The 288358-nt window shown below is 35.7% G+C and overlaps 1 protein-coding gene across 2 annotated transcripts; it reads right to left on the minus strand.

Moving 5' to 3' along the window:
- Positions 1–15668: 15668 nt before the first annotated feature.
- On the minus strand, positions 15669–232481 carry LOC145688978 (venom allergen 3-like). 2 transcript variants are annotated; one of them, XM_081763133.1, is made up of 6 exons: positions 232262–232481; positions 187245–187397; positions 174441–174522; positions 38299–38446; positions 36426–36646; positions 15669–17061 (listed from the first exon to the last, which is right to left on the minus strand). In XM_081763133.1, the coding sequence occupies exons 1-6, from the start codon at positions 232385–232387 to the stop codon at positions 16646–16648; spliced, it is 1146 nt and encodes a 381-aa protein (XP_081619259.1). In that variant the 5' UTR covers positions 232388–232481; the 3' UTR covers positions 15669–16645. The 2 variants fall into 2 exon arrangements, with proteins under 2 accessions (XP_081619259.1, XP_081619260.1); XM_081763134.1 differs by lacking the exon at positions 187245–187397.
- Between the last annotated feature and the right edge of the window lie 55877 nt (positions 232482–288358).

Genomic DNA, 288358 nt, shown 5'->3' on the forward strand with positions numbered 1-288358 from the left:
TGGGATGTGAAAGAGATGATAAAAGAAACAACAGTTAAGAAAAGAAATGGAGAACTTATACCTGATGATATTCGATGTCTTATAATAGGTCCATCTGGGTGTGGTCAAACTTTTTTGTTATTTATTTTTTTGTTACAGCCAGGTTGGTTAAACAATAATTACTTCTATATATATTCTAAAAGCATGAATCAGCAAAAGTATGAGCAATTAAAAGATCGATTTGAAAAAGCAGAACTAAAGTTTAAGAAGCAAATAGCGACGTTCTTAAGCGGTAATGATCGTACTGTACCTATTGATGAATGTGAAAAATATTCTATAGTTGTGTTTGATGATTACATTTTAGAGAATCAAGATACTGTTAGAAATTACTTTACAAGAGGTAGGCATAGACATTTAGACTGTTTCTATCTTGCACAAACATATTCAAAAGTACCTAAACAGCTTATAAGAGATAACGTTAACTTCCTATGTGTATTTAGGCAAAATGATACTAATCTTAAAAATGTGTATAATGAGTTTGTTGGAGGAGATATGTCTTATGATAAATTTAAAGAGTTATGCTCAAAATGTTGGCAAGAAGATTATGGTTTTATAGTAATTGATATGACAAGGAAGGTAAACAATGGTAAGTATAGGAACAAGATAAAACACTTTAAAAACGTTTGATGTTTTTTGACGTTTTATGTTTTATCGTTTGACGTTTTTCACGTTTATTGACGTTTTTTGATGTTTATTGTCGTTTTTTCATGTTTTTACGTTTTAACGTTTGACGTTTTATCACGTTTATTGACGTTTTTCATGTTTTTTCACGTTTATTAACGTTCTTTGACGTTGCTTGACGTTTGTTCATTTTCTATATAATAAATGGATGAGAAAGAAATTAATAAGAATATTAAGTTAAAGGAGTTCTTGATAAAAGGCTTCAAATCTTGGAAGAAAGAAAGAGCAGGTATATATGACAAATTTAAGACACAAGAACAACCTGTAATTGATGCTATTAAAAATTTGGGTAGTGAAATCAAAGAAGTAGCAGAACAAAATAAAAATCTAATAACTGAACTAGTTCCAGTTGTACATAAGACGGCCTCAATAGATCCTAGTCTACTAGAAACACCTAAAAAGATAACTAATGATAGTTCTCCAAGTAGTAGTGATACGCCTATAACAGGAGAAATAAAACAAATTAAAGACAAAATGGAAGGAGTAGAACCTTTAACAACAGCACAATCATTTGGTAAGATTGCAGCGAAATATTATAGTAAAAGAAATGATAGTGTATTTGGAATAAAAACTGTAGAAGAAGATGGAAAAATAATAAATAAGATAGGAAATTCTGAAGTTAAAGTGAGTGGTGATGATTTGATAATTAATGGTAAAACTTATAAAGGAACAGAAGGTCTATGAGAATTGTTAACGATGAATACTAATAAAACCATTGAAGATTATGATGATGATGATTTTGAACAGTACAAGGAAATAATAATAGAATCAGATGCCGCCTTCCAAAAATATAATCGATATAAAAAAGTAGCATCTAATAGAGGTTCTAAGTACATTAATATTATCAAGCCTATTTGGGATAATTATATTAAATCATCTTTACCTCCAACTCCTAAAAAGACTGGTGAAGGAATTAAACAATATACAGAGATACCTAAAGAATATAAATGGATGGATGATGTGAGAGAGTTAATTGATCGGTTAATCGTTATAGATGGAGAAGAAAAGGCTGGTAATAATAACTTTTATAATGAGAAAGTAGGTATAGTGAGTATGATTAATAAGAAGCTTTCACAATTTACTCCTAATGATCCGAAAGGTATAGGTTATTTGATTAAGATCTTAAATATATTACCACCACGATTCTGGAATGATGAGAAGCTTGGAAAAGGATTAGTAAATGATTTGATTAATAAACTCCCATTTGAATTACATATTCCAGGATTTTCGTATTGCGGTCCGGGAACTAAGCTACAAGAAAGATTAGAAAAAGGTGATAAAGGTATTAACTCATTAGATGAGGCTTGTAAAGAACACGATATATACTACAGAGACAATAAAGATACAGAGTCAAGACATATTGCAGATAAGGAACTAGAAACTAAAGCATGGAATAGAGCATTTAGTAGTGATGCGTCAATTGATGAACGATTAGCTGCTTTTGGAGTTGGTACTGCTATGAATGCTAAGGTTAGGTTAAGATGGAGATTATAAGTTTTTAAATATTATTTTATGTATGATTCTTTTATGTCATAAAAGCGTTGTTTCAAGATTTTCTTTATAATAAATGGGTAGTATTTAGAGTTACGAGCTACAGAGTTTTAAAGCTAACACAAGAACATTTAATAATTTGAATGAAGCTAACAAAGATATTGAGTTTGATTTCGATGTGGGGGTTGGCTTTATACATCCACACAAAGCAGATTGTCATATGACTTTTGAAGTTGTTGCTGCAGCAGTTGGAGGAACATCTGGTTCAATTGATACTATAAAACTTGTAGATAAGTTCTTACCATTCTTCTTTTCTCAAATTGAGGTTAGAAAGCATGGAGTTGTTATAGATAAGATTGAACTACCTGGAATAACATCTACAGCTATTGGAACATTAAAGATTTCCAAACCAGAAGTTGAATATCTAAAACAAGGAGGATTTGAAACAGATTATAAACTTGGTCTAAGAAAGGACTTTAGTGTTTTGTACTCATTAAGATTAATTCCAGGCTACTTAAGTGATTATAAAGAGGTTATGTGGAAAGGTGGATTGAGAATAACATTTACAAAAGCTAACAACAATAACGATGTCTTGTACAAATGGGCTGGAATAGAAGCAGGTGCAACAGCTCCTCATGATTGAAAAATAACAATAAAAAATATGGAGATAAGAATGCCTATTGTTGAATACGAATCTAAATATGAAAGCCAGTTAAAGTTGAATATTCTTAAAGAACCTAAAATCATGTTTTCAATCCATACTTATCAATGTGTTCAGAAGACTGTTGTAGGTTCTTTCTTGGAGTTTGATGTTACTACTCAATTTAATTCTAGACAATTTGATATGCCTGATTTCGTAGTTGTAATGTTCCAAACTGATAGAAGAGGTAAACAAACAGCAGATACAAGTAAGTTCGATCATTGTAAGGTAAAGAATATATATCTTAAGAATGGAAGGAATGAGGTATTTCCAAAAGAATCAAGAAACATAGATATTGCTAACAGGGATTATTTTAAGATGTACGAAGATTATACTGCGTTTAAGAGAATAACATGTGGCAATACCGAAATGTACTGTGATCCTAAAGAGTTTATAGATAACAGACCAATGTATGTGATTAATTGTAGTAAGAGGAAAAATGTATCGGTAAATGAGAAAAGAAACATAAAAATTGTAGTAGACTTTGTAGAAGCTGTGGCTGCTAATACTATATGTTATGCGATTTTAATTGGACAAAAGAACTTTACATATGATCCTAAGAATGAGAAAGTAGTAGAAGAGTTTTAGATAGTTACATGTATTTTTTGTAATGTTTATGGAGAACCTCCATAAACATTACAAAAAATACATGTAACTATCTAAAACTCTTCTACTACTTTCTCATTCTTAGGATCATATGTAAACTCCATAAACATTACAAAAATAATTAAAAAGTTTATAAATAAAGACAAAAATTAATTTTCTATATAATAAATACGATGGCGAGTCATATTGAGGTTTTAAATAAACTTGGAAGTCTTGAGCAAAAACAAGTTATTGGATTAAGAGGATTAGAATTAAATACAGAATATAAGATTGTGAAAATGGAAAAGATTAAAACTAAGTTTGGAAAGAGCATTTTAGTTGAATGTGAAGAGTTTAAGGTATTTCTTCCACCTAGATTTACAAAACACTTAACAGATAAAATGATTGATGAGATCGTTAAAGATGGAATAAAAATCAAATACACTGGTTTAAAAGATAATTATCCAAACTGTTGAGTTCTGTATGTAAATTTCAAATGAGGATCGGTTTTGTGAATCCAAAAAATAATAAAAATGACCAAAAATATGTCGTCAGAAGTAAAAAATTGAGTGGTTAGAATGGATCCTCAAAAAAGTTTATACTTACTAATAATTTCAATGTAATTGTGAAAAATGTGCAAACCGAAGTGCAAATTGTTTTTGATATTAACGGCTGTCTATTCAGCTTGAATTATGATCAGTGGACAGAGTTTAATAAGTCATTATTTCCTATAGAGAACGAGCTTAGCAGAAAATTCCATTATCAATATCCGAACTTGTAATTTTAAGTATGTTATAAGTGTATAAGTGTTTTTATAGTTTCATTATGAATATCCGAACTTGTAATTTTAAGTATGTTATAAGTGTATAAGCGTTTTTATAGTATCAAGACTATAAAAACTAAGACCTTGGGATATACAGAACATTATGTTATTTGAATTTTAAAGATATATGTATGAATAAGGGATTTATTTGAGTTTTTGTAATTATATCCTTAGAGTTATGCAACTTACAAGACATTCGATAGATAGTAAATTTATTTCTCTATTGATTGTCGTTTGAATTTTAAAAATCGGTTAATATTTGATGAAGTTATAACAAATTCAAAATTTCGGGAATATTTTACGGGTTTATTTTTGAGTTTCGGGAAAATGTTATTCTTTAGAAAAGTCTTAGAATTTTGTGTGGATATATACATGTAACAACCATATGCGATATACTAAACTTTAATTTCGTATTACTCAGCTATTTCTGAACCGATTTGCACCAAACAAAAACTATTTTTTCAATCAAAGACAGCACTATATGTTATAAGTTTTAGATGTAAGGGTAATGGGGTAATGGGTAATTTCATAAAACAGTAGTTTACTTATCAATTTGAATAAGGCATTATCCTTACCCTCCATTTCAAAAATGCATTTATATAATCAATCCACTTATTATTATTAATATGATTGATAAAGATATGATGATTCTTAAAACTGAAATAGTAGTCTAAATTCCTATAGGGTAATGCATTATTCCACAGCTCGTGTATTTTATTATGATATTTTGCTCTTTCATCGAGTTGAACTTTTCCATTCTTATAGTCGATGTAAAATTCTAAAAACATTAGTTTGATATCATTCAGTTCGTTTTGTAAGTCTATAAATTCTTTTTCAGATAATTGTTCAGGATTTACAACATGATAAGCAAACGCACCTGTTTCATCATTTTGTTTGCTCATTTTATTCCGGCATGCTTTACACTCATCTCGTCTTGTATTTCCATTTCGAGCAAATTCTTGATATTGTTTTAATTCTCCACAAATTACACTTTTTCATGATTTATTAAATATAAAATATCCAAAATAGTTAGGTCATTTTTGTTTGATTTTAAATGTCATAAATACCTATATGCAGTGCAATTACCCAATCTACTTTGTGCTATTCTTCTTTGTTAAAGTACTATGGTTAGTGGTGGGTTTGTAATTTTTGGCAGTTAGGGGTTGAGGAGAAACTTGTCTGCAGAACATACATTGACTACCTACTATAATTCTTACACGACTAAAAATAAAGACATGAGTTTGGCGTGAAAAGAACGAAAGGGATATGCACGGCTTCAAACGAAAGAGGAACGCGAAAGAAAATGCATTTCTGAAAATAATTTGTTTGAACTTTATACGCCAAAAGACATGGAGCAGTTCAAGTAATGAAGAAGAAGACCTAGTTGAGAATGTTAGAAAAAATGTAAATACGAATGCGTGTGTGCACGGATCGTCCAAGGGATGCAAAAGGGGTAAAACGAATTTTATTACTCAAAGACTGGTGTTGCTCTTAATCTATAAAAAGATCACTCATAGAGCAGCAATACATATTCTGACAGCGAAGGCAGAGGCATTAGGCCATAATGTAGAGGAATTAGCAATAAATGGGTCTTCCATTCACCGATGCTGAGAGAAAACCTGTAGTGAAGTTGCACAGAACTACAAGAAACAATTTCAGGGTGCATCAAGTGCGTTAGTTGTGCATTGTAACGGAAAACTACTGCTGAATTTGACTGGCAGAGAGACTGCCGGCAGGTTATCAATAATTATTACAGGAGATGGTCATGAGAGTCTAATTGGTGTTCCCATTTTGTTGCCATCAAGAGAAGAACATATTGATTCTACTATAGTACATTCGCTTGAAGAATGGAACTTCGTAAAGTTCGTGGAGGCAGTTTATTGTGATACTACTCCTTGCAATATGGATCTTGTCAACGGTGCTTGCATTCTGCTAGAGCAGTAGCTCCAAAATAACCTATACCTTCCTTGTAGACACCACATTTATGAATTAGTTTTAAAATGTGTATTTGATAACTGTTGTGTTTCGTTTGCATCTGGACTGGACGTTCTCCTATTGAAAAGTTTTCAGAACGAGTGGTCTAGAATAGATTGCACTAACTTTATTCCAGGAATTGATGATGATGATGTAACAAACAATATTTCCGATGTAAGAAATGAAGTGCTGAATTTTGCTATCAAACTTATAGAAGCAGGACACTGCAGAGAAGATTACAGGGAATTTTTAGAACTGACCATCATATTCTTGGGTGGCATACCTCCTTGAGGAGTTTTCTTTCGTTTACCTGGAGCAATGTAAGGTGGATGGGAAAAGCAAGCTACTATTTAAAATATTTCTCTTTCGCCAACAATTTCGTTTAACGAAGCAAATAGAAACGGGTCTTCGGAGAATATGCACTTTCTGATCCGACTATATGTTCACAGTTGGCTTAAATGTGATCAAATATCCCATTCACCATTACAAGATTTACAATTTCTGAAAGATTTGTACAGTTAAAGACAAATAGATGCTGAATTATCTGAAGTGGCTCTTTCTAAATTTTCACGCCGGCTCTGGTACTTTGCGGAGGAGCACGTAGCATTGGGGTTTTTTGATGATGGAGTTACCATAATGGAAAAGCAAAATATGGTTGAAAGAATTAAAACTATAAGGGAAAACCGTGAAGCAGCAAAGATGCTTGACGCAAGAGATGATACCATAAAAATTCTTGTGAAAAGAGAAATCAGTGATTTTGTTACAACAAACAAATTTTCCTAGAGAGATTTAAAATACCCAAAGGGTTTCTTGAGTGTGATCCGACTTCATGACCAAATAACAATGACTATCTTCAAGGAAAGACAATAGTTTAATTCACCCACGTAACAAACGGTGTGCAGAAAGGGGAGTGTAACTAATAGAAGATTACAACAACGTTCTTACGAAAAATGAGGAACACAGTTTCTTTTGCAGATAATAAAGGCCCACAGACAATCTTTTCCTATACGCGACAAAGTGAACTATGTAGCAAATAAGATTCATAACTTACCAAAAAGATACTACATAAATAAGGGATATTTCAATTCCTTCCAAGTTATAATTTTTTTTCCGTCATACTGGTCTATGAATCATCTTGATGGAAAAAAACTTATTTCTAGTTCAAAAGAGAAACAAGCAGTTTATTTCAGTTTATGTAAAAGACTTCCAAAATTCTTACATATCTGTGTTCCATAACTGCAATAAAATAGCATTACATGAAACATTTTGTTTTTCATACATAATAACTCTTACATGAATATAGGTAACTTGAAAATAATACCAGATTTGTGCATCTGGTGAAATGCAACCTGAAAAAGATATGTCACATGACCCTCTTCCTATTTAAAAATTTTAATCTAAATTCAAGATGGCGGACTTCAAGACGGCCGCCATGATAACATATACAAGATTAGGTTGGTCTCTTCCTCTTGTTCCATTACCAAGATATCTTTTCATTCCCTTGAGCCGTTTCTAAATTACGAGAATTTATTCCAGCTTTTCCCCATACATTATGTATTGTAAACGCATTCAAAATTTTAGGTCGTTTGGGGAACCATTTAAAATTATTCAATGGATCTAATTTTTCTCCTGACTTAATCTGGTTAAATATGGAACCATTTTAGGGGGTGAGTCCAAAGAAATTCCTAAATTTATATGGGGAAAAATAATAGGTAACACTTGTATAACACTTGCCTCCTCCATCTTCTTGTAGAATGCGAGGGGCGATCGTGAGGTATGTGATGAGGCCTTGTCCATTTGAATGCGCACCAGATTGGCGTCATTTCCGTACATTGTTGGAATCTCATGCTCGTAGATCGGCCGCATGATCTGCTCCTGAAAATACTGCGAATTTATTTTGCAGTTCTTCGCCACCCTACGATGTTTCAGTCGGTAAAAGTGGCCAGTAACGACTATGAACCCTTTTGGGAAGGATTCTTTACAGACATGGACCAACCTTCTGAAGTTCTTGGCGCCTTTCTCTCGGTACATGATGACTCTCGGTTTGCCGCAGTCGGAAAGGTAAATTCATGCCTCATTGAGCGTTACGACGTACATCCGCCTTTGTTTTGCCAGATGCCGTTCGTACAGCTTCCGGGCGTTACACTTTTGTTCCTTTTGGTGGACATCCGTAAGAAGATGGCCGCGAGCTTTCATGACTTTTTAAAGCTTGAGTTGATGGTGTAAAGTCCGGTTCACAGTCCCCAAAGACACGTTAAGACTATTAGCCACACACCTTTGTGTTGACAGATTTTCATGCATTGCCATTTTGCGAAGTTTCCTCTGCATGGTGGAGGTGGCCTTGGTGCATTTCCGCTTCCTAGGCAACTTCGTTGGTGATCCAAATGGTGGAGCTTCGTTACCCTTGTATTTTTAATAATATTTCTTATTCCACTTAAACTGATGTTGCAACCATTCTTCTTGCACTGTTTTCAATGACAGAAACACTAAAGTGGGCGTCATAAAGAGCAGCAACATAGCCTTCCCAAAGCCAGCTTAGTTTGGGCGGCATTTTGGTCACAGAGCGAAAACCCACGCACTTGGAAACAAATTTAACACAGCACTCACAACAATTTTGCTTTTTTTGCGTTATTGTCGTCCGCGCGGAAAAACAACTCCGTTTCCAGGAAGCCACTGCACAACACTGCAGGACGCTACGAGCCAGGTCGGGTGAGTCCATTTTGCCCAATGAGGGAGGAACGAAATCGGCCAAACGTAGGCTGAACAACCTCTGTACACAATAGTGTATGTACTACATAAAATTCTAATACCAGGTTTCATGTCGCATACTTTCCGAGATCCTGAGATATACTGAATTTCAGTTCAAGTACCCAGACCTTCTATTTTAGTTTGCTCGGCCTACGGTCTTGCACTTCATAAACCTGCAGGCACACCAAATTTCAGTTTCAGCACCAAGTTTCATATCTGTAACCTCTCAGGATCCTGAGTTATGAACATTTTATTATAATAATTGTAATCCTCACCCATTTTTCTTCCCTTGTAGGCCATATGTAAAAGTAACGATTGGATACCCATCTAATTATTTTAAATGACAAAATAGTATTTAGTCAAAATAGTAAAATTCATTTTCTAACCTTTAGAGATTATGAGATAACATCTTTATTATAATTGCAATCGCCACACCCTATTTCCTTTTCCATCTCTTTTCTTATCCTTTTTACTAAAACATCAGAAAATGCTGAAACATATGTGAAATTATTTCAAATATGAAGTCCAAATACAATATTTCAAGTCTCTAACATTAAGGGATTTAACATATTATAATTATAATTGTAAATCCCATCTATTTTCCTTTCCGCACCATTTCTTCCCTTCAGTTCCAATTACGAAAAAAACGATGAAATACGTATCAAATTATTTTCAATGGGACGTTCAAATTCAAATTCATGTTTCTAATTTTCAGAGGTTCTGAGACAGTAGGAATAGTAGGAATTTATTATATTTACTATACTGCAAGTAAATGAAATATCTTGGAGAATTTTCAATTTCCAATACTAAAATTAGCGAAGCCCTGCCGAAACAAAATCGTAAATACGCCACTGCTAGGATGGATAAAATATATGTGAATACTAAACTACTAAAATGGGCCATAAGAATATATCACTGAACGACATACCTTTAGCAATTTAGAAACGTTAGAAGAAGTATAGATATTTATCAGTTTAACGGAAACACCTGAAAAAAGTGCAACCTTTAAGAGGAAGATATAGCTTATACTAAGTTTTATTTGAATTAGGTAAGTTTTGCGAGAGTTCTCGTAAAACAGACAGACAGAAACTCCAATCGAATCGAATCATAAAACCTCGCTGCACTCACTTCAATAACCGAGGAATGGATATTTTTTCGGCAAAATTATAGCCTATTAGTTACTACGGGAGAGAACTATATCTTTTACGGACATGTACATTTTTTTTTCTTTCATAGTTATATAAATCTCTTCATAATGAAGAGGAATTATCCTCCTTTCATTCGTACTTAACACGGAAAGAATTTGCATAATTTGAAAGTAGTAAATCTGTGATGCAATACAGCAGACAGTCTATTCCTTTCTCGTAAAATGTATTGTAATTCAACTTGTCAAAGTAGCATCCAGAACAATTTCAAGTTGAAATTTATTTATTTTCCTTATCCACAATGGACTTTCAGCATCTAATAATAATATTGGATGTTTTTACGTATTATATTATTTTTACTTTTGGTATAGTCAATTTGCGCAGTATGGGTGCTCTACATAAGAATGACGTGTACTGTAGAAAAAATTACCACAGTTGCAGTATACGTATTTTGCAGCTCACATGAAACTCTCTTCCATGCGATAGCTTTCTTTCTTTACAGAGGCAGGTGTTCCACTCACCTCCCCAGTATTTGAACACCGATGACAGTGTTTCGACAGTAACCTATATTTACATTTATATCTAATGTGTTTACTGAAAAAAGTAAAATGTGAAGTACTCAATGTTTTCAAAATGAAGTATATTAGAATGGGTTCTCGCAGGGAAGAATTTATCATTAAGATTACTCCCAGCAGGAATATTTTGTTCTAGGAACTGGCTTTCGTTCCTTTATATACCGAAACATGGAAGGATGTAACCACAGGACATTTTACAGCAATTGTTTTGTGTAATGATCTAGTTCTACACTTAATGCTTGTAAAATGTTCACGTTAATATACTTCTAAAACAACTAAGTAAGCTATGTGGTGGACTTACACCGTGTGTATAAGTTTCCTTGGGTTTCTACCGTTTCTTTGCACTTTCTTCATTCCACCATTTCATTCATTTCTCGTCATCACCGTCTTTTTAGCCTAGCCGACGTAATCGTGGACATAAAACTTAAAGATTCCATTTCATTTCTAAAACAACTATATTATCTCTTTAAATTCTACAGTAGAATTAATGTATACACGACTATAAAAGTGCATTATCACCTGCAATTCTCCTTTTGCTGCAATAGCAGGCAACCCAAAAACTCCGCGCTTCGGTTGGTTGGGAATTCGAAAGGCGTTGGACCAAACCTCAATTTTGTAACAAATATGTCAGTGTGGCAAACTGCAAATAAGAGAATAAAACAAATTGTTAAGAATGACAATTTTATTATCGTGACGGATTTGGATGACATCACAAGTTACAAAATGTTCTTACTTAAGCAGTTCAAACAAGATGAATGGCAAGAAACAGATATCAGAGGAAACCATTTCTGTCCTTCGCACCCAAAAAAGAATCTCTTAAGAAAAAGAGTTATATAATGCAAAGGTTTAATATAAAAGCCCAAATCAAAATTTTAAAAGTTGACACCCGAAAGGCAAAAACAACTGAAACGAAATGAGTGCAATTGTGCACAGATTTTGCAGACGTAAAATGAAGGAATACGGGTTTCGTATTTTAATAAAAAAAACGGTTGGGTGGGGCATGGGCCCCTCCAAACATTTGATCACGAAACATCACGAAACATCAAACATCAAAAGTAGACGTCAAATGATTATACGGGTTTTGTATTTTCCTTCAGAAAACGGTTGGGTGGGAAACCGAACCATCTAAACCTTTGATCATGAAAAATCAAAAGTGCCAGTAACAGTATTTCAGATGTGTGTTAAGGACATGAAGAATTTCAACATAAATTTGTGTATGGACAATACGCAAAAAAATAAACATATACTGTTTATTATTTTCTGCGGAAAATCGGTTTTAGGGGGCAAAGTCCCCCACCAAAAACTTTGAAAGTTGACACCGAAAGGCAAAAAGAATGAACCAAAGTGAATGAAGTTGTGCACAGATTTTGTAGACATAAAATGAGGGAATACGGGTTAAGTATATTCCTGGGAAAAAGGGTTGTTTGGGGCACCGAACCTTTGATCACGAAATATCGAAAGTGCTAATAACAGTATGTCAGATGTGTGTAAAGGACATGAAGAATTGCAACATAACTTTGTGTGTGGACAATACGCTAAAAACAAACGAATACTGTTGTTTTTATTTTCTGCGGAAAAACGGTTTTAGGGGGCTAAAGAGCCCACCCCAAAATTTTTAAAGTTGACTCCCGAAAGGTAAGAAGAAGTTAACCTAAGTGAATGAAATTTTGCACAGATATTGCAGATATAAACTGAGGGAATACGCGTTTCGTATCTTCCTGTAAGAAATGGTTAGAAGGGGCACGGACCCCTTGAAATCTTTGATCACGAAATGTCAAAAGTGCTATTAACAGTATGTCAGATGTTTGTAAAGTAAATGAAAAATTTGAACGAAACTTTTGTATGAACAATAGGCAAAAAATTAACGAATACGCGTTTTTCTATTTTCTGTGAGTAAATGGTTTTTGGGGGGCAAAAGCTCCCACTCAAAAATTTGAAAGTTAACGCAAGAAAGACAAGAAGAAATGGACCGAAATGAATGAAATGTGTACAAGTATTGCAGAGGTATATATACTGTATATCGCGCGGCTGCGGTTCCATTGTCATCTCGTTGATTTAGCGTTAGCTGTCCTGGGTTCTAAACATTTATATTTGGCTTACACAAACTATATTTTTCTAGTGGACAACTCAAAACTAGTGATATTTCTCTGATGTGTTCTATCTAGGGTTATCAGAAGTTGCTATTGCATTTGAATGTTTGATAGCACAAAATATTTACCCGACCTTTACTGTTTTTCATTATTTCAGTTAATAGTAACATGATCGCTACTAGGAAGGGAGATCTGATCTCCCTATATTTCCGCCACTGCAGGTTTAAAACGTGTATCGTGGTGGAATCTAATTGTTGGCAGAGAGATGGCAAAAGTGTGTGGCTGCAACCGCAGACTAGTTCGAATAACAAAGTTTTGATTTTCTTGCCTTTGAAAGTGACACTCGTCAGATAGGCATTTCAATCGCACCAATCCAATACTTGAAAGAAGCAGTCTTTCATTTTGCTTACGTGTGCATTTCAGATTCTCGTCGAGTTTTCCAGTACTTTTTGAGAAGGTACCCTTTACGGGATTATTTTTGGGAAGCCGAGAGTAACATGTTCGTCGTCGTCTTACCTTCGAACCTTCAATATCGCTCATGCTACCAAACATGAGTTATTATTTACGAAAACAATATGCACAAAAATTAATGCCACACACATTGTTTTCTTTACTTCGAAACTCGGAGATTTAGGACGTGTGTAATGAAACTTATTTTGTACCAACTAAAGCTTTTATATTTTTCAAACAACAATGTTATCCCCTTCAAAGTAGTTCCCTTGGGCAGCTATACATCGGCGGAATCATTGTTCCCACTCTTGGAGCAGCGCTGGAAGTCTTCAGTGGTTATGGCTTTTAACTGGTCAGTCACAGTCTTTTGAATTTTCTCCAGAGTTCCAAAATGACCTCCTTTTAGAACATGTTTCAATTTCGGGAAAAGGAAAAAAGTCACAAAGACTAAAATCAGGTAAATAGGGGGTTCAAGAACAACAGTAATGCGTTTTGAGGTAAAAAAAATCACTGATGGAAACGGTCGTGTGACACGGGGCACTATCATGATGAAGTATCCATTTGTCTGCAATGTCTGGTCTCACACGAATAACTTTTTTCCTGAGCCTTTCAAGGACACTTTTATTAAATACTTGGTTGACAGTTTGTCCTGGTGGAACAAATTCTTTGTGCACGATACCCTTACTGTCAAAAACAAATCAGCATCGTCTTAATCTTTGAATTGCTCATTCAACATTTCTTCGGCCGAGGAGATGAAGGAGTGTACCACTCTTCACTTTGTCGCTATGTTTCAGGATCGTATTCAAATATCCAGGATTCATCACCTGTGATCACAAAATTGAAGAATTCTTGGTCATTGGCAGTCCTCTCAAGAAGATCAACGCACACGTTTTTTCGATTGTCCTTCTGTTCAGTTGTGAGGTTTTTCGGCACCATTTTGGCACAAATCTTTCGCATGTTCAAATCGTCTGTCAAAATTTGATGCCGCTGGGGAAACCTCGATAGTTCCTTTTTTCAGTACATCATCTTGACGAACACTTCGTAGCGTTAAAACTAACAAAAGGTTATGCAGAACGTCGCTCTAAATTCCGATGCTCCATTTCTGTAACACACAACAAAAACAACTTCACTGATGGCGCTGTCAAAAATAATGTGTTAGCTGTACGGAGTTGTAACTTGGACTGAGGAAGTGGAAGGGATAAACAAAACGGTCTAGCACAGGCCGGTAGACACAACGTTGCCAGATCGTCTGTAGTGCTGCCACTCGTTTCTTTTCTCACACACCTTGTATATAAGCAATACGTGTGTAACAAAACTTGTCCGCGCACTCTAAAAATAACGAGAACAATCGTTTAGAATAGCAAACAATAATAAAAAGAAAAAATAAAACATCGCAAGTCAAGAGCATGACTCATTCAATCTTCGGTGGATTGGGAAGAGCACCGAAGGCAACAGAATGTCTCCAAAGCGAATTGTTACTATTTCAAACTCATACCTCTCCGTAAGACACAGTAAAGAAAGACTAAACAAAATTCAATTTGAGTTGTTTTATGAAAGAAATACATTTCCTTTAGTCGATTGTTTTAGCAGCTGCATTTGTGAAACCAAAACCTACAGCTGTTGCTAAAGCTTGTGACAAACATCTTGGCATTTCAGCTAAACGCAAGCTCTGACGCGATGTTGCCGAGTGCTAAGGAGCATGGTTATGGCTAAGCAGACGAACTACAGCGCGATCAGGTGGTAGACGGTAGACGTGGATGTGTACAAGATAAACGTGGCAATACCGATGGTCTCTCATTTGCTAGCAGCATTTAAAGGGAATTTGGAGCGCCGCCTTCAAATGCCAAGATGTTTGTCACGCCGTTTAGTGTTGGTGAATTCTATAGCATAAAACATGAAACAAAAAGTGTTGAGAAATAAATTATAAACACCGCCTGCTCCATTCTCTATAGAGAGCGAGAGGAGACCGAGTGACTCTAGCGGGCGGTCATATAAATATACGCGGAGCTTTGACACGTTTCTTGAGTTACAATGAACGTGACAAAAGGTAGAAGCAAAAAGCTCTGGCTAGCAGCAGCGGATCTCATTGCATGATAGTCAAATGTAATGGATCAAAATCAACCGCAAAAGGAAACGGGGTATCTATAAAACTGACTACTCATTTTCTTGAGATTTTCCATTGAAACACTTATTCATAATTACAATGTTTTACGTACAATAGTTCCTGAAATAATCATGACCAAATTTTACATGCTTTTAGATAGGAAGAAACTTAGCTCGCTCCAAGGGTTAGAGACCGCCTTAAATTAACTCATACACTTACAGAGGCAAAAGGAAAGTTAAGCCAACAATTAAAAATTAAGTACATCATCTTCTACAACAATTTATTTAGTTTCATACGTACGTACAAACCCAAATTACTACAGAGTTTCAGTAAGAGAATTACAGAATAAGATCTTCAGTCAGCTCGTCGGTTTATAGCTTATATGTTCGGTGATACGAAGTCTGGACAGAATTGTATTTTACTGCTTGCTATAAAAAATAAACAGCACTGTTAGTCATGGTTTACTTTTGTGGATAAGGGACATTGGAAGTTGAAATCAGGGGTTCATCGATCATCTAGAGACACTTTTACCTGTATGCTTCGTTGGGCAAACCTCGATAGTTCTGTTTTTTCAGTACATCATCTTGACGAACACTTCGTAGTGTTAAAACTAACAAAAGGTTATGCTCAAATTCAGAATTTCTCGCAAACAAGATAGAAAAGTAAATTTATAATTAGCAGAAGTGAAAATATAAAGCAAAGAAAAGGTGCGTTCTTTTCCCGTTTTTTTAATTTTTTCTTCCACTTCTTGTACTTAATTTTCCATTATCCATCACTACTCATAAGCCCATTCATCAATGTTACCGGTAAATGTTTAGAAACAAAGTTGCCTCATTTTCACCGCAAGTTTTCGTGTGTTTTAGCAACATTTAAGTCTTTAAAAATGAGATAATTCAATCCGTATTATGTTTGCAGAGCAACGTTCTTCATTGAACATTCTGGATTTCGAATGTTTAATTCCCATCAAGTTCACAGAAGACACAGACGTGGTGGGTTTCAACGTAACCGAGTATTTTAATGTTGATGTTTGTTTCATATTTCTTTCTGCTGTTATCCTACGCGAGAACGATTCTATTCTTCTTGTATCAGTTCCCATTACTATTGATGACTTTTTAGCTGTTGGTTTTGAAAGTTTCATATTACGCTTTCTGCTCATTGGCGCGTTTGCTGTTGTTAATTTCGAGTGTTTCTTTGACTTAGTTGTTTACCTATCTCCTCCCACTGTATTAGTTGAGATCATTTATAGAATGTCTACGAATCTTGGTTTAGTTTTTGAAGACACAAACTGTGGTCCTCTACTAAATCTAGATAGAGATATTAATATGTTAGGAATAGGTAGATTTACATTAGTTGCCACATTCATTTTACCCTTCGTTGGTTTGTTTAGTGTTACATTGATTATGGAACTTGGAGGGTTAGATTTTGCACTAAATTTTGGTAATGTTCCTTTGTATGTTGATTTCGAAGTTGTCAGCTTCGATATCAAAGGTTTAAGAGTGACAAATTGAAGACTAATAGTCTTCTTTTTAGTAGTAGTTAAGTTAGCAGTAGGCATCCGTTGTCTGGTTGTTGTTGGCTTTGCCGTAGTTTTTCTAGTAGAAGCAGCCACTGTTGTAGAAGGTTTATGTTGAGGCAACATCGATGATTCCAAGTTACCTAATGGAAATGCAAAACGAGCAGCATTAATAAAGAGGAAAAATCATATAGTGCATTAATACAATACAGTTATTTATCCTTCATACATAAAGTTGTTATTCCATAGAACTTCTGTAATTCACACTTCATTTGCATGAACATTTCATTGAATGTGTTATGGAAAATTGTGAAAAAGTATAAAGGTAACCAAGAAAGTTCTGTCGCTTTTTCACCCACCACCTTCGAACATCGATATGGGTCAATCCATACGAAGTGGTCCATAGCAAGTTGCTCGACCATGTGCTAAAAATTGCTGATTAGGCCACAAAGTAATTCTGCATGTGAATAAACTATTCCCAAAAAAATCATGATTGTTATTACATGGAAAAAAAGTGAGGACATGATAGAAACGGAAAGAAAGCACGTGCTTGACGATGGTTCTAGCCCGGAAAAATTTAAATGTTTGGATATATTTCATGTTAGATCTCAGAAACGACGCATGGTTCAGCAATTAGGCCCGCTTTCGATTGATTTAAGGTGAGACAAAGCTTATGAGTGGCGTTTGTTCCGTCTTTCTAGCTCCACGATCATTGCCACGTCTATATGGGAGAGGGGGTTAGCTCTCCCATGTATCTACGGGACCCATCGTCTAACTGGATCCTGGTATTAAGGCACTCAATGTATCAGCAAAGTGTCATTGCAATCCAATCCCAGTTACGGAAGTTAATGTGTTCACAATGTTGCGAACGTTGTGAACACATTAACACCCGTAACTGGGATTGGATTTTAATGACACTTTGCTGATATATTGAGTGCCTTAATACCACGTCGTTTTTGAGATCTAACATGAAAAATATCCAAACATTTAAATTTTTCCTGGCTACGACTATCGTCACACCCGTGTCCTCACTTTTTTCCATTTAATATCAGCCCTGATTTTTTTGCAGTAGTTTATTTACATACATAATTACTTAGTGGCCTAAGGAGCAATTTTTAGCACTTTGCCCTCCTGAGATATTACGCATCAGAAATAGCATCAAAATCAAAAACTTCAACTTTCGAGCCCCATAAATCTACGGTGGCCGTAGTATCATAACTGTTGATATTTCTGCAGACTCTTTACATGCAAAAGTATTCAGCACAAAACTTATGAACCTCACACTTTATTCCATTCCAACATGCAGCCGCTTTAAAAGTGTAATTTTCTGTACTTTTTCTGGTGAATCCATGTATTGGTTTGCAGCCCTGATATTTATTTAGGAACAATAGTGTATATTTTCCGTGTACCCCAGTCTCTCCCGTAACATTCGTTTCTGCTTGGTGTTCATCTGATTCGTACATCCTGAGCAACTACAGTTTTCGTACAGGCTTGAAATGCAAGAATTGGCACTCCACCAATAACAAAGATGGCCACCATTCAGGAACACTTGTACATACGACAGCGTGAATAGTGTTTATGACCTTCTCATACACAAGGTTCATCACACTCAATTTTTTGTAATTGTCGGTGATGGTCGAGCGACCACTTTCACCATTTGTGAACCTCTTCACATAAATTGATCCATATCTAAGACGTACCTGGAAGATAATCCCCATCAGCATTGACGACATTCTGCCAACGTTCTGGAAGGCCATGGATTCCATTGCGGTGGAACTTGGTCGGCCGTGAAGTGAAGAAAGTTACCAAGTACAATTTGCACCTCTACTAGGGATTTGAACTGGCGTCCTCTAAAGTGATTATGCAAGGAATGAAACAGGTGATAATCGAACTGTGCAATGTCCGAAGAGTATGGCGAATGCAATAGTGTTTACCATCCAAGGCGTAGAATGGTGTCCCGGGTCATCCTAGCCACGTAGAGCTCAACGTTGTCCTGTAACAGAAGGAATCCTTTGCGATTCAGAAGTGCTGGCTCCTGAGTTTTGAGTTTTCTTGAACGCGGCTCAACTGCTGACAGTACACAGTTGCATTGATGCTCTGACCAGCTGGTAGTATTCCCGATACACGATGCCGCGAGCAGTCCACCAAACACACAGGAAAACCTTCTTCTGGGGCAGTGATGGTTTCGGCTGTTTTGGAACCGGTTCATTGGATGCTAACCAATGATGATGGCGCCGTGGAGCTTAATACAGGACCCACTTATCATCACATCTCAATACCCTATCCAGAAATGGCTTCTTTCTCAGACGATACAACAAAAAAACACAGATGTTGGCTCGTGTTGCCTTCTGGCCCGAAGTCAAATCATGTGGGACCCATCAATCCAACTTGATTCCTAAGCTGATGGAGGTGCTGCCGAATAGTTTCTCCACTCACACTGAATAGTAGTTACAGTTTCTCACATGTCTGTTCACCTGAATTGCTGCCTGAAGATCTTCATTTTGTACACACCTGTTCACAAAAAGCTGGAAACTCGTTCAGAAACTAAGTCCGAAAAAGTTAGCCTAGATCCGTCACAATTCCCGCAGATCTATACACAGGGAATTGCATGTTCCCTCCGTTCTTTATATAGACACTAGCTGCAAACCGTACTGTCATCCGAGCGATGTGAAAATGTAATAACAAAATCAAACTACTTATTTTTGAGATTAATATTGATTGCACACCTCATGCACAGTTCCAATATGCAAAATCAACAATTATCTTAAGTAGCAATTCCTGAAAACGACAGAAAATGGATATTTAAACCTCGAAGTAGGAACCTGTGCTTGGAGCGATTGTATTATCAATATTATAACACAATCTCTAGTAAGTTGCGTCTGTGGTCAAGCGGGTTTAATACTGCTACTGACATTTCTGAAACGATGGGCGGCGGTTCGAGCCTCCGTGCGGAAAGTTAAAGTTTCTCTTCCTATTTTAAGATATATGAGAACTTTTTTATAAATATAAATTTCTACTGTGAAGTGATTGGAAACACATTATCCGACAAACTGTCACTTTTCAAATCTCTGCCACATTTACTAGCCCGCCATGTCCATAAATCATATACGAAAACGCTAAAATGAGAAATGTGAACACAGTTGAATACCTAAAACCACACGTCTAACATGAAAATTATTCATATATATATATATATATATATATATATATATATATATATATATATATATATATATATATATATGTCGGGGGGCTTTGCTAATTTCATTCTTGGAAATGTGAACATTCTACAAGACATTTCATTCACTTTACACTATTTTGTTTAAATACATATAAAGTTTCGGAGGGGTGGGATCAAGCCCGGAAGTCCACTAAAATACACACACAAGTTTTTGTAATACAAAAAATAAAGCAACATATATATATATATATATATATATATATATATATGGGGGGGTGCTTGTATTTTTTGTATTACAAAAACTTAGGGTATCTCATAATCTGGATTCTTATAAACCAATTTGAATAATTATTTAGAAAATATGTACTGCTTAAAATCGGATTAAATCGCAATGCCAGTAATCTGTAATATCTTACATTTGTATTTATTTACATTGAATGTGCACTTGTTTTATACTGTATAGCATGAATATTAGCTGCTACATAAGAAACAATTATTTATAATTGAATTTAAGTAGAAAATCGATATAGTTATTATAAGAAGCAGCTTGTGAAAATGAAGTATATAATAATGGTTGTATCTGAAATAGATGTTGCGTAATGGTGTAATTGGTTACCCCGCAAGCTTTGGAATACTGGGCTCTTCAAACTGTACTTCCTTAGGGATGCGCAGAGTCGAGTCGAGACAGAATTTTCCTGACACAATTCGAGTCGGGACACAGATCTTCCAATAGAAAAATATACATTTGTCGAGTCGAGACATCACTTTTACAGCATATTGTCGAGACCAGACGGCCTCAAATCTTGTCTCGTGCGCAGCCCTATCCATCCTTCCTAGATTAAATCAATTTTGGATGCGAATATTCAATTGTAATCTACGTTACAGATTGAAGTAAATTATTGGCTTGAACTGCTTTATTACCCACTTAACCTTCGTATACTGCAAGTATATCTAAGTTTGGCATAAATATTTATTATTACTAGAATGTAAACACTGAAGAATATATATAAACAAACAACGAGGAAGAACTCACTGTTAGTAGTAATTAACAAATTGGTTGCAAGTTTATTTAAAATTAACTCTCCTGAAATATAAATCATCATTATTAGAAAGAAAGCAAGAGAACCGTTTTGTTAATTTGGACAAAGAGATTAAGGAATGTGTATTTAATCGAACAGAATATATGAAACTAAATGGAATGGTATGTGGAACCGAACTTGAAAGAGGATAAGATGTGTAAATGAAAAATGAAAGAAAGCAATGGTTAACAGCAGTAGTCAATACTTACAGCAGATTAGTGAAATCTACCCCCCTCCAAAAAAAGTTCAATAATCCTGAAACATAAGGGCGTCACATTTTCTTCGTTTCCTGACAAAATTGAAAAATGGATTTTGCATATTGTTCGTCTATACCCCTTCAATATAGTTAGCTAATTAACCAAGTATGGTCGACTGACTAGACGACAAGTGAGTGAAATTTATAAAGGAAGTTTCGATACAGCGTTCACCGAAGTGACGCAGACGTAGTGTTGAAGCTTCTGGTAGGTCCTATTTCGTAATGGATTTTAGGTCAGTGAGATTTTTTATACGTATCAGAAAGTTCTTTAACTCCATACTAAAGCCGTGTCGTATGATTTATTCAAATCGTCAGGTATTCGGACAACCATGAACTCAATTCTTTTTGCTTTACTGCTCACAAGTTTAACTTGAAATTAATTCTTACTTTTCCACTGAAATACAAACTGTTTTTATGCTCATTTTAATATGGATGAAATATAGAATTCTGCAAGTAATAAAAATTTACATGTCTATCTCCGAGATTCGATCCCTCGTCCTTTGACTCAGCAGTTGGACACGTAGACAACTAGACTAATTGTCGTTGTGTAACAGCTTGAAGGAAAATCGGTTTGAACTTAACGAAGGAAATTGAGGGCACTGATTGTAGCTGGATTGAGGCAACTACCATGTGCTCCCATGTATACGTAATTTCGAAATACTTTATCCTTAAGTATTACAATGATGAATTGTTTCTACAGTATAGTTAATAACGGATCAACATATGTTATTACGCTTAAAAAAGGAAAATACAGATTTACAGAATGTTTTCGATTTTGAACGTTGGATTGTGGGTTCGAATCTATCATCTTTGGTTTATTGTTTCCCGAAGATATTGGAAGTTGAACTTAGAAAATGTTTGCCTCAAAAGACCAATATTACACAGTCCAAGTTCAAAAACTAGTTCTTATACCAATTATAGTGATTTCCTAATTAAATTAAATTTAGATTATCCCGTGCCGTAAGCGTCGGTGGACCATCGATAGCTAACTAGCGACCTCTCGCCAAAAATTGATGGCCCCACTGCAACGATCTTCGGTGGCCCCACTTCCGTTTGGAAAATTATACCACCAGTGGGCCACCGGTGGCAGAGACGCGACGAAATGCCAATGAATTACAAAATTACTCCACCAAAATATGTTAAATAGCTTATATGCATGATTCATTTACATTGAGATGAGTCTAAAAAGCACTTACAATATATATATATAAAGTTCTCCCGGAATGGCACGAAACAGCAACCTTGTGATGTAGAAGCATGGGTTACTTTTGACCCCGGAACTCACTTTAGGAACATTCGTCAGGAAAAACAAATATATAATAAACGCATGCACATGACTGGCGATAAGTCGTTTCGGTCCCTTCGCTGATTCTCCGCGACGAATCAAAAGACGTCATCGCCGCTACGTGGTGGTAACTGCAACACCCCTACTCTAGATGCCTGTTTCGAATCGACGAAACCCTGCTGCCAGGGACACACTAGCGGCAATCTTTCGATGCGTCGCTATCTCGACGACCGACATTTACCTGCAAGTGGACCACTAGATATTGGCGACGTTAACGTCATGGGGTCAATTTTCATCTCACAAATGTGAGATATTCTATTTTTGGCATAAATTGTAACTCCTCTCCTCAGTTAGGATACGCATCTTAATAAAAGTGGCGTGGCAACAAGCCAGTCCGCGCATAACACCATAAAATATTCTAGGATGAGCTATCTTCATGGTGGTATTATGTTTGGTATTTCTGTTTGTATACATTTCGTGAGTCAGTTGGCGGCCCACCCTGCCCCCTTCGGGTGCCCATGAGTCAGAGGTAGGTGAAAGTGTTAACTAATAAAAATCATTTCAAACGGTTAAGCCATTTTTTGTTCTGATAGACGACATCTTTTTCATTTATATCCTATGTAGATAGATACAGATTAATAGCATAATTACTGTCTTATTATTTATTTCATTTTTACCGTATACTTTTCTCAACGTTTAAGTCCTTTAGGACAAAGAAGACATAGGGTGATTCATGCAAATAAATTCTAGTTCAAGTAAAATTTTAATGAATCCTTAACGGGAATTGAACCTGCGACTATAAGACCCAACAACGAACGCACTAGGCATTAGATATTAAAACAAAACTGACTTACCGAACGTTCCTCAGTAACTGATTTTTTTTATTTGTAATTGTTTTACTCGGTTTTATAGTTTTAGCAGTACCTCTTTAACAACAGGGGCACGAATACAGAATTATCACAGAAGCCTCTTCCAGCGGGAATAAAACCCGGTACCCCGTACACCAAAGACACACATGCTAGCCACTGGACTATCTGTGTAGGTTAAACAAAGGGAGCAGAAATAAATATATATTGCACAATCCGACGAAACGCAAACGTTCCAATAAAAGCAATATTAAACGAAAAATGGAAAAACTTAGTGAGCTCTTGAAAGTGCTCGAAAGTCACCTGGGTATGAAGACAAATCTTTATTCAGGTATTAATGTCTCGTATAATCGCTGTTAGTTTCGATGACGCATCTTAATCTTCTTGGTAATGAGTTAACCAAGCTAGCGACATATTGATGTCTCTGTGTTATTTCTTTCCACGCGTCAGAAACTAGCTCCCAAAGTGCGTCAGCTGTCCTTAGTGGGGGATCAGGCCAATTCTCGTGTAGAGTTCTTGTAACTTCCGCCCATAGATTTTCTATTGGGTTCAAGTCTGATCCTCTTGGAACCCAGTCGACTAGCTCAACATTGAGTTCTTCTTGAAACCAGGTTTTAACTAGATGGGAATCATGTATTGAGCTATGATCTTGTTGAACTTCTACAATGCCGTCTTTAAATAAATTTCTCTCAGCGGGGAGCAAGCCATACTGCACAATATCCAGATACTTCTGGCTGTTCAATCGGCCTTCTATATGGTGTAATTCACCAACTGTATCCTTACACAGCCATCCCCAGCAGTGAGTAGTAGCATACCCCATTCGATGTGTTCGGTGCATGTATTTTGGATCGTAAAGTTTTCCTGTGGTTCTATACACAAGCCGAGAACTATCATTCGCTGAAGAGAATATCTTTTCGTCTGTGAAGATTACATGATCCCAGTTACGACCAATATTTACCTCAGCAAATGGTAGTCGATCAACTTTATGACTATCCTTCAATTACTCCTTACACGCAGTTCGATATGCGTGAAGCCCTGCATCTTTAAGGCGTCGCCAAGCGGTGAGGAACGAGCCAGGAAAACGAGACGCTATCACTAACTGCCGGGATGACATGAAAGCATTGCGACGGCTTACATCAACTAGGGCCCGATTTTGTTGTGGGGTTGAAACCCTTTGAAGGCCAGTGCCAGGTTTCCTAGACACGTTACCTGTTTCTGAGTATTTCTTCCATCAATGATATGGTGTAGAACAGGAAACATCAAGACGTTCGCTAGCTTGTCTCACACTCATACCGTCGTATTCAACAAGAGCAGTAAGCTGCTCGCGAACATTCTGACCACGATGAGCCATGACTAACGAATGAATTGCAACTGTTTGGCTGTAGGTGATTTCGTTACTCGTAGGCTTAAGTGGAGAAACTCGTCTGCTGCGACAAGGCATACGTCATGTTTTCATAGTTCAGCATTTCTCACGAAAAAAAGTGTTACAGGGTTGTGTGACACACAACACACACATACATACATATATATATATATATATATATATATATATATATATATATATATATAGGCCTATATATATATATATATATATATATATATATATATATATATATATATACTATATATATCAGGAACATGAATAATTTACATTTTTGTTCCAAGCACTTCAAAGTAGAAATTTATATTATAACAATGCTCCCATATATTTAAAAATGGGAAGAAATAAAAACGAACTCTCAGTACGGAGGCTCGAACCGTCGCCATTTGTTTCAGAAATTTCAATCAGCATTACTAAACCCGCTTTGGTACGTTTTTTAAGAACTTTATTGGCATTGAAAGACAGAGAATGTTACAAGAATATTTACAGTTCCCAGCCTCACTGAAAGTGTAAAACATTATTCAAGAAAAAAACTCACTGGTTCAGTTCATTTGTGTTTGTTGGTTATATCATAAGGAAGTGTGGGAGGCTATTGCAGATAAGAAGTTGGCAAAATACTTTCGTTTACATGCAGGAGAGAGCTTCATATCCTGGTATGTTACATTTCATACATTTGAATACACAATGGTCGTGCTGTTACAAGAATAAACATGATAATTTGTACAGTAAACCAGATCACAGCATTATGTTTATAGCTAGGAAAGTAACGAAAATCTGGAAATAAAATTATGTTATGTACAATAAAAACATTGGGAGAAATACGACATATTCTACTAAGTATAGTGCTAAAACTCAGCCAAATGGATGGTATGTCTAAACAGTAATGGAATCGATGTTCAAGAGTGTCTATCTGATTACAATAATAGCATACGTTTGTAGATGTGATTCCTAGATTAAGGAGCCTATCAGACGTTTCATAAACATTATTAACAAAAAATACCATATTTCTGTCTGTTTGTGAGTTAGAAACTTGGCAGTTGTTTTTCCAAATATTACTCGTTTTTGCATGGCACGTGGATCATTACGTGTGGCATAACAGGTACGCAGTGCTCTGATAGTGCCAGTATGTTTCTTTGACTCACCTAATTTCGATCTGCTGTCGAGGGACTATTGCATACAGCATATCTAGTACTACATCGCAAAGGTGAGGACATTTAATCGCCCAAGGAAAGGTAGGAATTGGAAGCACAAGGTCAATAAACTGAACACAGACATTGAAAACCGTAGCAGTAATAGAATCGGGGTAGGAACAAACCATACGACAACTTCTATGCATAAGCAGAGCACGTGACTGAATTCCAATATCCCTAAACTCTATTCCTCCTTTTGCAGCAGGCAAATGAAGTTGTGTTTGAGCTACTCTTAAAGCTTTATTATGACAGAGAAAAAACAACGCCTGACTGTAAACACAGTAGTTTTAAGAAACAAATTTCTACTGAAAAGACTAAGATTACGTGATTTATGTGTTATTAAAAGACTTCGGATCTTAGAGGCTATGACTTCATATGTTTTCGTGATAGTCCGCTGTAAAGTAGGATACCATACAATACCAAGTATTTTAATTGATGGAACAGTTTCAAACGTTCTACTATACAGAGACTGATATTTTTCATGTAAACACAATATTTTTGTTTTGCTTTATTAAGTTGCACTCCTGAAGCGTGTTGATATAGGCTTAGTAGCTTCTGTATACATTCCAGATCTGCATCATTGCGTAATAGGTAGTGCGTATCATCAATGTATGATTGCACCGTGAGACTGTTGTTATACACAGAAACACCAGGGAGTAGGCGGTGTGCCGCATATACAAGAGGAACTAAAGATAAACTAAATACAATACTAAACATTGTGTCCCCTTGTAGAATACCATTACAAACAGAGATGAGAGCACTTAAACCTTGTAATTCGTTTCGTATATATTCCTTAGATAAGAGAAATGATAAGGTCGCCAAATCCATATTTAGCTAAAACTTGGAAGAGATAATTGTGATTAATTCTGTCAAAGGCCTTGGAATAATCTGGGGATAAAATTGCTACCGAAGAAGGATCGGCAGACTCATGAAAGGAAATAACATCTCTGAGATTTGATAAGGCCTTATAAATAGGGTTGCTGTGGCCAAGACCGTGCTGGCAAGGACTTAACAGCGTCTTAAGGTATGTTTTCATTCTGATCGTCAGACAACGAGTTAGTAGTTTTAGGTTCGTGCACAAGAGACTTATTGGCCTATAATGTGTAACACTAGTTGCTGATGAATGTTTGGGGACCAAAATAATAATGCCCGTTCGGAGAGACTGGCCTAAAACAAATGTGTGCGGTATTCATTAAAAAGGTCGGTGAGAAAGCGAGCTAAAATATCCATAAATGTAACATAGAATTCTAGTGATAGAGAATCAATGCCTGTGGATTTTCCTAGTTTGCCTAATCGTATGGACTGTTTGACCTCGTCTATTGTGAACGGACCCGATAGATACTCTCGATAATCGTCCGTTAAACAGAGGGAATATACTCTAGTATAGAAGAATTAGTACAACAAGTAGGAAGTTGAGCGGGATACGGACAAAATCTCGCCGGCCAAAACCTCACGTGGCCAAAACCTCGCTGCCCAAAATTTTGCGTGGCCAAAACCTCGCCGCCCAAAATCTCACCGGGCCAAAACCTCGCCGCGAATGAAACTTTTCTTTAAAATTTACCTAATGAGTTTCTTAATATGCAATTCTACATTACAAATAATTATAATAATAATAATAATAATAATAATAATAATAATAATAATAATAAGAAGAAGAAGAAGAAGAAGAAGAAGAAGATACAAAACATCGTGTGCGTGGGCTTTCTCGGGTTGTTCCCGTTTCCTCCCACTTTCTTTATTCGATCATTTCCTCAATCCTGGTCATCTGCGTCTCCTTTAACCTACAGGACATAATCAAGGGAAATCGTAAAAAGTCATATATTAGTTCATACTTGCATAAATATTATTAGATTTTTGTTAAAATTTTAAGTTTTTGGATGTTCTAAAGTTCACTAAACTAACCCCGTTAGTTGTCATTACTTTCCTTATGCAGATTTTCTTTCCCTATAACCAGTTTAAAAACATCCTGTCGCCCTAACTTCACATTGAAATCCTCTAATACAAAAATAGAATTTTCATATGGGAACGCAGGACTTGGTCAAATACCGTGAACTTCTTCTTCTGATCCTAGCATCTGTTGGAACATTTACATTTTGGTCAGGCGAGATTTTGGGTATGGCGATATTTTGAGGCGCGAGATTTCGGAAGATGAGGGTTTTAGCAAGGCGAGGTTTTGGCCCGGCGAGATTTTGGCCCGCAAGGTTTTGGGTGGCGAGGTTTTGGCCAGGCGAGATTTTGTCCCGCGAGGTTTTGGGCGGCGAGGTTTTGCCCAGGCGAAGTTTCGGCCCGGCGAGATTTTGGACCGCGAGGTTTTGGGAGGCGAGGTTTTGGTCCGCGAGGTTGTCGCCGCGAGGTTCTGGCCGCGAGGTTTTGTACCCAAACCGGTTGAGCATATAATTGTTTATAATAATCAAAAAGAAACAAGTCATGACGTTTACACCCTGATGCATACAGCCATCTTCACCCTCAGTTTTAGAAATGAATTTTTGTCTGCCCCGTGTGCGCTCCTTGCGTATTTGGAGGATACTAGCCTGTTCAGTGTAATCATATTGACGTGTTTTGCTACGAATCATAAACCCTTGCATACGTCGTTTATGCAGCGTTAATAAATGAGCTTTGATCTGCTGAATTTCAGGTCGTACTTGACCACCGCGTTGCTGTTCTATCATGTAATCCCTCAATAGATCAGTATAGTACTGATATTGCTGATAATGATAAAGCGTTTCTTGTGCGACAATATTGTTTGGTCACAGAGCAGAGTTCGTTTAACACGGTTTTCCCCAAAATGCAGGAGAGAACCTTTGTAGCGTTATTTCATATGAAGGATGCCTTCCCATTCAGCATGTATCAGAGCTTCATATTCGGGCTCACGTAAAATTGACGTATTAAAATACCACAATGGGCTACATTTGAGAAATTTGTGGGCTGGTAGTTTGATGGTCATGAGTACAGCATGGTGATCACTAAAACAGACTACGACCACAGCCATGTGTTGAACCTGATGAATAAGAGTACGACTGATATAGAATTTATCCAAGTTTGAGGAACTCGTCCCTGTAAAGAAAATATGGCCAGGCGTAGTTGGAAATAAGTGTCACCGCACGTCCACTAGATCATAGGTGGCAATTAAATTGGACAGACTGGCTGAGAAGGTATAATTTGGGGTTATATCTATTGGTGCCAAAACAGCATTAAAGTCTCCGGCTAATATACAAGGAGAAGAACCATTATGTAACGCTTGAGCAAGCTCATTATTAAAGAAACTATTGCGCTCTTGTGCATGATTCGAACAACTCGGAGCATAGGCTGTACACAGGCGTATATTTTCTAGTGTTCCTAAGGTGATACGTTCAGTAGGCATTTGGAGAACCTCTTGAAAGTCTATATCACTCCGGTATAGAATAGCAGTTTCTAAACCATTTTCAGTGAAGCGGGAAACACATGAATAATTAGGAAAGTCTAGAAAATCGGTACTGCCACCTCTTGCGCAAACAGATAAAATCTCGTAGTGCATGTAATTTGACCGGGGAAGTAAGACGATTTAAATTGACTGTGGCAAAACGAAAAATAACATTACAAAAAATATATAAAGTAAATACATGAATGTAAAGCAATGCGGGAACAAGAACATGTGTAAAGTGTAAAAAAGAAAGAAATATATAAATAAGATACATTATTGATACCAACGGTGGGCAAAGCACTATTCGCCGTTTGATTGAACAACCGATTTTAACTTTTTGGTCGAAGCTCGTGTTTTCCTAACGTAGTTACCACTTGTTGTTTCAGCACTTCGGTTATCTTTAGAATTTTTAGACACCGCACTACTGTTAAACTGAAGTTGAATTAACTTGCGCTTTTCACAGGATGCTACGCTGAGATCGAAATTACTTATGGTATCACTAGTAGCATCTTCAAACCAATGGTGTTAATGGAACCAACTTCGAGAGGAACGCTGGAAGGGGTTAGCACCGTACCCCTCTATTATATTACTATCACCTACCTCAGAGTTTAGCGGAAGTGGCTGATCAGTCACAGGAACTGGAGATGGAACACTTGTCTCGTCAGCATCGGGAGTAGGTGTCACTTCCATACTATGTGAGCTGTCAGCAATGAAAGGGTAGACGGGACGAATTTCGGAAGCACTAGATACAGCACTGCCAAGTGGCAAAATCGGGGATTGTGCGGGAATGTGGGTATGCTTTTGTAGAACAGGAAATGCACTGTAACAACCGGTATCAGGAGCTGATGTTTCCACTGGAAGGTTGCAAGGCATGCGGACACCTGGAGACACAGAAGTAGACCTGGGTAAAGGCAGAGTTCTCTTCTTAGGACAATCCTGTAGAAAATGGTCCTGAGAGTTGCAGACGACGCAGGTCTGGATTTGACCGGCGTAACTGACAAAAAGACGTAAACCACAAACAGTAACAAACGATGGAATATTACGTTTAATAGTCACTTTGATTAGTTTGCGACCCGTGCGCGTAAGATAAATATGATCAGTAGTGTACTGTTCATCAGCAATATTCTGAGTATCCCCATACTGGGCGAGTACACGACTTAACTGGGTATCATTAAGTTCCATTGGACATAAAGATACTTTTACAACAACAACAGAGTTGTCTGCCAAATCAATGGGTAACACATGATTTCCATCAGTAATAGTATAAGTCACGGTGCCGTTGGTGCCGGCAAGAATACGTTTACATAGCACTTTACTAACTAGTTTGATGTATAAAAGTTTACGAATAAAGTCCAGTTCTATACTTAACACTTGGTCAATAGTTAACTTGAAAACACTTCTAATCCATTCATGGATATGAATAGATGTACGCTTTTGACACACAGTTACGAAATTAATTCTGAGCGTATTCTCATATTGCTTACACTCGACGTTACACGTCAACTACAGAATATATATATATATATATATATATATATATATATATATATATATATATATATATATATATATATGCTGTTGCACACAAGTGAAACAAAATACTTGCAGTACACATTCAGCAATTCACTAAATCACAGAAAAAAAGGAAAACTACACTATCCGAAAAACAAGGCAGGAACGATAGCACAGGTACGAACAGAGAGCCGATGTTATGGGCCGGCCCGTGTCTCAACGCGAACTGACTACGGAAGCACTTAGAAGGAAATGCGTTATAATATTGATAATTGTATCGCTCCAAGCGCAGGTTGACACTTGAAGTTTTAAATAGTCATTTTCGGTCTTTTTCAGTAATTTCTACTTAAGATAGTGATTGTTTTTGCGTATTGGAACTGTGCATGAAGTGTGCAATCAATATTAATCTCAGAAATAAGTAGTTTGATTTTGTTTTTACATTTTCACATCACTCGGATGACAGTACGGTTTGCAGCTAGTGTCTGTATAAAGAACGGAGGGAAAATGCAATTCCCTGTCTATAGATCTGCGGGAATTGTGACGGATCTAGGCTCACTTTTTCGGACTTAGTTTCTGAACGAGTTTCCACCTTTTTTTGAACAGGTGTGTACATGTGTTGGTCTCCCGGCACGTAGTGCGTCTTCCAGAGTTTCGCCACCGTCCGTAAACCTGTTAAAACACCATTGCACTGTCCATGTAGTCACGACACCCTCAACAAAGGCCTGGAATATCTTCCGCGCCGCTGCAGAGGCGTTTGACCCCAGTTTGAACTCGTACAGCATATACGCCTTTATGACGCTCTGTGGAGATCCAATGTTGAAGGGGAAGCAACAACGGAGAAGTGGTCGCCAATTTAAAACTGAAAGAATACTCTACCATCGATACATCAATTCAACAAATGTAATAATCCGATTGCTAAATTTAATATCTTAAATGTATTTCTTTCAGGATTATTCAATATCGGACTTCCAAAGATAAAAACGGATTAAATTTATTGACCGCGCATATGGCGACAACTTCTAGTCACGACTCCCTTTAGTTTTAAATTAAAATAGAGAAAGTCTGAGAGGATATATAGGAAAGTCAAGGGGAAGGTAAAGGAAGTAGAAAAAGAAGAAGAGGGAGAATGGAAGAAAGAGATAAACGGGGTTAGAAAGGTTTTCTGATGAAACTACATTAAGTCGGAGATAGTAAAATACAAGAATAAAACGTTACAGGAAAGGGATATTGGATAGTCTATGGTGAAGACAGAAGAAGATGAAAGAGGAAGGGAAAGAAGAAATAGGGATGAAAATACAGGATAATTATCGAAATATAGTAAAGAAGCTTAAATAGGCACAGAAGATACTTTATATTCCCGTCCTATTACTTGAGAATCGAGTTTGGACTGTTCATGGTAAGACACATGATTATTCATACAACTCTGACCTGGATCCAGGTAACTGCACAAGTTGGAGTTATCCTGACCCAGCCCAGATGATGAACAGTGTTAAACTGATTGTCTTATTTGTCATTTCTGACTATTAAATCATTTTCATTCATTTAGAGGATCTTATGCAGTAAAAAAAAAAGGACGTGTTTGAGTTAGCCAGGGAAGAAAAAATCCAGATGATAAGTATATATTCAACAAATCGGAGTTCTTGAGTGTTTGGACCAAACTGTTATTATTCCTAGGACTAGGTGGTCCTTGTACCTGAAACTAACCCATTTTCTAAATTATAATACTGTATTTGATTAAAGGAAGAGAAAAGATGAAGGAATTCCCTTCTGGAAGGAGAGGAATCTTGACGTCCTTATTCAACCCATACCGAGGTTTTGGAAGCTAGGCCAAATAAAAGTAAATAGGAGTCCCTATTAAAGTTTACTCTTACATTTTAATATTTAATTTCATTTATTCGAAAACTAAGTATACCGTCATGTTTTTCCCTAAATTACAAATATACTACACACACAAAACTATGCATAGACAGGCAATCGGATCTAACTTTAATGAACGGAAAGGGAAAATTCCGAAACGGCTTTCGAATCTCCAACTCTTAGTTTGAAAACTCACACAACCGGAAAACCAATTCACTTCAATGCAAATCCTGTCCATAACTATTTGTATTCACAAACATGTCTTCTGTTATGTGGGACTCCATATATAATATATCTTTCTGTTTATTTTTCAGGTGAACTTCCAATAAGCCGGGACTCCATAAGCTTCCAAGTTGTTCATGTAACAATTTGAACTAACATTAGCTGTGTTTTCAGTAGTTTTCTGCGAAATTGGTGATTTTTTTTTTTTTTTTTTTACATCGGTGATGTGTGATGTCACCCCACGAAGGCTATTGAGACAAAGACGAAGGGACGCGCCAAATTACTAAGGTTGCATCTAGTTCCCAATCACAACGCAGAAATTTCGCACGGTGGGATTACAAAACGAATAAAAAATGTAAACACTGGATAAAAAAAATTTTGACAGGGTATGGGTATCTCAACCGGACGACAAGGGTCCTAAGTGTCCTACCAGATTTCGGATTAGTGTAAAATTCAGAAAATTCTATCCAAGTACTCACATATGAATTACATCGAAATAATAATTTATACTTTATAACTATCCAAATGGGATGCCCATACACGAATATTTACGGAGAAAAATAATATTTAAACAGAGAAAATTATTTCCCGAAAACCTACATACTTAATTATTCTGAAACTTCTAAATTAGGTATAATTCTATTTGGACGAAAACAAAACGGATTTAGTACGTAAATTATAAAGACTTATACAGTTAAACATGACCATACATAGTATTGTTATACGGTATGGCTTAAAATTATTCGGACCGGAATTTTTTAAAAAATGATACTACCTATGCTGTAACTGAGGGTTACACTTCACTCTATCCTTAAGCACGTTCATGGTGTAACTGAACTGCCACAACCAGGTAGTATGTTGGATATAATCACGGTAACAAGTAACCTTCGCCTTATCTCCATTCGCATGCAACTCACGATATGAGGACCAATTGAACAAAGATCTCCACAAAAAGCGATAGAACTTTCTTGGTTACCTTTATAATTATATTTGTTCCATTAAAAAAATCAAATTTATCAACAAAGGAAGCTAAATTAAAAAAATGTTCTAAATCCATGTCATTTCTCATAATGTTCCAATTTATAATAACGACATTTCCTTCAAGATTTTTTAAATAAAAAAATCTGACGAAACTATGTTGTTAAATACATTAAGTCTCTTGAATATTCAGTCCATCTATTCATCATCAAAAGCAACAAGTCGATTTGTCCAACATTCATGAAGAAACGGAACGTAAAGATATAATTTAGAAAAGTAAATTTACAAGAGATCAGTTTAATAAGCTAGTTGTTGATCGAGTAGGCGACAAGAAACTTGTGATTTCATTGATCGCTTAACGAAATATAATAGGTTACGATTTACAAATACGGTAATCTTAAATATAACTGTCAAAGATTACTGAAGTTTCAAGTCATTCTTCATTTGATGCATCGCAAATAGGAGCACATAAACTAACTGAAAATAGAAAAGACACTCGTTTCATTGATTACTAGATTGTTGTTTTATTTTTTTTTTTCAGATCTCGAGCAACAACATAAATAAAGAAAGTAATGCTTTCTGAAAAATACAGTATGTGTCAAAAAATGATTTTTGGATGTCTGTTCGTCTATTTGTTCACATATCGAAATGTACAGAGGCCACATTGTTTGACATATTATCAAGACCAAATTTTAATCTTAGAGTTTATATGACATTCTCTAGGGGAGCTATTCAAATTCTACCTACACCAGCAAATAAGAGCATCTAAAAATATCTGAAAGAGCAAATAAGAAGGTAAACGTCTAAAACTGTCTCTTCTTCACGCGGGAAAAATAAGTTTTTGAACAATGCTCGAGTCCCTTTCTTTTTTTCCTTAGAATACGCATTTCAATCAAAGTTTAATGGTCAAAATCTGTAAGATACGCTACTTTTGGCATAACTATTCCCCTAGAATATACCATTTAACTAAAGTAGCATGATAAACAGTACTAAATAGTACTAAAAAAATAGTAATAGCATGATAAATACTACCAAAATGAATAATGTCTGTGATTAGAGAAGAGAAAAATGCATTATAATACATATTTTAATGTATGAGATTTTATTCTACATTAAATTCATTATTTATTATCGAATTGAAATATTGGAATTTATGATGACAAGCAGGGTGCGAAATTCTTGGGGAACGAGGGAATTCCCTCAATAAATATTTTTGACAAAATTCTTCCCACTAAAATCTTGCTGGAGGACAATAGAGTGAAATGATGTCAGAAGTTTGCAAAATAATTATAGTAATCCATATGTAATCAACCTGTATTTCATATTTAATTATTAGGTGAACTTGTGGTCAGCGGTATACTTGTAATACCTAATTTTGTATAGTTGTTATTTATTTATTTATTTATTTTATTACTATTCAGTTCTCCAGTCTCCTCCCGCTTCGATTTCATGATTTCGCACTCTCACGAAAAGTATTAGACACCGGTAGGAAAAATACTAATGTACACGGTACACAATATATTCCCTCTGGTATCAAAAATCTACTTCCCTTTGACATTTACTATTAGAAAAATCTTAAATTTGTCAAATTTACATACTATACATAGTAAAAAGTTTATACTAACTAGTCACTGCCTTGCTCTTGTTTTATTATTCTCTTATTAATCTCCACAATCTGTTTGTTGTCTTGTTGAGTTGAGTTGATTGAGTTTTGCATCCCCTTCAGCAGCGAGGCTATATGACGCTCTTGTATCAAATGCTTTTGCGTCCAATGCTCTACTTAAAACTAAAACGCCTCTTCTGTCTGTCCTTGTTTTAACTTTGCACGTCTCCTCTATTCTGCTTTCGTCAGTGGTACAATGCCCCGATTTTTCATTAAAGATTCTTCAAAATGTTTAGGAATATCAAAGGAACAAAAGTGAAGTGTGATCACTTGCAACAAGTAAAGAAGCTTTAAACAAATATATCAATTTATTTCGAGATAGGAAACTACATAAAATATACGTCAAGTCTATAAAAGAACTGATAAGTTACAGCAACTGGGTATCTAAGAAAATGTTAAACCAAATAAGTCAATTGTATAATACGAAATTCTTCAAATTGCCAACAGGTGTTTTATTTGCCAACTTGTTAAGAACGAACGGATAAAAAGAACAGACATCCAAAAATCATTTTTTCGGTATATAGGGTTCGTAAAACGAATGAGTGCGTTATAATCTTGAATTCGATCTTTTTACAATCACCATACATCTCTTCTATCGTAGCTCGCAAATTGCTAGCATTGAGGTATTTGTTCTTACCGCAAAGGCCTGTGTATTTCTTGCTGCATTGCAATGGCGAACAAGAACTGCATGCATATCCCCTCTTGTACATTTTGCTAAATTGAACATTTCCAGAGGGACCATAATTGCACACTAGTAGGATGACATACGAACCTCTCTTGTCTCGGTACCTGGATACTCCACAACCAAGTTGGTTTGTTTCAGCCCATACAAGTTGTGTATAATGTCCATAGGCAGAACTAAAATGAAGAAAAAAATAAGTTTTATATTTAGATCGATATTTACAGTATATCAACCAAATTTCACTTTGAATTATCACTATTGGAGTGATCAAAGGAGTGGACATTGATAAGTTGAATCGCAAAACATTACAAGATATAAAGTCGATATTCGTTATTCATCCTCATACCAGACCGTGGTTATGAAGGACGGGATCTACCGTTGACGAGGGCTGCTATCCACAACTTCTCTCCGCGACAGTTGGTTGGAGCACAGACTAATCATGTAAGATACCGTTTCCCACCAAAGTATATCCACTCAAAAGGAGCTGAATTATAGGACCCTTCTACCTGTCCCGAAGACAAGATATAAAGTGTAATCTAAAGCAACATCAATAAGGCGAATCGTTAGGGTATTCTGTGCAGAAAAGGTTGACTTACTCTACCATGTTTGCTGTGGCAAAGTAGTCAGGAATATATCTGTGGAAGCAAATTATACAAGATTCGTGAAAATTGTTTGTATCATGTTTACCTACGTATTGATGAATATATTGTGTACACATCAAGGAAAAGATCTGAACGCATATTAGTGATATACATAAATATTACCATTATAGAAAGAGTTACTAATGTTTATGCTCTAACATGATACTCGTAAGTCTTTATGTTGATACAAATAATTATATAGGCAGAATACCAAAACTGGACAATCGAGTATAAGCGAAACCAGCAAATTAATACTCGAAATCCACTAAATAACACGAACACATCCCAATACAAAAATCAATCGACAAAAGATAAAAAGTACCATACTCCGTCACCCATGTTCCAGTCATACTAATATTATAATGTGGAAACGTCATGTCATGACTTTGTCAAGTCGGCACCGGTTAACCTTCTCGTAGGGAGTTGTTATTTCACTAATGTATGTTTACGGTCACATATATTACATTTCGCGGGTATGCGTATTGTAACACGAAATTACCTTATATAAGGGACATCCTTATATATATATATATATATATATATATATATATATATATATATATATATATATATATGCCCTTTCTATGACCCGATTATTGGATGAGGACGTTTGCTTGCGAGTGGTGGATTATTTAACGGTTTACAAAATTTAAAAATATTTTAGTTCTGAAGTGATTATCTCAGTATCACATGATTTATTGTTAGCGATATACATAATATCTTGGTGTTATTTGGCTTTATTGATGCATCAAAGTTTCAAAATTTACTTCTTACTTTCCTGTAACAAGCTCCTGTACTCCATTCTTTCTAAATGCTGAAAATTATTTTGTAGTATATTATTTAATAAGCTCAAGATTCTATTTTTCGAAATACAAGAAAATATAAAGAATAAAATACCGAATTATGTTAGAATCAATTATGATTTAAATATAGTTGTGTTGCACAAAATCTTCTGTACACAATTGTATAAGAGAAAGCAAATTTTTATCTTGTTCCTTACTTTAGTAAGTACACACAACGAAAATGTGAATTTGGGTTTCATTATTCATTCTTAATGTTCCTTTTCTCTTAATAGTCCTACCTCAATGTAGAGTATTGAACTGTCACATGACACCCAACACATAATACTGCACTATTCCGGAACCACTGTTCAACATGAATGAAAAGTATAATATTTTTATACATACTGAAACATAAATTTGTTGTTTGGTGGCCAAGCATAGTAGTTAACTTCATCGTACCACTTCTGAATCAGTTTTATTATTTCCTCTTGCACACTCTTGAATTGTTTGGTACTTGCTGTTATGGCTATGTTTTGTCCAACGTCTTTATTATCTGTAAAATTGGAGGATAAAGATCAAAAGTAATAAAACATTCGTCCATTTTAAATGCAATACTAATTCAGAAACACATCCCGAGTTGTATGAATTTCGGAATTTTAGAATTTTAGTCAATTTGGGAACTTTAAAAAGACATTGATATATATTGCCGTAGGCTTTGCTTATACTTACACAGAAAAAAATTCGTTCTCCGGACAACGGTATATTGTACAAATATACGGTATCTTCTTGCTTACTATAGAAATCAGTACGGAACATACGTTATCCGTATGCTACACAGGCACTGCCCTTAGATGTTACATAATGCCGTTGCAGGATGTCTGACATTTCACAGTTTTCCGTATATCACATGCATATAACTATATTACCTTTGCCAGCTATATGTTATATACGTCCATATGCATGTGAGATCCTGAACGCCAATATTGTTTCATACGGAAAGTACGTATAGATTGAACACTTATACAGAAACTATTATAAAACATGCGTTTGAGTTATATGTCTGCTATACGTTAAGTCCAAACACTACAGGAATTACGCGTGTAACCTATCTTTTTAAGTACGCCACTTACATTTTTTCTCAGTGTAGCCTTTAGTTACGTTACAATCTTTTAAATAATACTTTCAATAACTCATTCAGATACAAATTTAATTCTAATATTGAAATGGTTTTTGTTAGTGTATTGGGAACCTCAAGACATGCCTTGCACATTGAAGTCTCATCTAAAATAGGGTTATTTGCTATCATTTAATTATCTGTGTCATCATTACAATTTGCTTTTTGTCGTCTTCTTTGCATTATTTTTGTGGGACGTAGAGCTGAAATGAACCCCAAAAAAAGTACCGGCCACCGCACTTAATTTTCTCATTCTAATTCCTTAAAAGAAATCATATTGTTCTAGAGCTAGTAGTGAAACATTTTTTCTGAAACATAAATAAAATTATGTAGCATTTTCTAAAAACATCGTTTAAACGCAATTCACCCCGAAAAGCTCAATAACAATTGTAGATTTTTGCACAAGAAATTATGTCAATTGTTAGAGTTATTAATGAAGCATTTATTTATAAAATGCGAACCAAAAAAATGTATTGTCATTTTGAGAAAATAGTCAGAAAGAAAGCTTACTCAAGAATAAATTATTCTCGTAAATTTTTTCGGGACAAATGAGTTATGCCACATTGTTAAGTTATTAGTGAAATAGTTGTTTCTGAAATATTAACAAAATCATTCGAGTCCTTTTACAGATCGTCCACAACAACTCACCCTGAGCAATAAACTAGCATTCGTTGATTTTTCAGGACAAATGAATTATGCCAGATTGTAAGGTTATTAATGGGATATTTATTTAGGAAATATGAAAAATTAGAGTCGTTTTCAATAAAAACATCCGAAAAACTCATCCCAAGAATAAACTCTCATCTATATTTTGATGACAAATGAGGTATGGTATATTGTCGGATTGTTAATGAAATATGAACACAATCGTCCGAAATAAACCAAGAGTAAACTATCACTTGTCGATTCTCCCCAAAGAAATTACCTATAACACATCATAAGGTTGTTAACGAAATATTGATTTATGAAATAGAAGCAAAACCGTTAGAACCGTTTTTGAGAAAGTCGCATTTTTTTTTTTAAACTTTCACCCTTCAGTAAAGTATCCCTACTTTTAGGAAGTAGGAATAACTATTCAAAACAAAAAAAAAATAAGCTCACAGAAAAATCTTAAGTTTAAACTTTGGTTTAGGATGAATGGTATAGCTTCTAGGCGAGTGTACGTCACGACAAGGGATTGAACAGACACATGTACGAGAAGACGGACAGATGTCAAAATATCAGTTTTTTGGTATCTTAGGGTCATGAAACATGTGAATCCGTTGAAATCTCGAATTCGATTTTTCCAGCGATCTCCTCTCGTCTCTCGAAACTAAAAAGCAGAAAGTGGTACAGAGAAGACAAACATTTTATACAGATTTATATGTACAGGGCGTACATAAATTCCTGTAAAAGTTTGCAACAAAAATTAGCACAGTTTCATCAACTGTCATATTAATGTCCCTCTTGAGATCGTGACCTTTTTCTTTAAAGCAATAGTTCTCAGTCTTTTGATTGACGACACACTTTACTCAATTGCCACGACATCGTGACACATTATATCCTTCTACTACTACTAATAATATAAATTATAGTAATGCAATACGAAGAAATGTCATTATGCAGAAGTAGCCAATGCAAAAAAATGAAATTTTTGAGTTTTACGTCCCACGGTTATGCCGGTTAGGCTAAAGGAGACGGTGATGATGAGAAATGAATGAAATGGTGGACTGAAGAAAGTGGGAACGGGAGAACCCCGAGAAAACCCACGAGCACGGTGAGTAGCCAATGCAGTATCACCGCAGAAACATCCTATGAAAGTAACCCAGGCCACCATCCACATATTCCCATCGAAATGAGTTAAAACAATACATTAATCACCCTGGAAGATTTGACGAGATATGAGATCCAATTGTCAACATTAGTTTGGTTCCACCGCTTACAAGCCAGGAAGTTTCGCAGCACTTCGGACAGTCATTTCATCAATTGGAACCACTACAGCATCTTCAAGAAAGAAGGATAATTAAGGTAAATGCACATTTCCTATCATAATAGTTAAATCCCTTCTTTCAGTAACTCTTCTTAGGCTATGAGCCAGGTGAAGGTATTGACATCCGACGTTTCGAATGCAGACATTGCATTCATCTTCAGGAATTGTAATGAAGGGGCCGGAGACGTTCGCATGTATATACAGAGACTACTTAGGGGCAGATCTATGAATGGGGGATTGTGATTGAATGACGGAAATGTTATGTCGAATGTCTGTTTTTGTTCCTGATAATCAGATAGGGCTGAGTTGAAACCCATTGTATCTATTGAGACTGTTCCTTTCAGGTGAAATAGAAAAGGCGTCCTTTATTGTTTTTTCCCAAAAATGCTGCACTTGGCTACTATGATGGTATTTGTAAAATCATTTTTCTATCTAAGTCTATTGTATCCAGTTTGTCCTATGTATGCTGTACCATATTCACATGGTATACGGTATACACTAGATTTGAGAGACAACAACAGCCAATCAGGAACCAGCATCCCTCAGCCAATCAAAAGCAAGCATTTCCCCCAGCCAATCACAAGCCCATTCATGGATCTGCTCCCAAATATTCTATATATACATGCTCATGTCTCCGGTCACTTCATCGGAGGATTGAGATAGATATGAGAATCTGATTTAGTGAAGACGTACAGAGAAGAGCTCTTGAGTTCGTGTTACTGCGCAGAGAATATTTCAGTGGCAGAGAACATCTCACCGGCCGAATGAAGTTTCAACGGCAGAACGAAGACAGTGTAACACACTAGTAAACCTTGCGGTGTTAATTAAAGTGCCGTTAAAATCAAAAACACAGAAAGGAAATAGTTTTTGAGATAGGTTTCCTTAATAAGAAAGAGAACTTAAAAACACGGCATCTTACACAAGCATAAACCGGGAGAAATAGTATTACGCTGCGTCGGTCTGTCCTCCTATTGTGGACCAAGATTCGCACCGGCTATATAAGTTGTACATGCTATGCCGACAGTCGACTGACGTGGATGCAATACATTTCTCTTGGAGCGCTGTAGAGACAAAAACATACAAATTATAGATAAAACGGTTCTCTTTAGGCCCAAAATCCAAAATCCGGCCAAACCCTCAGACAATACAAAAATTCTTTCAAGATACCGAAGCAGAAAAATCAAACCAAGAAGAAGGAGAATAAGAAGCTCACAAGCCAAGAACAGCAGCAGCAGCATCCAGAACCAGTTGAAGGCCTAGTAGCTGATCCAGAGGTAGACTTTACCCAAAGTGAACTGCAACCGCTACCAGTATTGACGTACTCTATCGGCTCCAAACTTAAGACCCACGAGGACATTATGAGGCACATAAAGAAGAAGGGACGCTTCCGAGATGGAAGTTATATATCCCAGAAAAAGAACATAGATGATAACCTTCCCGACTCATGTAGCTCGAGAAACATTTCTGCGCATCTTTGAGGAGGACAACTTCAGTCCACGAACGACGTTTGACAACCAGCAGGATGTCGAGAGTTCCGAAGAAGAAGAAGAAGAAGAAGAAGAAGAAGAAGAAACTGGCCCTATTCAGAGCCAGTCACCTATACTCACACTCCAGAAACCTCATAGGTGAGGAGTCTGAACGCACACACAGAGACACCAAGCACAAGTAAGAAAACTAAGCTCGAAAAAGAAGACCAACAGAAGTAGAACTTAAACGAACGCCAGACTTGCGCTGAAAAATTAACAGAATTCAACAGAAAGTTGCCCGAAAACGGCGCAGAGTACTAAACCAGAAGTAAGACTAACCCAGAAAAATCGAAATACTTGTCCTTCTGAGAGCCAGGAAGTAGCAATAGAACATAAAGAAGAAGGCTTCATTCAAGTAGAAAAGAGAAGAGCCAAGAATGGGTCCCAACCTACGGAGAACTAGGCCCTTATCAGGCCCGGACCATAAAGAGAAACGAAGTAATGGCACTGACAACAAGCAGAAGACATCCCCAACATTTGCATCTGTAATTAGAGGGGTACAATTGGATGAACAATTAGAGCCAATCATAACTGACTTACGAAACCAGAACATTGTATCATCTAACATTATAAGAATGCAAGCACCTTCTGGACCCCTCCCACTTCTACGGGTGTTTACTACTAAATCCGACCAGGTCTATTATCTTATAACACATAGAGTGCATGTTAACGGTATGCACTATAGAGTGGAAGCACCTAAAGGGCAGGCAAGCCCGAACTCATGTTAGAAATGCTACCAATATGGGCACTGGAGGCAGTTATGCAACAGAGAGTTTGTTTCCGTTGTATGGAAGCCCACAACCAGCTGTGCAATAAACCTCTCAGCAAGAACTTCTGCGCAACCTATGCCATGGAGGGACATAGAACCGGAAGCGGAAACTGCCCAAAACTCCCACAACACGCAGAACTGACTCAGTCCACAAGAATACTCTACCAGCGTAAAAACACCCAACAGAAACAACCAAAGAAGACACAAACACAACCGCAAACTCAGCAGAAGGAAATGGCAAGCTCTGAACAGAAGACAACTCAAGTACAAGATCACATCAAGCACTACGTGGACCAAGCGATCAAAACTGACACAGATAATATCTTTCGTGTGGGTATCTAGCATACTCACTAATGCAACAAATCAGGAAAACAGCAGGCCATTAGCAACAGAAATTAAAATTGCAACATTGAAAATATCAAACGCACACCTCCAGGCAATCATCAACTCCGATGGATCCACTCCACATACATCCTAGGTCCACAATACATAGCATCCAAATAAAGGAGAGAAAAAACTGGCTACTACGAAACCAAACCAGGCGGCAACGGGATGAAGGGGAAGAAGAAGATACTACAAAATAACACTTTGTTCCACTAACCAAACTTACCAACCAAAATACAGACATTTATCAAATTAAATTCGCACCCAGTTGTCGAAAAACACAGACAGTAAGATATGGTTTTATATGTTTTTCCCATCCCTTCTTTGTGTGGTTTACCGTGTAAATAACTTGAGAATGTGCATGACAGAAAAAGGGTTTTTTCCTGGACTCCATTTGTTTCCAGGGTTTTTCCTGCTACTACCCAAGCCAATACTGAGGTTTAAAATTCTTCACGTGCTTTCCTATTTTCTTTTTTACTCTTCTTTCCTTCTCTACTACACACTGCCAGTAAATGTCTTAGGATAAAAACCTCGGTGTGAGACAACATTCGACATGCTGCTTCAAATCTCTAACTGCATGTAGGAGGTGCATGTAGATATAGGATGGTGCGTCACTCAAGGAAACGATCTTCCTTGCTAAGGGGCCCTCTTTATCTTCAATTTATTTCCGTATTCCTTTTTTCGGTCCCTTCATTACAATCCCTGAAGATGAATGCGATGTCTGCATTCGAAACATCGGTTGCCAATACCTTCACGAAGCTGATAGCCCGAGAAGAGTTACTAAAATCACGTCGTCAGGAAAAATTCATTTTTTTTCTTCAAACCAGTTCTTCTCTCCCTCTTTTATTTTCTGACCAATTTAGAATTTTTTGTACATTTAAAATTGTTGAATTTCATTTATGCAGTGAACCATAACCTTCCACAATATTAGTTACGTGTGAGTTTCAGTTTATATCCCCATTTACATCCCTTTGCTTGAGTAATTTATAATAAATCATGAGTATATTATAAATTATAAGTCAATATCTGAGCTAATTGAACTGACATTTCACACCTGTACAATACGGAGATTGATTTAGAGAACAATAGTGAAAGCTAGTATTCAACAAACGAAGGGTATTTGAAACAGTTTTATTCTTCCCTTAATATACCTAATGTTAAGGATTATATTGACCTCATTGCTTGGATGAAATCTAACATGTCTTCCTCTCCGATGGAGGATAGCTTGACATTACAAAATATATTTTCACTTACGCAAAATAAAACTCTGAGTATGAACTTATAAACTTCCCTTGTCATGCTCAAACAGTGCAAAAGTACGTTAAACTTGTGGCAGATTGCTGATTTTACTAGTATGATATGTATTGTTCTTCCATTATATTAGAATATAGGAGTGACAGATTCTGCCTGTTACTATATTAGAATAGAGTGTTACTATATTAGAATAACACTAAATTTGGCGCAAATTCGATTTCATGATGACGGCCTTGACTGACATTGGTAAAACTACATAATTTAAAAGTTCCTTCATGGTTGTGTGGCTGTATGGTATTCATCTTAGCGTCGGTGACAAAAGTTCCCAGTGGAAGTTCGTGTACTCTGGTACTACTGTAAGCTGTAGGTTCAAGTCTTATATAGTTTCGGTGCTGTCAAAGGACGGTATCTCCAACTGTCAACATAATTTAACGTACTCTGTGCGGTTGGATGGTTGAGGAGGGCGTGGATTGGGCTCGAATTCAAGCCATCTCCACATGATGAAATCTGGACGAAGAGCTGTAAGTTAATGCTCTTATCTTAAAGTTTGAATACCCCTGTTACCATTAAATTTTTTTATCAGTATTAAACAACTAAGTTAGAGCAATTTCATACTATTAGAAGTCGGAAAATTTATTCCTTAAAACTTGAATGTTAAAGCAATAATTGATGTTTTATGTAGGATATTTTTATCAAACGTTAGACCATTTGCGCGAACTGAAATAAAATATAGAATTTTTCCATATACCTTTACTTCTATCAGCATGCGAATACGCAACTTTTCCGAACTATGAGAAATGAATATTTGAAAATTCGGTAGTCTCGATTCACTCCAATACTCAATCCTTATTATTCCCTGTCAAGCTACAGATTTCCTCGTTTATAGGAAGTACTTTATAAGTTTACTTGCTGGTTTTCAGTGACTCCACTCAGCGTCTCAATATGCAATTTTAACGTATTTGTGTCCTTATTATTCTTTATAAATTTTCAAGTAGACATTTATTTGGATTTTTACCTTTACTTACACATAGTAGGCCTATCTAAACTTATGTGGAATTTCAAATTTCTCCGTTTACAGAAATATACTACTTTATGTATTAAAACTAGTATTTTTGAATTACTCAGACGTGAAAGTTTCCATGTTTACAGGAAGGACGCTGTAAATTGCTAATCGTTTACACAATTTGTGTTAATATGTGATTTTGTCCTAGCCCTCTAAACTCCCCTTGAAGGGTGAGATTTTGAGGTTTTGGATTGTTTCACGTCTTGCAGCTTATTTATTTATTTATTTCGATTTGTTTTACATGTCGAAGTTAAGGTTATAAGAAGCTTTAGCTACCACCTAATATGATACAAAATTCCAAGAATTTATAAGAAAAATTCGAAGGTAAAAATTACAAAATTATTATATATGTTTGATGCTCACTTACATACACAAACACATCACAAATATTATAGTTCTCTATGATGGTATATAGTATATTATATACATACGTGTTAAGGCCAACATACACTAGCGTATTTTCAGCGCGCATTTTCGGTCCGTAAAATGATGTCGTAAATTTCGGTCCGTAAGTTGGCCCATACATTTAGCGTAAAAATAGGCGCGTAAAAGAAGAAGAAAAAGAAGCGGTCATTTTTCGCTCTTCCTCTTGCCTGTTGTTTGAGCACATGGTCGTTTTCCAGTTTACTCAAGTTGCTTGAACAAGATGGATCTACCTGAGGCCATGGCTTTAAGTGCAGGTGCTATAAACATTGTGTTATTAAGTAAAAGAATAAAAAGAAAGCATAGAAGAAACAGACTGGGAGCCACGCCGAAGAGGATTAAAAATTCACATTTATCTATATTACGTCCAAGCAGCTCAATCCATTTGGCCTATTTTTGGTACAATCTTAGATCATTGTACTTAGTGATCTGAGATCACTAAATATTTATATAAATCGTACTTCGAAGGAGGAAGACACAGGACAGGCAAAAAGTTATATTCAATTTTTTACGATATAGATTGCAAACATTTAAATTTCTAAACAGACACAATGATGATTTAATACAATCTGAACGAGCTTGATGTGTGGTTTCCTCTTACCTTCCGAAATAAGCCTATTGTTTGGAACTGCAGTTTACAAAGAATAAGGGAGTTTAGCGATAGTAGAATAATTGATTGATTTTTTTATTATACGATGTTTTAGGCTGTTGCCTTTGGTCGTTAAAAAGTGGGCTACTGAATGATAAATTGAATTTAAAGAAAATATGATTAATTAATGGTTGCAGCTTTCGTTTTTTTCTTTCTTACAAAATTAACGAATAATATAGTAGTAACAAATAGAATAAATTATCCCCTCACGGGATACCAATTTTTACTAACTTATCCACAGCTCAAAAATAGGCCAGAAAGGAAAAACAAGACTTATACAACTACCTCCAGCCCCATTCTTTAGAAATAGTTTGATCCTTGTTACCTCGGCTTTTGTAAGTTGCAGGGATCCTCCCCGCTGCTACCACCTACCTTTTTTATTTCAAAGTTTATCTTGCCATTTAGTTTTTATCTAGTTGTTAAAAATCATTTAAATATTTATTTATTGAAAGTTTGGGTGTTAGCGGACTTAGGTAATTTCATTACCGGAATTTTCGGCACCGGTAATTTTGTCACCAAAATATTAGCATGTAGGCTATTTCGTCACCGAAAATTTCGACATAGTAATTTCGTCACTTGTAATTTTGTCACCAAAATATTAGCGTGCAGGAAATTTTGTCATGGTCATTTTTTCACCTTTGTTGAACTAAGTAGAGACAAAGTAAACGACCGAAACAGCTGACTTTATCTTAATCAAAGTTGGAAAACAATTCAGTTGTTGTTCGACTCTGGAAAATCAAAGTTTCGGATACTCGAAGCAAGAACAAACAGCAGTAAAATAACACAATGTCAGTTTCAGCAAATGTTAAAAGCACAGGCAAAATGGGCCAGTAATGGATTTATTATCACTATTTACAAATATTAAGTTTTGGCAATATTAAAATTTCAGAACAGAAAATTAACAAACAAAATATAACTTGTATTAATGCAATAAATGGTTTACATGTTCATTTTCTACTATTCATAACATTATAGGAAACAACAAGCAATGTTTTTTTCAAACATTTAGTTCCAGTGTTATACGTTAAGCACATAGACTAGAGCCGTTTCTGAAAAATTTGAAACACTCTTCTAGTTTGCTGTTTGGGTGGTTGCCCCACAGCATCTTGATGAAGCACAGCTGAAACCGTTGCTTCAACTTGTTGAATTTCATGAATAAGCTTCCAAATAGTTGCGTGGGACATTCCTAATAGATGATGAAACTTCTATTTCCACAATTCACAAATACTATTTATCCTATAATTGCTGTTAAAGGTAGCTTGGTGAACATTCCAATTGTCTGGGGGATATAGACGGGGCACATTACTCAAACAAATATTCCCAGACCGACCTTTAACACGGCGATACGTGTTTGACACGCAAGTGCTATCAAAATAGTCCAGAAGTTCCAGTTCTTCCTCGATGCACATCTGCACTTGTATTAATCGATGCACATCTGCTTTGGAAGAAACGCAAATCTGTTTATTTTCTCGCAAAATAGACGAAAATTTTCATTGCTCTTGTACCGTTCTAAGAGTCCAAGCTCTTGGACCTTCCTCCATGTCGACTGAGTCAGGTGAAAAAAAGTAACGCTATAAACGAGTTGAATCTCCAAAAGTTGCATTTACAGCCAGCATTTACGCTATATCAAAATCCATTACCATAGTTACAGGTCCGGATATTCACTAAATTCACTGCACTGATGCACCACCGCACGAGACAGTTCTTCATATGAATTGGTCTACATTAGGGCGTATACCTAGTAAAGGAAGTCTCACCTCAAATAACATACACTTTTATTTTCATGAGCCATTGAAAAGTTGGCGTTCACCATCCATGTTTCACTTTTTAATAGCTTCATAAGGCTATATTTAAAGGAAACATCCAGAAATATTTATAAGTTTTTCTTCCTTTATAGAAATTTGTTCTCTTCACATATGTATATCCAATAACAATTTGCCAATGTTTACTCAGAGTTGAAATATAATATAATTCTTTTAATAGCTCCTAAAAAAAAGGCCACTCTTTTCAAATGACTCTATTAACTTGGAAAGTCCAAGAGTTTGGGTTCAGAGAACGGTACTACAACGATGAAAATTTTCGTCTATTCTGCGGGGAAATTAACAGATTGGCGTATCTTCCCATATTTGTTTGCTATTTTCTGTTCTGAAATTTTGATATTCGCGAAATTTAATAATTGTAAATAGCGAATAATGAACCCATTAGTACCCCATGTTGCCTGCGCTTTTAACATTTGCTCAAGCAGACATTATTTTTTTCTACTGGTGCTTGTTCTTGCGTCGAGTACCAGAAACTTCAATTTTGCAGAGTTCAACACCAACTAAATTGTTTTCTAAGTTTTATTAAAATAACGTAAGCTATTTGATCGTTTGCTTTGTCCCTATTTAATTCAACAAAGGTGAAGAAATAACCGTGACGAAATTTCCTATATGACAATTTTTCTGTGATAGAATTACTGGAAACTTTTATCTTTTGTCTCAAATACGATATCTAAAATATGTAACTCTTTATTTAATAATAATAATCTATTTTGATTATGCTGCATAGTTTTGCTTCAGTTGAAGATTAAAGAAAACAAATTCAAAAACCTTTTTGAAGTTCATTCATTGTACTTGTATTATGTTCTAAAAGACACTGGTGATGAAACTATCGTGACATTATTTTCGGTGACGAAATTACCTATATGGTAATATTTTGGTGACGAAATTACCGTGACGAATATTCCGGTGACAAAATTACCGCCGCTCGGTGTTAGCATGCGGGGTCAGGTTAAATTCAGTTCTACTCTGGTTTTCGTTTATTGCCAGTTTATCACTGTTTATTTTCATGTTTTCTTTAAATGTAGTCTTTAGTAATTTACTGTATTAAAAAAAATGTTTTAAACACTTAATGACTTTTTTCTTCGCTCTTGCTCTTGGGTATGTGACATGAGGGTAAAATCCACCCGAACTTGAGGGTTTCCACATATACATACAAATCAATTGAGTAGTAGTAAGGGTGAACTCAACATCGGATAATTTTCTTTAAATTCGAGTGATAAGTTTCTAAACTTAATACTTTTATCAGATTTCCAAGGGAAGGTATTCGAATTTTCTTCCTATCCCCCAAAATAAAGGAAGTTCACTGATAGATGAAAATAAAAAGACAAATGCGATTTTATCGAAAATGACTCTAACGATTCTGCTCGTACATCAATATTTCATTACCACTTTTATTATCTGGCATAAGTTATTTCTGTGGTAAAAATACAAAAAGGTTAGTTTACTCTTTCTTGCCTGTGAGTTTTTTCGAGATATTTTCTCAAATACGAGTCAGTTAATTTTGTTCGTAATTGATAAATAAATGGTTTATTAATAACCGTACAATATGACATAACTATTTTTTCCTGAAAAGATCCACAACAGGTAGTTTACTCTTGAGGGAGAATCTGTTTCAAATTTCTGAAAAACGCCTTAGGTGATAGTTCATATTTCATAAATAAATGTTTAATTACTAGCCTGCAATATAGAAACATCCACTCGAAGCAGCCTTGAAGATGAGTTTCTACTATATTCAATATGTAATGTCTATGAAAAATATACACTATTAAGTAGCAGATTGCGTCAATTATGTCAATTCTCCTAATAATGATGCATATACTACTTACAAACATAGTAAAACGATTGAGTTGTTAGTGAAATAAATTATTTAAATGACAAGTATTGAGTGTTACATAATATTTTATGGCAATATACCTCCATTTTATGGCAATATACCAAGTTGACATTTATCTAGGAAGGTTTGATAGTACTCCCAACACTGAGATTGAGAAATGCTTTAATAAGTTAATATAAATTTATGAGTGTATTTCCTGTAAATGGGTGTAATTTTCAATTCTGGTCTTAGTTATGATCTCTTTTGGGCTTACATCTATTGTACTTTTCAGGTAAGTGTTCGTAAACATATCCCCATCATGATGAGATATAATACAATGTTGAAAAATATTCAACATGGCCGGTACCTCGAATTGAACCAGAACTTTTACGGCTGGGAACCAACCACACACAAAAAAGCTGTACAACGATTTGCTATTTGACTTAGTATGTAAGCATTAATGGTGAAATAGGATTATTATTAGATTTAAATATTTGCACAAACTGAGGTTTGGAAAAATATACGAAGAAAGAAACATTATATCTTGTGGTTTATTAATTCTTTTTTTACCGGAGTAATGTCAAGATCACGTGAAAAATAGTTACTTTCTGAACCTATTTCGCTATAAATTCTTGTAAAGTTGAGAAAGTACTTAAAATAACAAGCAGCACATTGTCAAAATGGCAAGAATCGTCATCGAATTTCGATATTCGAACTCAATTATTTGCTCTGCGTTATCACGGAAATATCGGATAGTATCTTGTTCAAGGTCAGGATTACTAGGCTACTATTTAAACTTACTTCGTAGGTAGCTATAGCTTTAATGCTGGTGATGCTTTCTTCGAATAATTTTTTCAGGGAAGCGTCGGATAAAAAAAATGCATTAGTTGGTGAAGGAGTGTCCTGCACAAGAATGAAATGTAATTTATATTTGTTATTGGGATCAGGTTTATTTGTGTTCGGCCGGAGGCAACCAAGTTCCCGCAAGTATGCTGGATGCGCTAACCTTATCTTTAAATTTTCTTTTTTCTTTTCTTTCTTTCTTTTTCTTTTTCCGCTTTTGTAAATAGCGTGGCATCATTTATTTATTTATTTATAACAGGTTTCAGATACAGCACTAGGCCATTTTACTCTGAAAAATTTTAACAATTTGATAACAATTTAATAAGAATTTGAGGTCAAGATGGTACAAGACAACAGCGACATTACAAAAATAGCTTATTTATAGATGATCTGAAAGTATACTCACTTGATAAAACGTCTACAGTTTCTCCAAAATTATAGGTACTGATAATTTTGTTTAGAAGGGACCTTTGGACAATATTAACTCTCACCGCTCGAGTGTAAAAGAGATCACTAGACCGTGTTGTTCTAGCGGGTACGCGAGAATTGATCTGACTTAACAACTGTACATATGATATGTGGCCATTTACAATTTTTTGCAAAAATATTAGGTCAGCAATTTTGTTTCTCACTAGGGGAGGTTTGATACTGAGATATTTTAAAACGCTATTTTTTGGAAGTGTTCGGAGATGAGGTACTCGGTAGGATACAATGGCTAAAAAGAAATTAATTACGGAATTTAATTTTTTAAATGAGTAGGGCAGGCCATAGACCAGATAGGAGAACAATACTCAATAGTGGGAGCAACATATGATTTATAGATAATTTTCAATTCGGCAAGAATGGGTCAAATGCTATTGACAGTCATACTTTTTTTAAAATATCACAACAGAGGACCACAGCGACTCAGTGCTAAAGCACTTATCTCTGGTGCGTGGGGTCCCTGATTCAACCCCCGTGCAAATAAGTGTGTGTGGGCAACATCATGTCCGTGGGTTTTCTCAGGGTACTCTCGTTTCCTCACACATTTCATTCCACCAATTCCCTCATCATCACTCACTTGCCTTAATTATTGTATTATTTAGTCTAAATGACATAAACGTGGGAAGTTAAACTCAAACATTTCATTTCAGTATCACAACATGGGTAACTCTGAAGGTGTGATTTCATCTTTATATGCGCCTTTACCTGTGTGAAAAAAAAACTAATGTCCAAATATTAAATTAAATCTTAAATTCCTAGTCGAAAGGCATCAGGTTCGATAAGTTTAGCGAGCCTATATGAGAAGTAGAACCCGAACCGCATGAGCTCCCGCCTAGAATCGACCAGGGCGCCCGCACAGAGGACGCATACGCTGACTATATAGCCACGGAGGAGCTCTCATAATTTGCGAATTCAGATTAGGAAGTATTGGATTTAAATACCTTTTTCTCTGTGCACTCAAAATTAATTATGAATTTTAATTAGGAAATAATGTATCGTTTTGTGCAATAGGAAATATTAGTTTAGCCGAAACCGTATCTTGTATGGAAAGACTAGCGCAAACTAGATTGGAATGATGGATGGATGAATGCTCAAAAACCCTTTCATGTGAGCCGTTTTTACGCGCCGTATTTACGCTCGAAGTTAAAAGCAGCCAGACTTTTCCAGGGTATGAAAATTCGGTGCGTAAACTTACGCCAGGTCCCATATACAAATGTATTGACAGCTGCTAACAAGACTAGCGCATGAAATTTTATGGCTACGGCGGAAAAATACGTCAGTGTATGGCTCGTATTACAGTACGTAATTTAAGTTTTATATCCTATTGACGAGCTTCTCTATTGGCTCTTCTGCCTCTGTATACATTCAACCCTGCTTCGATTACAATAAATTGTAAACTGATCTTTTGAAAGAATTACAGAGCTTGACTCACATATCGAGGTTGGCAAAGCATTTCAATCAGAACAGGTATGATGTTGATTATGTACGATTTCGAGGAATAAGTACATCAATGGAGAGAAATTGCAAACTGGCCATTAAAACGTAATCTTGTGTCCCTGTCATAGAAATCACTTTAGGAATTAAAGTATTTTAGAAGGTAAGAAGGTTATGTAAAAGTAAATGTTTTTCAGAGCAGTACCAACGAGTGTAATTTACACCGTTGCTGCATTTTCAGCAGTTGTAGCTTTTCAAAGAATGGTGTGACATGATCGGAGAATTTTAAGTTAAAAATAAAACGTACGCAAGCATTTTACACCCGCTGCAAAACCTTTTTGCACGATGTATTAATTTGATCAGACCAAGTTAAATATTTGTTAAATATGACAAGATTTTTAGAGGAAGAGAAGGAGATATCTACGAGGCATAAAGTTATATTGGAAACAACTAAAGCATCTATTAACGTAATCGTACGTTTGGAATCAATTAAAGTTAACTTTGATTTGACTGGATTCACTTTTAAGCAATTATATGCTGATGATCATTTAGCCAAATTACTCAAATCTTGGTTAATCTCTGTTATACATTTATCTATTTGCCTTGGTGAAAAAATAGATACAATTGAATATTGTTCGCATAAGTGTGAGTCTTACTGTGGTTTAGAGATTTTGGTAACCTATTAACGTAAAGACAGAAAAGAAGAGGCCCTAAAACACTACCTTGAGGAACCACACAAGAGATATTTCACTAACCGGAAACTAAGTCGGTGACTACCACATACCGTTTTCCGTAACATCAATAATTTTGGACACATTTAGCAGCTGAAGTAGAGAGGCTAAATTTTTGTACAAGTTTCTGCAGAAAAATTTCGTGGTTTACTGACTGGAATGCTTTGCTATAGTTCAGTAAGGTGTATATGGTTATCTCCCTCTTGTCAAAGCAGAGCGTATTCATCAGTAACATTGATAAGGGTGTAGAAGTGCTGCGAAGTTCACGAAACCCAGACTGAAAGGTGTCTAATAGGTTATAACTTCGAAGGTACTCATGTATTTGGTCACTTACAATATATTCAAGAGCTTTAGATAGAATGAGTAATATTGAAATAGACTTTAAGTCTTCCCCAGAACGTACATACTTAATCTTAGGGAGAGGCAGCACTAGTGTTGTTTTCCACTAGACTGGGGTGAATATGAAAGGTAATATTTTCTTAATCAAAGTTAAGCTTATCTCATATGCATCTATATCAAGAGATTTTATCTTCTCAATCTCTTTCATTACATCTTGTGGCGTAACACAAGTGAAAGAAAACAACATTTTCTTCAGGCCTAGGGTTTTGTCCGGTGTTATCATATATTTTCTTTTAATCTCTGAGCTATAAGTATCAATTCTACAGAAATAATTATTGAGATAATCAGCAGAGAAAAGAGTAACTACATCAAACTGGCCACCTTTACTGCTATGAATGCCAAGTTACTTTCTCCAAACACGGCAGGGATTCCAATTTTCAATCAGGGTGTTAGGAAGATTTTAATTTTGCATTACGCACAGCTTGATTACATCTACCTCAAGGATCCTACATTCCGTAAATATGTCATTTGAACTGGGGAGATTTAATTTATGCGGTTTCTTAAATTTAGTATACGCTCTATCGCAAGAAGCCATTAAGCTCCGAATTTCGTCTGTAATCCAGGGTGAAGATGCAAAATAAGCTTATTTAAACAAGATATTTGGTCACCTACCTTGTTAAATGCCAAGGCAATAACACAGCATTACGCAAGAGTGCTTCCTTATTATCTTTTTTCCAGGAGGGACGAAGGAGGAGAATAAATAAATATGGTGGTTCTTCCTGAGGTAAAAAATTCCGGAGGTAAAATAGTACCCGGTTCGGATCTTCGGGTGGGTACTACTCCGGGAAGAATCATAAGAGGAGAAAATAATAACTTTCATTTCATCATGGGAACCTGGAACGTACGAACTTGACGACGTGAGGGAAAAACTTGCAGATGTAAAAGTGGAAATGGACAAATGTAAAGTGGACATAGTGGGCTAGAGTGAAGTGAGATGGCCAGGGAAAGATGAGATAGTATCGGGAAATTACAGAATATACTATTCTGGTGGCGATAAGGCCGAGAATAGTGTCGCGATATCAATGAAGAACGAAGTAGCAAGAAGTGTAACCAAACTGGAATACTACAGTGACCAATTGATGTTTGTAAAACTGCATGCAAAGCCAGTGGATATTGTGATAATACAAGTGTATATGCCAACAATCGACCATGATGATAATGAAGGAGAAGTAATGTATGATCAGACCAGTGACATATTGCATTTGGAAAGAAGAGGTAAGGTCAACGCCATAGTAATGGGAGACTTCAACATCTTAGTAGGAGAAGGAGCTGCTAATAAGGTAGTGGGACCATTTGAACTAGGTAGAAAAAACGAACGAGATCAAATGCTTATCGATTTCTGTAGGCAACATGATCTTGTGGTGATGAACACGTGGCTTAAGAAAAGAAAAACCAAGCTGTACACGTGGAAAAGTCCAGGAGATACGAAACGCTACCAAATCGATTACATTCTTGTGAAGCAACGTTTCAGGAATAGTGTACGAGACGTAAAGACATTGCCAGGAGCGGACATTGATTCGGATCACAATTTACTGGTGGCGGAAGTGCAAACCTGGTTAAAATTGATCAAGAAAAATGGGAGGAGAAATCGAAAATCGAACTTAGATTGGCTAAGAAATATCGACGATGATGTGAAAGAAGAGATTGAAGAAAAATTCTGTGCAATGGGAGATATGGTTGACAAAGTAGAGAATAGTTGGGAAAAAGTTAAACAGATTCTATTTGACACACTCCACAATAACATTGGTAGGATGGAAAGAGCACCGAGAGAACCATGGACACCTGAAGCAATGCTTAAGAAGATGAAGGAACGCAGAAGGGCAAAAAACACGGACATCAATGAATACAGAAGGCTGAATAATGAATTGAGAAGAGTGAAATGTACCATTACGATCATGTAATGAATTTTTTGTTTGGAGAAGCCCAATATTTTTGAACCTACTGAACTATACGATTTTTCTAAATATATTTTTCGATACATGTAGTAAATTCATTTGATCTTCATTTAAATAAAAATCAATGTGGAAACGTTGAATAGCCCAGTAGAAATTATATTTCGGGAATAATATTGTAATGATTTTGGTAGAGTCAATAATGGACCGAGATTTTATCCCCTTTACCAATTTATTAAAATTTGATAAATTCAAAACGTCTTTGATTTACAAAAAGCAAGATAGTGTCTATCTTGTTAATGTCCAAGTAAGAGGAGAATAGGTGTTTTGCACGGTCCCCCTTCTCTCAAGCCAGTCTCCAAGGCACCTGCAGGTTCCGGTGAGTCTTGAAGGATAGCCCCCTCAGCTCAAGGCAGCTTCGCGAGGCTTGGTTGTAGAAAGGACCCCTAGTCCAGTGCGACCTCGGGAAGGATAGGTGTACCCCTAGTGACCTCAGGGTTGTGTAGGTGATTTGGTCAGTTGGACGACAGATCCTGGGTCCCTCGGTGGTCCTTCTTTTATTTGTGCTCTTCGCGTCCTTCCGTGAGGTCCGTCTTCTTTCGGCGTTCCTCGGTGTCCTTACGGCTCTTAGGATGCAAGAAGATTTGGAAGTAGGAATTCGAAAGATCGAACGTTGTTATGAAAGTTTTCCCCTTTATAGAGTTTAGAACGTCCTCTGTTGATTGAAATGACATTAATAAAAACTTAGTGTAACTGTTACACTTCTGCACATTGAGAACTATCCGTGATTCTTGTGCGTTGGGCTTCTTGAGCACCAGAAGTGGAGAGACGAATTCGTTATTGTCTGTGGGCCTGATTATGTTTGCCCTGATAAGGTCTTGAATCTGTTTATCTACCCCTGACTTCTGATATTTAATGGAATAGGTGGGGAGCGGTCGTGAAATACGGCAGACTTAGAAATTCTAATTTTATGAACGTATCCCCTAAAATATCCGATGTCATCAGGGGCATACGAAAATATGTCTCCTTATTTAAATAACAAGTCATAAACTGCTTGATTTTGCTTTGTGCCCAGGTTGGGATTAACGTCCAAGAGGTCTTTATTGAAAAGTCTTTTGTGTATTTTAGATGTTCTTCCGTTTCCTCTTTTGTCTTAAACTCATATGCTTTTTCAAAAAATCTGGTTCTTCTAGGACGTTAATAGAAATTTCGTGTTCTTCCTCAAGAGCCGCCACTGGCGTATTCCTTTTAATAGTTAAACTTTTGCCATTTGGATTTGAAATTAAAGTTATCATTTAATTGTTTCTATCTTTTGATCGAGGGCATTTAACCTCTATTTCTCGCGCAATCCAGAAAGCAGTGATAATTATAAATATTCTCTGTCAGCAATTTTTCTTTCCTGCTACTTCTATAAATGTATGAGAATGAGGAGGTAAAGTTATTTGCTTCGCCACTTATAAACAATTTTGGTTTGTCTGCGATACTATCTGAGTCATAAAAGCTGATAATGTATTTTCTCTGCTTTGCGCTGGTAACTGGGGCTTCCTCGGACGCTTAAAGAATGAGATTGTATTTTTATTTAAGTCGATGGTGGAATGTGAACGTTGGAGAAAGTCAATTCCTGTAATTATTGGCATAATCTTGTCGATTACTCTAAAGTAATGAGTGAATGTTGTCTGACCTATTTTAAATTTTATTTCAAATATGGTTCAAATGAATGTTATTGCCTGAAATTCCTTTTATTATTTTTTGAAATGGAATTAGACATGTCCCAGAGGGAACTTCCTCAGCTGTCCAGAGGGAAGCCGCACTCCCTGTGTCAATTATCGCATTCTGAAAGCTTAATTTAGTTTTAATTGTTCAATGCGACCTGCTATTGGAATATCCTTCTTACCCATCCCAATTCAGTTAGATTACGATAGGCCTGTCCACGTATAGTTGCGTGTATGTAGGTTATGTATTTTTTTTTACCATGGCGGTATATGATTTTGTTATAGTTAGGATGAGTCTTATTATGTCAGTGTAAACGCTAATAGGGACTCATTTATTTCTGAATTGACTAAGGCTTCCAACACAAATGGGTTGAACGATTTTTGTTAGGATTCTTTTCCCTTCAGGAGAGGAACCCTTACCATTAGTACTTTTAATATGTCTTTTTTCCCAGTTTATAGACCCGTTTTACAATGGTGAAAACAGTAATTAATTTAGTGTGCATATAGTGAATTCGTGTGATAACATGATTTAACGTATGTAGTGCTATGCATTACTATTTGTTTTATTAGTTGATGTGGTATGTAGCATGCATGTGTGTGAGTATAATTTAGCATTTGGTTGTAGTAACATGTAAGTGAGAGTATGATTTATTTATTTACGGACAGTGTATTGTGGATTATTGACTATTCATGTCCTTTGGTCCCTTGTAGTAAGCATATAGATTAATAATTAAAATTTATAGTTAATTCTGTACCGTATCTACATAATATGTTCCTTATATTTAATGATGACAGTGCAAAACAGGTTAGTAGTGCAAAGGTTGTTTTCATTCTAGCAACGCCGTCTCATCCGAGTTGAGAGTTATTCGCTGGTAGTGTTTTGTTACTCCAGTACTTAGTGAACTGTTCAACACGAAATGACCCCTTTTTGTTATAAATCATGAATACATATTAGTCCTGGTCCTTACGAATAAGCATTTAGGTAATTCACATCGTAAATTACCTTTCGGGAAAAGCACAATCATTTATATAGTCAAGTAATCAAATCTATTATATAAAAGAGAACGCACAAATCCTTTGTTAGCTCATCACGCTAATACGGCTGAACCAATTTCTTTCATTTTTGGGGGGTTATTAGGATTTGGACCCTAGATGGTTTTTATCATATCACTTTAATTTTTAATTACCAGTGTCTTGAGATAATTGACCATTCAAGTGTCCATAACGTACAAATCCTTTGTTAGTTCATCATAGGTATAAAAATAAACGTATTTATATGCAACCCGCATGACCGTGTCACTCGGCGGGTTAACATAAATGACAGGCGATATAATGTTAACATTTACTGGAATCTACTATGGTTTTTATCATATCACTTGAAAGCGAAAAAGTAAAAATTATCTAAGTAACAAAGTTTATTGCGTTCCGGAGTGACCGCAGCGAAGCGGGGCGGGTTAACATAAATGACAGGCGATATAATGTTAACATTTACTGCAATCTTCTATGGTTTTTATCATATCACTTGAAAGCGAAAAAGTAAAAATTATCTAAGTAACAAAGTTTATTGTGTTCCGGGGTGACCGCAGCGAAGCGGGGTGAACGCTGCTAGTCTTATATATAAAAGAGAACGCACAAATCCTTTGTTCCCTCATCACGCTAATACGGCTGAACCAATTTCTTTCATTTTTGGGGGGTTATTAGGATTTGGACCCTAGATGGTTTTTATCATATCACTTTAATTTTTAATTACCAGTGTCTTGAGATAATTGACCATTCAAGTGTCCATAACGTACAAATCCTTTGTTAGTTCATCATAGGTAAAAATAAACGTATTTATATGCAACCCACATGACCGTGTCACTCGGCGGGTTAACATAAATGACAGGCGATATAATGTTAACATTTACTGCAATCTACTATGGTTTTTATCATATCACTTGAAAGCGAAAAAGTAAAAATTATCTAAGTAACAACGTTTATTGCGTTCCGGGGTGACCGCAGCGAAGCGGGGCGGGTTAACATAAATGACAGGCGATATAATGTTAACATTTACTGCAATCTTCTATGGTTTTTATCATATCACTTGAAAGCGAAAAAGTAAAAATTATCTAAGTAACAAAGTTTATTGCGTTCCGGGGTGACCGCAGCGAAGCGGGGTGAACGCTGCTAGTTATTAATAATATTAAACTTCGCGTTTCCATTTAACTCAAAGTTTGTCTATGTGGCATTATTTTTGTTGCCAGGCTGCAGTTACGAATTCTCTTTCCTTTGTTTTCTGTGAACGATTTCATTGTTGACATTTTCAGAAATAAAATTGCATGTAGTGAATAATATTGAATTTTTGTTGTATACAGAATAAATTGGAAGCCGTGAAGTGAAATATACAATAGTTTGTTGTGAAAGAAATTCATATTCAGTTCATATAAAAACACGCGTGTTAGTTAATGTATTATAAGAATTTGCTGAGTTTAATATAGATAGTAAAACTGCTTTGAACAGTCACGTGCGTATTCATATTGTATAGGGTATCTGAAAATAAATTGACGTTATACAGAAAAAATAAACATATAGTGGATAAGCGAGTAATGATAATGTAAATGATATGTAGATATGTATGCTAGAAAGTATGAATAAAAAATAGGACACCCATGTATATATGTGCCCAGTGGTAAAGTTTGCTACAATTTATTGATTGTATGTATATATAATGGTAAACTTTTCAGTACATTAATTATTACACCAGAATATTTCTGTGAGCATGGTTTGTTACGTAAAAATAATGGATAAAATGTATTTTCACGTAAAATATATTTTACTTCGTTTCTTAACATTAAATAGTAAACATACTAGTTAGCTGATCAACCAGCCTGACGATACGAATAATAGTAATATGGCAAATAATTCAGGACATTTTCCAGTTAATTACAAAATAGAATAACCGTTTACTGAATTGATACAATTTAAATATACTCGTTCAGTTTACCTTTGCGATACTACTCTACAACTTTAAATTTTTTCCACGTCACCTGATTAAACTAAGTTCATTATTGTCCGCAGAGGTAACGAAGTGGATAGGATCGAATAATATAGAAGAAGTTATTACAGTAGTCTTTCGTATTACCGTAACAGGGCGTTGAAAATCCCCAATGTCTATGGATTTTCATTCCTTCTACTTCTAGTAGATATAGTGTTTTGAAATTAGTTGGCGCCACAAGGTTAAAACCCATGCGGACTGGGAACGACTAGTAAGATTTGGCAGAAAACTTACTAGTACAAAATTTAGTTTATTTGTTTTTTTTTTAAAAAAATTGGCAAATCCCTGCTAGGATTACTTCTGTTCTATACCCAATTACAGTGTTGTGTACATACAGCAAACGTTACATATATAAATTTCTTAATTATTACTACAGAAAATTTCTTGTTTCACATATGATCTGAACTTGTTTTCTGAAAGACTAAATACATCCACTTTATCAAGCTTATTTACAATATCATTGTATAATTTACACAGCCTTCACATAGGGGATTTATATAATATATTGCTATTGGATTTTGCACAATAAAATGTCCCTGTATTTTCTACTCTGGTTTTGCAAGTGGGAATCCGTAATGATATTTTCGAGACCAACTCCATACAGTCAATCTTATTGTTTAATAACTTGTTATAACGACTCTATAGAAAAGCGTCGTCAACCTGGTCCGTCTGGTAAAATATAAGTTACGAAGCGATAATTACTCTTCTTTATGCAAAAATCAACTCAGATATTCAAAGATTATTAGTCTCACCTTTATTGCTTGATATGTCTTAAATATTCTTTTTAAGACCGTAAAATACATAAATTTACTTGACTAGGTCAACACATAACATGTACATAGCCACAACTATCCCATAATAATCTCTTACATATATTAAAAACATTCTTCTTTTCTGTTAATTTAAAATGAACATTCTACTAAGTATATTACATATTTATGAGCACTTTTTGCCCACGGTACAGGTAAATATTATACAAACTAAAGTATTTCGTTATAGAAAATGTCGCCCGACAAAGGGACTGAATATAAAAGTCATGAGTAGGCTTGGCTTTTATATTCAAGAACCACTGGTCTGATTAGATTAATGTTCGTACATTACATATGTTCTTTATATTTTGATCACACCTCGTATATATCTTCATTATTTTTTTTTGGTTAACCCTCATATATATATAAAATATTAGTTATTATCATTCACATAAATACATTTACAATAAATCTTTGATTTCATTAATATTTCTCTTTTATTACATTATTATTTATTCTTTATCATTAAAAACATCGTCGCTTAGAAATATAATTAACGAGGGTGAAACACAAATTATCAAGATTACTAGTTTCGATCATTATTACAAACGATGATGTGACAAATAATATTTATTCTTTTCGGGCGCATTGTATAACAAATAAGTTAGATGTTGCAATTGTAATGTATACATAGTAGCACTAAGATGTCATAAATAAAGAAGAATTTCATTCAAGGTAGTTATTGAATAATGGATTTTATAGAATGGATCTTATTCTTAACATAATCTTTGACAATTAAACACAAATCAATCTGATATAAATAATCTTTGCTTTAATTAATTATAAATCGAATTATGATTCTTCACATGAACAAGAAAGAATAAAAATCATTTGAAAATTAATTTTCCTTTCCGAATAGTTATTCACAGAAACGTCATAAGAAAGATCATTTTCATAATTAGCATGAACCGGTAAATTGGAAGATAAATGTTCATAGAAATTATCGCTTAAATTTTTAGATAAATGCTCATGAGAACCTACAGCTGACATGGGTTTAACCCCTACCATATCAGCCGCAATTAGTTTAAATTCATACTCGAGTAGGGTTCCAATAGGGTACACTGTACAGCACAATCATGATTATGTCCTGTATTATTGTTTTGTACAGAAATTACTTCAATACCTGGATCTTGATGTGAAGTGCCATCTCTTATCCTTCCATTACTTCTATCCACGTAGTTCGCTGCGTTGGTGGAATTTCTCCATACATTTCGTCTATTTTTAAACCTATTTTGACTATATGGTCTAACATAGGAATTATTACGATTAATTAGGTTAGGCGGATTCCCTACATAACCTTGTCTATTTTGTTCATTTTGATTGCTAGAGTATACTCGTCTTAGGTTCGGTTCATTATTATTCACACTTCGGATATTCAAATTCCGAACAGGGACCAAATGATCTGAATTATTCTTATTTTTACCCATTCCTGATTGTGTTAGATTCATAGCATGGTATTGAGTTTCGTAGCATTGTACAAGCATTAATAAATGACTGAAACTCATACACTGTGTGGAAAATAAGATCTGCTGTAATTTAAATGGAAGCAAATTGCGAATCGATGCAATTATTCTTGATTCCGATTGCAAGGGATTAACGATCTTTAATTCATTATAGACATTTACAACAAACTCTACAATAGATTTGTGCAATCGAGGATTGAAATGTTGATTTCTAAGAGTGGCATCTCTGTTGGCCAGCAAAAAGTCATTTTCGTAATTCGCGATCAATGCCGCTTTAAATTCCTCATATGTACTAATGTGATCACGTATTGCCTTAAACCATAAGGAACAAGGTGGGAGTAATACATGGGGTATTAATTTCATGTATTGTGATCGGTCGATAGACATTATATTACATTCGTCTTGGAATTTCTCTAAGAAAGAACTAGCATTTTCATTGCACTTACCACTAAATTTACTCATGGCTTTGATTTCGCTCATCTTGACACTTAGCTTTACCTTTCTTTTCTCACTCCTTGTTCTTGTGGTGTGATTGTTCCGGTCCGTAGCGTGCTGTGTCATGATACCATTTATATTTCGTTCATCAGTGATCTTCGGACAATTTTCCTCTAATATAATATCCTCCTCAGATTCCGGCGAAGGCGTATTTATATCCGGTGATTGGGGAAACTCGAAGCGATCACTGCCCAGATTATTGCGATAAATGTTATCTCTAGCCTGTAACGTTTTAATTTCTTCCTGCATAGTAGCCAACTGGATCTTTTGATGTTTAACGGAAGATTCTATTAACGTTAAATCCTTTTTTACAGCACAGATTTCATGATTTTGATGATCGTGCTTTTCTTGACACTCATCGGCTAACCTTTTTAACTTCTCTTCAAACTGCGAGGATATGTCGTTCATCACCTGGACGATTGTTTGTTTCGTATCGTCTGATTTCAGTTCTATCCGTTCTATTCGTTTACTTAATTCTTCATACTGCTTGCTAGCTTCGTTAAATTTCAGTTCTATCTTCTTTTCCATGGTCTGGTTAGCTTCATAGAACTTCTGTTCCATGTTTGTGTTAGATTCATTGAGCTTCTGTTCCATGGTTTGTTTTATCTCAGTCGTCATTTGCATAATTTGTCGCTGCACAGCTAACAAAAGTCGATCCTCAGATGACAAACTTGGTGTTGCACTAATTTCACCTGGATTACTGGTATTAGATTCCTGTTGCACTATTTCACTATCCATTTTTCGTTTGATGACCTTACCGCTTCGTAATACGGTTAAGTTCGTATTCATAAATGGTAATATCCAAGTAAATTCAGCCCTACTTTCCTTCTTCGGGAACTGAATTTTCAAAAGTCCCGGGTTTGGTAAACCAAATTTTTATAACGACTCTATAGAAAAGCGTCGTCAACCTGGTCCGTCTGGTAAAATATAAGTTACGAAGCGATAATTACTTTTCTTTATGCAAAAATCAACTCAGATATTCAAAGATTATTAGTCTCACCTTTATTGCTTGATATGTCTTAAATATTCTTTTTAAGACCGTAAAATACATAAATTTACTTGACTAGGTCAACACATAACATGTACATAGCCACAACTATCCCATAATAATCTCTTACATATATTAAAAACATTCTTCTTTTCTGTTAATTTAAAATGAACATTCTACTAAGTATATTACATATTTATGAGCACTTTTTGCCCACGGTACAGGTAAATATTATACAAACTAAAGTATTTCGTTATATTGTATAAGAATAACAAGTCCAACATCCATCTTCTTTTTTGTAGAGTTTGAAAATTAAAGCTGTTTACTAGATCATTGTAGGAAAAATATTTGGGATAATGATTAGTTTTTTTGTATGTAAGCATTTTCAAGAATTTTGTTTGGATGTTTTCTATTTCTTGAGCGTATTTTTTATTATTGGGGGTCCATATTGTACAACAATATTCTAATTTTGATCTGACATATGTAAAATAAAGTGTTGTAAATGTTGTCCCACTGGAGAAATCTTGCCCTATTCTGTAAATTAAACCTAAGTTTCTATATGCGCTGTTTGTTATCATATCTATGTGTTGATTGAAATTTAGTTCAGGATCAAAAATAACGTCTAAGTCTTTGACAGTACTTGGTTTAGACAATTTAGTTTTTTTTCAGTGTATAGTCAAAAGTGATAGGATTTCTTTTTCTCGTAAAAGACAGAAATTTACACTTGGATACATTTATTACTAATGTGTTGTCATCGCACCATGTTTGAACTCGCTGTAGGTCTTGTTGTAGTTATATGCAGTCTTCAGTTGAATTAATTCTAGAATATAATTTGAGATCATCAGCGAATAGGAGAATCTCAGAGTTTTCAATAAAAAGTGGAATTTCATTAATAAGTACGAGAAATAGCAGAGGACCCAGATGAGATCCTTGAGGAACCCCAGACAGAGTAACAAACTTTTCGGTGACATGCCCCTTGTATAGAATAGATTGTTTCCGGTTACATAAATACGATACAATATATTCTATTGCTGACTTTGAAAAGTTTAGGCTTGTTAATTTCGCCATTAGAACATCATGATCCACGACATCGAATGCCTTACTGAAATCGGTATAAATAACGTCTACCTGGCCGACTTTGTCTAACTCCGTTGCTATAAAATTTGTTACAGCTGCTAGGTTTGTTGCAGTAGACCTATTGTGTAAGAAACCATGTTGATGTTTAGATATAATTGGCTTTACGTGATTCAGAATTCGTGTATATAAAATACTCTCAAGAATTTTGGCAAAATGAGATAATATAGCTATAGGTCTGAAGTTTTTTATTTCGCTTTTATTTCCAGACTTTGGCACTGGACACACTAAACTTTCTTTCCATAAGTCCGGAAAAGTGCCTGTTCTTATGGACATATTGAATATAGTATGGATGCTTGAATATATCAATACAACCTTTGACAACATATGGAGGAATACTATCCGGTCCACATGACGCTTTTGGTTTGAGAGCCTTTATAGCCACTTGAATTTCTCGCAGTTGTATTTCTCCAAGTTGAAAGTTGTCCAACAGGCTAATGGATTCCGTCTTGTTAGATATAAAACTGTCTACGTCATATTTTGCTGAAACATTGTTATAAACAGATTGAAAGTAATGCGCGAAGGCCTGAGCAATCTCACTGTCCTTATTTAGTTCTTTCCCATTGTAAGTAAAGGAGGCTGATGACATATGCTTGGTTTTGCTTTTGACAAAACTCCAAAGTTGGCCCGGATCATTATGAATAGAAAGTTCAGATTCTAGAATGAATGTTTTATACGCAATTGATATGTCGGTCTTTATCTGTTTACGTAACTCATGAAATTTTTACGATGATATAAGCTTGCAGTTATTCCACTTTTCCATTTTTTATGATGATATGATTTGGATTTTATTTTTCTAATTATACTATAAGTGAACCAGCTCGGATAATTTCCATTACCATGTTTCTTACGGGAAATACACATACTAAATACATTATTATTCATGTAGTAAAAGTTGGATAGCACATTATTGATATCATTCATTTGCGAAAGACAGCCCCAGTTTATTTTGTGCAGTTCCACGTATATTTTTTTTGAAATCAGCCTTCTTAAAGTTGAAACCAGATACTTTAGCTTCTCTGTTTTCTTTCTTTGTAACGTTTAATGGGATAGAGACACTTATTGCGGGATGGTGTCTGTCTTCTTTAGTAACAAGAGGACAGTCTCTTTTAACGAGAACCTTATCAATATTTGATAATACCAAATCTAAAGTTCGTCCGTTACTGTTACGAATATTATTAAATGACGCTAAATCATATAAGGACATAAAGTTATATAATTTTTTACAATTTATTGTTGATGATAAGAAATCAAAAACACAACCTGTTATTTCAGGAATATTGAAATCCCCTATGCAGAGAATATTGCTACCTATTGGGCAATTAGTCTCAATAAATTGATAGAATTGCTCATATATTACTAAACTTGATTCAGGAGGAATGTACACTGCACATATGAATAATTTAAAACCGTGAATTACAGGTTTGACAAGAACACATTCAAAATACAAGTCATACGAATTAACAAGATATATATTATGATTATAGTGTGTTGCTATTATTACACCCCCTCACTTACATTGATTAAACAGTTCGAGATTTCTATCCTGGCAGAAGACTTTGTATCTATTATCAAAGAACTCTGTATCGAAATGATTTTCGGTTAAGAAACTTTCAGTGATTATAATAACATCATAATTATTTGAGAGTACATTTGTATAAAATTCTTGAGCTTTGGAACGCAAACCAAAAGTGTTTTCATAAAACACCGAAAACATACATATTTGGTTCAGTGACTTAACTTTCTGAGAGGAGGGTTCATGCATGTTATGTTTACAAAATCCGGATCTCGAATTACACTCAGTATTTCCTGGAATTTCTTTTGGTGGAGGAACGCTACTTTGGTTGCTACAGGTGATCAATTGTTTTCTTCTACTTACATGTTGCAGTTCCTGAGAACACAATACTCACTGGTTTCTGGTCGGTTTACGCTTCACTGAAGCAGAGCAGGAGGAGGGTTGGGTTCTGGAATTCTGTTGTTTTCCACTTTGAATGACAGGTGCCTCGGGGGAATTATCAGTACGATTCGGTGTTTCTTGCAGAGCAGTAGGGGGTGCGGTCACATCTGGTATTTCACTTTCAACACGTTGCCTTCCTTCTTTTTCTAACATTTCTGAAAGTGTGTATTTTCTCCCGTCAATGTATAAATAGCGATAACTTATATAGGAAACTTTTCCTTGATTGCGAGCTTGTGACATAAAATATCGAAGACTTTTCCTCTCATCTCGCACTGCATACGAATAATCTTGTTCTACATAGATATTTGATCCACGCAACTTTTTCTTATTTTGTAGAATTGATTCCTTTTTTTATCACTTAAGAACTTGCACACTATTGGAAGACACCTGCCTGGAAGTTTTCTGCCTGCACGGTGACATCTCTGAATGTCCTCGTCTGATAAGTCCAGCTGGAAACGATCCCGTAATAAATTACGCACTTTATTTTCAGTGCTGCTCCAATTTTCACTTTCTTCCTCTTCAACGCCATAGAACACCAAATTCTGCCTTCGACTATGATTCTCCAGATCATCCAGTTTACTCTGTAGTAATGAATTGTGCTGTTGAGGATTATTTAGTTCACTTTCCACTAGTACGAGTTCGTTTTCCAGTACACATACACGATTCACTAACGTCGTCATGGTTTCCCGTAATTGTCGCACTTCAGACACTAAGAGTTCATTAGAGCCCCGTAGAGAGTTAATTATTTCTTTGATTTCTGTTACATCATTCTTTTGAGAATTAGTTGGTCCCGGATTTTGTTCTACTCCAGAAATGATTAGAAATGTCGCGATTACCAAACCGTAGGCATACAGCACGTTTGAATTTGTGGCTGCATGTAGCACTTTTATTTTTGTCCTTTTTATTGCCGCACTGGCGAACAAACCTATTCTGCATCTCCAGAGGGTTATTGAGATACCCATTCCACGCTTGAATGCACCATGGAGCTAAAGAAAATCACGTCCGACTGCTTCGACGACCCTAAGAAACTCTCACTTCAAACCGTATAATGTTCTTAAGTAATATACGTATCGACTAACATTGTATGTAATATACTAACTACACATAGCATGGGATTTAGGCAGGTCATCGTAACTCTAATGTGTCCTTAAATCAACCCTCAAGTTAGTGAATGGAAATGGAGAACTACATTTCGATTACTATCCGTCCCATACGAATCCTAAAATTTAACCAAGGTTTCCACCTCAATAGTTGTGTTTACAAAACAAATAACAGTCCTTCTGAGGTTGGAAAATTCTCTTCCATATATATATATATATATATATATATATATATATATATATATATATATATATATATATATATTGTATACATAGTGCAAATCAGTGATAAATATGTGCAATTAGTAACACAAAGCGATATTCATTGAGAGATAGCGAATGCGACAGTAAGCTAACGACTGAATAAGTAACATAGTCATCGTGGTGCGAGTGAGAAGACTTTGATTTGTTACCCCAGAAACGGGAGAAGTGTATTAGTAAATATTTTTACCGAATACGTGTTGGTTATGATTAACATATATACATCCTAATGTGTGAATATAAGAAATGCTAAAAGTGAAACGTGTGGACACCAGAAAGGGCTGTTTCGATAATACATATATTATAGATAGTTTGAAATTACGAGAGAGGATTCGTTTAATTACTTTCAAAATGTTCATAAGTGATATAAAGACTCATTATTAACCCTCATTTAAAAAATGTTTTTCTTTCCACTCATCATATTGTATACTATACTTATTCGTAAATCTATATAATTTTTCACCAGAAGTTAAAAAAGAATATAACTTTTTTCTATATTTCTTTTAAAGCTGTATTATATATATATATATATATATATATATATATATATATATATATATATATATATATATATATATATATATATATAGAGAGAGAGAGAGAGAGAGAGAGAGAGAGAGCGTATATACTATTACATTGGTATTATGCAATTTCGTATGTGGATTGACCCATGTAAATGTATACTTATTGCATGTTTATAAAATTCTGTGTTCAATTTCTCAGTAGATGTGTTAAATGTTCACCAAATTGTAGTTACATGGCTTGTTCTAAAACTATTTTCACCCATGTCAATACGCTGTCCTGTATGTATGTGAGAATGTGCCTGAGTGAATGATAAATTTAGTTTTAACTGGTAGTATTTAATATTGATTTATATGTATTAGTGTATGACGGAGGTCATGAAAGATAACCAATACTAAAGTAGTTTAAATCGGCTCTGGGAGGAAGGCCAAAATAATAGAGTGAGTCTGAACAGTGATAGCTCTTTTCTGAAATTTCAAAATTTTAATTTGTGGAAAATATGCAATTTGATTTTTTTTCTTGCCTGATTCAAGTGTTGTTCGATCTCCATTACAAAAATGGATATACTGGATACAGGTTATTTAACACTTCGAAATAATAGACAAACAAATAAAAACTTTACGTCTCCTGGGCTGGTTTGGGCAACTCCCACTTGTGCAGTTGCCTGAATCCAGCTCGGGATAGTATCCCGTTTGTCTTTACGGGATCACTTCAGAATTGATCATCGAGTAATGACTTTCAAATATGAATCATCTTTTAAATAGCGATTCAGGTTTCTTTACAATATTTCCATCATTATCCGGCAATCCTTCATCACTAGTTCTCTTCTTCATTTCTCCTTCCTCCTTTCTTTTCCTCCTTTCTCCTGCTGACTTATCTTCTTTCGCACTCTTTCATTTCTTCTTTTTTTGGGTCGTGACTGGGGTTGTCGCTATAGACACGGTCATTAAATTGGTTAGATGTTTCTCTTCGGAAGTGCGTTATGAATTAGTTAAGTCTAAAACATATACAGATGGTGATCAGAAAAATGGAAACACCTGTAGTTGGCAACACGTCAGATGTATGGGTTGGCAGTGGTGTCGTGGCGCCCGCAGCGCCGGACCGCTGGTGGTGGTGTGTTAGATCGGTCTCCAGTGGAACAGCAGTGTCCAGTGGCTGCACCAGACGGAAGTAGTGTAAAATGGGAGATCTCTCAGAGTTTCAAAGAGGGCAAATTGTTGGTGCGTGGTTATGTGGAGTGAGTGTGACGGCAGTGGCTACTGTGTTAAGTGTGTCGCGTGGGACAGTGTCGAAGGTGATGACGGCCTACACAACACACGGGAAAACCACATCGGGGAAGCGGAACAGTGGGCGGAAGAAAACCACGAGTGTCAGGTCACGCCGGGTATTAAAGCGCATTGTCACGCAGAACCGTCGTGCCACTGCGGAACAAGTGACGGAGGAACTCAACCAGCACCTCCCCCACCCTGTTTCGACAATCACAGTCCGCCGCGAATTACATGACATGAACTTACGGGGTCGTGTTGCACGGGCCAAACCGCTCATCAGGGACTATAACGCTTTCGCACGCCGCAAATGGTGCCGCGACCATGCAACTTGGACCGTTGAGGACTGGAAACGTGTGATAGGGTCGAATGAGTCATCCTCACCCTATTCCCAACCACGGGCCGCGTTTATGTGTGGAGAACGCCCAAAGAAGCTTATGATCTGCAGTGCCTCCGCCCAACTGCGAAACATGGCGGCGGCTTGGTGATACTGTGGGCCGCCATATCATGGCTTTCATTGGGTCCTGTGGTCACACTTAGCGGACGAATCACTGCCAACGATTATGTCGCAAGTTTAGGAGACCACTTGCATCCTATGATACGGATGTTGTTCCCGGACAATGACGCCATCTTCCAGGATGATAATGCACCAATTCACACAGCTGGCGTTGTTGCAGCGTGGTTTGAGGAACACCGGAATAAGTTCAACACCTCCCCTGGCCCGCCCAATCCCCAGATCTCAACATAATTGAACATCTGTGGTCCGTCTTGCAAACACGACTCCGACGACGATTTCCACCTCCATCCTCTCTCACAGAACTGGCCGATGCCCTGAACGAGGAATGGTGTAAAATTCCACTTGCTACCATTTACGACCTCTATGCCTCCATCCCACGTCGCATCAAGGCTGTTCTGAATGTGAAAGGTGGCCCGACACCATATTAATCTGGTAAGTTGCAATTTCGTTCAGGTGTTTCCATTTTTCTGATCACCATCTGTATATGAAGCAAGAGTTTTCAAAACACATTTATTTATTTATTTTTCAATTTCGTTTTTGGCTTAACTATCATATTTACAAGATTGCAAACTTATAACGACTCCCCGTTCCCACTCACGATTATTATGATTATTATTACAGTGAAACCCCCTTAACGGACACCTCTATAATACGGACAGATTTTTCTGTCCCGGCAAACATATATGTTCTCTTACGGAACAAAACTCTCCTTTTACAGACACTCTGAGATACGGACGCGGACAGTTCTTCCCCCCTCCCCAAAACATTTCAATAACCTCTTCATTACGGACAGGAATTATTAATGGTTCTGCGATATATTACAGTATACAGAAAAGTCATTTCCCCACAAGTGTATCTAGACTGGTGAACCATCAAACAGAACAGCTTCAAGCTGAACTTGAAATCTTCTTTCTCTCTGCCAGCAATAAACTGCTTTCCGGTGGAAATCCTAGAAAACCTCCAATAAGCAATAACACTCATGCAGGGTCAGTCGTATGGCCAAGAAATCTATGCGAAAGATATTCCCTTCCCTAACAAATTTAGTACCTTTTCCTGTGGGTCTTGCATCTTTCCCGACAATTTCATAGATAACAAAAAACTTGTTTCGCTGTAAAATTTTTCAACGAACAAAAAGCAAAAAAGCAAAATTTTTTGTACAAATTGGCGTGTCAAACAGTTGAACAATTAAAGAAACTTGCCATTAATCGCGTTCAAACAGAAGTTATCCAATTGATCCAACAGTTACAAGCAAATTTCGAACGGAAAGTAGTGCCGATAGGATGTACACGACAGACAACTATTGCAGACTTCTCCCCAAGGAATTCATAGTTGGTGAGTTTGTTCACCACATTTTCAGTATTTAGTAATAATGTTGCGTACTTTATAAAGCAATTTTTACTTTTAGTATAGGTGGTATGTGAATTAATGGATCTTTTACAGGGTGATGACATGTACTTGAAGACATGTACTTAAGAAAATTACCATACACCCATTATCTTTTGCAGTATACGAATATATTAATACATACCCCAGCAATAATATTACTTAACAGAATTAAATATCTCCGTCATCCGTCCCAGTAATTCAAATACGTACTAAATAGAGTATTTTCGTATTGAATTTTACGTATTTACAGTCATACATAATGTGTTTACTTTATATTACTGCATACAATTATCGTTGAGAGAAATTAAATTTCTGTAACCTCTCTGTAACGGAGACCTCTCAGTAACGGACGAAAATTCCCGTCCCATGTGTGCGTTATTCAGAGGTTTCACTGTATTATTATTATTATTTTCCTCTTCAAGAGAAACGGACAAAGCCAAGGAAATGTACATGAAGCAGATACGTGAAGAAATAATGAAACTTCAACGGTGCGGCAGATATGACCATATGTACCAGAAAACACAAGAATTAGGTGGGAGAGCTAACAAAAGTATACGAACATTCGGCATCGAAGATCAACAATGTAATGTAATCCCTGAACATCAAAGAATCCTTAGAGTTTGGGAGGAATACATAAAAGATCTGTATGATAAGAAGAATCGCCCCAAAGATATTGCGATCGAAGCAGACGAAGAGATGGATGATGATGAAAAAGGACCCAGTATATTGAAAAATGAAGTAGTACAAGAAATCAAAGACATGCGAAGGAGAAAGGCCACTGAAGACGACGACATACCAGTAGATTTGCTCAAGGAATTAAGAGACAATGCAATGAAAGTACTGACCTCACTTATTAACAAGATCTACCTGAGTGGAGAATGGCCAAAGGATTTTCTTGATGTTACAATGATTGCATTGCCCAAGAAAAATCAAGCAAAGAAGTGCAGCGATTACAGAACCATTAGCCTGATTTCCCACACTGGAAAGATCATTGCACGCATACTGAACGGGCGGCTGGAAAGCAAGATAGATGAGAGGTTAGAAGAAGATCAATTTGGATTCCGGAAAGGAAAAGGCACCAGAGATGCTATTGGATTGATGAGAATTATGTCAGAAAGTATTCTTGATGTAAGGGAAGAGTTGTGTTTGTGCTTCACCGAGTCAAAGCTTTCGACCGAGTCAATTGAACGAAACTTCTGAAAATACTTAAAGAAATCGGAGTCAACTGGAGAGATCGACGACTCATTCAAAATCTGTACGTAGGACAACGGGTGAAGATGCGCTTGAATGAAGGAGAAATCAATAGTGTGGAGATTGGACGGGAGTCAGACAAGGTTGTAGTTTGTCGCCCCAATTATTCAACATTTACAGTGAATGTTTAATGATGGAAGCATTAATGGGAACTGGAGACTTCAAGATTGGAGGACAGATCATTAACAAGATCAGATATCCAGATAATACTATTATAATAGCTAAAATCGAAGGAGGACTACAGGAGATGACTGAAAAAATAGTTGACACTGGACCCTTACGGGTCAGAGTGTAACAAAGAGAACTTGAAGAGGTCGATAATTTCAAGTATCTGGGAAGTATTTTGACGAGAGACGCTTACTGCACCAAAGAGATCAGGTCAAGAATTGCCAAAGGTAAAGAAGCATTCAACAAGAAAAGATCACTTTTAACTAGCAGGATCAACATTGGACTTAAAAAGAAGTTGGTCAAGTGCTATATATGGAGCATTGGACTGTATAGTTCAGAGACTTGGACATTACGGAAGTAAGAGGATAAATATTTGGAGAACTTCGAAATGTGGTGTTGGAGGAAGATGAAGAAGATAAAATGCACAGAGAGAGCAATAAACGAAGATGTATTAAAACGGATAGCAGAGAAGAGGACACTTCTAGCCACCATTCTTCGTAGAACGGAAAATTGGATTGGACACATCTTCAGAAGAAATTGTCTTCTTCACACAGCTAAAGAAGGAAAGATGAAAGGGAATCGAGGAATAGGAAGAAAAAGAACATAGCTGATCGATGATTTGAAAGATAGGAGAAAATATTGAGAGTTAAAGGAGGAAGAAGAAGATGGACAAAAGTGGAAGAAACATTTCCAGGCCAAATCTAAAATTGAAAAAATGAAAAAATCCTCATTAGTCCCAGAACCTTCCGAATTGCAGAATACCTAATTAATAATAATAATAATAATAATAATAATAATAATAATAATAATAATAATAATAATAATAATAATAATAATAATAATAATAAATGTTTGTATAAAACGACTTTTGGTTAGAATTTGGAAATCTTAATAAAATAGCAAACAAAGATAAGATCATGAATCGAAATGCCAAGTACTGAAAATTCACCAAAATGAAGAATTCTATCAATGTCAGAAGCTAAGATTAATTCGAGAAGTGAATCAGAGATAGTATTATACCTAGGTAGTACGAAACGTAGTTTCGAGCAGACAATTGTAAAAATTTAATGATGTAACTTCGCGGAATATTTCTACTTTACTCTTAGAGGATAACCAATTCATGTCTCCAAGTTTCAGACTATGCATATTAAGTGGTGAGATATGAAAAGTTCCTTCTACAAAATCTTTGATAGATGCTCCTGGTGCATAGTAGACATAAGTGTAAGCATTTCATAGCAAGATTGCAACAGCTTTCGGAACTCAGCTTCTAAACAGATTTGGTATGTTAAAGTGGGATGTTGTTTACAACTAAACATCCATAGTTGGTGTGCTATAATTTTTCAATTAAGAGGTACTCCAACTACGGAAGAAGAACCGTTGATTTACACTTGTCACAATTTTAATACAAAATACAAATGCTGTGTAAAAAATTTCGTGTGTAAATTGTGAAACTCGTATACCAAAATCGTTAAACTATCATTCTAACGTTCCATCTAATGTATGCCAAATTTGGAAGAAGAACCGTTGGTTTACTCTTGTCACAATTTTAATACAGCAAGACTGCAGATAGAATAATCTGTTCTAAAACCACTCGATTTTCTATTTGGTTGGTTGTACTATACTCTTGATAAAGTAATGTAAAATCATACTAAAAGCATAACAAAATGCTTTTGTGAACTAAAACAAGAAACGTGTAGTAGGTGCAAATCGTTAGGTTATTCCACTTGTTAAACTCATTCCACTTTAAATGTGAAGTATTACATTTTCAAAAATATATACATAGGTAAAGAAAACCAAATCTAACCTACTCCAAATAAAGAACTTGATCTGTATATAATTTGCATTTACAATACTATAGCAAAAAATAAGTCTCCAGATTTATCTCCTGAATGTTACTACAACATATGTAAACCTTCTGCGGTGTGCATATGTAAGTTATGTAGCGAAACTATGATTGTTATAGTGCTGTTACTGCATTCGAGACTGCTGTTACTGCAATCAGCTTTCAACACCCATCCATAACATAAATATCAGTATAAACATCATTTACTAAGCATAATTGTAAAAATTCAAACTTTATAAAATAATGATTTCGCATATTTCGTAATCGTTTCTGGCCTATGTATTTATTTTTTTAATTATATATTTTTAATGTATTTAACAATTTGGGACTACAGCACAACAAGCATAAACCGTGCTGAATAGTAAGCACGGGCATTTTGTTGTAGAGTTTGTACTTATTACTGTCTTCAACTATATTGATACGTTTATTCTTTTGCAATGCTAATTTTCTACTTTTGATAGTGACAATTATATTTGTAGTTTTTGTATAGGTGTAATCAGTGGTGCTATTGTAATTTTTTAACAACCGGCTCTCTCTATCTCTCTCGATATATATATATATATATATATATATATATATATATATATATATATATTATCTGAGAAATATGTAATGTGCCATTACAATCAAGGTAATGGAATTTTGTTTGAAGGGATCCAATAATTTCCGAACACATCGCGTACTGTAAGTTTTTAATACATAATTTTCGGTTCATGTAGTAAATTCAGTTGTTCCTCATTCAGATCAAAATTGAAGTGGAATCTTCGGAATAATCTAGTAGGAACTACATTTCTGGGGAATAAAATCATTATTTATACATTATTTTATTTTAAACCCTGGATATGGGCATTTCAAATGGATGAGTATTGAAATTATACACTTTAATGCTATACGGAAACATGGGCCCGCAATTTGGCCGAAATTGTTGAAGTTATCTACCAATATGATATTTGGCAAAATAATTTAGACCCCCTTCGTCCCTCTGAAATGCCCATATCCTCCCAAAATCCGGTTTCATCCAGTTTTTACTATTGTCTTTTAGCTTTATAATTTCCGCCGCCAAAACTCTTTGTTCTGATTGGAACTATTTCCTATGCTCTAGTATTAAGGCGCGTACCTTGCCATTCTCTACCTGGAACAATCTTGAAACTGGATCACGTTAATTTCACTGCGAAATATATTGGATTTTTCATGGAAAAAGCAGTATTATCAAGGTAAAAATTAGTTTCAAATAAGGACTAAATAGCGAGGAAGCACCTGAGAATCTCAAGTGAGCAAAATTTCACACTGAAACTATTAGAAAATCGTAATATTTGGAATCTCAAGTCAAGGACGCCATGTTTCTATTAACAAGTTGCTGTGGACTCGTGTCGTGAGCTCCCCAGTTTAAGATTCAGTGAATTAAAACATTTAGAATATCCTTCTTACCCTCCAAATTCGTATACGGTACGATAGCCTGTCTACTTATAGTTCTGCATGTGTAGCATATGTGATTTTTTAATAAATATTATTAATATGGCGGTATTTGTAGGCTTCCTTGTAGCTAAGTTGAATTTCACAATGTCAGTGTAATTTAGCACAGGAACTCTTACTTATTCTTGAGTTGATCACAGCTTCCAATGATAATGGGCTAAGTCAAAAATTCATAGGGGTTCTTTACCCTTCAGGTAAGGGACCCTTACCATTATTAGTTTCAATATGTCCCTACTGGGACATTGACAATAATTCTGTAATTCGAAAACCATGATTTAAATAATAGGAGGGCCATTGGACTCTGATCATTTCATTTCCTTTTCATAGTGAATAGAGCCGGTTTAGGATGGTGAAGTTCAGTAATTTGTTTGATTTACGTATAGTTGAACTGTGTAATAAGATAATTTAACATTTGTAGCGATATGTATTAATATTTGTTTTCTTAATTCATGTGGGATGTAGCATGTGTGTGTATGTGTATATAAACTTAATCTATTTAAGGGCAGTATTGTTGTTTATTGATTATTCATCTCTTTTGGTCCGTCGTAATAAGTACATGGATTCATAATAAAAATTTATAGTTAATACCGTACCGTAACTACATATTATATTCCTTATATTTAACGATGACAGAGTACAAACTTTACTTAATAGTGTAAAGTTAGTTTCCGTACTATTAATGCCATCTTGTGTGAGGTTGAGAACTATTCGCCGCTAGTTTTCTGTTACTCCAAAACTTAACGATTCAGTCGATCCGAAAATTACTATTCTTTTGTGATTATTGATGAGTGAATATTAGTTCTCGCCCATATGAATAGGTATTTAGACAAATTACATTGTAATTCGGTATCTCTAAAAATCACAATCATTTATATAGTCCAGTACTAAAATTATTAATAATAGTAAACTTTGCTTTCTTCCTTCACCTGAAGTTTGTCTATGGCATTTTCTATTGTCAGGCTGCAGTTTCAAAATTCTTTCTTCCTTACGTTAGTTGAACGATAGCATTGTTGACACTCAGAAAATATGATTGCATGTAGTTAAGAGAATAGCTAATAATATTGAACTTTCATTGCATATAAAATAGTTCGAAGCCCTGGAGTGAAATATACTGTAGTTTGCTTTGACAGAATCTAATATCAGTTCATATGAAATCACGCGTATTAATTAAAGTACTATAATAATTTGTTGACATTAATATATAATAAGACTGCTCCAAACAGTCTTGGGAGTAATGGTAGAGTATAGGGTGTGTGAAAATAAATCGATGTTATAGAAAATGAATAAAAATATATATAAGTGAGTGACGATAATATTAATGATATATATATGTATATTGTAGTTAATATGAATAAATAATAGGACATCCGTGCATATATTTGCCCAGTGGTAAATTTTGCTACAAGATATTCAATTTATTTATATAACGATAAATACATTAGTCATTCCTTATTATGTTAGAATTTTGTGTGAAGATAGTGTGTCGTGAAAAGTAATAGATTGTATTTTCACTTTGTGGGTTAACATTTATCGTAATTGAACTTAGCAACTAATCATCCACCCTGACGACACAAACGATAGCCATATAGCAAATAATTCCGAATATCTTTCAGTTAATCACAGAACATAATAGCTGCTTGCAGAATTCGTACAGTTTGCATATATACGTTCAGTTTATATTTACGATACTACTCTGCGACTTTGATTTTCCCCCCATGTCACCTGATTAAGCTAAGATCATTCCTGTTCAGTAGAATCTCGTTCCTCCATACCAAGGTGTCGATCCTCCCTCTCTAAATATTTTCATTCTACTTAGTTTTTAAACTAGGCAATGATTGAAATTAAAAGATACTTCAAGATTGGCGCCCTTGTGGATTTGGGAGTTACTGGTAAGATTTGGCAGACAACTTAGTAGTAGAAAATCAATTTTATTTAACTGTTTCAAAATTTAGCAAATTCTTGATAGAATTTCCTCTATTTTATTGATTTTATTCTAGTTTTGCATACTTTACTCATAACTCTTCTCAGTTTCTGAGGAATCGGATATTTTTATTTAGAAATTCTAAATTAGAGACTACACCAACCTTTCGGCTGGTCCGGCCGTCATCTGAGTGAATCACTACCAGAATCGGTTAACAATCAATCACTCCACAGGGCTTATTCCTGGTGAGAAAGTTGCTTAGAAGGCACGGCCTCGTACTTACGCACTCAGAGACCACGTTGGGCTATGCATTTTACTGGGTCAACTTTTTCGGCATATGAAACTATATTTGGCTGTGTATTGTTGTATGTCGAAATTCGACCACTTGTCTTTGTAGTTTTAGTGTCCTAACTTATTCTTTTGGCGCGCTGCTCTTTTTTCTTTGTCTTCTCTATCTATCCCTCTATTCTCTTCTTCAAGTTTTTTTTTTTAATTTTTCAATCTCCCCCCCCCCAAGTTTTGAACTTGACAAATATGAACCACTTACCAATTATCTTTTGAACCGGAATTATGAACTGAGACGTTGCGAGACACGATTCGTGGAGGTATTCGTTGATGTGGAATATTAAGGAAACTTTTTCCATCATATTTTGACCCATTGCAATATTAAGCGATAGTTCAGTATACAATGAAATTTTACAATTTTAAATCATTATCCGTGTGGAACTCTCCGTTGGGTTATCAGTTATTACTACTTTGGTATCCATTAATTACTAGAAATGTGAATGTTGTTGTAGTTGTTTGGGCCCAAAAGTAGTATTAACATTTTAGAATTATATATTTATGCATATTCTGTGTTTACGTGCCTGTCATGAGAATTAAATGTCTACTAGTCTAAATAAAATGCTTGAGAATATTAATTTTATCATTATGTGCGGTCAGTTAGTTGAATTTGTGATATATTCGGATTTTCTTATGTGAAGTGTTGCAAACTAAAAAAAATAATTTGTCGGGTTTATTAATTTGAAAGTTTAAATGATTATTGAGTGTATGTATATTGAGATATAAATACGTGTGGAATATAAATATTATATTAAAGTAAAATGTATAATGGTGAATTGACTAAAGAAATATATGTAAAGGATCTTGGTATCTACCCCGAACGGTTCTTGGTTGCCATAGTTCCGAAATATCCGATAAATGTCAAATATCAGTGTTAGAAAATACCGCCGCACGTGAGATATTCTCTCTAATCCTTGTAATATTATTAAGTAAAATATGTAACAATTAACATAATCTGTATTACACTAACTGCATGTAGCATGGGATTAAGGCACTTCCTCGTAATAATACTGTATTATTAAATCTACCTTCAAGTTAGTAAACTGAAATCCTCCTGTAAAATCATATTTCGATTCCATCCCTTCCATACGAATCCTCAAATTTGACCAGTGTTTCCACCTCAGTAGTCGTGTTCTCAATACCAACGAAAATTCTTCTGGACTTGGAAAATTCTCGTTCATTTCTCCATTGTGTGAATCTAATGATAAATGTGTGTATCTGGTGATACAAATTAATATTGACTGAAAGATAGTTAGTGAATGGGATAGTAAGTGGTATGACCGAACAAGTAACATAGTTACTGTGATATTAGTGACAAACGTTTGCTCTCTTAATCCCAGAAATGGGAGAAATGTATCAATAAATACTTCTACAAACAGAATATGTGTCGGTTATGAATAATAAATATAACCTTATGTGTGAATCTTAAAATGAAATGATGGGAAATGCATGGACACCAGAAAGGGTGCTTTAAGAATATGTGTGATATTATAGTCATAACTGAATCATGGCTCGATAGTGCACTAAACTCATCAGCCGTAGAAATAAATAACTATCGTTTGTTGAGAAGTGATCGGACGAACAGGCGAGGAGAAGGGGTTGCTGTAGATTTCCGTAGTAATTTAAATGTGAAACTGCTTAATGTTGATGTCTCGCATAAAGACGAAATTGACTGTGCATGTCTCAAAATTACCATCAATTCAGATAGGTTAGGTATATGTGCCATATACAGACCACCTAGCGTTGCATACACTAAATTGGTGATGCCCAAAGAAGTGATCACGAATATTGGTTCTATGACTGATAATTGCTCATCATAGAAGATCTGAATTGTGATTTCCTTACTCCTTCGAAGCGTGACACAGCTTATTTATGTACAATACTTGATAGCTTTCAGATGTCGCAAATCTTAAACGAACCAACAGGTATCACTGAAACCACTGAAATACTTCTTGATGTATTTATTACTAGTAATATCAATATAAGTGGAGTAAAACTCGGTACTTCGGATCACTCTTTAACATATATATATATATGTTTGCAATTAGAAAAACAAACAAAAGACATGGCTAAAATAAAGGCATATCGCAATTTTAAGTATTTTGATCAACAACAGATTTTTGTTGTTTTTTTATAATTCTCGAAGAACATAGAGGGGCATGTTTATCAAAAATGCTAATTATGGTGTTTTCTAAGAATTCGACTTTCTTATCTACGTCAGGTAGGTTTTCAATTGGTTTCCAATCTATGCGTTCTATATCACGAGTGAATTTGGACTGATCAAAATACTTAAAATTGCGATATGCCTTTATTTCACCCATGTCTTTTGTTGGTTTTTCTAATCGCAATCAGGCTTTCGCAATTCACATAGCACTGCCACAACCCTACTTCATATCCCCGACGACATTTTTCGAGCATTAGATAACAAGCAGATATATTCCTGGTATTGTTAAATCTTACTAAAGCATTTGATTCAGTTCGTCACGACCTACTCCTAGCTAAAACGAAATACTTTAACTTTTCCGCCAACACGATCCAGTGGTTCAGATCATATCTTTCAGATAGGCAAAAAAGAGTGGTACTAAGAGATCCTAAACTTGCAGTATCAAACCGAATCAGTCTTCAAAGAGGAGTGCTACCGGGATCAATACTAGAAACCCTGCTATTTTGTCTATATACAGCAGACGTACCAAAGCTACATTCTAAAATAAATCTGTATGCGGATGATACACAACTCTGCTTAGCCACGTCTCCAGAGCACGCCTTACAAAGTGCAGTACTCATCAATGAGGACTTAGAAATATTTATTTATAGTGATTGGTGCTTATCCAATTCCTTGAAAATAAACGCAAGTAATTGCATATTTACAGTCATGGGAACAAGAGAAAATCTTAGAAAATTGGAAACTGAACAAATTAATATTTCCATTCGAGACAACCCATTAGATTACTCATATTCAGTAAAAAAAAAATCTCGGATTAATACTAGATGATGAGTTAAACTGGAAGCGTCATATATCTACTGTATCTAATAAATCAATATCAATTCTCCGATTATTATATACATTTAATGAGTGTCTAGATCAGAGCATAAAACTGTACTTAGTGAACACACTTATTTTTCCACTATTCGACTATTGCGATTCTGTATATGGACCAGCCATTACTAAATCCTTAGCAATATCAATTCAAAAAGTTCAAAATGCCTGCATGAGATTTATCTATAACACGAGAAACTGCGAACATATATTGCATTTACTAAATCAAAACAATATTCTAACAGTGTCAAGGAGGCGTTTGTTGCATCTGTACTGCCAGAAACTTAAGGTCATATGCAATCTTAAAAGTAAGCTGACGTTCCGAAATGAAATCCTCACATACCAAACAAAACGCTACCGTACACTTGACATCCCACGACACACACTAACAAAAGCAGCGAAATATTTCTCTATTTCAGCTGTGAGAGCCTGGAATTCATTACCTCCCGTTATAATCGAGTGCAAAGGATTCTTGACCTTCAAACGTAGGGTAAAGGATCATCATTTATATCAACAGAAACTTAGCTCCAGTACCTACACCTTAGACTGCAGCAAGTAAACCAATTTTGTATATAGTGTAGAGGACAAGTATATAGTATTATAGTATAGAGTACAAGTATATAGTATAGAGGACAAGTATTACTGTATCTGAACAACTATTATATTCTTACTGTATATTGGTTTTAATCATATATATACATATTAGTTTGTAGATAACTAAACCCTATATGCTTATTGTCGTTATATATGTACGTGTAAAATATCTTTATATATATGATACCTCCCAACATGGAGTTATCATGTTGAAAATTTTCGAACGCCCTGCATAATAGTGTAAAATAATATATGATGTAGGATATGTAAGGATGTAATGTTGTCATTTAATTTTTCTCGTAATATTATAAGGCAGGATTAAGTTAGGAAGTGCATTAAAATAGGTTTAGGATTTTATTTCGTATTTAATATCTATGTTTTATTCATTTCTATCTTAATTTCCTATATTTCTTAAAGATTCTGCTTATTTCTTTTATTTTTCATCTGTAGAACGCTTTTCCTATCTCCAAACATTCTGAAAACTCTCCCAGAAATGTCTTTAAAATTTTATTCTAAAATTATCCTTCATAAAATTCTTTAGATTTTCAGCCATCTTGATAGAAAATCGTCAAAATTCACTCGGTTTTGGTGCATAATCTTCAATCTTGTCTCGTGTGACGTCAGTAGCACAGATTTACAGAATTATCTATAATTGGTCGCTTTCCTTTGAAGTCTCTGATAATTAGCTCATCAATCTTCGTACTGTTACGTCACATTGTTGTTGTACTTTAATGGCGTCAGCCTCAAGAGAGCAGTCCCCAGTTACTGCCCGTCAGATATTATCAGAATAAAGTGGTAAAGGAAGCCGCTCCAGAACGAATTTTCCTACTAAAAGATATAAAGAGTTTCAGTTGCAAAATTTGCGATATTTTTGTGTTATTTGTTTGGACAGAACGGAGCGAGCAGCGAGGAGAATTAGTGAAGCAGCCCAATGTTGTGAATTGTCGTCTGTATGAACTATGGACGAAAGCTGATTACTACATGAGTAGGGCTCTGAATTTTTTGAAGAACCGTGATGGTTAATGGATATTAACCGGTTCAATTTAGATTCCATATTATAAAATGGTGTGTGTGATAGTTATTTTCTCCTGGAACCATGGAATTCACCACGAAAACTTCAAAAAAGGGTCAATAGGAATTGGTACTCTTAAGGACAACCATTGGATTCTTCGTACATATAAAATCACCCAAACTGTAAGTAATGTTTTACTTTATTTCTGAAGTGGCTCAATCGAAGTAACTTGGTAGCCTGGATTTGGAAATACTTTTTTTTTTTTTTACCTCGAAATTCACCAAGTTACATAGTTGCAAATATGGTGTTCAGTGAATTATAATAATATAACCATGTGTTCGTAATTCCTTTCCCGTAGGATCTACACAATTACTGAGACAATATGTGACGGCATAAGCTTATCTAGAAAAGGGGGGGGGGGAATAAAAGGTAGAACAAACTACTGACGGAATATATACATGCGAGTGTAAAATTTTCGTTTAGAGTGACCATCTAAATTCCTGTAATTCAAAGAAAGCCTAAATCTTGTGTAAGGTTATATGCAGTATTCTTTATTATTGTGATTTTTTTTATTTGGCTATGTATCGTTTGGCTGTCTATTGTAACCAAGCTAGACAAATAGGATAGGAATGACGTTCTCTGGTATAGAACATATATACAATATATATTTTAAAGTTTTTTTAAACCGATAACGTATCCATAAAGTATTAGAAAATAAACCGAAGCTGTACTTTGATTAAAAAGAAGCACGATAGGTCGTTTTGTCACAAGTTTTTCGATAGGGGCAACTGGTTTTCTACACCGTGCGAATATTCATTTTAAAAGTGCAGAAAAGTAACAAATTCGATTCCCATTAAAAGAAAATTTGGCCTGGACTGCGAACCAAAACGTTTTTACGGTATGTAAACAAATTTGTGGTGTGAATGTGTTTTAGGTTAGTGTAGGTAAAGGTTTTAATAATTACATGTGTATTTTTTTGTGATAATATGTATAGGCAAGATATAAATAAATATGTGAAAAGGGTGCCTGGTAATAGTAGCTGCTGTGAACAGCCAAAACGTATGATTTATGATTTTTTTAAAATGAAAGATATGAATGCCAGAATAAGAGGTACATTCATTGATATAGTTGAGGTGAATATCAATAAAATATTGAATATTGGGAATATGTAATAAATTGAATGTTATGAGAGTTTGTGTGCGTGTAATATTTTAAAATGTCTGGTCACGAATTGTGACATGCACGGTAATATAGTTATCTAAAGCATAATGTGATGTACCGTTGTGCCCCTAAAGTGAATGTAAACAGTTTGTATAACGAAGAGCTTCGGTGAAACAAGTAAAAGATTCTGGTTGACAATTATGTTTTATTTCAAATAGCAAGGATACAGTAGAGTAGAATATTTTTTTGGATAGTAAAACATGATTTTGGTCAAGATCAAAATAGTGCGTCTTCCTATCAATCTGATAAACGAATCACCGAAGGGAAAATTATATGAGAGAAACGTTACGGGGAACCCATCAGTGAATGTCACGAATTCTGACTTTTTCAAAATTTTCGAGTTTCTTTATTTATATTTTTTTTTTCTTTCCGTTGCGCAAAACTTCATTTATATATTACACCTGTAGGGCAGGTCTTCTGAGTTCCGGTTCTTTCTCCCATGGCTATGGAGTGATTGAGTATATCTCTGGTTGCGAGCTATTCTTCTGTGCAGGCCACATAGATCGATAGCTGGTTAAACTGGCGATGTACTCAAGCGCACCTGGGTCCAGAAAATCGAACATCCGAGGAAACAGTAGACACGAACACACACTTACATATAGATAAATATATTTATTATTTTCTTACATACATATATATATTCCTATGTAACATTTCTAATTGTATTTTTGTTAGGTTAGGTGGTATAGCACCCTACGGCGGAAGCTCACCTCATGAATAAAGGGATTTTCAATTCAATTCAATTCAATAAGTCAAAAGTACTTTTTGGTTCTCAATACATATCTCAGGTATGATATACTCAGATTCGAAGCTATAAGACCAGCTGATTGACGAAGAATTTTTACCTCAATATCATTTCGCAGGAAGATTGCAACTCCACCACCATATTTGATAATGTGATAGCTTCTTATAATTTTGAAGTTTCGTAACAATATCAGATCATTAGAAAGAGTTGGCTTCAACCAATCCTCGAAAACTAATATTGTATGCACAATCTCAACGGAGTGAAAAAGAACTTCGAAATAAGTATAAAGACTGACAAGGCGCTGAGCATTAATGTGTACAGCGATGAACGTTGGTCGCTTCGGTTTATTAAGATCTCTTTGCAATGAATGCTAAGGGTCCTAGTGAGGTACTTTTAAATCGGGTAGCTGTAAAGGATTATTGCCTTTAGAAACTAAGGGACATGTTTTATTTAGCTCAGTTAAAAGAAACAATTTGATGGTATGTTTATTGCTTATATTGTCACATAGAGAAAAATATGTGGCGTACGTAGAAACGTGGATTATGTGTGTAAATCCTGTAATTTTTGGACTTAACGTTATACACACTTTCCGTATAAGTGTTCTGAATAAACGACTTTCCGCACGAACGAAAGAACTGTATATAGGCAGGATCTCACATACAAATAGCTGACGTATGTAATATACAGCTGACGTATGTAACATATGTATATGTATGTAAAATACTGTAGATGTCAGACATTCTGCAAAGACATGATGTAACATCTGAGCGGCAACCAAGGCAGTACGTATGTAGCATATGAATAAACTATGCTCCGTACTGATTTCTGTAGTAAGGAAAGGATCCCGTATATTTGTACAATGTCTCCGGATAACGGATTTTTCCCAGTGCAGCCATTGTATTCATGTGATATTAAACACTTCTCTCATTGCTACACAATATACGGAATTTTCCTCATACGAGTTCTTGGTCTTCCTGAAAGAGAGTGCCTATTGGTGTCTTCGGAATAAGGGGATAAAAGAGAAACATAGCATTGACCTTTAGAAGGAGACGAGTCGAAAGTGGAAATAACAGGGATGAAAGTACACAGAGACACGTAGGCGTTCCCAAAAAAATAGTAGGAAGATACATTTCTGTATCAATCCTCATATTAGAATTTCTAGAAACTTCACTCAAATTGCGCTTCTCAAATGCATGTAAATCACTACAAGTTTCAAGAAATGCAGATAATATTTGACTGTTGCTCACATTTAATACCAGTATGATTTCATGATGATTCCGCAACCAAATTTCGATGATTAATAATATCCAACACACAATATTCCCAACAAATAAAAATAGTAACGCATTCACACATGCTTCGGAAAAACAAATGAGAACACCACAGTTGCTGAAAATATCATATAAAGCCCATGAATCATTTACCTATTGCAGTTTTCACTTTTGTGTATTGTAGAGGTTAAATATTGACAAATATGCACACATAAAGAGACAAGAATTCATAGCCACACGCACACAAATAATGCAGATGCACACAGATTCACACTTGGACATACCAGATTATAAAATAAGTGTCGCTGGAGACGTAACCACTCGACAGAATGCAACCAAACTTGGTAGGAACATATTTGGGAACATGCAGAGCCTAGTTCCAGTTCCCACCACGAGAGGTAATTGTAGCGCTGTACAACGCCATGTAAGTGCACCGTGGAACAAAAACGACACTGGTGATGTTAAATGATAAAAAAAAGATGTAATTACCTCTCCAGGCGCTTAGTCACTGTTGTAAGTGTTTCAGTGATATGGGTTTGAGCGCCACTGTGTACCAGAAGTGAATTGATGGTGATCCGATGTTTGCTTCTTTTTTTCTTTCCACACTCCTTGCCGTGTGTTCAAGGGGTCAACGTTCGATTTCCTGTGAACACACACGTGAATCGGATCCGATGTTAACCTGTAGGTCCCGTCCTTAGAATGCCATTATCACCTCATAAGGTAGTAGTCAATATGCATTTTCCTTTCCCAGGGACCTTCACGTCAAAGACTTGTCTTTGAGCAGAAGCCTACATTATCATCTTCGCCCATAACACATCAGTACACCTCGGGGTTAGTACTAGGAGTACAAATCAATGCCACGCGTCACACTGGGGACATAATTACGGCCTTTCTCTTATTGAATATCAAAATTATCATTTGTCTTCCATACCCCACTCATCGTACTTAACACTCAACAGAAACACAATAACCTCTGGACGCGAGATTTGACACTAATCTCATCCTGGAATTTTGGATGGAGTTTCCATTTTATGAGCACAGGAAAGACTAATATTTAACTTCGTTTTGTAAAATATCCAAGAATTTTAAAGGAACGCTTCAGCCCAAAAGTTTCTTTCCCGTAAATCCGATACTGACCACGGGGTATTAATGGTATTGGTAATCAATGCCACGAGACCGACAGGAGAAGTAATTACATCATTTCTTGTAATTTAGCATCAATAGTATCGTTTTTCTTCAGCGTTGCACTTACTTGATGTTGTACAGCGCCACAATTACCTCTGGTGGCGAAAATTAGAACTAATTTTATTTTCTACACTAATCGCTTCTGCGTGTTCCCAAATGTGCACCCATCAGGTTTGGTTGCGTTCTCCACACTTATTTCATAATAACCTGGTACAGTTCGCGGCATAGCAATCGAATATCTACTGACAGAAATGAGTGTTATTCAATGTTTCATATCATTTATTTTCAGTAATTGCAAGCAAATGTTCCAGGGGCGTCATTTGGGAAGGAGTGGAGGGTTTAATTCCCCCTCTCTTGTGCTTCATAAATACGTATTTATGATCAAATGTATAGTAATAAACTAATAAAAAAGTGAAAATCTTATGTCAGCGGAGAATCTCCCCCCCCCCCTCGTATAAAATATAAAAGACACTGCCTTTAGAAAGACAACCTATATAGTTACGACAGCACATTGCTCGAAAGCTTACATTTAGTTTCCAGAATCTAAGGTTTGATCTCAAGCCATGTGACTTCCTGGGCGGCATTGAGTGAGAGGGAGAAAGAGAGAGTGAGATTAAAGTATGGAGACAGAGAGGGATGATTTATATACACAGATTTAGAATTGGGTAAAAATGATCGGACAGCACTTGTATTATGAGGAAAATGTGCTTTTTGAATCAGAAGAAGGGGAGGTTTCGAAATGAGAGGATTAGGCAATTGTCGAACTAAGGTGGAGAACTCTTTTTAGAGCATCAGATGATTACGAAGGCAGAGAAAGATCTTGAGAACTGAGGAATTAAGAATTTAAAAAACCTGAAGCTACAGAGACGGGTTTCGACCCACGAATCTTGTAGTTACCGAAAATGACTTTATCCGTTCTGTTGCGGAGAACTCTATGTACTCCTTCACATACGTTTCCTTTAGGTATGATGAAAGCTAACTTAATGTGATGTTCCAAAAATTGACTCGGTGGATGCGCCGTTCAGATAGGACGTAAATCTCTTGTAACTTAGTTACAATGTATCGTGGCGGACATGAATCATTGATCAGGTAAGTGCGATTGCTTTGAAACAAATGCAGAGTATGAGAATTAAATTCATTGGTTTCGTGTGGAGAAGAAACGAACTTGTGAACCAAAGGTTTAAGAACAACTCAAGTTATTAACTTTCCCGAAGATTATTCACTTATATCATCATAAAAGAAATACGAAAGACGTTTCGAAACGAAGAAATATAACATACAACTTTGCAAACAGAGACAAAGAAACCTAAAGTCACGAGACTAAAGAAGAATTATTTACTGCGTAGTTCTCGTGGTTCAGTGGTCATGGCGCTGGACCAGTAATCTGGAGGTTTGTTGTTCGAACACACGTCGGGCATTATTTTTTACTTTAGGACTTTTGATGGCGATTGATCAACGGTGACACATGTTTTGTTATATTCAGATATTTGAATACTCGGATATTTCAATACTTGAACTATCAAATCGTCATGAATAATAATAAACTAATAATAATTATTATTATCTCGTAGAAGATTAAAAGCTAGGAGCTAATTATCGCTCAGGTCATACCATTACAAGCAGCAACGTGACATTTGGCAAGAATATTTCGGTTTTGTTTAATGTTGCCTACAAGAAGAGGAATTTTTCATCTCGTTTCTAAAACAAAAATGAAAAATTAGAATTAACATTTTACATTCGAGACGGGACAGGGCTACCCAAATTATCGTCTCGCTTTGGAGATGAGAATTGAGACGAGACGAAAAGTATCGTAAACACTTCTCGTCTTGTCTCGATTCTCGAAATAGTGTATGTCCATTCTGTAAGTAACAATTGTTCTGTAGACTGAATCTTATAGGCTTTTTGTTACTTTGTATTTCAGAGCTCATTGAATTATTGTCTGTGTAGGTATTTTTGTAGCAAAGCTTTTGCAATTACCTCTGCATATCCTAAAAATTAGTTTATTATAAGCCTTAATATTGAGTGATATTCAGTTATTTTTATTACAGTTATTATCCTTAAACATACAGTAGAATACTTTCTACATAAATCTTTATTCAAAAGCTTTTCATTAAAATGTGGGTAGTTGTAGAGGTGTGTCTTGAAGATACGGAACCCCTTTCTAAGGAATCCCCACGTTTAAGTAAGTTTTCCCAAATTTTAGGGCAACTTTAAAACTTTAATACACATTATTATTATTATTATTATTATTATTATTATTATTATTATTATTATTATTATTATTATTATTATTATTATTATTACTGAAGTGTTGTTAATTTAATGGTTCAACTTGTTCCACCCAGCTCCCGCCTAGTTAACATTGTGTTGAAGAAACACATTATGTGTAGGGTTTTCCCTGGTTCCGCTTCCTCCACTTTCTTTATTCCAATATTTCTTTCATTCTCATCATCGACGTCTTCTGTAGCTTATCTGGCATAACCATTACTTAAAAACAAATTTTCTTACGGCTCTTGTGTGTTCTGTATCCTTACTTTCTACATGAAATTTGCTTCGAATCTTTCCGTTTTAACATTTAGCTAGTTGTAGGAACGTATGCGGATGGTATGTCCTGATGGTCCCAACACTTCTCTCTAATCCCTGCTATTTTCTAACTTCTGGCTAACGCTACGGGCTATTTTACAGTTTTTAATCCAATGCGTCCTCACACAGAATTTGTCTTCTATATTATTATTATTATTATTATTATTATTATTATTATTATTATTATTATTATTATTATTAATATTATTATTATTACTGTATATTTGAGATCTCAATATTACGTCCTATTCCGATGCAAATAAGCATACTGAAGTTAAGAAAAAGAAGAAATTTTTAGGATCCTCTATAAGAATGAATTGCCTTATAAGAGATACTTTAAAAAGAATAAAAGGGGAAAAAGAAAGTGTCAGCTACTGGACAATATGAAAATCGAACCTTCGGATCCCTTAACAGAATGTAAGTAGAATTTGTCTTCATCACGATATATAGTAATACCTTTTCTTTGGGTTAAAGACATTGGATTATGTATGCGTTATATTGATATTAACGCATACTTTAGGAGGTAACAATATTGTGATATTAAGAGGAGCTAACGATGTAGCTTGTAATGAGGGAACTGTGGTCGTGAAGAGAATTAAGTGTAAGCTTTCTGAATTATAGTCTAGGCTCTGTCCATAAGAGCTGTAGAAAAGTCACGGATAACAGAAGATCTCTCCACAACCTGTTCGAGGGTGATCAAGTAATGAAAAAATCGAAGGTAACACTTCCGCAACTGGGGCCTTCATTTTGAAATTCAATATTCAAAAGGGCGCCCGCGCGCAAGTACCAAAATATATTTGAACTGAAATATCTTCTCACAGAAACAAGTTAGAAACTTCGTTTTTGTACTAAATTAAAGATAATTGATAGTAGAAGTAAGAAAACTGGATATATTGTTTACATGTTGCCGTCATATTTAAAAATAACGGTTATTTGGGCCAAAAATTAATTTTTCTCGTTTCTCTTTTTTCATTTCACGACAAATAACTATGAAGTTATTAAAAATATGAAAACGCAATTCAAACTAATTAAAGGAACATAATATTAGCTTTCTATCGTTACCAATATCTTTAGTAGATCTTGAAAAATGACGGAGCTATTTAAATTTAAGTGGCGCAAGGAGTAGCGTTTTTTGGACTGTTTAATAAATTTCCGGAAAAGCACTCACTACGCGCAAAACTTTCAAAGCTATTACTTTTCAACAAATTAAAATAGTCCATACATTTTATCGATAAATTAAAGGTAATAGGTTGCTGTGTCGTAGGAAATGAAATAATAATGTTATTGCATTTGTCAAATATTGTTATTAACATGTTTATTCATATAATATGTAGCTAACATAATATGCAGACTCTAATGTGGACAGTGGAATAGTAGAAATCCATAATTGGCACCAATACCCTAGACAATGACTATAGAAAATCTGTTTGGCATCTCCCTATCCCGAGACACCTCTTTCTCTGGATCCGTATTAGACGTAAATGCCTGCATCATTTGCCAGAATCGTGACAAATCTTCAGGTAAAACAATGTTGTCTTTCCGAGGGAGAGAAGATGTTATAACTGCTGCTGAAATTTGCAAGGATGGTGTTCTGAAAAGACTTAAGGATCTTCAGCGAGGTGCAGAATTTGTGTATCATTGTAATGACGCATTCTATATGTTATATTCAAACAAGAATGTGTTGTTACGGAAGAAAAAGAAAAGAGAACGTAGTGAAACTGAGGATCAGGATCAACGTTCAATAAAATCTAGCCAATGACAAAGAAAATGAGAGTAGATATTCCAGTTCGACAATCGTCATCTTCAAACAAGAAAGCAAGAAATGTTTTATGTGTAGTATGTGGGAAAGAGAAACACAACGGAATTAAACAAAAGTACAAAATATGTGAATCAAATCGTGCAACTACATTTTTATCCGCAACCATGTTCTTAAAATATGACGGATTTACGAGAACTTGTGACTTGGAGGATGAATTACCTGTTTTCGGTGCAGATCTCTATTATCATAAGTCCTGTTTAGAGCATTATCTTCTGAAGTTCAATAAATATCCTCGGAAATCAGATAGCACAACTACCGAGTGTAAGAAAACAAATAAAAGTGCAGTGCTTAATAAAGTGATGCCAATTATCGATAAACTATTGGATGAGGGTGTGGATTGACATTGTAGGAAATTCGAGACTTCATTAATGGAAACTGTGAACTGACTTTTAATAACAACGAAGTTAAACTTTGGAGAAAAAGTAAGGTTTCCGAAGCCTTCGAAAAGAAATAAACCTATTCTAGGTTTCAACTCATTATTTTGTGCCGAAGAAGTAGCTGACAAACTGATATCGATTAACATACTTACGAGTGCAGCCAAAGAAGTACGATCGGCTCTCCTTCACACAGATTTCGGTATTGAAGGAGAATTTGGGGACAGTCAGCAACTTCATAAGTCCTGGCCAACAATTAAAATTATTCAACTTCTTTTGGATTTCGTAGCAGAAATGCTACAAGTGGTCAAGCTGAACATCATATCTGGGACGCAAGCGAAGATCTCATATCACTGACGAAGACAGTGAAAATGATCTTGAAGAATTTTCCGACCAACAAAATCTAAATTTTCACAATCTATTGAAGTTAATCTTCCATATTTTATTCTATAATATACATCGTAGTAGGAAAGCAACCCCCATGCATTTGATGGTGGCACATTCAATTCATGAGAACTGCAAAATCAGATAACTGCTCTCAACTATGAATAAATTAAGTCTGTCAGTTGGCTATAAAGATATCATGCAAGCACGAAGCAACCTTGCACAATATATGCTTAAGACCTGTTCCTCCACCTTGTCTTTTTCAAGCCACTTTCAGGGTGATAGTTTCACGGTAGGAGCTATGGACAATTTCGACCGTGAAGAGGCTACTCTGTCAAGAATCCGTGATAGCCACGATACAGTCATGGTGCTTTTCCGGGAAGTGCCAACAAAAGTCCCATCGAAACCGAAATTGTCGAAGTCGGTATTAGCAAGACCTCCAGTCCAAGACCTTCGATCCTTGCTTCAATCTCAGCAATTGAAGAAATAAGAAAGGAAGATACAACCTATATCGATTCAAAACACGCTGACAATTTCTCCCGAACTGTATGATTTGGACATCGATAATTTGCGTCAGAAGGAGTTTACTCAAGACATAATGCATGCTGCATACGAGCTAGAAACTAAAGAATCCACTCTAACGCAAGGTACTGTGAATGCGATAGTAACGGATTCAGATGTTTCCAAGAAACAAGTTGGCTTTCTTCCAGTACTGCCGTATCTAGTAAGGGAATATAATAGTGTATACACCGCAATGAAAAAAACTTCCAGAGCCTACTTATACACTTAAACCAACCTTCAATGCCTGTAGTGTGAGACAAAGGGGTGTATCACATTGCTGCCGAAATTCAACTTACGAGCAATGAATTTTCAACCATTGTCCTCATGCTAGGATCATTCCACATGACCTTCTTGTCTGCACAGGAAAGTACATTTCTGGTAGTGGTTTGGAGTCTCTTTTCATAGAAAATTTTGGGTGGAAAGTAACAGAGAGTATTCTAAAGAGAATTATCTACGTTAGGGCAGTAAGAGGTATTTCTATGATCCCAGATGTGTTTGTGCTAAAGGGAACGCTTTCCTGGAAGAAGAAGGTGAATATTATACGTCTGTCATCCAGCAGTTTGTTGACACTATAACTATTATGAAAGAAATACAAGCTTAAAGTCCATGGAGTTGGTCATTAATTCAGATGAAATATTGAAGCTTTGCAGAACTTTTCAGAGAAAGTCAGCTCAGAGCAGTGCCACTACCCTGAACAGTTTTTTACATCTTTTATTTCTGCTGAAAAGTCTTATAAGAGCTGACCGAGAAGGATACTGGCCGCTGCATCTGTATATTGTACTGCAGTTGCTTTCGGTATTCATGGCGTTCAATCGAATCAGTTTCCTGTGGTGCGCGTCCCTCTATCTTGAACAAATTAGAAATTTAGAGACTCAACACCCGGAAATAAATGCTCAGTTCATAAATGGTCACTTCGTAGTCAGAAGAACGAACAATGTATTTAGCGCAGTTATGATACTTGAACTGATTATAAATAGATCTAAGAAATCATAGGAAGGAATTATGGGTCAGACGCGCAGAAAGAATTATATTACGGAGTGGGAACTGTCGTACCACGAAGTTTTTTCGACATGCCGAATCTTCAGTCAGATTCTTGGTATATCACAAACAGCCCATGAATTCCTTGGTAATGTACTTGATGAAGTTCGTAACTCTGTTAACAGAATGGTAGAATTTTATGGGGGCAGGGAAATCCCGTACAAAGTTCACAGTCCTGTGAAGTTGTACCATTTCATGTCGCATGAAGTTGAACCAGATTCTAATGCAGAAGAAATACTGAACTACCTGGCACGTACCCATGAAGCTTATGTAGCATTTCGAAACGAGCGATTTTTGTACAAAACAACTCCGTTGTCGAAGATCATTCACAGCCGAAAACTTCTACTGGTTCGTCAAACAAATAAGGTAGTCTATTTTGTCTACTTTGCAAAAGTTATTGGGAACGTCTGAGTACGTTTTCGAAGGACATTCATCAATGAATATAACAATTATTGCTGATGTTATGAACCAACTTCGTAAAACTCGAGTGAAAGGTTTAGCTGATTTGCTGATCTGTTTGATGTATTCAGCAGGAGCTGCAGCAAGTTTAAACACGCACCGCAGGGATTTTATGTGACTACCTAATCACCTCGGTCAAAAATGTGGAAAGACAGCAAAGGGTAACCGCCTCAACTATACTACTAACTAATCTGTCATGTACACATTCCTACCGGTGCAAATGGAGAGATTTTGGGCTTTGTCGGAAAACAAGGTTGAAATTCAAGATGTCTTAAAAGACTACTTCTGCACAAAAGCAAAGTTTATCTTCTTTGAAATATATCTAAATGAATTACTGCTTGAAAATGGTGCAACTCCTGCTATATCTGTCACTGCCTCTTCAATTAATTCAAAAATTACATGAGGGTTTCATTTTGGGTGTCAGTAATTTTACAATATGCTCTGAAAAGAAATATGTAAATATTCTCTAAAGCACAGCTAAAGTCATATATTCGTAAAAATTCTGAAACTGTAGAAAATCTTAGTTAAGTATTACTAGCTCTCACAAGCACACATGATATTACCATCAAATTAAAGTAAATTCTCATGACATCAAAGTCTGCAAAATAAAACAATATAATAATTACATTAGCTACATATTATATGAATAAACATGTTAATAATAATATTTGACAAGTGCAATAACATTATTATTTCAGTTCCTACGACACAGCAACTTATTACCTTTAATTTATCGATAAAATGAATGGACTATTTTAATTTGTTGAAAAGTAATAGCTTTGAAAGTTTTGCGCGTAGTGAGTGCTTTTCCGGAAATTTATTAAACAGTCCAAAAAACGCTACTCCTTACGCCACTTAAATTTAAATAGCTTCGTCATTTTTTAAGATCTACTAAAGATATTGGTAACGATAGAAAGCTAATATTATGCTCCTTTAATTAGTTTGAACTGCGTTTTCATATTTTTAATAAGTTCATAGTTATTTGTCATGAAATGAAAAAAGAGAAACGAGAAAAATTAATTTTTGGCCCAAATAACCGTTATTTTTAAATATGACGGCAACATATAAACAATATATCCAGTTTTCTTACTTCTACTATCAATTATCTTTAATTTAGTACAAAAACGAAGTTTCTAACTTGTTTCTGTGAGAAGATATTTCAGTTCAAATATAATTTGGTACTTGCGCGCGGGCGCCATTTTGAATATTGAATTTCACAATGAAGGCCCCAGTTGCGGAAGTGTTACCTTCGTTTTTTTTTCATTAATTGATAACCCTCTAACAGCTTCTGAAGAGATCTGCTGTCATCTCTGAGTTTTCTACAGCTCTTATGGACAGAGCCTGGATTATTAAACTATTGTAAGGTAATTGTAAGCAACATTCCACACAGGTATGATCTCACTGAAGAATCGTGTGTGAACAAAGCAATTCAAAATAGTAATATAAAATTAAATTATTTGTGTAACCGCTTCCAAAATGTCGAAATTCTGGATGTAAATAAATTAAGTAGGGAGATGTACACGAAACATGACATGCATTTAAACCAACGAGGGAAAAGAATATTGAGCAACACGATTTTTGAAATAATTGATAGGGATCTTTATGGCAAATCTAAATTTAAGGTAGCAATAAGAATGCCATGGTTAGTTCAGGGAAGCTGAATACACCCGACTCCATGAATACACTGAATACTATGTGGGGCCGGGTAAAAACCTCAAGTCTAACGAAGTCTATTGAACTGAGTGATGTAAATGACTTAATAGATGGGAAAAACAATCGCAACTTTTTTCAAAATTGTAATAATCATATAGATAGGCAAAATTGATTACTATTTCATTTAAATTTGCAATCAATAGGAACAACCTAGCCAAACTTGAGTTATTTTTAGGTATTCTTCCTTGTGATATTTTATGTGTCAACGAACATTGGCTAACAAGTAATGAAATTTACATATATACACCAACGGGTTACACGTTAGCTACTATTTTCTGTAGGGATAAAACATTACACGGTGGCGTAGGCATTTATGTAAAAAAATGGTATAGGTATTGAATACTCTGTTCTTGACTTAACTTGTTTTTGCGTAGAACATTTTGAGGTAGCTGATGTGTTACTTAAACATAACAGAGTAATAGTTATAACGTTGTATTGGACACCGAATTCAGATATGCATATTTTTCTTAGTGGTTGGGAGAAATTAAACAGCTATCTATATAAATACAAAAATCATACAACATTCTGTATTGGATATATAAATGTTAACGTCCTTATTAGTACACCCATTAAAGCACTACTATGTGATGTTCTTAGGTCCCATAACTTTTATTATCAGCCCACAAGAAACTTTGCATGTTTAGATCATGTTTTTACTAATGAAAACAAAACTAGCCTGTTATGTGGTACTGTAACATCTTTCTTGTCTGACCATGAAGGTGTATGGCTATTTTTCCCTGTGATGTCACATATGAACGCTACCTATCCAGTAACTAAACGATTCAGATTGTTAGGTGAATTTAACATACAAAATCTGAGATATACATTAGGGAATCTTAATTGGGAAAATTTATTTTTTGAATGTGCCAATGTTTCCGAAGCTTTCCACAAGTTTATCAATACTTTGATTCTATATTTAAATGAATGTTGTCCAGAAAAGATTAAGAGGTATACCACCTACGGAAGTAAACATTCACAAACAGTTCCTAATTGGTACACGCCACATCTTAGATCTCAGCGGGATAGACTAATCCCATTGTATAATATTGCTAATATAACAGGGTTATCTAGAGATAATGAGATATTTAAAATTGCTAAAAAGATATACAGAAAAGAGATTAAAGCAGCAAAAATTACTTCAAACGAAAGTTGGATAAATAATTCAAAAAGCAAGTGTGCAGCAGCTTGGTCTATAACCAATAAGGAAATCAGAAATGCAATATTAAAGACCCCATACCAATATTCGCCAATGAATTCAATGAACATTTTGTAAATAACATAAGGAAATTAAGTGATAAGTCAAAAAATGAAGAGTTTTCTTCTGAAAATCAAATCTATAATTTTACTAGTTTATGAGCACAGCAAAACCTAAATAACGTTAACGCGAATTTTCAGTGGACTAGAATAAATACCAGGACTGTTTTACAAATAGTTAACAAATTAAAATCTTCAAACAGTGAAGATCTTTACGGGTTTTCTAATACTTTGTTTCGAAAAATAATTGACGCTATAATTGATCCTTTGGTTTACTTATTCAATTAGATACTTTTAGATGGAATCTTTCCTGACTGCCTTAAAATCACAGTTACAATACCTATACATAAGAAAAATGATAAAAGTGATCCTAATAACTACCGTCCTATATCATTAGTCCCAATTATTTCAAAAGTTTTTGAACAATGCATCAAAAGTCAATTATCAATGTACTTTGAACAAAATAAAATAGTCCATAGTTCGCAATTTGTATTCAGATCTGGCCTTTCCACGATTAAGGCCGTAGAAAACGTAGTATCACACATATTAGATACCTTCGAAAATAATTTAAATACGTGTGCAACATTGATAGATCTAAGTAAAGCAATCGATACGGTGTCACATCATATATTGATTGAAAATTGAGTTGTCATTGATTAAGTCCTATCTTAGTAATAGACGTCAATCTGTCCGTATTATTAACGAAAGATCAACATTTTTGGATGTAACAGCAGGGGTATCTCAGGGTAGTGTGTTAGAACCTTTACTTTTTCTTATCTATATAAATGATTCCCCGAGTTTTCTATCTTGTAAATCTGTACTATATGCTGACGACATAATTCTTCTAAATACGGGTAAGAATTTAGTAAGTGTTAAAGCTAAAAGCAATGAAATGCTTGAAATATCATCTATATGGTTAAAGCATAATAAACTTTATATAAATGAATCTAAAACAGAGACTATATATTTTTCTCTTAGTAATCATATGACTGAGGTAGATATGCACAATTCCGTAAAACTACTGGGAATCCATCTAGATCCGAAATTAAACTGGAGTGAACATACTGAAAATTTATGCAGGAAATTATCTAGAGTGTTATTTTTATTACGTAAACTGAAAACAACAGTTACAGAAACAATGCTTCTTGCAGCATACTATACCTTTTTCCATTCTCATCTACAGTATGGCATAATATTGTGGGGAAATTCACCAGGTGCCCAGACTGTATTTAAATGGCAAAAAAGCCATAAGAGCAATAAAAGGTTTAACTGATAGTGTATCGTGTAGACAATATTTTAGGGATTTACAAATTATGACAGTTCCCTCAGTTGTCTTATGTACGTTAAAGAAAATAAGAGCAATTTAGGTTATCGAACAACATCCATTCATATAATATTAGACATAAAGATGACTTAAATACGCCGTATATTAGCCTAAGTATAACATAAAGAAGTTATAAATATACAGGAATGAAACTATATAATACATTGAAGATGCATATACGAATGATGTGTGATAATGATTTCCAAAAGCTTTGTAAATCTTTTCTTGTAAGTAATTCTATTTATAGTATCAACGAATTTGAAGACAAGTGTAAATTGTAACTTTTTTCTTTATATATATTTATTTATATGCTGACAATGTCTATTGCAACAAATATTGTTTAATGACGATAAATATTCTATTCTATTCTATTTTAACAAAATATAGAAACAAATATATAAAAAAGAATAGTACCTATTTCCCAATTTTTCTTCAACAAATATATGGAACGTGTTGAAAATGTGAACGAAAATATTATTGTTATTTCTCATTAGAGTGGAAGAACTTAATGACAATTCCACAATGACGTTTCAGATAAATATATGACTCGTACTAGACCTGAAGGATGACCCATTTGTGTGCATGAATTGTTTGCGAAACTTGCGAAGTTTTCAGACAGTAGGAATCGAGATTGTAGATGGTGACGACATGTTGTTAGTTTTTCCCTTGTGAAGGAAATCGTTTGAACTCTAACTTGTAAGAATGAGAGAAATGGACTATTTTTCATGTTATTATATATCAGAAATATCTACATTCTAAATTATAAAATTTTTCTGAATATCCTCGGACGGACTCGAACTGTGGACCACTAACTCACGAAAAGAATGCTCAAGGCACGATCCTAAGACCGCTCTTTTAAGTAAGAGTCAAGAAATACTCGTCCATGTAGCAAATTGCAAAAGTTTACGATTCCAATATTTTATTAACGATGAAACACTGATTTCGGTCATGATAAAATACTATAGTCCAGAGAATTCAAGTTTAAGTTTCAAAAAAGACCGAAAGTATCTCCATAACTAATCTCAATTATATTCGGCTATTCTCGTTTTACAGGTATTTCCAGTAACCTTGAACGACAGGGACGCGAACACAGATACATCGAGGTCATGTAATATTTTCAAGGCTCTCCCAACGGAAATCCAAACTGAGACCCCGCGTACTGAACTATCTGATGCGTGGGGTGCCTGGTTCGTTCCCAAGGCAAGTGAGCGTCAGACGGACACATCGTGTTCGAGGGTTTTCTCGGGACACTCCCACTTTCTCATTCCACCAATTCGTCCATCATAAGCCACTTGTTTTAATGAGTCTTACTCAACCTAACACGCATAATCGTTAAACGTTAAACGTAAATATTTCATTGTCACGCTGTAAACGCAAACCAATCCGAAACGAAAAACATTTGTATTTTCTATTGCTCATTAACGTGTTTTCGCTATATATATATATATATATATATATATATATATATATATATATATATATATATATATATATATATATATAAAGAAACCTCGGGAATCACAATTCCATTCAAAAGTGAAACAGCAGACTCATAATACCTTAACCTAAAACGAAACCATTACCTATCGTTTGTAACTTTTTCGATATATATACGGATATTCTGAAAATTGGCAATATAGTGTCTATTTTTCTCACAACTTTATATGTTGATTGCTCTGTGCTTTAAGCGCTCCATATAACAAACAAGCTTCAACAATTATTATAGTAGAAAGCGCATAGTAAGCAGGGGCGGATTCAGATGGGCGTTCGCCCCTCAGAAGAGGAAACTTCCTTATTTTATATATAAATATAACCCAGAGTTGGGAGCTGTTAAAAGTAGCTCTAAGTAGCAGTATTACAAACCACCGCCCCCGCACAATTGCGTCCTAGATCCGCCCCTGATGGTAAGCATATATGGATAAATGATGCGAAGCACTGTATTGTTTATCTTAACTATTATCAATTGTTTTCGATTATTTTTACAAACTAACACTATCAATTTACCATGTATAGAAAGTGCCGCTCCTCCCCATAAAGGAGACGTTTAAAAAATGCTAGGAGACGTGCTGTTCATTTTCAATAAAGAGATAATATACTGCATTTCAGCTAAGTAAGTTTAACGGCTTGTAAGATACTCATTTTTTTCGCAAAAATTCGGATCCCTACTATACCTTAGGATATTATTATAATGAAAGCAATATGATAACATCCAAGTTTGGATTAAGGCCTAAGTATATACCAAAATTCATTTCATTTGACTGCAATTTGGCCGTAATAAGCAAGCACACATAGTTACTTCACAGTGATTCAAAGATGAATTTTTTCCTGTAGTTAGCTCCCCTAAAAACTCATGGTATCGAACGCCAAGTATTAGTATAAATCATATTGCCATTATTACAACTATAAATATCAGTATCCAAGAACGGCTCAAGTTCTGTTTTCACCTAGAGATACCCATCTCAGGTAAGTAAACAGAAACAAATGAAAAACGGAAATGATGGCCTTGAAAGTAAAACGTAGACAAATTCAAAAGTGTTCAGAAGCATATTTTAAAAACACGCTCCACCCTACTCATAAGAGGTGGTTAGTTGCAGTTATCAGTTTCTAGGCACGTAGCATATATAAATACAGCAGAAATAAAATAACTGTTACTGCCGGTCTTCGTTGACGTTCGTACTATGGCAGTGCCCTAGTAATTATAATTGCCTATGGCGTGGGGTTAAACCAGGTGCAAGAACTTTTTCTATTTTTATAAAAAAAATAATACTCACAGAAGTGATTTACTTACGTTACGTGTGCTATTTTGCTATACAATTCCACTGTATAAAAAGAAGAAGGATAAGTAGTAGGAGTAGTAGTAGCAGTACTAGGAAAGGATTAGAAGCCCAGCAAGGCTCGTTTTGTTCCACCTTGACTGCCATGGTATAAATTTAACCTCAACTGTTTCTTCACTTTTTTCAACCGCAACAAAGTGACAATTTTCTTCTATTACAACACAATACATAGACCAGGGTTGGACCAGGCCCGCAACCAGCCACAGAGGTTTAGAGGGGCCATGAATATGTTAGGGGGTAACAAGTGATTAAAAATTCTCTTACACATATCTGTGTTTCCTGTGTTGAGGGCTGGAGATACCTTGAACAGTTTAGGGGGAAAAGCCCTCTAGCTCCCCTCTGGTTTGACAAACTGCAGCCAATAAGAGACGTGTTTTTAGTTTCTATGGCTAGGGTCGAGTGTTAAAAGAAATATGCTGATCAGAAGATGCTGTCTACAATGCACTGAGCAGAGTGGGTCGTTGCGTTGTGAGTTGCAATGGGTAATGGTGGGTGGTGGGTCGCAGTGGTCACATGCTGTTGTCCCACGACCCACTGACACTCAGAAAACTACCCACGTAAACCACAGACCCACCGACTTACTGACCCACTCCAACTCTTGCACTTTTCAGAATATCCGTATATATTTTGGTAAGGTTTCAAACGATATGTAGTTGTTTCGTTTCAGTTGAAGGTATTATGAGTCTGCTGTTTCACTTTTGAATGAAATGACGATTAGCCTGTTTTTCTTTCTACGTATCTTTGTGAAAAAACGTTAATAAGCAACGGAAAATACAAATGTTTTTCGAATCGGATTGGTTTCGGTTAACAGTTTTAAAACGAAATTTTTACGCTTAATGTTTAACGATTATGCCTGTTATATTGAGGAAGACTATGATTGAAGCAAGTGAATTATGATGTACGAATTGGTGAAATGAGGAAGTGGGAGTGTCCCGAGAAAACCCACGAACCCATGCAACTTACTTGCTTTCGGAAGGAACCAAGCACCTCACCCATCAGATAGTTCAGTACGCGAGGTCTCAGTTCCGATTCCCGGTGGGAGAAGCTTTGAAATATTACATGTCCTCGATGTATCTGTGTTCGCGTCCCTGTCTTTCAAGGTTACTGGAAATACCTGTAGAACGAGAATAACCGAATATAATTGAGATTAGTTATGGAGATACTTTCGGTCTTTTTTGAAACTTAAACTTGAATTCTCTGGACTATAATATTTTATCATGACCGAAATCAGTGTTTCATCGTTAATAAAATATTGGAATCGTAAACGTTTGCAATTTGCTACATAAACTAGTGTTTCTTGACTCTTTCTTAAAAGAGCGCTCTTAGGGTACTGCCTAAGAATTCATTTCGTGAGTTAGTGGTCCACGGTTCAAGTCCGTTCGAGGATATTCATAAAAAATTATAATTTAGAATGTAGATATTTCTGATGTAGAATAACATGAAACATAGTCAATTTCTCTCGTTGTTACAAGTTAGAGTTGAAAGACTTCTTTCACAGGGAAAAAACTAACAACATGACGTTACCATCTACAATCTTGATTCCTATTGTCACAAAATTTTCCGTGTTTCGCAAACAATTCCTGAATACAAATGGGTCATTCTCCAGACCTTGTACGAGTTATAAATTTATCTGAAACGTCATTGTGGAATTGTTATTAAGTCTTCCACTCTAACGAGAAATAATAATAATATTTTCGTTCGCCATTTTCAATACGTTTTATATATTCGTTCAACAAAAATTGGTAAATACGAACTATTCTTTATTTGTTGTATATTTTGCTAAAATATCAATATAACGCATACATAATTCAATGTCTTTTACCCAAAGAAAGGGTATTACTATGTCTCGTGATGAAGACGAATCCTTATTTACATTGGAATAGTACGAAATATTGAGGTTTCAAATATACAGTAATAATAATAATAATAATAATAATAATAATAATAATAATAATAATAATAATAATAATAATAATAATAATAATAATAATAATAATAATATAGAAGACAAATTCTGTATGAGGACACATTGTATAAACATTTGTAAAATCGCCCGTAGCGTTAGCCAGAAGTTATAAAATAGCCGGGATTGGAGAGAAGTGTCAGGACCATCATGACATACCCTCTGCATACATATTTACAACTAGCTAAATGTTAAAACGGAAAGTTTTGAGGCAAATTTCACGTAGAAAGTAGGATACAGAACTCACAAGAGCCGTAAGAAAATTTGTTTTTAAGTAATGGTTATGCCGGCTAAGCTACAGAAGACGCCTATGATAAGAATGAAAGAAATATTGAAATAAAGAAAGCGGGAGGAAGCGGAACCCGGAGGAAACCTACACACAGGGTGTTTGTTCAGCACAAGGCCAACTAGTCATGGGAAAGGTGGAGCAAGGTGAACCGTTAAATTAACAACACTTCAGTAATAATAATAATAATAATAATAATAATAATAATAATAATAATAATAATAATAATAATAATAATAATAATAATGGTATTAAAAGTTTTAAAGTTGCCCTAAAATTTGACGAAACTTACTTAAACGTGGGGATTCCTTAGAAAGGGGTTCCGTATCTTCAAGACACACCTCTATAACTACCCACATTAAAAAAAAGGCTTTCAACTAAAGTTTTATGTAGAAAGTATTCTACTGTATGTTTAAGGAAAATAACTGTAATAAAAGTAACGGAATATCACTCAACAGTAAGGCTTATAATAAACTAATTTTTAGGATATGCTACAAAAATACCTACACAGACAATAATTCAATGAGCTCTGAAATACAAAGTAATAAAAAGCCTATAAGATTCAGTCTACAGAACAATTGTTACTTTCAGAATGGACATACACTATTTCGAGAATCGAGACAAGACGAGAAGTGTTTACGATACTTTTCGTCTCGTCTCAATTCTCATCTCCAAAGCGAGGCGATAATTTGGGTTAGCCCTGTCCCGTCTCGAATGTAAAATGTTAATTCTAATTTTTCTTTTTTGTTTTAGAAACGAGATAAAAAATTCCTCTTCTCGTAGGCAACATTAAACAAAACCAAAATATTCTTGCCAAATGTCACGTTTCTGCTTGTAATGGTATCACCTGAGCGATAATTAGCTCCTAGCTTTTAATCTTCTACGAGATAATAATAATTATTATTAGTTTATTATTATTCCTATTATTATTCATGACGATTTGATTCTCATACTCTGCATTTGTTTCAAAGCAGTCGCCCTTACCTGATCAATTATTTATGTTCACCACGATACATTGTAACTAAGTTACAAGAGGTTTACCTACTATCTGAACGGCGCATCCAGCGAGTCAACTTTTTGGAATATCCCATTAAGTTAGCTTTTAACGTAGCTAAAGGAAATGTGTGTGAAGGAGTACATAGAGTTCTCCGTAGCAGAATGAATAAAGTCATGGTTGGATAACTATAAGATTCATGGTTCGAAACCCGCCTCGGCATCTTCAGATTTTTTTAAATTCTTGATTCTTCAATTCTCAAGATCTTTCTCTGCCTTTGTAATCATCCGATGCTCTAAAAAGAGTTCTCCACCTTAGTTCGACAATTGCCTAATGTGATTCTCGCATTTCGAAACCTTCCCTTCTTCTGTTTCACAAAATCACAATTTTCGTCATAATACGAGTGCTGTCTGACCATTTTTCCCCAATTCTAAATCTGTGTATATAAATCATCCCTCTCTGTCTCCATACTTGAATCTCATTCTCTCTTCCTCTCTCTCAATGTCGACCAGGAACTCATATTGTAAGTCTATAGGTTTTTTGATAAAAGTATTGTGTTTTATATTTTATGCGGGAGGGGGTGATTCTCCTCCGACGTAAGATTTTCACTTTTTTATTAGTGTATTGCTGTACATTTGATCAAACAATACATATTTATGAAGCTCAAGGGAGGGGGAATTAAACCCTCCTGTCGTGCCCAAATGACGCCCCTGGAACATTTGCTTGCAATTACTGGAAAGAAATGATATGAAATATTGAATAACACTCATTTCTGTCAGTAGATATTTTAGAGCTCTGTGCGTGCATTACAGGCTTTAAAAAGCACAAAACCTACTGTCGTTATTGGCAATTTCCATACATTTCTTAGGGAGCATGTTACCAGCTTGCAATCTTTAAAGAAGGGAAAGAATTAAACTAAAGGTCTTTATGAAGCTCTAGGAATATTGTGTGACTTTTTTTTAAATTTAGGATCACAAAAATATTTCAGAACAAACGAATTGAAAATACTGTTTAAACTATAACGTTGTAAACTTGATTCCTGTTTCTTTTTCAGCTGAATGGAAAGAGTGTACTACATCACACACACTGCTTTAGACAAGGAGAGGTGGAGGATTTGGATTGAATTTTAGAAGCAACTAATCAATTGAGACATGTATTTCTGGATGCATAAGAAAACTGGGCAAGAGTTTGTTATTAATTTGGACTTCGAATTAGTTTAACGATTTCTATGCCGCGAACTGTACACGAAAGAGAAGAAGATAATAAAATGGTAAAATAAAAATAAATCTCTGACATTTTCTACGTACAGTAGGCATGTTCACTTTCCGTTCCGTGTTACTATGGCACTGCACTAACTGTTGGGGATATTCGCTATTTCTAAGTATCATTTTAAATTGTTAGAGTCATCCTTAGTAGAGGTTATATGTCTAGTTCCCTTATTAAGGACTATTAGTTTTTCGTCTTGGGTATACACCTGCTTGTAACCGTACTTCTGAACTGCAGAACGTAACACTTCGACGATGGCACAAGTCCTCTTTGTTGGCGATGTTGGAGGCCTTGCGTTTTCTTTTAATTCCGAACACTTTAGCTTATTCGGTAGCGTATAAACTTGATTATTGCCCGCGGTTTTCCCTCTAACTTGGGACTGATCCTGTGACTTCAAGTAATGCTTTCTTGTCCATGAGAGCACCTAAACTCTCTTCAAAGAACTTGATGGCTAGTGTCAGTATCTTAAATTTTATTTTTTTATTTTTTATTATTATTATTTTTTTTTTGTAGTGTTCCGAAAATCCGAAGCCTTTCTCTCCATGGTATATCTCCAAATTCGCAATCTTCTTCTGAAGGCTACTAATTTCCGTGTCCCTGTTCTTTATTTTTCCGAGAAAAATTCACTTCTTCAGAATTAAACTTCAGGGTTTCTTCTAGTCTTTCCATTACTGGAACTGAATCAATTACTGAATATACAATTAGTCTTAACACTTCAAGGTTTTGCATCACTACTTTGACCTCTTCGCAAATTTGCCGCACGAAGTCTTTTCTTTCTCGGCTTCGAGCATGCTGTTTCATTGAGATTCTTTGTTAGCCTTAGAATGGAGCCATTTCATCATAAAGTCTTCGTACAAACAAAATTCGAAATTAGGAAAATAATATTTGTACAAAATCTGCAATAGATATAGAAATGTTGTATTGCTCCTGTATCTAAAGTATCGAAGCGAATACTTCTTTCATTGACCTTTACGGCATGAAAAACACGGAGTGCGATATGCGCACGTCTAACCACTAGCCATCTTCCTAGTTTCTTATGTATGTATATGCGTATCTCATTTGCACTTAACTTCAAGTTTTCCAGATATACAGCAAGTGCCATATGGGTTTTGAATCACTGTATAAAAGTAACCAAGAAAGTTTAGTCCCTTTTTCAACCGCCACATTCGAACATCAATATGCCACCTAAGACGTATCTGGAAGATCAAAAATAGTCCCAATCAGCATCGACGACATTCTGCCAACGTTCTGGAAGGCCATGGATTCCACTACGGAACGACTTGGTGGGCCGTGAACCGAAGAAGGTATCAAGTGCATTTTGCACCTCTACTAGGGATTTGAACTGGCATCCTCTAAGGTGATAGTAAAAGAAATGGAATAGGTGATAATCAGACGGTGAAATGTCCGGAGAATATGACCGATGGAATAGTGTTTCCCATCCAAGATGTAGAATGGTGTTCCGGGACATCCTAGCTACGGGAGGCTTAGCGTTGTCCTGTAACAGGAGAACTTTGCGATTCAGAAGTGCCGGCTCCAGAGTTTTAAGTTATTCTTGAACACGGCTTAACTGCTGACACTACACAGTTACATTGATGCTTTAACCAGCTGGTAGCAGTTCCGATGCACGATGCCGCGAGAAGTCCACCAAACACACAGGAGGATTTTCTTCTGGTGCAGTGCTGGTTTTGGCTCTTTCGGTTCATGGGATGCTAACCAATGATGACAGCGCCGTGGAGCTTCGTACAGAACCCACTTCTCACATGTCAACATCCTGTCCAGAAATGGCTCCTTTCTCAGACGAAAGAACAAGGAAACATAGTTGTCTGCTATTGTTGACTTCTGTCCGGAGTCAAATCATGTAGGACCTATCGAACCAACTTGTAGTGTTTCCCAAGTTAATGAAGGTGCTGTCGAATGATTTCTCCATCACACTGAATTATGGTCCCAGTTCCTCACATGTCTGGCCACTGTTCGACTCAATTGCTGCCTAAAGATCTTCATTTTGTAGTTGTGTTGGTCTTCCGGCAGGTCATGCGTCTGTGAGTGTTTTGTCACCGTCCATCTTTAAACTTGTTAAACCATCGCTGTACTGTCCGCGTAGTCACGACACCTTCACTAAAGGTCTGGCATATCTTCCGCCCCACTGCCCAGGCGTTTGATCTCAGTTTGAACTCGTACAGCATACACACCCTTACGACGCTCTGTAGAGGTCTCATTTCACCCTGTCCTTACATAAGGTCACGGTGTAACTGAACTGCCTCAACCGGGTAGTATGTTGGATATACCCACACCAACAACTGACATTCACTTTATTTCCATTCGCATTCAACTCACGGTGTGAGGGCCAATGGAGCACAGACCTCTGCAAAAAGCGACATAACTTTCTTGGTTACCTTCATAATAATAGACGTAACTATATGCAATTTTGCCCTCGCTGCCTAAATTTTACACGTGGAGGTGAAAATTTTCATTTTTTATTTCCTTATTTGCATCACAAATTATATATTTGTGCGAAAGTTCAAGTTTCCACGTTTAGAGGAAGTACATAAATTTTGATGAGTAGGTGCCATTTTTTTTTTTTTTTTTTTTTATTCGTGGCATCCCTCCATAGTCATAAAACAGGCAAAACTTGTTCAAAGCAACAAATTAACGCAGTTCACGACAAAGAAGCAACTCAATGGATGTAGTAATAACCATCGAATTCAATGTGATATTAGTGGTACTCAAAGTGTGAAATATAGGGGGTGCGATGGCTCAGTGGTAGAACGTTCACCTCCGCTGCTTGAGGTCTCTAGTTCGATCCCAGCTCGCGCCGTGTGGACTTTGTGGTGGACAAACACCGTGCTCGTGGGTTTTTCGGGGTTCTCCCGTTTCCTCCCACTTTCTTAATTCCACCATATCATTCATTTCTCATCAGCACCGTCTCCTTTAGCCTAACCAGCATAACCATGGGACGTAAAACTTAAAGATTTCATTTCATTTTTCAGTGTGAAATAAAAGTAATACAAAGTAAGTGGTTGAGACAGTTGGTGACGGAACTCAGAAGTTCTCGGCGTGCAAATGTGTATCCGAGTGGAGCCTGTCCCTAACCTAATCCAGCGATCTTTATTATTTAGACAATGCGCTAATTCTCCATAAAAAGAATTAATATATATCCGGCCAGTAGTTACTGAAAAATACGGTACAACGTACAAGCCTAGCCGAGCCTGTCTCTGTCCAAACCCAGTAATCAAATATAACTATTTTTGTTGTTACATGCTCACGTTTAGTTCAAACCTGCCCAGTGGTTAGGAGAAATAAAGTATTACATAAAAGTAGAGCAGGACCGAGCCCGTTCTGGCAGAACCCGGAAACCAACTACAATCTCCACAATGCTTATGCCAGGAGCTAATAAACAAATAAAGCTGCCGACAAAAAAGATTCATGTTTAACAATCACATTAACATCTTTCTTAATTAAAGCAGTAAGTGTCAATATATATATATATATATATATATATATATATATATATATATATATATATATATATATATATATATATATATATATATATATATATATATTGAATAGACTGTCAAGTACCATAAGCGTGGACCATGAAAAGATGCAATGGATAAATATGCTTGCTGGCCAACTACGATTACCCCCACACGCTGTACTTAATTGCACTATCACACTTGATTTATCTGAATTCACACTGAATGTAGAACAATCTTCCATACCACCTGTTACGAATCGAGAAAACATTTAATACAAATATTAATGCTATTTATTGGAAGACTTATTCTGGAATGAAACGTGTTTGGTTCCAAGAAAAGAAAATTTAGTGAAACTAGTTTCCACTAGATAACAGCACCATCTAACACGAATTTAAAAAATATATAATAAAATGTACTTATGCTTTAAGGTGACCAGACGTCCCGTTTTAGCCGGGACAGTCCCTTTTTTTCAATCATTGTCCCGTATTTTTCTGATTCTCAAACGGGACGCCTAAATGTCCCGTTTTTAAGCAAAAATGACCCAGGTGTCCCGTAATTATTATTCAAAATATAAATGGTCAATACAAACTCTACACTCTTCCGTACCAACACTCATTGGAAAGGTTCATTTAAGTGGAACTCAAATAAAGTATCTCCTGACAACTGCTGGGTAGAAGTATTTTCCCATTTCTGTTCTTATAACGTACTGGACTCAAATCTTCTAAAACTTGTGAAGTTCCTTCTCTGTTTACCCGGGACTAATGCTACAATAGAACGTGTATTCTCGCACATGAATGCTTTGTGAACAAGTGATGAAAACCCAACTGTTTACAGATACTTTGGAAGCTGTGCCGACCAGTAAGATTAATTTTGATCAGTCTTGTACCAATTTCTACAAATTGTTAAGTGCAAACAAAGAACTTTTAAAGAAGATCCATTCATCCCAAAAATGCCAGTAAAAATTACGCTATAGATGATGTAGTGAAAGTAATGATATAGTAAAGAATAACAGATATTCAATAATGAGGTAAGTAGTTTATTACTAGTTAAAAGTATTGTTGGGTAGTACTTAAGTTAGAAACGCTATGTTATCACTCTTACTTGTGTATTTTATAAATTGAAAACAGTGCTAATCTGGAAACCAGATATATCCCCCCCCCCCCCCGTCGCTGATTCCTATGCGTCCCGTTTTTGCAAGTAAGAATTCTGGTCACCTTGTTATGCTTGTTTGTAGCGTCCGAATATTCAATAAAATATTCAGTCTTCATTTTTTATTTTCTTCAAATTGTTTATTAAGTTTACAATTGTAATTACAGAATTGTTTATACTCGAAAAAGGTACTCAACACAAGCATGTAGACAAATTTAACAATGCAAGACAATTTAACAATATATGTGTAGAATCATAGACTATGAAAACAATAATCTAATTGTTATTTACCATATTAACATTTATTACTTGATACGATATATATTACAACATTCTGCTATATAAGCTTGAGAAATGTAGCTATTTAGGTAACATAAAATATACTGTCCAGAAATTGGAAACTTTCGAAATGAATGCCACAAGGAACTAGGGGCAATTATATTTTAAATATTTTAAATATATGAAAATGGTTGATTCTTCGTCTAGTAGCAATTGCGAGAGTTTGGTGAGAGGAGAGTGATTACAAAAGGAAGATTTCGTCCAAAGCTTTTCCCGGAGGGAGAGTTCCTAGCATCGCTGCTACGTTCCCTCTTTGCACGGCCATATTTATTCTTTATATAAGATAGGATGAAGCTCGGGTGTCGCCTGTGTTGAGAGTTATGCGGTCTCCAACCAGTGTTGCCAACAACCTCTCAAGAAAAAAGGCTAGATGGCCTTCAGAAATAAGCATTTTTACGCAAAAAAATAGCTAGATTTTGGACTGTTAACCTATAACCCAGATTGTAGATATTAAACCCCCATTTAATTGTGTGCAGAACTATAAGTGAGTTATAGTAAAATTTGAAATCCTGAATTTTATTTACTGAAGATTTACAAGTAATATATATAGCTTTAAATTACAATAAAACTCAACAACTTATCTGATTTGTGAAAGTCAACAGCCATAATTATCAGTTGAATGAAATAAGATTAGTATCAAGTTGGCCCCACCACTTTTGGACGGAGAAAAATAAATAATGCTATTTGTTTGTGTTACGTTAGTGCAGATTAGTGCCCAAACTTCAGCGTTTGTGCAATCAAAACAACAAAGTTATGAACAATTTAAATTACGGGGCCAACTTGACGTCAAGCTGGCCCCGCTTTTTTTTCCTAATTGAGATAGAATGGATTCTCTAACGTCAAACGTTTGTGCTACATTAGTGCTGGTTAGTGCCCAAATTTCAACGTTAGTGCTCTTCAAATAACGCCGTTATAACGAAATTAATTAGCGTCAAGTTGGTCCCACCTTTTTTCCTAATTGAGATAAAATTGATTTTCTAATGTCAAACGTTAGTGCTGTTTAGTGACTAAATTTTACCAATACTGCTCTTCAAATAACGCCGTTATAACGAAATTCATTAGCGTCAAGTCGGCCCCGCATTTTTTTTACCTAATTGAGATATAATGGATTTTCCAACTTCAAACGTTTGTGCTACGTTAGTGCTGGTTAGTACAAAAATTTCGCCGTTAGTACTCTTCAAATAACGCCGTTATAACGAAATTAATTAGTGTCAAGTTGGCCCCTCTTTTTTTCTAATTGAGATAGAATTGATTTTATAGTGTCAAACGTCTGTGCTACGTTAGTGTTGGTAAGTGGCCAAATTTCGCCGTTAGTGCTGTTCAAATAACGCCGTTATAACGAAATTAATTAGCGTTAAGTTGGTCCCGCATTTTTCCCTAATTGAGATAGAATTGATTTTCTAATGGCAGACGTTTGTGCGACGTTAGTGCTGGTTAGTGCCCAAATTTAATGGCTATTGCTGTTCAAATAACGCCGTTTTAACGAAATTAATTAGCCTTGACTCGGTTTTTACGTTATTTGAGGTAGAATAGTGAAGCTGGCCCCCACTTGAGGCATTAACAATAAAATTAGTGTCAATCATTGGTTCATCTTAGTGCACAACCCCTAAAGTTAGTTCTTCATTAGTGTACATGCTACAAGTAAAAAAACCTTCATGGCTCCAACTTCGCGCTGGCCTGCACTTCAAGCACTAACTGATTAATTAGTCATTCGTTAGTGCATCGTCAGTGCTTGTAGAAAATACTAATCGTTTCGTTAGTTTTTCCATATTATGTAGTTATGAGAATCACATTTCAGGAAACTTCCCTAAAGAAATACGTGAGTAATATTCAGTGTGTCAAATTCCAGGTAAATTCAAAAGCACTTATGATCTATTCTAGTGCAATAGTTAGTGCTTCTTAGTGTACCAACCCGTAATGTTAGTTATTCATTAGTGTAGGTTGTACAAGTAAAGCACCTTTGGAGGGCTACCGTGAACTTGGCCCCCATTTTAGGAACTAACGAAGAAATTAATGGCATTCGTTAGTGCATCTTTAGTGCTTCTAGAAAACTCTGGTATTTTCGTTAGTGCTCACTATTAGTGAGGTTATGGCTAATTACATGTCACGAAACTTCCATAAGAAATACATGGGTAATTTCTCATTTCGTCAAACTCCGGCCAAATTCGAGAGCATTAATGCTCTGTTCTAGTGCAATCATTAGTACATCATTGGTGCATTTTGGTGCATCAACACCTAAGGTTAGTTGTTCATTAGTGTAGGTGCTACAAGTAAAACATATTTGGAGGGCCAGTGTGAACTTAGCCCTCCATTTAAGCACTAACGAATAAATTATTGTCATTCGTTAGTGCATCGTTAGTGTTTCTTGACATCTCTGATAGTTTTGTTACTACTGCATTAATAGTGTAGTTATCGACAATTTCTGATTGGGACAAATTCCCGCCAAATTCTAGAGCACTAATGATCTTTTGTGCAGTCGTTAGTGCTCATTAGTATAGGTAGGTGCTACAAGTAAAACCCTTTTTGTATCAAGTTTATACTGCCCCCACTTCAAGCACTAACATAAAACACTGCCGCTTTGTAGCGCATCGTTAGTGCTTATTAATGTACCAACCACTAACGTAAGTGCTTATGAGTGTAAGCTGTAGAGCGAAAATAATAGTAGGGATGGGTAGGGGCAAAACATTCTGCCCCCACTTCTAGCACTAACAAAAAGGTAGTGCCATTCGTTAGTGGGTTGTTCCTGGTTTTTAGTGCACAAGCTCCTAACGTTAGTGCTTCATTAGTGGAGGCTCTAAAGCCAAAACATGATAGTATGTAATTACACTCTGGTCGCCACTTCAAACACTAACGAAAAATTTGCGCCATTCGTTATTGCATCGTTGGTGCTTCTAGGAAACACTAATAGTTTCGCTAGTACTTCACTATTAGTGTAGATATGGCCAATTACATGTCACGAAACTCCCATAAGAAATACATTGGGAAGTTTTCATTGGCTCAAATTTTGGTCAAATTCAAAAGCACTGATGATCTCTTTTAGTGCAATTGTTATTGCTTCGTTAGTGCTTCATAGAGCACCAACTCCCAAAATTAGTGCTTCAATAGTTTGGACGCTAGAAGCAAAAAACCTTAGCCCTTAAGAAAGCACTAACGATGAAACCTAGTGAAATCGATAGTGCATCGTTAGTATTTCTAGAAAATTCTAGTAGTTTCATTAGTGCTTCGCTATTACTGGAGATATGGCCAATTTTATGTCACGAAGCTCCCATAAGAAATACATGAGCAATTTTTCATTGTCTCAAACTTCCACCAAATTCAAATGCACTAATAGTTTCTTCTAGTAAAATCGTTAGTGCTTCGTTAGTGCTTCTTGGAGCATTAACTTTCAACATTAATGGTTCAATAGTTTGAATGCCAGAAGGAAAAAAACTTTGGGAGGTCTAAATGCATGCTAGTTTCCCGAGAAAGCACCAACGATGAAACCCAGTGCATCGGTCGTGCTTCTAGAAAACATTAATAGTTTCGTTAGTGTTTCACTAGTAGCTAGTGTAGATATGGCAAATTATATCATGAAACTCCCATAAAAAATACATCGGGAATTTTTCATTGAGTCAAATTATCACCAAGAGGGGGCTCGGTGGCTCAATGGTAGATCGTTCACCTCCGGTGTTTGGGGTCCCTGGTTCGATCCCAGCTCGCGCCGTGTGGACTTTGTGGTGGACAAACACCGTGCTCGTGGGTTTTCTCAGGGTTCTCCCGTTTCCTCCCACTTTCTTCATTCCACCATTTCACTCATCTCTCATAATCACCGTCTCCTTTAGCCTAACCGGCATAAGCGTGGGACGTAAAACAAAGATTTCAAATTATCATCAAATTCAAAAGTAGTAATGATCTCTTTTAGTGTAATCATTTGTGTTTCTAGTGCACCAATTCCGAACACTAGTGGTTCTTGTCGTGAATGCTTTTGTGTGGATGGACTAGCCCTAGCGGGTAGTAAGCTTCCCCTGTTTCATCTTTTAACATCCATACAATTGGAGCACTAATATTAGGAGTTCTGCAATAAAACCTCCTAATGTACCAAATAGTTACCATTACACTATGTATGTTCATTAGTGCTTTTAAATTTGGCGGGAATTTTACAAACTGGAAAATGACACTTGTCTAAATTTAGATTCGCTCGCATCTGAATTACTACCAAAACAGTTCACACGGTAGGTGCTTCATTCACTAAACACTAACATTAGTGCTATGAGAGTTTAGGAGTTATTAGTGAATACCTGTCGTGGGACTAAATTGAAATTTATTGAATTCTACAATAATTGTCCTGCAAAGGTGGGATAAGCATCAAAAGTTAGTGAATCGTTATTGCTTCCCGAAACATCAAGCACTAACGTTAGTGCTCTCTCAGTTTAGGAGTTATAAGTGAATAACTCTTTAGGGGCTAATTTAGTTTTATCGAATTTTACAATAATCGTCACATACAGGTGCAGTAAACGTCAAAGGTTAGTGCATCGTTAGTGCTCCAGAAGCCACTAAACATTACCGTTACTGCTATCGTAGTTTACGAGTTATTAATGAACAACTCGGGCGGGACTAACTTTATATCTTTCAATTTTTATACAATTTTACACTGTCAGACAGAAATGAGACAAAACCAGAGATTAGTGCTCCATAAACTAAACACTAACGTTAGTGCTATCTTAATTTAGGAGTTATTAATGAATAACTCGCGCGAGGCTAAATTTAAATTTATCGAATTTTACAATAATTCTCAATCAAAAGGTAGTGTAATCGCTAAATATTAGTTTTGTTAGTGCTCTAAAACATAGTAAGCACTGACGATAATGATATCATAGTTTAGGAGTTATTAGTGAATAACTCGAAAGAAACTAAATTAAAATTTATTGAATTTTTCACTAATTGTGTAAAAGTTGAAAAACCTGATTTTATCCCAGCCGAGTTATATATTAATAACTCCTACACTGTGATGGGACTGATGTTAGTGATTAGTGTATTATGGAGCACCAACAGTGGAACAATTAGAGTAAAATTCAATAAATTCAAATTCAGTCCTACCTGAAGTATTCATGAAAATACGACAGTGCTTAGTGTTTTATAGAGCTCTAGCAATGCATTAAGCGCTGGTATTAGTCCCACCTTTGTGGGACAATTAGTGTAAAATTGTGTAAGTGAAAAATCTAATGTGAATCTAAATTAGTGTAAAATAAATAGCCTCGCTTGAGTTCTTCATTAACAGTCACTAAAATGAGATAGTACAACGTTAGTACCAAGTTTTTTGTTTTTCTCTTTTGACTGCTAAGGATGCGCTAACCTTCAGTTTTTGTCCTACCTTTGTGAAACAATTAGAGTAAAAATCGATAATTTTAAATTCTGTTATTCATTGGTAACTCCTAAAGTATGATAGCACTAACGTTAGTGCTTTGAGTTTTATGTAGCACTAACAATGTACTAATCTTTAGAGTTTATCCTATCTTTATGAGAAAATTAGTGTAAAATTCAGTAAGTTTCAATATTGTACTGTCCGTGTAATTCAATAATAACTCCTAAATTATGGCAACACTAACGTTAGTACTTACTGTTTTAATGAAGATCCAACAATACACTGACTAATGGTGTTTATCTTGTTTCTATCTGACAATGAGTGTAAAATTCTACAAAACTGGAAGATCTAAAGTTAGCTCCCCACGAGTTATTCATCAGTAATTCCAAACTATGATATCACTAACTTTAGAGCTTAAATAGCAATACCGTTAGAACTTTTTGGAATACTAACGATTCACAAAAGATCGACGTTTATTCTACCTTTGCGAAGCAATTATTGTAAAATACGATAAATTTAAATTTAGTCCTGACTGAGATATGCACTTATAATTCCTAAATTATGTTAGCGCTAACCTTAGGGCTTACTGTTTCATAGAGCTCTAACAATGCACTAACCGCTGGTGTTAGTTCCACTTTTGTGGCACAATTACTATAAAATTGTGCGAAAGTTGAAAAATCTAAACTTAGAACTGCCCGAGTTATTCATTAATAACTTTTAAAGTATCATGGTACTAAGGTGAGTGTTTAGTGCACTAATGTGCACTAAAGAAGCTCTAAATATGTAAAAGATTTTAGTAGCATTTGAGAACCGTGCGGGGCTAACTTTACGGACGTAGCATTTTTCATTTTGTAAAATTAAGGCCAAATTTAAAAGCACTATTGGCCACGTGTATTGTAATGGTTACTACTTCGTTAATAGGTCTTATTGCAGAACTCCCAACATTAGTGCTTCAAGAGTATGGACGCTATAAAATAAAACTTAGGGGATGCTAACTACACGCTAGCTCTTGCCTACAAAAACATTCACGATGAGAAGCTCTAATGTTCGGACTCGGTGCACTAGCAACTACTAACGATGCACTAACGATTGCACTAGAAGAGATCATTACTGCCTTTGAACTTGGCGAGAATTTGAGCAGTAGAAAAATTAACGTTTTTCTTTTGGGAGTTTCGTGACATATAAATGGCTATATCTACAACAATAACGAAGTACTAACAAAACTATTAGCGTTTTTAGAAGCACTAACGATGCACTAAGAAATTCCACTATTTTTTCGTTAGTGTTTAAAGTGGGGTTTATAAGGTAGTTACTCCCTATCATTAGTTTGGTTCTAGAGAATACACTAATGAAGCACTAACGTCATTGGTTGGCGCACTAAGAAGCATTAACGATGCACTAATGAAGGCACTGATTTTTCGTTACTGCTTGAAGTGGAAGCAGCTTGAACTTAGCTCCCCAAAGGTTTTTTACTTGTAGCATCTACACTGAAAACGCACTAACGTTATTGGTTGGTTCACTAAGAAGCACTAACGATGCACTAACGATTACAATAGAATATATCATTAGTGCTTTTGAATTTGGTGGGAATTTGACGCAATGAAAAAATTCTCGATACATTTTATATGGGAGTTTTGGAACTTATAATTTGCTATATCTACAGTAATAGTGAAGCATTCACAAAACAATCAGTTTTCCAGAAGCACTAACGATGCACTGACGAAAAGCACTAATTTCTTCGTTAGTGCTTAAAGTAGAGATCAAGATCACGCTGAACACAAAGGTTTTCCATTTGTTGCATCGACACTGCTGAAGAATAAACGTTAGGGGATGGTGCACTAACAAGGGAACCTTCCGAAAATGATACTTGCAGTGAAAGATGTGACCTATGACAATTGAAAGAGTTGTAACAGAGATGTTCAATCCCAAAAAAATAGCTGCCCATAGCAATAGGCTCAAGAAATATAAGGGGTGAAAGTCCGGGAAACAGCAAGGTTGGACAAGAGGGAAAAGTGCAAATTCCGCAAAAAATGAGGCCACGGCAAAATTCAATGCTGACAATGATGTATTGAAAGAGACTTGCCACAATAGGGAACAAATGAAGGTCACAGGTGGGGTTAGCAGTGTTGCCAACTGCAATGAAAAGTAAATGTTTTGCAAAGAGCACTATACGAAGTGAGCGCAATATTCAGTGTCAATCTGTCATGTAGAACATAAGGTATGACGTGTATAATCAGTGGTACAATCTAACAAAAGAGAAAGAAAAAAAACAGAAGTATGAAAAATTCGGCAAAGACGAAGTTGGCCATAATGCGCCACATTTGATCACGAGCGGTGCATATTAGAATGAACAAAACAAGAAAGCACCAACTATGCAGGAAACCGACGTACCTAGAGTCGAAAAGAAAAATGAGTTCCAAAGTTGGCAGCAATGACCATGAAAATCCAGATAATTCTAATATAGTTAGGCCACAAAAAAAAATTCCGGCAACAGGCATTAGCCTTCGCATCATTTGTACATGCTCGTCCACATTGCACGTGCAATTGTTCGATGAGACAATGGTCCAAACAGAAGATACATTTGCAGTGAGCACAGGGGAATACTGCCAATCCGTCACACGTGCTACAATGATCGCCTGTGAATTTCTCGAAACAGTACTCTAGAGGTGTCCGAACCTTTGGTGGCCTTTCTATCACATACCCACACCTGTAGAAAGCAAACATAATCAAAGGCTTCATCTGCTGTGTGTTGCTGTCTGCAGTACTACCACCGCCTATATGATATATCTAGAGTATCCCACCTAACTCTGCGACCGAAATAGTTTCGAAGCGAAAAAAATGTGACACGTCCATTTGTGCAGGAATGTACCCATGTCAGCGGACGACAAACTTCTGTGAGACGCAAGTGCCCCCAAGTCCCCCATCATAGGGTCCCAGGGGCCAACTTCAAAATTTCAAATAGCACCATCGGTTGAGTTATATTTCTTTCGATAAATCTTGGAATATGCAACAACCCATATCAGAAATATTTACTATATGGGATTTCAAAATGGTCGCCAAAATATCTGCTCGGTGACAAGAACAACGTTCATTTTGGCGGCCATTTTGAAACCCGTACTTCATATAGCAAATGTTTCTTATAGGCGGTGTTGTATCTATCCAGAGAAATATCATCCGCCCCCTGTTCCCATTTGAAATATTGCGGTTGACCCCTCGAGCCTTATGACGGGGGCCCTGGGGGACTTGCTTCTTACAAAGTTTTCTTGGCCCTCGACATGAGTACATTCCTGTGCAATTGGATTTGCAACATCTCTTATCGCTTCGCAGCAATTTGAGATCACAATGTTTGATGCTATGTTAAGACACAACATATATTTGTGGCGGCCATTTTGAAAAACATGCTTCATATAGCAAATGTTTCCTATATATGTAGTTGCACATTCCATGATCTATCCAGAGAGGTACCACTCGGTCCCTGTTGCCTTTTGAAAATTTGAAGTTGGCTCCTTGGGCCCTATGATGGAGATCCTAGGGGCACTTGCTTTTCACAGACTTTTATCACCCCCTGACATTGCTACATTCCTGCACAACTGGATCCGTCACATTTTTGTTCGTTTTGCAAATATTTCAGGTCACAAAGTTTGGTGGGAGACCCTGTATATTCCCACATACGACCCAACCATGATATAATGTTCACTACTTCTATTATCGGTTGTTGGCTCAACCCTACCATTTCATGTTCCCCGACTTGACATTGCCTCAATCACTCTAGCATTGATGCATTCCGAGTGATGCCTGTTGCCGGAATTTTCTTTTCGTGAAGCGAGTAGCCTAACTATATTAGACTTGTCTGGATGTTCATGGCCAATGTTGCCAACTTTGTAACTCATTTTTCTTTTCGACTCTAGGTACGTCGGTTTCCTGCATATTCGGAGCTTCTTGTTTTGTTCGTTCTATTATGCACAGCTCGTGATCAAATGTGGCGCATTATGGCCAACTTCGTCTTTGCCGAATTTTTCGTACTTCTGTTTTTCTATTTTCTTTTGTTAGATTGTACCACTCATTATACGCGCCATATCTTATGTTCTATATGACAGATTGACACTGAATATTGCACTCACTTCGTATAGTGCTCTTTGCAAAACATGTACTTTTCATTGCAGTTGGCAGCACTGTTAACCCCAACGGTGGCCTTCATTTGTTCCCTATCGTGGCAAGTCTCTTTCAATACATCATTGTCAGCATTGTATTTTGCCGTGTCCCCCCAACTTTTTTTTTTTTTTTTTTTTTTTTGCGGAATTTGAACTTTTCCCCCTTGTCCAACCTTGCTGTTTCCCGAACTTCCACCCCTTATATTTCTTGAGCCTATTGCTATGGGCAGCTATTTTTTGGGGAATGCTCATCTCTGTTACAGCTCTTTCAATTGGCATAGGCCACATCTTTCACTGCAACTATCATTTTCGGAAGGTTCCCTTGTAAGAAGCACTCAACGCAAAGAAAAATTCCCCATGTATTCCTTAAGGGAGTTTCGTGACATATAATTGGCTATATCTACACGAATAGTAAAGCATTTACGAAACTATTAGTAATTTCTAAAAGCATTAACGATGCACAAACGAATGGCATGATTTTTTCATTAATGTATAGTGTGGAGCAGAGATGGAGTGGGTCAAGTTTTCTGAGTGGGTCAGTTGGTCGTGGGTCAATAGCATGTGACCCACCGTGACCCACTGCGACCCACCGACTCAGTATGATTTACCGACCCTCTCTGCTCACTGCATTGTAAACAGTATCTTCTGAAGACTGGTAAATTTGTCTCCGTTTTACTTTCAAGACCTTCATTTCCCTTCCTTTTCGACTTGTTTCTGTCTACTTACCTGAGGTGAGTATACCTAACCAAGTGAAAAAAGAACTTCAGGCACTTTTGGATATTTATATTTTTAATAGTAATAATAGCAATAGGACTTACACTACAACTTGGCTTTTGAGACCTGTGAATTTTTAGAGCTAACTACTGGAAAATATAAAAAATTGAATGTGACTATGTGTACCTGATCATCACGGTCAAATTGCAAAGTCAAATGAAATTACTTTTGGGTAAACGGCTCCTGAACGGGACATGTTATCATCTCCATGATCTTCAAATACACTCTCAATAATTAGTCAGGTTTCTAGCCTCAGCAAGCCATTATCGCTCTTCACATCTCTCAACAACTGGCGTTTCATGGTTGAATGAACTTTTTCTTTTTCCTGAAATCAGCATTGCAACCTTCTTTCTTAAGATAAAAAATTTTAAATCTAAATGTTTAACAGAATAAGGAGATATCACTAATAAATTTAATTTCGAGAGTACACTAAGTATTATGAAGTACATCGCACATAATATTATTAACTTCCTAAGGCTTTTATAAGATTCAGGAGTAGTAGTTAACTCTTGCGAGTGACATCTGGATAAGCTTGCATATGTGCATTATTTTTATTCATATTAGTTTCATTTTTTTGTATATAGTTTAGTGGTTTTAGTGAATTCTTTGTGATTCTTTTAGTGATTTTTCTGGTGAGTTTTAGTGAGTTGTGTTTGCATTGGCTGGCAACAGTGCCTTCAGTGTGCTATTCAAGTTGTGTCTGTGCATTCGACAATGTGCTGCGAAGTGCAACTAGGCAAGCATATTCATTAATAGTTTCAGAAAAACATATTTATTCATAGTCTTTAGAGAAATACATGTTCATTAATATACAAGATTTACAAGTTCTTAACGGTGTTTTAGAGTGTTACTCAGTTTATGTGTGATCGAAGACAAAGTATAATGGTTAGCAAGTAACATGTGGTTTAGCTAGCAGCAAGCAACAATTAACTGCAGAAAAATGTTAAGATAAGTAATTCATTGTACTAATATTTAAGTATTATATCAGTATATTAACATATGAACAAAGCATGTTATATTTATCATATTAACGCATGTACACTTGAACAAGAATTGAAGCAAGTAACATCTAAAATATTCGTCAAGTCTTATTTCTCGTTCCTCCTGATATCTGGGTGAATCAGTAAAATGGGTTTAATCCTACAGTTCATTAGCTTTGGATATGATATGTGTGATTTGTAAATAAAGTACATAAACATATCACCCCTTCATACATCATCATTTTTTTGGTCCTCCGTCCACGGATATCAGAACGAGAAACGTGACTGCATTGTTTGTTCTCGTGTGTGTGTTTGTGTGGGTGCTGGCTGTCATAGGCTGGACAGAACTGTTCATATCAGTATAGTGGTGTGTGTGCATTCAACCCAGCTGAATTCAAGGTTACACGTTTGTAGGTCACTCAGAAGTGAAAAGTAAAATATATTGTCAGCGGTTTGTGTAGTTAAAAAAGAAGGACTGAAACAATGGCAGAAGTGCAGTTGGGTCAATTAATTAAGAAACGTGCTTCGGTCAAAGGTCAGGCAACAAGAATACAGACATTTCTTCAAAAACTACAGAATGAAAATAAACCTAGCATACAAGAAGCAAAAACAAGGCTAGTTGCACTTGAAGGGGTTTTTATTAAGTTTGATGAGATACAGTCAGAAATAGAGCTCTTGGATGAGACGGGTGAACAAGAAACGCACAGAATTACATTCGAGGAACTGTATTATGATTCAAAGGTTAAGTTACAAGAATTTATTGATAGTTTTGAACAAAAAACGGATTCAGGGACAGCAAATAACAAAGCTGGAAATTCTAGTAGTAGTTCAGTACAATTGCCTAAAATTTCCTTGCCCACATTTTGCGGTAAATACGAGGAGTGGTCGCCCTTTAAGGACATTTTCATTTCCCTTATTCACAATAACGAATCATTAAGTACAGTTTGTAAGTTTCAATATTTGCGCACATCACTCAAGGGAGAAGCGTTTACATTAATAGCAAATCTGCCAACGGTAGAAGTAAATTACGAAATTGCATGGAAGCTTCTTGTTGAACGCTACGAAAACAAACGGTTGATAGCTTCGACATATGTACGAGGGTTGCTCAATATCAAGCCAGTAATGAAAGAAAACGCTAAAGACATTAGACAATTTGTAAATACTGCACGTAGTAATTTTCAAGCCCTTGAAGCATTGAATTTGGACAAACCTTTGCATGACGTACTCCTAACACAACATTTAGTAGAAAAACTTGATTCGGAAAGCAAAAGGGAATGGGAAGCTGAGCAAAGTAGTGACTCCTTTCCATCGTTATCGGAATTATTTTCATTTTTAGAAGGTCGTTGTCAAATGTTAGAAAACATTCGTCCTACTCAATCTGAAAGTACTTATGACAACAAAAGTGTAGAGTCCAAAGCAAAAAGAAAGAATAACAGTCAAGTGAGTTCGTTTGTTACTGTGCTTCCAAATGCATGTAATATTTGCCGTAGCAAAGAAACGCATGCTGTTTTTCGTTGCCCAGAATTTCTGAGTGCTAACATTAATCAAAGAAAGGAGCTCGTGAAGCAAAATAAACTATGTTTTAATTGCTTAGGTAATAAACATCAAGTAAAGGCATGCAAATCAAGTACTTGTAAGAAATGTAATTTTAAGCATAATACACTGTTGCATGAAGATACTACTCAGGAGGCTACTAACAAAGACAGTTCAAGCAAAACAAATAACAACAATACTAATGTACCTAAAGTTAAGGAACAGAACCAGGTTAAAGTTCAACCACAGGACTCTTATTGCTCATTTAAGATTAATTATGGTCAGCAAGTCTTATTAGCAACAGCGTTAGTTAACGTAACAGACACTAAAGGTCGTTTTCAACAATGCAGAGTGTTATTAGATGCAGCGTCTCAATCGAATTTTGTAAGCGAAGCTTTAGTTCATAGATTAGGTCTCAAGAAAACGAAAAATCGTGTTCCCATTAGAGGTATCAATTCTGTAACCTCCGAAGCTCAGCACAGTGTTGAAGTTCATATTTATTCAAGAACATGTGATTTTAATGCAGTGGTCGATTGTTTAGTATTGCCAAACATTACAGGTTGCATACCTTCTAAGGATATTGATTACAGTAATTGGAACTTGCCAAAGGATATTTCCTTAGCCGATCCAAATTTTCATCGCTCGTCGTCAGTAGACATGCTTATAGGTGCGGGGTTATTCTACAGTCTCCTTGAGCCAGGCCAGAAGACTAGGAAAGGACATTATCCAGTTTTGCAGGAAACGAAGCTAGGATACGTTGTCGTCGGAAATATGCCTTCAATACCCGAAGAAGCCAACCAGTCGGTAATTTCATGTTTTGTTCAGATGGAGACAGACTTGGATACACAATTGAGAAAATTCTGGGAACTCGAAGATCTTCAGACTAAGATTTACACGCCGGAAGAAGAAAATTGTGAGAAGCATTTTTTAAAAAATACAACCAGAAATGGAGATGGAAGATTTATTGTCAAATTACCAAAGAAGGAAGAGAATGCAGCTTTAGGAGAGTCTTACAACATGGCACTACAAAGATTTAACCAGCTTGAAAGAAGTTTGCTACAAAATCCTGAGTTTCATAAACAATATGCCGCCTTCATGGATGAGTATTTAAGTTTGGGTCACATGCGAAAAGTTACAGAAGAAGACGTGAACAGCAGCAGCAGTTGTTATCTTCCACATCATCCTGTATTCAAGATGGACAGTACAACAACTAAATTAAGAGTGGTTTTTGATGCAAGTGCAAAAACGTCTAATGGCAAATCATTGAATGACATTCTTCAAGTTGGGCCAATTGTGCAAGATGACTTGTACTCCATTATTTTAAGGTTTCGGTTGTATCCAGTTGCATTTACAGCAGACTTAGAGAAAATGTACCGCCAAATATTAATTCATGATGAGGACAAGTGTTTACAACGCATCCTTTGGAGAAATTCAGTAGAAGAACCGATCCAGTCGTATGAGTTACAAACAGTGACGTACGGGACTTCGTCAGCGTCCTTCTTGGCAACAAGATGTCTGAAGCAAATAGCGGAGGAAAATTCCAAGGAATTTCCAGAAGCAGCAGAAGTAATAAAACACAATTTCTACATTGATGATGTGTTAAAATCAGTACCAAACGTGTCAAAGGCCTTAGAACTACAGAAGGATCTTATTAATATTTTAAGCAGAGCAGGTTTCAAGCTTTGTAAATTGAGTTCTAACAAAGAAGAAGTACTTCAAGGAGTTCCTGAAGACTTCAGGGAAAAACAACAGCCAATCATACTTGGTCAGCAAGACGGTGTTAAGACTTTAGGAATAGCATGGATTCCATTAACAGACAAACTTATAATTTCGAACAAAATTTGTAAACACGGAACTGCACCAGAAAGTAATGTTGCAATGACAAAAAGACAAGTCGTCAGTATAGTGTCATCTATCTTCGATCCATTAGGTCTAATCGCTCCAATTGTCATCAAGTACAAGAATTTCTTACAAAAGTTGTGGAAGACAGGAATGGATTGGAATGATCCATTAGACACAGTCCTACAAGTTGAGTGGAATCAATTAATGTCTTGGTTACCTGCGATGGCGAAGATACAAATTACAAGAAACGTAATGTCTTCGGAGAACGTTAAGGAAATTCAATTACATGGTTTTTGCGATGCAAGTGAAGAAAATTTTGGAGCAGTAGTGTACATCAGGGCTACAGACGAACAAGGAAACATTGAAGTCAATTTACTTTGTTCAAAGTCGAAGGTTGCACCACTGAAGAAGCAAACTTTGCCTAGATTGGAATTATGTGGAGCACTGTTACTTTCGAAGCTAATAGACAAAACGCTATCCGTATTGAATATAGAGGTCAGTGGTATACACCTGTGGACAGACTCGACGATAGTTTTGTCATGGATCAAATCACCTCCCAATCGTTGGAAGACATTTGTATCCAACAGGGTGGCTCAAATTCAGAGAATCACATCAATCAATCAATGGCACCACGTGCCTAGTAAAGAAAATGCGGCAGACATAGTTAGTCGAGGAGCGGATCCCAATACTCTTATTCAGTCTCGAGAATGGTGGCATGGTCCAGAGTTTCTTCACACAGCAGAATGGCCATGTCAAGAACAAAATGAGCCAGCTAATATTCCAGAAGAGAAGAAAGTCATGATAAGTTTGGTTGCAGTTCATGAAACAAGCTTTATGAAAAGGTATTCATCGTTAAACAAAATGTTGAGGGTAGTAGCATATTGTTTGCGATTCAAACATAATTGTCTTTCCAAGAAATTAGAAAGAAAAACCGATAGTCTTGACGCTTCGGAACTTCGTTTAGCGTTACACAGATGTATCAAGATGGTACAACATACTACCTATCATAAAGAAATATTGAACTTGCAGCAACAAATGGAAGTTTCAACAAAGAGCCCAATCAAGGATCTTTTTCCATTTCTGGACACGGAAGGAATGCTAAGAGTAGGAGGAAGATTGGAACATTCAAACTTGGAGTACGACAACAAGCACCAATTCATCCTACCTGCAGGTCATCATTTCACCCATCTGATAGTCAAAGAAGAACATAAAAGGTTGCTTCATGCAGGACCACAGCTTCTTATTGCATCTTTGCGTACCAGATATTGGATTCCAAGAGCTAAGAAGATGCTCAAGGCAATAGTACACAATTGTTTGGTTTGTTTCAAGTGGAGATCAACAAGTTCATCACAGTTAATGGGACACTTACCCAAGGAGAGAGTAAATGAAGCAAGACCATTTGTACACGTGGGAATTGACTATGCAGGATTCTTTTATGTCAAGCCCACGATTCGCAGCAAAATTCAAATGAAAGTCTATGCAGCGTTGTTCATCTGTTTAGCCACTAGAGCAGTTCACATAGAAATAGTTTCAGACTTAAGTTCTCAAGCCTTCATCGCAGCATTGAAGAGATTTATTGCTAGGCGAGGAAAATGCTTATCTATCTGTAGCGACAATGGTTCAAACTTTGTTGGCGCCAATCGAGAATTGCAACAATTTTTTGAATCCGAGACTAACCGAAAGCACATCCTGGAATATTCAGCTCAAGAAGGTTTAGAATGGAAATTCATTCCAGCCAGATCTCCTCACATGGGGTCATGGGAAAGTTCAATAAAATCCATGAAGTACCACCTACGGCGTGTAGCAGGAACAGCAAGTCTGACATACGAAGAGTTGAACACGTTACTTATTCAAATTGAAGCCATTCTAAATTCAAGACCATTGACAGCCATTTCCAACGATCCTACAGATCCAATGTATCTCAGTCCAGGACATTTTTTAATGGGAGATACACTTCTCAGCCTTCCGGAACCAGATCTACTAGATGTGCCTATCAACAGATTAGGAAGATGGCAACGGATTCAACAAATGAAGCAGCATATTTGGAAACGTTGGTCAAGGGATTACCTCAACCAATTACAACAAAGAAGAAAATGGAAGTCAGCTCAGCCTAATCTACAACCGGGCATGGTCGTATTGTTAAAAGAAGACAATGTTCCTCCTCAAGTGTGGAAGTTAGGTGTGATTGAAGAAGTTCATCCGGGCAGTGATAATTTAGTGCGAGTGGCAACTGTGAAGTGTAAAAGTGGCATTTTTCGGCGTAGTGTTGCTAAGCTAGTTCCTTTACCCCTAGAATATTAATTGATTGTGTCTAATCAAGGAGGGGGAGGATGGATAAGCTTGCATATGTGCATTATTTTTATTCATATTAGTTTCATTTTTTTGTATATAGTTTAGTGGTTTTAGTGAATTCTTTGTGATTCTTTTAGTGATTTTTCTGGTGAGTTTTAGTGAGTTGTGTTTGCATTGGCTGGCAACAGTGCCTTCAGTGTGCTATTCAAGTTGTGTCTGTGCATTCGACAATGTGCTGCGAAGTGCAACTAGGCAAGCATATTCATTAATAGTTTCAGAAAAACATATTTATTCATAGTCTTTAGAGAAATACATGTTCATTAATATACAAGATTTACAAGTTCTTAACGGTGTTTTAGAGTGTTACTCAGTTTATGTGTGATCGAAGACAAAGTATAATGGTTAGCAAGTAACATGTGGTTTAGCTAGCAGCAAGCAACAATTAACTGCAGAAAAATGTTAAGATAAGTAATTCATTGTACTAATATTTAAGTATTATATCAGTATATTAACATATGAACAAAGCATGTTATATTTATCATATTAACGCATGTACACTTGAACAAGAATTGAAGCAAGTAACATCTAAAATATTCGTCAAGTCTTATTTCTCGTTCCTCCTGATATCTGGGTGAATCAGTAAAATGGGTTTAATCCTACAGTTCATTAGCTTTGGATATGATATGTGTGATTTGTAAATAAAGTACATAAACATATCACCCCTTCATACATCATCAACATCTTTCTGGACTATCTTCTCAAACGTGAATCAGTTTTATCAAAAACGACTCAGGAGATTCTGCTTATGTTTCATAAATAAATATTTAAATCTAATAACCCAAAAATAATGTGTGAAACAAATTCTTATATAAAAAATATGCAGGAAAGGTAATTTCCTGTTACGGCTGTTTTCTCTCTCTCTCTCTCTCTCTCTCTCTCTCTCTCTCTCTCTCTCTCTCTCTAATATGGCATGCGATTTTATTGATACTCCCTTCAACTTGCAGAAATAACTCTGTTTGGGATTGCGATACATCAAGTTTACGTGAGGTAAAAGGAGTAAATTCTACCGATGTTGCACGTTTGAACATGCTCATACAAAATAATTTTCCAGTGAAACCTACCGAATAAATTATTCGATTTTATTAAAATATGTTTACAGTTATCTTCTTTATCGCATTCAAACAATCCTCACTTGTTGCGATTGAAAATAGTAGGGTAAACGGGAACAAATACCCCAGACATAGAGATTTCCATATTTTAAATAATATAATAAGAAAATAATTTTCTATGAAGACGTTCGCCAAAATTGCTAGATTTTGACATAATAAAGAGTATAGTTTGTTTATGGCTTAACAAACATTCGAATGCATGTAGTTAAAAAAATGCAATATGTGCATTGTAGTATGCTATTTCTGATGCCTCAAATTTCTACAATTTCCTTGTGTTTAAAATTTTCAAGCCATCTTTCAAGTTTTTTTTCTTTTTCCGCAGCGAGCCTATATGAGACTTGAACGTACAGTTTAGTGTGGAATTCGAACCACTATCATTCAATAATCTCCTACCGGGAATTGAACCCGGGGCCTCGTCCACCTAAAGTGTGCGTGCTAGACATAGACCAGCTGGGAGGGCTTTCCATCTATAGACGTAGCCAGAACTTTTGGTATGGGTATGCACAAAGGTAATTAATTCCCATTCTCCATCTTACTATAACGTTCTTACGTGCTCATTTGATCTAGCTTCAAGTGGATTTCGAAAACATAAAATGTTATTTTAAGGAATCACTCCGTCTCCTTTGGCCTAGCCGGCATAATGTGGGACGTTAAACTGAAAAATTTCATTTCATTTCATTTTAAAGAATCACAGATTTTAGAAAGCATGACAAATGAAGAGGAGAAAAGAATGTATTTTATTAGGGTGTGCTCATGCACATCATATTGCGACGACTATGAATCCATCTCCGTAGAAGAATCATTACCATTTATTTTAACCTCAAAGCATAATCTTGGATATTAAACTTTAAAGAAAAGACCGTATCAAAACAAAATCGCCGATGCCTATTATTATTATTATTATTATTATTATTATTATTATTATTATTATTATTATTATTATTACAAGCATCGCCGATTTTCTTCTAACACGGTATTTTTTTAGTTGAATGTTCCATGATTATGCTTTGAGGCAGTGGCATAGAGAGGAAGGCTCACCCAGCTCGACCCTCCCACTTAGTGCCGTAATATCAAATATGATTTTGAATTCTTATTTGTGATTCCGATGTTTTGATTTTGATTTTTTTTAAATATAATTTATCATCACAAAATGTAATTTAAAGTCATGTTCAAAAGAATAACTTTTTCATTCTTGACTTATTTTAAATTCAAGGAAATTGTGGAAATTTGAGGCATCAGAAATAACATACTACAATGCACATATTGCATTTTTTTTTCTACGAAAGTTACCATTGAAGAGACTTTCAAGTGCCAGCGGAAACCTAGGATTATCCCCATTCTTCACTAATTTAAATCGCAAGCAATATATATATATATATATACACTACGTTGTTCAAAAGTGAATACTTTTCACGAAAGTTATCGCGGAAATAACTTTCAGAATATCGGGAGAATAAGGGGGTCTTGATCTGTTTTAACTACATGCATTGGAATGTTTGTTAAGCCGAATTATACACGAATATTAATCTAGCAAGGAGTAGAAATCGATTTTACTACTACTACTACTACTACTACTACTACTACTACTACTACTACTACTACTACTACTACTACTACTACTAATAATAATAATAATAATAATAATAATAATAATAATAGGCATCGGCGATTTTGTTTTGATACGGTCTTTTTTTTTAAAGTTTAATATCCAAGATTATGATTTGAGGTTAAAATAAATGGTAATGATTCTTCTACGGAGATGGATTCATAGTCGTCGCAATATGATGTGCATGAGCACACCCTAATAAAATACATTCTTTTCTCCTCTTCATTTGTCATGCTTTCTAAAATCTGTGATTCTTTAAAATGAAATGAAATGAAATTTTTCAGTTTAACGTCCCACATTATGCCGGCTAGGCCAAAGGAGACGGAGTGATTCCTTAAAATAACATTTTATGTTTTCGAAATCCACTTGAAGCTAGATCAAATGAGCACGTAAGAACGTTATAGTAAGATGGAGAATGGGAATTAATTACCTTTGTGCATACCCATACCAAAAGTTCTGGCTACGTCTATAGATGGAAAGCCCTCCCAGCTGGTCTATGTCTAGCACGCACACTTTAGGTGGACGAGGCCCCGGGTTCAATTCCCGGTAGGAGATTATTGAATGATAGTGGTTCGAATTCCACACTAAACTGTACGTTCAAGTCTCATATAGGCTCGCTGCGGAAAAAGAAAACAAAACTTGAAAGATGGCTTGAAAATTTTAAACACAAGGAAATTGTGGAAATTTGAGGCATCAGAAATAGCATACTACAATGCACATATTGCATTTTTTTAACTACATGCATTCGAATGTTTGTTAAGCCATAAACAAACTATACTCTTTATTATGTCAAAATCTAGCAATTTTGGCGAACGTCTTCATAGAAAATTATTTTCTTATTATATTATTTAAAATATGGAAATCTCTATGTCTGGGGTATTTGTTCCCGTTTACCCTACTATTTTCAATCGCAACAAGTGAGGATTGTTTGAATGCGATAAAGAAGATAACTGTAAACATATTTTAATAAAATCGAATAATTTATTCGGTAGGTTTCACTGGAAAATTATTTTGTATGAGCATGTTCAAACGTGCAACATCGGTAGAATTTACTCCTTTTAAATCACGTAAACTTGATGTATCGCAATCCCAAACAGAGTTATTTCTGCAAGTTGAAGGGAGTATCAATAAAATCGCATGCCATATTAGAGAGAGAGAGAGAGAGAGAGAGAGAAAACAGCCGTAACAGGAAATTACCTTTCCTGCATATTTTTTATATAAGAATTTGTTTTACACATTATTCTTGGGTTATTAGATTTAAATATTTATTTATGAAACATAAGCAGAATCTCCTGAGTCGTTTTTGATAAAACTGATTCACGTTTGAGAAGATAGTCCAGAAAGATGTCACTCGCAAGAGTTAACTACTACTCCTGAATCTTATAAAAGCCTTAAGTTTCAAGTCTTGTCTCCTATCATTACTAGGAAGTTAATAATATTATGTGCGATGTACTTCATAATACTTAGTGTACTCTCGAAATTAAATTTATTAGTGATATCTCCTTATTCTGTTAAACATTTAGATTTAAAATTTTTTATCTTAAGAAAGAAGGTTGCAATGCTGATTTCAGGAAAAAGAAAAAGTTCATTCAACCATGAAACGAAAGTTGCTGAGAGATGTGAAGAGCGATAATGGCTTGCTGAGGCTAGAAACCTGACTAATTATTGAGAGTGTATTTGAAGATCATGGAGATGATAACATGTCCCGTTCAGGAGCCGTTTACCCTTACTTTTAGTATATAGTTAGGCCTTAATCCAAACTGGGATGTTATATTGCTTTCATTATAATGTATAATATCCTAACGGGGTAGTGAGGATCCGAATTTTTGCCAAAAAAATGAGTATCTCGCAAGCCGTTAAACTTATGGAGCTGAAATTCAGTGTATTAACTCTTTATTGAAAATAAACAGAATGTGTCCTAGCATTTTTTTAAAATTCTCCTTTATGTGGGGGGGGGGGGCTCTTTCTATACACGGAAAGTTGGTAGTGAGTTGGTTTGTAAAAATGATAAAAAACGATCGATGTTATTTAAGAAAAAAATCAGAAACAAAAAGTATAGTGCTTGGCTTCATATATCCATTGCTTTCTGCTATAATAATTGCTGAAGCTTATGTTCATTATATGGAGCGCTTACAGCACAGGCCACTCAACCCATAAAGTTGTGAGAAAAATAGGCATAAAATTTGTACTGTAAGCTTAATTACACGGAAATTTAAAGTTTGGATTGTACGCATAATTGTATGGAAAAATTTACATTTTTTCTTCCTTTATGTTGGTCTACTTACTTTGATTTGGAACTTTGAAATTTCATCCTATTTTCCACTGAAAAGTATTAATAATTCAACAAGGAAATAATTATACCATGATAATTTAATTGACATTCTTCGTAATTTGGCACATGGCAAACAGCAGTGTGATAATTGAAGTTGAAGAAGGAGGGAAATTCCCATTCACCTCTGAACACTTTCCAGGAACCTCGTTCCCTTTCGCTTTCTAGACGGCGATGGAACTTGGTAATGGTATCAAACCTTCATGTGTAATTACAAAAATTAAATTTATAAACAAATAAGAAATCATCAGTTTATCAGGCTTTAATTGATCATTTATTCACAAGATTCCCTATCAAAGGCGTGGTAGATGAAGTTTCTGTTCTACATGGGTCGACATTGCCAACTGACATGGTCTATATGGGAAAGATGTTGTATGGCAGTGGCGTAGGGAAGGGGAGCCCGGAGGGGCCGGGCCCCCCCAAAGAGGTCCGACAATGTACTTTGGTACTTTGATGTTTGTAATTTTTTTATATATTTTATGTTTATCTATTTTTTGTTTGTAATTTTTCTATATGTACCTATAACAGCACTTGGCCCTCCCCCAAACACACATCCTGGCTACGCTACTGTTGTATGGTGATAGAGAGATGATGCTACTTGCTGAGTATTTCAAACCTGACCAAGAAAAATCGTTATCAGACTTAAGTCTAACAAGTAGATTGTTGATGAGAAGTTGCAGAAATCGGGTAGAAGTATTATCAATTTCCACGACAGAGTGCGAACGGGGATTTCCCCTTATGAATTTACAGATGACTGATATTAGAAATAGACTAAGTGCTCAAACATTCTCTAACTTGTTGCTCATCAATGTTAATGGCCCACCGCTAGACATGCTCAAAGTAGACGAGCTAGTTATTTCTTGGCTGAAGGATGGACATCATTCCACTGCGGATGATTTACTGCCAAAAAGTTACCAACAGGAAATAAATCTGATTTCAGATTTGTTTTAAGGTGGAAAATTACGAGTTACGGAAAATGTATACTTGTATTACTAATGGCTTATTTGTGTTATTCAACTTTGTACCTAATTTTTAGTAAGTCTCTTCTTTGCTTTAGGTAAACTACTTTGAATAAATATTCATAATAATTGCAATTATGCATATTTGTAACTTAAATTAACGTGGTGTTTTAGTAATTACACAAATTACAATTATGAGCATGCTTTATGGAGATGCTCTCACATGGGGTACCCGAGCACCTTTATACCCTATGAACAACTGATTTTTCAAGTCTTTTGTGAGAAAAGTACTGTGAACCGAAAAACCATAATCTTTTCCATATTGTACAGGGGTATTTTCCTGCGAATAGAAGTTTCTTGTGGAATGCGTTCAGAAATTAACACTTGCAAGAATACTCTCTTAGTACAAGTATATTTTAGGCACACTAATTTCCCCCCACCTCGAACTGTTTCAATTTCTTCACTAACAAACACTTTACCATTTTATATCGTAAAGGTCAGATCCACCGTTATTGTAACAGAGTGGTGCTTGAGCGATTGATTAGAAATTCAAACTCCGATTAGTGACAATTTCACAGTCTTGTTTTATTACAAGTGTAAACTCTTTAGTCAGTTCAGAAGAGGCCGTGGATCGTGTTCAGAGTAGGTCACGGTGGGTCAAAGTGGGTCACCGTGGGTGGTGGGTCAGAGTGGGTCACTGTGGGTGGTGGGTCATGGTGGGTCAGAGTGGGTGGTGGGTCATGGTGGGTCACAGTGGGTCACTGTGGGTGGTGGGTCATGGTGGGTCACAGTGGGTCACAGTGGGTCACGGTGGGTGGTGGGTCATGGGTCAGAGTGGGTCATGGTGGGTGGTGGGTCAGTGGGTCGTAGGTCACGGTGGGTGGTGGGTCAGTGGGTCGTGGGTCAATTTTTCATTGACCCACGCCAACTCTGTGTGGAGAGATCAGCGAGGATCATTGCTCTGGCTCTAAAACCTACACTAATGAAACACTAACGTTAGTGGTTAGTGCAGTAAGAAGCACTGAGGATGCACTGATGAATGGCAGTAATTATTTCGTTAGTGGGGCGCAGCGCTAATTTGATACCCTAAAGGTTTTTTACTTGTAGCATATACACTAACGAAGCACTAATGTTAGAGGTTGTTGCACCAAGTAGCAGTAACGATGCAATAATCATTGACACTAATTGTATCGTTAATGCGTTAAGTGGAGACGCAAAGTTCATGGACGTGTAATTTCAACACCACTAACGGACAAATTGACCACTGCCATACACCAACGATCAAGCACAAAATGTTAGCATTAAATATAAAATTCTACTTCAATTAGGGAAAAAAGGCGGGGCCAACTTGACGCTAATTAATTCCTTATAACAGCCTTATTTCAACAGCACTAACGGTGAAGTTTGGGCACTAACCAGCACTAAGTTTGACATTAGAAAATTAATTATATCTCAATTAGGGAAAAAAGGCGGGGCCAACTTCACGATAATTAATTCGTAATGACGACTTTATTTGCTGAACACTAACGATTAAATTTAAGCAGTAACCAGTACTAACATAGCGAAAACGTTTGGCATTAGAAAATTTATTCTATTTCAATTAGGGATAAAAACGGGGCCAACTTGACGCTAATTAATTCGCTATAACGGCATTATTTGAATAGCAGCAAGGGTGAAATTTGGGCACTAACCAAAACTAACGTAGCACTAACATTTGACATTAGAAAGTCCATTCTCTCTTAATTAAGGAAAAAAGGCGCGACCGACTTGGCGCTAATTAATTCATTATAACGGCGTTATTTGAACAGCACTAACGGTGAAATTTGGGCACTAACCAGCACTAACGTAGCAGTAACGTTTGACATTAGAAAATCAATTCTATCGCAATTAGGGAAAAAAGCTAGGCCAACTTTACGCTAATTAATTTCGTTATAACGGCGTTATTTGAAGAGCACTAACGGCGAAATTAGGGCACTAACCAGCACTAACGTAGCACAAACCCTAACGTTAGAAAATCCATTCTATCTCAATTAGGGAAAAAAGCGGGGCCAACTCGACGTCAAGTTGGCCCCGAAATTTAAATTGTTCATAACTTTGTTGTTTTGATTGCACAAACGCTGAAATTTGGGCACTAACCAGCACTAACGTAGCACAAACGAATAGCATTATTTATTTTTCCCCGTGCAAAAGTGGTGGGGCCAACTTGATACTAATTGAAATAAGTAATCATCTATGTCATCGCAGCTAACCGAAGTGCTAGAATTGGATGCAACATCGTTGGATTATGTAGGCTGCGATTGTCTCATTTTTTCAGTAGTGCTTCTTTCGGCAGGTCAAAGTCCTTACAGCACTTTTCTCCGTAAACCCGCACGAATCGTAATGATTGCATTGAGTGTTTGTAAGTTCATGTGTTCAGAATTTACAGAAAATAAAATTCACATTTAATTTCCATTTCCAAGTGGTAAAACAACATAATGGGATAATGCGAATTCTTTCAAGTCATGAACTAAAATTTATAATTAGACCTCCTTGGTACCTAACTTATAAGTCCCACACTGCTTTCTTCCTTCTCTTTCCTCGGCAGTATTTCTTTCAGAAATAATGTTCCGGGGAGCATACTTAGTATTCCAGGGGGCACTGCTGATACTATTCTATTTGTTATTATATTATAGACGAATTATTTTCGTGTCCTCAGGGGCGGCACTCTCAGAGTTCCGGAGGGGCGGGCAGTGCTCCCCAAAAAACAGGTCTGGAAGAAACACTGTTCCCCGGACAGTGTGCTCGCCGAGGGACGTCATCCCTAAAACTTAACGGGCTAAACGCCCTTAAACGCCAAAAGCCCAGAAATCTAGATCCTAAATCCCTTGTTGTCTTTAATAAACTAAAACAACCTACGTGGCTTGAAGAACCGTAGTTATTAAATTTGTATTAGAAAATTCTTTCTTGCAATGAAACGTGAAATTAAAATAATCATAAAGTAACAAACGGAGCCACTACGGGAGCGTAAAATCTTTCTAAGTTGACAAGTATTGTTGAGTACCTGTAAATCTGTGTAATGGGGAGAGAAAAGAAGAATTTAAAAGGGGGAAAGTTCCGCAATAAAAACATCCTCCTGTCTTAGGAAATCAATTAATATGAATGCATATAATGACAGACTCATTTTTTAAGTTTACACTTTATTTTCCAAGAGAAAAGGTATTTGAGAATTTATTTAACGGCTAATAAAAAAGGTTAAAACCGGCAAAATAGTTTCACAAAATAAGCTATAGTTAAGGGTATAAGCATTTCGTACATTTGAATGGCTAAGTGCCTACTCAAATATGCTAGATTTAGCCAGAAAAAAAGCCAAATTGGCATCACTGTATCCAACTTCGTTAATGAAGTTTAGACCTTCCTGACCCGAGGAGCCACAAGTTTCAATGGCTATGGTGACGAAGTGGTATTTGTCCAAGAGGTTGTTATATTTTCGTCTCTTTTCATATTCTCTGCGAGTTGCAACCGTCCCAGCTTTTGTGGGAGATGAAGGAAGATAAGACGGGGCTAGGGTATCGGTACAAGTGAAATCACATATTAAATCTTTCCCTCGTTTCCAAGGCACCAAAAACATTCCGTCATGTCTCCTGCCATCAGAGCGACTACACCCGATTGGCTCTCTCACGGAAGGCGTTCCAGAGGAGATGAGGGCTCTGATAATGACATCGTTAACAGTAGAGCCTCTGCCAGCACTGTGAACACATGATAGACCATGTATACCTTTCTTATCCACTAAACTTCCGCAAGCAGGGCACTGGTGTTGTTCACAGACATCCGATTCCAAACGTAACGCACAAGCGATTCGAATACTTTCGTCGGGAAGATGCAGCATTAGGAATGAAGATGGTATAGCTTGTAACCAGACACCCGCTTCAGGAGAAGAAGCAGCAAGAAGGGTTGGGGGTCATTTCGTCCAAAGATATTTCGTCCAAAGGACATTTCGTCCAGAGACATTTAGTCCAAACACATTTGGTCCAAAGGACAATTCGTCCAAAGAACATTTGGTCCAAAAGACAATTGGTCCAAAGGTTAATGCGTCCAAAAGACAATTGGTCCAAAGGGCATTTCGTCCAAAGGAGATTTGGCCCAAAGGACATTTCGTCCGAAAAACAATTGGTCCAAAGACATTTCGTCCAAACGACAATTGGTCCAAAGGACATTTCGTCCAAAAGACATTTGATTCAAAGGACATTTCGTGCAAAAGACAATTGGTAGAGAGGACATTTCGTCCAAAAGACAATTGGTCCAAAGAACATTTCGTCCAAAAGACAATTGACTCAAGGAACATTTCGTCCAAAAGGCATTGGTCCAAAGGTCATTTCGTTCAAAAGACAATTGGTCCAAGGAAAATTTCGTCCATTGATGTTTAGTTCAAAACACATTTCGTCCAAAGGGCATTTGGTCCGATAACGCTTGGGGGTCCGGGGTTTGTTTCTATTAGAAGAGTAAAAGTGATGCCTATAATACTATGACTTAGTAGGTTCTTATTTCTAAAGGAAATTTGAAATAGAAACTCATTAAGGAATTTTCATTTCGATAGAGCAAATATGTGCTGATATATTCAGTAAAACGTACACGCCTGAAAAGATTGGGGTTCGTTTCGTGCAAAGATATTTCGTCCAAAGAACATTTAGTCTAGAGACATTTAGTCCAAACACATTTGGTCCAAAGGACAATTAGTTCAAAAGATACTTGATCCAAAGTACAATTATTCCAAAGGACAATAGTCCAAACAGAGGATGTTTGGTCCAAAAGACAATTGGTCCAGTGACATTTCGTCCAAAAGACAATTAGTTCGAAAGATATTTGGTCCAAAGTACTTTCGTCCAAAAGACAATTAGTCAAAACAAAGGATGTTTGGTCCAAAAGACAATTGGTCCAGTGACATTTCGTCCAAAATAAGTTTCGAATAATGGGCATTTCGTGTTGAGACATCTACTCCAAAGACACTTATCCGAAGGGCATTTCGATCAAAAGACAATTGGTACAAAGGAAGGACATTTGATTCGAAGGATATTTCGTCCAAAGGATATTTCGTCCAGAGACATTTAGTCCGAAGACACTTGGGTCTGTGGCTTCAAACTGGAAAGAGTCCGGGAACAAAGCTCGAAGCGATTAAGCCCCCAGCGTATTTTGAATCTAAGATGGCTGATTGGAAAACTCATTTCACACCGTTCGTTGCAGCTAAGGAAATGGCATTTTGCGTAAAAGTTTATCATCAAGAACAAGTTGTGAAAATAAATTAAATGAAGGGACAATGAATCTGATTTTACTTTTATTTATTTTTTTACCTATTTTCTTTACAGAAACTACCAAAGCTAGCAAAAATATGTTGTATTATGCTTCAACATTTCATCTTTAAAAGAGCACAGATAAAGAAATCCTATCAAAAGCAGTGAACCTGTCAAAGTTAACCAAGTATCAAGGACAAAAATATTGAAATCAAACAAGTGAAATAAATGATGAAACAATATCTGTTTTTTTTAAAAAAAAATCTAAAAGTAATTTTTATTACAAACTTTTCGAATAATTTAAATTGTAACATTTAATGTATAGAAATTTTTAAAAATTAGAAAATCTTAGAAAGATATTGGTATAACATGTGTAAATAATTATTTTTGTCGCTACAAGCATTCTTTTCTATAGATGGAAATATTCTCCAGAAAGCCTTTAATAAACCATCATCCCATAAATAGATGTCACCTAGATTATACAAAATACGGAATACACTGAGATAGAAAATTGTATTCCACCCTAATATTGTGTGTTTGGGGGGTGTATAAAATAGTTGGTGGCAACAGTTTAGAGATGAGTGCCAAAACTAGCAAAAACAGGATGATTTAAGGAGAAATGAGTTGATATAATAGTTGAAACAGGCAATCGATTTTTGAGTAAAGTGTGATGAAAATAGTCTCTCCTAACCTCACTTAACGCACAGAACCATAAAATAACCGAATGTGAGTAGAAAATCGCAAAAAGTAACTAAAAAAGCTGGCCTCCCATCGTTAAAGACCCTGTTGGCTATACTACATGATTAGATATCCTAGAACGGTTATGTTATTTAGATTAGGATTATAGTGGCTAAATACCTACTACACGGCTATAGAAGTATATATCTGACATTTTTGCTCCATTATCAAAATACTTGATTTGTATATTTTTGTGGTCAATGATATTTCATGCTTATAAATTAATATAGAAATATCATATGAAGATATACTGGTATGTTAAGGATAACTATTATGTTTATTCAGTACTAGTTTAATATTGTATTTTTGTACCAAGATCCATAATTTCTTTATATGTGCTCCTGCTCCTTTAAACCTCTAATATCGAAAAATAATGCTGCACATTTTCTTTTATACTTGTGCTTCTATTACTAATGTTGTTTTTTTTTAAGAAATTCTTTCGCATTGTGTTTTCAACATAAAAAAAGTTATAGAAATTTTACTTTTTCCCATTAAGACTGGTTTGTTGCGCTTATTAACAATAGATGGCAGAACACATTTATTAATTTTAAGAGTAGAATGTTAATGTAATTCTTAAAAGCAGCGCTCCAGTTTTGCATTATTTAATTAGCAATATTAAACTTAGTTTTCTACTTTAGACTGAGCTAAAATATTTGTGCGTTAACATTTAAGCAAAGTTTAAAATTTAAGCAACCGGCAATACCAGAGTTTTAATTGTGTTGAAAATGTAAAGTTGTCTCACGCTCTCACCATTTTCAGATAAAGTCCATCTTTTTCAATACGCCGGCGACACTGCCTTCCTCGCCTTGGGATCGACTATACAATCGATAAACACATCTCTGCAGACAGCAATTGACAATTTCCTCCGCTGCTGTAGTAAATGGCAATTCACAATTAATGCCACAGAAACTCAAGCTATTGTGTTCATTCCATCTAAGAAAACCTTACGACTTCGTCGAAATCCCAACCGCCTCACACTTCACTTCACAGGCACGCTCAACAGTGACCTACCTGGGAATTACCTTCTATAAACATCTAACATGGACACCTCATCTTCAATCATCACCAAGGCATACAATAGACTAAATCCCTTAAAGAGGTTAACCGGAACATCATGGGGCTTGAAACCTACTACAGTATTGAATACCTATAAAGCTTTTCTACGACCGACTCTAACATACGGTCACACTGCATGGATTGCTGCTACACGATCCTTCTACGAAAAGCTTATAGTTCTAGAGAGACATGCACTACGTATTGCATTTCGAATCAAGTTACCTAGCCCAACAGCAGAGTTATATCACCGCAGTGAGTTTCCATCTCTACAGTTTCATCTCGAAAAGTTACGTCTCACCTACATACGCAATCGATATCAAGCAGACCATGCGCTACTTCTGACAACTATGCATCATATGGCACTCCATCCATCACCTTTTCGATATTTTCATCCACCGATATCACTACTATATACTCTGTACTGCTATACACTACCTCCTGATGACCTAGATCTGAAATTGCTTGCAGACCATCAAATTCATGACCATCTTCCGCTCATCTTTCCATCTTATGTTGCACAATAAATCATCAGCAACTAACATGGGATTGTCTTCATCAATGCCTAGAGTTCCCCTAGGCGAGAAGATAACTTCATTTGTCTACTAACTTTCCCCTGTGTTGTGATGTGATCATGCACTTCGCCTCATCCAGCATCCTCATCTCCAAAGCATATAAACGTATATAATGACAACTAAATTGCATCATAATAACTCATGCTCTATGTCCAGACTTAACATTCATGTATAGTATATCACAGGGGCGGATCCAGGGGGGGCGATCGGGGCGGTCGCCCCCCCCCAGAAGAGGAAACTTTCTTATTTTATATATATAAATAAAACCCATCCCAAAGTTTGGAGCCCTTAAAAGTAGCAGTATGACAACCCACCGCCCCCCCAGAAGTAGATCCTGGATCCACCCCTGGTATATCATGTAATAGCTTTCACACTTACCCTGCCTGAAATGAAAATCGATGAATAAATTAGTAACCTACCAATTCCTATCCCTTGAACCTTAAAAAAAGAAAAAAAAACACGTTCTTTTGTTGAAGTGTGCTTCGATTTTAGTTAAGTCGGCTTGTTTACTCACATACTATGGCTGACACTGCGTTTCTTGTTTCTTGAAGGAATAAGAAGCTATTGAGTCATAATGGTTATATATACCATTTTCACTCGTGTAACAAAGAGAAGACCAAACGCTATTAGCGTTCTGAAAAAAGATCAATTTGTTCTGCTCAGTGCATTATTACCTGTGACGATGACAGGTTGGAACTTCTTAAAGATGGTACAAATGATCACTTTCATGGGACGACATTTACAGAATCGAAAATCCGTCAAGTGAGATCAACTTTGAAACTGAATGCTGAAGCTCATCCTAATGCTCCCCACGACGAATTGTGAGTCATGCATTGATCGGTTTTAAGATGAAGAAGTGCTTGTACAAATGAACGATAGAAACACATTAACGAAGTTTAAACGGCGCCATCCAATAAGTGCGCCAGAAATTTTTACTTGGAGGGTTGTTCAAAATAAAAGGGATGTGCTCTCAGAATAGTAGTCGTATTGGCCCCACTATAGGACACTTTTTGGCCCCTGGGTCCCTGCCTCAGGAACCATGGTCCCTGGCCGGAGTCAATGACCTAGGGGTACATAGGACCACCCCCTCTAAATTTTGGCAGGGGTACCATGGCCCACCCCCTAAATTTTGGCAGGGGTACATAGGACCACCCCCTTAAATTTTGGAAATTGCCAAATCTAAAAATTTGGTACGGTAGCCTAGGACCACAGTATGTACCTCTATCCGTATTGGAGGTCTATGTCGTTCCCTTTCATGGGTAAAAAATTGCCAAAAAGTCAAATTTCGGGGGTTTTTGACCTAATTTATCCCCTTGGATGAGGTGTTATTACCCTATATGGTTATATGGGCGTATACAGGGGTCCATTCCCTTTCATAAGACATGGGTACATTAATGCACCCCTTGAAAAATTTGGGAGGGGTACCTTGGTCCACCCCTTAAATTTTGGAAATTGACCAATTTGAACATTGGGTATTATAGTACAGGACCCTAATATGTATCATGATAAATTTGGGTGGTCCACCTCGTTCCCTTTTAGGGGTACAAAATTGCCAAAATATAAACGTAAGCAATACGTAGTACCACGTGTTTGGTTTTTTGGTCGATTTTATCCCCTTTGATGAGGTGTTATTATCCTATATAGTTATATGGTCATGTATAGGGGTCCATTACCTTTCATAAGATATGGGTATATTTGTGCACTCCTTTAAAAATTTGGGAGGGGTACTTTGGCCCACCCCTTAAATTTTGGAAATTGCTCATTTTATATATTTGGTATTATAGTACTGGACCCTAACATGTATTATAATAAATTTGGGTGGTCCACCTCGTTCCCTTCTAGGGGTACAAAATTGCCAAAATATAAACGTAAGCAATACGTTGTACCACGTGTTTGTTCTTTTGGCCCATTTTATTTCTTTGGATGAGGTCCTATTACCTTATATGGTTATATGGTTATGTATAGGGGTCTATTTCCTATCATAAGACATAGGTACATTTGTGCACCCCTTTAAAAATTTGGGAGGGGTACCTTGGTTCACCCTTAAATTTTAGAAATTGCCTATTTTACACATTTGGTATAATAGTATAGGACCCTAATATATATTACTATAAATTTGTGTGCTCCACCTCGTTCCCTTTCATGGGTACGAAATTGCCAAATTTTTAGTACAACCACATGTTTCGTTTTTGACCTAATTTATTCCCTTGGATGAGGTCCTATTACCTTATATGGTTATATCGTCATATATAGGGGTCAATTTCCTATCATAAGACATAGGTACATTTGTGCACCCCCGGGAGGGGTACCTTGGCCCACCCCTTTAATTTTGGAAATTGCTCAATTTAAACATTTGGTATTATAGTGTAGGACCCTAACATGTATTATGATAAATTTGGTTGGTTCACCTCGTTCCCTTTCATGGGTACGAAATTGCCAAATTTTAGTACAACCACGTGTTTGTTTTGGCTCAATTTATCCCCTTGGATGAGGTCCTATTACCTTATATGATTATATGGTTATGTATATTGGTCCATTCCCTATTATAAGACATGGGTATATTGATGCACCCTTTAAAAAAATTTGGGAGGGGTACCTTGGCCCACCCCTTTAATTTTGGAAATTGCTCAATTTAAACATTTGGTATTATAGTGTAGGACCCTAACATGTATTATGATAAATTTGGTTGGTTCACCTCGTTCCCTTTCATGGGTACGAAATTGCCAAATTTTAGTACAACCACGTGTTTGTTTTGGCTCAATTTATCCCCTTGGATGAGGTCCTATTACCTTATATGATTATATGGTTATGTATATTGGTCCATTCCCTATTATAAGACATGGGTATATTGATGCACCCCGGGAGGGGTACCTTGGCCCACCCCTTAAATTTTGGAAATTGCCCAATTTAAACATTTGGTATAATAGTATAAGACCCTAATATATATTACTATAAATTTGGGTGATCCATCTCGTTCCCTTTCATGGGTACGAAATTGCCAAATTTTAGTACAACCACGTGTTTCGTTTTTTGACCTAATTTATTCACTTGGATGAGGTCCTATTACCTAATATGATTATATGGTCATGTATAGGGGTCCATTTTCTATCATAAGACATAGGTACATTGATGCACCCCTTGAGGGGTACCATAGCCAATCCCTTAAATTTTGGAAATTTTTCAATTTAAGCATTCGCTATCATAGTACATGACCTCAATATGTATCATGATAAATTTGGGTGGTCCACATAACATAATTTGGTAAACGTTTTCTAGGATCCATTGGTGTTCCTCTTATGGCCGAATATTCAAAATTTAAAGGTTATTGACCGGCTTTATTATTGAATAACTACCGGATTTATTACTTTTTCATAAGACACAGGTGTATTTGTGTACCAATCTTAAATTCGGGAGGGGTACATTTCTTATTGTCATATCAATAATTGGTAATTGTTCTTAAAAATTGGATAGTATTTCATTCATTGGGTAAATCATTATGATCACGTGATCAGTTATTGACCTATGATGGGATTAGGAGTCCAGGACATTGGTACATTGAAACTTTGTAGGATAATTTGAGAATGCGTCATTGGTATTGATTATTACAGTCAAATATAAACGTAAGCAATACGATGTACCACGTGATTGACCTTGATGAGGTAGTGTACAGGGATACATAGCTAACCTTATTGAAACTTATGACTCATAGTCTTAAGGGAATACATGCTACAACACTGGCAAAGTTATTGTTGATGTAATTTGATTGGTTGATCACTATCTTTCGTGCAATCTGATTGGCTGATCACTATCTTTCGTGCAATCTGATTGGTTGCTGATTTTCAAATCTTTGCTGCATTCAGTTTTAAGTTTTATTTAACATTTAAAAATCTTGGTTTCGTTCAACATTTTGCACTCACTGATAAATATGATCAAAACCGTTTATTTGTTAATCGAATAGTTAAAAACCGGATAGTTTGACGGTTAACCGTGAAACGTAAATTTTTTTTAGTTTGAAATTTTTTTATTTGAAAACTCTTGTTTCAAATTTGTGTTTGAATTTTTTTGTTTCAGAATTTTGTTTGAAATTTCTGTTTCAAAATTTTTTGTTTGAAATTTTTTTTTGGTTGAAATTTTTTTGTTGCAAAATTTTGTTTGAAAATTTTTTGTTTAAAATCTTTTCGTTTGAAATTTTTGTTTTCAAATTTTTTTTTGTTTCGAATTTTGTTTTTTCAAAATTTTGTTTGAAAATTTTTTTCGTTTCAAAATTTTTCGTTTCCAAATTTTTTTCGTTTCAAAAATTTTGTTTCAAAGTTTTGGTTTGACATTTTTAAAGTTTGTGCACTCATTTGTAAAGAACCGGAACTGTTTAGAACTAAAACCTCTGGCAACATTGTGGTGCAATAGTACACGTCAGAACATAGGGTTGTACTTGAAATGAAAAAACACAATTCATTGAAATGGATCATTTTATTACACTCCACATACATCCATACCAGATATATGATCTGGATATTGTCGATACAATGTATTTTGAATTTCTTGCACTAGTTTGTCTTTAGCATATAATTTTAATTCCAATTGAAGTCTTTTAAGGTCTATTGCAATATCAATTGGTGGAAACTCAATGTCCATTTGATCACAAATAAACTGTTTATCAATACAGGTATGCACCCACGAACGATGTTGACAACCATCACAATATCTAGATACATGTTGCACAATATGCATGACACATTTTTCAAAATAGTACTTTTTCAGGAATATACTTGTTTTGTTGCACACTTCCACTGCATGTTTCACACACTGAAATACGCTGATGAATTTGTTCCATTCTGTTTGCGTTAGATACACCATGTTGCGAGGGACATGGAATGTACTCTTTTTACGTAACAGCACCATCTTCTCTTCGAGGACTGTACGCATCACCACTTCATGATTTGAGCCTAATGATTTGACTATGGTCACATTTAGCTCATCACGAAAATAATCGTTCATTTGGTCGATTCGTGAACATAATATTTGCCATTCTTCACAGGTCAGTTGTACACCAAATTGTTCTGCTTTGCCCAATCGAATCACTGGTTCAAATGTTCTAGCACTGATACCAATCATCACATACTTTGTTTGAAATATATTTATTGGATAATAGCTTGCGAAGATGAATTCTTTATCGTTAGAAGTACACATCTTTCCTCCTGAAAAGCACTTGCTCAAATGATTTCGTGGGATGACAGTGTATTGGTTAATTTATAGAACTACGGCTGACGTCATAGAAAGGAATGTGCTGACGTTTGAATTCATGGTTTCATCACAGTTGCTGACGTCATGCTGACCAACCAAATTCATACAACTATGTCTGACGTGTTGATGTTTGAATTCATGATTTCATCACAATTGCTGACGAATCCGGCTATGTACTAAATTCAAATTGATGACTTCGACCCAAGAATCCTTTGTAACATAAAGATACAGATCCAGTATTTAAGAAACGCAGCAGTTCTTCTTGTTTTGATGCCTCCATGGGAAAATATCTTGCTGGTAAAATTATATTCTTATCATTTTCAAGCTTCACTACGATTCTTAATCCAAACTTTGTAGGTATCATTTGGCTAGCTAAGATTCTATGAAGTACATTCTGTTGTAAATCAGTAATCTTGGTAAATGATTTCATCACATCACGTGTGTTTAGAAACTGCAGACAAGTAGCCATGATGACGTTATCATGAATACTAACTCGAACGATACTTATATATGGTGCAAAACTGATGACGTTGCATTATCATGTTCTGACGTGTACTATTGCACCACAATGATGCCAGAGGTTTTTGTTCTAAACATTTTTTAGTTTTGAAACGAAAAAAATTTAAACAAAAAATTTTCAAAAAAAATTTTCAAACAAAAAAAATTGAAACAAAATTTTCCAAACAAAACTGTTCAAACAAAAATTTTTAAACAGAAAAAAATTCTGGAAACGAAAAATTTCAAACGAAAAAATTTTAAACAAAAAAAATTGAAACAAAGATTTACAAACAAAAAATTTTCAAACTAAAAAAATTTCACGTTTCACGGTTAACCGTCAAACTATCCGGTTTTTAACTATTCGATTAACAAATAAACGGTTTTGATCATATTTATCAGTGAGTGCAAAATGTTGAACGAAACCAAGATTTTTAAATGTTAAATAAAACTTAAAACTGAATGCAGCAAAGATTTGAAAATCAGCAACCAATCAGATTGCACGAAAGATAGTGATCAGCCAATCAGATTGCACGAAAGATAGTGATCAACCAATCAAATTACATCAACAATAACTTTGCCAGTGTTGTAGCATGTATTCCCTTAAGACTATTAGTCATAAGTTTCAATAAGGTTAGCTATGTATCCCTGTACACTACCTCATCAAGGTCAATCACGTAGTACATCGTATTGCTTACGTTTATATTTGGCTGTAATAATCAATACCAATGACGCATTCTCAAATTATCCTACAAAGTTTCAATGTACCAATGTCCTGGACTCCTAATCCCATCATAGGTCAATAACTGATCCCGTGATCATAATGATTTACCCAATGAATGAAATACTATCCAATTTTTAAGAACAATTACCAATTATTGATATGACAATAAGAAATGTACCCCTCCCGAATTTAAGATTGGTACACAAATACACCTGTGTCTTATGAAAAAGTAATAAATCCGGTAGTTATTCAATAATAAAGCCGGTCAATAACCTTTAAATTTTGAATATTCGGCCATAAGAGGAACACCAATGGATCCTAGAAAACGTTTTCGAAATTATGTTATTTTATAATTCCCAAATTTAAAAGAGAACAAAAACATATAAAGGTAATAAACCATATAACGTGCTAAATAGGGGTCAATAACCTCCGAAATTTAATTTTTGGTAGTTCTTTACCCATGAAAGGGAACGATGTGGACCATCCAAATTTATAGTGGTACATATTGAAGACCTGTACGAAGATACTAAATGCTTATATTAAACAATTTCTAAAACTGAGTGGATGAGTCAAGATACCCCTCCAAAATTTTTTAAAGGGTGCATCAATGTACTCATGTCTTATGATATGAAATGAACCTATATACATGACCATATGACCATATACGGTATAAGACCGCTTCAAACGGAATAAATTGGGCCAAAAACCAAACACGTGATACAACATATTGCTTATGTTTATATTTTGGCAATTTTTTTTTACTCATGAAAGGGAACAAGGTGGACCACCCAAATTTATCATGATACATATTGAGGTCATGTACTATGATAGCGAATGCTTAAATTGAAAAATTTCCAAAATTTAAGGGATTGGCTATGGTACCCCTCAAGGGGTGCATCAATGTACCTATGTCTTATGATAGAAAATGGACCCCTATACATGACCATATAATCATATTAGGTAATAGGACCTCATCCAAGTGAATAAATTAGGTCAAAAAACGAAACACGTGGTTGTACTAAAATTTGGCAATTTCGTACCCATGAAAGGGAACGAGATGGACCACCCAAATTTATAGTAATATATATTAGGGTCTTATACTATTATACCAAATGTTTAAATTGGGCAATTTCCAAAATTTAAGGGGTGGGCCAAGGTACCCCTCCCGGGGTGCATCAATATACCCATGTCTTATAATAGGGAATGGACCAATATACATAACCATATAATCATATAAGGTAATAGGACCTCATCCAAGGGGATAAATTGAGCCAAAACAAACACGTGGTTGTACTAAAATTTGGCAATTTCGTACCCATGAAAGGGAACGAGGTGAACCAACCAAATTTATCATAATACATGTTAGGGTCCTACACTATAATACCAAATGTTTAAATTGAGCAATTTCCAAAATTAAAGGGGTGGGCCAAGGTACCCCTCCCAATTTTTTTTAAAGGGTGCATCAATATACCCATGTCTTATAATAGGGAATGGACCAATATACATAACCATATAATCATATAAGGTAATAGGACCTCATCCAAGGGGATAAATTGAGCCAAAACAAACACGTGGTTGTACTAAAATTTGGCAATTTCGTACCCATGAAAGGGAACGAGGTGAACCAACCAAATTTATCATAATACATGTTAGGGTCCTACACTATAATACCAAATGTTTAAATTGAGCAATTTCCAAAATTAAAGGGGTGGGCCAAGGTACCCCTCCCGGGGGTGCACAAATGTACCTATGTCTTATGATAGGAAATTGACCCCTATATATGACGATATAACCATATAAGGTAATAGGACCTCATCCAAGGGAATAAATTAGGTCAAAAACGAAACATGTGGTTGTACTAAAAATTTGGCAATTTCGTACCCATGAAAGGGAACGAGGTGGAGCACACAAATTTATAGTAATATATATTAGGGTCCTATACTATTATACCAAATGTGTAAAATAGGCAATTTCTAAAATTTAAGGGTGAACCAAGGTACCCCTCCCAAATTTTTAAAGGGGTGCACAAATGTACCTATGTCTTATGATAGGAAATAGACCCCTATACATAACCATATAACCATATAAGGTAATAGGACCTCATCCAAAGAAATAAAATGGGCCAAAAGAACAAACACGTGGTACAACGTATTGCTTACGTTTATATTTTGGCAATTTTGTACCCCTAGAAGGGAACGAGGTGGACCACCCAAATTTATTATAATACATGTTAGGGTCCAGTACTATAATACCAAATATATAAAATGAGCAATTTCCAAAATTTAAGGGGTGGGCCAAAGTACCCCTCCCAAATTTTTAAAGGAGTGCACAAATATACCCATATCTTATGAAAGGTAATGGACCCCTATACATGACCATATAACTATATAGGATAATAACACCTCATCAAAGGGGATAAAATCGACCAAAAAACCAAACACGTGGTACTACGTATTGCTTACGTTTATATTTTGGCAATTTTGTACCCCTAAAAGGGAACGAGGTGGACCACCCAAATTTATCATGATACATATTAGGGTCCTGTACTATAATACCCAATGTTCAAATTGGTCAATTTCCAAAATTTAAGGGGTGGACCAAGGTACCCCTCCCAAATTTTTCAAGGGGTGCATTAATGTACCCATGTCTTATGAAAGGGAATGGACCCCTGTATACGCCCATATAACCATATAGGGTAATAACACCTCATCCAAGGGGATAAATTAGGTCAAAAACCCCCGAAATTTGACTTTTTGGCAATTTTTTACCCATGAAAGGGAACGACATAGACCCTCAATACGGATAGAGGTACATACTGTGGTCCTAGGCTATCGTACCAAATTTTTAGATTTGGCAATTTCCAAAATTTAAGGGGGTGGTCCTATGTACCCCTGCCAAAATTTAGGGGGTGGGCCATGGTACCCCTGCCAAAATTTAGAGGGGGTGGTCCTATGTACCCCTAGGTCATTGACCCCGGCCAGGGACCATGGGTCCTGAGGGAGGGACCCAGGGGCCAAAAAGTGTCCTATAGTGGGGCCAATACTACTATAGTTCTATACATTTTTAAAATAATAATAATAATAATAATAATAATAATAATAATAATAATAATAATATCAGCTCTTCGCAATGGTAAGGAAGTTCACACATTTGAGCATTTATTATTATTATTAAACTAATTAATACAGTGAAACCTCTCAAAACGGACATCGGTGGAACACGATTATTTGTCCGTAAATGAGAGGTGTCCCTAAAAGAAAGGGTTCTCTCTCGTAACACCACACCACACATATTTATGGCATAAAAGACTAAGAAAGTGTGTCCTCTTAGAAGGTGTCTACTATTGAGAGATGCCCGTTAAGAAAGGTTTCACTGTATTAGGAATTAACCACAACTATTTTCCCCAGTAATTACATATGAATTGATTACATACGAATTATTGTAATCATTTTGCCAAATTCTGTCATTATTTCAATTTATTCACCCCAGCAAATTTTAGTGAGTGATTTTTTCCAAAATATTAATTGGGAAAAAATTCCCTCGTTCCATGCTGAAATAACATTCGTTTATAGTCCAGGCACTTTGCAGTTGGACCTGGGCAAAATTGCAATAGAAGCTTTTTAAACAGTTTTTTATTCAGGAATCATTACTGAATAACATATTCATAGTCCGACAAAATCGGACCATGGGAACAACCCCAAAAACGGTTTTCAAAATGGCGGACCATGGTTAAAGAATCTTGCGCCTATCTTGCAATTTTCTTCTGTATCTCGGGTTCGTCTCATCCGATTTTCACGGTTTTGTTGATGGTGACGTCTAAAGATGGTTCCTATAGTTTAACGTGGGATCTGAACTACATGACCCCACCGGGAATCGAACCCGGGACCTCTTCACCACAAGGCGACGAGCCATCCATCGGGGACATTATATAACTACATAAGATTTCCTAAATCATAAGGGGAAAGAATTATAACCCTCCCAAAAATAGTATAAATTTATTCCAAATGTTCTAATATACAGGGTGACCCAAAAGTTGGTATACAGTTCCGTACTGATCTCCTGTATTTCATATCATTTCTTATTGTTATCACCTAGCTTCTTTATTATTTGTTCTTAATGTATTTTTACTTATACCTTAAGCCCGGAACAGCCGAAGCAAATAAACCCATAAGCTAGAATGTTATACTTGATCAATGCAGGGGTGTATACCTACGTTTGGGCCACCCTGTATTTCTAAATAATGTTTATTTTTTATGTTAGTTGCCTTTTTCTTAATTTGTTTTTATTATTGATTTTTGATTTTACGGTTTTAATATTTTAAAGATCAACTATTTTTGATTTGCTTTTTTTCGGTTTTGTTTTCTGATTAAATGACACATTTAAAAATGGTGATATCTGTATATTGTGTGATATGTAAGGAAAATTGGACAGTAGGCAAGAGGTAGTTAAAATTAAACAGAAAGGAGCAGATGGCATAAATGAAGCAAGCCACAGGCGCGGAAGTGATGTTATTGCTGTTCCTGGTATTAGTGTCCATGTTTCATGTCGGAAACGATTTACAGATTCAAAGGATATTGGTGTCAAGAAACGGCAGACTAGTGATGAAACAAAACCAAGAAAAAGTGCACGTTTAAATGAAGACCCAATTTGTAGTGCCACTCATTGCTTGTTTTGCGATACATTTGTGGACTTTTCTTCGAAGCATAAACCGTCATCAGAGCACGTAAAAGTACGTACGTCAGAATTTGTTGAAAGTGTTAAAAAAAATGCTGTGAAAATCGTTGTGATGAATGCTCATTTAAGGTACGAGGACGTTTAGAGTACTATCTTGGTGACCTTCATGCTGCGGACTGCGTCTACCATAACACTTATGTGTCTATTTTCGAACTGGTAAGAACATTCTCCGTGAATACTCTTCCTCCAATAAGTACATAAAGAAAGGTCAGCCAAGTAATGAAGAACAGTACCTTGCATTCCTTCAGACCTGTTCGTACTTGGAAAATAATGATGAAGAACAACTGCTGATGGAAGACCTGATTTCAAAAATGGAAGAATATTTTGAAGGGAGTCGAAGTTGTGCCTATGATCGGAGACATATGAAGAGGAAGCTTTTGAAGTATTATGGAGAGAAAATTATTATTTCTGGTGGAAGTGGAAAGGCAGATGTAGTCACTTTACTTGATACAGCCACTGAAATTCTTCAAAGTTATCACCAAAAGTCAAAAGAATGTGATATTGAACTACAGAAGATATACTTAATAGAAGCAGCAGCCAAAATAATCAGAAGTGAGGTGAAATCCCTCAACGTTTCTAGTGTGGATGTATACCCATTTCCAAGTGACCTTACTGAAGAAAGTACTTTGTAATACGTACCTAAGAGTGAAATTACTGTTGTCAAGACTATTTGTGGGAAAGGATCCCTCTATAAAAATTGGTTCAATTGGTCAGAGCATTATGCAAGGTATACGTCCTAGAGTATTATTATGTCCATTGCAGATTGGTTTAGCTATTCAGCTGCACCACAACTTTAGATCAAGATACCTTGTTGATTTGCTTCACAGTATTGGTTATTGTTCATCATATTCCGAAGTAATTAGATTTGAAAGAAATGCTGCAGTATCAGGTAGCCATATCTCGTTAAATACTGCCAACAACACTGCAGTTCTTCTAGCAGCTGATAATGTTGATCACAATGTTTGTACTTTGGATGGAAAGAACATCTTTCATGGGATGGGTATGATTGCAGCTACAACCCCAAAGAACAAGATCCATCCAATTATTCAACGCTGTAAGATTGCTGAAAGTGGCATTAAGATGTTGCAGCAGTTGATATTGTGGAATACAGACATTCAAGAAGCATGCTCAGGGAGATTTCATTAAGGAAACTTCCAATATTGCCCATTTCCTCTATAAGTAGGTTAAATCTTCTGTGAAAAATATGTGCAGCCAAAAGATCAGGTCCAAGCTTGTCAGGAACTATGCAAACAATTCATTCTGGAACAAATGTTTCACATCCTGGTGTGTCATCAATCACATATATTCCTATCATTGATATGGCAGCTAGTGACATGACATGTATACTCTCAACATTGCAATACCTGAATAATTTAGCACACGATCAACGTATCCCTTGTATCATTACTTTTGATCAGTCTTTATTTTAGAAAGCTTCCCAAATTATCCATGAGCAACAAGATCTCCAAGATATTGTTTTAATGATAGGAACATTTCATACTCTGATCAACCTTTTGGGTTCAATAGGCACTTTGATGAATGGTTCAGGACTATCTGAAGTACGTCAAGAAATCTATGGATCAAATGCTGTGCTGCATATGATGTCTGGAAAAGCTGTTTCTCGAGCAATGCGAGGGCATATGATAGTAGATGTAGCTCTTAGTACCTTATTGGTTTCAGATGTTTTCCCTCGAAATGAAGATAGATCTCCTCATCATCTAGTTAAAGAAGCTTGTAACTTACTAGATAACGTCATAAATGGCAAACAACATGTTGAGGCCGTGGAGCTATCTGGGGCATTATCTCAAATCAGTACTGCTTTGAAGGAGAAGAAAAGTCACCTTCAATCTTTTTCAAGAACAAGTAAACTTTGGCAAAAGTATATGCAAATTATCAACGTAGCACGTAACTTAGTAACAGCAGATAGAACTGGCTCACGGGATTTACATTTGCAATCTGTGATAGTTGCCAATAGTTGCAGCAGCTGGACATCACAATTACTTCAAAAAATTATATTTATATTTGCAGAAAATGTTCAGTTTGGAATCTGAAAATCCAGTTTTTCACAAAATGTTCCAGGAAGGCAAGTTTGTGATAAGAAGAAGTGATAGAGAATGGGCCGGATTAGGTTCAAATCTGGTGATAGAGCAAGTATTAATGCGTTCTCTGAAAAGTAGAGGAAATCTTGCACGAGGAAGTGGATTTACAGAGATTCAAAGAGCAACATGACTATTTTCTATTCCTGTGTCTTCTACTCATAACTTAGCAATGCAGGAATACACCAAAAGTCTGTTGGAAAGCAGTGAACAACACAAAGAAATGAGGGAAAGTACACAAACTAGGGACAGTAATGATATTAAACAAGTTGTTGACCGACTAGAATCAATATCCCCATTCAATTCTGGCCCAGATCTTTCTAACATCGTCACAGGTGTAATAGCTGACACTGGAGTAAATGTTGATGAAATGTATTCCATTGGTACAGACATCGTTCAAAAAATGATGGGCAATTATGTATTCAAATATTCTGGGAAAAGATCCGACAAAGCGAAAACTCTAGGATCTGATGCTGCTGTTGTGAGTCCAATTAATGATGATATACAAATAGATGCAACATTTCTCTTTCAGAGAATGATGACTGTTCCTACTGGTGGGGATATGAATCTTGAAGATGTGATGTGTTATGAACTTTGTTCTTATCCTCCTGCGTTATTTGAATCTCAGAGTCTGATGAGGAAAGCTGACAAGTCTTCGATGTGGATGCAGGCGTAAAGGATTGCCATGTTCAGCTGCTTCTGGAGACTGCCAAGTCACTGGTTGTGATAATATTCAAACTTGTGCTGATAATGAATATTACAGTGATGAGGATGATTCACATGAAACATAACATTCTAGGCTACGGGAAGCCAGCTTGAAAAGAGCTATTTATCTTAAGATGTATCCGTAGCTGACGTTAAGGGAAGAGGGAAAGGAAAAAAATTGGGTCGCCGATATTATTCCTTTCTTACGCTGTAATTATAGACCAGTAAGCACAACGCTATTTAACTCCAGACTCTTCCACACTAATGGCATCGTCGATAATGAGGAAGAAGAGGAAAGAAGAAAAAAATCATTCAGGACAACACCACATATCTTGCAACTCTGTTTATTTAGCTCTCCTGTAATAACGTATAATATTGAAACTCTCGTTAACATTAATGAACATGGACAGCTAGACTCAGTTGGAAAGAAAAAAAAATATATGTATGTATTCAGTCTTAAAGATTCCACAACTTCTAGCGCCAACACAACTAAATTATGAATAACAACAATATTTGAACAATATCCTTAATAACGATAGAAGAGTTATTTACATTTTCAGCTAAATATTAGAACATAATGCTCAGTAGGCTACTTCACAGAGAGGAATTACCAATTTCATTACTGTTTACAAAACATCTCACAGCAGAGGGAGTAAGCGTGTGGCTGTGTCGACTAACCTTCCTCCCTAAACGCATAACGTTTCCACTACTTCTACAACCGGCCGGTAAGAGGGCATTCCCTCGACATAACTTGTAATTAACAGCGGCGGTAATAATAACATATTGCAGAAACATTATAGGAAGTACAAGACCAACCAATAATTAGACTCTACCCCTGACATTGTCACATCCAAATGTGAGTGTTACTGTATGCCCACCGTCTCCGACGTGCCTTACTAAACTAGTAAGAAACATTATAGCTAAGATATAACATGATATGGAGACAACTCGGAGATTTACATAAAATTTGTTGTGTGGCGACTTAATACTTGGATTGTGATATATATATATATATATATATATATATATATATATATATATATTAGACAATACGGAATGCCCGCTACTGGACAGACATAATTTCGTTCAAGCAAGAAAGAAAACGGTGTTGATATCAGACTACCCCGCTGGCGTATGATTCGACTTACTGGATAGAGACTCACTTTCGTTTACTCGGACATGTTACGGACAAGATTTACTTTCGACAATATTATAGACATTGTAGAATTGATGCACACAATATGTAAATACACTGAGGAACCGATGATTAATGAATGTACGTATATTACTTTGCTTTATAAAACGACTTGAGACAGTAGAATAAACACACGGTAGTAATAATATAACCTTTAAAGATTGTAGACATACACAACTTGGACGAATTTATGAACGGTGGATAAGTTCTTAACCACTTCTCGGCCGACATTACTTTCTTCACAGGACGGAATAGAGAATAAGATATAGTTACCTGCAACAGTGACCAAAGCTCACCCTACCTGGGTCCCTACTTCACAAGTAGACAACATTGCCCCCCCCCCCGGACCAGTACATCGGGCTCCATTCGGGACGACATCCTAGGGTGGCAACCGGTTCAGAGGACTTCTTCGACATCTCACCATGTAACATGTGCAACCATAACCTCGGCGCAGGTTGATCAAACGGTGACCCCTCCTTGGTTAATAGCAAGGACATACATTCCGCTACTATCTCCGCCAGGTAGACAAAATTATCACTGCAAAGCTGCTGCAACGTTCACCTTCGCAGCAGCGACCACAGTCAGGCACATTTAAGTCCCACAGAAGCAGGCGGAACTGACGACAAGTAACAGAGGACAGAGTTCCTTATTAAGGAAAGCGTAGGGACGGAAGACGGAAATTTGCAACGTCAAGAGGAAAAGGCCATACACCAATCGAATTTAGTCCCAGAGACAAATACCAAAAGGACTATTGAACTTCAGCTTCCATCACAGCAGTGGTTAGTGAGTGTCACACCAATCCCAGCCATACTCCAAACACGCACAGGTCAAGTGTTTACGGGTAAATTCTCTTGTAATTCACTAGATATATATATATTAGCCTAGCACACTGTTCGACTATGGCAACTCTTAAAGACATTTGTGATAAAAGAACGATCACTCACTGCACGATTCACGATAATTTCGTGTCCAAAGGACAGGAGTAAAACTACGCCTCCCTCTTAACTACCGCCATGTTTGGTTACAAAGAGTTGAGACAAAGGGGAGCACGTTTCCGCGGCCCGCTCGCTTTCTGATTGGTCGCTCCTTACTACGCATCAGAGCGTAGTATCGAAACAACAATTTGAATAATAAAATATATATATCCAAATAAAAATAAAAATTATATGAGTGAGCATTTATATATGCATGTTCATAATAATCCCTCCGTTTACATGAAACACAAAAATTTAAATTATTTCAAACAGTCAGCGCTATTCACAGAAGCCGCTCAACGCGAAACATAGACATACAAAGAAAAAGTAGCATATTCTTACTACATACATTAGTCCAATTGTCGACCATCTTGAATCCTTCACGAGAGTCGAGAATTGAGAAAATATAAAAGAAAATAACACTAACTAAGAGCTGATTAAACATTTCCACAAATATTCTCTTTGAGAAAATGTAACGCTCAAAGAGGAACGTTACACACATTTTAGTGTTTGTATTTTACGAACTTCAATTTTTTAACGCAAATGTACATAATTTGAAGTAATTTTATTTAATTTAAAAGTTGATATGTGAACTCTGTTAATCAGTGTTACCTGAAACACAATTGCTGTAGAATAATGTTGATGTAGTTTTATTTAAAATACTATTGGGTATATACAAAAGCTGGATTAAGTTTAAAAGTTTTACTTTATGCATACAAAAGGATAAGCACAAACGAGTTATACGAATTTTTAAATGAATTACATTGTTAGCATTCTCACACATATAAAACAGTGAAGTGGCAATATTTTAATTTGACTTTTATCAAATGATTGAATAAATAAATAAATAAATAAATAAATATGTTGATTGCAAATTAACAGTTTTTCACACGAAACAGTGTAAAATAGGAGAAAAGTGTTGTTATTAAAAACTTTAGCATTAATATGTAGCTTTTATTTTAAAAATGTTTCATGTAAATCCGATTGCAGATACACGAGGTACAGACAATTATTTAAGGTGTATATGTAAGAAATTATGATATTTAAATTTAAATGTTGTTTTTCACAAGAAACTGTACGACATAGGATATCCATGCTCCTAATAAAAAATATAGTACCTAAAATGGCCTTTGATTTAAAAAAAAACAATCGTCAAAATCGTATTACAGGAAACCGAGATATAGAAAAAAATTGCAAGATAAACGCAAGGTTTTTAAATCATGGTGCGCCATTTTGAAAACCGTTTTTGGGAGCGTTCCCGTGGTCCGATTTTGTCGGATTTTGAATATGTCATTCAGTGATTCCTGAATCAAAAACTGTTTTAGAAGCTTCTATTGCAATTTTCCCCAGGTTAAGGGTATAATTGCTCTAGATTTCCTGGACTATTAGTAATTAATACTGTACATAGTTGCAATCAAGGGCGCCCATGTTGTGGTTTTCAAGGGGGGGGCAAGTATAAGCGACATTTCAAATGTAATCTCAAATTTTGCGGTAACTATTCTAAAATATCTATTGGATTTTCGATCTTCCGAAGCACAATTTACTCTAAAGAGGGGGCAAGCGCCCCACCTTGCCTCTCTGATGGACACCCTTGGTTGCAATTTCATTATTTTAATATTCTAAACCTGTTGTTAACGTTAATTGTTGTAATATTGTTTGATCTCTTAATCTAAGCTCCTGCCCCTTCCTGGCTACGTCATCAGCTCTGAATATCTTTTATAAGAAAATTATTCGTTGATTTAATTGTTTTCCAGAAATCCAGTTTTTCAATTTACAAATATTTTGTATCTTTCTGTTTTGTCTTTTTCTTAATATAGCCTAATTTTAATAATCCGTTCAATGAATTTACGTGAATAAAAATATACTTTACAAAAATTAAGCTAGCTACAAATGCGTTCCTTCATAACACTAGATTCAGCCTAAAATATATATAATTCTTACATCGATCGATTTCTTCACTTCTAAAAACGTTTTGAGTACACCCTTCTAACTTCTGTCCGCTGATACACCACTTGCAGAGTAGCACTTACCAACTGAATCTGGTAAAGGCTTATGATATTGTCACCTTTTTCATTATTCAGGAGGACGTAGGTGAATGACCGCTTAAGACGTTGCCAATTCCAGTCATCGGCATCTGTCCATCAATCTCTTTTCTCGGAAGCGACCGCGGAGCATAGGAGGGTAGGTATGAACGGGTCTGTTTTTTCATTTGTTTTGATCGAAATACCGCCCGAAACAATGAGGTCATGTGGTTCTCGAAACCGTACATGTGAACGAGGTCGCTTCGTATTTTAAAGTGAAATAAATAAATAAGAATATTGCCTTCTTTCCTAAACGCTAAACCTTTTTTTAACTTGATGTAAATAAATAACCTATATGATACTGATTGATACAATTGGATTTGGGGGAGTATTTCTTTTCCATGCAGGGATATGTGCAAAGAAATTTGGGGGAGTGTTAGGGGGTGTTAGGGGGTGTTAGAGGGGTGTAGATTACTTCCTGGCGTCATCAGCATCACAACCATCCTCGTCTGCCCCAAAACCTTCAACTATGTGAGATTGTCCACCATATACAGTTAGTGAGGTCGGCGATATCTTCTTCCAGTTTGATTCTGGACTGAATGATCCAAACCGAATCTTAATGTGGTTTACCCATGATGACTTAGTGCTCCTCTCTCAAAGTGCTAGAATACTTTGTGACGGTACGTTTAAAACTGTATCTAGACTGTTTTTGCAGCTTTTTACAATACATGGTATATTTATGGACCATTGCTTTCCATTCTTATATTGTCTCACTGTCAGAAAAACTGAAGATGCATATTCACGCATTTACCAAGTACTCAAGAACTATGGCACTGAATATGAAATTCCTTCATCCAACAAAAGTCTTAATGGATTTCGAAACAGCTGATATAAACGCAGCACGAGAGGCGTTTCCAGATACAATGGTCAAGGAATGCTTGTTCCATTTCCCACAAGCAATTTGGCGTCAATGTTGTAATCATGGACTCGTACCGGAATACAATGATCCTCAAAATATAAGAGTGAGAAACGAAGTGCGAATGCTACTTGCTTTGCTCTTCATTCCATTGGATGACTTGTTAGATAATTTTCATAATATCACTGAAGATATGAGCGATTCAGTTTAAGATATTGTTTTTTACATGGAATCGAATTACGTTAGAGGAAGGCCTGCCTGAGGAAGAAGAGGACCTGTCCCTCCAGGTTTCCCTCCCGAATTGTGGAATGTTTATGACAGCACACTTCAAGGCGAAGAAGGAAACACAATCACCGTTGAAGCGTTTCATTCGAAGTTTCAGAAGATGGTGAGCGTTCATCATGCAACAATATGGAGATTCCTTGAAAATATCAAGAACGAGCAAAGAGACGTAGAAATCATAATTACTCAGTTGCGTGGTGGTCAACAACATATTCGCAATCCTGTCTCAAAAAAATATGTGACGAATGACACAAGAATACAAACAATCGTTCGGAATTACAGAAGTTACAGAGATGATGTGCGCAGGTACCTTTGTGCCATCAGCTACCACTTAAAATTACCTACATTTCAGAACGAACAAAAGGAATGAGGGAAAGATTGGGATGTGAAGTATGTTGCTGCAATAACTGCTAACAAGGTATCTAAAATTTTAATGTTGAGAATGAAATAGTTTCAAAATAAGTACTCTTAACTAAAATTAATTGAGTTTAAATTTGAGTAAGTGAAATATTAGGTGTTCGAACCTTTATGTTAGAAAAATGAAAAATAATGTGTGTCAAGTTTCTTTGAAGAAATACTGAGAACAGAAAAATATACATGTGTCAAATATATTCTTTTTACTGTTAATAATACTCCTAAACAGTCACATACTTGGCTGTAACATTGTGATAAGTGATTGACAAATATAAAGTGAAAGTTGGAACATTTTGTGTAGAATATAGGTTTGTTTTCAGGTTAACCCCAAGACTGGTTTCTATTCGTAGACTATTGATAGTATGTAACTTTGGCAGACGTTTCTACATAACTATAGAGCTGCATGACAAACCAAAATTGTTCATTTTTCTTGTATTTTTTATTTTAGAGTTATTAAAATACAAATGCAGTATATACTTTGGCTTTCATATTTATTTTCTCGGAATAGTACAGTACTTAAACCAAATAGAGGATTCACATCCCATGGGGATGCAATGTTGCCCCCAATTAAAATGGGAGTTTGCTCTTCAAAGGGTTGTTTATCATTATTTCGGGAGGAGGCGAATTCCTTAACCAACGGGTGTATTTTTGTAAAATTATTGATGAAAGCGTAGAAAGGTGCCCTCCATTCTATATTTAGCCAATACATTCGAATTGATCCAGCATGTGCAGTCGACAATCTCAAAAAATATATTTTTTTAATTATTGTATATCCTATAAAAGAGTACTTCAAAACCGCGAAAAATGTTTTAGAACACCTCATTTTGACGCAGCGGCTGCGGCCATTTTGTTTTCAGGCATCTACGTTTTTCTGAATATCTCAGCATATATTTGTTCTATCGAAATGAAAATTGCGGAATAAATCTTTATTTCAAATTTCCTTTAGAAGTAAGAGACTACTGAGTAATAAAGTTATAGGCATCAGTTTTACTCTTCGAATAGTAACAAACCCCTGACCCCCAAGTGTTACCGGACCAAATGTCCTTTGGACGAAATGTGCTTTGAACATCCCTGGCCGAAATGTCCCTTGGGCCAATTGTCTTTTGGACGAAATGTCCTTTGGACCAAATGTCTTTAGACGAACTGTCATTTACACCAATTGTCATTTGGGGGAAATGTCCTTTGGACGAAATGTCACTGAACCAATTTTCTTTCCGACGAAATGTCCTTTGGACCAAATATCTTTGGACGAAATGTCATTTGGACGAATTGTTTTTCGAACGAAATGTCCTTTGGACGAAATATCACTGGAAAAATTGTCTTTTGGACGAAACGTCGTTTGGACCAAATGTCTCTTGGACGAAATATGTTTTGGATCAATTGTAGGGATGCATTCGAGTCGAGTCGAGTCGAGATTTAAGCCTGTCTCGACTCGTCTCGAGAAAATGTTGTCTCGACTCGTGTCTCGACTCGAAAATATGTTTCTGTCTCGACTCGACACTCTCTGTCTCGACTCGACTCGAATTCGAGTCGAGACAAAATGTACGAGTTAAAATATACGCACACATCAGCCAGACCATCATGACTACCTACCTAATTGTCAGTATGTCGACTTTTGGCATGGATAAAAACGGCGACACGTCTTGGCATACACGCAATGATCCTTGATAGGTCGCTGGAGAGAGCTGGCAGCACGTGTGCTCACTCAGGTCACCTAATTCCCGTAAATCTCGGGAAGGGGGGCGATGTGTTCTGACGTCACGTTCAATCACATCCCACAAGGGACATCACTCAAATGTCCGGCTCCAATTTCAATGAAACTTTTTTTGCTGATAGAAGGCATGTATGCATCACTACTTGTGATGACAAATTTTTGCCATGGTGCATGTTTTCTATTTTTTTTAAATAACTTTTAAGAGTTGTGATGTGGTTATTAGAGATTACTACAGAAGTCCCTTACTACCCTTTGTAAACGGAGCGTTAATGAAGAAAAGTGAAGAAAAACCATGTGGATAGATATAAGTCCTGGGGGGAAGTCGTATGGTAGATATGACCTTGATGGCAGCCATCTTGAAATCCGCCATTTTGAATTAAGGTCAAGTTTTCAAAATGGGAATAGGATAATATGATACATAATTTCGGGCTAGAATTTAATTAGAAAAATAATGGTGAGGTTAGTTTTAAGATACATCCATTTGGGGGAAAGTTACAGGCATATTAATTTTTTTACTTACTGTGTGCGTAAGTCCCTTTTTACTTTCGTCTCAAGACCTGTAAATCGATCGCAACGGCAGAGCCCGGTTTCGTACTAGTGTTTAGAAATCTTTAAACTCACTTGAGGCAATATTTGTGGATTATTGTATTGTATTTTGCCTTTAATTAAATTTGAACCCACTTCATGATCTTGTGTAAAGTATAACTAAAAGAGAATTTATGTTTTTATGGAGAACGTAAGCATGGCAATTATAAAAGGTGAGTAAGGTGCGTATGTATTTATTAGAAAGTTTATTTTACGATTCTTTTGTGGTTCCGCCAACCTATTCTTTATTTTTTTTTAAATACTCATATCTCATAAATAAAAGAGCTATTATAAAATCTCTTACCACTATTCTTTAATACTTATAAAATTTTATTTATTGTAAAAGCACTGGCGAGATATTTCTTATCGCCCACTAAAATTATGGTGGAGCTCCTTCGTGGCTAACGGTTAGCATACTTGCCTTTGGCGTGGGAAACCTGGGCTTGATTCCCGGTGGGAGTTCATGTGGTTCGGATTCCACGTTAATCAGTAGGTCCACGTCTCACATAGCCTCGCTGCTGAACGCGACGTTAAACTGAGAATCAATTCAACTCAAAATTATGGTTTTGACTTTATTATGATGTCATTAGTTTAAACGCCCAACTGCCCAGTAATTATAAACATTGACTACATTATAAAATTGTAATTTGTGACGACTAAAATATCAGAAATTAAAGATTATTCTTTGGGTTTTGGAACATTTTGAAAAACGTGAAAAACTGGTACTGCACCGATACAACACACCTTTTGGATTTGTCATAACATGTCTTACATAGCTTTGGTTCGATTCTCAACACGGACTGCAACTACCCGTTAAATTGTGCATCCGAAAGGCACTCTTTGTTAAACCTCGCTTATCACCGCTCATCTTAATAATATATATATAACTTCACCGCGAAGCAAATGTTGCATTTCTCTCTTTCATCCTAACACAAAACGAAACTAACCACAGCTGTGACACGAAGGAGCTATTTCGAAAAGAAACAAGCTGTGCTTCAATGAGATGTGTACCAAATGATAGAAGTATAAAGTATTGTTTTCTTTCCTGTTTATTGATATCAGTTGGTGTTCTTAATGAGTTTACTCATTAGTTTAGAAAGAGTATATATGGAATTTGGACATATGTTGTACGTATTCTCCTGAGAAATTGATGAGACCAGAAAAGTTATAAGGACAGATGGAATAGGTTTAAGCGCATCTACGTGGCTTTATCAAATATTTATTCTCCATAATGATACCACGCGGAAAACTTGGTATAGGCCTACTTTTATCTTTGCCTCCCTGTGTTAGCTGTTTCGTATCCTATATATCGGATGGTTTTGATATTTCTTCTGATCATTAAAACAACAATGGTACCTGTATGCGTGCAGAAATGCAAAAGCACAAGGTAACTTCCTATTTGTTTTGGAAACAACAAACCCATTTCACGTGTGCGAGAGAAATTGAGCACAGCGAGATCGGGTGTTTACTCACGGTCAGTTCGCAGCAGGAGTCCATGGTAAAAGATTTGGCTATCTTGAAAACACTCGCAAAACCTTACAAATACAAAAGACTGCACTTCAAAGAAAGTTTAGACACAGATGTTTCAATTTTCTTTTAGCATCTTTCTTCAGCAAAAGAGTCGGTTCATTATATTCGAAAAAGGGAAGGGAGAAAGGGTGAATTTATATTTTATGTGGGGGTAACGTTGTAAGTAGTATGAACAATACATACTGCTTCCGACTCTGTACTGAAGCACTTCCTTTAGCTTTATATCACTAGATCTATCCTGACCCTCATCCCACCTCAAGTTGTAAAGTAGAAAGGGACAGAAGTATTCAACATGACTGCGCACTTGAGTTTCAGTTCACAATACGAAAACCAGTGAGCAAGTAAACAGTCTTTTGTAGGATCGTGTTTTACTTCTTGAATTTATTTTTGAACATTTCTGTGAATTCAACAACAGAACGCAGTAGAAATACGGACTAGTTTTTACTCCAACCATTACTTTCGCTCCAACCCAGGGATGCCACATTTATGATTTCGTACTAGATTTAGTGATTTTACTATTGAACTAGTGATCTAGTACGTACTTTGGGTAAATAGGCACATTCTAGTGATTTTTTGCATTTTTTTTTTTTGATGCAGACAGATGAGAAGGAAATGGTTCTTAAAATAAAAGGAAGAAGTATATTGCAGTTCAAAACAAATGTAGAAACCTTAAATTATTTTTTCTTTTCTCTCTGACTGAATGAAATCCCTGCTGTGTAACGACCTTAGGTAAACAACGGCTATCTTTGGTCCGCTACCTCCTTTTGTTAGCCGACATGAGATGGGTTACTTTTTTTTCTGGAAGAAAGTGAAGAAATAATTATCCAGTACATTTACGTTTTGTCAGGCACACAGGCGCAGTCTGTACTTGTTTCCTAACGAATTTTAGCAACATAACATAAATGAAACATTTGTACCAGAAAATAGAGGCAGTACAAACGGAAATTTTCATCTGTGACACATTTGATGAGAAATATAGTTAGATGTCACGTGCAAGCACTCTAAACATGTCCTATCCTGTAATTCTATTCCTATGTTTATGTAGGTGAGACTGAGAAATCAAGACACAATAATAACTGGTTTTCTTCCAGGGGAAAAATCTAAATGTGAAGGGGTGTTACACCGGGACTTTAATTGCGTCCTTTGTGCAAGATTAACAAGTAATAGCAATTTTTTAATTTATTTTAGTTCTTGGGGAGAGGAAGATGGAAGCGAACCCTCGTAAGGACCTCTGCAAGGAAACATGAATACTATCCGCCACTGTTTGTTACATTACACAAAATAGTTATATATAGTTTTAGTCAGGGTTTTCATTCTGCAGGAGAGGGGGGATAGTAATACCTGACGAACATTTTCTATTCTCAGAGTGTTGCAATGATAGCATTTCCTCCATTATAACTTGGCCAAGCTAGTTGCATTATATGTAAGGATTAAGTTAGCCTAAAAAGCTTAAATTTCTATGGCTGTTTTACTCTGTACCCATGTTCCTCATTTTCGGTCTACGGGACTCTGTGTCCGGAAATTTTCGATGGCTTCCAAGTCGGAAAATAAGTGTATCAAAGGCATATATATTATATCTATGGTTATATGAGGCATGGATCTACAGTTTAAAGTGGGATACCGGTAACAACTTCATGAGCTTCCACCGTAAATCGAACCAGAGTCTTCCGCGATCAAGGCGTATGTGTTAACCATACAGCCACGAGGAAATTCACATAAGCACACACACATATATATTGTTGAGTTGATTTTGACTTTACCGTCTCTTTCAGCAGCGAGGATATATGAAATGTAGACCTACTGATTAACGTGGAATCCGAACTACATGAGCTCGCGCCGGGAATTGAACCCGAGTCTTCCACGGCAAAGACGCGTACACTAGCCGCGGAGTTCACACACACACACAGAATCAGAGTCCTCACACACCAATGCTGAGAGCTGTGCCACTGAGTCGCAGCGGCCACGGGGCTAGGTCGAGTCCACTTTACGTTCATAGTTTCTTAGTACATAAATGTTACGATTATGAAATAGATTTTCCTTAATGAGCTGCATAAAAACAAAAGCTTTCGAAATGCATTAAACAATTAGCTCGATTTGAGTGTGAACTTAAAGTTATATCAGAGTGTAAATACGGATACGCACCAAAGCTCGAAAACTTAATACACTATTTCTCCTATATAGTCAGCATGTATCAAGCAATCGTTCAGATTTCATTTGAGAGGTTGGAAATCGAAGGCCCCTGAACAACTATGTTACTAATGTGCGGAATGTATTTATCTTACAGCGAACTGCTTTGAAGCCAAGTGGCCTAACTCCAAAATTGAAATTTTCCAGGAGTGAAAGTTGAAGTTCAATATCTCATGAACAATCCATATTTCTTTTATGTTGGGAACCAAAACCATAACTATTGTATGTAGTTCATTGTTTTATAACTTAGTGTTTACAAAAATCCTTTTAAAAAATACCTATTCATAGAAGTGAATGGTACTTATCTGTACTAGTTCTTGGCATCCAAGCAGTCCTTTTATTGTAATACTAGCTTAATATACCCATTCTTCGCATGGGGGCTGTATTTGGAAGTCAACACCTGTAGAAGTATCACCATTCATTTCAGTGACCGCGAAAACTATGGATTTGACACTAGTATCAATCAATATGGGCTATTTATACATGTCTCGGTATTCCTCACCCGCTGACACCCGGCCCGCATACAGTAGTAGCTGAATTTGCAAGTCATCGCTGATGGAAGTGTCACCATTGATCTCAGCGATCGTGAAAACTATGGATTTGACACTAATGCCGATCAATTTGGATTACTTTTACTACATGTCTCGCTAAACGCCCCCCTGAGATCGGGGCGTTTGACAAAAACGCTTCGCCTTAGACTGGGACCTTGACCAAGGTATCCGTGACCAAAATTTGGTAACTCTCGGTCAACTTGTCTGGTCCCCATGTCGGTCCCAGTAAACGTTCCCCCCGAGACCCCCCTGGTTCGAAATTTAAAAAAAAACGCTTCGTCTTGATCTGGGGCCTGGACTAAGGTACCCGTGACCAAATTTTGGGAACTCTCGGTCCACTCGGAACTCCCCAGGTCGCACACAGACAGACAGACAAACACACAAACAAACTCTTTATTTTATTTATATTAGACTAGCAGCGTTCACCCCGCTTCGCTGCGGTCACCCCGGAACGCAATAAACTTTGTTACTTAGATAATTTTTACTTTTTCGCTTTCAAGTGATATGATAAAAACCATAGTAGATTGCAGTAAATGTTAACATTATATCGCCTGTCATTTATGTTAACCCGCCGAGTGACACGGTCATGCGGGTTGCATATAAATACGTTTATTTTTACCTATGATGAACTAACAAAGGATTTGTACGTTATGGACACTTGAATGGTCAATTATCTCAAGACACTGGTAATTAAAAATTAAAGTGATATGATAAAAACCATCTAGGGTCCAAATCCTAATAACCCCCCAAAAATGAAAGAAATTGGTTCAGCCGTATTAGCGTGATGAGGGAACAAAGGATTTGTGCGTTCTCTTTTATATATAAGATAAGATATACTATGTAAAATAGTCTCGTATCATAATATGTGATTTACAACAAATGTTACATTATATATTATCCGTAGCTCGTGATATGCTGCAACATATTAAAGCCTCAGAATAGTTGGGCATGCGAATAATCCAGAAGTTACGTAACCCTATTGCGTTCATGGGAACGAAAATACAATAATTATAACTATGCTAAATTACTATAGGCTACCAACTGCTCATTCAGAGAACTTATGAAGTTCACTTTATCGCAATAGTTTTATACAAACTAGATTTAGACTACGGATAATAGTTTTATACAAACTAGATAATCAATTATTATTATTATTATCATTATATTTGCAGTATAACCAAATACAACGACATTAACTATTAGTTCTAATTAACTGAATTGAGCTGAAAATTAAATCTTGATCTTTAAAGATTAACTATTAATTTTATGCGTTCTGTACCTTTCTGAAGGAATAAAAGCTGGAATTGGTTTCAAGGCTGTTTCTGAGTGAATACTTTCTTCAAAATAATATTAAAAATTATAGAAAGATTTTCGAGACATTCGAGTCGAGTCGAGATTTTTAAGAGCCGTCTCGACTCGACTCGTGTCTCGACTCGAAAATTCGAGTCGAGAAATACGTTTGTCTCGACTCGTCTCGAATTTTACAAAGTGTGTCTCGACTCGAATCTCGACTCGAATTCGAGTCGAGTCGAGTCGAGATTCGAGACATGTCTCGACTCGAGCGCATCCCTAATCAATTGTCTTTTGAGCAAAATGTCCTTTGGACCAAAGGTCCCTAGACCAAATGTCTTTGGACTAAATGTCTCTGGATGAAATGTCCTTTGAACGAAATATCTTTGGACGAAAAGGGTTGTCACCATTCTCAGTATTTCTTCAAAGAAACCTGACACGCATTATTTTTCACTTTTCTAACACAAATCTCTGCACGAAATGTCCTTTAGACCAATTGTCTTTTGGACGGAATGTCATTTGGACCAAATGTCCTTTGGATCAAATGTCTTTTGAACGAAATGTCCTTTGGACCAATTGTCCTTTGGACGAAATGTCCTTTGGACGAATTGACCTATGGACCAAATGTCCCTGGACCAAATGTCTTTAGACTAAATGTTTCTGGACGAAATGTCCTTTGAAAGAAATATCTTGGACGAAAAGGGTGGTAACTGAGTCATAATGTTATAGGCATCACTTTCTTACACTTCTAATACAAACAAACCCCGGACTCCAAGCGTCACCGGAGCAAATGTCCTTTGGACGAAATGTGCTTTGAACTAAACATCTCTGAACGAAATGTCCCTTGGACCAATTGTCTTTTGGACGAAATGTCCTTTGGACCAATTACCAATTGTCTTTTGGACGAAATGTCCTTTGGACGAAATGTTCTTAGGACCAATTGTCTTTTCGACGAAATGTCCTTTGGACCAATTGTCCTTTGGTCCAATTGTCTTTCGGACCAAATGTCTTTGGACGAAATGTCCTTTGGACCAATTGTCTTTTGGACGAAATGTTCTTTGGACCAATTGACTTTTGGTCGAAATGTCATTTGGACCAAATGTCTTTTAGACGAAATGTCCTTTGGACCAATTGTCATTTGGATGAATTGTCCTTTGGACAAAATGTCCCTGGACCAAATGTCTTTGGACTAAATGTCTCTGGACAAAATGTCCTTTGGACGTAATATCTTTGGACGATTATCTTTGGTGGTCACCGCAAGAAGACGTGCCTTATCTTCAGGATTGATGGAGGACTGAAGAATAGAAGATGATCTGGAGTCTATAAGAGGAGTGTCCCATTAAGATTGAAAACTTCTCTTGTCAAGATCAGGTAGATCGAGTCAGCCGCACGATATCCGCTGGCAGATACAATCATTTATCTCAGCTTCTGAATCCTGATGAATATCCTGGCGAAGAAGAAAAGTGACCAAAAGCATAGAGCTATACATGGATGAAAGGAAAGATGGAGTAGCCAAGTCAAGGGCTCGACGAATTCCTAGATCTCAGTGATCAACTGGGAGAGATGCTTGTAGCCATGAGCTATCAGTGATAGAGGTTGAGAAGAGATTCTAGGCTAATTCGGATAGATTCATCGTATTGTTCCAAAAAATCTGTCCCACGCCAGGATGGAGAACTACGAAGGAAATATAACAGTCTAGGAATGGCTAATGAGGCCCGTAGGAGATAAAAGGCTGAGTGGGTAGATATCTTAGATAGTCGAGTGAAGAAGAGATCTAATTTAGATATCTTGTCCAATAACAGAATTCGTCGAGTATCAGTGTGTAGCGCTGCACCTAAAAGGGAGGCTCTGTCAGATGATATAAGTTGAATTCCAGGTGAACTTCGTTGAAAAGGGAGTAAAGAGTGTTAGCCTGTTCGTTTTAGACTTCATTTAAATTTTAAAATTAGTCTGCACCCCAATAAAGGGGATTAATTTTATTCCAGGTAATTATCCTCTTCAAAATATTAACTTCCATTTTTCAAGACATTTTGCAGTCTCAAAAACACAACAGTTGTAACTTTTAAATAAATGGACGACAAAAATCTTTGATTTTTTTCTATCAAAATATCGGCAGAGAGACTTCGTTTCTTCTATTATGCGATACTACAACATTAACAGTGTAGTTAACTCAACATAAAGTTGTATTTATTTCAAATAGCTCTAACTTATATTATTTCATAAATTAAATATTACGTGTTAAACGTAAACAAACGACATTTGCCATGCAGTGTTACAAACTAAGGATGATACAGCATCACAAACATCCAAATTTTGGTGTCCTCTACAGCAGTAAAAACATAAGTGAGACAGATAGGTCGACATATTTCGAGTGAATACTAACAAGGTTACAATAGATTGGAATTTTGCTTTTATTCAAAAATTTTTATCTCGAAAACCTGCCTAAGTAAGTACATATAATTGTAGTAAGTACATAGATGATTTTCAATATCGTTTGCTGTGAATATCATAATATCACATCAATTTCATACCTTAAACTGTTCTGAACATATGGTAGAAAGTTTGCAACACTGCTAAAATTATGTAATTCCAAGAGCTTATTGGAAATACACCTACCAATATATGTTATAGAAGCAAAGTAAAACAAAAATTGTTTAATTACATTTTAAGCAATATATCAAATTTTATAATCTTTTTTGTATGTTCCGAATGGTTTGAAATCAATTGCTGTAAACGGGATTGTGATCCTTGTGTCTATTGAAAACCATGTACGCAATTCGATATGATACTTATCTAAACACTTTTTTCGAAATAAAATCCTTCGAAACAATAAAATATTCAATTCCTTGTAACTTTGTTTATACTTATTCTAGTCTTATCAGTTTTATTAGAGATCAGTTTTACAGCATGATCCATAAAATGGAAAATAAAAAACTAATCTCAAAGTTGGTGACGTCATACTACCAAGTCATATTGTGTTAATGTTTTATTTAAAATATTCAAAGAAATCCATTTCTTGAAGAAAGCAAACTTAAGGGAAAATTCCAAATATAACATGTAACATATGATATATATGTATATTATTTTCTCTATTAAATTGTTACAAAAATCATATCGAAAAATAGGAAATACTTACTTGATCTTTTATGGCAGTCGTGGGCGAAAATGCATTGGTCTGCCCATCGCTGAGCGATAATTTCCAGTTCGTTATCCCAGTTCTAAAGTAACAGAAAAAAAAAAAGATGATTAATTGGGAGAAAGTTAGGGCTCAATTTTTTTCTTTCTTACACATGGATGTATTCCGACATTGGTGTTGGAATACATGTTGATATAAACGTGATATTAAAGTAAAATGTATAATGTTGATTTACGTAGTTAAATATGTATAAAGGAACTTGGAACCTACCCGAACGGTCATTGGTTGCCATAGTTTTGAAAAAACTGAAGACTTTGTGGCAAAAACAGGTTTTCCAGAAAAAAAAATGAAAATGTAAAGGAGATAGCTTCACAACGGTTTTAACTCATCAAATCTTCTTCAAACTTGGCACATATATAGTAAACCGAAAATAAATCGACACATTTTTATGTTTCTTTTGGAAAAGACGTTAAGGGGCAAAGGCCCCCTTTTCTAAAATGGGCCCTCTTGATTAAAAGGGCCACATTAAAGAAACGAAACTCTGCCGATGCAAAGATGACTTCAAAGTAGGAAATACAGGTTTTGTCGTTTTTTCGAGAAAAGAGTTTCAGGGGGCAATGGCTCCCTTCGAAATGATAAAAGACCCCGCACAATTATTACGGAAATTATATTTTGGTGGGATTGCTTGAAATCATGATATATGTTGTAGATATTGTGTACCTGAGAAAAAGTCTCAATGGGCAAAACCAAAAATCACTGACCGTTTGGCCACTACTTTTTGGAAAACAGCCGAAGATAACGATATTCTGGATTTCAGTAAAAATGACTGAAACCGTGATATGTTGTAGATATTTTGATCCTGAGGAAAAGTCTTAACGGACATAACCATCAATCACTGACCATTTGGCCACTACAGGATCACTTTCTGAAAGCACCCGAAGATACTGATATTCTGGATGTTGATGAAAATGGCTGAAACTGTGATATGTTGTAGATATTCTGATCCTGAGAAAAAGTTTCAATTTGTACAACCATGCATCAATACCAAGTGAGAAAAAATTCCGAATGTGTTTCCTACTAGAATCACTCTGTACACATTTTTCGAAATATTTTGGTACCCTGACGTCCTTATTGGCACAGAGATACAAGCCATACCTCATTTGAAAGCTTATGAGACGAATTTCAAAGAGGTAACTTTTGTGCATCTCGTGCCAACCTGTAAAAGAAGAAGAAATTTAAAAAATAAAATAAAAAAGACATTTTCTCGAAGTTGGCAACACTGTTATTTGTCGTGCGCAAGAATGGCCATACACAGGGTATCATTAGTTAGGATGTTTATTTATCTTTATTGATACTACTTTTTATGCTTGTAGCTCCGTTGGAGGGAGAGTCTCCCTTCCCCAAATTCTGAGGGGAGGTCGAACTAGTACATCTAACCTCTCCCCTTACCCTTCTGCTGATGGACTCCCGATGTAAACGAAATGCACACCATTAAAAAGTTTGATCACTTCCTAAAGAGACAGATGCCTAAATCATCTCTTTAGATTAATTAGGAGCGAAGTGATGGAGGTTTAAACTGCTGGCTCAACTTTGAGCCGCAGACCCCGAAGTATAAAATGCACGCACTGGTTGTAGAAGATCAAGGGTCATGACATCTACAACGTACCACAGTTTCATTCGTTTACATCGTAATCAAAAATATCGTTATACCCGGCTGTTTTCAGAAATCCGGATCTGTAGTGGCCATAAGGTCAACACTTGATGGTTGTGTCCATTAAGACTTTTTCTCACGATTAGAAGATCTACAACATATCACAAATTTACTCATTCTTACAGAAATCCAGAACATCGTTACGCATGGCTGTTTTAAGAAAGTAACCCTGTTGTGACCAAATGATTAGTGACTTGCGGTTGTGTCTCTTAAGACTTTTTCTCAGGATCACAATATCTACAATATATCAGATTTCAGCCATTTTCATCGAAACCCAGAAATCGCTATACATTTTTTTTTATTATTATTTATATAAGTAACAATACAGAACATAGTGGGCACACACAAATAGTGTATCTATTTTTAGGCCGGAAATTCTCCGGTACTCCGGAGACTTATTATCAGGCCTATACAAAAAACTTAGTTTACCTACCAGCCTATATGGCCGCATGGCCTCCGGTATTCCACGAGGCCCAAAAAAAACATTAAAACACATACTATGAAATACATAAAGACAGACAGACACATACATATATATATTGGTGGAAACACTTCTAATACACACACCACAACTATAAAATTATTTAATTTTTTTTCTTTTACATTTATTAGCACTACAACTGGTAACCTCCGGACCTCCTTGAGGTTCCAGTCCTTGGCAGGGTTTCTTTAATATTAATCAGTATTATATTATAAATCATTTTTATAGCTGTTACTTTTTTACTACAATTTTAATTAACTATCATTTACATTTATTATTAATTTTACATTATCTTTCAACAAGAAGACACATACATAATACAACCTAATGACATAATATGATTATGATAGATGGCTCTTCACAGAAGCATTCGCTTGTGAGTGAGACACCATCTTCATAAAATATATATAAGTGAAATTTTACCATTTTCTCCTCTTTTTTTCTCTTTTTCTTCCTTTTCTCCTCCATTATTTTTCTTTTCCCTTCCCCTTCTCTATTTTTTCCTTTTTTTAAAAAGATAATTAAAAAAATAAACCTCAGTAGTTGTAGATAAGCATATTTCAAGTGACTTTGTCGATTATTTACTAATTTAATACATTAATTTAATACGTTAATTTAATACATTAACGCTCTTAAGTCATCATTCTTTATTTCCTTTAACCAATTAGTTATTAGTATTTTTAATCTATGCATTTTTCCTTCTTCCCTAATTTCTTTTGGAGTATTATTATAAAGTTTCGGAGCCAAATAATATGTTTGATTTTGTGATATACCCTTATTTACTTTTATTGTTTCAAGATCTTTTTGAGTTACTTTTTTTGTTCCATACCCATGAGAAATTTTATTCCATTCATTTTCATGTTTTTTTACATAGAGTAGGATTGCTTTTATATATAATTTTTCAACAGTTAAGACTGAAAATTCTCTATACAGGTTTTCTAGACTGTCTTCTTTGTTTTTATTTAAACATATTCTTATAATATTATTTTGCTGAACTTTTAAAAGTCTTATATGCGTCTCATAAGCAGATCCCCAACTTAAGATACCATACTGTAATATATTTTGTGTTAGTGCATAATATACCATACGTAAAACTTTTAATTCTAAACACCCTTTTAATTGTACAAATTTATACAGCAATTTTCTTAATGTCTTGGCTACATGTTGAATATGCGATGTCCACTTTAAATGTTTATCAATTTTCACTCCTAAATAGTTTTGTTCAGTTACTTTATTTATTATATCACAGTTACAGTCTAAAGTATTAATACAGTTATGATATTTTAAGACAAAATTTTGTGGCTGTCCGCTTATTGTTGGTGAGAAAGCAATATAATTGGTTTTCGTTAAGTTTAGTACCAAGGAATTTTGTTCAAGCCATTGTTTTACTTTCCTTACTGTTATTTCCGCTTTTTTATAAGTTTCTTCCCACTTTTTCCCTGTTATTGTTATAGTGGTGTCATCTGCAAAAGATTGAATATAGCCATCAATGCCTATATTGTACAAATCATTTATATAAATTATAAATAAAATTGGACCTAATACTGATCCTTGTATCACTCCATAGCTAACCTGTGTTAAGTCACTCATAACATTTCCAATTTTAACAGCTTGCAATCTATTCCTTAAATAACTAGTAAACCACGAGAGTACTACACCCCTTACTCCATAATGTTCTAGCTTAGTTAACAATATATTATGAGATATTGTATCGAATGCTTTGGTTAAATCCAAAAATATTGTTATTACTTTTTCATTATGATCCATGTAATTTGTTATTATTTCCGTTAGTTTATAAATTGCATCAGATGTACTTCTCTCTTTTCTGAAACCAAACTGATTTAATGCAAGTATGTTATTAGTTTCAACAAAGGAAACTAATCTCTTTTTAACACATTTTTCTAATATTTTAGCACAATTACTAAGTAACGATATTGGTCTATAGTTATTGAGATCCTTTCTTGACCCTTTTTTATATACTGGTTTCACGAGTGCTAGTTTAAATTGATTAGGGAAAATACCTGTTTCTAAACTCATATTATATATATGCAACAGTTGTTTATTAATTTCTTCTTTTACATTTTTCAATATTTTAGCAGTTATTTCATCTAGTCCTGAAGCCGATTTTGCTTTTAGTTGGTTTATATAAAATGAGATTTCTTGTTCAGTAATAGGCGTAAAAAACATACTATTTGTAGCTTTGATTCCTAGATTTTCATTTATTTTGGTTAAATTTACATTTTTTACTAACCTTTCACCTATATTGCAGAAATATTTGTTGAATGTGTCAACTACTAGTTTAGGATATTGCTGAAACTTAATGTTACCCGTAGCCGTTTGTATTACTTTAATGTCCATGCTTTTGTTTTCTTTTTTGTCAATAATGTTTAATATTACATTCCATAATTTACCTGTATTGTTTTCACAATTAACAATCTGCTTTTTATAGTACTCATTTTTTACCATTTTTATCAGTTGAGTTACCTTATTTCTATATTTTTTGTAATGTTCTTTTATTTCTAGATTATCTTTATTTTTTATTACAAGTTTGCTTAATTTGTCTCTTTCTCGTATATGTAATATCAATTCATCAGTTATCCATGGCTTTAACTTACGATATTTTGGGATAGTTTTTTCAATTACTATCTGTGAAGTTTTAATACATTTTTGTAATGTCGAAATGAAAGCTGAAGTAGCTAAATTTACATCCAAACTTTGATACACATTCAACCAACTACACTTCTGTATTTCATTTTTTAGTCTTTGGTAATCTATAATAGTTCTAGGTTTGTTTGTTATTGATTTATCGGCAATTTCCATATTTAAGTTAACACTAGTAATATAATGATCAGTAATTGCCGTATGCAATATTGCTGCAGTGACATTTTGATTATATTTTTGCCTTAAAAAGATATGATCTATACATGTTTTAGTTGTTTCAGTTACTCTTGTATAATTATTTATACATGATATATACCCGTTTTTATAAAGTATGTTTAAGTAGTTGTCTACATTTTCGTCGTACCTATATCTTAATATGTCAAAATTTATGTCTCCAATAACCAACCCATTTGTTTTGACATTTTTAAGTTCATTTTCGAAGGACGTCTATGTAGTATTGAACTGATGTTATTTTAACCTCCTCCCCCGCCCCCCAAGAAAACAAGTAATTTTTAAGTACAGACCTATATTCTGAGGAAAACTCATAGAACTGGACTGTTCTTATAAGAAAAGAAAATGTACGACTAAATTTTTAGGCTATATCAATCTTTTCTTCTAAGCAACCATAGTTTTACTACGAAACTGTGCACATGTCTGTTAAGTTACGATTTTTGAAGTGAAAATACAATTGTAATGAAAATGTTCGGACAAATAACTCGAACTCCTTTTCCCCCACCATTTTCAAACGATTTCGCACCCTGGGTTGAAATGAACTATTTTATGGTTTCATCAGTAATGGTCATAGCACAAAAACAGTAGTAACTAGCGACACAAAGTTTTTGGAAATCGATTCAGGGTCTCAAAGAAACACATTATTTCCACCTATCTCTTTATTAAAATTGGAAATGGTGTAAATTCCTACTACTTCTGGTTTCAATACTTATTTTCATAGATCGTAGACGGTACGAGATGTCGAAAAGCGTTGTTCAAAAATCGCTTCAAGAATAAGTTTTTTACCTGACCTTATCCCTCTATTGCAACAGAAGGTTGTATATTTAGTTTTAGATTGAATTTGTAATGTTCGGAAGTCTACTGTAGTTTCACACTGTGAAATGATATTCACTTATTATCGTCGTCTCAGCAAAGCCAACTTGTAGCAATCCCAGCTAGTCTAGTGGCTAGCCTTAGCACGCGTGCCTTTGGTGCACGAGATCTCATGTTCTATTCCTGGTGCGAGAGCATTGAATGATGGTGGTTCGGATTTCACCTTAAACTGTAGGTCCATGTCTCATATAGCCTCGCTGCCGAAGAACGATGCCAAACGAAAATCAAATCAAAGCCAACTTGTACTACATACTAAATATAAATACACAAGAGGTGGTCGCTTTATCCCCTTCTCGAAACCAGGGGGATGAAATAGAATTGAATTTTGTTTTTTAGATCAAATGTTTTCGGACCCAAGGTTTAACAAATATTCTAATCCTATTGGTCACTGACTGGTGGCTTCGCCACCCATATTCAGTCATCGACTTTTCCCGGTCCATTCGATACTTCCCCGGATTCTCCCTTGTTTAAGCCTTCACAGATAACTTTATGTCCGTGAGCTTTAATCTTTTCTCCCATTACCATTTCACCACATTACCAATGTTTATCTAAAGGGCGCAATCGTAGATTGTTTTACTAAAATATTCATTAATGACATGTGAACAAATGGACGGAGATCAAAAATAGCCATGAACAGAATCCTATAACTAACTATTCTAATTGAATTATCCTGTTCTCTTAAAAATATTAAAAATATATCTTATGTACTTTTGGTACATTTGGAAATTATTTATCATTAGTAGTAAAAATAACATGGCTACCTAGGAAATAGCCGTCTTGCCCCTTTCTGGAGATCAATATTCTCTCTGGGCAGCACGGCGGCACTGCTCACATACTCACTAATTCTATTGCTGAAGTATACAGTGTTCGATTGCGTATTTATAAAAATGCTATACTGTGTTGCAGCAGTAATAAGAAAATAAATCTACTTATAAAGCAGGGTTGGAAAAAATACAGTTTTTTTTTAAAAAAAAAGAACAAAACATGTGTTTAAAATATGAAGAAGATGTTCAAAATCGTGTACTAACTTATTTGTTAAGACTTTTTACTCTTTACTTGCAACCACTATTACAGATTCATCCTGTATATACTGATTAGTGCAACATTGATAACAGAAATAAAATCGTTTGACTAAAAATGACTTTTATATAGCTTTTTAAATGAATTTTTATTGGCCACTTGTTGGTCAAGATGATTTTCGAAAAAAAGATTAAATATTTTCGTAGTACACTGGTGATAATGCACCTTAATATATTAAATTTCGTTTTTGTAGCACCAGCGATTTTGGAAATGACTTTTGAGTGTCCGTATTGGATTCAAAATGCTGACTTTGTATTTCCGTAAGCTGTCACTGATAACGCACCTTTTTTTCTTCTTTCTTTTTTTAACCTAATTTAATTTGTGTAACACCAGTGGTTTGCAAAATGACTTTCGAATGACCATTGATTTAATACGATATTTTTTTATGGTATTTGGCTGAAATAATTGTATTGTTATTGGAATTGTACACACGTGTACATATTTTGTACTCAATTGATCACCTGAAGGTGGTTGAAATTTTAGTTCCAGAAATTTGATTGCTATTTCGGAATACTGATGTAATAAAATTATTTTTAAATAATAAATTTTCGAAAAGTGATGTTTCAAGCACACTTCATATTGTGCTAACTTTAGAATATTTTCTGCAAGCCTGTGTATGTATTGCTTGTTGTTTAAATCAATAATTGTACTGAAGAAAAACAATATTTGGGGCATTTAGAGCACAATGGATCCAAGTCCATTTTTAATAATGTTTGTTTCTTTGTTCAAGCTTTCTTGGATCGTCTAAAATACCAGTATTAGAAATACCTGATGACTCTCAAGTTGGCCAATGAAAAAAACAGGTAGCGAACCAAAGATACTCCCTGCTTACCTATGGTCATTTCACAGCAGGTGTTATCTTCAGGTACAGAAAAAGAAGCTTTTGTGTAGAGAGCAAAAAATCTACAGTGTTTTCGAGCTCAAAAATACTTCTCTCTGCTATTGAAAGAACCAGGTGTCTACTTTGATCCAACCTCACTCAACCTCACGCTCACAAGCTCATTTAAACCTCACATTCACTCGACCTCACGCTCACATCACCAGTCTGACCTCAGGCTCACTTAACCTCACGCTCACATCATCAGCCTGACCTCACGCTCACTTCGTGAGGTTGAGGTCGAGTGAGAGTGAGTTCTGAACTCGTGAATGCCAACCTCATGAGTTTGGACACCTTTGCTAGCAACTGAACGCATATAGTCGGCAGTGTCCACCACTAAACATTTGACTGTCCCAACTAAATTTATCCAGTACTTGCCGCATGAGTCCAGTACCAGCACTATAACACTGTTTACTGAATACAGTTTCCATTTACTACATATATTTCACTAAGTACGTTCAGTGCCCCTAGCAAGTTGTTCGTCAAGTCCATATGGAACTGATCATTCCAGTGTCTGCTACTGAACGTTCTCTCCGTGTAATAATAAAATTTAAACATCAGCTTTCTTTTTAATGTTCTCTATTCGCACCCGCAGAAGGTAAAGTTTGATGCATACGGTAAAGAAAATTTTTTGAAAATATTAAAGGTACACTATATAACTAATATATATATATGTAATATATATGTAATATATAATATGTAATATGTAATATATAATAAAAAAATGAGAAAGGGCTTTGAAGAATATGGTATGAAAATAAATGTTAGAAAGACAAAAGCCATGGTGATTGGAACGAAGGGGTCTGTGTCAAATATAAAAGTAGGAGGGGAGAAAATAGAACAAGTGAATAGTTTTCGATACCTGGGTAGTGTTCTTAGTAATGACATGAAATGCGAACGTGAAATAAAAGCAAGGATAGGAATGGCGAAAGAAGCCTTTAAAAGAAAAAAAAGTCTGTTTTGTGGGACCTTGAACAAAGAGTTGAGAAAAAGACTCACAAAATGCTTCGTGTGGAGTGTTGTACTGTATGGAGCGGAAACGTGGACATTACGTAAAGGTGACGAAAATCGACTGGAAGCCTTCGAAATGTGAGTGTGGAGAAGAATGAAAAGAATTAGTTGGGTCGAGCGGAAAACGAATGTGAGAGTGTTAGAAATGGTGGGTGAGAAAAGAGCACTTTTAGATATTATTAGGAAGAGGAAGAGAAACTGCTTGGGATTGCATCATGAGGGACGTCCTAGAGGGTATGGTGGCGGGAAAGAGAGGGAGGGGGCGAAAGAGACTACAATTAATGGATGATATTAAAACAGAAAGATCATACGCGAAGACGAAAAGGTTAGCGTAGGACCGTGGAGCATGGAAGCTTCTCAGCTGCGGCAAGTGACCTGCCAATAAAGGCAGAATACCTATGATGATGATATAACTAATTTGTCGAAATTCTAAGTAGGATTAAAGATAGAGCTTATGGGAAGTGTTTTTAAACATATCTGTGTAATGCTTGTTTTTCGTGATAAATTATAAAAGACTCGTAACATTGAGTTCACAAATTGAAAATACTATCTGAAAGCAAAATCCATTTGGCTATCACTGTATTAAAGTGAAAACAGTTTGAGTCGAGTAAGCGAGCTACCTACCCAGGGCGATAATTACAGCTATTTTCAAATAATATTTTACATATTCTTTCCATAATATTTGGCAGAAAATTACTCTTTTATCTGCAAGAATAATCTGTAGAATTCTGTACCTTACAACTACATTTTATACAAGATCTGGGTACTGTACCAGCAAGGGCGCCGATCCTGGGAGGCCCGCCCCCCCTCCCCAAAACTCATGTGGACCTCAATATATTTTATGAATATGATTTTTAATATGCATTTTTATTGTTGTATGTACTGTTAAATGTATTTATTTATGAGTGTCCCCCCCCCCCAAATAATTACAAAGAACTCGACGCCCTTGTGTACCAGCATTTTGGTGAGGTAGAAATGCTGTAATTGTATATTTTACATTTTCTTCTTGAAGTGTTAAATATAATTATTACCTTTGTCGTAGTTAGGGGTCCTACAATATCTGAACATACGTTTTCTAAAGTGGTATCAGGATTGGTAGGAATTCCGAGGGGTTTTGTTACTTTCTGACAATTTTTTGTATTATTGACAGGTGTCTCAAACACACGTAGACTGTTCTATGTCTTCCTTTAATTTCGGCCACAGAGATGTATTTCAATTACTTAGCTTCATTTATGCTTTTACTTTTTCGTAAGTACGACAAATACCTAAATATCATCCTTTCCAGTTTCATGAAATCCATTTACTATTTCTCTTTTTGTATTTTCATCCAGAAGATTAATATTTGTTACATATGTTTCTAATGGATACATTCTACTGAAAGGGGTTGCATTTGTTGCGTTTTCCTCGTTTCTACACGATTTCATAATCTAGTTCTTCTAATGAAATTATCCATCTAATTAATCTTGAACTGGGATCCTTAACCGAAAAAAACAAGTAAGAAGTTTATAATCCGTTACAAATGTGACTATCCTCATAACGCAAGGTTTATATATGGAATCCGAATAATAACCAGTAACTCTTATTTAGTTGCATTTTACTTTGTTTCAGTTTGGTTCATTTTCTACTCAAGTAAGCAGTGGGTTTCTTTTTTTCTATTACACCTTGGTTTAAAATGACTCCAATCTCAATGAGGCTGCGTCTGTGTTTACCATACATAGTTTTGTAAAATCGCTGTATTCTTAAACAGGTACATTAGCTCGAAAGCGAGTTGACAATTGTCAGACAAATTCCGCGTCTTCTTTTAGGAGGAAGGTTAATACATTTGCAAATCTTAGCATAATCATAAATATGCGTTCTGCAGTAGCACGTTAAACCTAAATGTCCTTTTGTTTGTTTTTTAACCTTGAGAACTAAAAAGTCTACGACTTTTGACATAAGCTGGGCATCTTGTTTTACTACATTGCAAAATCATCAATTAAAATGAAAACAGGAAATGCCTTGTAATCCGGACAGAACTGAATTCATTAAATATTACAACGAAGATAAAATATTTTTACTGTCAAAAGGCGTTCGCAAATTACAAAAATTGAATCAGTCGGTTGAAAAACTATTGTCCTGTCTGATTTCATTTCCTATTCATATTACATCTCGTTCCCTGCTTACAGCCGGAAGCGAGATCTAAAGTACCGAAGTGTTTCACTTTTCCTAAATAGTCCAGAATGTCTTCAAAGTTTAGGGTAGAAAATGAGTATTTATAGTCAGGTTATTAAGTTTTGAAACTCAACAACTACCCTATATTTTCTTTTTTCTCAACCATCTATCTTTTAGGAGTAACTAACATGGAAGAATTGAAAGGACTAACGGATGGTGCAATGAGTCTTTTTGCATAGCATTTGCTCTATCTGTTTATTTAATTTTTCTCGTTAAATCGCTGGCAATCTATATTTTTATCTAATACACTATATTGAAATTCTGGTTTTGAAGAAATAGTGTGTTCAATAGCTGAAATTACAGTGCATTTATATCCAGGGAAATAAAATATATCACTGTAGACTATGCATAGTTGCTAAATTAGTTCCTTCTCTTGTAGAGACAATTTGAACGTTGAGGAACTTCTTGGGATTGAAAAATTATGTACAAAATAAAACTCATGAAGATATGGACAGGTGAAAGTTAAAATTGTGGAAGTCGTATTTTCTCTTATGACTAATGTTACTTTATTTCCTGTCTTATTTTATGCTATATAAAACCTGTAATGTTCTATTATTAAATTTATACTTCATGTGTCATTCTCGAGCACGATAGCTGTCTAACCATCGAAGTTTTTGACTAGAAGCAACTAGGGTAAACCATTCTAGACCCATTCTAGGAAAATGGATGACATTACTGCTAAATAGGTGAAAACGTTCCTGTCTTTACTGATGCATTGTGCAACAGAACATTGCTCCAAACGTTCGATGATTTTTAGCCCTGACTGGGCGTTAAATAGTTCAAAATATACCATCCAGAACAGTTTCTCAACCTATAGTACGCGTAGCACTGGTGACACGCGAACTGCTTTGGTGGTATGTACGACTTATGGCGGTAACGCTTTGGTGGTACGTCAGTGTAAAAGGTTAAGAACCCCTAATCTAGGATATTAGACCATAAGTTATTTCAAAAACACAATAACTGGTTCACAAAATTTGAATTGTCGAAGGTAAGTATAGAAAATTTGAATAAGATTGTAGATAAGTAGACAAGTTCCGCTCCATGTAGTGCTACTAGAACTAGGAGAGAAATTTCCTGTATCTACTTGATCAAACTCTACTCACTTTCAAACAATTAAGAATTTCTGTTATTTCACTATCTACTCATTTTGTTTACAGTTCAACTCTGGAGAAATGACTAATCCATTGGAAATGAATTTTGGAACTACCCACATCAACCTGGGGTTTTATCATGTCACTTTGAATAAAGAGAATATTGGGTTCAAAGTGTATGCCTAAATAGATATCTTATTTTCATCATCAAAATTACATTGGAGTGACTATCCTAAGGAGAAAAGGCCATAAACATATTCTTTCCGTGCGAAGGACAGGCATTTCAGCTAGTTTTCAATGTAGGATAAGTTTGATTTCAAGTAACAAGAGACATTTAAATAAACAGCGAAAAGAAATCAGCGACGTGAAATATCATAGTCTCATACATTTCAAAGAAAAGAGAATACTTGCCCCGTATGAGAAATCAAGAAGGCGACGTATTCTACAGCTATAAGACAATAATCTTTGTTCTCACATGCTGTCTATTGTTAGAAAGCACCCCATTTATTCGACCATTTTATTGATCGATTCTACAGCCTAGTATATTTTGATACAATTACTTAAACATTTCGCTTACCAGTACAGCCATATTGGCAGCTGGTGGTTGGCTCTTCTCTTGTCCTTTAGCCACACGGTCTCTAAGTTGGTTGTGTTTGTCAAGAATGAGATATCTGAGATCTTTTGTCATTCCTCCCGTTAAATCCCTACAGGCTCCAGAGTGATTCTTAGCCTGGAAAATAGAATATTACAGACACTAGTGTGAGAAACGCAGAGACAAAGGCAACTTTAATATTTTACTTTCTAAATATACTAGCTGAAAAACTCGTTCTTCACACGGAGACATAGATTGATAAATACGCTTCAATAAGGAATATGAAATTCAATGAAAATATGACGATAAAAGACCATTTTGGGGATAACTTGAACACCCTGGCAGAATCGGACTGCTAACCGTACAGTTATCCTGCTACGCCCAAATGATAGCTCATTGTATTAATTGAAAGACGACTTAAATCTTACAATATTCTCATAATCCCAACAGCAGATGCATGTAGGGAAAAGGTGGGTAAAATGATCCCCTACCCCTACAGCGGAAACTGGTAGTGTAGCCTGTCGTATGACATAGTTGCTACGTCACACAAAAAAGTTGTCCTTGTACGTCAGTTCTCTTTCAATAAGAAACGTTTTGTTAGTGTTCCAGACGAAGAAATAACATTTTCATAATAGTGTGTATTAGAATATAAACAAGACACTATTTGTTAAACAGCCAGTGCCTAACTCTAAATATTTAGCAGTGCAGGTTGAAGTCTTCTCCATGTTTTATCACACAAGAACGTATTTAATGGAAACCATATAAAAGGCAAAACGATCCCAGGACCATTTTTCCTTAGGATTATTCCATTTTCTTAGGAACCATTTTGCCGTTTCTGTTTATTCGACTCAAGGTAATCCAGATGAACATGATAATGAAATACTTGAAGATAGGCCGGATGTCCAGCAAAACCCATTGAACCATTCTACGCCTGCTGTTCTGGAAGCTGCTGTTCCAAAATTAAAGAAATATAAAAAGAAGACAATGCTTTTTAACATGAAGAATTTGCAAGGCGCAAAAAGGAAATATCAAGTATCATCCGCTTTTGAATGAGTGTATCTATTATCTGAGTGTATCTACTGTCATGATTTATATTCAAAGTCTCTTGGTGGTGAGGGTTGGATAATGTGTCAGCAGTTCCAAAAATGGGCCCATGATCAGTGTGCTGGTGTTGATAAAGATGAAGATTTCTTTGTTTGTGACATGTATTCTGCCACTTAGGCTACGAGAAAGTTGATCCTAAAAAAGCATAACAGAACTAAATGTTCAAAAAACGTTTTCTATATTAACTATAAGTACTATTATTACTAACATACTTTAACAGAATTACTGCACTCTGTACTCTATTCTTTAAAATATAATCATTTGTGTAAGTTCACAAGATTTTTCTATTATTTTTAATAGAGGGATCATTTTAGCCACCCCTTAAGGCAAAATGATCCTTTCTCAAAACACAGCTTTACAATTAAAATGGACTCATAAATCAATTGGCGACAATGCCACACTCCAATGATGCTAGTTTGGGGAAAATTTCTTGCGGCGGAATGAAATTTGGCAAAGATTTTTAAAGAGGAAAAAGAAGAGATTTTACGAATATGAGATAAAACGTAAAATTTAGCTTTTCAATAGATGTTATATTAAGCACTAAGGCAGTACGACTAAAGACAGCGACATTCTTTCCAAAATCCCACCATATATCTTTTTGCCACTGTAATAATGAAGAGCTTCGTAACAGGAGTTTTGTCCAGCATCGGGTTCTAAGTTTACAAAATATTTCTTCATAATTTTTTCAAAAACTGCGTAAGAGCTATTATACTAATGCATATCATTCTGTTATACCCAGTGGAATCTCTCAATTCTTATATGATTTGTCTTTGGATATTTTCTTCGTTAAACGCTAATAACATTGTAGGTTTTTTTTTAAAAAAATATTTCGTTTAAATAAATAAAGGGAAGTTAAGATTTACCTACGATTTCACATACAAGGTAACCAAAAAGATCTTGCCGTTCTAGAGCACTGATAAACAAAGAGCAATGCAGTGGACGGTAAGTATCTTTAGGTTTCGAACTATCTCCACCAGGAACTAAAACCTTTTCCAATGATCCTGCAGCAGCACAATAACCTGTTGATAAAAGTCGGCGGTCGTGGAAGCAAAGAAGTCGGTGAATGCATTCCGCAGGTTTCCTTCATTTACGAACGATCTTCCACGAAAATGGTTGTCGAGAAAATGAAACAAGTGGTAATCTGTTGGCGCAAGGTCAAGTGAATATGAGGAATGGGACATAGTCTCCCAGCCAAATTGATAAAGGGGTCCTGGGTCCTCTTTGCCACATGAAGCTTGGCATTGTTGTACAGGAACAACACACCCTTGCGATTTACCAATGCGGCTTGTTCTGCCGCAATATACGCTGCACACTTTGCGTAGAATGTTTGGCACGCTTGGGAGTGGCATAGAGGACTCACTTTTCGCTTTTAGTGAGGAAGCGGTTAAAGATGGGTGTGTTGAGGTGCCGAGTAAGCAAGGACGAACGGGATATCATTCGTTGTTCCTTGTTGGCTACTGACAATGTGTCTAGTACCCACTTACTTGAATTCTGGAACCAACGCCTGGCAGTGTCTTTGTTCACCGTATTCTTCCCAAGTGCCTGGCAAAAAATGTGGTAATTTGATGCAGCAGTTGACAGGCCAACTTTACAGTCATACAACACACAAACGCGAACAAGCTGCTTTGATACTTCTACTCTCTTCGACACTGGACGATTTATGGCTGCTGTGTGTATGTGCAACATGTCTGGTCAGACTAACTCCCAATCGCTTGGTAGATACGTGCCTCAGTTCCTTTTGTATCTGTAAGCGCATGATTAATTGGAAGTCAGAAACAGCAATAACTTTTTGGTTACCTTGTATTGCTTTGTCACTTATATGTTAAGTGCTTTTAGAAATCAGGTCATATTAACTCGTTATTTTTACATACATTGAGTAACTTACATATTTCGTTACTTTCATCTTACTATTCCGCTAAATTTACTCGTAATATAAAGTAGGATACGCAATGTAAAAGCATTCCCTGAACCTCTTAATACGACTAGAGAACCCGATAAATTACATCACGCCAATAGTAGATCGTTTTCATTCTGTAACGTGAGCATCGCATTTTTGCATTGCTTGAGGTTTTATATCTCCGTAGCTAAATACGTATTACTCTGAGATTTTTATATATGATATATTGAAGACAAGTTCTACCCAATTGAATCAATTAATCAGTTTCGTAGTCAGCGATAATTGTTTCGCTTTTCCTTTAGAACATAAACTACATGTATATTATATGCCTTAGAACATACATACACACTCGTATATACGAAGCGCATGGCAGCAAAATGACATATATTAGAAAAAGAAAAGAAAGTCATAGAAAAAGAAATTTATTGTGAATGATACTCGCATCTTGGCTATATAATCACAATAAACTTCCAAACATTTCTGGTAGCATGGCACAAGCTTCCGTATACTCTCTGAATAAAAATATGGCGCCTGAGAGTCCAGGCAGTCCAGAACTAATATCTTGAGCACTTTACTGTATCTGAAATGCTTCGATTCAAGCCACTGTTTGAAATGAAGAAAAACAAAGAAATCGTTGAGGGCAAGATCGCGGCTGTAAGGGAGATAATTGAATAGTTCCCATCGAATTCTTTGAATTGTTTACAGCTGTATGTGAACGCGCGTTGTCATGCATCAGAAGAATTCCAGAGCGTAGCATTCCTTTCTGCCGATTTTAGGTGGCATGTCGCAGATTATTCAGTGTTTGTCAATACACATCTGCTGTAATTGTTCGTCCGGGTGTACAAGAATACACCCTTTTGGCCCCAAAACACAATTGCCATGACTTTGTGAACCACGGTGTCACTTTGAATTTCTTCGCCTTAGTTGAATCAGTATGCTGTCGTAGCGTTTACTGGTTCTTTGTCTCTCCAACGGTGAAAATATTCCAGTTTCATCCCTCATCACTATGTGAGAAAAGGAGTCATCCTCATCTCCTTAGACGGCGATAAAATTACGTACAACTCTTTGCTCTTTGTGAGTGCCTGTCAGAATTTTTGACACCCACCTCGCACACAGTTTGTGATAACCCAACTTCTCAGTTACAAATCGATGCACTATTTTCACAGACGGTTCTTGAAACTCTTTGGAGAGTTCAGTTATTGTGAACCGACGACTGGATAGCACTTTCTCGTTAACGCGTTTCACCAGATCATCCATCTGAACATTAGATCTTCCCCTACGCCCATCGTTATGAATACTTGAACACCCTTCCCGAAACTCTTTGCACCACTGCCTGACCTTCTCTTCACGCATTACTGTCGGTCCTTAAATGGTACAATTTCCAACGAATATCAGCTTCATCCTGTTCTTTGTCGTTCAGAAATCGTATGCGCGGTATTTTGTATTGCAGCAGACATTTCATCTTACTGCTATTCGCATGTACACGAAACCACTCGTAAAATTCTATCTTAGGACATGCTCAACTTCAGATGTTCTCAACACCGCGTACAAAATATCGGCCGCTTTTTTGATATGTACCTCGTATATAGGAAAAGTACCAAATGTATAATATAATTTTGTTTGGGAGATGCATCTTGTGTATCTATAATGTAACACAAAGAAAGAACACAAAATTTTAATAGAAACATTTGTGTGTTATGAAAAACTATGATAGTTCATGTAGAAGTGACCATTTGTTAACAGGATATATTTGTGTGAAGCCATGCAAAACTGTGAGTCAGAAAAATGAATACAAAATGTGATATACATTAAGTATGTGTTTGATCCATTAAGTGTTTGAACTATTAATAATAAAAATTGCAAATGTACACCCATTCTCGATATCAGCACCAGGGTTGATATGTTTAAAACAAAATGTTTAAAACAAGTGTTTAAAACATGTTTAAAACGAGGGCTGTTGTTTTATTCAGTTTGTTTTAAACGTTTTAAACAAATTGTTTTAAACGTGTTTTTTTTTCGATGCTGGTTGGACATGTTTAAAACAACTAAAATATCAGATTGAAGAAGCTAATTTAATTTTCTAACAAACAACCCATCCTCCACAGGATTTGTGCATGGAGTAAATTACAAGCAGAGTTATATTCTTATTATAACAGGAATTACTGAACGAAATTCTGCACATTAATGTGCGTATAACTAAACCAACAGAAATTCGAGTGAAGTAGTTGAACATTTCTTAATTTCCAAGAATAATGGAGGTTAAACACACTATGCACTATTCTAAGATCCAAATTCACAAATTCAAAACTTGGGTATTTTTTGATCACTATCATTTCCATAATAATGAAGAGTTCTCACATCATAAGCTAGAAGAAATGCTCTGACAAATACAATACAACTCATAGAAAAGAGCAGTGACTAGCCTACAAGGAGCAAATGACATTTTAACGAAACAGTTTTCAAGATACATCTCTATCTGCAACATGGGTAGCTAATAATGATTAGTGTCTACGGCATAAATACACAATTAACTGCGCGGTGGCTAAGTGGTAGAGCTTGGGGTTCCGGGTTCGATCCCAGCCTCCGCCAAGTGAACCTTGTGGTGGACAAACACCGTGCTCGTGGGTTTTCTCGGGGTTCTCCCGTTTCCTCCCACTTTCTTTATTCCACCATTTCACTCATCTCTCATCATCACCGTCTCCTTTAGCCTAACCGGCATAACTGTGGGACATAAAACTCTTAAAGATTTCATTTCATTTCAACACAATTAACTCTAGGCACCCGCCAAGGATTTTAACAAAACGGTACACTCTCATGTTCGGGGCTCTAATTATCCCCCTAACTATCACAGAGTCATGAGTTATACACCATTGGAAAGCTTATAGACCACAAATTCCAACGAGGTAACATTCCTGAAATTCCCACCGTATTCGTAGAAAAAGAACAGACATAAAACATCATTAAAAATATGAAAATATTGACTTTACGGGGCCCTGGCAACCCTTGCAGTCCCCCTAATGATGCTAATGTGTAGGCCACATACTTGTGACAATAATATAAGAAATGGTAGCCATTGCTGCCATTGCGTAATGAATTCGTTTTATGTAGGAAATATTAAAAAACATATATACGCAGAAAAACATTTATTGAATTAGACATTATCCCCCCTCCCCCACTATAGTACCACGTCCATATGCTAGTGTTGTAAAAAAACGGTTTTTTTCTGTGAAGTTTTTTTTCAATAAAAAACATCGTTCTTTTTCATGTTTTTTTTTCAAAAGTCTGTTTTTTTTCTGGCAACTTTTATTTATTGATTTATGTTGCAGATTATTAAAATAATCAACAGAACTTGAGTCGAAGCCCTCGTAACTTACAAATCGTTTGTTTCTTTGAGCCTATACGAGCAAAATTGTGTGATTATTCCTTTCGACCCCAGGTCATTTTTGGCGTTTTCCTACATTTCCAGTTAGTGACTTATTGCTCAAAAACTATTCAATCGATTGATATGGTTAAGACCTTGTCTTTAAGAAAATGGATGTGGCTATTGTTTGGTGTAAGTTGTATTGCAGTGTTGCTAACGGTGGGAAATTATTGAGGGAAATGTAGGGGTGAAAATTTACAAAAAAAATCCCTAACGGAATTTCAAAAATTTTTTGTATCTAGCACCACTGCTGCTATATGGGTTCAAGTCACCTAAACAAATCTTTGGTGTGTTGACAAGGTACAGTGAAATCCTGAAGTCGCTGGCTTCCATTCAAAGAGGGAAAGAAAAATTATGTCATACACATGAAATTTTGACACTTTTTACGCCTCATAAGCAAAAATCAAATATGCCGGGGTACAGCTTCTCTAATTATCCTATTGAAACTTTTTATGGTGCGTTCTGTAGGGCAAAGAGGAAGCTTTCAGGTAGTGGTACGTTTGTTTCAATGTAGCCAGTAAGAGGGTAATAATAGAGGGGAAAAGGAAATTTTCCGATTTTTTCACCTAATAGCGGGAATTAATTGTTTTGGCTGGAAACGCTGCCATCAGACAGACGTAAACTATCTGAAAATAAACCGTAGTGCTCCAAGAATATATCCTACAAGATTATGGCGATATATAACAAAGTAAGCATGAAATTTTAAAAAAATCTCACTCTACCTCTGAAATTCACCATTTTCTTACCATTACCAGAACATGGTTTATTATAAACCTCAACTGTACTTCCCCTAATTACTCTAGTAAAACGTTTTATGGTGCGCTGTGTAGGCTAAGGATGAGGCTGTTAGACACTGGTACATTTGTTCGAATGTAGCCAACAAGAAGGAAATAATAGAAATAAAAAAGGGAATTTTTCCCAAAATTTGCCTCTAAAATCTAGAATTAAAATTTTTTGTAGCTAGCAACACTACTATCAGACACACACAAACTATCTTAAAACAAGCTTTGGTATCCCTCTAATATATCCTACAAAGTAAGCATGTCAATAAAAAATGTCTTATTCTACCTTTAAAAAAACCACAGTTATCTTTCCAATTAGAGAACAAGGTCCACTGTAAACCTCAACTGTACTTCCCCTAATTATCCTATTGAAACTTTCTATAGTGCGTTGTGTAGAGCAAAGACGAGACTTCCAGATACTGGTACGTTTGTTCCGATATAGCCAACAAGAAAGAAATAATAGAGACAAAACGTATAATTTTTCCAAAATTTCCCCCTACAATCTGGAATTAAAATATTCTGTAGCTGGCAATACTGCTAGCAAACAGACGCAAACTATCTCAAATTAAACATTGGTACACCACTAACATATCCTACAAGTATTATGGCGATATTTAAGGAACAAAGCTTCTAATTACCAAAAATAACAGAAAAGTAAGGGAAAACTAGAAAAATAAAGGCTAGAACCTAATTACCCCATTGTAACGATATGTACTTTCGTTTGTTAAGTAAGGACAAATGTTCGATTGGCGTAAGTTGACTTGCACTCGGACGTATAGGTACGGATTTATAAACAAAAATTTCTAATTTTTTGCCCAAATATAGGAAAATTTTAATTTCCCTAATTGGTAACACTGCGCGCAGGCCCCTCCAATTGGTGTCAACAGTTAGGTATCCATCCGAGGTATCTACCTGGCAAGTCTTAAGGATGTCTTTCTACAACGAAGGAAGCTAGAGGGGAAAAAAGTAAAGGAAATTCGAAATTAGAAAATTCTCGAATTTTTGACTGGGGTAAAATTTGAGAAGGAAATTCGACACCAGAAGAAAAAGAAATTATAAACTATAGTCCAACCACATTTTGCAAGAATAATATCCCGATATCTTAATTAGTGTCCACACTGGAGCGGATTAAACAAGTGACACACCTGTGTGTGCCACTTTGGCCATCTGGGCCATGGAGTATACATTTGATTACATTTTTTTGACTACTAACTCGCGTTGTTGTAGTTATAGTCTCGACTAATAATAATATCGTTGTAAAAAATAACTTTATAAGGAAAAGTTTCTCTCCTTTTTAAACCTTAGTTCCAACACTGTTGGTGAGAAATGTAGGGTGTTTCAAAATAAATTTTGGGGTTTTAAGTCTTCGTAGTACTTATTACATTTTACGTACAATTATAAGCAATGTATCAAGTAAAAGAGCACCTCAAACAATCTTTGCTACAAGTGTTCAATGTGAGATTCATTCGTCACACGGCACACAACTAGTCGATAGGCGAGAAAGGCCCATAAACTTTCCGCCATATAGCACAAAACACAATCAATTTAGGGGAGTTTCGTTTCAATTGTACCATCTCCTGAGGATTTGTTGACGGTCAGATGCAAACATTATGAGTGTTCACATTAGCTCTTAGGTGAAAAGTCGATTTATCACTGAAGACCACACGATCCAGAAAATCTTCATTGTTATGCCGGAATATTTCACTTGCGAAATAGGCACGTAAACCGTAGTCTGTAGGCTTTAGACCTGTAGCAACTGCAAACAATAAAGACGTAGTTGCAAGCGTCTCTTAATATTCTTCACACAGACGGTTGCACTGTACAGGTTCAGTCTTTATTAAAACACAAAAAGCTTTCTGCTCTCTAGTCTCCATCTTTACTACTTGCTCTTTTTAACGGCAGACAGAAGAAACAATGTATGTACATGCGTGCGTACAAAACTGTCTTAGTTGCTCTTTCATTTGATATAATATTTATAATTGTAAGTTAATTGTAATAGATACTACAAAGTTTCAAAACCCTAATATTAATTTTGAAACACCCTGCATTACTTCAAATTGTGTCATCCTATATTCAGGTCCTAGTCAATTTGTCGCCTCGTGCAATGGCATAATTTGCCGCCTCCCCATTTCTCCAGAAAGAACAAATCTTAGAAGTCATGATTTTAAGTATGCTACTCCAGTATGAACAACAAAGGTGAGGGTAAGTGCAGTCGCACTCAGAAAGGCTTAAACACTTACTAAAAATGCAATTCTGTTGTGTCTGTTTTTTTTCTTTAAATGTTAATCTATTATGATAGTGAAAGATAAAGCAAACACACCTGCAGAGGAAAGATGGTAATCCTTTTTATAGAATTCACTATCGAGCTTCAATCTCAATGTATCAGTTTGCAATTCCAGTGCAACTAGTTCTTTTATCTTTATTTCTTGATTTTTCTTCTACATCTTCTAACATTTTTTAAAAAAAAAAGCTTGTTTCTATCTTCAATGATAAGGAACTTGCTTCTGACAAAAACAAGACTACTTTCATATCAAAACTGTGATAACTTACTAAATGGAACAGATATTCACTACTATTCGAGAATTGAATTCTTGCATTTGACAACAATCAAGCAATTTGTGCTCGGATTTATTCGACCATTTGCTTTAGCATTGTCCATGTGGCCTTAAACTAATGCAACCTAAACATAATTTATGAATGTTGTATTCAAACAAGTCAGCTTAGTAAATGTAACTACCATCATCATAAAGTCTTTCCAACAAGAAATATTTAATTTAAATAATATACTTATGACAGATTTTGCCGGACCATCCAAGCTTGCCGTTCCACGCAAATGCACGTGTTGCATACATACAGTGGCGTATTTAGGGGGCTTCCGGGCTTAAGCCCCCCGCCCGAAATCTTACTTACTATAGTAAAGTATATAAAATATTTTGCAGAATTTTCACATTTTCAGGCAAATCCCCCCCGAAAGTTAGCAAAGCCCCTCCCGAAACAAAATCGTAAATACGCCACTGCATATATGGTAGAGCCGGCTCTGAATATCATATATATCTAGTCGACAAATTATTTATATATGTCATTTAGAAAAATACCATTAGGCAAATTAGTATTAGTTTTTACCTTTAGACAAGTTATTGGAATTTTATACTGTTCGTGACATTATTTTCGTACTTATTAAAGGCCTGCATTCACGAAAAAACAAAATTTCATTTCTACTTTTATTTCTTAGTTGATATTAATGAAAACTGCTGAAACGCGGATTGTTAGTAGGTATGGTATTCATGTAAATTGTAAAATATTTGTAGCGTATCAGTATCTAGCGTTTAATTTATGTTGCATTTTACGGTGATTACATCTACATAAAAATATTTCATACTTAAATCGACGTAAGATGCATTACAAATGACTATTTGAAAAAAAAACGAAATTTAGAAAAAAAAAACGAGAGGCAATGTTTTTTTCTAAAAAAAACGTACATTTCTGAAAAAATACGAACCGTTTTTTTTTCTATTTACAACACTACCATATGCAAATCATTTTTGCTGCACACATCATGTATACGGACAAGAATTATGCTTCTAGACCACTTCAGTGAAATATATCTTGTGTTATATGGGACCGTCCCGAAAATAAATGTAAATTAACCGAATTTGACCCCCTCTTCCTCTATAAACAACAAGTACACATACAGGTTACTATCATGTCGGGGACTACTTCATTGCTTCACATACCAATTTTTAGGGATGTACCACAAAGGGGGGAGAAATACCCGCCAAAACCTGATGAAAAAAATTTGATGAAAAATTAAAAAAAAAACTTCATCCTCCCTATCTCGGCCGTATATACGTACCTCCTATATACATAAAATGCAACTGACGGAAAGTTTCATCCTTTAAAAACACTTTGGTACCAAATCATCTTTCTACCTTAATTAAGGACTGAGCTATTGATGTTTGTTGTAAAAATAAATGTGATTTACGTATTTAAAAAAAAGCTCCAAAAATTGGCTAACTTTTCCCCCTTCCTGCTACCCCATATAAGCAAGAAGTCCAAATACACGATATTACCATGTAGTGGCCTACTTCATTGCTTCACGTAACAATTTTTATGAATCTATCCCCCAAGAGGGGGAATGGCCCCAAAAAAAATGTTAAAAAAAACAATATTTACCCTCCTTCCACATACATAAAATGCACATCAGCAAAGCTGCATCTTTCAGGAATAAATTGGTACCAAAACCATCTTCCAGCCTTAATTTGAGATTTAAGACTGAGCCATTAAGGTTTAAAGCCCTGATAGAACGTAACACAAAGAAACTAAACTACATATTCTGTGAACGGAGATCGGGAAATTCCCGATTTCTTTCTCCGGAATTGAACATTTGGGCGGATCGAAATTAGGGAGTCTCCCGAAATTTGAACTAGCGGTTGAATATAGATGACAAGCAATACTTAAGAGTGTAAATATGTAATATATATACCTATTTAGATTATTGTTTCAAACAAAATAAACATTTTAAACATGTTTTTTTTTTTGGTTTAAAACAAAGTACTTTGTTTTAAACGTTAAAAACGTTTTAAACAAAAAAAAACATGTTTTAAACATAAAAGACATTCTTTTTGTTTTTTTAAAAAAGAATCATGTTTTTTTTAACCCTGATCAGAACAGTCAACATGATTCCAATCATTGTAAAAATACACTCTACCCACTATTATTCTAGAACATCTTCATTAAAAAGGTCATCACAGAACAAGGAATCTTTCTCTTTACTTGGTTTTCTCACGAATCCGGTCGTAATGAAATAAATTACTTCTTTCATCATTAAACTAATTGCAAAACTCGTGTCGGAAGATTTATTAGAATATTCCCCTCCGAAAAAAATCTCAATTTGTATGTAAAAAGAAAGGTGTACACTACAAAAATTAATTTCAGATCTATTTTCCCTCGATTGCTGCCGATGAAATACATAGTCACTGCCGATAATCACCCTATTAAGCACAAAAGTCACAAATGTACTTCTCATCCTCAACTTCTAAACAGTTAACGTGACTACAGCCGATGTCCCAATGTTCTCATCGGATAATTTCACTCAAGAGGTGATTACAGAACATACAAAATCCAGATTTCGTCCCCCATTATTGTCTTCATCACGTGAAGTACGTTCCAAAAGTAAAACATGCATTTCGATTACATTCCTGAAATTGAAACGAAATCTTTCAGTTTTACGTTCCACGATTATGCTGGAACGAAGGGGTCTGTGTCAAATATAAAAGTAGGGGGGGAGAAAATAGAACAAGTGAATAGTTTTCGATATCTGGGTAGTGTTCTTAGTAATGACATGAAATGCGAACGTGAAATAAAAGCAAGGATAGGAATGGCGAAAGAAGCCTTTAAAAGAAAGAAAAGTCTGTTTTGTGGGACCTTGAACAAAGAGTTGAGAAAAAGACTCATAAAATGCTTCGTGTGAAGTGTTGTATTGTATGGGACGGAAACGTGGACATTACGTAAAGGTGACGAAAATCGACTGGAAGCCTTAGAAATGTGGGTGTGGAGAAGAATGGAAAGAATTAGTTGGGTCGAGCAGAAAACGAATGAGAAAGTGTTAGAAATGGTGGGTGAGAAAAGAACACTTTTAGATATTATTAGGAAGAGGAAGAGAAACTGGTTGGGACATTGCCTAAGAAGAGATTGTATCATGAGGGACGTCCTAGAGGGTATGGTGGCGGGAAAGAGAGGGAGGGGGCGAAAGAGACTACAATTAATGGATGATATTAAAACAGAAAGATCATACGCGAAGACGAAAAGGTTAGCGGAGGACCGTGGAGCATGGAAGCTTCTCAGCTGCAGCAAGTGACCTGCCAATAAAGGCAGTATACCTATGATGATGATGATGATTATGCTGGCTAGTCTAAAGAAACGGTGATGATGAGGAATGAATGAAATGGTGGAATAAAGAAAGTGGGAGCAAACGGGGAAACCTTAAGAAAACCCACGTACAAGGTGTTCGTCCACCACAAAGTTCACATGGCGTGAGTGGGGATCGAACCAGGGACCCCACGTACAGCGGTGGACACTTCTAAATGGTACAGCCATATGGAGATTTACGGCTAAGGTGTACCATTTAGAAGTGTCCACCGCTGTACCAGATGAACCCTCTACAACTAAACCATCGTGTCCCCTTACCTACCTGAAGTAGAATGCTATTATTCCCGTTTACGGACAACTATCATATTTTTTCGGCATGTAGGTATAATTACAACGTAAAAATAAGTTTACAATTTGTATGATTATAGAGGTCTTGATAGTACTGTATCTGTTCTAAGCAACCAGAATAGCTATTTTCACACAGCACGAACAAACTAGTGTTAACTGTTGAATGAGAAACGACACTCTTCTCATTACTCACAACTACTTCAGGCAGGGTATCAGTCCTCATTGGAAAATTATCGTGGTATTCCACTTCAGACAAATATAGCATGTACTATTTTTCAAGATACGCCCTTGTATCTCTTAAAATAATAGATACGAAATGCGGAATTTTTGTACCATGCCAATGTAGGAAGGGGGACATTCTTTCGCATACTTTATAATACCACAAGGTTAACATTGTGGCCAACCATACATAAAGTTTTATTTTTTTAAATATTAAACAGGGCATTACATATCTGAAATCTACATGTAAAAGGAATACATACAATATCACACTTGTCGTGCAGTGTTACAAACTGAGGAAGCTACATTATTACAAACATCCAAATTTTGGTGGCCTCTACAGCATAATAAAGCAGAAACAGACTGGGCAAAGTGCATCCAAAGTACTTTAATGCCTAACACTACGATTATGATACAACGGAGGGTCTTCACTACAGCGAAATTAAACTACCGCTAATTTTAAAGTTTTTCTGTAATATCTTCAAAACAACTAAAAATATTCGAAAAGCAGAAACGTAGTGAACTAGACAATGCGATTTTGCATGTGATACCTTTACCACAATTCACCTATCTGCTTTTGGTATGCCGCTATTTACAGAACCCGCAAAAAATGCTAAATCTATCTACAGTTGCAAATCGAAAGCATACAGATGAGTTGTGATAATGGTATCACATGCAAAATCGTATTATCTAATTCACTACGTTTCTGCTTTTCGAATATATTTATTTGTTTTGAAGATATTACAGAAAAACTCTAAAATTAGCGGTAGTTTAATTTCGCTGTAGTGAAGACCCTTAATACTAACAAAGTTACAAGGGATTTAAAATTTGATTTCTTTTTCTAAAGACTTTATTTCGAGGAAATGCTTGGATAAGTACCTTACCCAATTGCTTATAGTTTTCAATAGATATACAGATTGCAATGGCCTTTAAAGAAATTTAATATCTCAAACCATTCTGGAGCTATGGTAAAAACTGTTTTAAAGTTCCAAAATTGCTTAAAATGATGTAATTCAGAGAACTTATTGTAATACGTTATATAATGTTTATAACATATAATGATTCACACGTTCTCTGCTCGTTCCAGATGCAGTGGACCATTGGATTTGGGAAAGCAATCACAGGCACATAGGATCTTCATCTATCAATTGCTAGCATCACTGGCAACGTGGACGAGACCAGTGCCCTGTGCAGCCCATTTCTTGAACTTCTGTGAGTACTACTAACGGACAACATGGAAATTGATTATGCAGAACAGCGCTGGACATCGTGTTTCTATGGAAAAAGATCGTGGCCGCTTCTGAAATCCTTAGCAATTTGTGGCAATGTGTGGAGAACATGCACCTCGCTCGTACAATTGGGTAGAAGGTTGAAAAGTTGGTAGCACCTCGACGAAAAAGAGGAGCAGTTCTAGAAGGAAAGTGATAGTGACAACTACCCATCATCGCAGTGCTAGAGAACTATTCAAGAGAACAAATGCATCACATTATCTGAAGTGGAGTCTGTCACCGGACTAACCAGAAACACCCTGCAGCGCATTGTGCACAATCACTTATAGTTGGGAAAGATCAGTACAAGATCGGTTTCAAAACTCTTGTCTGCAGAGCAAGAACAATGTCGTGTGGACGTGTGCAGGGAATATTTGTAATACCATGATCCTGATACTGTAGATTTCATGTGTAGGCTTGTGACTGATGATACAAGGCTCAACTACCATAAGCCGATGAAGAACCAGCAATCAATGCCGTTGAAACATCATGTCCACCACCAAAGAAATTTCGAATATCAGCTGTGAAGTATATAGCTATAGTGTTCTGGATAGGAAACATCCTAATCGACTTGCTTGGAAAAGTAGAGTCACGGGTAACGCTGCAGTGTATGTGGAGACCCTCAGACAGTTACGTCATGCCATACAATGTGCTTCTGCAATGCACTGATAATGCAGGCAGATGCTCATGAATTTGAACAAGCTGTCCAAATATGGGTGCGTAGGACTCCAAACAATTTGTTCCAGGATGGTCTAATGAAGTTGACACACCGCTCGCAAAAGTCCATAAGGATAAAGGGAGATTATATTTAGAAGTAGGGGCGTCATTTAGGGGCAGGAGGGGGCAATTGCCCCCCTCGAGAGTTTGAGAAACACATATACTTTAATCAATTGTATAGTAATATATCAGTACAAAACATGAAAGTCTTATGTCGGGGGTGCTCTTGCCCCCCCCCGCGAAGTCTGAAATGACGCCCCTGTTTAGAAGGTGAACCCAATAGTTGCTGTTCAACTTGTATGAATGAGTCCGACAAAATAAAAGTGTACAATCATTATAGTACGCTCCTCGTAATGACATCTACAAAAGGATAAAGAGAAATAATTGTTTAAAGCATCGTTGGCTTCCAGGGCGGCATGACTATAAAAGCTGCAGAGCTGCAGAACTTCCAGCTATTTTAATGGAATAAATATACCGTATTTTCAATTCAGTTGAATTGTGCTTAATTTATTCAAGGTAATAACACGTAATGATGATATTTGGTCTGTGTCCGGAATGTGTACTGCTGGATATGCTACATAGCGTAGAATAGCTAGAAACACCTTCTGAAGTTTAATAATATTGCAAGAGGTGTGTATGGATTACCCTATGCTTTAGCATTGGGGCCAAATTCGTCACAAACCGCACACACGACGTGATACGACTAGCAGACAAGAATAAATATACTTTTTTCGTGGAATCTGGGAAGTCCTCAAAACTCTCCCTGCTGTTCTTGGCGACATTTGCTAGATTTATGACCCCTGTTACCTAAAAATCAAAGTCATCACATCCAAGTTGTCACGTTCATTTTTCAAAAAAAAAATATATATATGAATTTTATTTCTTACGATAGAGTCTATACAAATGTTAAGGACGGACGGCAACATTGAAGAGAATGATAGCCGAGGGTTGTGTGGGGGGAAACTAGTAGTGGTCAGGGCAAGAGATCTCTAAGTTTGTCTGCAACATCTCTTGTTTTTGATAAGTGTTTAGTGTAAGTGTTGTGCGCTATTCTTTGTGCGAGTTTGTGTGAATTTGTGTGTTCGGTGGGGATTATTTATGATAAATATTGTAAGGTAAACAATATTCTTAAAATGACTTCCGTGAAACAACCTTACTCTTCATTAACTTACGAAGAAAAGCTTCAAATTAAGGAAAAAGGCAGACCTATTCCTGATTTAAGACTGGAAGTTTCGAACAGTAGTCGCGGCAAAACTTACATTAAGTGTTTTAGCAAAGATATATAGACCAGAAATAACTGGATATGTGGATGTGATTACGCGAATGCGCTCTTCTGTTTTCCTTGTCTTCTTTTCGGTGGGGATTAAACATGGTCAAAGTGAGGGATCTTGTGCATCTTGTGCATCTTACCGAAAAATTTAAGAACCATGAAAATTTCAAACTGCATTTGAACAATCAAACAGATCTGTCGCTTTTAGGGGCAATCAATATACACCCACAACTTCATTCTGCATGCTGGGCAAGTATACAGAAACATAATGAGAATATCACTGGGTATAGATAAAACAATAAATTGTATAAAATTTTATGGTGCTTTTAAACTCGCAATGCGTGGGCATGACGAGGCAGAGGGTTCCTCCAATCCGGGAATATTTCGTGGACTGATAAATTTCAGCGCTGATTTAGACCAAACATTAAGAGAACGTTTACAGGGCTCTAGTAATTTTAAAGGAACCTCCAAAACCATTCAAAATGAGTTGCTAGATAGCATACTATTAGTGTTTAGAGACGAAATAACACATGAAATAGAGCAAACATGTTTTGTAGCACTTAATTCTGACGAAACTTCAGATTATTCATCACAATTTCAACTGGTAGTGATATTAAGATAGTGAGAGAAGGTACTCCAGTTGAACGTTTTTGGGGATTTTTGTTGCCTCCAAAGCATGACAGTGAAAGCCTTGCCCAAACTATTTTGAGTGAAATCCAACTTATTATACTGTCGCACAAATTAATTGCTCAGTGCTACGATGGTGCTGCAGTTATAAGTGGACAAAAGGCGGGGTCCAAGTAAAGATTAAGGCAGAGTATCCATCAGCCCACTTCGTGCACTGCTATGTTCATTAGTTAAATTTAATAATGCAGCAAGCGTGTTCGCAAAATACAGAGGTTAGGACATTTTTCGCTAACTTACAAGACATTCCAGTTTTCTTGTCTCATTTACCACAACGAGTTGCTGTACTGGATCGAATAGTTAAAAGAAGAGTACCGCGTTCCGCTCCAACTCATTGGAATTTCTATATTCGAACAGTAAATGTTGTTTCTGAATTCCGAGATGAACTTATTGAGTGCATGGAAGAAATTCGGAAAGAACTTAATCAACATACAGCAATAAATCAAGCCTATTGAAAGAATGTTGCAGTGTGAAACATTTGTATTCTGGTTGACGTTTTTCCATCATATTATGCCACACGTGGACATATTATACAATCAACTGCAAAAGAAGAATACTGATCCCAGTTATATAGAGAACTTCCTTAAACCGTTTCAGAACAATGTATATACAAAAGTCTGAATTCAACACTGATATGATCTGTAAAAAGTCTTAATGGACACAATGGTTACCAATCAGTAACCATTTGGAAACTATGGGGCCACATTTTTTAAAACAGCAGAAGGTAAGGATACTCTGGAATTTTGGTAGACTTATATGAAACCCTGAAAAGTCGTATCCCCCAACCTGGAAAAGGATCGGGAGAATAGCGGCCAACATTATTTAAGCATATACAACATTCAGATGTTCATCTTGCAGGACAAAGGAAAACCCTAGATAATATTTCTCAGGATCACGACACCTACAACAGTTTCATTTACTTACACCGAAATCAAAAATATCGCTATACCTAACTGTTTTAAAAAATCTGAACCTGTAATGGCCAAACGGACATAATTCGATGGTTGTGCCTATTGAGATTTTTTTCTCAGGATCACAATATCTCACAATGGCGTCTCCTGACATGGATGTTCGGGCGTTGGCAAGAAAGGAAAAACATATTAACCCTCCCAACGATAGACGAAACTACAGGGGAACCCCCTTTCTCCAGAAGCAAAGATGGGACCATCCACCTTTATTTTTCTGATCGAAAAGAATGTGATAAATTTACATCAATTTACGCATAACTATCTCGCAATTTTCGGAAGTAAGAAACCATGACCGTTCCCTCATAATACGCCAACCTATAAATAGCGATTTTCTTCTAATAATTTAGTCTGCAAATTATAAAAATGAATCAAAGAGGATATTATTACGTAAGGAATAATTTAATTATAATAATTATATAAGTAAATTTTGAGGTTTTTATTTCAATTTCAAGTACCTAAAACATGAGATTACAGGTTCAAAAAAAGGTTCATTTAAATAACATGGGAAATTTCTTCGCCCTTCCTTTAGATCCATAAAAATTAAAAATATTCACTTTTGGCAATATTCCTGTGAGTTAGTCTTAAAAACCCATAATCATTCGGAATTTCAACTTTCCACGTCAACCAGAAGTACACCTTTAATTTAACACATTTAGTTCATGTAGTGTTATATATAATATCAAACTGAAAATAAAAAACAAGCAATTATTTACTTACAATTACTTGAATTCCAGATCGGCACGTCTTTCTTTGTGTAGAAACCTCTGGTTTACTGTTTTAGAAACAGTAATAGGGAGCCCGAAGCCGTAAGTCCTGAGGATTAAAACTAGGGAAAATTAGGGAAAGAAAAAGTCAGAGTGGTAAACCGTTCTGTAGCTTAACGTCCAGGCTTTTTTTTTTCTTCAATTGACCCTTCGAACACAACTTTATTGGATCGAGAGAAAGATTATTATATTTCATTCACCGTATTTCTTACATGTATTTTAGCAAGAAGTCGATTGCACCCTTAACTTATGAATTGAACGATATGTTTAACAATAAAAAAGTGCGATCATACCCCCCCCCAAAAAAAAAAAAATCCGTAATGCTATAAAATATCTGTACAGTCACTGATAAATCTACAAACTTGGCAACGCTTGAGAGAAGCAGAAAACTCAAGACATTGATTTCCTAAACAACGTCTTGGATCACAGAAGCACGAGGTGAGAAACACGAAGCGCATGCGCAATATGAGTCTTCTAAAACGGCGAAAATTCAGCCAAAGCGTTGCCAAAGACTTACTCGCAGAAGTGCCTCCTCAAAACACGACAAAGGGCGCTCAGTACTTCTCGGTTCTCTGCACTTGAACAATTGATTCTGTCGGTGTCTTCCAGTTTCGCCTATTCATGTTCTGCCTACTAGCCTCAAAGCAATATTTATCAAGATTTCTTCGTTATCAAGATTGTAGGCGAAACCACAATTCCTGTTTTGCCTATTCCTGTTTCGTCTACTGTTAAGATGAAGGGATACTTTTGAGTTTGGGATTTTTCTTGGGAATTTTATTTCTAATGCATGTGAATTCCGTTATTCCGTAACATAATTTAATATAAACGAAACTTTATCAATAGTCGCGATTTTCAAAACAACTATAATACGAACAACAAATGGAGAAAGTAGATGCGTACTTTCACTTTTACCAAAAATTATCTTAGCTAATCGAAAAAATATTGCGCTCTGATTGGCGTCTCATTAGGGAGAGAACAAATCACAATCTCAGAATACGTCTATCTTTGAATCGAAACTTTTAATGAGGCATCGGGAATATAACTGTTTGCTAGTCTTATGTTGAACTTTGTGTATATCATATAATTAGAATAGAATAGTATAGAATATTTTTATTGTCATTAAACCATCAATATTGCAAAAGACAGCATCAATGATATACAAAATTCAGATTATTATAATTTACATTTTTCTTCAAATTCACTAATACTATGAATAACATTATTTACAAGAAATGCTTGACAATGGTTTTCGAAATCGACATTACGCATCCTTCGAATATACAGTATATTGGTAATACACTGTATATTTTCATGCTTGTATATTTATAGCTTCTTTATGTTGTATTTAGTCTAACATATGAGGTATTTAAATCATCTTTACGTTTTGTATTATATTAGTGAGCATTATTGCGAACCAATACCGTCCAGATTTTCTCTGTTGTGCGTAAATATAAAACGAAGAAATTGTCATGATCTGCATTTCCTTAAACAATAGTCTCGTCTACATGATGCAGTATCTGGCCAATCTTTTATTGCTCTTATAACCTGCTTCTGAAGTTTGAAGACAACTTGAGCACCCTATGAATTATCCCACAATAATATACCGTAGTGTAAATGACAATGAAAGAAAGTATATGCTGTAAGAAGCACGGTTTCAGTAACTGTTGTCCTGCCAAGCGTGGATCAGTTTATTTGTTTCTAGATAGTATAATAATTGATTTTTAATACATTACTCAAACACTTTGAATGTAATTGGCACTAAGATTATAGGATGATTGTCATTAGGTTTACTTTTATCGTTTTTCTTATGTATGGCTACAGTGATTGTCAATTTAAGGCAGTCAGGGAAGATTCTCTCCAGAAGCACTCAGTTAAATAGGTAAACTAAGGATTCAATTATAACATCAATTACATTTTTTAACAAGTTGTTAGAAAATCCAAAGGAATCCTCAGTTTGAAGGTTTCAGTTTACTAACGATTGATAAAACTGTTCTGATATTAATTGCAGTCCATGAAAAAACTGACTCAATGTTACTTACATTTTGCTGTGCTAATAAACTTCTAAAGTCAAAATTGTGATTTTCGGAGAAACAGTTTTCATCTTTTAATTTATCATTTAATTGTGTTATACTATTAACAAAATATTCATTAAATTCGTTTACGGCTCAGTAGGTAATCCTGTAGCGTTTGTAATATGAAACTTGATTAGTCTATTCCGTTGTGATTTAAGATGTGCCGTATACCTATTAAGAACTGTTTCACTATATTTACTTCCTTATGGTAGTTCTCTTAACCTTTTCCGGACAGCATACATTTACATATGTAACCAAGGAATGCATGAAAGCTCAGAAATTTCCTGAGCTTTTTTCTGGGCCCGTGCCGCACAGCTTTTAAAATTATAGATAGAATTGTCTTCTGAGTGTTTTGTGACAATATTTTTACAACAAGTGTCTTCAACCTCACAGATACGTCGAACTTTGTTAACATTAAGTGTGGGAGCAAACTGTTTGAATATAAAGATTATTTATATTGGATTAACAGGAGTAATAATGAGAAAACTTACATGATATGTACGCTCGGATGCAAAGCCACTGTTGTTCTTCTTGGAGATGAGCCCATAAAATCGTCTGGTATGCCTATAGATTCGCACGAGCCGCAAGGAAAGTCAGAAGTTTTGTGGATAAAATCACGAACAGGGGAATCGAGGATCCAATTCAACTACTTTCAAAGATTTACAGGTACGTTCATTTCTTTGTTCTAAAGCTCAGCACAGTGACATTTAGTTTATTATTATTATTATTATTATTATTATTATTATTATTATTATTATTATTATTATTATTATTATTATTATTATTATTATTATTTCGGGGGGTTATTGCTATCGTAGTGCAAGTCACAGACTTTCGTAGTATAATGAGCAGAGTTGGTTTGTCAGATTTCACCAATAAACAATAGAATAGCCAAGAAGAAAATTTAATATTCACCCTACTACCTCATTTATTTTTATTGGATTGTATGGAATATTAACAAATGTGCCAAATGAACAAGAACAATGTTGAGGAATGGCATTCAAAACTGAAGAGAAAATTGTCTCATGAGCATCCCAATATATTTATATACATTGCTGGAGTTATTGAAGCAAGAACGGGAGGAGAATGAAAATCTAATGTTGTTGCTGGAGATAAGGAACCGGCCAAAAATGCAGAAATAGAAGCACAAACGCTTAGATCAGGGAATTAATACTTTGAAGGAGAGATTAAAATCTAAAGCTATGGAGTACATTGATACTATATCCTATTACATATGTTTGGAAAACTGGGTATGAGTGTACGACAGAAAAAAAAAGAAGTACAAATAAATGACTACGTACAATAACATAGCTCTTTAGTTGCCTCTTGCTAAAACGTGTTTCCTTCCTTTTGATGACTAGCATTAAATTAATATCCCGGATTCATATAAAACTAAAATCCCGAACTGAAAAATTTCCCTTTGTCTTTACAGTAGGCGGAACAGGAATAGATAAAACAGGAATTCCTGTTTCACCTACAATCTTGGTAGCTTAGAAATGTTGATAAATATTGCTGGGATTCTAGTAGGCGAAACAGGAATAGGCAAAACAGGAAGGAATCATTCTGTCTCGTTGAAAATAAAAAAAAATCCGTAGTTCTGACGACCAGTTTAATAAAATTAAAATACTCTTTTCTTCATATTTCGTTGGGCGTTAACACACGACTTGCACACCGAGAGAAGACGCTACGTACAACATATCGCAGTTTCAATCATTTCCATTAAGCCTTTTTTCTCATGATGAGAAGATCTTCAACATATCTTAGTTTTACTCAATCTTACCGAAATCCAGAGCATCGTTATACTCTGGCTGCTTTCAAAAACGTGTCCTCGTAATGGCCAAACGGTCCATTACGATTGTGACCGTAATGACAAATTACGATTGTGACAAAAATTAGCGATTGTGACCATTAATACTTTTTCTCAGTATCACAACGTCTACAACATATCACAGTTTCAGTCATTTTCACCGAAATCCAGAACATCACTATCTTCGGTTGCTTTCAAAAAAGTGAACTCGTAGTAGCCAAATGGTCAGTAAGTGGTAGTTGTGCCCATTAAGGCTTTTTCTCAGGATCACAATATCTACAACATATTACGGTTTCAGTCATTTTTACCGAAATCCAGAATGTCGTTATCTTCGGCTGCTTTCAAAAAGATGGCCCTGAAGTGGCCAAACGATTAGTGATTAGTGGTTGCGCCCATTGAGACTTTTTCTCAGGATCACAATATCTACAACATATCAGAATTTCAAGCAATTCTAGCGAAATCCAGAATAACGTTAATTCCTGCTCGTTTTAAGAAAGTGTCCCTATAGCGGCCAAACGGTCAGTGATGGGTGGTTGTGCCTCTTCACAGTTTTTCTCATGATCACAAAAACTACACTATATCACAGTTTCAATCATTTTCATTGAAATAAAGAATATCACTATCTTCGCCTGTTTTCAAAAAAGTGGCCCTGTAGTGGCCAATCGGTCATTGATTTGTAGTTGTATCCATTGAGACTTTTTCTTAGGAATGGCATATCTACAACATATCACGGTTTCAAGCAATTCCACCGAAATCCGATTTCAGTAAGGATTGTGTGGAGTCCTTTTGTCATTTCGAAGGGGGCATTGTCCCTGGAACCCTTTTCTCGCAAAACTGACAAAACTCGTATTTAATACTTTGAAGTCATTTTTGCATCGGCAGAGTTTCGTTTCTTTAAAGTGGCCCTTTTAATGAAATCGGATCCTTTTTTTGAAAAGGGGCTCTTTGGCCCCTTTAACCAATTTGGGAATGAAACAAAAATACGTGCCAATTTATTTTCGGTCTAGTATATTGGTGCCAAGTTTAAAGAAAATCGGATGAACAGAAACCTTTATGAAGGTGTTTCCTTTACATTTTTACTTTTTGGACTTGACGGGGTTTTGCCCAAAGTCTTCATTTCCAAATGTTTTCTCCGGAGAATGAATTTCAAAATTATGTTCAAAGAAGGCGTCCACCGACCTGAACGCAGAAAAAGCCTCCTTTTGAACTTACGGTGACGTCTGAAAGAGAAAAGAACATTACATGTCAAAACGTTTTTGCGTCTATCCATTGTAGCCAGGTCGATAAACCTAATGCCAATCAATAAGAATCATAATATTTTCCTTTACTTCCTCTTTCGTTCTTTTTTTTTTTTTTCATATAGGTGCAACTCACAATCTGCTTCAAGAAAGACGCCTTAATCTTCCGCAGTCATTACATAGCTAAACATGTTTGTTGGAAAATGAAATGAAATAAAATCTTCATTAATTTTACGTCCCAAGATTATAGGCTAAAGGAGACGGTGATGATGAGAAATGAACAAAATGGTTGAATGAAGAAAGTGGGAGTAAACAGGAAAACCCCGAGGAAACCCAACCACGAGGTGTTTGTCCACTACAAAACTTACTTGGCGCAAGCTGGGACAGAGGGGTCATTTCAAGTTTTGCTTGGGGAGGGCAAAATCTTTACGTGAGGATTATCTAACCTAATGTTTATACACAATAAATATTTTTAAAAAAATACTTGCACTATTCATATGAGTCTAAACCTCCCCTTCTTTTATATTATTTCTTAAAAAATGAATAAAAGTTCATCTGCGCTTTGATCTTTTGGTGCAGTACGATTTGAAATAATTTTAAAGCTATATCCGTGTGTTAGGTATATATTCATTAAAGTATATCACCCATGATTCATATTGTGGATCACAAATGGGAAATAACAGAAGTATATGCCTGTAGTCATACATTATTATTGATACATTTTAACCTTTTTTCTCCAATAAAATCAGTCATTTAAAGAACAAACAAATTAACAATTAACATCGATCTCTATTCAATTCCAACCATGTCAACCCATAGGTTATCTTTCTAAGAATATTACACATCTCTAATATATAATAAAACGTTTCAATTATGAAACAATGGAATAAACAACTTATACAATATAATTGAAAATAAGAAAAATAATACGAAAAAACATGCCAAAAACATTTATCGATACGTCGAACTTTGTTAACATTAAGTGTGGGAGCAAACTGTTTGAATATAAAGATTATTTATATTGGATTAACAGGAGTAATAATGAGAAAACTTACATGATATGTACGCTCGGATGCAAAGCCACTGTTGTTCTTCTTGGAGATGAGCCCATAAAATCGTCTGGTATGCCTATAGATTCGCACGAGCCGCAAGGAAAGTCAGAAGTTTTGTGGATAAAATCACGAACAGGGGAATCGAGGATCCAATTCAACTACTTTCAAAGATTTACAGGTACGTTCATTTCTTTGTTCTAAAGCTCAGCACAGTGACATTTAGTTTATTATTATTATTATTATTATTATTATTATTATTATTATTATTATTATTATTATTATTATTATTATTATTATTATTATTATTTCGGGGGGTTATTGCTATCGTAGTGCAAGTCACAGACTTTCGTAGTATAATGAGCAGAGTTGGTTTGTCAGATTTCACCAATAAACAATAGAATAGCCAAGAAGAAAATTTAATATTCACCCTACTACCTCATTTATTTTTATTGGATTGTATGGAATATTAACAAATGTGCCAAATGAACAAGAACAATGTTGAGGAATGGCATTCAAAACTGAAGAGAAAATTGTCTCATGAGCATCCCAATATATTTATATACATTGCTGGAGTTATTGAAGCAAGAACGGGAGGAGAATGAAAATCTAATGTTGTTGCTGGAGATAAGGAACCGGCCAAAAATGCAGAAATAGAAGCACAAACGCTTAGATCAGGGAATTAATACTTTGAAGGAGAGATTAAAATCTAAAGCTATGGAGTACATTGATACTATATCCTATTACATATGTTTGGAAAACTGGGTATGAGTGTACGACAGAAAAAAAAAGAAGTACAAATAAATGACTACGTACAATAACATAGCTCTTTAGTTGCCTCTTGCTAAAACGTGTTTCCTTCCTTTTGATGACTAGCATTAAATTAATATCCCGGATTCATATAAAACTAAAATCCCGAACTGAAAAATTTCCCTTTGTCTTTACAGTAGGCGGAACAGGAATAGATAAAACAGGAATTCCTGTTTCACCTACAATCTTGGTAGCTTAGAAATGTTGATAAATATTGCTGGGATTCTAGTAGGCGAAACAGGAATAGGCAAAACAGGAAGGAATCATTCTGTCTCGTTGAAAATAAAAAAAAATCCGTAGTTCTGACGACCAGTTTAATAAAATTAAAATACTCTTTTCTTCATATTTCGTTGGGCGTTAACACACGACTTGCACACCGAGAGAAGACGCTACGTACAACATATCGCAGTTTCAATCATTTCCATTAAGCCTTTTTTCTCATGATGAGAAGATCTTCAACATATCTTAGTTTTACTCAATCTTACCGAAATCCAGAGCATCGTTATACTCTGGCTGCTTTCAAAAACGTGTCCTCGTAATGGCCAAACGGTCCATTACGATTGTGACCGTAATGACAAATTACGATTGTGACAAAAATTAGCGATTGTGACCATTAATACTTTTTCTCAGTATCACAACGTCTACAACATATCACAGTTTCAGTCATTTTCACCGAAATCCAGAACATCACTATCTTCGGTTGCTTTCAAAAAAGTGAACTCGTAGTAGCCAAATGGTCAGTAAGTGGTAGTTGTGCCCATTAAGGCTTTTTCTCAGGATCACAATATCTACAACATATTACGGTTTCAGTCATTTTTACCGAAATCCAGAATGTCGTTATCTTCGGCTGCTTTCAAAAAGATGGCCCTGAAGTGGCCAAACGATTAGTGATTAGTGGTTGCGCCCATTGAGACTTTTTCTCAGGATCACAATATCTACAACATATCAGAATTTCAAGCAATTCTAGCGAAATCCAGAATAACGTTAATTCCTGCTCGTTTTAAGAAAGTGTCCCTATAGCGGCCAAACGGTCAGTGATGGGTGGTTGTGCCTCTTCACAGTTTTTCTCATGATCACAAAAACTACACTATATCACAGTTTCAATCATTTTCATTGAAATAAAGAATATCACTATCTTCGCCTGTTTTCAAAAAAGTGGCCCTGTAGTGGCCAATCGGTCATTGATTTGTAGTTGTATCCATTGAGACTTTTTCTTAGGAATGGCATATCTACAACATATCACGGTTTCAAGCAATTCCACCGAAATCCGATTTCAGTAAGGATTGTGTGGAGTCCTTTTGTCATTTCGAAGGGGGCATTGTCCCTGGAACCCTTTTCTCGCAAAACTGACAAAACTCGTATTTAATACTTTGAAGTCATTTTTGCATCGGCAGAGTTTCGTTTCTTTAAAGTGGCCCTTTTAATGAAATCGGATCCTTTTTTTGAAAAGGGGCTCTTTGGCCCCTTTAACCAATTTGGGAATGAAACAAAAATACGTGCCAATTTATTTTCGGTCTAGTATATTGGTGCCAAGTTTAAAGAAAATCGGATGAACAGAAACCTTTATGAAGGTGTTTCCTTTACATTTTTACTTTTTGGACTTGACGGGGTTTTGCCCAAAGTCTTCATTTCCAAATGTTTTCTCCGGAGAATGAATTTCAAAATTATGTTCAAAGAAGGCGTCCACCGACCTGAACGCAGAAAAAGCCTCCTTTTGAACTTACGGTGACGTCTGAAAGAGAAAAGAACATTACATGTCAAAACGTTTTTGCGTCTATCCATTGTAGCCAGGTCGATAAACCTAATGCCAATCAATAAGAATCATAATATTTTCCTTTATTTCCTCTTTCGTTCTTTTTTTTTTTCATATAGGTGCAACTCACAATCTGCTTCAAGAAAGACGCCTTAATCTTCCGCAGTCATTACATAGCTAAACATGTTTGTTGGAAAATGAAATGAAATAAAATCTTCATTAATTTTACGTCCCAAGATTATAGGCTAAAGGAGACGGTGATGATGAGAAATGAACAAAATGGTTGAATGAAGAAAGTGGGAGTAAACAGGAAAACCCCGAGGAAACCCAACCACGCGGTGTTTGTCCACTACAAAACTTACTTGGCGCAAGCTGGGACAGAGGGGTCATTTCAAGTTTTGCTTGGGGAGGGCAAAATCTTTACGTGAGGATTATCTAACCTAATGTTTATACACAATAAATATTTTTAAAAAAATACTTGCACTATTCATATGAGTCTAAACCTCCCCTTCTTTTATATTATTTCTTAAAAAATGAATAAAAGTTCATCTGCGCTTTGATCTTTTGGTGCAGTACGATTTGAAATAATTTTAAAGCTATATCCGTGTGTTAGGTATATATTCATTAAAGTATATCACCCATGATTCATATTGTGGATCACAAATGGGAAATAACAGAAGTATATGCCTGTAGTCATACATTATTATTGATACATTTTAACCTTTTTTCTCCAATAAAATCAGTCATTTAAAGAACAAACAAATTAACAATTAACATCGATCTCTATTCAATTCCAACCATGTCAACCCATAGGTTATCTTTCTAAGAATATTACACATCTCTAATATATAATAAAACGTTTCAATTATGAAACAATGGAATAAACAACTTATACAATATAATTGAAAATAAGAAAAATAATACGAAAAAACATGCCAAAAACATTTATCAATTCCAGGAACTTGTGTTCCATTGTATTAACTGCGAAGCTGTAAAACTATAGAGATACATAAGTTTGAGGGAAATAGTTGCCTCAAATTTCAAGAAATTTCTTGAATTTTAAGTTGACCATTATATTCTTACTCTCCAACAAATTCTATTTCTGTCATATTATATAGTATATGTATGTGTGTGTGTGTGTGTGTGTGTGTGTGTGAAACTTGGGGATTGCCCCTCCTTGCCCCCTAATGTCACTCCTGAACTGGAATCCAGCCACAGACCCCAACGCATTAGAGGTGAACGCTCTACAACTGAGCCACCGCGGCCCCAACATGTTTGTTGGAAATTGGTGTGATTGTAGATTAGCGTCCCCTTTCACTACAGAGGTTATATGAGACGTGGACCGACAATTTAAGGTGCAATTTGATCCACTATAATGTTTCATGTTTTAAGGATCATTTACAGGAAATCGAACTCAAGACCCATTGCATCAAAGACCCCGCTCTAGCCACTTTAAATGAAAAACAATTGATCATGGTCCTCGTTAATCATTACGTAATCACATTTGTACCTAATCGAAATGTGACGGTGATATGACATATGAGTATAGGAACATCGAAGATAGTGAAAAATCCGATGATGCTGTACAGAGGGACTCGCATCTCAATGGATTTCGCCTCAGTATCATCCGCCTAATGCCTCAGATTGCTCGGCCACATCACAACGGCGCCAATAAACCAGCGCTGAGGGTCTTTGCTATGAATACTTAATACCTGCACTCAGATGTTCGTATAAGTTACTTTTAAGTTCATTAGAGTCTATTTCGTTTCTGTAGATTAATGGCTAGAGCAATTACTTCCGGTAAAGCAAACACAAGCTCAAATATTGTCGGGAACACAGTGCCGATTCGAATCCAACCCTTAAACCCGGTCGCAACTCTGATAAATTGAGTGTTTAAAAATTATAATCGTATCCGTGGTAGACATCCAGATAAGGAGAGAAGTCTTTGTAAATGAGTCATTGCACAATGCGTTTGGATAATTTCATTTATTACTAAAGCTGTGAATCTATTTACATTGTAAACAAATAAGAATCAAAGATGGGAGGAAATTTTGGAAGCAAGTCTGACTGTGCTCAGGGGTACCAAATTTCAAAGAAGTAAATCCCCAGGTTAAGCGGGTTTGCATATGAAAACATAACTATGAAAACATTTACGATCACTCCGACCCCAATCATTTCACAGATTAAACCTGTTGTATATAAGTTATTAGGACATAAAATTGAATATAATTTATATGAAAAAGACTTTTATGCATTGCAAGAGTTGTAACGTCCAAATATTCACCACAAACTTATAGTCGTATCGACATTAACAAAAAGAAGTGTGGAGCAGGAAACCACTTTACATAAAAGTCAAAAGAGGCTCAGTGAAGACACACGAATTGGTCGAGCGGTTTGAGTCACTAGCCTATCAATCAGAAGTTTATGTATTCAAACCCTGTAGGAAGTATTCGTTCTTTTTTCTTAAAAGTGAGTTCCCACTTTCATCAGAAGATTGAGAACATTTCTTTGAATAAATCTTTGGCAACTACTTTTTTCTGAAATTCGGTTGGAAACGAGCATTATACGAATTGCAAATCTAAAATCTACAGGTGAGAATAAAATATTAAGTATGTTCAATATTTCATTATTATCCTTTGATTTGTAATGAAAAACTAATTATAAGCATTGACGATTTCATAAGATTCTCTCCGGGGGATGGTCAATATATGAATGAGAGAAAACTAATAAAACATTGGCCACGAAGGGGAAAATTTATGTCGACAGGGTCTCAAATTCTCCCACAGGTCATGCCCTGCAATCATCACTGTTTGAAAGGTTTCCTTAACAAATAGAATATTATACTTTTTTCTCGTTCTACGTTTTGAAATGGAATAATTATAGAGAATTATAATACGGTAAGCATAAAGATTTATAGAACTAATAAAGTAAGTATTGTTGTGTAAGTTACCGATTTCTAATCGGATTAAAACTCGAATATTCGTTTGCATCGCACTTTAAAGTAAATTATCTTATATATAAAAGAGAACGCACAAATCCTTTGTTCCCTCATCACGCTAATACGGCTGAACCAATTTCTTTCATTTTTGGGGGGTTATTAGGATTTGGACCCTAGATGGTTTTTATCATATCACTTTAATTTTTAATTACCAGTGTCTTGAGATAATTGACCATTCAAGTGTTCATAACGTACAAATCCTTTGTTAGTTCATCATAGGTAAAAATAAACGTATTTATATGCAACCCGCATGACCGTGTCACTCGGCGGGTTAACATAAATGACAGGCGATATAATGTTAACATTTACTGCAATCTTCTATGGTTTTTATCATATCACTTGAAAGCGAAAAAGTAAAAATTATCTAAGTAACAAAGATTATTGCGTTCCGGGGTGACCGCAGCGAAGCGGGGTGAACGCTGCTAGTCTCTCTATATAATTCTTACTGTAAAGCATGTTTAACTCCAATTACTTAATCAATAATTTTAATAATATATTTTTTATTGTAATACTTTTACTATTCAATGTTGTATACGCTTCATTTCCCAAAGCAAAACCTGGCAAATGTATATTGGACTAGTGAATATTATCAAATAAATTATCATTTAGTTTACGTAAATACTACATCGCCTGATTTGAAACTTCGTACTTTAAATAATAATAATAATAATAATAATAATAATAATAATATCATATCCATATCTTTATTAGAATTTCAGGCTTAGTCAATAAATGAATTCAACGTAGTCTTTATTCGAAGTTCTATTTAATCGATTCCGATAGAAATACAAAGAGGAAGTTCAAGAACAGGTAAAAGAAAAATGTTAGTTTTAAACACTTTTTCCTTTTCTTTAAGTTAACAGATTCACCGAACGTATCTGAGTAACTTGTCTCTATTTTCTCCTAGGCTATACACGTTTTACAATCATTTCCATTAATCTTGAACGACAAGAACACGAATACAAAAACATCTTGGGCAATTAAAATTCCGAACTTCTGCCACCGGTAATCGAACCTGGTTCCCCATGCACCAAAGGCACACGTGCTAGCTACTAGACCAGCGGGAAGATCGAGTGAAATGTATTCTGTAGTGTCTAAAGTTTATACCTATTTCAGCCTGCTGTGTGTGTCTATTGATTTTTAATGTTTACCGTATTCGTTACTTTGAGGAATGATATATGTTGTATTAGATATTCGTCCGTAAATATTATATAAATTATGAGAATTATTCATGATCTTCCATGGACATTCACTGGTGCATGCGCAGTGGAAACAGAAGAATGCAGTTTACTGATTTGCAGTCAGAATGCAAATTTATAACAGGCTGTCAGAATTTCTTAATGGAAAGCAGTGGTTCCCAACCTGGGGACGCGAATCTTCCTCCTGAGTAAGCATGAAGAGGGAGTAAGGGAGCGAAAGCTACTGGCAGAAATGAATTGTGAAATAAATAAATAGAGCACCAGTTATAATGACTTTAAAAATTTAGCTTGACAATTTTATAATGCCGGATTAAAAATATAATACTGCACTCGGAGGGTATGCAAAAGTCTTTCTGGAAATAAATATAAATTTCTGAAATTATTATTATTATTATTATTATTATTATTATTATTATTATTATTATTATTATTATTATTATTATTATTATTATTATTATTATTATTATTATTGGTCTCCCCTTCTTCATACCGCTAAATCAATTTCTTCACTGTTTTCTCCTCACAGCCCATACTTCTACCTATCTGAATAGCAGTTTGTCCCATTGGTGCTTGACCTATGATTTCCCCTCGCATAGTAACAGATAGTTTTCTACAGCCTTTAGAGCGAGGCATTTTGGCAGCCTGTAGAAATTTGCATTGTGATTCGTATTAGCAATGACAGTAAAGTGGATCTTTCTGTTTCTACCGTGTATCATTAGCATCATTATATCGGTAGTATTCCGCCATTACCAACGGATCACTTATCGCAGCTTAAAATTGCCGTGATCCACGATCTTCTATTAACCTCTCCATTTTCACATATGATTTTTCTGTTTCGATATCTCCAATAGCCTAATTCTGTTTCTATATAGTCTAATCCGTCCCCTCTCTCTCTTTCCTGCCACCATACCTTCTAGCACATCCCTCATGATACAGTTTCTTCTTAACCAATTTCTCTTCCTCTTCTTAATAATATTTTTCTCCTTCCATTTCTAACACTCTCTCATTCGTTTTCTTCTTGACTCAGTTATTTCTCCCCATTCTTCTCCACGCACCTATTTCGAAAGCCTTTAATAGTTTCTCATCATTTTTGCGTAATGTCCATGTTTCTGTCCTATAAGTACACGAAGCATTTTATGAGTCTTTTTTTCAACTCTATTCAAGGCTCCACAAAATAGTATTTTTTTCATCCTAAAGGTTTCTTTCGCCATTTTTATCCTTCCTTTTATTTCACGTTCGCATGTCACATCATCACTAATAATACTACTCAGATATCGAAAACTAGTCACCTGTTCTTTTTTCCCCGCTCCTACTTCTATATTTGACACCGATTGCTTCGTTTCAATCACCATGGATTTAGTCTTTCTAATATTTATTTTCATCCCATATTCTTCACAAGCCTTTCTCAAATTTTCTACATCTTATTAATTTTCTTTTTTAGATTCTGCAATAACAACCATATAAACCCCTAACCGTATACACATCATCATTCTATCTCCTACAGGAAATTCCAATTACGTAGACTCCTTTTCGCTATCTCTTCTACATAACTATTAAATAATGTCGGCGAAATATATAATCTCTGTTGAACTCACTTTCCAATTACACTCTCTGTCTACTGTGGATGCACCAGTGAATTTCCTTGGAAGACCATGAATAGTTCTGATAATTTATATAATATTTATAAATGAATACGTAATAGACCCCATATGAATAACATATATATCACTCGTCAAAGTAATGAATACGGTAAAAATAAAAACATTAATAGACATATTATATCAGGGCGAAATAGGCATAAACTTAAGATACTACAGAATTATATAGAGAGATGATTTACTTCAAAGTGCGATGCAAACGAATATTTGTGTTTTAATCCGATTAGAAATCGATAATTTACACAAGAATATTTACTTTATTAGTTCTATAAATCTTTATGCTTATCGTATTATAATTCTCTTTAAAATTTTGATTTTTCCATTTCAAAACGTAGAACGAGAAATAAATGTAATATTCTATTTGTTAAGAAAACTTGCAAACAGTGATGATTTCAGGGCAGGACCTGTCGGAGAATTTGAGACCCTGTCGACATAAGTTATCTTCGATCATGCTCAAAGTAGACTAATAATGTTTTATTAGTTTTCGCTCATTCATATATTGACCATCCCCCGGGGAGAATCTTCTGAAATCGTCAATGCTTATAATTAGTTTTTCATTACAAATCAAAGGATAATAATGAAATATTGAACATACTTAATATTTTGTTCTCACCTGTGGATTTTAGATTTGCAATTCATATAATGTTCCCTTCTAATCGAATTTCAGAAAAAAAGTAGTTGCCAAAAATTTATTCAAAGAAATGTTCTCAATCTTCTGATGAAAGTGGGAACTCACTTTTAAGGGAAAAAAACAAAACGAATACTTCCTACAGGGTTTGAACACATAAACTTCTGATTGTTAGAGTTCACTCAGTTCGTACCGCTCGACCAGTTTTTTTAAAAGACTTTATTGACAATTTAATTACAGTTACATTAGGCAGTTACAAAAGTAATCCAGAAACAAAGTGCCGGAAAAAAAACTATATAGAAATGTAAATTGGAATAAATTAAAAGAAAAAAATTGAAATTAAAAAAATTAAAAAATAAAAAATAAAAAAATAAAAAAATAAAGAAGGAACAATTGACAATTATGAACAGTAAACATAAGTGTTATGAAGGTAAGACTACCAAATTATTGCAAAGAGTTTATAGTCATCACATTGGGCCGTTATTCAGGTGAGACAAAACATGTTGATTAAAAGATAGATAAAAATTCACAGGTAAGAAAAGTACATACTAGGTTATGAAACTAAGACAACCAAATAATTGGCAAAATGTTTTCGTTTATATTGCACAGGAAGTTTCCGCAAATGGTGTCGCAGATAAGACAAATACACATCGACATGATACGGTCGATATGTGGTAAGCACATATAGAAGAGTATATGCAGCGAGCCAAATTACACTGTTATTTTTTGCATTAAGAAAATAATGAAAATCAGGATAAATAAGAATATTGTTAGCCGTAATGTAGTGGGGAGACGAGCGACAAATCTTACTTATAAGTAGGCTAAAATGGTGCCAGATATTTTGAATCTCTGTACAAAATTGTAAGCGATGCTCAAGAGTATCTTTGTTATTGCAGTGAAAACACATATTGTGATCCACCATTCCTAAGTTAAAGAGGCGGTCTAGCGTTTCGTATTTGTTGTTGACAATGAAATACCAGAGCCTTTTTTGCTGAGTAGTTAAGAAAGGAGCGTTGATATTTCGCCAAATATAAGGCCAGTGAAGTTGTGGCTCTTTCAATTGAATTTTAGGTTTGACGAAGTGTTGTGTCTGCACATAACGGCGGTAAATTGCTCGAACAGGCATGAGGTCTAAGTTGCTTCGGGCAATCAGCCCATAGGCTATATCAAGAACTGGTTCTCACATGTGTGGGAATTTATGGCCCCAAGGAAAAAAAAATAGGTGTTTGAAGGTCGACACAAGCTAAACAAGCAGAGATAACGTTACTAGATACACTGTTCTTATCATTCGTGAACACGTCGATGGTTCGTTTCAATAGTAGTGCCTGACCTTGGAGCAATATGTTTTGAAATCCTATGCCACCTTGTGCCGGAGGTAACACGAGTTGCTCACGTGAAACGCGAAGCACTTTATTATGCCACAGAAAGAACAAAGCTTGACTCGTGAGGAATTTGTATGTTTGTAGGGGGAGAGGAAAAATAGAGCAAACAAACCACAGAAGGCTGAACGGTTTTTGGTTTGAGAAAGAAATTTCTACTGATCATGTCCATATTGCGGGGTTTATGTCGTATTAGAAGACCACGTATTTTGTGTGCTATGATATCATAATTGAAAGTAATGGTTTGTTTGATGGTATTGAACCATTCAATACCCAGGATTTTGACGGAATTAACTGCCGTGTAGTACGCACTATATTGATCCTGATATTGTGGATGAATACAGAGGAGCTTTGTTTTTTTTTATTTAATCTTACTTCTGAAATGCTTTGATACGCGTCTACAAGATTCTGAATATTTTCGAGGGTGGAAATACTGTTCACATAGAAGTGTACATCATCTAAGTAACTCGCGACTGAAATAGAGGCGTGGTAAATTTTGATGCCATTGAGTTTGGTCTGCGCCGCGTATATTAGAGGTGCGATTGAGAGACTAAATAGAATACTGGACATGGTGTCACCTTGAAGAATTCCAGTACACAAAGGGATAACGGAGCTTAAACCACCATTAAGTTTCAATTTCGTAATTCTGTTGTGATACACTCCCTGAAGCATGGACAGAAAAGTGCCATTAAATCCAAATTTGTGTAGGACTTTAAAGAGATAGTCGTGTGATACCCTATCAAAATCTTGTGAAAAATCAGTGGATAGAATGGCCACAGGAGTGGGAGCGGCAGTCTCATGATAGGCTATAAAATCTCTTATGTTAGCTAAAGCTTCATAAAGTAATGCATGGTGTCCATGACCGTATTGACAGGAACTAAGCAACTCTCCTATATAATGATTCATACGAAGCGCTAGACATCGTGTTAAGATTTTTAAATCGGCACATAAAAGACTGATCAGGCGGTAATGATCAATTGACGTAGAGTTAGGCTTTTTAGGTATTAAAACAGTAATACCCGTAGAGAGAGATTCTCCTAAAGTAAAATTTTCTCGATATTCATTGAAGAGATCCGTGAGAAAGGGGGCAAGAATATCAATGAAACTGAGATAAAATTCTAAAGAAAGAGAGTCAATTCCAGTAGATTTGCCACGTTTTCCTAATCTAATGGAGGTTTCAACTTCATCGATGGTAAAAGGACTGTTTAGATACTCTTGAGCATTAACATCTATGATTGAAGGGATATAGTCCAAAAGAGATTCATCTTCATTATTTACAGTAGGTTTTGCATACAATTGTTTATAATACTGAACAAATTGGGGAAGTACCTGCAAACCTTCATAAATTTGGCCATCCTTGCCCCTAATGGATGAAATCAACTTTTGTTTGCCTCTGTGTCGTTCTTTTTGAATTTGTACTATATTAGCCTGTTCCATGTCAGCGGCCGGGGCAATTTTGCTGCGAACAAAAAAACCACGCATTCGTTGGTTATGCAATGACAATAGATGGGCTTTGATTTCTTGTATTTGAGGCCTGACCAGGCGGCCTCGCAATTGTTCTTGCATGTATTCCTTGAGTAGGCGCGAGTAATAGTTATATTGAGTATTATATGCTTGGTTCCTTTGGATACAATATTGTTTACTTATGGATCGAAATCTAGGTTTAACTCGCTTATCCCAAAAATACGTAAGTTTGCCCTGATAGCGTGATATTAATGGAGACAAGATTCTCCATTCCTCTCGAATTAAATGCTGATATTCAGGGTCCATAAAATACCAAAGTGTTAAAATACCAAAGAGGACTACTTCTCAAAAATTTTGACACTGGTAGGGTTATTCTCATAACAAGAGCATAGTGATCGCTAAAACAGACAGGTTCGAGGGTAACATCTCGTACTTGTGCTACTAGTGAGCGACTTACGTAAAAACGGTCCAAGCGACTGGATGATTTTGAAGTGTGAAATGAGTGACCTGGGTCAGTGGGTCGAAAGTGATGCCACACATCAAGTAGATTATATGTGTCTACTATTCGCTGGAGTTCAGGAGGGAAGTTAAAGTTGGGAGTCTGGTCAATAGGTTGTAAAACAGGGGAACGGACAGAATGGCAGGAGGACAAAATGGCAGGGGACATAATGGCAGGAAATAATGGCAGGAGGACAAAATGGCAGAGGACGAAATGGCAGGGGACAAAATGGCAGGCGGACGAAATGGCAGAGGACGAAATGGCAGGAGGACAGAATGGCAGGAAGTCAATTTGAATTGTCGGGTTTTAAACTATTTTGTTTCTTGCTTGATAAATGAAGATTCCAACATAAATTTTCGATTTATTCATTATGCTCCAAAATTCGAACTGCTAATAATATTTCAATTCTAATTGACAGTCATCTACAAACATCTTACTATTGCAAGCTTTCTATTCATACCAGCAGTGTCTTAATGAAAGAAATTAGTTTTAGTCGTTTTTATATAGGCCTATATATATATTATTTAAGATCTTTTCGGGAATTACTAGAAGGAAGCAGCTTTTATCTTTATTTCTCACTGTGATCTGTATATGCTCAAGTGAAGACAAACAGTTTCAAAAGTTATTGAAGTTATTTGCAAAACATTTTAAGTAGCAAGCAAAAAAAAAAAAAAAAAAAAAATGGAAATTACATACATCCTAAACTAACCTCGGTATTGCAAAGGATCAGACACTTTCTGTGGCAAAGAAAACAAATTAAAATTGGTTGATTCGACTCGTTCCGAAGTTTTTGACAAGAGGATATGTAGGATGTGTACTCATTATTTTCTGGTGACTGTCTCTAGTATTTTTAAGTCTATAAAATATGTATAGGGACAAATTCAAGGGAAGCTCGGGGCAAAAATCATCGGAGAAAACAAATTGTAGAGTACTCACAAGAAACACTAGAACTTTCGGTAGACATAGGATCTCCCGTTTTCAAAATATAGGATATGATTAATTGGGGAGCAGAAAATTCGATGTACGGAAAATTCGGTGTGGGGAATGTTAGATGTAAAGAAAGATTCGTTGTAGTAGGCCGTAGGATTTATTAAAAACTCAACTTTGAGGATAAATGAGCGTATTTGTTTGAAGTTCAAATTTTGTGTAGAAGTAATTTTACTGTCTACTATCATTTTTACTGTTTACTGTCTACTTTATATTGCTTTATATTGAATTGTTCCTGAAATTATTTGAATTCTAGATTTCAACGGATTTTAACATTTTATGGCCCTTACATGACGAGAAATTTGTTTTTCGAAGTCCGTTCGTGTGATTTAGCGAAGCGACCATCGCTACCAATCGACATTTAATTTAAAACTTAAGTTTTTATGCTGTTTTGGAGAATGTCTCCTAGAATTTTCTACTTCCAAAAAAATGTAGGTTACTGGATGGGTAAAGCTGAAAATTGTAGATTTTTCAAAAATGTTCTGACGATTTTACGTCTATTTTATAAATAAATATTTAACTAAATTCTTCAAAAATGACATTGTTTGTTTATGTTACTCAAAGGTGTAAAAATAAATGCCTCAACTAAAGTATCTACGGCTGATTGGAGGAGAAGTCAATAAAGAGTCAATAGGGTTGCAGTACTTATTTACCTTAACTTAAGGTAAACAAACTAAAGTGTCTGATTGGAGGAGAAGTCAACTATTTGTACAGCTATTATCTGATAAAACCATCCTGCTTTATATTGCCCTTTCCACTAAGACTTTTTAAAATATATTTTTGCATCTTACATATCTATATACAGAGTGATTCTTTCAAAACTTACGGATTTCATTTGGCTCTAGAATTTCTAACTGAAGTCCGATTTTCATGCGGTTTACTGCAAATCATCAAGGAAGAATGGGAAATTTATGGGACTATGTTTGTCTAGTTTAAATTCATCCAGGGTAATATAGAGCAGGCCGCAAGAAAAACAGCAAATATTCGCCATTGTACGTTACAGTTCGAATGAGATATTGGATATTTGAAGCGAAATTGAAGAATACAAATTAAGTGTTAGTGGTAAAACACATAAATCACATGTTGAATAGAGATGTCTTGGGTGACTTAGAGTCGGTAACTGACATCTTCCACAACATCCGCCAGCGAGGTCCGATCCTTCCCTGTCTTCCTCAGAAGCGATCCTGTTTCCTGCAATTTATTCACTAACAACCATATTATGTTTCTGTCTGGGGCAGAACGTGAGGCAAAGTGATGCTTTTAGTTGTTCCTATAACTATTCACTGAACTATAGTTGCAATTGTTTTATTTCTCACAAAAAGTGTCAGATTCATTGTGTGATGAAAAGTAGTTCATAGTAATACCCCGCAAAAGACATGAAACAGATATTGGACTCAAGGCAAAAAAAAAAAAAAAAAAAAGTTTTTCTTGAAATAGGTAATAACATTTTATTCGTTACATTTTATGGTTTTCGTTTTCACAATATGAAGTGTCGTAAATTATCGTAAGTGGTAATATTCAATATGTATTACACCGAATCTACCTTACACCTGAATTTCCCCACACCGAGTTTTCTGTACACCGTATTTTCTGTACACCGAATTTTCCTAAACCGAGTTTTCTTACACCGAATTTTCCTACACCGAAATTTTCTACACCGAATTTTCCTAGACCCGATTAATTGTATATATGTCATATGAAATTTGATAAGGTAATAGTATGAACACAAGAAAGAGCATTTATCAACGTTTAAAGATACGCAAGTCATTACACAATTTACTTCATTAATAAATATGATTTAAGTGTTGTTATATCAATCTTACGTGGACACGTCGTAACCTGGAAGAATTCTGATAGATTCTACATGAAACTAAGACAGAAATCAGGACACATTTTGTAAATAAATTTACAAAAAGAGACGAGACTTTTACAAACATTTACGACACGAGACGACAAAACCTGAATTCTCATCTCGTCTCGACAGCAACGCTATGAGCAAACAAGTTACAAATCAAATATGCACGATCATGATTCCTTTAAGCTGCACTAAGCTGTAAATATACCCAATATCGCATTGGGGATGAAAGGGGAGCGATTAAAGTGGAATGCCTGATAATTTAAGGTTCCTCACAACTCCAGTGAAATTCAGGAAAAAATCTCTGAATTACGAAAAAAAGAAAACATACAAAATACATTTTCAGGGTAACTCTTACAGCCATTACGTTATTATAAGATTAATGCTACTTCTGAAACTGATTTGATTGACTATGTATTTGGATAACGAAACTACGTTCATAAGTTTTTCAAAGTATTAAGTTTGAGAAGAACGAAGTTTGTCTTCCACTGTTGTATCTCGTTGCTCATAGATACCAGTGATGAAATAATTGGTCGAAAATCACGCGGCCGCTTCTTACATCAATTCATGAAGAAAATTAGTTCCAATATTAGGTACCTAAGTTCAGTATTAACAAAAAAAAAAAAAAAAAAAGCCTCTTCCAACCATGCATAGCACATTTTAATACGTACACTTGAAATAAAAATATGACTGGATAAAGACGATTCCTTTGTCTTTGAATTTCATATGTGAATAACAATATAGGGCGTTTCGGATAGAGGAGGGGAAGGGGCAGGTTTTATTAAACAAGATCGTACATCTGATATGTTTTAACTATAGGCAACTTGTACTTGCAGGCTAAATTCAGTCTTCTGAAGTCAAACGACAACTAACATTAAGATGTTCAAGAGAATAACGTATCAGCATTATTACATACTATAGACACAAAGATACCACTAGGCTCCCAAGTTTCAAAATTATATTGTGTATGAAAGCAGTTAGTATATTTAATTCTTTGTCACATGGTAGCTAGACCCTGAGAGAAATTCAGAGGGAGTCCACGGGAAAATTCTTTCGTCATAAATAAAAGTTGTACTACTTAGAATTATTATAAAACCAAGATATCAATTGGAAAATGGTAAAAAGTAATAAATTTAAAAAAAAAGTTAAGACATGGATAACTGATATTTACCATCTTTTACGGTCTTGGTTCAATTTAGCTGTATTTATATGCTTTGGACATTTGAGGTAGAAATTAATAAATCGATAACCGTTACCTACTAACAAACACAATAGGTAAAACCTAAAAATACGAGCTCTAGGAGTTATAATTTTTGCCAAATTAACTTCCTGCCATTCTGTCCTTCTGCCATTTCGTCCGCTGCCATTTCGTCCTCCTGCCATTTTGTCCGCTGCCATTTCGTCCTCCTGCCATTTCGTCCGCTGCCATTTTGTCCTCCTGCTTTTATTTCCTGCCATTATGTCCCCTGCCATTTTGTCCTCCTGCCATTCTGTCCTAAATTCGTAAAACAGAATTATAATCTCCACCTAAAATACAAGGGTTGGCACCATTAAATAAAGCCTGTGCAAGATCAGTGTTGAAGAAATCCTGTCTCTCTCGCTTTTTGTGAGACCCAGATGGCACGTAAATATTGCATAATTTGATGCGGTCAATCATTCCAACGGAGATTCGTTCATTTGGGTGATCATTAACGGCCTTAAACTCTAGATCATTACGGTAGATGATAGCTGTACCTAGCCCATTCTCCGTAAAACGAGAATAGCATGTATGATGTGAAAGATAACTATACTCTTGAAGAGCTACTTCTTGAGCGAACAACACATCAATATCTGCTTTGTAGATAAAGTCTCTTAATGCTTCTTGTTTAACAGGAGAAGTAAATCCATTTAAGTTAATGGTGGCAAAACTAAAACTATATATAAAGATAAACATAAACAAAAATAGAGTGAAGCGAAAAGTTAAACACTGCATAAATGGCTGTAATATAGACCACAATATAACAAGGAAAATTATTATAAGTCGTCCCCAACGGGGATACCAGCTTTCAACTTTTTCAAAGTGGCCCGGGTTCGGGCACCTGAAACTTGGGTAACATCGGAAGTACGGCTTCCTTTAGAATGTTTCGAAACTCCACTAACAGTTGTCTTTAGTTTGGAAAGTTTACGTTTTTCGCATACAGGGGCACTGAGATCAGATCCACTAGCAGAGTCACTGGTAAGGGGTAGTAGATTCCTATCGAGAGTGATGTTTGAGTCTGCTCCCAAGTGCACGGGAGATGCAGTAGGTTCCGAATGAGCAAGAACTTCCGGGTCAGTAGAACGAACTCCTTCCATAGGTGGGTCCGGGAGAATGTCTGGATCGAGGGATGTTTCAACTGCTGGAACATCTTGACTTGAAGCACCAGGGCGAGCAGAAGTAAGCAGCGGAAATTCCGTGTAGGTATCAGTATGCAAAGCATCTTTTTCGTGTGGAAGATTATGAGGTATACGGAGCGGTGGCGGTTGGAAGCTTCTAACTTGCGGATTAACTTTGATTTGCGGAACTTTTTTGCGGGGGCACTCTTGAACAAAATGGTCCTGTGAATTCCACAACGCACAAGTTTGAATTTGTCCTGAGTAACTACAAAATAGCCTTAAACCACACACTGTAATAAATGAAGGAATATTTTGTTTAACCTTCATCTTAATTAATTTACATCCAGTACGGGTGACATACACATGGTTCGCAGAATACTGTTCGTCTATGATTGACTGTATTTCACCATAATGAGAAAAAAAAACGAGTTAACTGTTGGTTACTAAGTTCCATAGGACACAAAGATACTTTAACGACTGTAAAGCTGTTGTCAGCAAGATCAATAGGAAGTAAGTGTTCCTTGTCACTATCGGTGTATTTGACTTCACCATTGGTTGAAGCGAGAATTCGTTCACACAGCACCTTGTTGACTAGTTTAATATACAGTTGTTTCCTTATGTAGTCTAGTTCTATACTATTGAGTTGATCAATTGTTAATTTGAATGTGTTTCGTATCCATTCATGGATAAAAATTGAAGTAGGCTTTTGACTTACTTGACCAAAATTAATACGTAAGGTACTCTCACGCAAACAACTCATGCTGAATTTTCCGTCGAAACATGACCACAAAAATCACTTGGAAAAGAAAATATATATATGCAGATCCAGAACACTAACACAAACTTAAGTATCTCACTGAGAATTAACACAGTACACAAACTAATTTCGGAACTTGTCCTGTGTTACAACACAAACGGTCAGCGAGCGAGAGACGATGTTACTAGCACGAAGTCTCACGAACGTATGAGTTCGTACGTCGTCACTGAGCCTGTTTTGACTTTTATGTAAAGTGGTTTCCTGCTCCACACTTCTTTTTGTTAATGTCGATACGACTGTAAGTTTGTGGTGAATATTTGGACAACTCTTGCAATGCATAAAAGTCTTTTTCGTATAAATTATATTCAATTTTATGTCCTAATAACTTATATACAACAAATTTAATCTGTGAAATGATTGGGGTTGGAGTGATTGTAAATGTTTTCATAGTTAGGAGCCTGGATATGCAAACCCGCTTAACGTGGGGATTTACTTCTGTGAAATTTGGTACTACATAGTCGAACAAAGAAAAACTATACAAAAATAAACTTTAGTTAAGATGGCAGACAGCGAAATTCATTCTCAAGTGGAACACTAATTGTTCACCCACAAGAAATGCATACCATGTGATCTTTCAATAAGGATTTTGTAAGATTCCAAACATATGAAGTGAACATTTGTTTCCCTGACTCCCGGCGTATGCTTATGACTATAAGTAGCCCTATATTATAAACGTCTCAACGTGTTACTGTGTCCAATACTTTCAGTTCTGCTTTTTGCGCCATTCATATAGATTTCGTCTGAACTCTCACAGAATTTGAGTGCTTCTTATAGGCTTTTTAGTAGAACTCCCCATTTTCACTACTATTCTAGTTCAAAAATTAAAACACACACACACACATTGAAACACATATTTATAGTAAAAGAAAATTCCAAATACTAAATTCCATGTGACCGAGATATGGATATCATATTATAATAATCGCATATATATTTCCCCCTTTTTACATTGATTTTCCAAAAATACTTGCTTAGTGGAACGTTGCATCACAAACCCTATGTACTGTCTAAATTTGGAGCTTCTAGCTTGAACAGTTTGCCCTAGGCGTTGGTTGATCATTCAATAGTCAATAAATCAGTAAAGACTTCTTTTATCTGCGAAGATAAATTATAAAGTCACTTACTTTGTACGTACACATGGTGTGGATCGTTCTTCCTTTTTTATTGATACACGGTGTTTGACAATAGTCTGCGCAAACAACACAGTAAACAAGCAGAGTAGAGAGCACCAAGATGAAAGAGCAATGCATTCTATATCGGATGTGAGCAAGCTACACCTGCAGTCATGAGCTGAAACGAAAAGTATAAAAGTACGAAAAATAGCATTTAAAAAAACTACGTATATTCCACCAAGACATAACGTTTCCATATGAACAAACCAATTACCATTTCTGCAATTATGATTGAATATTATTCTTAACCTTTATCAAACAATAGATGTGTTTCACACGATACGTTTTGTAAAACTCATGTGTTACATTATACACAAGAAATCAGATAAAAGTATTACCTGTATAAAGATAAATCGTGAAATGTGTATTAATAATATAGCAACAATACAACATCAAAGTCTGGTTTAACAATAAATCATGAACAGGGCAGTAAATGCAGAATCTCAGATGTGAATAATCTTTGCATTGCCCCTAGATATTGCAGAAATAAGGGAGCTCAATGGATAAGGAAACTGTTAGAAAACATAATACAAATTCTCTCCCACCAACCACGAATAAAAAAAAGAAAGAGTATTCGTCTTTCTTTTGCGTAAAAATGAAAAAGTGATAAAATAATTTCACCCAAGATTAGCATCAGAATTTCTAAACAAATTGTCTTCAACAGAGTATTGTCATCACATTTATACTGAAAAAATCCGTTTTCCGGACAGCGGTATATTGTACATTTCTCCAACATATAATTGTATGCCCAAATTTTTCTGTCCCTTAAAATTGTAGGTTTTGCAACATCGCAGTCGACGTAATGGTAGGCAGTGTTCCCAATTTGGGGGAAAAGTCGCTAAATCTAGGGGATTCGCCTTCCATGATAGCGACAAAAAATAATTTTTCCGATTAGCGACTTTTTTGGTGATTTTGGAATGACGATTTGGCGACAAACTCACAAATCTAGCGACTTTTGCGCTGCGAACAACCTATCCTAAAATAAATACTATTAACTCGAAAAAATGAAATGAAATCTTTGAGTTTGACGTCCCACGGTTATGCCGGTTAGGCTAAAGGAGACGGTGATGATGAGTAATGAATGAAATGAATGAATGAAGAAAGTGGGAGAACCCCGAGAAAACCCACGCACACGGTGTTTGTCCACCACAAAGTTCACTTGGCGGGGGCTGGGATCGAACCCGGGACCCGAAGCACCAAAGGTGAACGCTCTACCACTGAGCCACCGCGGCCCCCTATTATTAACTCGAATCAGTTCAGATATACTGTTTGTTTTTCTTTTACTTATTTGAATCAGTGTGTAATGTACCATTACAGTTGAGAGTAATAGCAACTTTTTTTACTCACCCTGTACCTAGTGATTTTTTTTAAAATTCAATTTCGGTTTAATTACACAATTTATTTATTCTCTTTACTTCAAATTAAATGTAATGAATCGAAAGGTCTCATTAGTAATCATATTTTAACTGAATAATATATTTATTTATATTTTGATTAATTGTAAATTCCATTTTCGCATATATAAGTTGAATAGTTACAAGGTTTACCATTCTGACGTCATGCCGAAATATAGTTCTGCCATTGGATGTAAATTTTCTTACCTAAACTTTCCCTCACCCCCTCTCACTAGTCCATAGTCACTTTCAGATCCGGTTATATCTGGATTTGACAAATTTCTATTTGTTTTGTAATTTCCGCGGCTAAAGGTTTCGCCCTGATTGGAGGAATTCTCCAACCCCTGTCGTTTTCGGCGCAATATTATCATTCTTAACTAAAACGATTTGTGTGTACGACCTGTAAAAATTAATTACCATTTTTATGGTGGAAATTCGAGGAGAAGCAAGGTAAAAGTTAATCTAATCATATAATAAACGCCGTATGATCATTTAGGAACTCAAGAATCTGTTTTTTTTTCTAAAAGGACAGTTAATAATTCAGTAAAACCAAGGAGAAATAGGAACCAGCTTTTCAGACGCCATATTGCTCGTCATCCAAGCTAAAATAGACAGAGTGAAATAGTGATTTTACTTCCTTTTCTTTCAAATTCAGTTAGGGAGTAGGGAAATACGACCTGTTTTGTGCATATTTTTCGTGTATTTGGTAAATGTGATTCTTTTAGTAAGTGTCTGTACGTAGTAGGTTTTGTAATACTAACCATCAAAATGACAGCTTAAGTTAACTAAAAGGGGCTCCTATTTATCTTTCCAAATTGAACCAGTTCTAGCGGGGGATGGGTTAGTTATTGTTTGTTTTAGGGTCTTTTCCCCTCTCAGGGCAAGGGTCCCTCAATAAACCTTGTTAAGGTGCCCCCAGGGCATCAATCTTTAGTAATCATTTTGTAAACAATTGGTCAGGTCAATTGGACCTAGGGTAACTCTTCTCATTTTGCCCCCATAAAGTTCGATAGAGCCGACTTTATATACCGACAAGGAGTAATGTGTTTAAAGGTACTTTTCTTCAATATGCATGTAATTAAATGGTGCTTGTTTAGTTAGTTTTATGTGTAGTATTTATAGTGGTGTGTGTAGTTAGTAGTTCTGTGTGAGTGCGTGATTTCTACTGTTAGGACAGTGTAGTTCACATGCGTTAGTTTAATACCATTTGTCTAACTCAAAGCACACTAAACGAGAGTAAATATTAGATTTCTGATTAATAAGTACAATTATATATTTCAGTACACGGTAAATTATGTCTCCACTACAGCGCCATCGTGTCCGTTTTCGCTAATCAATTGTTTGTTGACATTACGTCATCGCCCAAGTTAGTGACCTAGATTGTTTTATTTTGGCCTCTTATTTCTAAATTACATCCCGTGGACATGGTTTTCAGTTCAAATGAGTGTACGTTTTGATGAAATAGCATGAGATCTCGTGGTTCTGAAAATTACAGCTTGCTAGGTCAAGTAGCAATCGAAATATCCATTGAAATCAAGAATGCCTATTTTTTTTAACAGAAGTAAAGCCCATATGCTGTTACTGTTTGTTTCAAAATGTAGTATTAAATTCTCTTTTCCCGTGGCTGTAGAAAAATTCCATTGTTGCTTTAGTTTTATCAGCAAATCAGAAATAAATTAATCGTTGAACTTTCAGTGAATACACATATGTTTTTTTTCTGCGAAGTAAATATAATTTGGGTGCTTCGAAACAGAGTCCGTGGTTCGATGAATGTTATCGTGTAGTGGTTTAAGCGTGACAGTTTGTGATAATTATATATTTATTAGTGCGTAATATAAATATGTGTATGGCCTGCGTGTAAAATGTATGAAATAGGGTGTCTGTAAAATATTACTTCATGTGGAAATGAGTAAATAATAATTAAATGTAATGATATAATAATAATACGATTATAATGTGAAATGAACGTGATGATATGACACCTATATTTAAATGGTTAGGCCTAGTGTATATTATATAGTGAGAATATGAATATGTTTACTAAAATCTCTCGCGTTTTGACTTCTACCCCAGTACATTCATCCAACCGAGTTTGCTATTTGGATAGTAAAGTGTAGTTGGGAATTGTGTGTTACTTCGCATTTAAGGACCTCATATTAACAGACCCGGATCTTAAGCCTTTCAACAGATAGGGTAGCATCATGTGGGAATTACTTTTAAAGGTTGACTGAAATGATAATTAAGAAAAGTAACTGCTATATCCGGTGATCAACGAAAAGTATAGGTTTGGTCATTCGTACCATTGACTTTCCGAGATTTTTTTTTCGTTGCTTACCTTATTTACTGTGCAGTGTTCATATAGCAACTTAGATCGGACTATCTGGTTAAATCAACCGCTACTAAATTAATATTTATGTCCATTGCGTACCCGGACGTCGACCCATGACCCTCTTAAGTATTTTCGTTTCTTTTCGTAGTTTAATTAGATGATGGAAATTAACGACGTCCCAGACCTTGGCATGTCTGCGCAGGGTAGCCATCGGTGATGTTTGGTCACTGAAATCACCGATCCAAAATTCAGTTTATTTTATTTTTTTTTATTTTGGCAAATCACTAATTAGGGATATCTTAGCTATTATTTTACTCTAGTTTCATCACTACTCTGGACATTCTTGGTTTCTAAGAGGTCGAATGATTTTTTTTCCTTTTTTGAAATTCTAAATTAGCGCCTTCTCTAACCTTCCGGCATGGCCGGGGTTTCCAAGGACTCAACCGGATACAGCGAAGAGGGGAATTTCCTTAAAGCTTTCGTCTTTCTGAAAATTCCTTTGCGGGCACAGACTAGTTGTGTTTTTGGAGATAACTTTTGAGTTTACGTATTTAAGTAAACCACCCTCTTTCGGCATATGTGAACTTTTTTGGCTGTGAGTTGTTATATACATAAATTTGACCATTTATCTTTCGTAGTGTTCTGTCTCCTCTCTTTTTTTACCTATTCTTCTTCTATTCCTTCTCTAATTTTTTTTTATTTTTCCAACCTTCCCCCCCGGTTCTGAAACTCATGAAAACATACAATGTTCATATCAATTATTTTGATCGTATGTACTAACTGAGACATCGAGGAATATAATTCGTGGAGGTATTTCAGCACAACTCAGGACCATTTTCACGATACTCAATCCACCACGGGAGAAACTGACTAGAAGGTACACTATGATTTCAGATTCCCAGAAACTTACTTGTTATTCATCGATCGTACAAATTATATCCATTGACTACTGATTTCTGGTTTTCTTTCTATTGATTGGTCATATGGTGTGTATGTATTAATAGTTTGGGCCCAATAGTTTCAAATAATCTTGATTTTTTTCTTTCTTTCTCTCTATATACATATATATATATATACATATATATATATATATACATATATATATATATATATATATATATATATATATATATATATATATATATGTGTGTGTGTGTGTGTGTGTGTGTGTGTACTTACATAGTTTGAAAAGTTACGTGCCTGCTCTATTTGTTGTATTTCCACCTCTTATGTCAACTTATTAAATAACACCAACTATTTCTTTATACGCGGATCTTTAGTAAAATTGAATTATGATTGATTATCGGATTTACATATAAAGTTCAATGTTGCAACCTCATGAAAAGAAAAAGAGTTTTTTGTTAGTCAGGGTTTTTGTGTATTTTTGAGCCAAGCAAGCGTGAATACTTGTTGAATATAAAAAGGTTCTGTAGAATTTAAATGTCGATGAAATACTAAGATGGATATTAAAGTGAAATTTATTATATTGAGTAATATGAATATATAAATATATATGCGAGTATGTATGTAAAGGGCTCGGTATTTACCCTGGTTGTTTTAGGTTGCCATAGATTTTTTGACACCCGACATTGACCAATTATTTGTGATGTAAAGTATTACCGCGTAACTCGTAGTAAATGACACCTTACTGATTTGTTAGTAATGTTTGTAACTATTCAATTTTTTAATACTATGTCAAATGTTGCATGTAAATGGAACAAGTAGCAGGTCGTAAGAAAACAAAACCCTAATCCTTATCCAAATTTATTTTGCGAGATCATAGTGAAATCAGTAAACTACGAAACAGTGCGCCCCGCCAATAAATCCTTCTATCAGTAAACTATGAAACAAATCCTCCCTTACGATCGGAAACCTAACTATTTGTCATTCGTCAGTTCAGTGACTCGAATTTCTTGACTCCACGATTTAGACCAAAAATCAAATTTTAGTGATCTTAATTTGAACTAAAAGTGATTAATAATTTCGTAATGTGAATACAGGACCTAGATAGGTCTAAAGACCAAATTCCATTGAAATATCATATAGTATTATGGAAATATGTTCCCAATGTCTGTGACTGGATTCAATAATTTTTCTTTAATCTGAATTAACTTTGAAATTTTATACCAAGTGCGTCAAGTGACGAAATGGAAAATATATATAATATGAAGAAACTAAATTTTTTGTCTGTCGTTAAGACAAATGATTAAATACTCTCATGGACACCAATCACAGTGCGTAAAGAGAGTTGAAAAAGGAGTTACTATCGACGTGAGAACAAACTCATAAAATTGTCGAAATTTCTCCTCTTGGGACAGAGACTCAATAAAATGCTACCAAAGTGTTTTTTTTTTCTTTTAAGATTAATTAACCAATTATATTTTTTTCTTTTCATTTTCACCATGATATGTATTTATTGTACTGAATCTGAAATATGTTTAATGTTTAACTTTAATTTTTTTTTCTCTCTTCGTCTTTCGTTTTGTCGATTTTTTTTAATGTAATCAAATTTTTTAATATCTCTAAAAGAGAAATGTGTTATTCGATATTGTTGAAAGTAACAGATTTCTGTGCATGCCTATGTATTATTATTAATATATATTTTTTTATTCATGTATCAAATTTTTTCTGTTATGTCACACTAAGTTTTCTTTTCTTGAAATGTAATAAATGTCTATAGAAATGTAGTTAGGTTAGTTTAATTCAACTAAATACAACCTAAAGTATACATTGTCCTGTATGAATGTGAGTGTGAGTGGAATGTAGGTTTAGTATTAAGCGCACCAATTATTTTGACATATATGTGTGACTTACTAAAATTAATGGTAGTTGGCAACTAAAGTCTTTGAATGTCAGTACTAACTTAATTTAAGTTGGCTCTATGAAGGAAGCGAAAAGGACCGAAGTAACCTGAACGAATGATCATCATAGGAGAACTTCGAAAGTCAAAATTTTTCGACAAATAGATGTGTTACTCTGATTTTTTTTCTGTGGTCGATTCTAACATGCCATCAACTTCGACATTTATCTTTCAAATGTTGGATACTAGTCGAGAACTTTCGGAAATATTGAATAAAGTGTTAAATCAAACTTTCTCATCTATATCAGATCTAGATTGGGATAATTCGGTAGTTGGGGTTACATGGATCTAGGTCTGGGAAGTATGGGTTGACATGTGTCCACCTTTGATCACCTTAATACCAAATATTCACTCAATAGCTATTGGAAATCATCCCAATTTGATAATTATTCACTTTCCTTTACCATATTTCTCAAAAATATCCAGTTACAGTTTCCCTCTTTCTCACCTTCTTACTTTCCCTCTTTTCTCTTCTATCCTATCTTTCTTTTCCTTTCTTCATCTTCTTCTTCTCTTATTGTGAATAAAACTGAAAAGGGGGTCGTGACTGGGAATTCCATACGTAATAAACACGGTCATGTATTTATTTATTTTATTTTATTTTCTTCAGAAGTCCGATAAGAAGTTTTCTCATTTCGATCGAACCTAGTATGTTCGAAATTAAGAAATGGATAATATATTCCAATATAATTAGACATAAGCCTATAGCTTCATGAATATCCCCACCAGGGGTGAAGGGTTCCCACTCACGACTTGTTCCATGCATCTCATTTGCAAGATACAGGGCTTCCCAACCCTCATTTGTTACAGAGCGAGCTTAGTTTTTTCTTTTCTTTTTTTTCTTTTCCCTTTTCAAGTGCAGATATTGACGAACTGGGAAAGTACGAAACTTTTATCTCTATATGCCCGCTTTAATTGTTATCTCTTACTTTCTAACGGGGACCAACTCCAGCTTTTAATGCCCTTTAGTTTACAGAGCTTCCGTTTAGAGGCACAAATAATACATTAGCGACAGCAAGCTGATTACCAGTAGAAGCTTGAGTAGAAGTGAAGTAAAATTTTTTCTAGACCTTTAATTTTGCTTGTTTTTTCTAAATTCATTTTTGATTTTGTTGAAGCAAAATTGATCATAAAGTTAAAAATATATAAAAGTGAAATTACTGTTAGTTATATATGAGTGTATATATATATATATATATATATATATATATATATATATATATATATATATATATATATATATATAGATAGATATAGATAGATAGATAGATAGATAGATAGATAGATAGATAGATAGATAGATAGATAGATAGATAGATAGATAGATAGATAGATAGATATACAAAAAAAGTTAGCGACTTTTGACCCAAAGTTTTAGTCATTTAATCTCCAATTTAGCTACTTTTTGTATCAACTTGTTGGCAACACTGATGGTAGGGGAAGTGAAAAGAAAAAAAATAACGAGACTTCCCAACACAGCTTACAGTTTGCTGTTTGAAATACTCAGTTGTCTTTTTATAACTTAATGTAATGATACATTAGGACATCATAGTACTTGGTAAATGCAGTAAACTTGATTGTAAGTAAAGCATACACGCTTTTCGACCACAGTATTTGTTAAAGAGGGGAGGGGGAGTTGTAAGAAATTCGTTCTCTATTCATGAAATAGGAATGAAACTTTACAGTTGTTTCGATAGCCATAAAAGCTAAGTTCTTGCTTTCTGAGTGGATTTAGTACTTTTGAACCTGGTTCGAGTCCCACTCGATGCTCTTACTTTTTTCATTTTGTAATTTTTCATTTATTATTGCCGTATACTTTTATAGTATATGTATTACACGGAGGTGATGGACAACTTTCAAATTTATCCAAAAATAGGGTGTACAGGTGTAAAATCTTTTCTATATATCCCATTGTGATTCCTTCTTAGTGCAAATTACTTTTTGCATCAATCCGTAAGATTTTCGTAAAACTCAAAATAAATCCGGAGTTCTAGTGTCCAGAAAGATCACTATCAGCCCTAATACCTCCTTCATCACTACCAGAACACAGTTCATATTATTATTATTATTATTATTATTATTATTATTATTATACGTCTCTTTAGCGTGGGAGACCCGGATTGATATCCGGCGGGAGCTCATGTGGTTCGGGGCTTATGTTAAGCTGTAGGTTCATTTCTCATATAGCCTCGCTGCTGAAAGGGGCGCTAAACTCAAAATCAAATATATTATTTTTATACGCGTCTTTGGTGTGGGAAACCCTGGTTCGATTCCCGTCGGGATTTCATGTGGTTCGGGGCCTACGTTAAGCTGTAGGTTAACTTCTCATATAGTCTCGCTGCTGAAAGGGACCCTAAACTCAAAATCAAATATATTATTATTATTATTATTATTATTATTATTATTATTATTATTATTATTATTATTATTATTATTATTATTATCAGTAGTAGTAGTAGTAGTAGTAGTAGTAGTAGTAGTAGTAGTAGTAGAATAGGAAATATTGGAAATAGACACCACTATTTGCAATTCGATAAAGTTTTTGCATAACTATCGTAAAGAATTAATCGATTTAAGCAGTGTTCAGTAGTTTTCATCGGTTCAGGTGAGTGGGGCAATAGTTTTCATGACACTTCTTTGGTTATGAGCCGAGTACTCTGAATCATATCCTTAACTTTAATAGTTTTTTGAGCATACAGAAAACCAACTGAGAAATGTGATAAATTTTCTTCTATCGCTTGTTAAAATCGAGGAAAGCAAGATCGCCTAGAGTAGACCCGAGAGGCACACGTAGAAGGCAAGTATACAATATATTCACCTTTTGCCAACATTATTTTAGTATGAGCAGTGATCGGAAAGTTACTTTTCAAAAGTAGCTGCTCTACAGCTACATGATAAAAATTTTAGCTCGCTACAACTATTACCTAGTTTTCCAGAAACGTATTCGCTACTTGAGCTCTTGTCATAAATACAGTTTACTTGGCATCATGCATTATAATATGTCATAGCATCTACATGTGTAACTGAACTTAAAAGTTTGGTTAAAATATTACATAAAAGCTTTGTCTGTCAATTTGCATTTCACAGTAAAGTATGCATTTTTCTGCTCTTTTAATATATATATATATATATATATATATATATATATATATATATATATATATATATATATATATATATATATATATATATATATATATATTACAAATATATTACCCCCTCCCCCAAAAAATATATTTGCTGGAATGGCATGTAGGTCTATTTTAAGAGTCGTTACTATCCGCTTGACTGATAATCATTACGCATTTTATTTCATAATAATTTCTTGTAATATTGTTGCAAAATAATTGGAGCCAGAAATCACAAAACAATCCCCTCCCTATCATCATATAAAAATTTATTAAAAATTGTGAAGAAATGTTGGAGTTACAAAATATTTTTGCGTCCTGGAAAAGGTTTATTTGTAGCTTTAGTGAAAAATTCGCTACACACTATAAAAATATCTAGCTCACCTACAGCTACAAGCTACAGGTTTAAGCTTGTAGCGTCGTTACATGTAGAGCTATAAAATTTGTAGCTATACTAATGCCACATTGACTTGATCCCTAGTCTTCCGTGGCAAACGCTGCTATCGGCTGAAGGAATTCCACTCGCTTTCTCTCGCTTAGCAACAGCTGAACCCTTATTGGCTCAACGCGTGGGTGTGAGCTTTAGTTCGCATTTTTGCCACGGCTCAAGACATTTTGGAGCACAATAGCTATTGTAGCTTCGCTACAAATAGCGCGCTACTTCCGAACCGACTATGAATTATATAAGTAGCAACTATCACCTAGTATAACTTGTGTCATATACTGTATATAAGGAAAAGTTGATGACAAAGTAACGCGATACATTTTAAAAGTAACTTAACCAACACATTGAACTCTAGACAACATATTTCCCGTTTCTGTCAAATTATATTTCTACATCATCATTTTCCTTTTATTGTGCCTATATTAGACCTATTCAAAATTACCCTATATAAATTCAAAAGTTTGAACTACGTTTTAGAAAATTAATTTCCGATAATTCATGAATTTTCACGCTTACGCTGTGAAGCATGAGAGAATATCAGCGTGTCGTTGTTGCCCAAATTGATACTTATTAAACACTTTTACTGTATCTTCAACAGAACGGCAGAGTGCATAAACAGTAAAGAAAATGTTAGCTAATTGTCACTTGAATATCTTTTCTCCAATGAAAATTCTGCGGTGCTGTATGGATGTGAAACATGGTGTTGTAAACAAAACGTGTAAAGTTTTATTTTCAATAATAAAAAACATCGTTCTTTTTAGTGTTTATTTTTCAAATGTCCAATAAAAACCATAGCCCTGCTCACCTGAATTGATAAAAGCTACTGAACACTGCGTAAATCCATTATTTCTTCAAGATAGCTCTACAAGAAATTTATCGAGTAGGAAATTTACACCTGACTTTACAAAAAACTTTGTTTTGTAACAATCCTCTTCACAGTCGAACTAAGGATTTCTTTAAGGAGAGATCAGATACAGTAAGACTCACTAAGCCGGACATACAGTCACTTCCATAAAAGCGACAACCGATTTAAACTCTAGCGACGAAACTCGATCCATTTGAATGCGTTGAATGAAACGTGCCGACTCTAATTGTGCAATTGGTTTAAATTGGTCGACTCGCGGCTTGTTCACCACAGAGAGGAGCTCGGAAAGACCGCTCATATGTCACATCTACCGAGATGTGGCGGACCTCAACCGAGCCGAATCGAGAGGATGATTCATCAGAGCCGAGTCGAACAGAGCGGATAATTCATCGCAACCTAACCGGCTCTGTGGTGCGCATTACCGAGCTTTTATTGGGTACCTCTACTAGAAGGATATCACCCCAAAAATCCAACTAGATATGTGTGAATTGTTGAAGAACCGTGCAACTTCTAATGCTACTATGAGAATTTGCGTTGCAGATTTCTAAAAGGTAAAAGGTGTTTTTTTAATTAACTTCGCTGTAGTGCACCTTCAATAATACTGACCCAGAAAACATTGATGTTACCCATGACAGTATTGCAAAATCAAAACTTTTGGTGTGCTATAGAAATTATAGGCATTTTGTATCAGAAGTTACAACATCCTCTGATGAAGTCTTGAAGATACAAATGTGGCAGAGCATGGGGAAAATATTGACGAGGCAGGTTCCCAAATCTGAATGCTGAACACAGTTGGCAGCGATTTCAATGTTTTTTCTAGGTGTACTTCTAGGCCCCTCAAAGTTGAAACATTGCTCTACGCAGGATCTAAGATATACTAAATAGTGTCCCACTATGGCCTGAACTCACTTTGATTTCTCTTCAGACAAGCTTTTCTATAGGAAAAGGTGAAAGATATCTCACTTTTGAGTACCGTACATCATTTATCTTTAAATAGAGGATATAACTAGGTTTTTAAAAAATTATCATAATTCAATGTTGGCTTACATCCACTACTTTGAACCTGAGACAAAACCTATTTGAAAACAGTAGAGAACACACCTCATCTCCTCTCGTAAAATACTAAGTGAGAATATTCGGAGTAAGGTGATGGCCAAGGTATTATGTAACTAAGTGCATTCTTGTGAGATGCAATTGACTCTAGCGAGCAGTGATACTATTGAGAGCTATTAAGGCTTTTAAGTGAAAAAAAAAGTGTGTGATCGTCCTGAAAACCTATCTAAAATGGTTCCGATACACCAAGATAACAATAAAGTCCATACTGGGAAGAAATAAAATGTCTCTCCAAATTTAGTACTATAAAACCTTTTTTTCTATTTCCTACTTATGATAATAATAATAATAATAATAATAATAATAATAATAATAATAATAATAATAATAATAGATTTTGAATTTAGCGCCTTTTTCAGCAATGAGGCTGTATGAAAAGTAAACCTACAACTAACGTAGGCCCCGAACCACATGAACTCCTGCCGGGAATCGAACCCGGGTCTCCCACAACAAAGATGTGTATAATAATAATAATAATAATAATAATAATAATAATAATAATAATAATTGGCGTATTTAGGGGGGTGGCTTCCGGGCTTAAGCCCCCCCCCCCCCGAAATCTTACTTAGTATAGTAAAGTAAATGAAATATCTTGCAGAATTTTCACATTTCCAGGCAAAGCTCCCCCGGAAAGTTACCAAAGCCCCTCCCGAAACAAAATCGTAAATACGCTACTGAAATAATAATAATAATAATAATAATAATAATAATAATAATAATAATAATAATAATAATAATCTTTATTTTAGTGCCGCGAACAGCTTTTGGCAAAATACAACACTTGGTATTAGAGTATGCGATGGAATAATAATACTACTAAAATTAAATAATAAGAAAGAAAACAATAAAAAGAAGGGTACTAATATAAAAAACAATGTAGCTAAAAGTCAGCTAAGCAGAAATAATTCCTTGTCAACGCAGTAAAACTTATCAAGTTTTCCATCCATCTAAAACAACAAGAAGCTAAGAACGAACAGCAGTCATAAAATTACATTTGGCTTAATGTTTCTAAACGTCATTGATTAAAAACTATCAGTCAGATCACATAAAACTTTCACCTTGTTTGATACAATAAGTCTAAAATGAGCTTAAAGAATATGTCAATCTTTTTTAAAATTTCACATTTCCAATTCAGAGGAACTAAAATCATGGTATTTCTTATGCTATGATTTGGCACTTTAAAACCTGTTTTGTAAACAATATTCACTGATATAAATGTTATCTAGTATTTTCTGCATGCACACTCTGTCGAAATTTTTTCGTCTATTCATAAGGCTTTCTAAACCCCAATAATCAGTCCAATATTCATAACTATGTGAGTAATAGCTCATTTTCATTTTAAAACATAGAAGTCGAATAAAACATTTTTGCACAGATACAATCTTGTTTGTCAAAGTTTTAGAAATGCTGTTCCAAATAAAGAGCCTTTTCTGTTCGTTCAAAACAGTTAATAGTCAGATTGACTGGCAAAACACAGGAATATGTAATTGACTCGGAGGGCTTTATATCACTGTATTAACTAAATTATGAACATGGCAGATGTTTTAGAAACAATACAAAACTCCTTTATTCTAACCAAATACGGCGCGTGTATTATACCCGTAAACAAACTAAAGACAAATCAACTGCTACGTAGTAATCGTTGTTAAGTGGTCAAGCCGGTTGACCAGTAATCTGACGGTAGTCGGATCAAATTGGATCCACGAACGACCAGTGCATTTTTTTACTTTAATGCCGATTGATCGGCGATGACACACGTTTCATTTTCTTCTGATATTTGAATACTCGGATATTTAAATAGTTGAACTATCAAATCTTCAGGAATAATAATAGTAAAAATAAGAATTATTATTATTATTATCTCATAGAAGATTAAAGGTTACGAGCTTATTATCGCTCAGGACATAACATTACAACCAGAAATGTAACATTTGGCAAGAATATTTCGGTTTTGTTTAGTGTTGCTCACGAGAAGAGGAGATTCTCACCTCGTTTCAGACACAAAACAAACAAAAGAAACGAGAGTAAACATTTTGCATTTAAGACGTGACAAGGTTAACTCAAATTATCCTCTCGCTTTCGAGATGGAAATCGAGACGAGACGAAAAGTATCGTAACCATTTCTCTTTTTATCTCGATTCTCGAAGTAGTATATGTCCATTCTTTAAATAACAATTGCTTTGTAGACTTAATATTATACGCTATTTTGTTACTTTGTATTTCGGAGCTCATGGAATTTATTATGATCTGTGTAAGTTTTATGTAGCAAATCTTTTATAATTACTTCTGCATATCCTAAAACTTAGTTTATTACATGCCTTACTGTGCAGTTATATTCAGTTATTTTTATTACAGCTATCTTCCTCAGAACGTACAGTAGAATACTTTCTTCATGAAACTTCAGTAGAATGCTTTGTTTTAAATTTTGGTAGTTGCAGAGGTGCGTCCTGGAGGTCCAGACACCCTCCGGAAATCCCGACTTATCTGGAAGTTTTACGTCATTCTAGGACAACTCTAAAAACATTAATACCATTATTATTATTATTATTATTATTATTATTATTATTATTATTATTATTATTATTATTATTATTATTATTATTATTATTATTACTGAAAATTTAAGACCCAAATATTACGAAAGAAAAAGAAAACATAAGAGATAGTGATAGAGAAAGCGATTACTGTCCGAAAGGAAATGAGAGGGGAGAAAGAAGGTGTCAGCTCCTGGACAACATTAATATCGAAATTTCGATGCCTAAAGAAAAATTAAGTAGGATTTGTCTTCACCACAAAACTTAGTAACACGCTTTCTTTGGCTAAAAGACTTTGGATTATGTATGCGTTATATTGATATTTTAACAAAATATTCATAGCAATATAAGAAAAAATAGTTCCTATTTACAAACTTTGGTTGAACGGATATATGGAACGTGTTGGAAATGGCGAACGAAAATATTATTATTTCTAGCAGTAGGAGTAATAGCTCGGAATAACTGCATATAAACAATATCGTTTCAGATACATTTCTGACTTATATTAGGCCCTAAGCATAACCCTTAGGGGTCGTATTCATAAATTGTTTGCAAAACACGTTACATTTTCCACTACAGTACGAACCAAGGTTGTAGAGAAACATGTGACGTCAGTTTGCTAGTATTCTCCCTGTGAATGAAGCAGCCTCCACTCTAACTTGTAAGACCGAAAGAGAAATTGAGCATTTTTCCTTTTATTACATATCAGAAGTATGAAGTTCCTAAAAACAACTTACCGCAGTGAGAATCGAACCTGGGACCCCTGAATTACGGAACGAATGCTCACGCCACTACGCTAAGACTTCTCAGTTAAGTAAGAGTCAAAAACACTCGTTTATGAAGCAAATTCCACTCGTTTACGATAATGACGAAACACACTGATTTCTGTCATGATAAAATACTATAGTCGAGAGACTTCAAATTTAAAATAAAAATCAAAAAAATAGACATATAGGTCCTCAGACCAGTTCCTTTTCTGATTCAGCGAAAGTATCACCGTATCTTGCTATTATTGCAATTACAAATATCAATATCCAAAAACGCCTGAAGTTCTTTTTTCACTTACAAGGAGAAAGCAGACTTTGGTAAATTAACATCGGGGCCATTTTTTGCAAGGTGATTGTGAACATTTGAAGTGTTCATATTACACACGGGGAGCGCAATGGCCTAATATAGCGTAGAAAAAGCGTCAAAGTTTTCGACTTGCCGCATGTATCATACGTTATGCAGAATTAATAAGCGACGGTGTGCAAAGTCAGAAGCATTTGTGACTCACGTTCCAAGGGTTACGAGTTCGATTCCCGCTGGTGTCAACATTTTTGTTTTTTTCTTCAACCAATAAAGTAGCCACTTTAGCTACAAGTAAAATGTTAATTGTCTATGTTTATAATAAATTAAAACAATAGAAATATTCAAATCAGTTGTAAGATCTTTTAATATTTTAAGGCAACTGACAACAAAATATAATCTATTTCGTAAATATACTGATATCACGAATTATATTATGGTTACCACAGTCGTTGTGTAAAACATGTCCTTATGCTTCGTATCTACACCTGTTGACAGTGTGTGTATTACAAGTACTGGCCAAATTTCACGGGGAGATGAGGGGGACATGTCCCCTCCAATCTTGGAACTGAGGGATTGTACCCCCAATAATCCGATTTGAAATGTGTTTTTTTTTTTTTTTTCGGGGGAAATGTGATGAATTGTGTCCGATTGCCACAAAGGAAAATCAGATGAAATTGATATCCCCCAGAATAAGTCTGAAATTTTCCCGCCTCACAATGTTGAAGACAACTCCGCTCTGTGATCCTCCACAGTATTGTTTTTCAACGTCATAAATATTTGAACATCGCTTTAAAAAATAAATGGGAACGGTCTTACCCGTCCTCCCCCCTCAATACTGAAGACGGATTTTCGTCGTTTAATAGAAGTGGAATAAGGGATTATCTCCTTTGGTTATAGTAACATCCAGTATTACCAAGAGGATTTCCTTCTCATCCCCCTTGTAATTTTCACACAGATGTAGGCACGAAGCGTCAAGAATATTTTTTACACAACGACTGTGGTAACTATAATATAATTCGTGTTATCAATATATTTACGGGATAGATTACATGGGGACAATTGGGAAATACGAATTGCCTTATTTTACATATACAATATCTACACACAATTTCAGTCGCATCGATCCACGCCTTCCTGTACTTCTACGGTAATATTTACTTTTTGCGGAAGATGCCTTGGCCCCAACTCTGTTTTTCCGCACAAGCTAAAACACATGTTTGCTTATTTTTTTGCGTATTGTCCCTAGAAAAGTTTCGTTGCAATTCTCCGTTTCCTTAGGCACTTCTGACGTATACTTGTTAGCACTTTAGATAATTCGTAATCTAAAGTTTGGAAGGTTTCTTTTTTAAGAAAATACGAAACACATGTTGGCTCATTTTATGTATACAATATCTCTGAACAATTACATGCACTTCAGTCCACTACTTCTTGCATTTACGCTTTCAACTTTCAAATTTTTGATAGGGGTTTTTGTACTCCAAAATAGTTTTTCCGCAGAAAATAAAAAAACAAATATTCGTTTCCTTTTTGCGTATTGTCCCTACACAAACTTTCGTTGCAACTCATCATATCTTTTAGGCACTTCTGACACTGTTATTAGCACTTTTGATATTTCGTGATCTTTGCGTTTAATGTCCCACGATTATGCTCGTTAGGTTAAGGGAGACCATGATTAAAGGAAGTGAATTATGATGGGAAAATTAGTGGAAAGAGAAAATGGGAGGAAATTGGAGTGTCCCGAGAAAACCCACGAGCACGATGTTGTCCTCTTCAAGCTTACTTGCCTTCGAAACGAACCAAGTACCCCACACTCAGTTGGAGTGGGTCAGTGGGTCGAGTTTTCTGAGTGGATCAGTAGGTCGAGGGTCAACAGCATGTGACCCACTGCGATCCACCGACCCACTCTTATCTACCGACCCATTCTACTTACTGCATTGTAGACAGTATATTCTGAACAGTATATTTTTATTTCACCCTTGACCCTAGCCACAGAAACTAAATACACGTTTCTGATTGGTTGCAGTTTGCGATTGTCCAAACCTTCTAGTGTATGTATTGTGTATTGTAGTAATTGAAGAAAATTGTCAATTTGTTGGAATTAAAGAAGAAGAAAATTGAAGAAGCAGCTATATTAATATCATGGCAGTCAAGCTGGAACAAAACGAGCCCTGCCGGGCTTCTGACCGGTTGTTACTATTCGTGTAGGAAAACTGCACGCGTAAGGTAAGTAAATCACTTTTTGAGTATTGTTTATAATATTTTAATGGAAATCGTGTTATGGAAACAATAAAAAGTAATATATAAGAATTTAAAAAGTTTTTCTGAGGCAGGTTTGCCAAAAGCAATTATAATTACTAACCAGTCGTGCTAGCAGTCTCGGCCTCGAAGACCGACAGCAGTAGGTAGTTCATTTCTGCTATATTTATGGTAGGTAGTGAATAACAGATAACTTCAACTAATCAGAACCACGTATTTAGCTCCTATTGCTAGGGTCGAGAATCCTTAAAAAATATGCTTCTGAACACTTGTGAATTTGTCTACGTTTTACTTTCAAGGCCTCCATTACCCTTCCTTTTTCATTTGTTCCTGTTTACCTACCTGAGATGAGTATCTCTAACAAGGAGAAGGCAGAGTTTGGTAAGTGAACTTCGGGTTTGCGAATACTACAAACTGGGAGAGCGCAATGGCCAAAAATAACGGCGAACAACAGCCTTAAAGTTTTCTACTCGCCGCATATATCGTACCACGCGCGAATTTACAAAATGACGATGTGACAGAGTGAGTAAAATCAGTGACTTATGTGTAAAGTATCCCGAGTTCGATTCCTGTTCGAGTCATACTTTTTTTCGCTTCAACTCATAAAGTATGCATTTGTAACTATAAGTAAAATATTAATTCACCGCATGTTTAAAATGAATAAAACAATAGAAATTTTCAAATCACTTGTAAAATCTTTCAATGTTGCATGTTAACTGGCAAAAAAAATAATCTATTCCGTAAACATACTGATATCATGAGTTATATTATGGTTACGGCCAATGATATATTTACTATTTTTATTCGAGGACTTTCCCAACGGGAGGAAATACAAAAATTCTCCAAGATAATTAATTTACTTTAATATAGTAAATGACATTTCGGGGGGCTTACGCCCGGAAACGCCCCCTTAAATACGCCACTGGTTACGACAGTCATTGTGTAAGAAATGTTCTTGTAGCTTCGTGTCTACATCTATTGACAGTTTGTGAATTACAAAGGAGTTGAGGGGGAAATCCCCTTTGCTAATACTGGATGTTGCTATAACCAAAGATTTCCTCCTCATTCCATTTGTAATTCGCACACTGTCTACTGATGCAGACACGAAGCGTCAAGAACATTTTTTACACAACGACTGCGGTAACAATAATATTTCCGGAATAGATTAAATTTTGTTCCTATCGTAGTTAACATATAACATTGAAAGATTTTACAAGTGATTTGCAAATTCCTATTGTTTTATTCATTATAAATATATAGTAAATTAATATTTTACTTATAGTTACAAATGGCTACTTTATTGGTTGAAGCAGAAGAAAGATGTATGACTCGAATAGGGATGCGCACGAGTCGAGACATGTCTCGAATCTCGACTCGACTCGACTCGAATTCGAGTCGAGACACACTTTCTAAAATTCGAGACAAACGTATTTCTCGACTCGAATTTTCGAGTCGAGACAGCTCCTAAAAATCTCGACTCGACTCGAATGTCTCGAAAATCTTTCTATAACTTTTAATATTATTTTGAAGAAAGTACTCATTCAGAAACACTCGGCACGAGATTTTCGGAAACTGCAGGACTTGTCAGGTGTTCGAGGAGTGTTGTGGTGAGTGTCTTCAACAAGTGCCGAAACTATGGGGAAACGACGTCCAAACGTCGAGGGGTTGGGCGCCCCCCACCTCATTACATTTGTCCGACGTCGCAGGCTGGGCAGACTGGTAAAACAGGACAGGCAGCGAACTGCGTCGGAACCAACATCAGAGTTTAATTAATGTTGGGCAAAGTACAAGTGTGTCTGAACTAGTGTTGTAAAATTTCCGGAAATTTTGAACATGTTGGTAAAAAAAAAACCTTTTTTTATTTCTTTCTTGAAAAATTGGAAAACTTGAAAAAATAAAAATATTTGTATTAGATTAATTTTACTAGTAATCATTTTTTTTCTTCAAAAGCGTAAGTTCAAAAATTTCAATATTGCCAATATTAAAAAAATAGTGAGATCTCTTAAATAAAACTATTCCAATCATTATCTATATATTAAAATACTAGATTTACGCGTATATGTTTGTCCACACAGAAAAGTTTATATGTTTGTCTCCAGTCCTTTCGACAATGAGATCTTGAACCCACAAGTGCTAGAAACGTGCCGTTTTCATTGGTCGATTCAAAAATTTTGTGTAAATTGTCCAGTTCTAATTGAATATTTAAAAACAAAAACAACATGGCCATTAGTTCTTTATTACATTTTTAGGGATACAGTGGAAGTACTGATTTTTTTTTTTTTAAGTAAAGCATCATACTCTATGAGTTATATATTCCAATGTCGCATAGTTGTATATAGGAGTTGTATATCTCTCAGGGGTTTGTTTAATAAGCCAAAGTATAAGAAAACGAAGGATAACCATTTCTCCAGTCTAAGATGAATCTTCATTGTTTGGGGAGTTATTTCACAATGAACTCCGTATATCTCTAACATAATTAATTATGTGTGTAATTTATTTATTTATTACCTAATGCATGCCAAAAGAAAGGAAACACTGGTCATATATGAATTAGAAATTCCAACTACAGGTGGGCTCAAATCTTGCAAACGGTGCGAAATATTGAAAAAAATAATCGAAAAAATTTCTCGTTTATGATACCCCTTGCCGATTTTTATGAAGGCGTACTTCACTTGTATCTGTAAAGGGACATGTACAGATATGAGGATTAACAAGGAGATTCATGCTCATATGTGAATGGTTCGCTATGTAGAGAGCGCAGGTTCAGCTAGTTGAAAATTAATAGTCTGCACTTATTTCTATTATGCCATTTATTCGTGGATGTGCATTAATTACAGAACTTTTACAGTTACATACAGGCCTACCAACATAAAGTGCTTTTGTTGCAACAAATAGGTCTCTTGAATTAAACTGAGTTCTTAATATGCTCTTTGATCTAGTGAAATTTGTTAATTTTAACCAAATCATTTCTTAAGAGAAAGAGAACTAGGCAAACTTCACTAATACTCATGCACTAAAACATATAATTACTATTATTTAATATTTTAATATAGACACTTATATAAACTTTTTGTACAAAATCCTGTATGTAGAGGTCTGCGCGGATGCGGATATATATCTCTTTTCTGTGGGGATAGCGGATAAAATTGCGGATAATGTTTCCTACATTTTTTGTAACCAAAAAAAAAAAAATGCTGTGAATTTTCTGATAATGGTGGAAAGAGCATTAGAAACGTTCGTTTTGAATTAAAAGTTTTAAAACCAGTTGAAAATACTAAAATAAGAAAAAAGTGTGAAGCTTGTGACTCAGTGACAGCAAAAGGACAAAAAATGACACGAGAGAGTTGTCCTTTTATTGCTGTTTTCAATATTTTTAGCAGCCGTTTTGTAGGTGAATAACATCTCTAACCTAAACAGAAAGAAACGACAGGCCCCATCGCTAATCCTCAAGTACCGCTATTTACTGTAAACAAGAAAAATAATTGCCGCCAAAGTCCCTCTGATAAAGCTGAAAATTTTCAGACCATTCGCCTTGAAGAGGAAGAAATGTCTTCAAATAAAGTTTCTCTAGCCTGAGAGGTCAGAAACCAAAACCCTCGCATCCCCTTCCATAAACTGAAAACTGGTCAGCAGAATTATCTTTGCCTTTTGTGACAAACTGGAGAAGCGCGTAGGTCACCGAAATAGTAAACAAATCAAATCATACGCTCATCTTTCTCTCTCCCTCTCTCTTAAAGAAAAAGGAAAAAATCTTCTTCACTGTTTCCTTTGAAGTACAGCAGATACTGAATGCACATTTGCGATCCCACAGATTTCTCTCTTCGGAGAGGTGCCACGGACCTCATTGAACATTCCGAGGGATTGGAGTTTTATAAAAGCTATTGTTTTCTCTCCCTCTTTCTTCTTGTGTGTATGTGTATATGTATGTATGTTCTGGGCCTCTGGTGAAGAAAGAAAGAACAACCAATGCGTTGTTTCTCCTACCCTAAATGTGTCCAACAATGAGTGGGGGCTGCAAAGAAAAGCAGTAAATTCTAAACTTTCCGAAATTAATGGTATAGACTTCCTACTTGTTTTCGAAGTTATTTTCACTTCTAGTTTCAGTAAAAGCTTGGTCGTGAAAGCTTGAGTTGATTTTGAGTCTAACGTTCCGTTCAGCAGCGAGGCTATATGATACGTAGACCTACCGATTAACGTGGAATCCGAACCACATGAGCTCCCGCCGCGAATTGAAACCGAGTCTCCCACGCCAAAGGCGTGTACGCTAACCGCTTAGCCACGAAGGAGCTTGGTCGTGAAAGCATGCATTGTATTGCGTTGTTAGTTTCGTCACTTATTTTTTTTAAAATTTAGTGCAATTACTGGTGCCAGTGTCAGTTCGGGATATGTGGATGTGTTTGCAGTCCTGTGATTAATTTTTATTTCTTAATAACGATTATTCCTATTTCGCCTTTGTGTTTAGAACAAATGCCCCTTTTTTATGAGTAATGATCAAGTTTAAGAACTTAGTGACGTGCTCTAAAATTAGTCGATTGAGGGGATATTACCTACGTGGCATTATTTTGGTCCAATCTCTGCATTTGAAGATCTTGGGTAAGTACATAAATCGTTCATTAATTTCTAATTTGTATCTGCACGGTGTATATTGCATTTTATTTATCGTAGTTGGTATTTGATCACGAGGAAACTGATATAATATATTGTTTCGTTTGATTCAGAAAACTACGTGTATTATAGAATATGTAAGTTGTATATATTTCTTATCTCATTATCTGCGGATGCGGATGCGCATGCGGATAGAGATGTTGCGGATGCGGATAGAGATGCTGCGGATGCGGTACGGATGCGGATGCGATATTTTGTATCCGCGCAGACCTCTACCTGTATGTAAACAAACACATGTTTTCTAGTGCGACAGATTATCTATTACAATCAAAATGAAAGTGAGTATTAATGTTTCTAACTTAATAACTCCTGAATCATCAGACCGACCTCGATAAATTTTTCAACATAGATGATGTTCGGAATGATTTTTATCATTTCACTTTGCAGGTGCAACTTGAGGGAAGGGGAGAGGGGAAAATGGCAGATATTAGTATCGAATCCATAATTTTCGGGGTCGCTGAAATGAACAATGACATTTCCTAAGCCGTTGAAATCAAAATTTGGCCCCACAACTTGGAGGAGGGAGAAGATATATAAAATTATTGAAAATGACCGATATTAGTGTCGAATCCATAGTTTTCGGGGTCGCAGAGATGAACAGTGACTCTTCCGGCCGTTTACATCTAAATTCATATATATATATATATATATATATATATATATATATATATATATAGAGAGAGAGAGAGAGAGAGAGATGATCGAAAATTGCCGTCGAATCCATACTTTTCGGGGTCCCTGAGATGAACAGAAGATGCCGTTTAAATCCACAAATTCAGCCCCATTAGTACTCCTAAGGGCGAACGGGAACATGTAAAAGTAATTGAAAATTACCGACAGTAGTGTCGAATTCATAATTTTGGGACCCTATAAGTTCATTGGTGACAGTTTTGGTGCCCTTTATGTCTAAAATGAAACGTATTCTCCCCATGCAAGGTATTCGACCTGTCTGTAATAATAACGAACTGAAGTTTCACATATTCAACCCTTTAAAATATTTGTCGCTGCTCAAATTTACTCACTTGTGCGGTATATGTGTAAATAAGTTCATTTCTTTTTTAAGTTATTCGAAAACATACAAATAATAAAGAGGGAAGTAGGGATGGTATCGAGACGAGACGAGACGAGACTTTGTACAGTCTCGGTCTCGTCTCGGTTGATAAATAACGATCTCGGTCTCGGTCTCGTCTCGAGTAAAAGATCACCGTCTCGGTCTCGGTCTTGTCTCGGTCAACAGATGCTTGTCTCGATCTCGGTCTCGGTCTCGAGTACCAAATCTCGGTCTCGCCTCGAAAGTCTCGAAATAAATAATGTGAAATTAAAATAGTGAAAGTATTATTCTCGTACAGTCTGTCGTTTCCGCTTATTTTTTCCTTTCATTTTGACTTAGAATTATGGTATCGTGTACCTCTTCGTAGCTAATTTGCTAGTGCTAATGCTTTCCATGCGCGTATTTCAGGTTCAATGATCAGTGGATATATCACGCTAAACCCAAATAGAACCCATATTTCACTTTCAGCAATAGACTTTGTCTCATATAGCCTCAGAACTGCGTATACAATTAAACTCTATTAAATTAACTCCAGTACTCTACAGTAGTTTATTTCCTTCCTTTGAATCAGAATTGTTCAATACCTCCTAACGGATAACGGAACACATAGCAGCACGAATGTATTTAATCGTACCGAAATTGAAACTTTACAATTTCTCATTTATTATCCAATACATTCTGTTTGACTGTCATTTTAAAAACAAAATATAACGTTCATTATCTTAACAAATAGGGTAAATTATTACTACAATATACGTAATTTGTTTGAAATTGATGAAATGTTATATTACCGTTTCACATCTCCGTGTTTAATTGACACTTTATAACACGAATGTCCTGAACCTTGTGGTGGGAGCTACTACACTCATCTTTGCTATCTGAGGTCTCGAGTTGGATCACAAAACAAATTAGATTCAAAGTTCGATGTTTCGCATAGTTCGCGTCTCATTTTAAGTGCATTCTCTTTCTTATACAAGTTCATAAGGTCGTAATGCATTACGTAACCACATATCCTATGCCGTAACAGATTAATCTTATTCCTGAGCTCTCAACGGTGCATGCAATCTTTATTCGAGAAATCTAATCTTGCTTCATTACGTTGAAATTTTATATTGATTAAAAATTACTTGCGAAACATGGACATACAGGTAATTCGAGTTATCTGTATCTATTTTTTCTCACTCGCCAAAACAAGTCATTCTTAACTTTCTAGTTTTCTTTTGTATTAATTTTCGTAGTTTTGCTGCAACATGATGGATTGAATAGTCAAAAATATTTTTTTTCGCTCTATGATTTTCATTAAATTTTGGATCCATTTTTTCCCTACCTTACCTAGTAAAAGTAATATATTTAGTCTTAGTTGAGGAACCGGTTTTTCGTATCTGTAAAATTACGAAATTATGACTTGGTTTAGTTTACCTCCGAGGTCCAGATATACTAAAATCATCACCATCATCATAATCAACCATTATCAATCCATTGCTAAATGAAGGTCTTTCCAATTCTTCTCCACAACTATCTAACTTGGGCAATTCTTTTCCAGGTTACTCCTCAGTGGCTCTTGATTTCGACACGCTTTCTTGTATGGGGAGGTTTCCTAGGCTGGTTTTGTCTCGTGGTATTTAGTCTAGAATTGTTTTCGTCCGTCGATCATAATTTCTTCTTGCAATACGTCCAGCACACTTTCCAGCTCATATTAAATTATTTAATTAGCACCATCAGTATTCATTCCTATATATTTGGGGTACAAATAGTTCGAATTCACTACTTTCGGAGTACAGACACGCTACTTTTTAATCTTCAGATCTGGCAACTCTGACTGAATGATTTAAATCAACACAATGTGAGGACCCCCATTTGGTCTAGCGGCTAGCACTCTTGTTTTCGGTTCGCGTGGTCTGGAGTTCGATTTCCGGTAGGGGTAAAGTTGAACGACCGAAGTGGTTCGGATTCCACTATAATCATTAGCTCCACGTCTCCTTTAGCCGCCCTAGTATAACTGTGGGACGATAAACTAAAACAAAACAAAACAAAAGTGAACACTGTGTATTACTAACTGTAAGTTCTTGAATTATTGCATATAGCTATTTGGTATAGATCGAGTTTGAGGTGGTCGGTGGTCAAACTAAAGCAAGTGAAATGTAATTAGAGTGTAATTAGAACTTTTAATTAAGCACGCTCTTAATCTAAAGTGTACACCAGGCCTAAGGCTTAGGGAGAGTAACTAGTGTTACTGAAAATATATCAGTTACATTTAATTTCAGTTACAATTTGCATTTACATGTATTGCTCGAAGACTTAAACATTAACATTATAAGTAGCCCAAGACTATGAAAAACGTCGTCTCTTGAAAGCATTCTTGTACCATGAAACAAATTACGAGTAATTTTAAAATATTTTGCAGTTTATCTATTTGCACATATTTAGAATAATATTTAGCAATTTATTTAAGTGAGTCACACTGCTTAAAATAATCTTACTGCGACTTGTAATTAAGACAACCAGAAACTATTGTTGTAATGTTATAGAACAGGGCTGTCCAAATGGCGGCCCGCCAAACCATTTCCTGCGGCCCACAAAGCTTTCATGATATACGATTGTTATAACTGATAATATTTTAATTTATATTCATTCATTCATTTAATGTTTCCACTCTTCTTTCGGAATAAGGCATCCATTTAGCGCTTCTATACAACAAAAAGGCGCAGGCATCCAAGACAACACTGGAGTCGGTAATGTAATCGTTGCTGAAAGGGACGATTACTTCAATGAACGAATTTATATTTGATCTAGCTTTTCAAATCAGACCCTTTCTTTCTCGAACTTTGCCTAGAAGCCATAGCGCGCAAGAAATACACCACTTCTTGTGATAAACACAATTTAGCATACTTTCCAAGTTGCAATCGTCTGACATAAAATTTAGAAAGGAAGCGTTTAATTTTTCTGAGTTCTGTAGAAACATCGAGAGTATCATGAATGGATTTAATGCGAGATTCTCAGATTTTGACAAACTAAAAGACGACATTGCATTATTTACTAATCCATTGACAATAAACATCGAAGAGCAAGCTCCAAACTTACAGCTCGAACTTTGTGACTTTCAGGCTGACCCATTGTTTCAGACTAGAACAAAGAAAGGAGTAGATTTTTCAGACTACTTTCTAACAAACGTTTCCCTAGCTTTTGTGTGTTGTGTCGGAAAATAGTGTCAATGTTTGGTAGTACTTATCTGTGTGAAAGTGCATTTTCCACCATGAAAATTGCAAAGAATCGCTCCAGAAGCTGCCTTGGAGATTCTTCTCTTTTACATCTTCTGCGGGTTACATCTTTTACAAGAGGAATGGATGTAGATACCTCAGCCCTTGTAAACGCTGCTAGTCACTCTCATTAGTCACATTGAATAGGTATGTAATATTTCAAATATATTTTTTATATTTTTCTTATGTAGTGTAATAATAATAATAATAATATAAATAATAATGATAATAATAATAATAATAATAAAAATTATTATTATTATTATTATCATTATTATTAGCTGCGGCCCTCTACCTTATTACTAAAGACAGTTATGGCCCTCAGGCTTATTATAATTGGACACCACTGTTATAGAAGCAAAGGAAAGCAATGATCATTATAAAAAATTAATACAAATATGTCATTTTAAGCAGTATAACAATCACTACCAATGTGTTTGGTATCTGACAGTGTTGCCAGATCTACTGATTTTGCAGATATCCTACTTTCTCTCCGTTCTACTGATCTACTGCGAAAGAAAATGAAAAGTGAACAATCTCCTGCTTTTTCTTATTCGAGAAGTTGAAGTAATCTATTATTATTAATATTGAATTTTGAATGTTTCCTCACATAAAAAGATGAAATTTCTCTGTTATAATACACAAAGCTCTGTAGAGCGTATAGATATAGAGCTTTACTGTATATAATATGAATCCAAAGAATACAACTGTACGTCATCTTCTATATGCATTATAGTTAGAGTTTTTACGACTTTCTGTAAGATTTACAAGTAAGTGTTGTTTAGCTTGAGACTTGGGTTGGAAGAGTGGCTTAGATCATTTCTCCACGATCGTCAGCAAGAAATCGTCTTACGCCACGATCATGTGTGACTGTACCATATAGCTACGTTATCGCTATGTGCATGAAAAGACATTTTCTCACTCCACTTTGCTCTTTCACTACGTTTTACTTCACACACGTGTGTATCAAATAATACTAATATAAATCGGGACTTTTCCCTTTCATTTGCTCAACGTAGTTCATCGGAAATGAATTCTGGACTGCTTGTTTTGACTACTGCGCCCTTAATAATGGCAAATTTTACTGCTCCCCCTTCCCCGGAATTACATTCAAACGCCACCACTCTATGTGTCTACTGCTTTCTCCTGTTTTTTATCTTCGAATCTCCTGCTTTTCCAATTGACTGGTCTGGCAACACTGATCTCTGAAACGATTTGAAATAACAATTGTTGTAAATGGCGTTATAAGCATTTAAGTCTTTTGAAAGCATCTGCATGATGAGACGTGATATGTCAGCGCGTTTTCGAAATAAAGTCTTTAGAAACATTTAAATTTTCCGTTTCTTGTAGCTTTTTTCCTTCATTCATTCGAAATATATTATACCATGATCACAGTATTTGACGCTAAGGTACAGTTGATGCGCATTGCACCGTCCATGCCATTTGAGTTATTAGAGATTTCCAAGCTACACTAAATAATGTATGGGCTATTGTGGTTTTGTTAAATAACTAAATTAGAAATATGTAATACTTTACGTAGCGCAATTTGAGAAAATACAACTTTATTTTGCTTTAGCAACATTGCTTGTTTATCTAGTGATATTGCAGAGTATCAAAAAAAAATTCCCAACTTGGTACAAAATTTCAGCATTTTTAATATATATATATATATATATATATATATATATATATATATATATATATATATATATATATATATATATATATATCGCAGATCCTAGGGGAGGGCTATAGGGACTATAGCCCCCTTTAACCCTCAGGTATGCACTGGATAAAATGGGCTTGTATCCTACTTCCTTTGCACTGGATAAAGCGACAAACCATGATTTAGCTCCTCCCTTGATCATATATGGGTCAGTGGCTATATAGCCAGGATGGCCCATTTTAATCTTTCCACGGAGATATCTCGAAGACGGTTGAACATAAATGAACCAAACAAAATCTCAAATAGGAAATGCCATGGGGCACACTGAATGGTGTTGTCGCGGCGCCTCACGGGGCCGCCTAGATTTTTCATATGGGTCACCGTTTTCAAAATGGCCGCCAAGACATGGTGCCTGTATCAGATAAAACGTCCAGTACCCTAGATCCCTAATATGAAAATAGTTGGAGATAAATGAACAGAATAAAACTCGTATAGGAAAGCACAGAGAGTATTTATCATTCCACGGCTCGAGTATAATGCAACGGAGAAAAAGATTATTAAAATATAATTGACATGATGCAAAAGAGGAAATGATAGAAAATTATCTTTCCGATCTCTGTCCGTAAGTAGGTGAAGCGGGAATGAATGGTAAAATCTCAAATGAGAACCTCACTTTTATTTGCAATAGATATGGTTTGTCTGAAACACTTGTGTGTACAAATGACTGGTACTATAATGAGTAAAAATAAAGTGAAATAAGGTGAATAAAAATAAGGTGAAATTTAAGTTTAACAACATTTTACTCGCCGCTTCGCCCCTGATAATTTAACGCATTGCGTGCTAGATTTTTGGGACATATCTGCATCAATATTGTAATATAATTTCATCTCAATGTGTATTAAAAAATATATTTATATCTAAAGTAAGGAGAGAGCATACAAGTAACCAATGACTTTAAAAAGCACTTGGTTCATTTAATTTTTTCCCAGAAGAGGAAATGTAATATAATTTCATCTCAATGTGTATTAAAACTTCCAAAATTAAAAATATAAAAGAAACAAACAGGATGAGGTTCCGTAAACGAACTTTCAAGAAAAGGAAAGCTAAAAATGAAAGTGAAAATGTCCAAATAAATAAAAACAAAATAAGGAACTGCATATAGGTGAAAAGCCAAAAACAGAGTATATAAACGTATGAAATTGTAAACAATGGGTCAGTTTTTGGTCATTCATTGGCAGTCAGTCAGAACAGACAGAGTCGACCATTAGAACCTCATCAGGATGGACCTCAGCCTGTACCGCTATAACCTTCTGTAAGTACTTATTAATTATGCCGAGAAACAACGCATAAGAAGTTCGTGCACAAAATTTACAACAATCGCTTAGGTTTTTGACACGATCGGATCAAACCCATTGGACTGATCATCTTCAAAAGGCCACCGCCAGTTGTAACCAGACTCCCTTAACGCAACTTGGCGTCTCAGCATTTCAACTGGTCTTTGGACTATCCCCCACTTTCCCCATCGATCAATTACTCAATATTCCCCGCGAAGACTTAGACAATCAAACCCGATTGGCTGAACTTCTAGAATTACGTTCCCTGGTTAATTATAAACGAAATGAACATTTTGAAAACATGAAACAAAAAGTTGAGTCTGATAAAATTCCTACTGTCTTTTACCCACAACAGTTAGTTTTAATTAAAAGAATTCATAGGAAGACAGGACAGTCAGACACACTTTTGCCCGCCTTTCATGGCCCTTATAAAATCATTCAACAGCTAGATGCAAATTCCTATTTAGTGGAAATTGATAATAGTCAAAAACCGATAGCAAAAGAAAGATTAAAATTGTATATCCCACCACCAGAACCCCAGGATCCGGCATTCGTTCTGAAATACAAGCAATTTCTTAAATCATAAAATTCCGTTGTCAAATGGCATTCTCACATAAAAACAAATGACAATATAATATATCCATATAATTAAAATAGACAAGTATTTCCAAATAAATTCATTTCGCGTTTTACAAACTCCCAATTCATTTATTCTCCTTTTCTAAAAAAAAAAAAAAATCCTTAAGAGTCAACTCTCCCTACTTTTTCGCTGAAATCCTCCTTGCAATAACCAAACCCTCCCTTCTTGTTGTCGATTCTAAATCATGCATCACAGCTCACACTCAATCTCCATTGCATTCAGCACCCTGACTCTAGCATTCCATAGTTCACATTCTCCCCCCACCACGGTACGCTGACCTGCTTTCCTCTGCTGCTACAACACTACCACTCTCCCCTCGCGCTGGAACTCCCAAATACTCCCTCATTGTTTCCCTACAATCCCCCTCCCCTACCTCTCAGATCACTCATTGCTCTGCATTCCGTTACTTACATAGATGCTAAATAGTGATTCAAGGTTAGCACCACTTTAACTTTCACACTGTCGGTGTGACGTCATTAGCATAACGTACAATTGTTTACATTTCATATTATAACAAAAATATATTAATAAATCAATAAATCATCCCACTACTACAAGACAGAAATTTTCAGCAGATCTTCATCGTGTTTTAAGTTACGTTGTGTTTGTTATTCCATTGCTTATACAAACATTCAAACGAAAAAAAAAAAATCACGGGTTGTGAACACTAGATTCATATTTCTAAATTTCCCTCTTGATAACATGTGCTAATATTGAGTAACTAAATAAAGCTTGAAAGTCCTTACTACCACAAAAGATAGCACTCCATCCCTAACACCATACCCTTTACTACAACCCTTTGCCTGATACGGTTTGTGATGCCGTTCCTGCTACCAGAAGACGCTATGGCCGCCGGACGTCCTGTTTCCAGAAGACGTTGGGATCGCTACCTCTTCCCATACATCAGCCAAGTTCATCGCAGCAGACGCAACCACTTTTCAAGCTGCAGTGAAGCCGGAGTCCTGTCCACCAGGCGCACAACCACCAAGTTCATCGCAGTAGACGCAACCACTCTTCAAGCTGCAGTGAAGCCGAAATCCTGTTCACCAGGCGCAGAACCAGAAAATGTTCATCGCCGCAGATGCAACCTCTCTTCATGCTGCAGTTGAGTCGCCGTCTAGTCCCAAGGTACACACCAAGTAATAGTTCATCGCAGCAGATACTACTACTCCAGTTGTCAAGCTGATGTTCATCGCCACAGAACACACCAATTCAGGAATTGTTGCAACATGGTGTCCAGTTCCCCATTACCACCAAAAAGCCCAAGTTCATCGCAACAGATGTAACATCCTTACAGCTGTACTTAACAACCACTTCCAGTTATAGTTGAGATCGTCGTCCAGCACATCATTCATGTGGACCTCACAAGAAAACGACGTTCCAGTAAGAAGTCTCCATCTTGCATTGCTGTGTGTAGGCATCTCCACTCCTGGCTCCTTTCTTCATATCTGGAAGACACCTGTTACCTTCCAGCGGACGCTTCCAGGTTCTTGCTTATGGTCTTTGGTTCGGGGACATACATGGACTCATCTCTTCCCTGTGCCTCCCTTGTCCTTTGAACTACCATACTCAGCATACTTACGATGCTTAGACATTGTTCGTGTAAAGTGTAAATTGACAGTAGACAGCAGGCTTAGAACTGATATTGTTCCCTGCCATGCACGAAAAGATTGTTTCTTACCATCGCAGATTTTTTTCAGTGACTGGTTCAGTGGAAAATTCTTCAAGGAACACTCACTTCTTAATAAAATGGACTGGTTTGATATCCAGCATATAGTGTTGTGTATTGAAGTTTGTTTTAGTGTACCTTTTTTTTTATATATATTTTCATTACAGGTGAAAAACCACTGCCTCTCCAAGTACGAAGTTGATTGAGATGCATTTCATTTTGTTCTTACAGTAAACTTTCAGTGCTCCTCGCTTCGTACAGTGTTCCACAGGCCGGCGTTAGTGTTGAACACTCCAATGTGTATTAAAAAATATATTTATATCTAAAGTAAGGAGAGAGCATACAAGTAACCAATGACTTTAAAAAGCACTTGGTTCATTTAATTTTTTCCCAGAAGAGGAAATGTAATATAATTTCATCTCAATGTGTATTAAAACTTCCAAAATTAAAAATATAAAAGAAACAAACAGGATGAGGTTCCGTAAACGAACTTTCAAGAAAAGGAAAGCTAAAAATGAAAGTGAAAATGTCCAAATAAATAAAAACAAAATAAGGAACTGCATATAGGTGAAAAGCCAAAAACAGAGTATATAAACGTATGAAAATGTAAACAATGGGTCAGTTTTTGGTCATTCATTGGCAGTCAGTCAGAACAGACAGAGTCGACCATTAGAACCTCATCAGGATGGACCTCAGCCTGTACCGCTATAACCTTCTGTAAGTACTTATTAATTATGCCGAGAAACAACGCATAAGAAGTTCGTGCACAAAATTTACAACAATCGCTTAGGTTTTTGACACGATCGGATCAAACCCATTGGACTGATCATCTTCAAAAGGCCACCGCCAGTTGTAACCAGACTCCCTTAACGCAACTTGGCGTCTCAGCATTTCAACTGGTCTTTGGACTATCCCCCACTTTCCCCATCGATCAATTACTCAATATTCCCCGCGAAGACTTAGACAATCAAACCCGATTGGCTGAACTTCTAGAATTACGTTCCCTGGTTAATTATAAACGAAATGAACATTTTGAAAACATGAAACAAAAAGTTGAGTCTGATAAAATTCCTACTGTCTTTTACCCACAACAGTTAGTTTTAATTAAAAGAATTCATAGGAAGACAGGACAGTCAGACACACTTTTGCCCGCCTTTCATGGCCCTTATAAAATCATTCAACAGCTAGATGCAAATTCCTATTTAGTGGAAATTGATAATAGTCAAAAACCGATAGCAAAAGAAAGATTAAAATTGTATATCCCACCACCAGAACCCCAGGATCCGGCATTCGTTCTGAAATACAAGCAATTTCTTAAATCATAAAATTCCGTTGTCAAATGGCATTCTCACATAAAAACAAATGACAATATAATATATCCATATAATTAAAATAGACAAGTATTTCCAAATAAATTCATTTCGCGTTTTACAAACTCCCAATTCATTTATTCTCCTTTTCTAAAAAAAAAAAAATCCTTAAGAGTCAACTCTCCCTACTTTTTCGCTGAAATCCTCCTTGCAATAACCAAACCCTCCCTTCTTGTTGTCGATTCTAAATCATGCATCACAGCTCACACTCAATCTCCATTGCATTCAGCACCCTGACTCTAGCATTCCATAGTTCACATTCTCCCCCCACCACGGTACGCTGACCTGCTTTCCTCTGCTGCTACAACACTACCACTCTCCCCTCGCGCTGGAACTCCCAAATACTCCCTCATTGTTTCCCTACAATCCCCCTCCCCTACCTCTCAGATCACTCATTGCTCTGCATTCCGTTACTTACATAGATGCTAAATAGTGATTCAAGGTTAGCACCACTTTAACTTTCACACTGTCGGTGTGACGTCATTAGCATAACGTACAATTGTTTACATTTCATATTATAACAAAAATATATTAATAAATCAATAAATCATCCCACTACTACAAGACAGAAATTTTCAGCAGATCTTCATCGTGTTTTAAGTTACGTTGTGTTTGTTATTCCATTGCTTATACAAACATTCAAACGAAAAAAAAAAAATCACGGGTTGTGAACACTAGATTCATATTTCTAAATTTCCCTCTTGATAACATGTGCTAATATTGAGTAACTAAATAAAGCTTGAAAGTCCTTACTACCACAAAAGATAGCACTCCATCCCTAACACCATACCCTTTACTACAACCCTTTGCCTGATACGGTTTGTGATGCCGTTCCTGCTACCAGAAGACGCTATGGCCGCCGGACGTCCTGTTTCCAGAAGACGTTGGGATCGCTACCTCTTCCCATACATCAGCCAAGTTCATCGCAGCAGACGCAACCACTTTTCAAGCTGCAGTGAAGCCGGAGTCCTGTCCACCAGGCGCACAACCACCAAGTTCATCGCAGTAGACGCAACCACTCTTCAAGCTGCAGTGAAGCCGAAATCCTGTTCACCAGGCGCAGAACCAGAAAATGTTCATCGCCGCAGATGCAACCTCTCTTCATGCTGCAGTTGAGTCGCCGTCTAGTCCCAAGGTACACACCAAGTAATAGTTCATCGCAGCAGATACTACTACTCCAGTTGTCAAGCTGATGTTCATCGCCACAGAACACACCAATTCAGGAATTGTTGCAACATGGTGTCCAGTTCCCCATTACCACCAAAAAGCCCAAGTTCATCGCAACAGATGTAACATCCTTACAGCTGTACTTAACAACCACTTCCAGTTATAGTTGAGATCGTCGTCCAGCACATCATTCATGTGGACCTCACAAGAAAACGACGTTCCAGTAAGAAGTCTCCATCTTGCATTGCTGTGTGTAGGCATCTCCACTCCTGGCTCCTTTCTTCATATCTGGAAGACACCTGTTACCTTCCAGCGGACGCTTCCAGGTTCTTGCTTATGGTCTTTGGTTCGGGGACATACATGGACTCATCTCTTCCCTGTGCCTCCCTTGTCCTTTGAACTACCATACTCAGCATACTTACGATGCTTAGACATTGTTCGTGTAAAGTGTAAATTGACAGTAGACAGCAGGCTTAGAACTGATATTGTTCCCTGCCATGCACGAAAAGATTGTTTCTTACCATCGCAGATTTTTTTCAGTGACTGGTTCAGTGGAAAATTCTTCAAGGAACACTCACTTCTTAATAAAATGGACTGGTTTGATATCCAGCATATAGTGTTGTGTATTGAAGTTTGTTTTAGTGTACCTTTTTTTTTATATATATTTTCATTACAGGTGAAAAACCACTGCCTCTCCAAGTACGAAGTTGATTGAGATGCATTTCATTTTGTTCTTACAGTAAACTTTCAGTGCTCCTCGCTTCGTACAGTGTTCCACAGGCCGGCGTTAGTGTTGAACACTCCAATGTGTATTAAAAAATATATTTATATCTAAAGTAAGGAGAGAGCATACAAGTAACCAATGACTTTAAAAAGCACTTGGTTCATTTAATTTTTTCCCAGAAGAGGAAATGTAATATAATTTCATCTCAATGTGTATTAAAACTTCCAAAATTAAAAATATAAAAGAAACAAACAGGATGAGGTTCCGTAAACGAACTTTCAAGAAAAGGAAAGCTAAAAATGAAAGTGAAAATGTCCAAATAAATAAAAACAAAATAAGGAACTGCATATAGGTGAAAAGCCAAAAACAGAGTATATAAACGTATGAAAATGTAAACAATGGGTCAGTTTTTGGTCATTCATTGGCAGTCAGTCAGAACAGACAGAGTCGACCATTAGAACCTCATCAGGATGGACCTCAGCCTGTACCGCTATAACCTTCTGTAAGTACTTATTAATTATGCCGAGAAACAACGCATAAGAAGTTCGTGCATGGAGGTCTTCTCCATGACAGGCACATTTTTGTTAATCTGTAACTTCTATATTATTGTCATGACCTTTTTTACGTACTACATATTATTGTCATAACCTTTCTTTATGTACCTTCATTAAATTATCAAAATGCATCAAAATAGTATTATCTTACTACCGAGTATAACAATAAGCAATCTCCCATAATCACTTATTCCAAATAGTAACAAAAACGAGTAATTTAAGTTACGAAACAATATGTACCGTTTCGTTACTAAGGATCACAACTGAAATTGAAAGTTATTCGGAATGTAACTGTGGACATCTCAGTGAAACTCATATTCTATCACATGCAAGAAGACATAGAAGGAAAAGAAGCGAACCAATATCATGCAGAGGACTGTTGAACAAACCCAACGTTTGTAAACCTTGTTCTAAAATTGCATTCTTTGACAAAATTGTTTCGCATTTCAGTTGATTCATTTTTGCATCAAACCATTGCGCACAATCAAAATGGAAGGTACCATTTAACAAGAATTTTACATACTTTATCCCATTACAGAGACATTAATCTCTTATAAAAACACATTTCAAATAACTTTGTTTCGTAGATACAATTTGCAAAAACTAAGGCTCTTATTAGCAATATCACCGATCCTTGCCGCTTCACTCACGTACGGAGTGAGGTTGGAGCGATAATTTTCTAGGAGTTAGATTTCTTCGTTTCCATTATGGCACTTTCACTCTAATCATCTTTTCGACTGTTGCACTCTAATCATCTTTTCGACTGTTGCAACATTCCCGAGCTATAGAATGATAAATACCCTCTGTGATTTCCCTTTCGAATATTTGTTCTGGTGTTTTCATATTAGTGATAATGGACGTTTTACCTAATGCAGATACCATGTCTTGGTGGTCATTTTGAAAACGGTGACCCATATGAACAATCTTTTGCAACAGCACTCTTTAGTTTTTAAAGATATGTCGAACGAGGTATCACCCACCCCATGTTTCAATTTACAATATTGAAGTTGCGCCCTGGGCCCCCATGAAGAGTGGCCCTGGGAGTCTCCGCGACAATATCAATCGATGTGCCACATGACATTTTCTATTTGAGTTTTTGTTCGATTCATTTATGTTCAACCGTTTTCATATTAGTGGTCTGGTACTGCACGTTTTACTGTATCTGATAGAGGCAACATGTCTTGGCGGCCATTTTGAATACAGTGCCCGATATGAAAGATCTTTTGCCACAACGCTTTTTAGTTTTTCAAGATCTATAGAACGAGGTACCACTCACCCCTTGCTTCCATTTAAAATTAAAGTTGGGCCCCCGGGAACCCGTGCAGGGCGGACCTAGGTGGCAACGCGACCATATATATATATATATATATATATATATATATATATATATATATATATATATATATATATATATAGAGAGAGAGAGAGAGAGAGAGAGAGAGAGAGAGAGAAAGAAAGAGAGGGAGGGAGAGAGAGAGAGAATTCTAGTTGCATCAGCAGTGGGTTTTGTTTCGGGAGAGGCTTGAAGAACGAGTAAGAAACATTTGCGTTGTACGTGCAATGCAAAAAATTATCACAAATTTATTTCGGGAGGGGTTTGAGCCCAATAACCACCCCCTAAATACGCCACTGTACATGAGTCAACCCTTCTCATATTATCTAACACAGCAACGAAACAAATTTTGAGTGAAGGTAATTTTAGTATTTATCAATATCAATATTCGAGACGAGACCGAGACTTTCGAGACTGACCTAAGTCTCGTCTCGATTTATAGAGGTCTGTCTCGGTCTCGGTCTCGTCTCGGTGTTTAAAAGTCCGTCTCGGTCTCGTCTCGGTATATAAAACTCGGTCTCGGTCTCGGTACCATCCCTAGAGGGAAGATTTAACCAGAAATTAGGAAACTAAAAAGTAAAATTAAAACCTGTTGTTTTAAGTATTTTTCCTGTTAGTAAAATACATTGTATATATGCTGCAAACATGTTACAGCAAATCAGATTACTAGCATCAGACGAAGAAATAGTTTTTAAATTATATTTTCCGGTTTTTCCTAATATTCCCGAACATTTTTTTCATTAATAGGTTCAAAATTTTTGGAAATTTTACCGACCTTGATAAAATTTTCAATATAAATGAGGTTCGGGATGCTTTTTATTATTTCACTTTGAAGGTGCAACTTGAGGGAAAGGGAGGGGGAAATGACAGATATTAGTGTCGAATTCATAATTTTCGGGGTCGCTGAAATGAACAATGACACTTCCGATGCCCTTTAAATCAACATTCGGCCCCACAACTTGGAGGAAGGAGAAGATATATAAAAATTATTGAAAATGACCGACATTAGTGTCGAATCATAGTTTTTGGGGTCGCTGAGATGAACAGTGACACTTCCGGCCGTTTAAATCGAAATTCAGTCCCATTAGTACTCTAAGGGGGGATGGTGACATGTAAAGATAATTGAAAATTACGGATATTAATGTCGAATTCATAAGTTCATTGGTGACAGTTTTGTGCCCTTTGTGTCCAAAATGAAACCCATTCTTCCCGTGCGAAGAACGGGTATTCTGCTAGTCTGTAATAATAACGAACGGAAGTTTCACATACTCAACCCTTTAATATGTTTCTTGCTGCTCAAATTCACCCACTTGTGCGGTATATGTGTGTATGTGTAAATAAGATCCTCTCTCTTTTTGAATTTTTCGAAAAATATACAAAGAATAAAGAGGGATTTTACCAGAAATCAGAAAACTAAAAAGTAGAATTAAAACCTGCTGCTTTAAGTATTTTTCCGTTAGCGAAATACATTGTATATACAGTAGGACGTTGATAATCCGAACGTCAAAAATCCGAAACGTCAAAAATCTGAACCCGGTCCCTAGTAGCTTTTTACATTTTGTCTTAACGCTAGCGATAAACAAACAATAATGTGTCCGTCGACGTTGTGTGAAGTCAGTGTTTTTACAAAAATTCATTCATATGTAATTGTTTGTCATACATATTTTTATTTTTATTTTTTCTTAGGCCTATAAGTTTTAAGTGTGACTTACAAGATCAGTGTAATTTAGTGTACGCGCAGGTTCTTCAGAAACATTAAATGTAAGTAGCCTTTCGCACTGTATTGTAATTACTGTATGTACTGAATAACCACTGTATCGATAGAAGAACATACCGTACAGTATATGTAAGCCTAAATGGCATTTTTTGTCATTTTAGAAAATGCGAACTACCTGTGGTCCCAATTAGTTCGAATTTTCGACTTCCTACTGTATATGCTGTAGACATGTTACAGCATTAAGATTAGTAGCATCAGGCCAAAAAATAGTTTTAAACTATATTTTCCTGTTTTTGCTAATATTTCCGAACAAATTATTTTTTCTAATGAATTCAAAATTTCCGGAAATTATACATAGAACATATCTCTATAAAATATGTCTGATTTAACATATTAACTAAAAACTAGTAAATACAAAACACTTTTAATTTTGAAAGCATAATATAATAAAATATTCGAAAATTTCAATTTTACCCAAATTTTCCGTTTTTTTTTTTTTCAAGCTCGGGAGAACCGTAAAAAAAAATTGTTCTTTTAAACTCAAAATTTCAGTTTTTTTTCCAGGCCTTCACTACACTCGTCTGAACATACATTGAACAGAACACTCCTAACGATGGACGTCCGCAGTCAATGACCCATTCATGTTCGAATGTTAACACCACGACATCGGTAACTACGACTGAAATGAACACGCGACCATCGCCACTGGACCTTGGCACAGTGGCAGAGCTTTGCATTATCTGATGAATCCCGATAACTCGATAACTTCTTCATCATGACGATGGGAGGATGCGAATCCGTAGTATTCCAAAGGAACAGCTCTTTGACACTTGTACTGCGAGACGGAGACAAGCGGGCTGCGGCTTAACTATTATCTGGGGAACATTCTCGTAAGCATCCATGTGTCTAGTGGAGCTCGAGCAAGGCACCATGACAGCCAAAGCGTATCGCACACTGCTTGCAGACTACGGACACCCCTTCATGATGATCATGTTTCCCAACGGTAGTAGGATTTTTCGACAAGATAATGCACCATGTTACAAGGCCAGGAATGTGATGGAGCGGTTCTAGGAACACAGGAGCGAGTTCCAAGTGATGTTCTTGTCCCCCGACTCGCCGGATATAACCCCTATCGAACGCATCTGGAATGTGATTGAACGTGACGTCACGGCCCATCGCCCATCTCCCCGGAATTTACGGGAATTAGGTGACCTGTGTGTGCATATGTGGTGTAACTCTCTCCGGCGACCTGCCAAGGATCATTGCGTGCATGCCAAGACACGTCGCCGTTGTTATCCGTTCCAAAGGTCGACATACTGATAATTAGGTAGGTAGTCATAATGGTCTGGCTGATGTGTGCGTATATTTTAACCCGTGCATTTTGTCTCGACTCGAATTTCGAGACGTCTCGACTCGAATTCGAGTCGAGTCGAGACACGAGTCGAGACAGAAACATATTTTCGAGTCGAGACTCGAGTCGAGACAACATTTTCTCGAGACGAGTAGAGAGAGGCTTAAATCTCGACTCGACTCGACTCGTGCGCATCCCTAGACTCGAACAGGAATCGAACCCGGAATCCTTTACTCATGAATCAAAGATTTTCCTCACTTTGTCAGGCTAACATTTGGTAAATGTATGCGTCGTACATTATATACAGCGAGTAGAAAACTTTAAGACAGTTTTTCTCCGTTGTTTTTGGCCATTGCGCTCTCCCAATTTGCAATACTAATTCTTTAAATGTGCACTACCAACTCGCAAAATATGGCCCCGAAGTTCACTTACCAAAGTCTGCCTTCTCCTTGTAAGTGAGAAAGAACTTCAGGCATTTTTGGACATTGATATTTGTAATTGCAATAATAGCAATAGAAATTATACTACTACTTGATTTTCAAGACACAGAGTTTTTAGGTGGGCTAACTATTGGAAACAATACATTTTTGAATAGCTATAATATATAAATTATTATATAAAAATTGATGTAAATATGTGTGCCTGATCATCACAGCCAAATTGCAAAGTGAAATGAAATAACTTTTGGAATATAGTTAGACCTTAATCCAAACTGGGATGTTGTATTGCTTTCATTATAATGCATAATATCCTAAGGAGGTAGTGAGGATCCGAATTTTTGCGAAAAAAATAAATATCTCACAAGCCGTTAAACTTACGAAGCTGAAATTCAGTATATTAATTCTCTATTGAAAATGAACACAACGTCCCAGCATTTTTTAAAATTCTTCTTTATGAGCAGGGGGATGGCATTTAATATATATTCAAAAATGGTAGTGGGTTGGTTTGTAAAAATAATTGAAAATGATCAATATTAGATGAGAAACAAATTCACAAACAAATTGAGAAACAGAAACCATGCCCTTTCTACTATAATAATTGCTGAAGCTTATGTTTATTACATGGAGCGCTTACGACACAGGGCAATCAAGCAATAAAGTTGTGAGAAAAATAGACATGAAATTTGTAATATACGCTTAATTACACGGAGATTTTAAGTCTGGACTGTACGTTGGTCTACTTACCTTCATTTGAAACTTTCAAATTTCATGCGTTTTTCCACTGAAAAGTATCGATAATTCAACAAGGAAATAATTATACCATGATACGTAATTTAATTGAAATTTATCGAAATTTGCCCCATGACAAACACTTTACCATTTTATGTCATAAGGGTCAGATCCACCGTTATTGTAACAGACCGGTGCTTGAGAGAGTGACCATAAAAAAATCAACCTGCGATTCGTTAGAATTTTACAATCTGGTTTTATTATTACAAGTATAAACTCTTTAGTAAGTAGAGTAGAGGCTGTGTATCATGTGTCGTGTTTTGGTAGGTGGTGGGTCTGAACGGGTCGGTGGGTAGTGGGTCAGAGTGGATCATTGTGGGTTGTGGGTCCGAGTAGGTCATGGTGGGTGCTGGTTCAGAGTGGGTCACCGATAGTGGAGGGTCATGGTGGGAGGTGGGTCAAGTTTTCATTGACCCAAACATCACTGCTTCAGATAGTTCAGTGCTCGCGGTTCTGTGTTCAATTCCCGGTGGGAGATCCTTCGAAATTGTATATATTCTCGATGTATTTGTGTTCGTGTCCCTTTTGTTCAAAGTTACTGGAAATAGCTTAAAACGAGTATTACTAAGTATAGTAAAGAAAAGTTACGGAGAAACCTTGGGTGAATCAGAAAAGAAAGTGGTCTGAGATACTATATGTCTATTTTTGTATTTTAATTTAAATTTGAAGTCTCTTGACCATAGTATTTTATCATGACGGAAATCAATGTGTTTCGTCGTTATCATAAACGTGTGCAATTTGCTCCATAAACGAGTGACTTTGACTCTTCCTTAACAGAGCAGTAATAGCGTAGTGGCGTGCGCATTCGTTTCGTGATTCAGAAGTCCCGGGTCCGATTCTTGCTGCGGTAAGTTGTTTTTAGGAACTTCATACTTCTGATGTGTAATAATATGAAAAATGCTCAATTTCTTTCGGTCTTACAAGTTAGAGTGGAGACTGCTTTATACACAGGGGAAATACTAGCAAACTGACGTCACATGTATGTCTACAACCTTAATTCGTACTGTAGTGGAACACGTAACGTGTTTTGCAAACAATTTATGAATACCACCCCTAAGGGTTATGCTTAGAGCCTAGTATGAATCATAAATGTGTCTGAAACGATATTGTTTCCGAGCAACTATTCTGAACGTCTTCCACTATTACTACTGCTGCTATAAATAATAATATTTTCGTTCGCCATTTCCAACACGTTCCATATATCCGTTCAACAAAAATTTGTAAATAGGAACTAATCTTTCTTATATTGCTCTGTATATTTTGTAAAAATATTAATATAACGCATACATGATCCAAAAAGTCTTTTAGCTAAAGAAAGCGTGTTACTATATATCATGGTGAAGCCAAATAATACTTAATTTATCTTTAGGCATCCGAAGTTTCGATATTAATGTTGTCCAAGAGCTGACATCTTCTTTCTCCCCTCTCATTTTCTTTCGGACAATAATCATTCTTATCCTTTCTCTATCACTATCTCTTATCCTTTCTTTTTCTTTTGCTATCAGCTTCAGTACTCTTATTTAGACTGCAATAGGACGTAATATTCAGGTCTTAAATTTTCATAATAATAATAATAATAATAATAATAATAATAATAATTGTATTAAATTTTTTAGAGTTGCCCTAAGATGAGGCAAACCTTACAGATAAGTCGGCATTTCTGGAGGGTGTCTGGACCTCAAGGGCACACCTGTGCAACTACCAAAAATTTAAACCAAAGCGTTCCACTGAAGTTCCTTGTAGAAAGTATTCTACTGTACATTCTGGGGAAGATAGCTGTAATAAAAGTAACTGAATATCACTGAACAGTATGGCATATAATAAACTAACTTTTAGGATATGCAGACGTAATTACAAAAGCTTTGCTACAAAAATAACTACACAGATCATAAAATTCAATAAGCTCCGAAATACAAAGTAACAAAATACAGTATAAGATTCAGTCTAAAAAGCAATTATTATTTAAAGAATGGACATACACTATTTCGAGAATCGATATAAAAAGAGAAATGTTTACGATGCTTCTCGATTTTCATCTCTAAAGCAAAACGATAATTTGAAGGCCTTGTCTCCCATTGAATGTAAAATGTTAGCTCTCGTCTCAATTTTGTTTATTTTGAATCAGAAACGAGATGAGAATCTTCTCTTCTCGTGAGCAACACTAAACAAAACCGAAATATTCTTGCCAAATGTTACATTTCTGGTTGTAATGTTATGCCCTGAGCGATAATAAGCTCCTAACCTAGAGCAATGGCAAATTTTTTTCTCACCCTGTACCTAGTGATTTTTTTTTTAAATTCAATTTCGGTTTAATTACACGATTTATTTATTCTCTTTACTTCAGATTAATGTAATGAATCGAAAGGTCTTATTAGAAATCATATTTTCACGGAATAACATGTTTATTTATATTCTGATTAATTGTAAAATCTCATTTTCGCATATACAAGTTGAATAGTTACAAGGTTTACCATTCTGACGTCATACCGAAATATAGTTCCGCCATTGGATATAAATTTTCTTAATTTCATACCAATGTAGAATTTGGCCAGGTAACTAAACTTTCCCTCAACCCCTCTCACAAGTCCATAGTCACTTTCAGATCCGGTTATATCTGGATTTCACCAATTTCTATTTGCTTTGAAATTTCCGCGGCTGAAAGATTTCGCCCTGATTGGAGGAATCCTCCTATCCCTGTCGTTTTCGGCGCAATGTTATCATTCTCATCAAAACCATCTGAGTAGGCGCAGCTCGTGAATTCTCCTTCCAAATATTTGCTGTAAAAGGACGGAAATTCTAACGATCTCAAGGTAATATCCAGTTTAAGTTCATTGATAAACGCTATATGATTATATAGGAGCCTGTAAACCTACATTCTCGTTGAAAGAACTGTAAAGCCAAGGAAAAATATCAGATTCCATTTTACAGGACGCCATGTTGCTGCCCAGATAGGATGGACAGAAAGGAGAGTGATTTTTGATCGTTTCAAATCCAATTAGGGGTTAGGGAAAAATACGACCTATTCTGTGTGTTTTGTTCGTGTATTTGGTAGATGTGATTTTTTTTAATTAATCAATAAGTGCCTGTACATAGTAGGTTTTATAGTGTGATACTAACCATCAAAATGACAGCTTAAGTTAACTAAAAGGGTTCCTATTTCTCTCTCCAAATTGAACCAGTTCTAGCGGGGGAAGGATTAGTTATTGTTTGTTTTAGGGCCTTTTCCCCTCTCAGGGGAAAGGTCCTTCAATAAATTATGTTAATGTGCCCCCAGGGCTTCAAATTCTAGTAAACATGTTTTAAGTAATTGGTCAGGCCAATTGGACCTAGGGTTAAACTTCGCATTTTGTCCCCCAAAAGTTCTATAGAGCCAGCTTTATATACCGACAAGGGAGTAAAGTGTTTTAAATCTAATATATCAGGTACTTGCCTTTAATATGCATATAATAAAGGGTGCTTGTTTAGTTAGTCGTCTTTATGTGTAATACTAATAGTGTTGTATGTAGTTAGTACTTTTCTGTGAGTGCGTTTATTTACTGTTAGGACAGTGTATAAACATGCGTTAATTTAGTACCATTTGTCTAACTCGAAGTATACTAAACAGGAGTAAATATTATAGTTCTGATTAATAAGTGTAAGGGTATATTTTATTACACAGTAAATTATTTCTCTATCACAGCGCCATCGTGTTCGTTTTCGGTAATCAATTGTTTGTTGACATCACGTTATTGCATGAGTTAGCGATTTAGGTTGTTTGATTACGACTCCTTATTTCTAAATTACATCCCGTGGACAAGGTTTTCGGTTCATATAAGTATACATTTCAATGAAATAGCATGAGATCTCGTAGTTCTGAAAATTACAGCTTGGTATGTCAATTAGAAACCGAAATATCCACTGAAATCAAGAATGTCTATTTTCTTAATAGAAGTAAGCTTACATGATGTTACTGTTTGTTTCAAACTGCAATATTAAATACTCCTTTCCCGTTGCTGTAGAGATATTCCATTGTTGCTTTACTTCTATCAGCAAATCAGAAATAAGATAATCGTTGACAATTTAACTTTCAGTGAATGCACGTATGAATTTCATTTTCAAACTGCGAAGTAAATATAATTTGGTGTTTCGGAACAAAGAGTCCGTGGTTCGATGAATGTTATCGTGTAGCAGTTTAAGCGTGACGGATTGTGATAATTATAGATTTATTAGTGCGTAGTGTAATATGTGTATGGCCTGCGTGTAAATTATGTAATAGGGTGTCTGTAAAATATTACTTCGCGTGGAAATGAGTAAATAATGAATAAATGTAATGATATAGTAATAATATGATTATGATAAAGAATGAATGAGATGATAGGACACCTGTACATAAATGAATAGGCCCAGTGTATATTATATATGGAGAATCTGAATATGTTTACTGAAAATCTCTCGCGTTTTGACTTCTACACCAATGCAATCAAGTTTGCTATTGAATAGTAATGTGTAGTTGGGAATTATATGTTACTTCACATTTAAGTACCTCATATTAACAGCTCCGGTTCTTAAGCCTTTCATCAGATAGGGTAGCATCATGTAGGAATTACATTTGAAGGTTTACAGAAATGATAATTAAGAAAAGTAACTGCTATATCCTGTGATCGTCGGAAGGTACGGGTTTGGTCATTTGTACCTTTAACATTCATTGACTCTCCGAGATTTTTTCTACGCTGCTTACATTATTTACCGTACAGTGTTCATATAGCCAATAGGACAGAGGGGGCAAATCAAATTAAATTAACCGCTAATAAAAGTTTTTAGGTTCATTGCGTACCCGGACGTCGACCCCTAGTCCTCTTAAGTTTATTTTCTTAGTTTAATTAGATGATGGAAATTAACGACGTCCCAGACCTTGGCATGTCTGCGCAGTGTAGCCATCGGTGATGTTTGGTCACTGAGTCACCGATCCAAAATTCAGTTTATTTTTTTTTTAATTTTGGCAAATTACTAGTTAGGGATATCTTAGCTATTATTTACTCTAGTTTCATTACTATTCTGGACTTTCTTAGTTTCTGAGAGGTCGGATGATTTTTTTCTTTTTTAAAATTCCAAATTAAGATTCTGCACTAACCTTCCGGCATGGCCGGGGTCTTCAATGGCGTTGACCGGATACGGTGAGTGGTGGGATTTTCCTAAAGCCTTTGTCTTTCCGAAAATCCCATTAAGGGCACCGATTCGTCTCGTTGTTGAAGATATTTGTTTCTCGGCTATTTATTTGTAAGCCCAACCCCTTTTGGCATAAAGGAAAATATTTGGTTATAGTATGTTGTATGCATAAATTCGACCACTTATCTTTCGTAGTTTTAGTGTTCTGTCTCCTCTCTTTTTACCTATTCTTTCTTTTACTCCTTCTCTAAAGGTCTTTTTTTAATTTTCAACCTTCCCCCCGGTTCTGAAACTCATGAAAACATACAATGTTTATATCATTTATTCCGATCGTATGTACTAACTGAGACATCGAGGGATACAATTCGTGGAGGTATTTCCCGGTATTTCAGAACAACTCAGGACCATTTTTCACGATACTCAATCCACTATGGGAGGGACTGACGAGAGGGTACACTACCATTTCGGATTCCCAGAAACTTGATTATTGTTCATCGATCGTACAAACTACACCCATTGATTACTGACTTCTGGTTTTCTTTCTATTGATTGGTTATATGGTGTGCATGTATTAGTAGTTTGGGCCAACTAACTTCAATAATCTTGATTTTTTTCTTTCTTTCTCTGTATATACATTTATATATGTATGCTTACATAGTTTGAAAAGTTACGTGCCTGTTCTACTTGCTGTATTTCCACTTCTTGTGTCGACTTATTAAATAATATCGAACATTTCTTTATACGCGGATCTTACTAAATTGAATCTTTGTCGATTATCGGGTTTATATATATATATATATATATATATATATATATATATATATATATATATATATACATTTCAATGTTGCAACCTTATTAAAAGAAAATTTTTGTTAGTCAGGGTTTTTTTTTGTTTGTTTTGAGCCAAGAAAATGTGAATACTTATTGAATATGAAAAAGTTATGTAGAGAATTAAGTGTCGACGAAATACTCAGATTGATATTAGAATAAAATTTATTATATTGAGTAATATGAATATATATTAGCGAATATGTATGTAAGGGTTCGGTATTTACCCTGGTTGTTTTAGGTTGCCATAGATTTTTGACACCCGATACTGACCAACTAGTTGTGATTATAGAGTATTACCACGTAAGTTGTAAAAATAACACCTTACTGATTTGTTATTAATGTTCATAACAATTAAATTTTAATACTATGTTAAATGTTGCATGTAAATAGTACAAGTAACAGGTCGTAAAACTAGCCCTAATCCGTATCCAAAATTATTTTGTTAAACTGTATCGAAATCAGTGAATTATGGAACAGTGTGCCCTAATCCTTCCCCTACGACCGGAAATATAACTATTTGTCATTCGTCAGTTCAGTGACTCGAATCTCTTGACTCCACGATATAAACCAGAAATAAAATTTAGTGATCTTAAATTGAACTGAAATTTGATTAATAATTTCGTAGTGTAAATACAGGACCTAGGATAGGTCCGGAAATCTAGCTCCATTGAACTATCGTATAATAGAAATATGTTCCAATGTTTGGAACTAAATTCACTATTTTTAAATCTCATAAAATTTGGAAATTTTCATACGAAGTGCGTCAAGTGACGAAATGAAAAATATATATATAATGTGAAGCAACTATCTCTGTCTGTAGTTAAGACAAACGACTAACTACTCTCATGGACGCCAATCATACTGTATAAAGAGAGTTGATATAGGAGTTATTATCGACGTGAGAAAAGGACTCATAAAATTGTCGAAATTTCCCCTCATGGGATAGAGACTCCATAAAAATGCTACCAAAGTTTTTTTTAAATGATTAACCAATTATATTTTTATTCTTTCCTCTTTCCCATTGATAAGTATTAGTTCGTAATGAATCTTAAATATGTTCAATGTTGACCTTTGATTTTTTCTTTCTTCGTCTTTCGTTCTGTTGATTTTTTTGTTTTGGAAGATAGTCCAACTCTTAATGTATATACAAAGAGAAGTGTGTTATTCGATATTGTTGATAAGTAACAAATTTCTATGCATGTCTATAAAGCATATTATTATTACTATTAGTATTTTCTTTTCATGTATCGAAATTTCTCCTGTGCTGTCAAATTAAGTTTTCTTGAAATGTAATAAATGACTATAAAATGTAGTTAGGTTAGTTTAATTCAGCTAAATGCAACCCGAAGTATACATTTCCTGTATGAATGTGTGTGTGTGAGCGAAATGTAGGTTTAGTATTAAGTGCACCAATTCGTTTGACATATATGTGTGACTTACTACAATTAATGGTAGTTGACAATTAAAGTCGTTGAAAAGTCAATACTAACTCAATTTAAGTTGGCTCTATAAAGAAAGCAAAAAGGACGGAAATAGCCTGAACGAATGATCATCATGGTAGAGCTTTGACAGTCAAAATCATCGACATATATGTGTGTTGCTTTGATTTTTTTTTTTTTTTTTTTTGCTCTTCTTCGTGGTCCATTATAACATGCCATCAACTTCATCGTTTATGCTTCAAGTGCTGGATACTAGTCAAGAACTTTCGGAAATATTGAATAAACTGTTAAATTAAACTTTCTCATCTATCTCAGAGCTAGATTGGGATAATTCGGTAGTTGGGGTTAAATGGATCTAGGTCTGGGAAGTATGGGTTAACATGTGTCTACCTTTGATCACCTTAATACCAAATACTCACCCAATAGCTATTGGAAATAATCCCAATTCGATAATTATTCACTTTCCTTTACCATATTTCTCAAAAAATATCCAGTAACAGTTTCCCTATTTCCTCATCTCCTTACTTTCCTTTGTTTTCTTTCTTTTCTTCTTCCTATCTCATCTTTCTCTTCTCTTCTTTACTTCTTCTAATTTTAATAAAACTGAAAATATATAATAAATATATATAATAAACACGGTCATGTATTTTTTTATTTTATTTTCTTTGGAAGTCCAATATAAAAATATTCTCATTTTGATTGAACCTTGTATGCTCAAAAGTAAGACATGGATTATATATTCCTATTAAATTAGATATAAGCTGATAGCTTCATGAATATTCCCCCACCAGGGGTGAAGGGTTCCCATTCACGACTTACTCCAGGCATCTCATTTGCACAATACAGGGTTTCCCCTATTTTGTTTGTTGGTTTCTTTTCCTTTTTTCCCTTTCCAAATAATAATAATAGTTTTTATCATTACTGTTATTATTCCTGAAGATTTGATATTTCAAGTATTGAAACATCCGAGTGTTAAAATATCAGAAGAAAATGAAACGTGTGTTATCACTGATCAATCGCCATCAAAAATTCTAAAATAAAAAATGTACTGGTTGTTCGTGGATCCGATTTGATTCGACTACCTTCAGATTACTGGTCAAGCGCCTTGACCAGTTAACAACGATTACTAGGCAGCAATTGATTTGTCTTTAGTTTGGTTACGAGTATAATACATGCTCCGTATTAGATTCAAAATAAAGGAGTTTTGTATTTTGTTTTTAAAAAATCTGTCATGTTCATAATTTAGTTAATACAGTGATATAAAGCCCTCCGAATCAATTACATATTCATGTGTTTTGCCAGTCAATCTGACTATTAAGAAGCTAGTGTTTTCAGCTAACACAAAAGGCTCTTTATTTAGGCAAGCCGAAAGAAGTAACGCTTTAGATGAGTGGTTAGAGTTGTAGTTTTCTAATCTAGCCTCCCGGGTTCGATTCCCACCTTTATCGTTTATACTTTTTAAAATATTTCATTTACAAGGCTGAGCTCCCGTGGGATGCTGCTAAATGAAAGATAATCTTCACTGGAGAAAGTCAGGTGATGATATAGTCCTGAAAATAAAGGAAGGAAAATAAATGGAGAAAACGAGTTACAGAGTTAATTCTGTAAATGTTTCTATATTTGATATAACAGTTAATTTCGTGCATTTTTAAAGTGTTGTTTATTGACACTATATTTTCCTCCTTTCTCATTGTGTCTCAATATGTAAATTTGAACAAATATTAAAGAAATCACGAATTCTCAGTTATATTTGCAACCTAAGGAGAAACAAACTTAGTACGGGTAAGTTCTCCAACTCGTTTAAGTGTTATCGAATTTTGCATTTTTAATATTTACAAATAAACTACTGCATAACAATATTTAGCATTTTCAAAAATTATTTAACGAATACTGAAATCAGACAAATTCTTTTTTCGAAGTAACATTACGTATCAATCAGTGGCGCCGGAACCTAGGATCTCAGGCCCTGTAAGACACCCAAAATTTTCATTAGGGGCTGGGTTCTTCCCCTGAATGATCAATCCATACTTTAATTCATTTGCAGCTCGGATTACTGTTAATAGTTTTAAAACTCAGCGCAAGGCTTTGTATTTATTTTTAAAGAATAAACTAATACATATACCACATAATCTATCTGTATATTATTTGATACGCGTATATGTTTAGTTATGTGAAATAAGTTAACTTGTTTATACAATACCTCATTTGAAGTAATTATAAGATTATTTAAGTTCCCCGAATCTTATCTTCTGATCGGCGCCTATGGTGTCCGTTTACTTTTTCTGGTACTGTGCTGTGTACTGTGGATGCAAGTATGATAAAGACTCCCTTTTGTCATTTCGTCAGCCAGCGTTTCTCCTCACCCCTGCACAAAAACACATTTTACGATTTGTTCTTTAACAGATGGGGCAACTTCATATTGCTGTTCTAGCTACTCTACCATGCGTAATTAATCTTTTAGCGGGCGTTAGTTGGGTTGTCTAACTCACGGACCATGTACCTCAAGAATTTCTGTGGCCCACTGTACATCGTGATTTCCAAGCCACAAAGACTTCTCGGTTTCGAAAAAAGAAAAAAATCATCTACAAGTACGTTGAAGTTTAGTTCAGTTTCGCAGCAGAAGAATGTTCTTTTGTTCCTTTCTCTCCGAGATTTTGGCCTTTGGTGCCCCAAACTGACTGTCGGTTCGCCTTATGTACCCACATGCGCAAAAAAAATAATTACGCGTTTAGTGTAACTCACTATTTCTCGCATTTACTCCATTTTCCATACGTTTATGAGTAAAATTCAGTTATTAGTATGTGCAGATAATAGAAAGCTATTCAACTAAGGAGATATTTCAAAAATAAGAAAATAATAAAAATATAAGGAAAAAACAAAATTATGCTCGGTTTTGTGTATACTGGCAATCATGTTTTCGAGGGATTTTTCAGTAGCAGAGCACGATTGCGAAGCGAAATTGACAATAGGCAGTGAACGAGCTGGCGGAAGGAACTGGAAAGTGGAGTAAAATATGGAATTTATTGGTTTAAACCTTGTGTCTAGATGGTTTGCAAAATATAAATTAGCTTCTGTAACTAAGATGACTTACGAAAATATAGAATTAAACAGAAAAACTCTTAAGGTTTGAAGCGATACGCACCATGGTTCTGAGCATTATTTTTTAAGAAAAAGAGAGCAAACAAAACGTTAGTGGTCAAATTGAAGGCATTTTGTTATACTACCATTAGGAAACCCATATACATCATATTACGAATCGATCATTATGGAACAATCTCATGTGTGACACGCAGCAGTGGTACCAATCTTTGAAAGTTTCATTTACAACTTTTTCCTTTTTCTTTTTTAACTGACTTTGTGAGTAATCGTGCATTCAGTATAAAGGTACAACAAGATATTCTCTCTCTAACTCTCTCTCCCACTCTCTCTCTGTGGGTGTGTGTTTTTGTTTCTACTTTCCGGCGTAAGCGTGTGGATACTACCAGGTATACTTTCGTGTGTACATATGTTAGTGTGTGTGTGTGTGTGGCGCGGGTATATGAAGTATTAATTGGGATCGCGTAGTGAAACTTATCGATATTAGTACGTACATACGAACGGCTGTTACTTCACACGATAACTTTGGACGAATGCGAATTTTTAAATTCTGCTTTTTGCAATAACTAAGTAGAGTGATACCTCTAGAGGGAGTTCCCCTAAATGGTAGTCCCACCATGTCCAATTGAATCACAAATTGCCGCAATCGTTTGTACATTGTTTGTACAGAAATATGCAGGCCAAATATTCGTTTGTACACTATTAGGGGCGCCGCCAGAACGAAAACAAATTGGGGGCTGTCTAAGTGGTAGCCCCCCACCAATATGTCCTATACAATCACAAATTATCGCAATTGTTTGTACTTCGTTTGTACAGAATTGTGCAGGTGAAATTTTCTTTGGTACACAATTAGGGGCGCCGCCAGAACAGAAAAAATGGGGGCTGTCTAAGTGGTAGCCCCCCACCATGTCCAATTCAAGCACAAATTTTTCTCAATCGGTTGTACTTCGTTTGTAGAGAAATGTGCAGGCGAAATGTTTATTTGTACACAATTAGGGGCGCCGCCAGAGCGAAAACAAAGTGGGAGGGCTGTCTACATGGAAGCCCCTACCATGCCTAATTCAATCACAAATTGTCGCAATCGTTTCTACATCGTTTGTACAGAAATGTGTAGGCAAAATTTTCCTTTGCACACAATTAGGGGCGCTGCCAGAACGAAAACAAAGTGGAGGCTGTTTTAATGGTAGCCTCCACCATGTCCAATTCAATGACAAATTATTTCAATCGTTTGTACACCGTTTGTTCAGAAATTTGCAGGCCAAATTTTCGTTTGTAAACTATTAGGGGCGCCGCCAGAACGAAAACAAATTGGGGGCTGTCTAAGTGGTAGCACCCCACCATCATGCCCTATTCAATCACAAATTGTCGCAATAGTTTGTACTTCGTTTGTGCAGAAATGTGCAGGCGAAATTTTCGTTTGTACACAATTAGGGGCACCGCCAGAAGATTAAAAAATGGGGGCTGTCTAAGTGGTAGCACCCCACCATGTCCAATTCAATTACAAGTTGTCGCTTTCATTTGTGCATTGTTTGTACAGAAATGTGCTGGCGAAATGTTTGTTTGAACAAAACTATGGGCGCCGCCAGAACGAAAACCCAGTGGGGGACTGTCTAACTGGTAGCCCCCCACCAACATGTCCAATTCAATCACAAATTGTCGCAATCGTTTGTACTATGTACAGAAATGCGCAAGCGAAATTCTCGTTTGTACACAAATAGGGGCGCCGCCAGAACAGAAAAAATGGGGGCTGTCTGAGTGGTAGCCCCCCACCACGTCCAATTCAATCACAAATTTTCGCAATCGTTTCTACGTCGTTTGTGCAGAAGTGTGCAGGCGAATTGTTTGTTTGTACACAGTTAGGGACGCCGCCAGAACGAAAACAAAGTCGGGGCTTTCTAAGTGGTAGCCCCTTCCACCATGTCCAATTCAACCACAAATTGTCGCATTCGTCTGTACGTCGTTTTTACAGAAATGTGCAGGCGAAATGTTTGTTTGTACACAATTAGGGACGCTGCAAGAACGAAAACAAAGTAGGGTGCTTTCTAAGTAATACCCCCCCACCATGTCCAATTGAATCACAAATTGTCGCAATCGTTTGTACGTCGTTTGTACAGAAATGTGCAGGCGAAATGTTTATTTGTACACAATTAGGGGCGCCGCCAGAACGAAAACAAACTGGGGGCTCTCTAAGTGGTAGCTTCCCACCAACATATCCAATTGAATCACAAATTGTCGCAATCGTTTGTACTTCGTTTGTACAGAAATGTGCAGGCAAAATGTTTGTTTGTACACAATTAAAAGCGCCGCCAGAACGAAAACAAAGTGGGGGCTGTCTAAATGGTAGCACCCGACCATGTTCAATTCAATCACAAATTGTCGCAATCGTTTGTACATCGTTTTTACAGAAATGTGCTGGCGAAATTTTCTTTTGTGCATATTTAATGGCGCCGCCAGAACGAAAACAAAGTGGGGCTGTCTAAATGGTAGCCCCCACCATATCCAATCCAATCCCAAATTATATCAATCGCTTGTACATCATTTGCACAGAAATGTGCAGGCGAAATTTTCGTTTGTACACTATTAGGGGCGCCGCCAGAACGAAAACAATGTGGGGGACTGTATAAATAGTAGAAACATTAAAAAAAAGTGTCACGTTTATGGAGTATTTTTCTAACAGGACTTTGTTCACACTATTGTGTGGTTTGGTATGTTCACACTATGGTGTGATTCACTATATTGATCTTATTCTAACGATGATGGAAATAAATGTTTTTCTTCTTTTGTTTTTTTTATATTTATATTTATACTTACAATCATTATTGCTGAGTTAGTTTATAAAACTCGGCTCTTATTATTAAACTTATTCATTATTTCTTACGTGAGCTGAATCCTTATGAGAAAAATTTATTTTTTTTCTTTCTATCTTGCGCAGAAACCGTTATTCTCATCTCGTACAGGAAATTGATAAGTGGAAGATATAACAAATTCAGAAAGTAGACTGTTAAAGGGAAAATTATAACACAGTGTTTTGTTTTATTTGATCATCTTCATTAAGCTCATTTTGCAGAAACTATAGAATGCATGGTGAAGTATTTTGGTGCTTTCAGCATTCTGATTTACGAGTAGAGTTGCTAACTGGCCGGTATTTGCTGTGATTTTTATTAAGGCCGGTGACCGGTACAAACTTCTTATTAGCCCCCTTCTGACCGGTATTTTGCAATCTGCAATCCAGAATATAACATTGAACATCGAAATTTTTCAACAGGGCCTTTACAAACACAAATTTCCGTTGCATTATACATTATCGATTTTTTTTTAATGCATGACAGTTTTTTTTTATTTATTTAACATAAGAAATTTGATAACACTTATATTTTATTGTAAAAGAATTTTACATTTATTGCGAGTAGAAAATGACTTTTTAAAGCAATTTCCTTTGTTTGAAGTGTAAGTTTATAGAGTAAATTTCATTTTATGAATCAACTATTGTTACATAAAGATAAATATCCAGTATTATTCATCTGTTTCGATAATTTTAAACAAGTGGCAATTGCTGGTAAATACAATAACGTTCAATACAGTCTTCAGTTTCTCATTTGTACAGAGAATTTTGAGGGTGTGCCGGTAATTTTGTTTTCCTGAGTTGGCAACCTATTTACGAGGTTTTGTTTCAACTCTGCTACTTAATGGCTCCGTACTGACACTTAGCATGTAAATAAGTATGCAAGGCTACCATACGCCCCGGTTTCTTAAAATGTGTCCCGGTGTGCAGAAATTTTAATTCTTGTCCTGTTTTTTTCTTTATTATTATTA

This window comes from Thermobia domestica, chromosome 7 (genome assembly GCF_964235325.1).
Source record: "Thermobia domestica chromosome 7, izTheDome1.hap1.1, whole genome shotgun sequence".
Lineage (NCBI taxonomy): Eukaryota > Metazoa > Arthropoda > Insecta > Zygentoma > Lepismatidae > Thermobia > Thermobia domestica.

Bases quoted from the DNA above. Each gene is read 5' to 3' on its own strand.
- LOC145688978 (XM_081763133.1), bottom strand. From the start codon at position 232,387: ATGCATTGCTCTTTCATCTTGGTGCTCTCTACTCTGCTTGTTTACTGT. The intron at 38,447-174,440 runs GTAAGTATTTCC...CCAATTTTACAG, and splicing joins CGACTGCCATAAAAGATCAA to ATAATAAAGACGTTGGACAA. The intron at 36,647-38,298 runs GTATGTATAAAA...TCTTCATTTTAG, and splicing joins AACAACAAATTTATGTTTCA to TTCTGCCTATGGACATTATA.